Below are 288,358 nucleotides of genomic sequence, written 5' to 3' on the forward strand. Positions count from 1 at the left end.
TGTATTTGTGAGCTGAAGCCTTCTTGTGTAATAAAGAACCTTCAGCTCACAGTGGATTACAAACACAGTTTCATCTCTCACACATGATACATGTTGTCTGTACATTTCTTGCCACTCTGCTCCAAGTGTCTGCTTCGCTCCAGGATCTAAGGTATCTCTGCACCCAGAACTGTTTTCTGGTAGTTGAGGGGAAAATGAAATAGTAGAACCCCAGGGTGGTTCTTGAACCTTTGTCTCTGATGTGAATGGTATCAAAGCTGATCATATTTTGTTAGCCAAAGCAAGTCATACTAAGAAACCTAACCCCAACTGGGTAGAAAAATATACATATCTCACAGAAAAACAAAAAATCTGCCCAAACTCTCTCATTTCTGCCTTACTTGTAGCCCTTAACCAGCTATGATGAAGCAGCCTAGAAAGAAGGGACTCATCTGAAATCGAATACATAGGGACGGAATAGAGGATAGGTTTTAAGGAGACAGTTCAAGAGAGGAAAAAGACAATAAGGAATGAAAAGAGAGTAAAAAAAGAGAGAATAAAACATCACACACAACACTTCTGTCCCAGAATTTGTGAAGGAGATGTTGTAATTCATAGTACATGATTAGAGATGCATTTTTAGTGAAAACCAGGGTTCACACACCTGGTCTGTCAACGACTGTGACAACTTACACAGTCACAGTGTAAACTGTGGGTTTAAACTCTGGGTCTCACTGAACCTTGGTTGTGTGGGTGCATGCTAAATCACTTCAGTTGTGTCCAGCTCTGGACAATATCCTGCTAGGCTCCTCTTTCCATGGGTATTCTCCAGGCAAGAATACTGGAGTGGGTTGCCATGCCCTCCTCCAGGGGATCTTCCGGACCCAGAGATCGAACCCACATCTCTTATATCTCCTGCATTAGGCAAACTGGTTCTTTATCACTGGTGCTACCAGGGAAACCCTGCACCTTGGTTACTTGGCTATAAAATGAGAAGCAGGTAGCCAAGTGCATCTCATAAGTTTTAATGAGATAATTAGATATGGGAGTGTAAATCACAGACCTATCAGGCAGAAATAAATGTTAAAGCAACATTCAGGGTGGGGGGGGGCAGTTTATTTGGTGTTGTTTATTCTAACAACAATCATGATAGAAAGACCCAGTAACAATCATTCTCTCCTCCCACCTACCCAGCCATCAGCCACCAAGCATCCATACACATATCCAACCTATATCTCACTCCACAAATGATTTTAAAAATTGAGACCTCCATAAAGATAACAAAAGCATTTGCTGAAAATAGCTGGCAGGTACCATAGTCCTGTTCATAATTACATAGATTCAATTGTGGACCATATTCAGTATATCCACATTTCTTTCTGCAGAGCAGATGCGGGGAGGGAAACTCAGAAAACTAGCTGCACAAAGCTCAGGGATTTTTGGTTGTAAGCAACGGAAACAGAAGCTAAGCTTAAACTAGAAAACTTAACGCTTTCTTAACTTTGAACCTTCCTTCCATAATCGGGAATTGTAGGTATATATGAACTGGGTCACAGGAGATGAAAAGATGCTGTCACACTTATTATTATCTTCATTACCCTTACCATCCTTTCACAGTATTTTCCTCTCCCTCCTGTTCTTTCTCCCCCTACTCCTTCTTCAACCTCCCTCCCCTCCCAATTCCCTTCCTCCATTACTTTTATCTGTATCTCCATTTCTATGTATCAGTCTGATTCTCTACTGTTTCAGGTATGGTTTCTTTCTGGTGCTGTGAAAGTGTTTCTAGTTAGCAATGAACCCATATCCTTAAGTTTATAATGCACAAGGAAATGTGGGTCTTTTACCCTCTGACTCTGTGCAACCCCACAGATGGCAGCCCACCAGGCTCCCCCGTCCCTGGTATTCTCCAGGCAAGAACACTGGAGTGGGTTGCCTTTTCTTTCTCCAATGCATGAAAGTGAAAAGTGAAAGTGAAGTCATGGAAGAATCTGCTTGAGTCTAATGGTCACCCTTCTATCCAACTCTGTGGACAGGCAAATGATGTAAGACAACGTGCTTGCAGAAAGGAGCGTGCAAGATTATCCCCCGAGAAACAAACGGGGTGGTGCGGCACAGCTCTCACTGGAACAGGACAGACACTGCAACAGAACCCCCCTGAGGGCACCTACTGTTTGTAGCTGTCATTGCTACTGTGCTCCCTATGACCAACAAGAATGTCTATACCTAACAGTCTTTAATGACTTCAGAGCAGCAACTGTCTACCTTGCCTACACTAATCAATTAATATGTTTCCCACCCCAGATCCCCAGGCTTTGAGGAGCCCCAGATTACAGTCTATCCCCACAAAATTAGGAGAAGCCCATGATACACTTGGCACTGCTATTTGACGATCCCTAGAGAGCATTACTGGAGAAGGCAATGGCACCCCACTCCAGTACTCTTGCCTGGAAAATCCCATGGACAGAGGAGCCTGGTAGGCTGCAGTCCATGAGGTCGCTAAGAGTCGGACATGACTGAGCGACTTCATTTTCACTTTTCACTTTCCACCTGCGTGCATTGGAGAAGGAAAGGGCAACCCACTCCAGTATTCTTGCCTGGAAAATCCCAGGGCCGGGGGAGCCTGGTGGGCTGCTGTCTATGGGGTCTCACAAAGTCAGACACGACTGAAGCGACTTAGCAGCAGCAGCAGCATCAGAGCATTACTCCTGAAGACTAATAAAAAATAAACTTTTTTTTTTTTCATTTCTCTTCTGCAATTCACTGGAATTACAGAAACAACTATTACAATTTTCTATCTACATTAAAAAATTAAATGCAAAATGAGTTAGGTTAGAGTGCAAGTGTAATGGTGAGAAAGTTATTTTTAAAATGCATCAGTGGCTCCCACACAGTGGGACCTTAATAAATGTTTAATAATGGCTATATTAGTTTACTTCCTATAATTGTTTCTGCCATTAAAATGCACTTCTACCTTCTAGAGGAAAATGACAAGTGAGAAGGGTTAAGATCTGGAAACAATATGCCATTACAATGATATACAGAACATTTTTTCCCCAGCCAGAACCAATAGCTCAGGGGTTTGCACTTTTTACTTTCTTATTTAGTCACACATAGATTGTGTATGTAGAGACTGCAGGATTCATCTAGTGGCATCCAGCACTATTTTATTCCTTTTTCTCCTAAGTGTTGTGATTTTGGAATAATCTGTGAGCAAACCAGTTCACCAAGCATTTTCAGAATGCCCTCAGCAAACAAATAAAGGTATCAAGTGATGTGGACAATGCAGAGATGAAAGTGCTGAGAGTTCCTGAGAGATGGGAAGGAAAGATTTCTGTTGAATATAAAATATGCTGTAAAATTGTCTGATATGATTATTGTGTGTCTGCTGGTTTTATAAAGCCTGACATTCATACAACATAACAGAAATCATGTTTTTTGAAAAGGCACACTAGCAAGCATCCATTCAAATTAATTAATGCTCCATTCTAAACTTAATCACTTGGTAAGAACAACAAATTCTTACACAGTGTATTAGATAATCCATTAAATTCCTCATTCCAAAGTATCTAATGTGTCATTGTTTTGTACTAACCTGCAGAGACAAGTAGTCAGCTAGCTTGTTCCTATCTTTCATTCCTTTTTTTTTTAATAGCAACATAACTGACATTTTGAAAAACAACAAGTGCTAGGAATTATAAATAACCAAAGAAATAAGAAAAACTGGGTAGATATTTCACATTTTATCAAGCATTATTTACTACCACCCATCCTTTTAGTTGTTATTTCTACTAAACACGGATGTTTCATTTTATATTATTGTAATGCCTAGAGTAACACATTCCCCTGTTTACTGGCAATTAAACTTTCTGAGCTACTATTCACAAGATATTAAGTCAGACTTGATCTTCCAATAGGGAAGATCCTGTGTTTGAAATGTTTGATGTGTTTAAAGAACCATAAATAGTTCTTTGGGCTTCCCTGGTGGCTCAGTGGTAAAGAATATGCCTGCCAGTGCAGGAGGTATAGGTTCAATGTCTCAACTGGGAAGATTCCCTGGAGAAGGAAATGACAACCCACTCCAGTATTCTTGGCTGAAGAATCCCATGGACAGAAGGCTGTAGTCCATGGGGTCACAAAAGAGTCGGATGTGACCTAGTGACTAAACAACAACAACAAATAGTTCTTTATATCTGGTTACATAGATATAGCCTATGGGAAAACCCAAATGAACTTTTTAACCATCCAATATGTGTAGGTATCGAAGACAAGAATGCTGGACAGCAGCTGGTGTCAGGGGTTTCCCTCATCATTTCATAATGTTAGCTATGAGCAAACAGTAGAGGATTCTAAGCATTGATGTGATCCGATATGTTTCTTAGAAATATCACTCTGGTAATTAGCCAATGGACAAGATGGATTAGACAAGATCACTTAGAGCATAGAAAGAATGAATATAGGAATATCAGTAGGGAGAAATTTTGGAAAAGCCCAAACCAGACAGTAGTGAAACAGACGGGATTTGAAATCCATCAAGGAGCAAACACTGTCGGACTTATGGGACAATGGAGCATGGGGCTTAGGGCTTCAAGTATGCTAAAGAAACTATTGGGTAGATAGATAGGATCTGGAATTACTTGCTTTCCCATCTTTTATCAGAAATTCTTAAAAGGTGGTATGATCCCTGAGAAAATATATTCATGTGGAAGTTCAGAGAAGCCCACTGAAATCACACTGTTCATGGGAAACCAGGCCACCAAAATTCTTATTGATGGCAAAAGACAGGACCTGGTTATAAGCTTTAAAAAAAGAGAGAGAGAGAGAAGGAAGGAAGGTTCTGCCTTATTGTTCAAGAAATGTTTGATTATTGGCCCAAATAGAACTACCACTTTAGACTGAGGGATGTGGAAGTTACCTATATATTACACTTACAGTCAAAAAGGCAGAACTTAATTTTGAGCAATAGTTATGAGTCTTATAGCCAAAACTTTATATGATATTACTGTTAAAGTACATTACATGGGTTTACATGTTTAATGCTTGCAACAATTATTTGAGACAGGTACTATTATTAGCTTTACTATGGGGTTGTAAAGAGTTGGACATGACTGAGTGACTTTCACATTCACATTAGGGATAAAACCAATGAATTTCACATAAAAAATCTTACATCAAAAAAATGGTTGTGAAGGGATAATTTATCATTGTAAACTCAGACTTAAGGTATGACTAAACACGAGTGTGCTAACCTTACGGATGTGAGGTCAGAGGGAAAACAAAATGACAAAAGGTGTATGTTAATTTTATTTCTACTTCAAACTTCTAGTTTGAAGGCAGTGATCCAAGAATTTGGCACCTTGGGTTTTTGACATGAGAAATTAAGAAATTATTGCAAAATACTCTTTAAAATCATTTTTATTTTATCATTTTTCTTTCAAATAGTAAATTCTTTTGGAGAAGGAAATGGCAACCCACTCCAGGACTCTTGCCTGGAAAATCCCATGGACTGAGGAGCCTGGTAGGCTACAGTCCATGGGGTCGCTAAGAGTCAGACATGACTGAGCAACTTCATTTTCACTTTTCACTCGCATGCATTGGAGAAGGAAATGTCAACCCACTCCAGTATTCTTGCCTGGAGAACCCCTGGAACAGAGGAGCCTGGTGGGCTGCTGTCTATGGGGTCGCACAGGGTCGGACACGACTGAAGTGACTTAGCACCAGCAGCAGCAGTAAATTATTTATGGAATAGTTTCTTGTTATTAATACTTATAATAATTGATCAATGATTCTTTAGTTTATAAACATCATATAGAGAAGTTGGGAGGACTAAATGCTATATTTAATTTAAGTTTTCATGAAGTTCTTTGAACAAGTTCTCATGAAGTTCTTACAAATCTAGATTTTATATCTATAATATATGTGATCATTGAAAGTTAACAGTTTACAAAACCATACTAAAGAGCATAGCAAAGTCAAGAGACAAAAGGGTGAAGATTCTATATTTTTTTAATTAATTTTAATTGGAGGATGATTGCTTTACAATATTATGTCGCTTCTGCCATACAACAAAGTGAACCAGCCATAAGTATACATGTGCCCTCTCCCTCTGGACCCTCCACCCCACCCTCCACCGCATCCCACTCCTCTAGGTTGTCACAGAGCACCTTGTTGAGCTCCCTGTGTTATACAGCAACTTCCTATTGCTCAGCTGCCAAGTTGCGTCCCACTCTTTGAGACCCTATGGACTGTGGCCCACCAGGCTCTTCCATCCATGGGATTTTCCAGGAAAGAATACTGGAGTGAGTTGCTATTTCCATCTCCAGAACTTCCCATTAGCTATCTGTTTTACATATGATAATGTATATGTTTCAATGCTACTCTCTCAACTAGTCCTACCCTCTCCTTCCCCACTGTGTCTAAAGTCAGTTTTCTATATGTGTCTCTGTTCCAGACCTGCAAATAGGTACCATTTTTATAGATTCCATAAATACATGTTAATATATATTTGTTTTCCTCTTTCTGACTTATTTGTGTAACAGGTTCTAGGTTCATACACCTCACTATAATTAACTCAAATGCATTCCTTTTTATGACTGAGTATGAAACTGCATTTGCTCACATGGCTAGCCATTTGTGAAACTCCCCATGTACTGCCCTGATTATATCTAGCACTCTGTTTCTCTGAACCAAAATTTAGCCTCAGGATCTTTCTCAACATAGGACTTTAATAGCCATTACTAACGAAGAAGACTCTTGACAGTCCCTTGGACTGCAAGGAGATCCAACCAGTCCACCCTAAAGGAGATCAGTCCTAGCTGTTCATTGGAAAGACTGATGCTAAAGCTGAAACTCCAGTACTTTGGCCACCTCATGCGAAGAGTTGACTCATTGGAAAAGACCCTGATGCTGGGAGGGATTGGAGGCAGGAGGAGAAGGGGACGACAGAGGATAAGATGGCTGGATGGCATCACCAACTCGATGGACATGAGTTTGAGTAAACTCCGGGAGTTGGTGATGGACAGGGAGGCCTGGCATGCTGCGATCCATGGGGTTGCAAAGAGTCGGACACGACCAAGCAACAAAACTGAACTGAACTGAACTAGACAGAGTTTTGCCACTTGAGATGAAACTTTGTTTCCATCCAAAGGATAAAACACCTATCCTGTTGAAAATGAAACAAACATGCTTCCATAAAGGTGTCTCACTTAGGTAAATCTGAACCTGTTTCTGCAAACTTTTAAGGAAAACAGCTGCCCCCATGTCCTGAAGAAGTGCTGGAGAAATTGAGTATTTTCTTCAGTCTTCTTTCCAGATGTAACTCTCTTAACAGCCTTTGTCCTGACTCTGTTAAAGACCTGAGAAAACTCTCTGCTGTGAAAATCTCCTTCAGAGACTGAAGATATATTTATAGGCTGGGAGAATTAATAATAATTCTACTACCTAGGCAGTAGGTGTTAGGTTAAAAAAGGAAGCCGGCGTTCACTTGTGTTAAAGGGTCAACAGAAAGACTTTAGGATGTGCTCACCACCTGAGCACATCTGGGCTGCTGCTTCTCACACAAGCCCCATGACGCATTAGAAAGTCAGGAAAAGAAGCACTGCAACTTTATTTGTCTCTGAGTTCAGAAAAGGTGGTGTGGAGCCTGAAAAGTGCCTAGAAATTAAAGCCAGGTAAATAGGATTCATAAATTAGTTGCAATAGTTGTTACTACCTCTTGGGGATTGTGTAGGTAATACCAGCAAATGAATTAAATGGCTGATGTTCTAAGACGGAAATCAAACATACCTCTCTGAAGGGATCATGGTGTCCTGAAGCCCCTTGAACACCTCGACTTGACAGTAACGGTTGATGTGCTCAGTCGCTTCAGTCATGGCCCACAGTGAGACCCCATGGACCGCAGCCCACCAGGCTCCTCTGTCCATGGGGTTTCCCAGGCAAGAATACTGAAGTGGGTTGCCATGCCCTCCTCCAGGGGATCTTCCCAACCCAGAGATGGAACCCGAGTCTCTGGCGAGTTTCCTGCATTGCAGGCGAACTCTTTACCTCTGAGTCACTGGGGGAGCCCCAGTAACAATTGATACGAATAACTTATCCAGAGTCAGAACAAGTCCATCCAGAAGGTGGGAGGAAGTGGTCTGCCATGGACATCTAGTAAAGGAGAGTCACCGAAACACGTGCTGGCAACATGTAAAGGTGTCTGTGTAAAGATGTCTAGCAGGTGAATCCTAATGAAGTGGGGAGGAATCTTAATCAGAGATTGCTTTTTATGAAATAGGGGAGGGGGGTAGAACAGCAATTCTAGAATTAAGTGACCTTCTTCAGATACATTCAGATAACATCTTTCAAGGAAATGACAATGTCCCTAAATCCCTAAATTCTTTTTTCCCCCTTAAGTCCAACCTGTATATTTCAAAGCAGTTACTTTGAAACTAAAATATCTAATTATGAATTAAAGTCTACAGCTCACCTCTTGAAGAACTGCCCTGACTGGATTGTTCTCGCAGCAAGAACAAATTCTTTTCATCAATAATCCTGTCTAAAAGCCAACATTTTATGCTGAGGAAGGCAAGAGCAGTTTGAATCCCAGGAGAAACTTTTTTGACTTTAATTTTTAATTAAATTGTTTCTTGCCTGCAATATAATAGTTTAAGGAAAGGTCATCCACCAAAAAAAAAAAAAAAAAAAATCATGATTTTAAATGGAGCTGAGAGAATGAGAATAGGAAATGTTTAAAATCTTCTCTAATTTCCCACAATACTTTTAGAAAGTGATTCAATGTTTAATTAAAGGCAATCAGCATTTGTTAAATGTGTACGTGTTGAAAATTCTGAGCTGGGGGTTTAATTTGCTACCATCTTAAAATACCCATGAGGTCTGATCCTAGCTTTATATTGATTTTTTTTAATTTTTATTTTTACTTTATTTTGCTTTACAATACTCTATTGGTTTTGCCATACATTGACATGAATCAGCCACAGGTGTACATGAGTTCCCAATCCTGAACCCCCCTCCCACCTCCCACCCCACATCATCTCTCTGGATCATCTCCATGCACCTGCCCCAAGCATCCTGTATCCTGTATTGAACATAGACTGTCAATTCATTTCTTACATGATAGTATACATGTTTCAATGCCATTCTCCCAAATCATCCCACCCTCTCCTTCTCCCCAGAGTCCAAAAGTCCATTCTATACATCTGTGTCTCTTTTGCTGTCTCGCATACTGGGTTATCATTACCATCTTTCTAAATTCCATATATATGTGTTAGTATACTGTATTGGTGTTTTTCTTTCTGGCTTACTTCACTCTGTATAATCGGCTCCAGTTTCATCCACCTCATTAGAACGGATTCAAATGTATTCTTTTTAATGGCTGTGTAATACTCCATTGTGTATATGTACCACAGCTTTCTTATCCATTCATCTGCTGATGGACATCTAGGTTGTTTCCATGTCCTGGCTATTATAAACAGTGCTGCAATGAACATTGGGGTACACGTGTCTCTTTCAATTCTGGTTTCCTCGGTGTGTATGCCCAGCAGTGGGATTGCTGGGTCATAAGGCAGTTCTATTTGCAATTTTTTAAGGAATCTCCACACTGTTCTCCATAGTGGCTGTACTAGTTTACATTCCCACCAACAGTTTCAAGTGAGGAAATTAAATGTGGATGGCACGAAGTAATGTACCCCTGGTGGTAGATCTGAAAATGGGAACATCTAAGACTAAAACCTCAGGTTTAGGAATTCAATACCATCTTTCTCAGCCATAATCTTTCTCAGTGAAGGAAAACACAAAAGGAACTTGAAAAAAACACAACACAAACACTTAATAATATGTGCAGCCAGAATCTTATAGAAATCAAATTTTCTGAACACTTTCCTATGAAATATAACAATCAGTCCTGCCACTTTTCTTAAATTAGAAACTGTAATCCACTGGGTTAACAGTATTCTTCTTTTGCTGATACTTGATACATCTTTTTCTCAGTAAATGTATTGTGTTTGAGCATATATGCATATGTGGGTGTATAATGTTTGCTTCTAAACCAAGAGGACTTCTGTATTATTCTTCTCAGATGCCCATTCAAATTAGCCATAGGGGAAAAATTATAAAGTGATGAAATCACGCATTCATGCATACATTCTTTTATTGTCAACAGTACTGTGATCAGTTAACAAGGTAACACTGGTTTAAAAAAAAATCTTTATTTTGATTTTAAGTAGAATTGCATCTCACTATTCTTCAGAAATACAGAGAAACTTCACATTACTATGGATGGCATTTTTAGATTTTTAAGTACATAGCAGCCAATCATCCATTACCCACCCCCTCTCTGGGGGAGAACTTTGATGCACACTAGAAACTTATAAATGAAATTCCAAAGAAATTAAAATACTTATGGAACATAGAGAAAAGAACCACATAATTATGTGGTTGTAATGGGTTGGAGCACTCGGTAACCTGATAAACACTTAATATATTAACAAGATCGTCATTGTCTCTACTCCAACGTGGTGAGTGTGTGAATTACTCTGTGTGAATTGCTCTTATAAGCCAATCAAAATCACACTTATCCTTAGGAAATAAAAAATAGTAGCAATGCCTGAAATGCCTATAGTGCATTCATATTTTTAAGGTTCACTGTTTCATTAGTCCTCACAAAAGCCCCAGGAACAGCAATAATTTTTTCCTCTTTGAAGAAGATAGAGAACCAGAGACTTATGCCAACCGCCTAATTTGACTAATATAGTCAGTAGAAGAGCTTTGACTTACAATTCGTTCATCTTCTGAGGCTAGAGTCACAACTTCCTACCACAACTGCCCACAAAGAGCTCCAACAGTTTGATCACTTGACCCACTACTGGACCAGAGTGCTGTAGACTGCTTACTCATTTCCTGACCAGACATGGAAGTGCCTGCTCTGTGCCCAGGACAGTGCTGGACACTGGGCATGCTACACTGAGCAAGCACTGTCACAGTGTAAAGGGCCAGGTGAATATTAAACAAGGCAAAGCCTGACTATGGAAAGACGATCAGGTGAGCAAACCAGACAATGTACTTATAGTGTGTACAGATCAGCATGTTCTGGGCCAAAGAGACAGAAGGAGGAAGGCTCTTCGATATGAGTCCTATGAGCTGAGGATGGAGGGGTAGTGTCAGACTATAACAGGTCCGTTAGGCCATCAGGATTTAGTATATCTCTGAACGTCAGTATGAGGTGACTGTGGGCAGAGAAAGGGTGATGTGATTACATGGTAGACTGACAATCTTAATAAGAGTCTACCTAGTTGGGATCTCTGAAGGCAGCAAATGATATCTCCACCTTATTCTCAGCTAAGATAAGCCATACCAGATCAAATAATCAAACCTTTTATTTTTTCTTTTTTAAAGAAGTCTCATGGTGCAAAAAGGCTGGGGTAAAGCCACAATATTTATTATCAGTCCACAAATACATGGGATATTAAAAAAAATTACGTGTTATTTCAGGAGTGGAAATAATCTGAGAAAAGCCCAAGTCATAGCCCTTCCCCTTACTGGCAAGGAAACCAAGGGTCAGGAAGTGAGTTATCAGAATTCACAGAGCAAGTGAGAGTCAGGAAGGGAGTTTTCTTGGCTGCCTTAGCATTTTCCACTTCTAGTGAGATGTGAGCAAATTTCCAGGGGATTAATCTCCCCTCTTCATTCTGCACTGTTTGCAACCAAGATGCTACAGTAACTTTAGATAACAAAGAGTAACAGCTCTCAGTTGACTGGCAAATATCCATTTCAGAAGCAGTGGGGATATTAAATGCAGGAGGCACGTACACATTTATGCATTTTCCATATCAGAAAATGACCTTGTTAACTGTCATCTTCCCATTGAGCCATCTCCCTCAGCACAACATATATTAAATTTATGAATACAAGGTATAAATATAGTCACTAGCCATTCATTCAGCCAGCATGTATTAATCACTCGTGTGCATTGCACCATAATTCAATTAAATTCAATTCACATTTATAAGTATTTGGAAGGCAGCAAAAGGAAAGAATACCAAATAAAATTTTGAATCACACCTTCAGTACTTCCTGGGGGAAATGTTAGGTGGAACATATAACAACCTCTGCAAGTCTCAGTTTCCTCATCAGAAAAAGGAGAATAATAAATAATGACCTCATTGTGGATAGGAGCAATTATATAAAGTCATTGTGTACCTAGTCCTTGCACATAAGTGCTTAATACATGTTTTCTAAATGCACAAATGACTTAAAAACACTTTGGGCTTTTTCACGTTTCTGTTGGTGATTCTGTTTCTGCACAGGTATTTTGGTATTTCTCTACTAGGAGACCACTTAGAACAGAAATTGTCCATTTGTTGGGTGCAGCAAAAATGAACCCATTACCGTTAAATTGCCTCAAGGATTATGAAGTGGAATCAGAAAGCTGGGTTCCATTTTGCCAGGACTTGGAACACTGTCCCATTCAGAGAGGAAACACCACTCATTTCTCAGGCACTGAAAGATTCTTCTAGACCCATTATATTTCCACCATAAAATGAAATTGACTAATGGCCATTTTAAAATTCCTTCCTGCCACACTGTGGTTTGGCCATTGCATGAACTGCTAACTGGCTTCCCAGAGTCCTGGACTATTTCTCTGAACCCAGAACTCAGCTCAGCTGGGGAAGCAGCAATGTCTGATTATATTAGTCTTGAGTGCCAAGGACAGGATGGCAGAATCCATGAACTGCTGGGAGAACCATTTGTGTACTATATTTCTTTGACCATGTGGCTGTTTTCCCCATGTGTCAATTTCTGGTTAGAGTTTAGGATGTGCTTGACAGTGCTCACCTTCAAAATGAGGGAGATAGCTCATATTTGAAAACTGTCCTTACCATTTGATCTAATAGACAATCTCTTATGTATTTAAATGTGAATAATTCTCCTGCTTCATGGTACACATACACAGACACACACACACAAATATAAGTGCACTATGTACTTACACTGTACTTATAAAAATATGCAGATGGATATAATTAAAAAGACATGGTGCTCAGAATCAGTTGAATTTGGAATTGATCCTAAACTCAATCTCTTGCCAACTCCATGACTTTGAGCAAGTTATTTTGCCTCTCAGAGCAGGGCCAGGAGGAAGGTGGTGTCAGAGAGACACCTAGGGTGTACAATTCCAGAAGGCACACATATCCCTGATAGTCTACTTTCCTGGCGTACTCATTTGAACCCCAGGAGTCTTGTTTTCCTCACCATCATGCTGGCACTATCTTGGAGCTTCAGAATCTTATGAAGCAAGACATGTAAAACACTTACCACAGACACCTAGTAAATGGTACCCGTTAACAAGAAACATTCACATATATGGGAGTGACTGAGCCTGGTGCCATCAAAACCACACCCAGCTGTAATGCCTGGCTCCCTTCCATGCTAGGGCAGAGTAGGTCCTATGACCACCAAGGGGTCCACCAGAAAGCAATTACTGAGAACTTGGCAGGAATTTCGAGATACAGATTAAATAGCAAAATGTGAGATTTCTGGGGCAGTCCTGGTAACCCAGTCCAGCCACACTCCTCATGGAGCCATCAGACTAAAGCAAAGGAATACCAGAATAACATTTGGAATAGCTTTCCTGCTCATTTGAGTTAATTTAAGGATCAAGTAAAATACAAAACCAAACTAATATTCAACAGTAGAGTCACTGTTCATTTCTGGGGTAGTTTTTTTTCCTCTATTATTCACACTTGCACATAATTTGGCTTGCATTCCATCTAAAAAGTTCTTTTTTTGCTGTTGTCTCTTACTAAAGATTGCATCAAGACTATTACTCCATGTCATTAAATGTTTTTACACTGCAATTGCTAATGGCTAAAACAAAGGCCATTTCATAGATGTAACATGACTAATGGATTTTATAGTATTAGGTTTTGAATTTAGGTCTGAAACATATTTTGATGACTATCTTGTACTAATTTATCAGACCACATGTTTGTTTATGTATTAATATTTGTCAATGGAATTATGCATCAAATGTCATGAACATGTTTAAGGCTTCCAATGCCTTAATACCAGACCACCTGACCTGTGTCTTGAGAAACCTATATGCAGGTCAGGAAACAACAGTTAGAACTGGACATGGAACAACAGACTGGTTCCAAATAGGAAAAGGAGTATGTCAAGGCTGTATATTGTCACCCTGCTAATTTAACTTATATGCAGAGCACATCATGAGAAACACTGGGCTGGAAGAAGGACAAGCTGGAATCATGATTGCTGGGAGAAATATCAATAACCTCAGATATGCAGATGACACCACCCTTATGGCAGAAAGTGAAGAGGAGCTAAAAAGCCTCTTGATGAAAGTGAAAGAGGAGAGTGAACAAGTTGGCTTAAAGCTCAACATTCAGAAAACGAAGATCATGGCATCTGGTCCCATCACTTCATGGGAAATAGATGGGGAAACAGTGGAAACAGTGTCCGACTTTATTTTTTGGGGCTCCAAAATCCGTGCAGATGGTGACTGCAGCCATGAAATGAAAAGACACTTACTCCTTGGAAGAAAAGTTATGACTAACGTAGAGAGCATATTCAAAAGCAGAGACATTACTTTGCCAACAAAGGTCCATCTAGTCAAGGCTATGGTTTTTCCACTAGTCATATATGGATGTGAGAGTTGGACTGTGAAGAATTTGAGCACCGAAGAATTGATGCTTTTGAACTGTGATGTTGGAGAAGACTCTTGAGAGTCCCTTGGACTGCAAGGAGATCCAGCCAGTCCACCCTAAAGGAGATCAGTCCTGGCTGTTCTTTGGAAGGAATGATGCTAAAGCTGAAACTCCAGTACTTTGGCCACCTCATGCAAAGAGTTGACTCACTGGAAAAGACTCTGATGCTGGGAGGGATTGAGGGCAAGAGGAGAAGGGGACGACAGAGGATGAGATGGCTAGATGGTATCACTGACTCGATGGACGTGAGTTTAAGTGAACTCCAGGAGTTGGTGATGGACAGGGAGGCCTGGAATGCTGCGGTTCATGGGGTCGCAAAGAGTCGGACATGACTGAGCGACTGAACTGAACTGAACTGAACTGATGCGGATTGCTGGATGTCTTTCCAAGAAAGTTGTACCAATTTACATTACACACAGCTGATGCTATAATGTGTCACAAGAGAACATTTGCATGGTTGGCAGTTGAGGGAACAGACTGAGTCTTAAACTATTAAGCCAGGGACAAACCTTCTCCTACTTGTGATGACTCTTCTCCACTCAGCCACCAGCCTTTTTCCTTAGCCACTCTACTTGTGTCCCATCCCCATGGCTATAATGCCCCCTTGGTTCCAACAGGAAATCAGGCATCCATCATAGCATTGCTACCTCATTCTTCTATAAAAGCAAACTACGGTATAAAGGAGTGAGTAGGCTGTGCTGGACACAAAGCAGGAGGAGGCACTGCAGAAAACTGACCTTCTGTGCGAAAGTACAGCTGGATAAAAGGCAAGAAGTTTCTAGGAATTAGTTAAATATGTGAAAAAACATTCTGTATCTCAAAGAATGATGGGAAAAGTGGCTGAAAAGGTTGATCTGAGTCATTTATTTAAATTACTTTTTACTCAGCACAATGTATTTTACTTTTTAAATTCTTATTGAAGTCTTATAACACATGCTATTATTATTCTCAGATTAGGTGAGAAAATAAGTTCAAAGAAGTTCAGAGAAGTTCCATTCCCCTACCCTCTCCCCCACCCCCAGAAAAATCAACTAGTTAACCACTTACCCTAAATTCAAACCAGCCTGACATCCATGGTTATCTTCTTTGTCTCAAAATGTTCTTTGGCACAAGGCAAACTAATTTGGATATTTGGACTTCATAAGTAAATATTTTTAATCCTTCTGATCTCAACATTGTTTTGAAGTGGTTGAGCTTGTCCAACTCTCTGTCTCTGAAAGTAATGACTGGTGGTAACTCAGTATTTCTGCTCTTCCAAGGCATTTTTCCAAGAAAACGTTACTTCTAAGAAGTCGTTTAAACCTCAAACATCCCCTCAAGTCAGTTACCATCATTCTTCTCATCTTACAGTGAGGAGGAGGAGGCCCACAAAGGTTGAGAAATTGGCTTGTGGCTGTGCAGTGATTGAATGGGATAATTGAGCTTCTCTCCAGATCTTCATGATTATGTTCTGCTTCAGAGGTATTCCTGGCAACACCTTACATCCCACTGTTGACCCAGAGGTGGAATCTGCAAGAACCCCCTGGAATGCATTGAAAGCATAAAAGTAATGGGTAAAACCCCATAGGCAAGTGGTTTTAGACCTGGGACTTATCAGAGATTATCAAATAAATATAAATAGTCAGCTGCCTCTATATCATTTGCACCTAAAATGTATTCAAAATGACTGACCTTGGTGGTGCCTTACCATCTTTCCTGTGCTGGGTTTCACGAGTCTGACCTTTAGACACATAATGCTGCCTGCATATCCATGCCCTACACCTGGCCCCTATCAGAGTGAGTACATGCTCAACATTAATTGCCTGAATAACTCCAACCGCAGAATGGCAGATGAATTTAAGCAGCCAACCATCCAACAAAGAAATTTCCATTAATATTCACAGAACTTAGAGTGCAGTAGAGCAAAGATTCAAATTGATGTTGGTTTTAATCTGGTGATGAATACATTCCTATACTTCTTAGCAGGGGTGGAGGAGGTTGGCTGTGTGCAGATGGGGACAGTTTCTTCCTGCAACCAAAATACAGCAATTCCCCATGTTCTAGTGTAGACACAGCCAAGTTCCATCTGCATGATGACCTTCAGATTCAGGTGAGAAGATTTTAACTCCTTTAAAGACCTGGGTAGTTCCACATGCCACTGCAACATTTAAGTGGAGAGTAAAACATATGGTGCTTCTTCCAGATATTTTTTCCTTGTTGAGCATATAAATGTTTCTGTATCTTCAAGTATCTGGCACCAAATAGCAGAAGAAAAATTCAGGTGATAGATTACATTTTTCTTTTTACATCCACACATTTTTGTGGGGCATGTGAAATGGTGTGCTGCAGGGACCTATTTCTGGTTTGAATGAATAAACTAATCCACAAGTGTTTTGCTATTTTCTCCAGCCAACACAGAAAATAGCCACACACCACACAATCTCAGGGCTTGATATTATATCTCGCCCTGCCATGAAAAACTAGGCATAGTATTTAGCAGAAAGAGTACAGGTTATTTGTAGGGTGGGGGAAGGGGAGGGACAGTGTTATTTCTTCATAACATGAAGAGGAACTTTGAAAATATTTGGGAAAAGGAATAGAGAATTTGGAAAGAACAAGGCTGAGGAATCACACGACTCTTCCATTTACCAACTGTGTGATGTTGAGGTAATTGCAAAACCACTCTGATCTGTGACTTGAATTTTAGGTAAAGCAAAATTCTATCAGTTGCTATAAGAACTTAGGAGATGGCTTATATTGAGTCCCAGGTGGCTTATTTTGAACTCTTATTTTGTAACACTCTTCTAAGCTCTTTATATAAACTAATTAACTTTAGATAACAAAATAACTCAATGAGATAGGAACTATCACTTTACAGAAGAGGAAACTGAGCCCCAGAGAGTTTGAGAGTTGGTTTATATAAATGACAGAACTGGGGTTTGATAAAAGGCAACTTGACCTTGAAATCAACATTCTTAAATATTATACAACATTGCTTCCAATATATCAGAAAAGATTTATAAATGTCTGCCATCTCAGGATTATCCGTTGCAAAGTTGACCAAGTTCTCTGAACAAACTTCACAAACAGAATACTCACAGGTGTAATCCCCAAGAGTGGCCCCAGGGTTTCAAACTTGAGTTCCAAGCATTTCATATACATTTCATGTACCTTATGATTTGCCTGTACATGAGGGAAAACACAGCACAGAAGTAAAGAACAGGGGCTTTGGAGTCAGGTTGTTTTGGGGTCTAAAGCCCATTTTGTTACCTAGTAACTGAGTTACCATGCACAGTCTTAGTTTGTTTATCTGCTTGTTATGTGGATTAATCAGTACCATAAAAATAATACCATTAAAGTTCAACAAATATTACTGATTGTGACAATGAAGTCAGGGTAGCGGTACAGAGTAGTATAAATAATTGTAGTTGCAATGGCAATCATAGTAGTAGAAAAATAGGTATATAAGGTTGCAAGGGCCACAGCAACAATGTACCCAGTACTACAGGCTGAGTGGCTCTAACAACAGAAATTAATTTTCACCCACTTTCTCTGGATACCGTAGATGTCTGAGATCAAGGTGTTGTCAGGGTTGATTTATTCTGAGATCTCTCTCCTTCCCTTGTAGATGGGTTTCTTCTCTCTGCATCTTCTGTGTGTGTCTGTGTCCTAAGCGTCTCTTCTTATAAGAACATCAGTCATAGCGGATTAGGACCTACCCATATGACCTCAGTTTATCTTAATTACCTCTTTAACTACCCTTTCTCCAAATATAATCACATTCTGAGGTACCGGAGTTTGCTGCTGCTGCTGCTGCTAAGTTGCTTCAGTCGTGTCCAACTGAGTGCAACCCCATAGACAGCAGCCCACCTGGGTCCCCCGTCCCTGGGATTCTCCAGGCAAGAACACTGGAGTGGGTTGACATTTCCTTCTCCAATGCATGAAAGTGAAAAGTGAAAGTGAAGTTGCTCAGTCATATCCGACTCTTTGCGACCCCATGGACTGCAGCCTACCAGGCTCCTCCGTCCATGGGATTTTCCAGGCAAGAGTACTGGAGTAGGCTGCCCTTGCCTTCTCCGTCTGGAGGTTAGGACTGCAATATAGAAATTCTGGGAGGCAGAATTCAGTCCATAATTTCAGGTCGTACACAAACCAGTTTCCTATAAATCAAAAATCCTTCAGAATACTTAACATTATATAATTCAGGACACTCAACCTCAGAAGTAATGATTTAAGCAATGGTTCAAATAAGACATTGGACAGCTGGCACTCCACCAAGGAAGCACCACAGAATGCGTGTTTTAGTGATGATGGGGATGGGGGATACTGGTATTTGAATGGGAGGGTGGTGTGAGAGAAACAGTCTTGTACAATGAAAAATTATCATGCATTCTGTATGACTTTTGAAAGTCCCCCAGGTAAATTAAGTATATTGAAACCTCTTTATAATCATATGTACCTGGATTCTAGTCCATTTCTTGTATAAACATGTAGAGTTTATCCCATTGCTTTAAAATGCACTGAATCTTTCAGAAATACAACTTCTGTGTAAATTGGGAGGGTAGATTTTTAAGATCTTACCAAGTCAATTATACTTCCATTAAAATAAAAATATTACACAGAGTTATTTACCTTTGGGGAAGTCATATTAGTTACAGAAATACCCCCTACTGATGTCTATACTGCCAGTGTGATATATCTGCTTCAGTCTGCGTTTTTGGCTAGTCCATTCATGGTGATTTTATGTATGGATGTAGGTATCTTACTACTTCATTATCTTCTATAATGTCATGTCACACATTATAACTTAACTTATGGGAAAAAGTTATTAATATTATCACAGTAATACTTATAGAGAATAGTTATTACTTTATTATAATCTATCTATCATCTTTAATTTCTCTTCTGTATCATGATTAGGGCATTGTACCAATTTATAGAATTTATGTAGATAATTTATATTATTTATGAATTGCATTTCAGGATGACAAAGGGAGTATTATAAAACGTGTTATAAAAAGAGGCACTGGATCAATAGGATTTAAAATAACTACACTCATCAGGGCACCCAGGATTAGAAAGTCTACAGTGGCTAATGGGTTGAATATTGGACCCTGGAATTGAATCCAAGCCACCAAAGCCAGAGGGGGAAACTGAGTCTGAGAGAGACCAAGTGATTTGCCAAGGTCACAGAGCAAGAATTAGAATGTCTGTATTGTAGAAATGTTGATGGTTTTAGACCTCTGACTCTGAATGAGGTTTTCCGCACTAGCTTTCCTGGTAACCCATGAGCATGCATAAAGGGCCTTTGGATTTGAAAAGGAAAGCTGAGTTTAACATCCAAAGTTTGAGCACCCTAATATGTCACTTCTATTGGTGGTTTTGTTTTTTCATAGCCCTAAATTAATTTCTCAAGTTTACTCACTCAGCTTGGAACTCTATGAAGGAAGAAGATAAAACACAGTAATTAGCTTTTTGCCCTACAATTATTGAAAACCTATGATGGCAGTCCCCATAGGAATCTCCCTTTGTGTTACACTCTTGGAAGAAAATGTTACTTTATACATAGCTTAGTTTTGCTTATTTTATGGTGAACCACATGATTCTGCCAACAAACTATAAGTTAGAACAGACAGAAGCACCCTCCTTTTAGATTTAGATGAGTGAACTGCACCTCTTATCTTCACTACAATAATCCTGGTTCAGAGAAATATCTCAGTAAATTTGAGCCATTGATTGACAAACCAAATTATGTCAAAATCTGCAGCAATCCTCCCCCACGTAGATGATAAAATTCAGATTCTCTGGAAAGGCGTTTGAGCCTGTCCTTATGGTTTCCTCATTGATTCAGCCTCACCTCCCATCCTGTCTCCTCTAATCCAGGTCCAATCCAGCCACACATACAGTGGGAGACTCATTATCCATCATGGCCTCCCATATAGACTGTTTCCAGTGCTGGGTTTCCTAGTCTACACAATATTAAATTTATCCTCAATATCAAAGACCCAGCTCACATGAGAAGCATTACTGTTCATCATCTTTCTTACCTTTCCCCCCATGTCTTCCCACCCTATCACATGTCGCTTCAGAGCATCATAAATGATGAGCCAATGTCTGTGGATCCCACCCAATCAGATTGTGAGTTTTTCAAAAGAAAATACTTTTCATATTTATCTTATAGCCCCAGAAATGAGGACAGTGTTTGGGACATTGCAGCTTGGTCCTATTCAGTGAATAGAATAACTGATGAGTACCCAGGGCAGAACGTTTGGCCTCCTTATATTATAGAATCATGAGAAAGAACTGATACTCAAGAACTGGAAGCAGTTAATCAGAATTACTGGTAGAAACTTGTAAAAAATGGTTATTTCCTTAAAAGATATAGGCTGGTAAGTCAGCCTTGGTTGGGGTAACTGTTTTTGAGTCTGGGGCAGAAGCATTCAGTAGAGACTTCTGGTGAGGCCATATAAGCTAGAGGGCCCTCCCTCTTCCTGCTGAAGCCACCAAGGCAGCCAGACACACTAAGAGGAGAACCCTCTCATGAACAGCTGGCAAGAGGAGATATTGGTGCAAACTTTCTAGGGAGGAGCGTATACATCTCTGTGTAGAAAATTTTATTAATAAAGATATAAGCATATTCCTTCTACAATTACTGATATGTGACACCAGTGAAGAAATTAAATGTTTAAAAATAGGGGCGAATTCTAGTAAATCATGTGATGTCTACATGATGAAATATTGTGAATCATTAGATGCTTATTCCAAATAATAATGCCAACCACACAGCTAGACAACTTTAAACGTTAGCCAGTTTCATTCCCATTCTCAAGATATTTAAGATATATGGTCGTTATCATCCCCAGTTTACGAAGAACCTAGAGTAAAATCAAACAAAAAACACGTTGTCTTACTTAGCACTACATGATTACGTAAAGCTGTGATTCAAACCAGATGTGCTTAATGAAGAAAATCTGTATTTTTCCCACTTTACTGAATTTCTTGTAATACTTTCAGTGACATGGAAAAATGTTCAGGCTACAGAGTTACATGACAAAGATGATTATAGATACATGCACTGCTTTAAGACCATGAAGGAAAAAAAAAAAAAAAAAAAACAGAAAAAAAGAGAGAGAGAGAGAGAGAAGGAAATAATAAAGTTGTGACTTGGCTATAGACAACTTTTCTTTTCCTTTTATTTTTCCTGTTCTTCCTATTTATTCTATAATGAGCAGGCATTGCTTACATAATGCAAATATGAAAATACTATAGGACAAGGAAATATCCCAGTATTATTGTAGATATCAATTAAGATGGCATTCACTTGCCATTTTCAGGCAGATCCTACTGTACCCACTGAGCAAAACTAGGCAAGAGAGAGACTTTATCCTGGTCCTGGTCCCAGCAGGTCCTGCCGCTTTTATAGCAGCATCACAGAACAGCATGGGTAGGAGAGATGGGGTGGCCAAGGTGACAAGTGATCCAGTCTGGTTGAAGGTAGTAGCAACCAAGAAATGCCACTAGACTTGGTGATTAGAAGGATACTGGCAGCACGTGCCATAGTCAGTGGGGTATCAGGTCCAGAGCCAGACCACAGGGTGCGAAATGAGGAAAATGTCAGCAGGTGTATGCCACTTTCAATCAATGGGAGAGTAATAGCATGTCAATTGAAGTGTGCCCACGTTTATGTGAAGGTTGCCCATGTGATTCAACAGTCATTTTATTTTATTTTATTTTATTTTTTTTTTTCATTTTCTTTTTTTTTTTTTTATTTTTTTTTTATTTTTTTATTTTTTTATTTTTTTTATTAAATTTTAAAATCTTTAATTCTTACATGTGTTCCCAAACATGAAACCCCCAACAGTCATTTTAAATTTCTCAACACCAAATATTCGTACGCATTTGATGGGAGGTAGAAATTACTGTTGGTTTTTTTCTAAAGAAAGGTCTAAGACTGAGCCATTTTGGATTGCCACCTTAATACTCTGCTAATTTCTGGAATAGTGTTTTCAATAGCCTCATCTTGAAAATGGGGTTGTCAATGCAATAGGAGTCTCGGTGTGGATTAACTACTGATCTGAATCCTTGTGAACTAAACATTTTTGCTCTATGTAGCTTTCTAAGAAAAGAATACTACAGGAGAAGCAACTGCCATTAGCTCAGCCTGCCCTGGGAGAATTTAATGAAAAAAGAAACCTGGGGAGAAAATAGCACTTTTTAGATACAACCTGGATACCTCATTTTCACCGGCTTCCCCATCCTAACTTGTCTAAGCAGGATCCCTTTTTCTCCTGAGCCCGGCAAGGTTTGCCAATCCGCCATCCTTTCTTTAAGTGGCCGCCTACAATTTAACATATTTATTGGCATCCTCAAGTGAGCCTTCAACAGAACTGAGCCATTTAAGGGTTTGCCCTCATCTTATTATAAATTAGGTTTGAATATCTCTCAGTATGCACAACATTCCTCAGCTACCCAAGTTAGAACTCCTTATTAGACTGGAAGAATTTGCGTTTTAATTAGTTTTACCTCTGGTGTACAAAGCCCACTGAGATTACTACACTTAGTAAAATTTAATTAACTTGACAAAAGATCCTAATTGTTTTCGTGCCACTGGTCCTTTGCAGGGCTAAAATTAATGCCCTCCAAATTAAGCGGCCACCACAAAGCTTCATTCTGACTGCCCTATATTGAAAAAAAATTCAAATTATAATTCACGGGAAGTGTTTGTTTGTCAGACACCAGGATTTGGGTGCAGAGGCAGAGATTTACAGCCCCCCTAGGAAGAGCTATCTAGGGGCACAGATGGGAAGAGGGCATCAGGAATGAGCCCCCCCACACACACACACACACACACATGCACACACACACATACACACACACACACATGCTCTCTCTCTCTCAACTTCATTCTTGTAGAAAGCTTTGTGGAAATGAGATGAGGAACATATTGATTTGTTCAACTCCTCAAAGACTGAAGCAGATATAATATATCATGTGAATTAATAATGAAGGCTTATAAGTAAAAAATGCTGAATGAATAATTATTCATTCATTCATTTAGGCCTTCAATGTGCATTTCCCAAGTGCCTTTGGGGTCAGGTGCTCACAATGGAATATCTGACTGTCAGAACCTGGGCCTTTGCAGTGTCATTCTCAATGTGTAGCCTTCCTTTTTGTCTGCTCACTCCAGCTAATATCCTATAGCCTTCAAGACCAGCAACATTTTTTGCTTACTCCTTTATGTCACTAAAGTGTTTTTTCTTCCTGTCCTCATAATGCGAACTACATTGGAATGATGTGTCCTGACTGTTGGCTTTGTGTCCTCCTGCTTGGCTTTTGTTTGTTTGTGGCAAAGGAGGTTTTAACCTGATCAATCTTGGACTTGGTACAAGAAAATCTTTGTATTTCAGTCTTCTCTTCAGAGGTGATAACAGCCTCTTGCTGGTGGAAGCTCTGAAGGATTGAATGAGAGCTTAATATAAAAAGAACAAGATTTGGCATAGAGTTGATGTTCAGTATTTTATTTTGAGTGTCACTCCTAAGAACCAAGTCAGTTCCCTCAACTCTGATCCTACTTGGCCTAATTTCCCTCTATCCTTCCTTCAGACCACCATATACTTTGAGAATGCTCAGGCCTTATGATTAAGCCCATTTCATGGTATATTTTTGACCTGAGAATATTGTCATCATCATTATTACAATTTATTTAAAGAACACAAGACTATGCCTGTTTCAAAAGTTGTATCCATTAAGTGTGGCTAAAATTTTAAAAAGAGTTAATAGTTAATACTGAGTATAAGTGGCAGCATTTCAAGAGGTTCTAGTTTTGCTTTGTTGCAGAATCAGGCCACTCTGCCACATTCTGGAATATGGTGGCTATGCCCAGAGCTGTACTTTCTTTGTTCTGTTCTAACTTGCTGCCCTTACCAAATTAGCCAGGACTCTGAAAAAGTTTTTCCATTTCACCAGTTTTTTCACTTCTTTCCTCCATTTCTGAAAAGGCAGACTCCTCATCTTATGTTTAGTAACATCCTCCTCCCACTCCATCCTCCCACTCCAAAACATCCTTTTTGGAGCACATCTTTCTTCTGCTATTGCTCCCAATCACAAGTGTCACTAGTGGTAAAGAATCTGCTTGCCATTGCAAGAGACATAAGAAACTCATGTTTGATCCCTGGGTTGGGAAAGGTATGGCAACAGACTCCAGTATTCTTTCCTGGGGAATCCCAGGGACAGAGGAGCCTGGCAGGCTACAGTCCATAGGGTCACAAAGAGTCAGACACGACAGAAGCAACTTAGCCTGCAGGTATCTCAATCACAGTACTCCATCCTTCTGCATGTACACATGTGAGCCAGGTCTGGACACTCAGGTGCCCCAGCCCAATGGCCGCAATGACTGCATAGTGATGAGTGTGTCACCAGGCAGAACTATGTATAGACAAGTTAAGCTCTCCATCTCCTGCAGGCTCAGAAGAATAAGCCAGTGAAAACCTGGAGTTGGCTATGCCTGGGACTCTCTTGTCCAGCTACACGGAGGATGCCTGACTAGGGAAGGAAAGACGAAGGGCCATCTACCGAGAAAATTAAAGCTAAGACATGTATAAAGAAGGACCAAGAAGGAGAAGAGAACTGGAGGAAAGAGAGGAAGATGACAGTAGTCCTGAAGTCACTGGAGACATTTGGCTCTGAACCTCAGACTTTCTCTTTATGTAAGAAGGTAAATCTTCCCCACCCCTCCCCTCCCACTCTCCTCTTTCCAACCCCCACCCGACCCCTTGCCGTAGGTTAGTTTGAGTTAAATTTCTTTTACTTACTACTGAAAGACTGTGTTTTGGTTTTTTTTTAATATTTATTAACTTATTTGGCTGTGCCAGGTCTTAGTTGCCACATTCAGGGTCTTTGATCTTTAGTTGCAGCATGAGAACGCATTGTTGCAGCGTATGGGGGTCTAGTTCCCTGATCAGGGATAGAACCCAGGCTTTGGGAGCATAAAGTCTTAGCCACTGGACCATCAAGGAAGTCCCCCACTGAAAGACTTTTTCTCCATTCCTTTGTACCTTCCACCTCTTTATCATGCCTTCCTTCCAATTATTTTCTTCAACGAGGACATGAACAGCTCCAAAGATGAAGCTGCCACCAGTGCACACATTTATGGGAACGCAGGTCAAATGCTGAGTGCCCATGAGGGTGCCACCCTTCACCCTGCCTCCAGGCTGTGTACATCTTGAGCACACCAGATGGCGTGTTGTTTCAGGGACTTGCTCTCTGCTCACTGATGAATTCTGATGGGGTCAGCCTTAGAGAATCTCAGCCTCTTTCAGCACCAAGGCCTTTACAAATTTGAAGGACAGCCAGAAATAAATGAAGACTCTTCCAAATCACTGCACTGCAAACCACACATCAGACTTATGGCTCAGAAAGGGGCTTTTTTCCTGCTGAAGCAGATAGACCTTCTTGGCAGTGTCCCCCCTACAAGATACAGTTCAACTTTGCACCACATTTTAAATGAACCGAAGTCATCTTTGTTATTCAAATACCATATATTTCTAAGGTCAACCATTAGCACAATATTTATGAACTTTGACAAGCCCACGTTTTAGCACAGGGGAGACATGTGTATGTGATTGATATCCACAGCCAAATACATAATTATATCTATACCTTTACCCGTTATCCGTAGCCATAGCCATTATCTGTGTCTCTCTCCTTCTTGTTCTAAATTTCCCAGAGACCAGAGTGATAACATTTATATTATTATAAAGAAAATCATCCCTAACCTTGTTTAGTCTATCCACAGCTACTCTCACTCAACAGAACATTAATGAGCACCTACTATGTGCTGCTGAAAGGTGTCAAGAGACAAAGATAAGGGAGACAAGCCCTTGTTCTCAGTTTATACTGAACCCAGTCTGCCCTCCATGTCATAGCCACATTTTGCACTTACGCTCTTTCTTCTTTCTTCAGTACCCACTGCTTCCTGATGTGTTTATCCACATTCCTCCCGAACTTTACAATCTATGAAGTCATCTCTGATCTAGACAATGTGGACATGGTTTCCTTTCTAGATTTTCATAGTTTATTAGATGTCTCTCCCTTTAGAAATAGAATGCATTTGGTCATTTACTAGTTATGTGTGTGCATGTCATCTCTGCAAATCAATGATTCTATTATAGAAATATAGACATCTATGTATACATATGTGTGTATACGCACATAAGACACATAAGTGTGTGTGTGTGTGTGTGTGTATCCTAGGTAGCTCCAACTATAGTTACTGTGCTTAGTACCAAGTCTGACACATCGAAGGTGATTAAAGTAATAAAAGAATGTTCAGTGATCATACAAATGACTGACTCAAATTCCCCATTAATTGTAGAATCTGTCCCACTAAGAAATGCTCTTTAGAGACTCTTTAATGCCTGAGCTTGTTGTATTCCCCAACAAGAATGCTGAGGTGTGTTTGCACTGGACAGAATGAATTGCTTCCCTCTGACTCAAGCATCTGTTTGAGGGATAAAATTACAAGTTCCTGTAATGACCACTGAAAAGGATTATATTGATCTCTGAAACTGGCAGGCACATGTCCTACAGATGGAATATTCATTTAAGAAAATTATAAGGATCAATAGCTTAAAGGTTGTCAAGAGAGATGACAGATTGTAATTTCAGTATATGGCCTGCCACAAGCTAATGAAAAAGGAAAGGCCCCATTTGTCACATCTGGGTGATAAATCTCCCATGTGGCGCTTTATTAAACTTAAACTCACACAAGCTGTTGACAGCTGTGGCCTGGGCATCCTAATCTGAGAAATGGGGTAAGGTTTACTCTATTTAACAAAAGTACCATCCCAAGGGAAAGAAGTGAAGGCAGAAAATGTTAAAGGCCTGAAGCACACGCCATACTTCACAAAACACACTTTCACGAGTGCTATCAAGTCTCATACTCACAAAAGCCTCATGGAGCAAACAATGTCATTCCTGCTTTTCAGATGAAAAAACAAAGTCCTCAACGGTGGCAGGGCTTAGCACAGTCTATGGATGCAAGAGGAAGCTGGGGTCAGAACCAGCATCTAACTGATTCTGGGGTCCAGAATCTTAGCGCTAAGCCTTATAGAGCAAAGACTCCTCAGGAGAGCAGTTGTCACAGGGACTGCATTCCAGAAAGATCATCTCAATCCCCCGCTGGATCCACCAATTTCCTCCTGGCTGACATTTGTTCTCCCAGCCTGTCCCTCCTCTGTGAAGTGGGAATAAGATGTGTGAGAAAGGTATTTAAGTACTGGAGGATTCTTGAAGCTTCTGCATGTCACACTTTGAAATGTCAGAGCATTTTATTTGTGTATTCAGATAAAATATTTTTACTGTAAAGATGAAGGTAATGCCACAATTGGAGAGAAGGCTTTTATTTTCTTAATTTTGTTATTCATCTATCTAATTCATTTATGATCCAATCCATTAATGTTAACACCAGCCCTGGGAATATAACCCTTCCTCCATCTCATGTAGATAGCAGAATTCATTTGGGATTCTTGGTTTCCCCAAAAACCCATGCTTAGGGTCCTTTTCCACTCACTGTGACATATACAGGCAAATCTCAGATCTAATCCCTTAAAAGTTTAGAACAAGAAAGGGAGATGGTATGAATATAGATATAGTGTAGATATGAACATTAATCACACACGCAGATTTCTCCCCCTGTGCTAGAAGGTGTGCTTCTCAAAGTTTCTAAGGGCAAGAATAACATGCCTCCTAAATCAGAACCCTTAAGACTTAGGCAATGGAAACCAGTCTCCCTCCCTGAGGGTGTGCTGATGGCCCTAACACAATGTCTGGAGCAGCAGAACATTAAAAAGATGGCAGACAAGAGACACACTGGGAGATGCTCTGGAGGAGGTTGAGAAGACAGAAGTCCCACACTCAGGGCTCACTCTGCTGCAAGCCCTGTGCCAAGCATGCTGCACACAGGACTTCGTTGATATGTCCCGACATCATGAGGCAGGGCTGTAATTTTTGCAAATGAGGCCACTGAAGCACAGAGAGAGGAGAATTCTCTTCAAGTGCACGGCTGGGAGGACAGGGCCCAGGTGGTTGACATCACTGCCGTGCCTCTTTGGCTGCAGAGCTCTTGGAGACAGGCTGCCCTTGCCCTCCAGGGATTCGTTCCAGCAGACTGCACGGGTTTTTAATCCCTTGGGGATTTAGGAAGTGACCAGAGAAAATAACCAGCCATGGTAGATGAGAGGTGGGCATAGGGCCACTGGGTGTGCATTTCTGGACAGAGAGCCTGCAAGGAGGGGGGCAATGAGAGGCTCTGGCAGCCTGGCCACGGCCTTGGAGGGGAAATGGGCTCTGCGCCAAGCCTTGTACTGCAACCCCCACCTCCTGGGGCCAAGGCCACAGACCTTGCCCTAGGAGCACGGCAGTGCCAAAAAAAGGCTTTCTCTTCCTCTGAGCTCCTCTGTTGTTTCTGGATCCTTCACCACTTTTGAGCTCTCTGGCCGTACTGCAAAGTCCCGCTCCAGTAACAACCTGTGAAAGTTATTGCTCATCTTCCCTTCCCTTCTCTGCCCTCTGTGTTAGCCCTCCTGCATTGTTAAGATACTAAAATATTGTTTGTCACAGCATTTTCTTTAAATAATAAATTTATGGCAGCAAAATTGGAATAGCCTTCGAAGCACATTCTTTGAGATGAACTTGACGTGATGTATTACCACATGTAAAGCGGGAATTTCGCACACAAATGACTCATTGGGACCTGAAATGATTAGATACATATGAAAATTTAAAAAAAGCAGTAATGGGAAAGGCAGGCCCCTCTCTGACCTTTGCTTCCCACAGTCAATACTAATCTTGTTTCTTTTTAATGACACCCACAGCTCTTGCTTAATGAAAAATTTCCCACTATGAACTTCTGTCAGAAGAATGCACCAGAATGATGCACGTGTCCACATCTGGGTACATACAGGAGTATTTGGGCTTCCCTGATGACTTAGCAGGTGCAGAATCCACCTGCCAATGTAGGAGACACAGGGGATGTGCATTCGGTCCTTGGATCAGGAAGATCTCCTAGAGAAGGAAATGGAAACCCACTCCAGTATTCCCACGTGAAAAATCGCATGGACAGAGGAGCTGAGTGGGCTACAGTCTATACGCTCTCAAAGAGTTGGACCCAACTGATCAACTAAGCACACAGCACAGAAATAAGGACAAGCCTTCATAATAGCACACGCTTCTTTTTCCAAAGCTGATGGTAGGTATTCCCAATTTGTGTTTATCTCAAGGGCAGTAAAAAGTTACAGCAAGCTGACATAAAGAATATGATTCTTTGGCCCTGATTTAATAATACAGGGACAACTTGAGAGGCATAGTTCTAAATTACCCTTTTAATTTATTTTAATACATTAATCAGCCATGGAAGGAAGTGAATGTAATTACCACACTTTAGGGGAGACCATACACTGTTTGCCAGTTGACACTTCAAAATAAAGGTGGGCCTCTTGAGCAAAATATGGTTCCTTAATTTTGTGCTATTGCATTTTAAGTCACCTTTGAGATTTCATAATAGCCTATAATTGATTGTTTTAGTGAATTGCATCTTAATTGAAAAGTATAATGTCTAAAAGCTATTTTAATTAGCAGTTATAACTGCATTTAGCTGCTGCAGACCCAAAGAAAAGAAATAAAGAAATGAATAAATAAGTACATAAATGATTTGCCAGCTCTGTCTCATGGCAGTGTTCTATTTCAGAACATAGAGCTGTGAACTGGAGCTCCAAGGGTAGTTACAAAAAGGCTAAAATCAGCACCTCTTATATGACTTAAATTTTTCCAGGAAAAAGTGTCTGATTTTTCACCCTAGCCATCATACCCCATTGAATTTTCTTCAGTCACTTACCCAACTGCTGTTTGAAAAACCAAGTCTTCTGGACAAAGCTAATTTTAGATTTAGAATCATGGATTCTTTACAGAGAATTAAAGGAGTATGCTTCACAAGGGATTTTTTTTTCCTATATCATTTGAGGGTGGGGGGGGGGATGAAGACTTATAAAACTAATGCTTTAAATCTACTTTCTAAATATCTGATTTCCTTCAATATTGCAGTATTGAACAGGTCAGAAGTCACTCAACTCTACATTAAAATCTCTGCATTTACTATATGTAAATAGTGCCTCAATTTAAAATACACAAATATTAGGAATACATAAACCTAATTTACCTAGATTTATGGCCTGCTTGGCTAGTTTAATGTGGCATTCAGTTCTAGTGAGGAAACAAAGCTAAAGGTTGTGTGCCAATTCATGTTTACAAAAATGATTATCATATAGCACCTTCTATATCCAAGGCATGTGTTTTTAAATGAACCAAACAAAAATGTCTCCAATTTTGAGGAAAAAAAGTTGGGAAAACTTGCAAAACCAAGTGACATGGGATTGTACAACTTTAAGCCTCAGGGGAGAAAAACAGAAAGAAAAAAGAGAGAGGGGTGGGAGTATAAACTGAACCTGTTCATAATATATTTAACCAGCCAATTACGCTGTTAGCCCACAATAGCAAATTTCTCTCCAAGTACTGCTTAGCTGTTTCTCCATTCGTGGCATTAATTTTCTTCCAATTTGCTACTGTTTCATAAAGTTTTGTCAATCATAAGCATTTTTTTTAGAAGATTGAAATAGCAAGTTAATGGTATACTCTAAAAGAGACAAACACGGGGAAAAAAACAGCTGCAGCATTTAAACATCGATAGAGAACAGCGAAGTCATGAAGGAGCAAGCACACAATTAAAGGGAAGGAAGTGCTCTCTCAGAATGAAATCCTGAAGTGGGGAGTGCTCTAATTTGTAAATCTATTGAGGATTGTTTAAACATGTTCCCTTTGATCAGTGAAAATCCTGGTGGCCATTTGCATTCCCTGTGAGTGTCCCCAAGCTGGTATCTGCAAGCTTAGCAGAGTTGAACACAAATGAAATCAAGGCAAACCCAAAACACTCATGTGTGTGTCATTTCTGCAAAACTTTGAACTTGAGTAAAAATGGTGTGGATCTTAAAAACAGTGAATTGAAAAAATCAAAGAATGTTACAGGTGTCCTAGAAGAAAAGGAAAAAATATATATATATACACATATATGTCTTAGGAGAATTCAAGTCCAGAATTCCCACGTTGCCGTTCCTTTCTTTCTTTCTTTGAAACCTGTAGAAGGATGGAGTGGGGCATAAAAGCAGAACACCAGTATCTAAATCTCTGCGTTAGGAAGCTGGGCATGTCCGAAATAGATCTGGAGAGGAGGATGTGTCTGCCACACAGAGTTTGCGGCAAAAGGCTTTCCTTGCACTTGACTCTTTTTGCTTATTCTATAAGCTTTAATTTACCAAGTCTGTTACTGACATCAGATAGAAACACTCTTCTGGTATATGCTGCATATTTTCGTTTCAAGTGGTTTCTCTTGGCTTAACCCACACAACATTTTCAAACCTTTCTCATACTTCCCGTCATTTGGTGGCGTGTGTGTGTGTGTTCTTTCATTTGCTCTGTTCTGCTATGGTCTCTTGCTGCACTTCCAGTCTATAAATTCCACTGGGTTCCACTGTCATGAGCTGCCTTGGATGAAAAACCTCCCCCTTCTTTTGCTCCTATCTTTGCACATCTCTCTGAAGGGACTTTTCCTAGCTTGATAGTCTGATAATAAATCTACCCAAGTATAATACTAGTCACAGTAATGTCCATTCACCTCTTTGGAAGTGGCAGATGGAGCAAATGAGTAGATAAGGAAGAGACTTAGCAGACAGCTAGGAAAAGGTTCAGTTGGGCAAGATGGCAATAAACACTGAAACCCAATGATTGGGGGTGTTCAGGGACCCCCCTCATCATAAGTAGGAAGCAAAGGGAGACTGTGGTACCATTTGCCCCCGGAAATCTGGAACCTTCAACTCTGTCCTCTGCGCATAGCAAGAGCAAAGCTTACTCTCTGTGATGAGGGGTAGATGGGAAATCAGGACTATGGGTAATTTCTATTTATTTGTTTTAAGAAGAAATTTTAAAAGTAAAGGATTATCAGATGAGCAAAATTTTCCATTAAAACTACAGATGAGTGAATGAAAAACTCTTACCTGGTGTTTCACAGCTGGGAAAACTGAAGAGAGATGCTCTAAACGACTAGGCTTCTACTACACTTTACATTATATATGCACTCATCTATTATTAACAGACAAACAAAACCTTTTCCTTTTGAAGAAACACCCTATGCCTGTCCCTGTGCCAAGTGCTGGGATACAGTGATAGAAAGGCATGGCCAAGGCCCCATGGAGTGTACAGGTCACCAGAGGAAGCACTCATTAGAAACTAACGTAACGGGGGATTTGGTTTCGTTTTGGCCAGTGTGAGGAAAGCAGTTAATTGTGATGTTCAAATTCAAACAGTTAAATGATGTCTCTGATTGTGGGAAAATGCGTGCTCATTCATAAAAGTGGCATCACTCCATGTGGGGAAATGCGTGCTCATTCATAAAAGTGGCATCACCCCATGTGGGGAAATGCGTGCTCATTCATAAAAGTGGCATCACCCCATGTGTGCTGCTCCCTAAGCTGCTCGCATCACTGAACAACTGAAACATCCAGAGCCTGTTTTCCAACATCGAGATAGGCTGCCTCTATTTTTCGAAGGGCTGCTCGGTAGTTCATTGCACAAGTGAGCCATTTCCCCTAGTTTTCAGTTATTTCTCCCTAAATCATAATACTCCTGTTTGCATCAGACTGTAAATATGGTTCTTTGTGATTTTACTGTGTTTTGGAAGCACATTAGACAAAATGTTTGAGAACATTTTATAAGCAATGAACACAATGCAAACTGTTATTTTTCTGTTTCCTTGCTATTTCAAGAATAGACTAGTAGTTTGCTTCACAGAAACGGTGATCAAATCCTGGTTCTACCAACCAAATGGGGATTTTTGTCTTGTTTTATTTTTCTCTCTCTCTAATATATGCTGCTCCTTTTAAAAATCAGTATACTTACATCTCAGGGTTCTTCCAAGGACTAGGGGGTACCAGTTCAGGCTAAATGTCTGGAATGTAAAACTGCCAATACATGTTACGTGTTTTCATTGCTGTCACTGCACCACTCTGGGCTCTTGTCACCTCTAGTACAATTTACTCCTACCTGGACTCTCTTTATCTAATCAGTCGCTCCACACTGCAGAAAGGCCTAAAATGCTCACTAGTGCCTGTGGGTATGAATTCAATTAGTCTTCCAACAACCCATAGGAGGATACTATACCACCTTAAAGGAAGAGGGCCTCAAAGAAGGTAAGTAAATTGTCTAAAATCATTCTGTCTGTAGGTAGTTCTCTAAGGTGGTATGCAAACTAGGAGAAGGGAAAAGTTAAAGTTGACACTAAACAGATAGGAGAAGCTATATGACAATAAGCCAATTTGTGCATTTCAATATCGAACATGAGTTCAAAGACCTCAGCTCCACTACAACTGCACATAATAAGATCCAAGTGGAAGAAACCATCACTGAGGGGCCAGTATGTTAAGGCAGGAGGAGTATAGAGTGCCTGAGGCTCACGGTCGTGTCACCAAGGTTTGAACTGGCCTGACAACAGTGATAGCATCATTTACTACTTGCAACATACAAGTCACTGTCAGAACTGGAGATAGAGTCAAGGTCAAACACCAGGACTGCGCCCTCACCACCTTTCTGAGTTATCCCTACGTGAACAGAAATGTTGAGTGTGGTCTCACTGATTAGACATTCCAGGAAGAGAAGAGAAGAAAACAAGCTCCTAGTCATTCCTGTTATCCACTTTTTAATTCATAGACATTTTCCAAAATAAATAAATAAATAAAATGGACAAAAATTTTCTCCCAAAAGTATCCTTTGTCACAGAATTCTTTTAAGGAAGACAGATGCTGATAGAATGCAGTCATACGTATCTGAGTAGCTTAATATGGAGTAAAGGGAAGACTATATATTATGACAGACAGCAGCATGTGGAGGAAAATTCCATTGCCACGTGATAACTTCTGCTTAGAAAATACATTAAAACCCTACAAGAAGTCTCTAAGGAGCGTGGTCTGATGGGCTGGGGTAAAGGAAAGCCCAGCATAAATAGCCATTTAGGTATGAGATCATACACCAAAGAGTTGCTTTCACTAAGACTGAAATGGCTAACCAGCTGACAGCAGGATGGAGTGGACCCTCCATAATGCATGTGTGTGAGAAGGGCCGATATCTCAAGGGGACCCCCGTAATAACCATGCTGACGTCGCTTCCGAGAAGGGTGATACCACCCTATCCTGGAGAACGCCTCAGTTACAGAAATTCAGTTTTCCCACTTTACCCACACTCATTACCATCAAGAAATGCCCCCGTATTTGATTGTGTTGAAAACTACTGGTTAGAGCTGGAATCAAATTTTATAAATTATTCTGATTTCTTGCATGATGCATATAAGTTGGCAGAGAAGCATTCCATTAAGTCTGAAATCACTTACTTAAAAGAAGATTCTAAAACGAATAAAAAGGATCATTTTACTCTGGTGTGGAATGGAGTACCATGTAATCCTACGCTCAGTCGTGTCCGACTCTTCATGACCCCATAGACTATAGCACGCCAGGCTTCCCTATCTACCATCTCCCAGAGCTTGCTCAAACTCATGTCCATTGAGTCAGTAATGCCATCCAACCATCTCACCCTCTGTTATCCCCTTCTCCTCCTGCCCTCAATCTTTCCCAGCATCAGGGTCTTTTCTAATGAGTCAGCTCTTCACATCAGGTGGCCAAAGTATTGGAGCTTCAGCTTCAACATTAGTCCTTCTAATGAATATTCAGGATTGATTTCCTTTAGGATGGACTGCTTGGATCTTATTGCAGTCCAAGGGAATCTCAAAAGTTTTCTCGAACACCACAGTTCAAAAGCATCAATTCTTTGGCACTCAGCTTTCTTTATAATCCAACTCTCACATCCATACATGACTACTAGAAAAACCATACCTTTGACTAGACAGAGCTTTGTTGGCAAAGTAATATCTCTGCTTTTTAATAAGCTGTCCAGGTTGGTCATAACTTTTCTTCCAAGGAGCAAGTGTCTTCTAATTTCATGGCTGTAGTCACCATCTGCAGTGATTTTGGAGCCCAAAATCTGTCATTGTTCCCACTGTTTCCCCATTTATTTGCCATGAAGTGATAGGACTAGATGCCATGATGTTAGTTTTCTGAATGTTGAGTTTCAAGCCAACCTTTTCACCCTCCTCTTTCACTTTCATCAAGAGGCTTTTAAGTTTCTCTTCACTTTCTGCCATAAGGGTGGTGTCATCTGCATATCTGAGGCTACTAATATTTCTCCTGGAAATCTTGATTTCAGCTTGTGCTTCATCCAGTCCAGCATTTGTCATGATGTACTCTGCATATAAGTTAAATAAGCAGGGTGACAATATACAGCCTTGACATACTCCTTTTCCTATTTGGAACCAGTCTGTTGTTCCATGTCCAGTTCTAACTGTTGCTTCTTGACCTGCATACAGATTTCTCAGGAGGCAGGTCAGGTGGTCTGGTGTTCCCATCTCTTTCAGAATTTTCCTCAGTCTGCTGTGATCCACACAGTCAAAGGCCCTGGCATAGTCAATAAAGCAGAAGTAGACGCTTTTCTGGAACTCTCTTGCTTTTTTGATGATCCAGTGGATGTTAGAAATTTGATCTCTGCTTCCTCTGCCTTTTTTAAATCCAGCTTGAACATCTGGAAGTTCATGGTTCACGAAAAGGAAAGATTCATGCAATTGACAGTTATAATGCAGTGTGATTAGTTCTATGATGTTTTTGCCTGTCCATATGAAATGATAAGAATGATACAGTTTATCTTAAAGTGCAAAGGATAAAAGGAGACAAGATCACTCACAGGCCATGGAGCCACAGAGACTTTGGCTAGAATGGACCAACTCCTGAAGGTCAAGACAACGATACGCAAAGGAAGTGTTTTTAGGGCAGATATATCACAAAACAGCTGGCAATTTTGAGAACATTCTCTGCTCTAAAATATGTTGCTTCCTGAAAACAGAAAAAAAAAAACTCACAAAAACAGCATCTACCTCTCAAGTTGTTGTAAAAATACAAAAGAACATATACAAGACCCAAGCAGTATGCCTACTGTATACTGTGTGACCACTATCACTTTTTTCACTACTTACTCAGAATCCCCCAAACCACTAGGCCATCTCAGACCATGGTGACACTAACCCTATAAATGTGGATCTTTATTCAGAGAGAGCTAAGCTCTTTAGCATCTTCCAACCCCTCTGACATTCTAAATATGTAAAAGTAAAATTCTATCAACTTGAATCCATTTTAACCTTGCAGTTTAGACCTAATTATGTCACCATGTCAACTTACCATGTCCACCACTAAGAATTACTGAACTCAAAAAACTGGCTTTCCTAAATATGTGACTCCGTTCTACTTCTCTCTTTATGTCAGTTTCATAAGTTCAGTTTCTATGAAATAGCACACCTCTCTATCCAACTCATAAAACCAGCAGACACTTCAGTTGAAAAAAAAGACAAACTATCACTTGTGGCTTTTTATGACAGTTACTATCTTAATAATTAATAGTAAATCAATACTTATAGTCTGTTAATAAGTTTTAATTCCGGTTTGACCTAAGTTTGAATCTGAATTAATGAATACCTCATTAATAAAAAAGAATTAATATTAGCAATAACTATTGCTTCTAGCAGGTCAATACTGATAGATGCCAACAGATCCTACAATAATTTAATGAGATCCTTGAGACAGGATATATTAGCATTTGTCTAACAGACTTCAAAGCCTGTACTCAAGCATTGTGTGGCTCTTAATCGCAAATGCTTCCCCAAGAACTTGCACCTTCTCTGGTTGTCTCCTCCCCATAGCATCCTGGACCTGCGTGAGATACTCATGACAACTGCTCTTGTATCACTTATTCAGGAGGATGACACCATTTACCAGAGAGAGAAAGAGAGACAGACTGACAGAAACAGACAGTGAGAAAAACAAGTGGAGGGTAGGGCACCCACAGATCTGAAGGTGCCCTCACTCTTTACTAGTATGTTGAGAATGCTGGCATTTCACACAGTTAAGAACTCACTGATCATGAAGAGGAGGCAACTTACCTTTCCACTTAGAATAATGCACCCACTTAAGTCTGCAGGATACTTTTCTAAACCACTTGAAAAACAAGAAGAATTAGGTATCCGACCCCACAGACCTACTTTTGGACTTCCTCTGAGAAATGGAAGTGTTCCACTCTATGGGAGAATCATATTCCCTAATGGTGCCCTTGGTCAAGCTTGTATGAAGATAACTACCATCATTGTAACAGATTTGAGACTGAAATATAGAACATTGATTCTAAAATATCATGGGGAGAAAGCTGGGAAATGGCAAAAGGGGAAGAAACCCCTAGCATCTTAGATTTTGAAGGGCCCTTGAAAATCACACAGCTTTACACCATAAACTTGAATCCTCCATTGCTTTTAAGGCAATTACCCAATACTTTCTTAAAACCTCCAGATACAGGAAATTCCATTACCTGCCAAGATAGTGTATGTGGTTTGCTTCTAACATTCCTAGAAGTTCTTGCCCCTATTTAGATGCATTTTGCCTCTCCAGTTCCAACCACACCCAGAATGAGTGCTGTCCCTCTCAATCATGACACACAATAAATAAGACAAGGGGGCATCCCCCTCCCTCCCCTAACCCCCTAAGTACGCTCTGAAGTGAAGAGGCTGGGGCTCAACTATTTCTGGGAGAACAGATTCATTGCAGAGTTAAGGTGGGAGAAGCTGTCAGGAAACAAACCGAAAAGAATAGTACTTTATCACATCTTGAAGGAAGAGAAATACATCCTAAGTCTTTTGTGGTTTTTTGGATGCAAAAGCAGCTCTAGTTCCTAATATGATTTGTCAGCCCAGGACTGATATTACATCAGGGTGATTTTCCTTACAGGCATGTAATAATGAGAGGAAACAGGCATTATTCATAGGAATCACTGTGCTTATATGGAATCCTGTTCCTCCAGCAAGCCGATGCATTTAAACTCTTTTCTTCCTGTGCCTGCCTTTCTGGTCTTCCACACATAAATGTTTAATTCTCCTTCTTGTCATCAATCAGTTCACTGCTTTGGGAAGGGTCTGTGGACAAAAGCCACTGGGTGAGGTCTGCCTGGACCTCCCGATGCACTCAAGGCACAGAGAGCTTCTAAAGAGCTGGTGTCAGGATGGGGCCCTTGATGAATGATTCCCTGGGACATTCTGACAGCCCTGCAGGGATGGGGGAGATAAGAGCCCAGACAAGATTGCCAGAAAGCCCTGTTTCAGAGGAGTGAGGTCAAGGTCAAAGACATCAGAAAGTCCACCACAAATCCAAGGCCGAAGTTTCCTCTGGGATAGCAGTGTTTGCCTGCAAGGCCAGGAAGAGAGCAAAAGATCACATTATGGTACTCAGAGACAAGCAGAAGATAAGACAGATGGAGTTAAAAGGGAGAGCAGAGACAAGAGGAAAACTCCACAAATAAGTGAGGCAGAAGGCACCCAGGGATTTGTACTGGAATGTGTGATTCCATCTATCAGAGGAAGGACTGTTTTGTGTCACCAGCCTTTGGGTCTGCTCACTCAGGGGGAGAGGAGGTCATCTGCTTAGTGCAGGAACATCTCAAAGTATAGGACTTTTTTTAAAATTGAAGCTCTAAGTTTTTAAGTGCTGGAAGCAGTATTCTTCCTGGCATGTGTTCTTAACCAAGGAAGGTGGCTCTGGTCTCTCACTTCAGGAGAACATCTCAGGCCAGGAACAGTTGTTATCATAGACAAACTCAACGCATGATCCACTCCCAGAAGAGGAGGAACAAGAATTTTGTCTCCTTGAGTTTATCCCATGAATATTTAACCCCCACTGGCCACACCCCATCCCACTCCTTCTCATGCTGCTTGAGCCTAGGGCGTGGTCCATCTCAGCTTGGATCATCGCAGGAGGCCTCTGGTTCGCTCCATGGCGTGGGTCCTAGCATCCTCAGGTTACGCTCCAATATCACGATCCACAGCAATTAGGACAGTGTGCATGTGGTGGGAAGTGGGGTGTTTGGGGAGAAGGAGAGAAAGGTAGGCATCCAGTGAGTATTCTTTAAGAGCAAACCAATTTAAAAATATGTATGTGTGAGTATTGTTATTGTTCAGTCACTCAGTAGTGTCCGGCTCTTTGTGACCCCATGGACTGCAGCATGCCAGGCCTCCTTGTCCTTCACCACTTCCAGGAGCTTGCTCAAACTCATGCCCATCAAGTCAGTGATGCCATCCAACCATCTCATCCTCTGATGTCACCTCCTCCTCCTGCCTTCAGTCTTTCCCAGCATCAGGGTCTTTTCCAATGAATCAGTTTCTTCACATCAGATGGCCAAAATATTGGAGCTTCAGCTTCAACATCAGTCCTTCCAATCAATATTCAGGATTGATTTCCTTTAGGATTGACTAGTTTGATCTCCTTGCAGTCCAAGGGACTCTGAAGAGTCTTCTCCAGAACCACAGTTCAAAAGCATCTGTTCTTGGGTGCTCAGCTTTCTTTATGGTCCAACTCTCGCATCCATACGTGACTACCAGAAAAGCCATAGATTTGACTCTATGGACTTTTAGCATTAGAGTAATGTCTCTGTTTTTTAATATGCTGTCTAGCTCTGTCATAGCTTTTCTTCCAAGGAGTAAGTGTCTTTTAATTTCATGGCTGCAGTCACCATTTGCAGTGATTTTGAAGCCCCCCAAAATAAATTCTGTCACTGTTTCCATTGTTTTCCTGTCTATTTGCCATGAAGTGATGGGACTGGATGCCATGATCTTAGTGTTCTGCATGTTGAATTTTAAGCCAGCTTTTTCACTCTCCTCTTTCACCTTCATCTGTCATTCTTCTTCACTTTCTGCCATAAGAGAAAGAGACTCTGTAGTTCTTATTCACTTTCTGCCATAAGGGTGGTGTCATCTGCATATCTGAGGTTATTGATATTTCTCAATCTTGATTCCAGCTTTTGCTTCATCCAGCCCAGCATTTCTCATGATATACTCTGTATATAACTTAAATAAGCAGGGTGGCAATATACAGCCTTGATGAACTCCTTTCCCTATTTTGAACCAATCCATTATTCTATATCTGGTTCTAACTGTTGCTTCTTGACCTGCATACAGGTTTCACGGGAGGTAGGTAAGGTGGTCTGGTATTCCCATGTCTTTAAGAATTTTCATGCATATGAACACATAGCTGTGTATAAACATGTATATATTTATTTCCTTATCAATATGTGTTGATATAGACATATACCAAGGAGATCCAACCAGTCCATCCTAAAGAAATCAGTTCTAAATATTCATTGGAAGAACTGATGCTGAAGCTGAAACTCCAATACTTTGGCCATCTGATGCGAAGAACTGACTTGTTGGAAAAACCCTGATGCTGGAAAAGATTGAAGGCGGAAGGAGAAGGGGACAACAGAGGATGAGATGGTTGGATGGTATCACCTACTCAATAGGCATGAGTTTGAGTAAACTTCAGGAGGTGGTGATGAACAAGGAGGCCTGGTGTGCTACAGTCCATGGGGTCACAAAGAGTTCAACATGACTGAGTGAATGAACTGAACTGAACTGATAGACCTATAGAGAATAGTATCTATCTGGCTGCCCAACTATCACTTGAATGTACCCTGTGACTATGACATAGACCCTTTATGCCATAATTCTTAGACGGCTAGCGGAAAAAATGTCCTGATTATAGGATTTCTTAAAGGTCCATCCTGGCTATAATATTTCTCTGGCATTTGTCTGTTTGAAATTATGTTATTGTCAGAGGGAAAAAATGTTGACCATGAACTTTATTGTCCAAGGACTATAACTTGAAGCAATGTCTATCCATTCATTCATTCATCATTCAGTAATTATTGAGGTACAGACTAGGCACTGTATGATAATCTGGATTTAAAATGATCGGAAGAATTTAGTGTCTGCCCAAGAGGCTCAAAGTTTATTGGAAGAGATAGGCAATTAGAAGGTCAGATTTCAATACACTGATAATTTTGGTAGCAGAGCAGTGCTCCAAATACTTTTTATCCACCTCCTCAAACAGAACATATCTTCTTGTATATGCCAAATAAGATATGGAAATCAGAGACTGACATTAGGATGTGGTTTTGCTCAAACAAAAAAAAATGTGCTTATAAAATTATAGCAACAGATAGTTTAAACCAAATAACTAAATACTTCTTGACCTTGCTTTTGATTTTTTTTTTTTTTTTTTTGCCAAGTGGTTACCATCTCAGCTGAGCATCCCTCAGTGCTAGACAGTCCTGTGAAGGTAGCAAAGTCAGCTGCATTTTGAGTGTGTTGAGCTCCCTGATCAAAGACCAAGAGACAGTAAGAAGACACAAGGGGTAATATAAAAGCTGAAGGGAACAAGTGTATAATGTTTTACTGTCCCATGGAGCCCCACTGCATGGGAATGTGGTGAGGGAACTTCTGATACATCCTATGGGAGAAGCAACACATACCACAGCCACGTCATCCTGAGATCCTGCTGCTTCTGGCTGGAGAAGAACCACTGGGTCCCACCCCCGGGGGGTGAAAGCATGGAAGGAGAGGCAGGTGCTATTTGCACATAAGAGGAAGACACCAATGAATCCCTCATGGAACTCTTAATCTGCTTGGATTGGAAAGAAAAGATGGTCAAGAGCCAAATGAAACCAGAATCATGATAATAAGAAATAGCTGAAACTGAAGGTTTAGTTTCATCATCTATAAATGGTGATAATAATACACACCTCTTGCCAAAGTTGAAATGATGACATTTATAAAGCCCAGTATCCCCTACTTACTGCAAAGAGTTAAAGTCTGGTAACTGGTAGCCCAGCATTCTCTCTGTGAGCATGCTCTTACCCTGTCTGTCTTGAATGATCTTGATGACATTCCCCCGCCTTCATCTTTGCTGAGTCCTGGAGGCCCAGACTCCTTCCTTCTGATGTACATTGTCTGACTGAAGCAGAAGATACCCCAGTTCTTTCCATCCCAGCCGCTCCTTCCCTAAATGTGGAAACCAGCCAAGAATGGAGGAGCCCTGATCCCGGGGGAGTTCTGACGGAAGCTGAGCCAATACCCAGTCAGTTATCAGACAAGAAGCACAGCAGACAAGCTTTCTCTTCCCAGGAGACCAAGGCTCACCAGCAAAAGGGATTCCAAGCAGGAAATGCAAAGCCTCGAATCAGACACTTGGCTGCCTCAGGCATCCTCACTGCCTTGCAGTATACTTGAATATCTGTCACTCCTTCCAATAGTACAACTAAGAGCCTTCTGCTGTTGTCATTATGAATAGAGAGTCTGAAGAATCTGGGGGCAGTACAGCAATGGAAACGAGAAATTAAGATTCTGAAAAGCAACAGGGTATGGTTGGGAGAAGCACAGATACTCTGAACATGAAAGGAAAAAGCACATTGGATAATAAGCCTATAAATTAGTCTTAAGTTTAGGGTAATAAAGTGCATGAAAATTTAAAAGACATAATTTGACTATTAGTTTGGCGAATTGAATGAATGAATGAATAGAGACATAATACCCAGTACTGGAAAGTATTTTGGAAACTAGAACCTTAATGCATTGTATAGGAATAAAACCAGTGCCACCTTACTTATTAATGACAGGCTTGACAAAATTTTAAACGTGCTTTGTGCCCATTGGGCTTCCCAGTTGGCTCAGTGGGTAAAGAATCCATCTGCAATGCAGGAGACATAGTCAGATGCGGGTTTGATTCCTGGATCAGGAAGATCCCCTGGAGGAGGGCATGGCAACCTACTCCAGTATTCTTGCCTGAAGTAATCCCATGAACAGAGGAGCCTGGCGGGCTACAGTCCATAGGATCACGAAAAAGTTGGACACGACTGAAGCTATCAAGCACTCATGTGTGCATGTACCCATCAACCCTAGAAATTTATACTAAATTAATCATTGGATAAATATATACTGAAGAAGAAATAATTATGTTTTTTCTTTACTCGCATTCTACTTCCAGAATGTTTCTGACACTGCTGGTCACCAAATACATAGTGGTGGGCAGGGTAATTCCATACCAAATAATTCTCAGACATCAGCAGGGGCCTTTCCATTTTATGCAAATCGGATGCTATCTACCCGGAGATAGCACCAGAATCCACAGGTCAAGGACTCGGTCCCACAAGACTGCCCCCCACTGCCAGTCACTGGTCTAGGTAGTCAGCTGTGCTTCTGACCAGCTGGCTATTATTCAGAGTTCCCCACAACCCCTTTTTGAGTTTGATAATTGGCTAGTGTAACACACGGCATTCAGTAAAACAGTTTATTTACTAAACTATGGGTTATTATTAAAGGATACAACTCAAGAACAACCAGAGGAAGAAATGCCTAGGGCAAGGTATGTAGGAAGAGATACGGAGCATCCATGCTCTCCCTGGATATGTCATATTCCAAGTATCTTCATGTTTTCTTCAGCTCTAAAGCGCTCTGAACGTGTATATAAGGGACTTATCTGAAGGTTTTACTGTGTACATATAATGTGAGTACCATTGGCTATTGGTGATTGAATCAGTTTCCAGCCTCTTTCCCCTCTCAGAAGGTCTGGACTGGACTAAAACTTCCAACCCTTTAATCACCTGATTCCTTTGGCAACAAGCCCCCATCCTGTAGTTTTCTAGGGGTGTTCCAAAAATCACCTCATTAACATCAATTCAGGTGTCATTGAAAGGGGATTGTTGTGAGTAACAGAAAACACTATTCCACCTTTCTGGATCTGAAGTTATTTCAGGAACCCACAAATAAAACCAAATCACAGAACAAAAGATATCCTTTCACTCTAATCGCTTATTTACCTACTAACTAAATGACAGAGATTATTCTAAGGAATTTACATGCTTCATCTCATTTGAGCCTCGCAACTTCTCCAAGGGCAGATATGATTAAATATTATTATTATAATTCATATGGAACTGTATACAAGTCAGCCAACTTCATTATCCTTTCTCACACAATTAATTTTTTTAATTAAAAAATTTAGTGAGCAAACAATTAGAAACATTTAAAATGATATCTTGGGATTTTCTTTATTAATATAGGAAAAAACAAAAATACAGAATTTGATAGGAAAACATACCATTAAAATTTTATACATAGTATAATCTTAACTGTAAGAAGTTCATGCAAACTCATGCATAAGGAGATTGGTGAAAATGCAGCAAAAAATTTGTAGTTGTTTCTTTGAGCTGTGAATTATGATGATGCTCAGTTTTATGTTCTTCCTTTAAAACTTCAACATGAACCTGAATTAATTTGATAATAACATTTTATAACCATAGGTCATATGCTCAGATAAAATGTTTTTCAATATTGAATTGTATGAATTCTTTATATATTTGGGATATTAACCATTTATCAAGCACATTGTTTGATTAACCATTTATCAAGCAAATGTGGGAGGAAATGGCAACCCACCCCAGTATTCTTGCCTGGAAAATCCCATGAAGAGAGGAGGCTGGTGGGCTATAGTCCATGGGGCCACAAAGAGTTGGACACGGCTGAGTGACTAGCACAGGCAACTCACCTCGTATTAATTCTTTGGTTAGTTCTTTTAACAAGCTTGAATATTTTCATGACTCAGCATATTTTGTATATTAAAGTCCAAGAAGGTTTCTCTCAATGTCCACGCCCTCCCATAGCATGTTGCTAGCACATCACAAGTAAATGCCAAATTACTCCATTTTTAAGTTTTTGATTTTATAGCAAATGAAAACGTTCCATCTGTGTCATTTTTGACCATAGATTGTTCTTCCCTACATGAGAATTTTTCTGTACCAATGTATATTATGATCTGGGATTTATTTTATTATCAATATGTGTACATTCTATAGGTGTTTCAGATACCATCAACTTTACTGATGATTTAAAGCGTTTTTTTTTTTTTCTGAATCTGACTTAATTTTTTTTGTTTATTTTACTTTACAGCAGAGAACATTTTCATTTTATGGGAGATAAAACTGTAGATTTTTCCTTTAGGATAATATCACTTCAAAATATATACATATTTTTCCATATAGTGTCGATTTTCACTTTTTGTGCTCAGATTATCTGTCTTTTATCCATTAAGAATTTATATTAGCATATATAAAAAAGAATTTATATTAGCATATAGATGTAAAGAATTTGTTGAAACTTTTATCCCCTCAAAAATTCACTAATTTTACAAATATCATTTATAAAATGGTCCCAGCTCTCTAATTATATAATGCCATGTTGAAGTCATATGGGTACCTACACATAACAGGTCTTCCCTTCTGTCTCATCAATTCATCTGTCTGATTTTGTACAAGCACCATGCTGTATTATGTTTTTGCTGCTGTATAATATAGTTTTATACCTAAAAGATCTAGTATTTGCCATGTCATTAAGCCATTATTTGACATGTATATGCCCTGATATATTTTATAATAATTTTATTTTGCTGCTGCATTTCCTTTTGATGTTTTATTTAGGATTAATAAAATATATGCATTAACTTATAAACTAAAGACATGTTAATCAAATGGCTTTTTTGACCACTCGGTGATATTTTCTAATACTCACAACCACCATTGGGAATCAAAGAAAGAGATGATTACTTTGTCTGCATGCGTGCATGCTCAGTCACTTCAGTCACGTCCAACTCTTTGCGACGCTATGGACTGTAGCTGGCCAGGCACTTTGTGTCTCTGCTGAGGACTTAATTTTGATACTGCTCCCTTAGAACTGAGTTTCTTACCTCCCAGAGGTCTGAGTGTTATGGAGAAAAATCACAAGATTTTCATTTCTACTTTCTGACAGAGACACTAAACGAACAGGGCAGTAACAAATCTACGACTGGCACTGGATTTAGATTTCCCCTGCAAAGCATGCAGTGCCATGCTGAGCTTGGATGTATACTCTTGCCTCGTAAAAGAAAAGGGTCGAGGCAATTACACAGGGCAGTCACGTTGAGGTGCCAGCCTTTTTCCTTGCTCAATTCAAATATTACTGCTTTTAAATGTCAGCGTATCACCACTGTAAGCATGTGTACTTATTAAAACTTCTTCTTCCTGAGCCATTTCAGGTGAACACCTTGGAACATGGTATGTGTTTAAAATGTTAATCACAACTCCAGAACAGTGACGCTTGGATTGGAGCTGAATAGTCTAGGAGATAATGAAATTTAATTAAGCTCCTGCCATAGGTATGCTGCAGTGTTAGGCATGTTCAGTTCTCATGAGGGTGGGATGTTTTTAAATTCCCGTTTCACAAATGATGAAATTAAGTTTCAGACATTGGGAATTGAAGTGAGTCTCAAAGGACACCCAAGTCACTGCCCCAGCCATTCTTTGCTCATGGGCATTGTCAATATCTCGCTAACATTGCAGAGAAGCCTTGTTGGATATACATGTCTGTACACCTCTGAAGATATTAGCTCATGCCTCTTCCTCCAAAGCGAGCTCAGTCCATTCTGGTCTGACTGTTTAAAAACAAACAGAACAACACTCTTGATACCAAACCACAACTAATTTCCTGACCCTTTCTGACCTGAGACTTTATTTGTGTCTACTATAGTCAGAGAAGAAAATTCTTCTCTCTATTCACATGTGACTCAGAGGCAACTCAGGGGCCAAGTCATTCCCACTGAGTGACAAACTCAGCATTTGTGAGACAAAGAAACTGGCACCTGTTCTGATGTCTGTTAGGAACTCAAAGTGCCCTGTCTCCTTTTCAAAAGACCACCCCCTTCATCCTAGGGATATCAAGGACACCTGTTTCCCTTCCCCAAATGTCAAGACTCACCAAAAACCCCTGGACCTCACCTTGAGCCCAGGGAGGAAAAAAAAATGTGTCCTCATCATCCATTTCTGAGATCTCTGTGTTTTAGGAACATGTAACCTTTCCTCTTCCTAGAAAGTAGAGGGAAATCAGACTTTTACACTGTTGTTCTTTTCTCCTTTGTAACCTCTCAGATGATAGCTTTTCAATGTCTTGTTTGATTCACCCTGGAGTCCCTCAGAGAATGTGTGGGTGACTTGTCCCTTGCCTGGTCTTCCTGAAATCTCATTTCTCTCTGCTCTGCTTAGGAGAGGAGACAGAGACCAGGCCATTTCAGGTTATGCCCTCTAATGAAGGCCTGGAGTAACAGCATCAGGGTACGGGATTTGATGTCAGGAATGATCAACATCCAATCAGTATGAAATTATTTTCTGACTCCAGCTGACCACGCACTTTTCTTTGCTGCTGCAACTTCATTAAATGGAGGAGTGAATTTCCAACAAGAAAAGGTCAACATTTCCATTCGGGCATTCAAACATCTCCAAGATGGGTTTGAGGCTTTAGTGTTCTATTGATTCAGCCATCCCCATGCTGAGCGCAGAACTTTGCCCAGAATAGATGGGCTGTGTCAATCAAGGCTTACCAGTGGGGCTATTTATTTTTCCTTTGATTCACAGGGCTATCAAATATTAAAGTTGAAGGGGACTGAGGTAATTCTGCTTTGGTATAAATGTGCAAATGGGGCTTTACTTTCACAACTGTTACATCACTGCAACTAAAGTCCATGAAGAACACTTTGAAACGGCAAGGTTTTCTCCTGCAAGCATTTGACCTATGTTTAGCAAATATCCACTAAACATAAAAAAAACTCCAAAGCAGGGATCTCCAGAGGAGACAACTGAATCTGTCTAAAAGAAGCTGTCGTAATTAGGGGACATAGAAATAGAAAGCACTTTTGATCAGGGAAGAGGCGGTCGGTGATCTGGAATATAACAGAGACTGGTGGCATTTGTTCATGCAGAGATGAAGGATATTCTCCTGCTGGAAGAAATAGTAGTAGCTTATCTAAATGATAAAAATACTCATAGCAACTTCTTTAATTTTATGCTTTTTTGTGTACTTCTATGGTGTTTAGTTGCATCCTGTAATGCTTTTATTGTAAAAAGCTATTTTTATATTACACTTGTAAGCTTCTTCTCTCAATATTGTAAGCTATATGATAGATGTTGTTTATCAATTATGTCTATGAACCCTGTATTTGGGAGCTTTTTTTCAGGTTTTCTCCTTCTAACCTCCATAAGATGAAATTTGCACTCTGAGTGGTTCATCCCCACTCCCCCCACCCGACACTTAAAAGATTCAGGTTTTTTGGAACCTTGGACATTCTTCATTTTCCAAGTTTGCCTCTGTCTTTCCATTCTCAATTAACTGGTTTTAATTTCAAGCATATTCAATTAGCAGTGAATATATCAAATCAACACTAAAGAAAATGATTCAATCACTGGTAATCATACCCCTCTACCCAAAGGCTACTTATAAATCTTCAGGTAAAATGCCTGCCCTTTACTTTGTAAGCATGCCCACATCTCCAGCATCTTTACATCTCTAGCACTTGGCTAATTGATTTCATAGATTTTATATTTTATTTTTTTTTTTGTAAAGAGAAGGACCAACTTCTCCCTTTTTACTATCTACTCTTTTGAATTTATCTTTAGAGATGTTCAAATTCTGATTTTCCTAAACCAGAATTTAATGCCTATGTTTAATATAAAATATATATGCCATCTCTTTTTAAAAAAGTATGCATAACCATTGACTATACAGGGTAATTGAGATATTACTAAGTCTACATATGTGAGAGTTCTGTAGCAGGAGAAAGGCCCGAGCAGGGTAAGTCATATTATCCCTGTGGTGTTGCTGTGTGACGTGAGTTACAATGGCCACAGCTCCTTCTACCCTTTGTGTTTGGAAACCAGCTGTGCAAAATGCAATCATGAGCTCATCTTGACTGGTCCCCAAGGTGATGCTTCAGGTGTGCCTAGGAGCAGGTCCTCTGGCCTTTTCTGCACCTCCTCATCTAGCTACTTCAACTCACTCTCTAGCAGTGACCCTAAGATGCCCCCATTTGTCTAGGAAAAGCTGTGCACTGACAGTGACTCTGTGCATGCCTCCACTCTGTGTTCCTCTGCCTTCATGTCCTCCGGTCCTAGAGGAAACCCCTTCCCTGAGACTGCCTAAGGTTGCAGACACATGGCCAGCAAGGTGCATGAAGGTTTTGCTAAAGGTCTGCTTACAGCAGAGAGAAGGACAGACTATTCTGCCCCTCCTTGGAACACAGACCACATTGAATGCCTCTACAGAAATCAGACTTTCTCATCCTGATTCCTTTCCTAGTCAAGATGACTTCTTCCAAGGGTGATTGATAGCTAGAGTCCCCATTCCCTTTAAGAAATACTCCCCACCCCATATCCCCAGCACCTGCTACAGGAGACCCCCATGAGACCCCATCTCAGCACACAGACACTTATTTCTTAGGATATGACTTACTCAGTCTCTCATATCCCCATGTGTGAGATGACCTCAATGTATGCCAATTCTCTTCAGTCTCTCCTTCCTAAAGGCTTTAGAAAATCTTGATGCCAATTGTCTCCTCATCATGACCAAAGAAAGCACAGTCCTTGCACAATAAACCAGTTCACTCAATTCATCCTGTCTCTCCACAGTAATATGCAGCTCATGAATCTTCCCTGGTGGCTCAGACAGTAAAGCGTCTGCCTGCAATGTGGGAGACCCAGGTTCGATCCCTGGGTTGGGAAGATCTCCTGGAGAAGGAAACGGCAACCCACTCCAGTACTCTTGCCTGGAAAATCCCATGGGCGGAGGAGCCTCGTAGGCTACAGTCCATGGGGTCGCAAAGAATCAGACACGACTGAGCGATTTCACTTTCATCTTTCTTCTCGATTCCATTCTTTTCATATCATCATGGACTTTGGAGATAGAGATTAAATTTCAGCAAACATTGTGCGAGTACCCGTGATGATCCTGAGCTTGAGTGAGCGCTGTGGTTAGGACTAAATTTTAAGAAGAGAGGTCAGAGGAAAGGTTCTGAATCTCTGCGAGGAGAAGAGTAGCCTGTTTTGACTGGAGTATGTGGGGGGAGGTCACGGAGGTAGTAGCATAAGAGTTGGCTCTAGAATAAAGGTGATTATCCGAGAACAAGCACCCACTTATTGTTCAGGTAGATGCCAGGAATATTCTCTATTTGTATATCACTGATAGGGTGATGTTTCCTTTCACCTGACACTACAAGCCTGATACCCACCAGCTCTTCCCATCAATTCTTACCTAGAGACTCTGGCATACTTTCTCTGTGTCTTAATATTTATCTTTCTAAGAACTCCCATACACTGCATGGAAATGTAAATTGATGCGGAAGTCTCGCAAAGCAATTTGACATTAATGGATTGAAAGTCTTAAAAATGTTCACAGAGGGTTATATGAGCCAACAATTCCACTTCCAGAAATCCATCCAAATGAAATAACCTAAGACATAGGGGAAAATAAACATGCCTAAATATATTTGCAGAAATATATTTATCACACCATAGTTTCCCATCCTGTTGATATAATAACAAACCTAAATAGATAATAAAAGAAGTTATTAAATGATAACCCATCTATATTATGGACTGTTATGCAGCCATTAAATAGTGCTAATGAAAAATTGGTAACATAAAAAATACATGTGATATACTTTAAGAGAAAGAAGGTGCAGAAATGTGCATGGAATATGGTCATGATCATGCAAAACGTGCATCTGAAGCAGGCTAGAAGCAAATCAGTAGAGTGGGGGAAAGGAAAAGCACTAAAATGCCCACAGCTGGATTCTGTATGCATTGTTCTCAACTTCTATTTCTACTTTACTGAATATTCTCAATACTCTTGAATGGACAGGCATCCTTTTTTTTTTAATATATAATATCTGCAGTCGATTTTTAAAAGGCACCTGTTCGTCAAAACGTTTCTCTTGTTCTTGTCAGGCTATGTTTTGTACACAGGCACACAGCCCAGATGTCTCCACTTGCCTCCCTTCATTATCAGGCTTGAGTGCTCATAAATTTCACGTTTGAGGCTTCTCAGCCCACACACGCAACATCAGTCACTGGGGCCAACTCACTCCCTCCCTGGTAGGGGTCATTTCCACCCAGCCCACCCACAGAGCACAGAGAGTCTGGCTACTTTAATATACAATAACATACATATTTCTGTAACTTGTCTAATGCTCCTGACCCCTGCATTGTACTAAAGAGAAAATTCCAACTTGTTTGATACAACCTTTGTCTTGATTAAGCTCTTAGCCCTATCTGTCTCTCTCCATTATCATGAGTTTGGTGTCCGACAAATGTCAATATCAGCTCTTTTTGGAAGGTCTCTGCACCTGACACTACAAGCCTTCATTTGTCTTAGTAAAGGTACATAGGAGTTTATTTCCATAAACACCTGAATTTCATGTTTAGCAAAGCCAGTGCGTTCCTCCCACATCCGATGGACTCTTTCTCACATTTTGTAATGACATGTTCATTGTCCCACATCTTCCGCTGCCCACAGCTCTCATCTACGCCTGATCATCCAGCCTGAGATTTAGTGCAAGTAAGGAAGTGAGACTGCTTAGAAACCTCCTCCACAGTTTGGTCTTCTGCTAAAACATACATTATCTGATGCTGATCACTTTCTTGTCTCTTTCTCTCTACCTTTCTTTTTCTTCTCTCCTTCCAGAAGAACTACAGCATGGGCAATTTTGCTGTGTGCAATTAATCAGTAATCAGACATGCACTGAGTGCCTGCCATATGAAAAGTATAGTGCCAGCTCCATGGGAAAGTCAGAGAAAGAAAAATGGGTATCCCTACCTTCAGAGACTGAGTTGTCTAGTGAGGGAGATAAGATAGGTTTCAGGTCAGTTCCGTTCAGTTCAGTCACTCAGTCATGTCCGACTCTTTGCGACTCCATGAATTGCAGCACGCCAGGCCTCCCTGTCCATCACCAACTCCCGGAGTTCACCAAGATTCGCGTCCATCGAGTCAGTGATGCCATCCAGCCATCTCATCCTCTGTCGTCCCCTTATCCTTCTGCCCCCAGTCCCTCCCAGCATCAAAGTCTTTCCCAATGAGTCAACTCTTCTCATGAGGTGGCCAAAGTACTGGAGTTTCAGCTTTAGCATCATTCCTTCCAAAGAAATCCCAGGGTTGATCTCCTTCAGAATGGACTGGTTGGATCTCCTTGCAGTCCAAGGGACTCTCACGAGTCTTCTCCAACACCACAGTTCAAAAGCAACAATTCTTCGGCGCTCAGCCTTCTTCACAGTCCAACTCTCACATCCATACATGACCACTGGAAAAACCATAGCCTTGAGTAGATGGACCTTAGTCGGCAAAGAGATATCTCTGCTATTGAATATGCTATCTAGGTTGCTCATAACTTTTCTTCCAAGGAGTAAGCGTCTTTTAATTTCATGGCTGCAGTCACCATCTGCAGTGATTTTGGAGCCCCCCAAAATAAAGTCTGACACTAGTTTCCACTGTTTCCCCATCTATTTCCCATGAAGTGATGGGACTGGATGCCATGATCTTCGTTTTCTGAATGTTGAGCTTTAAGTCAACTTTTTCACTCTCCTCTTTCACAATCATCAAGAGGCTGTTTAGTTCCTCTTCACTTTCTGCCATAAGGGTAGTGTCATCTGCATATCTGAGGTTATTGATATTTCTCCCGGCAATCTTGATTCCAGCTCGTGTTTCTTCCGGTCCAACATTTCTCATGATGTACTTTGCATATAAGTTAAATAAGCAGGGTGACAATATACTACAGCCTTGACATACTCCTTTTCCTATTTGGAACCAGTCTGTTGTTCCATGTCCAGTTCTAACTGTTGCTTCCTGGCCTGCATACAGATTTCTCAAGAGGCAGGTCAGGTGGTCTGGTATTCCCATCTCTTTCAGAATTTTCCACAGTTTATTGTGATCCACATAGTCAAAGGCTTTGGCATCTTTGGCATAGTCAATAAAGCAGAAATAGATATTTTCTGGAACTCTCTTGCTTTTTCCATGATCCAGCGGATATTGGCAATTTGATCTCTGGTTCCTCTGCCTTTCCTAAAACCAGCTTGAACATCAGGAAGTTCACGGTTCATGTATTGCTGAAGCCTGGCTTGGAGAATTTTGAGCATTACTTTACTAGAATGTAAGATGAGTGCAATTGCGTGCTGGTTTGAACATTCTTTGGCATTGCCTTTCTTTGGGATTGGAATGAAAACTGACCTTTTCCAGTCCTGTGGTCACTGCTGAATTTTCCAAATTTGCTGGCATATTGAGTGCAGCACTTTCACAGCATCATCTTTCAGGATTTGAAATAGCTCAACTGGAATTCCATCACCTCCACTAGCTTTGTTTGTAGTGATGCTTTCTAAGGCCCACTTGACTTCACATTCCAGGATATCTGGCTCTAGATGAGTGATCACACCATCATGATTATCTGGGTCATGAAGATCTTTTTTGTACAGTTCTTCTGTGTATTCTTGCCACCTCTTCTTAATATCTTCTGCTTCTGTTAGGTCCATACCATTTCCATCCTTTATCGAGCCCATCTTTGCATGAAATATTCCCTTGGTATCTCTGATTTTGTTGAAGAGAACTCTAGTCTTTCCCATTCTGTTCTTTTCCTCTATTTCTTTGCGTTGATCACCGAAGAAAGCTTTCTTATCTCTTTTTGGTATTCTTTGGAACTCTGCATTCAGATGCTTATATCTTTCCTTTTCTCCTTTGCTTTTTGCCTCTCTTCTTTTCACAGCTATTTGTAAGGCCTCCCCAGACAGCCATTTTGCTTTTTTGCCTTTTTTTTCCATGGGGATGGTCTTGATCCCTGTCTCCTGTACAATGTCATGAACTTCATTCCATAGTTCATCAGGCACTGTTTGGTGAGCATGTAAACCTAAGGCATAACAGGTAAGTGATACAGAAGGAAATAAATAAAGAAGGAAGGAAACTAATGTTTATTAAGGCCCTTTCATGTGCTAAGCCGGTAAAAATCCACTACAGAGAAATAAAGCTAAAAATTGGAAAGAACTCCATAAATATTCACAACTGTATTTATCTTCATAGAAAGAGCAGAAAGATTAATGCACACTCAGTGTGTGGGGGGAGGGATGAATTTGTAGCAGAGTTTCAAAAATCCAAGCTTAATAGATAGATGTTTATACAGATAAAGTGATAAAATAAGCAAATAGAGATGGCATGTGGACAAAACATTCACTCATTCCCTCATTTGATATATTGCACACTTGTTACGGGAGAAAAATAATTCTAGGACTTCTAAAATGGTGGAGTAAGGAGGCTGGTGGATAGTTTCCCCAGCAAAAGAGTAATTTAATTCTTGGATATTATAAAAAATAAAAACACATTGTTTAAGGTATCTGGAAATCATCCCAAGGACATATTCAAACGAACAAATATGTATTTAAGAAAATTTACTAAGTTTCAATATGAAAAACAAGAGTCCATAGCATCTGAGCTAGGACCTGCTCCCTTTCCTCCTAGCCCCATGTCACAAAAACTCTACCCTGAGCACTCTACACTGGAGTCAAGAAGACAGAGTTTCCTTCTTCCCCAGCTCATGATGTGGGGCTACTGGTCTACCCAGGATGGGCAGGCTACCTGTGGTTTTTATCCCACAGTGCTATGTCACAGGGACTCTATTCTCTATTTCAATTATCCCTCATTCCTAAGGGGAAAGAATGCTTTTAGCCCCAGCCCTCCATCAATTCCTCCCAGTCACCTCTGCCCCAGCTCATTCATAGAGAGGAGCGTCTATGCTGAAGAGGCAACCGAGAAGACTGTGAACTTCTGCTTCCCCATAGTGCCCAATAATGAAGCATTGATATCACTCATGGAAGAGTGGGTTCCATCACCAGTTCCATCCACACTTCCCCTGTGACCTGGAGAAAAGCAGGTCATAGGACAAAGGCTCTACATGGTGCTTCCTTACCTATGAGTGCTGTGGTCTGAATGTTTGTGTTCCTCCCAAACTCACAGTTATAGTCCTGAACCTCAAAGATGATGGTTTTACTGGGTGGGCCCTTTGGGAGGTACTTAAGTCACAAGGGTATAAAACAGGCTCCAGAGAGACACCGTCCACCATATGAGAACACAATTAGAAGACGCTGGCTATGAACCAGGAAGATGGTCTCTACCCAACCATGCTGGCACCCAGATCTGAGAATTTCAGCCTCCAGAACTGTAAGAAGTAAATGGTGTTGTTGATGAGACATCCATTTGGTTTCATTATAGCTGCCCAAAAGGACTAAGACAATAGATGTTGTGGAGAACAAATGAGATCTTGGTGGAGAGTAGCTCTATTGTAGAAACAAAATGGCAGAGTCATAGAAGTTTAATAGAGAGAACCAATATGCAAAACATTATTTGATATAATTCACAGCAATGTTTTCTGCAGACAGCTTCCCAAAGCAAAAGAAAAGCAAAAAATAAACAAATAAACTTACAAGTTTTTCCACAGCAAAGGAAACCATAAACAAAACAAAAAGACAACCTATAGAATGAAAGAAAATATTTGTGAATGATGTGACCTAAAAGGGATTAATTTCCAAAATATGCAAACAGCTCAAAAAGCTCAATTTAAAAAACAAAAACAAAACACAACAACCCAATCAAAAAAAATGGGCAGAATATCTAAATAGACATTTCTCCAAAGAAGACATACATATGATCAATAGGCACGTGGAAAGACGCTCAACAATCCTGATTACTGGAGAAATGCAAATCAAAATTGTAATGAGGTATCACTTCACACCAGTCAGAAGGTCATCATTAAAAGCTCTAAAAATGATAAATACTGGAGAGAGTATGGAGAAAAGGGAACCCTCCTATACTGTAAGATGGGAATGTAAATTGGTACATTTACCTATGGAAAACAGTATGGAGGTGACTTAAAAAACTAAAAATGGAGTTAGCATTTTTGGGGTTACCAGAAATCCCACTCCTGGGCATATATCCGGAGAAAACCATAATTTGAGAAGATACATGCACCCCAATGTTCATAGCAGCAGTGTTTACAATCCAAGACATGAAAGCCACCTAAGACCTAATCTATTTAGTTGGGATACTCACTTGAATAATTTGTTTCATCACACAACTTTCTAAGTTCAGCTGTATCCTCTCCTCTGAAATTATTCAGTGTTGTTAAGGCTCTAAAAGTTCTGCTCTGGTCACAAAGTGAAGTCCCAACCCTACCAGAAAAAAAAATGTATTTTCTTAAATTTAAGTGAAGTAGCAACTAAGGTGTGAGAGCACAGGCACTGGTTGGAAACCCCTCCTTTCTGCCCACATCAGGAACGAACAAGACTGTTTGGGACAAGTCTGCTAGCCTGGAGTGGAACTGCACACACAGATGATGGAAATACACTTACACAGCTGTATGAATAGACACAGCTGACTTCCTGCACCCCCCACAAATGCCAGATGGGCCTAGGAGTGACTAATAGGGATATACCAGGGAAATAGCCCTTCTCGTATTCGAACTGAAGAAGATCTCTCTAACCACCAGAGGTTTGGCACAAACACCTCCAGCCGTCCAATTCCCCTCTTTGAGCATTTGAGTGAATTCTTCTCCAAGAAGTGTTGGCTATCTGTTGCTTAGACTACTAAGCAGATGGAGTGTAGTTTATAGTTTAATCAGGAATCCAAATTAAAGTCGTTGGCTTGTTCTTAATGGGATTAATGGGAGTTGATGAATTCATCCTGGCAGCTTGAGAAGCTGCCTGGTTTTGGCATTAAGCCCAACTGGTGTTAAGTACACATAGGTATGCCAAGTGGCATGATCCTCACCTTCTGGGATTTCGGATCTGGACCAGGAAGCCTGCTGGCAGGATGGCACAGGATGAAGATGCTCTTGTTTATTAAAGCCCCAACGTTTTGAATCCTAATACAATTTTTTTTCATTGATTTTATTTAGGTGTAAGTTATATGCAGTAAAATTCATACTTTAAAGAGCAGAGTTCTGCTAGTCTTGACAAATATAGACAGTCACATAACTACCACCATAATTTAGATATAGAAGAAAATTCCTCCATTTTTCTTTATAGTTGACTTCTCCCCCACCCCCAACTCTTGGCAAACACTGGTCTACATACTGTTCCTACAGTTTTGTCTTTGAAAAAAGGTCTCAGAAATGGGAGCGTGTAATATGTAATCTTTGAAGCTGGCTTCTTTCACTGAGCATAAATGCTTTTGAAATCCACCCATGTATTTAACCCTATCAATAGTTCATTCTTTTTGTTTGATGTACCACAGTTTATCCATTCCCAGTCATTTTTATTTTATACGGTGAAATACTGAAGAGTAGGTGTGCCTCACTTTATGAAAAATTACTGAAAGGTTTTCTAAATTGATTGTAATATATTGCTCACACCAGCAAGGTGTGAGAATTCCAGTTGGCCCATGTTCTTACCAACACTTGGTATTTTTGTTGTTGTTTTCATTGGTTTTATGTTAACCAGTTCTGAGAGGTGTCTAGTGGTAATTTTCCTTGTGGCTTCAATTTGTATCTCTTCAGTGATGAATATATTAAGCACCTTTTCATGTGTTTATTGGCCATCTACACATTTCCCTTAGTTTAAAAGAAAAGCTAGATTTTCTCAAAATGGGGCTATATAAAAATATACATTGTAATATTCAGAATTATACATGAGACAGGGATCAAGACTATTGCCATGAAAAAGAAATGCAAAAAAGCAAAATGGCTGTCTGAGGAGGCCTTACAAATAGCTGTGAAAGGAAGAGAGAAGAGAAGAAAAAGCAAAGGAGAAAAGGAAAGAATAGCAAGAAGAGATAAGAAAGCCTTCCTCAGCGATCAATGCAAAGAAATAGAGGAAAACAACAGAATGGGGAAGACTAGAGATCTCTTCAAGAAAATTAGAGATATCAAGGGAACATTTCATACAAAGATGGGCTCGATAAAGGATGGAAATGGTATGGACCTAACAGAAGCAGAAGATATTAAGAAGAGGTGGCAAGAATACACAGAAGAACTGTACAAAAAAGAGCTTCACGACAAGATAATCACAATGGTATGATCACTCACCTAGGGCCAGACATCCTGGAATGTGAAGTCAAGTGGGCCTTAGGAAGCATCACTATGAACAAAGCTAGTGGAGGTGATGGAATTCCAGGTGAGCTATTTCAAATCCTGAAAGATGATGCTGTGAAAGTGCTGCACTCAATATGCCAGCAAATTTGGAAAACTCAGCAGTGGCCACAGGACTGGAAAAGGTCAGTTTTCATTCCAATCCCAAAGAAAGGCAAGGCCAAAGAATGCTCAAACTACCGCACAATTGCACTCATCTCACATGCTAGTAAAGTAATGCTCAAAATTCTCCAAGCCAGGGTTCAGCAATATGTGAACTGTGAACTTCCTGATGTTCAAGCTGGTTTTAGAAAAGGCAGAGGAACCAGAGATCAAATTGCCAACATCTGCTGGATCATCAAAAAAGCAAGAGAGTTCAAGAAAAACACGGATTTCTGCTTTATTGACTATGCCAAAGCCTTTGACTGTGTGGATCACAATAAACTGTGGAAAATTCTGAAAGAGATGGGAATACCAGACCACCTGACCTGCCTCTTGAGAAACCTATATGCAGGTCAGGAAGCAACAGTTAGAACTGGACATGGAACAACAGACTGGTTCCAAATAGGAAAAGGAGTATGTCAAGGCTGTATATTGTCACTCTGCTTATTTAACTTCTATGCAGAATACATCATGAGAAACGCTGGGCTGGAAGAAGCACAAGCTGGAATCAAGATTGCCAGGAGAAATATCAATAACCTCAGATATGCAGATGACACCACCCTTATGGCAGAAAGTGAAGAGGAACTAAAAAGTCTCTTGATGAAAGTGAAAGAGGAGAGTGAACAAGTTGGCTTAAAGCTCAACATTCAGAAAACGAAGATCATGGCATCCAGTCCCATCACTTCATGGGAAATAGATGGGGAAACAGTGAAAACAGAGTCAGACTTTATTTTCTGGGGCTCCAAAATCACTGCAGATGGTGATTGCAGCCATGAAATTAAAAGACACTTACTTCTTAGAAGAAAAGTTATGACCAACCTAGATAGCACATTGAAAAGTAGAGACATTACTTTGCCAACAAAGGTCTGTCTAGTCAAGGCTATGGTTTTTCCTGTGGTCATGTATGGATGTGATAGTTGGACTCTGAATAAAGCTGAGCACCAAAGAATTGATTCTTTTGAACTGTGATGTTGGAGAAGACTCTTGAGAGTCCCTTGGACTGCAAGGAGATCCAACCAGTCCATTCTGAAGATCAGCCCTGGGATTTCTTTGGAAGGAATGATGCTAAAGCTGAAACTCCAGTACTTTGGCCACCTCATGTAAACAGTTGACTCATTGGAAAAGACTCTGATGCTGGGAGGGATTGGGGGCAGGAGGAGAAGTGGACGACAGAGGATGAGATGGCTGAATGGCATCACTGACTGGATGGACGTGAGTCTGAGTGAACTCTGGGAGTTTGTGATGGACAGGGAGGCCTGGAGTGCTGTGAATCATGGGGTCGCAAAGAGTCGGACACAACTGAAAGACTGAAATGAACTGAACTGAGGCCTATAATTATCCACAACCAACCCTAATTTTCCTGGATTTGGTAAGAGTATTTAGAAATGAAAAAAAAAAAAAAAAAGGACCTTTAGATTTTAGTCTAAATCCCTGACAATCAATGTATAAGCAATAACCCTAACCTGTAATACTATAGTATCCCTGTAAATACCACCAGTAATGGAAAGCTTATTTTCCAACGACATACATTCCCATGGACTGCAGCATGCCAGGCTTCCCTGTCTATCACCAACTCCCAGAGCTTGCACAAGCTCATGGCCATTGAGTTGGTGATGCCATCCAACCATCTCATCCTCTGATGTCACCTTCTCCTCCTGCCTTCAATCTTTCCCAGCATCAGGGTCTTTTCCAGTGAGTCAGTTATTCTCATCAGATGGCCAAAGTGTCAGAGCTTCAACTTCAGCATCAGTCCTTCCAATGAATATTCAGGACTAATTTCCTTTAGGAATGACTATTTTGATCTCCTTGCAGTCCAAGGGACTCTCAAGAGTCTTCTCCAACTCCATAATTCAAAAGCATCAATTCTTGGGCACTCATTTTTCTTTAAGGTCCAGCTCTCAAATCCATACATGACTACTGGAAAAACCGTAGCTTTGACTATATGGACCTTTGTCAGTAAAGCAATGTCTCTGCTTTTTAATATGCTGTCTAGGTTGTCATAGCTTTTCTTCCAAGGAGCAAGTGTCTTTTACTTTCATGGCTCAGTCACCATCTGCCGTGATTTGGGTACCCAAGAAAATAAAGTCTGTTACTGTTTCCATTGTTTCCCCATCTATTTGCCATGAAGTGATGGGACTGGTTGCCATCATCTTTGTTTTTTGAATGCTGAGTTTAAAACCAGCTTTTTCACTCTCCTTTTTTATTTATATTAAGAGGCTCTTTAGTTCCTCTTTGCTTCCTGCCATAAGGGTGGTGTCATCTGCATATCTGAGGTTATTGATATTTCTCCTGGCAATCTTGATTCCAGCTTGTGATTCATCCATCCTGGCATTTTGCATGATGTACTCTGCATATAAGTTAAATAAGCAAGGTGACAGTATACAGCCTTGACATACTCCTTTCGCAGTTTGGGTTCACGTACAGATTGCCAAATTGATTTTCCAAAGTAGTATACTGATTTACATTTCTGTCATCAAAACACCAGTGTGTTTGTTTCTATGAATTCTTGCCAGGACAAGCACTATAATTTTTGTTGTTTTTATGTTGGTTTCATTGAAATACAGTGGTTTAAATGCTAATTTAGTTTAGCATGTTTGTTTGATTACTTGTCAATGATGCTACCTGTACACATGATTTTTTGGTTTATCGCTAGTCGGTGCAGTTACTTTTTTGTGGTTTGCTCATAATCTTTACTCATTTATCTATTAATACTTTATTGATTATTTGAGTCATCTCTATGTTAAAAATGGGATCCCTTTACTTGCTGTATTTCATGGAAATATTTTCCCTCTCTCTCTTTTCCTTTCTAGCTCAGTTATCTTTGCTCTAGCTGTTCCCACTGCCTGAAATGCTCTTACACTACATGTCTGTGTGATTAGCTATGCCTCCCCTTCACGGCTGTACTCAAATAACAGCTTCTCACTGAGAACTTCTTTGGTCAGACCATTTAAAATGTGAATAGCTTCTCTTTCACTTGACAATTCTTTTCCACTTTCACTGGTTAATATTTTTCTTCCTTACCACTTTTTACTATACAGCTGTATATAACTTTAATTATAGCTATAAGTATATATATAGTATTATGTGTTACTGATTTGTCATGCTTACTGCCTGCCCTCTCCCATTGCCAAAATGAAATAGTAGTATACTTTTGCTAAATATTAATCAAACCTGATTCTCCTTATATTCTCCATCCCACTCTATTAAAAAGAAAAAAAAAGCTGCCAGAATGTTTTGTGCCAAGAATACTGGAGTGGGTAGCCTATCCCTTCTCCAGGAGATCTTCCCAATCCAGGGGTTGAACTGGGGTCTCCTGCATTTCAGGCAGATTCTTTACCAGCTGAGCTACCAGGGAAGCCAGGTTGCCAGAATGTTTTGTACCTCTAGCCTCAAGGATATTTGCCTTGGAGAAAGCAGACATAGCCTGAAGTCAAATAGCTTTTCAAACTGTTTTATGAAAGATTAAACCCAATGAGGAAATAATAACAGTAAGAGGGGAGACAGACATTTAAGCTTCCACCTCTGGTCTCAACTAAGACAAAAAGGTGTGATACTCATCTGATGGGACTGACCCACAAGACCCAGAGGTATCTGCTGAGACTACATTGAAGTGGAGATTACAGACTATACCTCCATTTTTCAGGTTTCCAGATTCAAGTGCAACCCCAAAAAGAAAGTTGAGGGGCAATAAAGGCTGGGGTGGAATTCATCCAGTTTGGCAGATTGGACATGCCCCCATAGATTAAATAGACTTAGAAGAAAAAAAAATGGACAGTGGTATTCTTTTTTAGAACGTATGTATTCCAGGTGGGATGTTTTGCCCACTGACCCCTGACCTGAGAGGGACTTTTTCAACCAACTGTGGCAGGCTTGTAGGGACCTGAAAGAAATATATTAACAGGATACAAAGTAAGACAGGAATTTGATTGTGATTTTCAAGAAACTGGATTTGGGGCTTCCTTTGGGCAGGATTGACGTCATACCCTGGTCAGTAGTAATGGCAAGAGGAGTCTCAGACCTCTTGTTTTTCCAACCTCTGTTTACTTAATGGGGAGTCCTGTGGGCTCTGAAATGACTTGCCTCAGATGGTTTTGTCATTTTCAGTCACATCCTGCAGGCTCCTTTCCAGAACTGCTGAGTCAGTTTCAAAGAGGATCCCAAGCTAGTTCACGAGCACATTCAGCTCATAGATGCGCAGCCTAGACTGGTGACTAGAGAAGGCTTCTCAGTCCTCTCCGCGCAGGCATTAGAGTTCAGGTGTGAGGAATTTCCCCTGAGGCACTGGCCTTGGGTGGAGAATGTAAGAGAGCTCTGAAAATTCAATTCTCAAGATAAACACAATTTAAGGCAAACTTTTTTTTTTTTTGAAAGTCAAAATTAGTCCAAAAAATACAAGATGAAGAAAATATCAACTCTCTAAATAAAGGCAGAACTGGTATTACTAATTTTTCTTTTTCCTTCTGGCTCCAATATTGCTAGATAAGGCATTGCTTAAAAAAATACAGATGTGTGAAGACCACCCTATTCTAAAACAACTGGTCTTGTATGAGGGCAAGATATTAGTAGAGAGGGGAGAAATTTTCCTCTACCCTTCTAGATTCTTCTGGCTGGGCTAAGAGTCAAATTGATGTAAGACGTATTAACAGGAGAAAATCAAACAGAAGTTAATAACATGTATATATGGAAGAGACCCAGGAAAATGGAGAAATGTGTCAAAATGGCTGAAACCCTCATCCTTAAATACTATCTTTAGCTAAAAACAAAAGAGGATATCGAGGTCCTTCAAAGGAGAAGAATGCAATTCACCTGAAGATGAAATAGCAAATGTTTGATTAAAAAAAAAAGGTTTGCTGGGCTCTGTGGAGGCAGTGGGACCCAGAGAAGAATTTTAACAAGCAGACTCTGCCAGGTTCCTCCTGTCTACATACCTTGTTCATAGTAGAGTTATCTATTTATCTTCCTTCCTGAAACTTTCCTTTAGGTGGTCAGGGAGAAGGCCAAAGGTTCTTCCTGAGTGTTTGTGGCCTTAAATGTAATCAGTCTAAGTTGATTCTTATGCCAAAGTGACACATTTTGGGATGGCAGATTTTGCCCCCAACGTTAACAAGAATAGCAACAAGCAACAGCAGTAAAGCCAGATGAACATTTTATTTATTTCTTATTAGGGAAAACATAAAACAAAAGTAGAGAGAAGAGTATAGTGAGCCCACATGTATCTATCAGGTAACTTCAGCAACTTCCCACACATGAACAATCTTACTTCATTCATATACCTTACCGTTCCCCACCACATCCAAGCCCCAGTTTGTATGTGGGAAATTTTAGACATCATAATATATGTATGTATATATATATATATATATCAAAAAGAAAAAAACTTAAAAAATTGAATCACACTAGCAATGACATAATGAATAACATAATGTTAAATTATTATCAAATATTAAATGATATCAAATAGCCAGGGTCCAACTGACTTTGTGTGTGTGTGTGTGTGTGTGTGCATGTTTATTGGGCATTTTGTTTGCTTAAATAAAGATCCAAGTAAGCTTGAATAAGGATCCAACATGTTTTATTTGGTTGCTTTCTACCCCACGTCTTATTTAATTTCTAGGTTCCTCCTCCATCAATTTTTGTTATAATTTAATAGTTGGAGAAATTCAGCCATTTGTCCTAACAGTTTTCCTATCGAGTTATATGCCTGTGTCAATACTTCATCACCACCTGAACATCACCAGTGGAACTTACTCCACACGGAGGCAGGCGCTTGGTCTATTTTGCTGTTGTTGTCTTCCCTGGGCAGTGATGAGTGTCCAGTTTATAATAAGGTATTTAATAAATATCTGCTAATTTAAGAACATATAAGAGAGGATTCATTCTTACAGTATAATATTATTTAAATTTAATATAATTTAAGCAAGTGTTAAAAAGACCTTTAGATGTTGGATACAGCCCATATGTTAAGTGAAACATCAAACTGTATAAACAATATAAACCCAATATTCCTCTTTTTGTTTTTTCCTTCAGTATTTCTATATCCTGGGGAAGAGGGTTAAGGTTACTTTTTAAAAAAATCACTTTTAAAATTTAAGCCTGCAAAGAGGGAAGAAGAGGATATAAAAGAGTATTTCTTCAACATTAATGAGACTGAGTCTCAAGTTTCTTTCTTTTTCTTTTCTTCCTATAGTAGATGAATCACCTTTCCATAGTTGTGAGAGAAGCCTCTGTGGGCCACTGAAAACCTGCTACCCTGTCAACATACTGTGGGATAAAATCACTGGCAGGATAACCAGATTAATTATTATCCATAAAGGGCCGTTTAAAAAATTTGCTCTAGAACCACAAACGAAAACTGAGACTGTCTCAGGGAGAACTACCATGCCATAAGAAGTACCCTGCCCCTACTTGTTTCTGATAAACAAACAGAAAGTATGGCTATGGGATATCTGGATCTTCTGGACTTCAGTTATCTTGCTGGAAAGTTAAAAAAAAAAAAATCCACGTAGTGAGTGGTATCTAGAATATTTCATTCCATTTGAAGTTTTATCCATAATGCTGAACAATGGAAAGGGAAAGTTTCTGAATTTTATATGGGTCTAATTTCTGGAACAAAGCAGGCTGCCCATAAATTGGCCATTTGATTTTTGAGGGTGGGAATTATGTGCATTTTGCATACATTACAGGTAAGAGCAGATGTTTAACATTTAGCAGAATGACTAGCAACTACCTTTGTTCCTTCTCTACCACCCCACCTGGGTTTAATCATGCATCATCGTTTAAACAAAAAATGTATCCCATTAACTAGAAACTCACTTCATGGCTAAGCTCTTCACATCCTCGTGGGTAACTAGGATGGGATTTTGAAGCTTTCTTTCACTGAAACATTGGGTACCCAAGAAAACGTAGTCAGAAGACTCTGTGCACTCACAGAGGGCTGTATTCACTTCCTGTAGAGTCTGTTCTTTAGCACTGGGGATGCCTAGCTTTTGGTGCTCTTTCTAGATGATGGAAAAGCTAGAGAGAAAACCTCTGATAAGGAGTTAACAATTGCTGATCAGTCACTGCTCTGAGCATCTGAGATGCCTGTAGTGAAGGAGTGAATGCAGGTACACTGTATCTTCTCTGACCCTCATTTTATTGACAGCATCATTGCTATTAATAATTGGAACTGAAAGCAATAGTTGAGTGAAGTCTCGCTGGATTAAAACTGTATGTTAAAAACCTAGGGTTGATAATGCTTATTGTTATTGATTAGTTCAACAATTACTTATTGAGCTTTTGTATATGTCACCCACTGCTCTAGATTCTGCATATATAGAGATGAGCATCACAAAACTACTCTTTTCATGGAATTTTCATCACAGTAGGGCAGGGGACACAAATAATAAACAGTACATAGGTATCCTTTATAATGTCAGTTAGTGCTAATTGTAGTGAAAGGGAAAAAAAGTGAGATAACAGGCTTGGAAAGGATGCAGAGAGAAGGGATATTTTATATAAGGTGGTCAACGGAGGCCTTTCTGAGGTTACATTTGAGTAAATCAGTGATGAATATAAGGAGAAATCAGTGTGTCTGGGAGCAAAAAAACACTTGGCAGGAAAAAACTGACTCAATGGTTGGTAAATCTGAAGTTCAGTTTTTCTAGAACTGAAAGAAAGGTCATGAACAGAAGACCCTTATTTTCTTTCCAGATCCTCTTCTTGGTCCTCTGGTTCTTTTTTTTTTTTTCGCCTGCCTGGGTCTACACTGCAGCATAAGGGCTTTCCCTTGTAGTGGCACACGGGCTCTAGACTGCATAGGCTCAGTAGTTGAGTGCATGGGCTTAGTTGCCCCATGACATGTGAGATCTTAGTTCCCTTAGTTTGCAGGGATCAAACCCACATCCCCTGCATTGGAAGGTGGAACCACTGAACCACCAGTCCTCTAACACTTGAATCAAGATAACTTATCTTCTAGGACCTCAGTTCTGCTGCTGTTGCTGCTAAGTTGCTTCAGTCGTGTCCGACTCTGTGCGACGCCATAGGCAGCAGCCCACCAGGCTTCCCCGTCCCTGGGATTCTCCAGGCAAGAACACTGGAGTGGGTTGCCATTTCCTTCTCCAATGCATGAAAGTGAGAAGTGAAAGTGAAGTTGCTCAGTCGTGTCCGACTCCTAGTGACCCCATGGACTGCAGCCTACCAGGCTTCTCTATCCATGGGATTTTCCAGGCAAGCGTACTGTAGTGGGTTGCCATTGCCTTCTCTGAGGACCTCAGTTCTTTCATCCATAAATAGCCAGTGTTGCCCAAACTCTAAGGAGACCACTGAAATATCCCTTCTTTCCCCACCCTCTGCCCAGTCAGTAATATGTACTATTTACATAATATACATTTATCTTTAAATAACTGCTAAGTCGCGTCAGTCATGCCCGACTCTGTGCGACCCCATAGATGGCAGCCCACCAGACTCCCCCGTCCCTGGGATTCTCCAGGCAAGAATACTGGAGTGGGTTGCCATTTCCTTCTCCAATGCATGAAAGTGATGTCGCTCAGTTGTGTCTGACCCTCAGCAACCCGATGGACTACAGCCTTCCAGGCTACTCTGTCCATGGGATTTTCCAGGCAAGAGTACTGGAGTGGGGTGCCATTGCCTCTAAGCAGATGTATTTTTAAAGGTTTATGCACCCAGATCCAGGGGGTAGAGGGTTGGATTTTCCCCACCAGCAAGTAATTACAAACTATATCCTATAGTGTTAGTGTTAGTTGCTCAGTCATATCTGATTCTTTTTTGACCCCACGGACCATAGTCTGCCAGGCTCCCTTGGCTGTGGGATTCTCTAGACAAGAATACTAGAGTAGGTAGCCATTTCCTTCTCCAAGAGACCTTCTCAACCCAGGGACTGAACCCACATCACCCACATTGAAAGCAGATTCTTTACTGTCTGAGCCACCAGGGAAGCCCAGATATCCTATCAGTCAGTTCAGTTTTGACACTACTATGGAGATGGTGTTGTTACCAAACCATGGGACTAAGGGAGGAAAGGAACAGGCTGAGCTGACTTCATCTTGAAAAAGACGGAAACTCCATCTTGCACTTTCAGTGAGCCTTGGACCATGTGCATAGTAGCCCTGGGGATAACATACCTATGACCGAACTGGCCTCCCAGACTGACAAACACCAGATTCCATACCAAAATTTCCCATCGCCAAAAAGAATGTGATAATCCCCTATGTACTCAGTCACCTTTGTAATCTTTATGCACCCATTGGTGTAGGCTACAATGTATAACCACCTGACCCTTCCGATTATGAATCATGGCTGTAACCTGACTGCATCTCCCTTTAACACTTTCCAGGCTAGGTTTAAGGAACCCGGGGATGTGGGCTTGAGCAGTACACTTAAGGTTTATAAGGTTTTCCCAAAAGTTGCTTGGCGTCCTTGACTAAGAGGAGACTCTGCCTTGTGCCCGGCGGTGTAATAAACGGCTCTCTACTGTCTGCATTGTTCTTCTGAGTGAGTTTGTTTCCCAGAACGTGTGGCTGAGCGTTCAGGCCTGCAAGACTATCACCCCTTCCCTGCCCTATTTCAGATGCCAGTCACACGTCCAAATTGTCAGTTGTGCTTACCACTGGTTGACTTTAGATTGGTGGTTCCAACCACCCCTTCCGTGGGTGTGATTAATTTGCTAGAGAAGCTCATGGAACTCAGAGAAACATTTTAATTACTAGATAACTGGTTCATTATAAAGGATATAACTCAGGGACAATCAGAGGGAAGAGCTGCAGAGGCCAATGTAAAGGGAAGGGGCATGGAGCTTCCATGTTCTGCAGCACCACTCTCCCGAAATGTCACATGTTCACCAACCAGGAAGCTCACAGAGCCCTCTGCTTTTGAGTTTACAGAGACTTCATCACATAAATATGGCTGATTAAATCATTGGCAATGACCTCTCTCCCCTTCCTGGATGGTCAGTAATCAGCCCCTGGAACCTTAGGTGTGTTCAAAAAGTCACCTAGTTAACGCTACAAAAGACACGTCTATCTCTCTACACTAAGGGGGTTCTAATGGTTTTAGGCTTCCTTGGTGACTCAGAGATAAAAGACTCCACCTCCATTGCAGGAGACACCAGTTTTATCCTTGGATGGGGAAGATGTCCTGGAAAAGGAAATGGCAACCCACTTCAGTATTCTTGCCTGGTCAATCCCATGGACAGAGGTGCCTGGTGGGCTACAGTCCTTGGGGTCGAAAAAGAGTCAGACATGACTGAGCAATTAACACTGCATTACTACAAAGGGCGAAGTGGATTCCAAGCAGAGGGAGAATTGTGTGTATTTTATCAGTTTACTATTTTAAAAGAAGACGCTATTCTCTCTTTAGTATTGCTAATGACATGTAAATAAACCTTTTCTTCCAACCACCAGAGAAATGTAGAAATGCACATTCAAACTTGGAAAACAATGGACAAGGATGGACTATTCCTCATAGCCTCCACTTGAAAAGGGGTCCGGTTGACACTCCGCATTGGTGGGTTCTGCATCCATAGATTCAACCACACAGATGGTTTTTTTTTTAATTCCAGAAAACTCTAAAATGTGAAATTTAATTTGCTGCAGGTCAGCAACTATTCACATAGTATTTACATTGTATTTACAGCTATTTATATAACATTGGCATTGAATTCGGTGTTATAAATGATACAGAGATGATGTAAAGTAGACAGGAGGATGTGCTTGGGTTATAAGCAAATACTCTGCCATTTTATATAAAGGACTTAAGTATCTGCAGCAAAGTTGAGAGGCGAGTCTGGGAGAACCCGTGGGACCACAGTCCTTACACAGTAAAATGCAGTATCCATTTCTTAGAGTCAGTTTAAAGCCTACCCTAAGGCTACCGGATCAAAGTCTTCAAAAGAGAAACTAAGTCTCTCTTGACTTCACTTTGGATCAGAGGTCACCTCTTGCAGATGCTACAAAGATCAATTTATGGTAGAAAACAGCCCAAATAACATCGGAAACAGCAATAAAATCTCTCATTTGTGCAGCAAGTCATACATTTATTTTCCTATTCGAGGTCAATCATTCCTAGACTTCTTGAGGAATGCCAGACAGAGACTACATATCCCCACTGTATATTAAAAAAAAAAAAAAAAGAGAGAGACCCATAGACGTTAAGTAGAGTTCCAGGGCTAGTAAGTCACATAGATTATCAGATGACATTTCAGTGATCTGTTCAGTGCATCCAGGCCCAATTTGATCTGACTGTGTGCTGGGTAAATATCCAGTCATGTCAAATCTAAATCCAAAGCATTATTAATGGTACTATCAAAATAGTACTATTTTGATGGAGGTGAAGTGGAGGCAAGTTACCCAGAGGAATCCCCACATAAACATTTCCAGTAGTTTAAAATGCTATAATACCTAGGTCATAAAATGAAGAACTTATTTTCCTTTGCCCGTTCATCCTTATATTCCTGCCCCAAACATTTACTCAGAACCTATTCTGAGCTAGGGATCCAAAGAGAAAGAGAGAAAAAAAGGTGGGTCCCCCACTGATCTAGTTTGCTTGGTCACCATCATGAAACTAACCACCTCTTCACTAATTTATCAGAGAAAACATTTTGAAAATTATATTTCCAAGCAAGCACTATTATTTCATTCACATCCTAGCTAGTGTTTGGAGAAAAAAAAGGAAGAAAATTACCATAGCATGAAATAATTTCCAATTTCCTGAGTGCTAAATGAAGTAAAAATTGTGGTTAAATTAAACTCATCAGGATTGCTATTTAAAAAAAAGTATTCTAATAAAATTGTATGTCTTCAAATCTAAATATTTTCAGAGTTATGTCTATTAAAAAAGATTCCCATTGTTTGAACAAATGAGCAAAGATATATCAAATATGAAATTCACTGTATTAAAAATGTCAAAGTTTGTGCAGTTCTTGACAACCTCATCCCAATTTCATGTATCACTTGATACATAGTTTCTACCCAATTAAACACAATTCATAATCATGTAAATTTATTTATTGTTTTCTAATGAAACATTTAAAATCTATTTTACCTGGTGCTTTGCCAGTGTGCTATACATTGTAGTCAAACACCTGAATTCATCGATCAAGTAATTAGCCTTATTTATATGTAATGTATAACATATACATGGACTGTATATATTATAATTAGCCTGGCATGCTGCAGTCCATGGGGTCACAAAGAGTCAGACACGACTAAGCAACTGAACAACAACAACAATGATATACGTATATTTGGTGGTAGTAAACTCTGCCTATCCTAAGCTATGGAATGCCAAGCTATGTTCTACTGTTGGCTCAGGCTAGAATGATGAGAGAGTGAATTGATTTTGAAGAGGAAAAAGGAGGTATAAAGAAAGGAAATTCTTCCCTTAGATTGTTCAGCAACCTGGGACTGGGAAAAGGTTACTCATCCTAATAATAGAATTGCTACCTTATTTAAAGCATTTGCCCTGTTCTAGAATCTGAGTGGCTCTAGAAATATGACCTCATTTATTCATTACCACCACAGGCCATGTTATTTGCATTGCATATTTGTAGAAAAAGGTATCAGAGAGGTCAGTGTACCTGGCCAAAGTCACACAGCTAGTAAGTGTTGGAGCCAGGCTTTACACACAGTGGTGCAATGAATGCCCACCCAACAAGGGTGGGTAGTATACAGCTTTTTCTCTTGAGCTGAAGATTTGAGGTTTGTAAGGTTTGAGCCTTAGACTTGTGTTGCCTCTGTGAGCCTGTGAGAGATGATCATGTGCCAGCCATCAGCTGATTCAAGTGGCAAATAACTGTAAAATCACATGTAAAAATGTATCACGACACCTGGAATGAAGAATGCTCTGTGATCCTAAAAATGATCAGCCGAGTTAGTCTGCAAGATGAAAATTCAATTCTTCCTCCCAGTCTACTGGGGCCTGACAAAGACTCTAGACAGTGACCTTTTCCCGCCAGCACAGTTTTATTGCAACGAAGAGGATGAAATATCAAACTTCTCTGTGAAACATATTACAAACAGCTATGACATGCCTTATCAGTTTCTTTTATATTTGATTTTCAACAGCCATCTTGTAAAAAGACTTCAAACCCCAGCAGAAAGAATTCACAATCCTGTCTCATGAATCCCTTTGGACTTGGAAGGCAGGCTAGGCATTCAGAGCTGTGCCTGGATCCAGTTGTCCAGCTCTGTGGTGAATGGCAGCTCAAAGGACTGTCCATCCCAAGTTCTTATTGCCAAGCCTGAGCTAAGTCACTGATGATGAGGAATAGCTATCACGGTTAGCTCTTTAAAGGATAAGCCCTTGACACCAGGTGGGAGAAACAGGATCCATGCCTATCCAGCTTTGACAATCACTTCCTGTGTATGTGCTGAAGAGATGTTTAGCCTCTCTGGTCTAGTAAGGTGAGGATCATAGCATATCCTTTGTCTTCTCACAGGAATCAGTGTCGTGTATCTAATACACATTCTCCCACACAGTACAGGCTCAAAAAAAAAAAAAAAAAAGCCTCATTAGTTGAAGAAAAAAAGTTAATGCATTAATTAATATCCTCTTCTTATTTTTCAAAGCATTTGACATACATGAATAAGGTTTATGCCTACTAATTATCCTTATTAATAAAACTAAAGCCAGCATTACTCTTCAACACCAGAGGGACTTAACATTACCATCAAAACACTCCTTTATAGTTGGGAGAGAGCAGTGAAACCCAATTAGATATACAGTCACTCCTGAGACTTCACCCCCTTGATAAGGCTTACTCTGCATGCCCAGCCCTACTTCTCTAGTGAGCTAAATGGCAAATCCATATTTCTCATTACCTAGTTCCACTTAGCTGCCACAAAAGCACCTGCAATTTACAAGTCCAACCCAAACTTAATTCAACTTCTTTGCCCCCACACCACTTCTCCTTTTAAATTCACAATCTCAGATACCAAGATCACAATCCACTCAATTTCTCAGGTAAAGAAAGCTTAGTATCACACAGGCATTCTCTCATCAGTCATCAAATCCCAATCAGTCTGCCACACTGGGTACCATCATCCATCCAAGTATTGATTGCTGTGTTTCAGGCACAATGCAAAGCATTGGGCATACAATAGGAAGACAAAACCTCTACCCGCTTGAGGCTTACATTCTGGCAGGGCATTCAGACTCAAAGACAAAAGAAAAGCCAATAAGAAAAATAAGTTTACAGAGTTGTAATCGATACAAAGGAGACCAACAGAGGATGAACCACTTTCGATGGAAAGGGTGGCACGTTTTGTCTGTATGAGGAAGTAATAGACCACCAGGGTGGTTGGATCACAGTGCACTGATAGGAGAATGGAAGAAGGTGAGGTTGGTGAGATTTGCAAGGCACTAGTCATGTAAAGCAATATTTAAGTCTTTGGAAAGCCAGTGAAGAGGTTTAAGGTATGACGTCAGGTGGTCTGAGTTGGGTGTTTGTATCCCTCTGGCTTCTTTGTGGAGAAGCTGGGAATAGGAGATCAATTTAAGAGGCTGTTTCCATCCTTCAGGTCAGAGATGATGATGGGCTAGGCCAAGTTGACAGCAGTGCAGAAGCAGCAAAGCTTTGAGTCTTTTCCATCACCAATTCACCGAATTACTTTAGAATACTTATGTCACATTTTGACATTCATAAAAAGCCTCCTGACATGCCTCTAGGTTTATAGAATCCTAATGTGTCCACACTGCCTGCCAGATAGATTTCAATACTCTTCTCAGAGATCCCAACTCACCCCTTGCTGTCCTCCAGAGGCTCTCAAAGAGATGAAGGACATTGCATAATCACCCAGGAGCAATTTCAAATACTGTTGACCAGGTCCCACCTGATTCACAAGGCCATCCTCTCGGGGGAACCTGAGTGTGTAATTTTTAATAAGGTCTCCAAGAAATGTAGATCATCTGCTCTCTTACTTTCCCCATCATGCCAGGAACACTGGCTCATAAAATGCAACTTAGCAAACACAGGATCTATCCAGAAAGGTCCTCCACTCACAGTCAGCATCTCACCGTCTTCTGTTGGGCCTTTGATTTGTTTCCTTCCCTCGACCCTTAAGGGTAGGAAATAGCCGGATGCATTGTCTGGAGAGGTAGGTGGGTACAGAGGTAAACAGGTGATTAACAGGGTAGGTATTTTGGAACAAGTTTGGAAAGACTAGAAGATATCAAGGAAGCGTCTTCATTCTGTATCCTTGAGAAACTACTACAGGGTCTACAAAATACGTTTTGATGAGTGAATGAATGATGGGTGGAACAGTACCTACCACTGAAGGACAAGAAGAATAAAGCAGCGCCCTTTCTTGAGCTGAATCCATGTCATAATGCAGTGATTGCTTTATATTGAAATAAGGAAGGACCACGTAAACTAAAGCTTGCTTTTAAGGGAATATGTTCCAAATGAAAAAGGACTCCACTAGTCAGGAAAGACACTTTATTTGAGAGCTTCTAAGAGGGTTCTACAAACAATAGAGGCTTAGAGTGAAAAAGAAGATAAAAAGGAAAAAAAAAAAGAAAAACAAGTATTTTAACTATTGAAAAAGTAAACAGCCTTTTAAAAAATTTAAACACAAAAATGTGAAAATGTAGTTGTCAAATCTAATCCAAATACATTCCTAGAAAAAAGGATCATCCGCAGTGACGGGGTTACTTACAGCTGTATGCTTGTTTAAGTGCTATTCATTTTCCTTTTGAATTATTTCTTCACTTCAAATTCAATTGGAGATCTGTGCAAACCTAGCAAAATATTCTTTGGAATACAAAAACTATATAAAAAATGAACAAAACTTGTCATTATGGAAGTATTGAGAGTGTGCAATCCTTCACTGAAATGAAAGATTCCAAAGTGACATCGTCCACAGAATTTATTCCATTGAAGTGTTCAGACAATTTGATTCAAACGCAAAGGAATATGGAAGTGAGCACTTCATCAAAACATTTCTCTTTGTATGCATTTTGACTGAGTCATAAAAATAGTCTGTTGTAGGATATCAAGAAATTGCTTGAAACAAACTCCCACAATAAAGTTTAAAAAAGAGAAGATAATCTAAAAATTATCTGCAATCCAAGAGAAAGCACGTGCCCTGTGTCTAGGGGAAAGAGAAAAAGCGCTTACAGCACAGAATGACCTGTGTGTTCTTCCCCCAAGTATTGCTATGTTTTGACCTTTGGCCCTACAGAGCAGGTGAAGCATCCTTCACAGAAGTCCCAACCCCTAGGCAAGCAAGATGGGACCGTAGGAGACTGCAGGCATACTCACAAATGGCATTGACCTCAGAATCCCACCATGGTCCCTGCCCTCATTCTGAGCTTATGGCCCAAAGCATATTTTAAAACAAAGGTTCAGAAATGAATTGCTCTTTCTTTGACCAAACTTTGAAATGCCACATTGTTTTAAAAGGAGTTACAATTATAAAAGGAAAAAGAAACAGTTTCAACTGTCAGAGTCATTATGATAGCCTGGCAAGATCAAAGTAAGGAAAAATAGAATAACACTGGAGGTCTGATCTGATAACTACATGTGGCAAATGTATATTTTTTACTCTTCACCCCCATCAATCCCCAAATGCTCGGTGTGGGGCAATAACATCCACATCTTGAACTTTAGAGTTTAAGATTCATTCCCCCATGGATTCAGTTCTCACAACCATCAAATTACTGATATACAAGATAAGTGCATATCATATAACAAGTATTGCAAAATCATAGACTGACCTAGATCTTTAGCATCCTTCTTTGAGAGAAGATGTGTATGAAGAAAAGCTAAGAAGCTAACACCAAGAATGTACAAAAAAGCTTTACACAATGTTACAGAATCTTGTCTGAAAAAAAAATTTGTAAAACATATCCAATTTTAAATAAACAATAAAATCAGCAGACTATAACAGATCATAAATAGGGTTATGAAAAGATCACAAATACCTTAAATTAGAATTATAAATGGGTAATTAGAAATACTTAATTGTTTTCAATGTTAAGAATCGAACCCAGAATTAAAAAAGAATCTTTTTTATTTCAAAGGTTGCTTCTTATATTGAAGCTCATATTAAAGCAACAGTACAATGTTCATAAAATATAAGTGTGATGCCGTAACATTTCTTACATGTCAGAATACTGATATTCGTATGTATACTAAAATAAGAGCTTTAAAATTGTACAAATAGATACATTAAAAATGACATAGAAATAGGGCGCCTCTCACTGAAACAAGACAGTTATATCTGGCACATATTAGTTTAAGATGAAAGTAGAAGCAAAAAGATTTACAAGAATCAGCAGTAACAAGATTGATGCTCAAGAGACATAATTGTACATTGTATTGTACATACATTGTATGGGTTTAAGCTGGCTGAATATTATATATTTCAAGTTTAAAAATGCACTACCTATAGAGTGTCCATAGTTTAAGGCGAAATTACAGCTCAGAACTGTTGTCCTTTCTAATTTTGTGGAAGCATCTTTGACAAATTAAAAACAAAACGAAGAAAAAAACAGAGTTCAATGTTCATGACACATAAACAATTTCCCTTCATTGTGAGTTCACTGTTAAGACTTCCCCTTCTCTTAAATATTTTGTATGCCAAGTGGTTTTTCTCTAGCCAAGTTGATAAACAACTTCAATATTTGCCTTTTTGTGAGAAAAGGTACTTCACAGTATTTACCACTTTGATGTCCTTGCAGTTTTATTAAATGTATCCTCTCTGTAAAACTTTGCTTGTTTTAAATGAGCCTTTCCTTGATTTAAAAAAATACCTGTTTACATATCTTCTAGATTCCTCAGAACGCCAGACACAGTTCTTAAGGCCAAATTTGTATCGTTATTGTTAAGAGTCGTCATCAAAAGTGTCTTTGGAACCGTACAAGTCCGCTAGTTTCTTAAACCGAGGGCCCCAGTTCTGTAGGTAGTCATAGTCCAAGTCTGAATCTGTGGTAGCCGACTCTAAGGAACTCAGGGACCCAGCCACAGAGCCCCTGCCTTCGTAACCATAGATTTGGATGGAGTCATAAGGAGGGGCAGTCGGGTCATTATCCGCCTCCTGTATTCTCGTGTTGATGAAGTCATCCACATCCACACTGTTGGGAGCTGGCCGGAGCCCAGGTCTGGGCATGTACTGATACTCAGGTTTGATGTCTTTGCGAGGGATAAATCCGTTGATACCATCAGGGTTCTGGAGGGTGGCGATATCAAAGGCTTCTGTGTCTTCTTCCCCACCGCCCTCGTCATCGTAGGTGATGATATTCTCACGGACGTCTTCTTCCTCGAAGACGATGAGTGGTTCTTTCTTTTGCCTTCTCAGGGTCACAAACAACACTACAATAACTACAGGGAAAGACAAAGAAAGGAAGCAAAGGTTAAGTCCAGTCTTCTGGGGTTCTTTTCTCAGGGGAACTCTGCTTACCTTAAAGGATGCTGTACACATGCTTCAGAACAGGGACCAGTCTATGAAATGAGTGCTTTACCTGGAATCCTCAAAGATGTGCAAAAGCTGGCCTCCACCTGTCTCTTCCTCTGCAAAAACGCTGCCAGGAAAATATGATTATCCAAACAAACTGGCAAGTTGGAACTATTGTGAGCTTTTTACAAATCAATCTGATACGATTTGGAAGTCATTTTCCAAAGAATTAGGAAGATTCTAAATATGTCTGTCTGTCTGCAGCCTCTTAAATGTGGGTTATGCCTGTCTCTTTTTGCAAAGGAAGGCAGCTGCCTCTCCAAAGTTTACAAATGAGGACACGAGAGACTTGAGGTCCTGTTCTAAAAGAGGTTGCAAGAGCTCTGAGGTGAGGCTAGCACTGAACCCACTATACCTTTATAAGAAACTGTATCATAAGCATGGCTAGACTCTCTTCAGACCACCATATAGAAGAGAGGTAGCTTATAAAGACCCCCAACAGACAAATGACAAATCTTCTGTGTCTGTTTGAACAGAAAACAGTGTCAGCTGAAACTCCAGATGAAACCAGTTGTTGCCTCTTCTCTGAGAGAGGGGGTCCCACTAAACTCAGGCCATCTAGGTAAGTGAGCAGAGTTGCTTACAAAGCAAGCCCAGCCACTGCTTCGTTCCTCTGGCAACTCCCCCCCCACCCTGCCCCGCCCCACTTCCCCATAAAAGGCTTCTGCAGTCTTTCACTGGAACACACGGGCTTCCCTGGTGGCTCAGTGGTACAGAATCCACCTGCCAGTACAGGAGACAGGGGTCGGGAGGATCCCTTGGAAAAAGAAATGGCAACCCACTCCAGTGTTCTTGCCTGGAAAACCCCACAGACAGAGGAGCCTGGCATGGGGTCACATGGTATCCATAGGGTCATAAAAGAGTCAGACACCACTTAGCAACCAAACAACAGCAACTGCAGAAAATGTTTGTGACTGAACTCGGCAAGTGACCTGAGAGCCCCTCTGGATCCGCCATCACTGTGAGATGGAGGATGAGGGTGTGCATTTGCCGAGACTCTGAATGGCTTCCAGTGCTCATTAGGCAGTGTTCTTCCCCTGTGCCTAGTTCCTAACAACACCTTCACCAGGATCACTCCTTTTCACTTTCTTTGCTTGGATAACTCTTTCATCACAAAAACCCTTCCTGATATCCCATTCTGATACCAGACAGGACTACTGGTATCCATTCTATGTATCCCCCTGGCCATCACCGTGACACGTGTTACACTGTTCACACATCTGCCTCCCCAACTCAATTATGAACTTCTCAGAACATTTATGTTTTCCGCCTCCTCTGCTTGGGCTATCTGTCCTTCCCAGCCCCTTTCCTCAGATGGAACACTCAGCATCTGATAGGTGTGTCACATCCTCCAGGAAGATGTCTCTGACCTTCCCATTCCATGTCAGGCACTTCCTACTCTTGCGCCCCCACTGCTGTTATGTTCATATCCCAGTCATGGCGCTCACCATGTGCCTCTGCATTTATCTGCTCATGCCTGTTTTCCTCAATAGATGATGAACTTTTTGACCACTGAGATCTTGTATAATTCTTCTCTTTACCCCTCCGGGCTGAACACAGGGCCTGGTATCCTGCAAATGCTCATTAACTATTTGTTGAATTCAACTCCTTGGCTCTTCCCTATGCATCGAGGATCCATTAATTCATTCAGTAGACAACTAGCCATCAGGGAACAAGTATAAATTGATGTCTGACATACTTAGGTTTGAATCCTGACTTTTTTGTCATGCATGAGTTCTGAGACTTTGGGACTACTGATGCAATCTTCCTGAGGCTTTCCTGCTATTACAGAGTAAACTATAGATGGGACGACATGTAGAAGAGGGGCACCAAATTCAGCGGGCAAGTGCAGGAAAAGCTTCTCCCAGGTCCCTCAGAGCTGAGGCATATACCCAGATATTACATATGACAACTGGCGGGGAGGGTGGCGGAGAGCCAGGATCCAGCTCCAGCCAGGCCAGTGTTCATCCAGTTCCTTGAGTCCTCCATGGACCGTCTTTGACATCACAATTACTCTTTCTACCTCTAACTCTTTTCATTCTTCTCGTAAGGCAAATGGTTGTTCATATACTATGTCTCTGCCTAAATTCCTCTCCTGAAAAATATTCTGATGTTCTACCCGGTCCCCTGTCGATGCCCCCAGATGTACTCTGCTAGCAGTCTGGTGATGCCAGCAATTTGCTCAATACAAAGTTCCCCTAACTCTGCTCTAATGCTTGCAAAGTCACCTGCTCCCCCCACCACACCCTGAAATAGATGACCAGGCAGATGCCACTTCTGTTTTTGTCCCAAGTTGCATCCACAGTATATAGCACATATAACTTGGGAAATATACGTGCGTCAAGGATGGGCCTCTGGATGAAAGGCCCTTCCCACGGGTGGCTGGGGAGATCCCTTACCCAGGAGAATGACGATGCAGGCGAGGATGGCGATCAGCGCCCCGGTGCTCAGGCCGGCGTTCAGGATGTAGGCTTCTGCGTTGCAAGACAGCAGCGCCCCGTTCACGTCACACCCACAGACTTTGATGGTGAGAGTGTTGGTGCTGCTCATGGGAGGGATCCCGCCGTCACTGATCACGATGGGCAGGAGGTACAAATCCTGCTTCTGCCGACTGAACCCTCTGCGCCGAGCATACACCCCCGCGGTATTATCTGTGGGAAGAGGGGAGACAAGGCTCGCTTGGAGAGCAAGGCCAGGGAGTCACAGCCGTCACACTGCTCCGTTCAGCTTGGCTGATCTGAGTGTGCTCTTCTCACCACCAAGGCTAACAGCCAGAACCGCCCCCCTTGTTCTTTAATCTAGACATCCACAGAAGCTGCTGCCACTTGGCATGACAAAGATCCCTGAGTTTTGTCCCATCTGGAAACAAAATTCAGAAACTGGCTCTTTTGTATTTCGTCAGTATGAATGTTTCAGTGGCTGGGTAAGGACACCGTTTTCTGTTTGAGTGTTTGTCCTTTTCCTCAAATACAAGGACGTATGGGCTTCAGCCACACCCTGTTAGTGAAGGATACAATCAAATAGATAAGCGACTGTGCACTTTCCCAACTTCATGACAAGCCTTTGGCCAGTTTTTGTTAGTTTTTTGAGAGATTTGTAATCCACTCTCAAATCTTGCCCAAACTACAAACCCACTCATAAGTCCTAAAGGGAAATGTTGTCTTTAAAATAAAAATATTTTATAAACCTAGAAGCAGGTTTATAGTTTCTCCAAAATTCAAGCAACATCAGCCACCCAGATGAAAATGTCATTCCTGCTTAAAACAATGATGTTTTTTCTGCTGCCTGCACAATGCAGCCCACGTGTACACAGTGGATCACCAGACGGTTCCCTGATCTAGATTAACCTTGCCTTCCAGGCTCACGCCTGCTGTCTCCCACACACCCCATTTCAGCCTGCTGTGCAGAACTTAATGACTGTTCCCCAGCACACCATATTCTTTGTACGCCTTGACTTTGACCCTTTGCTTTAAAATGCTCTCCAATCCACCCAAAGTTCCTTTAATCATGACAAGTGAGTTTCTCAAGCCTCAAAACTAAATCCAAAGTCACCTTTCTAGACCTCTCCCCCATCTCCGTTGGGACCCAGCACACTGTACATTCCTATAAAAACCAGTCCCCCACTCTTCTGTCATTATTTGTTGGCATAAAACACTTGGTTCTCTCCTAGACTGTGGACTTCTGGAAAACAGGGGCTTTTATCTGCTTCATCTCAGTCCCTCCAGTGCTGGACACATAGCAGACATTCAACAAATATTTGTTGAACAAATGTTGTAACCATGTTTTGGGAAAGGTTTCACCCAAGTTCCAGATGTTGGTTTTCATGTATTTCTCAATCTTTTGTAACCTATTCCCAAACGCTTCCTCATCATGTTTTCTGCATATCTCTACCCGCCAAAAAGATTTTTTCTAGACCATATGCTCTGCGCTTGGAAAACATTGCTATTATAAAACAGTGGAAGTTTTGAATATGCTCCATCAAATTACACGCACACACACACACACACACACACTCAATATGGCATGCCTCATTTTGTGAGGTAGGAATCAGTAATTTATACCAAGGTTATGACCAAGATGATGGCCCATTGCTTTGAATGAATTGATAGTACCATGAATTAGCTCTAGGAAAAATTATCCTAGAATCTAAAAGCTGAATTCATATTTTTAGGTTAAAGAAAATGTAACATATTCTGTGTGAGATTAAAAAAAAATTATCTATACCAGGTTCAGTCTCATTTAGGACTGAACAGATATTCTGAGTATTGCAGAAGCTAAGGTGTGTGTGCTGGCTGGGTTTGGCAGACTTATTAGTGACGGATCTTCTGCCCTTTGCTGCCAATCTCTCAATCAAAACAGGGCCGAACTGCCCGCCCTCATCTCTATATTTTCTGAAGTTTGTCTGATTAGCATATATTGTTCTTATCACTGGAGAAAAATTATATGTACTATGAAAAATCATGAGTTTTTTTAAAAAGCTGGTCAAATAGAATGTAAACTTAACATTCCATTTGCTGACTGTGCTTTCCTATTGTAGGCTATCCCACTGTTCTATGCTTAACAAACACACAAAAATTGACATATCTACATAAATTACTTCAAATGTTATTTTTTCCTCCTCATAATTTTATTTGAATTCAAGTAAGACTTTCACAAATTAAATGTTAAAATATTTACTGTATTTTAATGATCTGAAATATCACAAATGCCATGCCATCATGAATAAAAATAAATATGAAAAAAATTTATGAAGAAAAGAAATTAATTAAATTGCTTGGTCAAATATACCTCTCTGGTATTAATGACATCCCCAGGAGATGTCATCTATTGAGTCCCACCCTGTTATCCATGGTGCAGTTTGGTGGGAACGTGACCTGAGTGTTTTTTTGTTTTCTTTTTTAAACCTGTGGAGGCCATGGCTTAAAAATCTACTCTTCAGTGTGCAATCCATGCAAAACTGTACCTCCAGATGACAGCAGGCTGGCTGATACACGAAGGTAATTGAAAATCAAACACTAGTGGAAAACATGTATCTGAGCAGGATACCCGCCTGTGAGTTCAAGATGTTTCATATTCTGAACAGCTGAGTCCTCTCAGACACACTGAAACTATGAAATCAAAGCTCATCAAAGTACCCAGCTGACTGAATCATTTATTGTCTCTGAGTGATTCATCAGTAGAATCTCAAGAACTTTTAAAAAATGTTTCACATATGGATTTTAAGATTAGTTTGAGAGGTGGAAAATAAATGGACTGAAGGTCTGTTCCTGGGCATAGTCCAAACACATGCTTTAGAATGAGTCATTTGTCCTGCCAGAGCCTTACTTGTTCATCTTTAAAATGACACAAGTGGATAGCAAGCATGCCTCATGGGGTTGAGATTAGGACCAAATAATAAAAATCTTTGGTTGTCCTCTGGGCTGTGCTTCCAGGAAGCTCAGTAATCCTTCTACTGGAAAACTCAGCACCAGAATCCAGGTCCTCCAGAGCTCGTGAACTGGTGAGGGGTAGGCATAGTTAGAGGAGAAGCATGTCTAACCAGACTAGCTTGGCACTTAGGTGGCTGCTGTTGCTTGAATGCATACAATATCCCCCCTTTAGATCTAGACATCAGCACCAGTGGGAGGATGGTGCTGCAGGGAGGGCCATATCAGAGGAGACAGCACCGTGTCCTGTGATGGTCTTTCTTGCTGTCCACTCTGGCCACTGATCCTTTATTAACAAAAAGAACCACTATAGGCAGGGACTCCATGAAAAACAACTCTAGAAAAACAAATGGAAAATGAAACAAACTGATAACAATAATAAAACCTCTGTAGGAAATCATTTTTGTATCCTAGGTTTGGCTACAAATTCTCTCATTATTTTAATTAGCCAGCTACTCTATATCCATCTTTGAGAGGGTCCCCTCAATTTGGACATACACATTTCTGAGATGTATGGGTGACACAAGAAAAAAAATAAGAGCTTCTGTAAGACATATTTTCAGGGAAATGTCAAATTGATTCCATGGTTAATAAGATGAGGCAGAAAATGACAAATGTTCTATCGATTTTTGAGTTTTCATCAAGAGATTTCTCAAATCCTTCTCCTTTGTTGTTGTTGTCGTTAAGTCACTAAGTCGTGTCCAACCCTTTGCCACCCCATGGACTGCAGGCTCCTCTATCCTGCTCTGTCTCCTGGAGTTTGCTCATTTTCGTGTCCATTGAGTCAGTGATGCTATCTAAACATCCCCTCCTCTGCCACCCTCTTCTTTTGCCTTCAGTCTTTTCTGATGAGTCAGCTCTTCACATCAGGTGGCCAAAGTATTCTCCTTTATAAAGCTTCCAAAGAGCAAATCTCAGTATTTGGGGTCAGACAGATCTGGTTTTGAATCATGACTCTTTTACATATTAATTGCCTGACATTTAGACATATTAGGTAAATGTCTTGAGTTGCTATATTCTCATCCAGGAAATTAATAGTTTTTAGGGTTAAATTTGATTCCATTCGTAAAGGCACTTAGCACAGTGCCAGGCTGTTGCAGATGACCAGTAAATATCACTTCTTTTCTGGAAGTTCTCCTCTTTGTACAGTAGACTAATGAGGAAGAGAAACATACTAGCAAAGAGAGGAAAGTGAATTCTTAGAAATGCCATTGCAGCCTTGAATGCAATTGCCTACAGAGAAGGGCGCATCCTTCAGAGGTAGGAAGATAGTTCATGCTCTTCAGTTCTGGGTAAAGTATTTCCCATGGTAAGAAAATGCTTTTCAATCACCTTGGTGTTTCATCCTGACACCTTATATTCTCCTCCCTGTCCACAAACACGGAAGCCTTTCCTTCCACTCCCCCGCCCCGCCCCACTTACGCAAAAACTTGCAAACGAGGTCATTAATTACCAGTATATGTCTTGTACAAACTGTAGTATTTCTATTAATGGTAAATAAATTCAGGTTTCAAATTTTTATGTCTACAACCTAGACTCCTAACTGGATGCTATTTTTATCTGCATACTTTGAGATTACATTAACAAAATGTAAAAGTTCTTCATAACGATGGTCTCCATGGTACCAGTTTGGAGATGCAAACGTAAGGGCCATGATGATGATATCACCCAAGGGAGGGATATATACAAAGGATATTAAAAGGGAAAATTATGATAGGGAAGCAGCCTTTGTTATATCAACTGCACTGGGTGGCTATCTTATATTAGCCAAAGACACTCTTCCTTACCACTTCTTTTCCTTTGTTGCTCTCCTCTCCAAAGCTAAAGATCCCCCTACTGATCAACTTGATCAGAGATATTAATACTTTAGCCTGTGAAGACAGACACTGTCTGCATCCTACTGGAGCCCATCTCTTGAGACTGTAAAAGATCTAGGCCAAGCCTTGCTCTTATTTAATTCACTTCTGACCTAAATCTACCGAATTTACCCTTTCTGCTCCAATCTTAGCAACAAACTAAATCCATCCACCCCAATAAAAGCTTCCACACATTTGAAGACAGTTATGCAGTCCCTAGTAGAATAATCATTATGTGATTATGTTCCTCTGGGTCTTTTCTACTTTCCTTATATATGTGGTAATAGCTCTATCAGGATAATGAAAAAAATATATATATATATAAAGTGTGTCCCAGAAGTATTTAGTGAAGTTTCAAACTTTTAAAATTTCAGAAAGACACATGTTACAGATTTGTTGTACAAAAGACATCATTGAAAAGTCTAGTTATTTAGATTTTTTTGGTACTCATTTACATTTGTGATTTTTGAAAAAATGATTTTAATTTTTGATGGCAATATTTGTGACACCTTGAATCTGAGGGAGGGACTGAAATAATAGAAATTGCAAATAATGTTTTTAAAGTTTGTAGCATTAACTTTCTAAGATGACTAATGCTTAAAGGCAAACTCAATAGCTTCTGTATATATGTTTTATTGTCTTTCTAAACACCGTATGAGCCACTTATCTACCTGCAGTCATTGCTCATATTGAATATTTCACAGTCTATGGCAACTGCTTGAATGTGTGTCTTCTCCAATGGACAGTAACATCATGGAAGGCAAGAACCTTGCTTATTCATCCTTGTTTGGTCAGCAGTGTTTTGTGAGCTAGAAAAACAAACAGTTGAAGGAGGTGTCTTTCATTACATTCAGCATCCATCTGGCTTTTCCACAGTCAGATTTTACTGGCTTAATAGTTTGCCATCAATTTCCAGACTGCCTATCTTCTCCCACTTTGTACTTTTGAACCCAACTTGATCATCGCTGCCTCTATCTATATTATATATTTTGTTCCTGGAAAATATCATCTCTTTATCTCACTATTTTTTCTTATTATTTTGGGTGAGTCAGATTTAATTAAGTAACATTTATTGAGCTGCTAATATGTGCAAACCTTATTCTTTGTTACTTCCACCTACTTAACGCCAAAGAAATTTTAAACTATGTGCTGAAAGTATAATTACCTTTATTTTATATGAAAAGAAATTCAGAAACAAAGAGGGAAGCAACTGGCCACAGTAACAGGGAAAATACAAACAGAACTAGGATTCAAACTCCTCTAGGTTTCACTGTATTTTTACCAGTACACAGCAGACCCTAGAATTCTGATATTATTGCATGCCACATTTGTTCCTTTTTTTAAAATACCAGATTTCTCCAACATGGTTAGTTAATTATATGGACCCCCATCACAGCCTATAGCTAAATCCTCACAGACTCAAGTTCCAGATGAAAGAGCTGCTCTTAGAACCCTAAGAATTTTATGTCAGAGAGACCTATGAAGGATTTAGGGCACTTATTCAACACGTCTCTTCCCATAGCATTTCCATAAACACACACACCTTCAAAAACAAATCAGTATCCAGACGTAAAAAGAAATCTATTATTTTCTTAATTTTGGAATGATGGAAATGCTACAGTGAGGTAAATTCTATGAGACTAGCCTTAAAATATTAACGCAGAAAATTGTTTGATCCAAGACTCAGATGGCTCTAACGTTTCCCCTGTAAGTGAAGGCCTACATCCTACAGAGGAAGGGGGATTATCATCTTTTAATTATATCTCTGATACTGAGATTCAAAATTCAAAACACAACAAATAACATGGGAACAATTGCCTATGTGCATGTGTATATGCACATAGATCTGATGCTTTTGAACTGTGGTGTTGGAGAAAACTCTTGAGAGTCCCTGGGACAGCAAGGAGATCAAACCAGTCAATCCTAAAGGAAATCAGTCCTTAATATTCATTGGAAGGACAGATGCTGAAGCTGAAGCTCCAATGTTTTGGCCACCTGATGCAAAGAGCTGACTCATTTGAAAAGACCCTGATACAGGGAAAGATTGAAGACAGGAGGAGAAAGGGATGACAGAGGATGAGATGGTTGGATGGCATCACTGACTTGATGGACATGAGTTTGAGCAAGGAGTTGGTGATGGACAGGGAAGCTTGGTGTGCTGCAGTCCATGGAGTCACAAAGAGTTGGATATGACTGAACTGAACTGAACTGATGTGTATAGGAAGCATCTAAGTGTGCACTCTTTGTTGGTATCAACAGACTTTTCAGGTTGTAGTTTTATCACATTCCTTAGAATCAACTCTCCTTCCACTTTTGTTAGAGGATAATTTTCTCTTGGTGATAGGGAGGGAGAAAGGAATGTATTTCCTGGTTTTAGAAAAGGAAAACTACCAAGGAATTCAGTGGGAGATGAACCTAAATAGGGTCTTTTAGTGAGTTGAGAAATCCCAAGGTTTAAGTCAGTGACCAGAGCGAACCTTGAAAGAATAATCTATCTAATTCACCAAAGAGACCTATTTATCCTTCTGTTAGGTTGAGGAGGGGGTGGGTTTCCAGATAAATTGTGTTCTGTGTTGGACAAACCATGGCAGTGAATTTCAGGCAGAAAAGGAACATAATTATTTATACAGTGAAAATGGCAGGGCATTAAAAGCCATCTGCCATTTTGATCTGCCAACAGAGAATCTTCCATATTGAAGCAATTAAGGGGGGAAAAGTCCCACAGAAATCTGTTTGATTATCTTTAAATTATAAAAGTGAAAAGCTAGAAGCATATTTGGATGCTTTTTGGTGCTGCTCATCAGAAAAAGAATTGTCATTAGTTTAGACCAAAAAAAAAAAAAAAAAGAAGAAAGAAAGATGTTTGCCAATTGGTCTAATCAGGATGAATCTGTCTTGGCTATCTTTCCTTACCAAGCCAAACCTGCTTTCCATACAAACATTTTTTGTTCTATTTTAAAAAATATTTTTAATTAATTTATTTTTTATTGAAGGATAATTCCTTTACAGGAATTTGCTCTTTTTTTGTCAAACCAACATGAATCACCCATAGGTATACATATATACCCTCCGTTTTGAAGCTCCCTCCCATCTCCCTCCCCATCCCACCCCTCTAGGTTGATGCAGAGCTCCTGTTTGAGTTTCCTGAGCCATGCAGCAAATTCCCATTGGCTATTTTACATATAGTAATGTAAGTTTCCATGTTACTCTTTCCATATATCTCACCCTCTCCTCCCCTCTCCCCATGTCCATAAGTCTATTCTCTATGTCTGTTTCTCCACTGTTGCCCTGTAAATAAATTCTTCAGTACCATTTTTCTAGATTCCATATATATATGTGTGTTAGAATATGGTATTTATCTTTCTCTTTCTGACTCACTTCACTCTGTATAATAGGTCCTAGGTTCATCCACCTCATTAGAACTGACTCAAATGCATTCCTTTTTATGGCTGAGTAATATTCCATTGTGTATGTATACCACAAATCCTTTATCCATTCATCTGTCGATGGACATCTAGGTTACTTCCATGTTCTAGCTATTATAAATAGTGCTGCAATGAACAGTGGGACACATGTGTCTCTTTCAATTTTCGTTTCCTCGAGTTATATGCCTAGGAGTGGGGTTGCTGGGTCATATGGTGGTTTTATTCCTAGTTGTTCTATTTTTTTTAATTTGATTTTTTTAGCAGTTCAAACTTAACTCTGAATGTATCATGTATCAGAACTCATTTGATCTGCAACTTGGTGCATATTAGATAATATACTTACAAATTTAATACATTTGAAACCATCTCTTCCTGGATCCAGAGCTTAGATGTCCAATATAACTTTGTGCAATAATATATGATGCAAGGATAAATGGATAGAAGGGGTGGGTGATCTGGTACTGACTCCTTCAGAACTTTCCAACATAGAAAGAAGGGTTGTCTTTTTTAGCCTGAAGCTTATCTCATAACATAATCATTTTTCCACAATAATAACTAACCCCCCAAATGACTAAAGCACATTACATGTCTTTCTAACTACTTTTTCCACTTTAACTCATGCATTTGGTCAACCCACTTTTTTTAAGTTTTGAGATACCAGAGCTCGTATTCTAATGGGAGACAGACAGAGGAACATATGCTTAGAATGCAGAGTGATTAAAAAAACACTAGAGGTTAGTGCAGTGTTCCTGGAGCACAGAGGAGGTAGCCTCCAGGGGTGGGCTGGGATGCCCAGCAAAGCTTCACCTAAGAGACTTCATTTACAGTGCAACTTGAAAGAGGCGGTATAATAGGCAGGGATGGGGGTACATTTTCCACAGAACAAAAGCATGGGCATGTGAGAACACAGCATATTTGGGAAAATAAAGATGGTTTGAAGTTTCTGGAGCATGGTTTATGGTAACAAGAGAAAGGAGATGATAGACCCCAAGTTTATGGGAAGTAGGTCATATCATTTCTTGCTCACTAGGCTATAAACTTTCAGTTAAAGCCATAGGAAATGGAGAGCCATAGGAGAATTTAAAAAAGAATTATCAGTGGGGGCAAGTTAAGTGGGGGCAAGGCTAGAGTCAGACAGCCTGTTTGGAGGCTGCCGTGATAGTTTCAGCTCCTCTGCAGGTAGGTCCTGAACAGACACTATCAAAATCACCTGTGCTTTCACAAAATAGCTAACTTTGCTGCATGTGCTTTTAGGAGTTTCCTGATATATGAGACTATGTCTCACTCGCTGCTACAGCCAACATTTAATCTTTAACCCTTGCTCTTTCCTCTACATTTTATCATTATGTGGAATAGAGGTTTGGAAATTAGAAATATGAAGTTCAAAATCAGGATATTTCAATTTAATATATCAATTAGGTCAGTGGTCAAAATCATACTATCTTATTATTAGTATCCAAAAATTGTGTTAAAAACTGAACATCCGTTTTTTAAAATAAAATTAAAATGGAAAGGAAACTTCCTAAAATACACACACACAACATAAATCTTAATTTTAATCTAACAATCAATGTTATGCTTAATGATAAAACTCTAGAAATAATATCCCCATTAAATTAACAAGTAAAGGCATTATTATTGCTATTATTTAACACATAAAGCACAAATCTATGCAGTTTGTCCAAAAAAAGCCCAATTTATTTTTTTTAAAGATAAAGCAAATTATCATTATTTAATTTTTATGTAGTTGTTTCCCTAGAAAACCTAGGAAAATAGCTGAGAAGTTATATCAATAACTTCTCAGTGTCCAATAATAAATGAACTAAGTAAAATAGCCATAGTTTATATTAAAAATTGTCACTTAGAAAATATACATAATTGAAAAAATCTAGGCCAGCATCCAAAATATAAAGTAGCTAGTCATTATCTTAATAAGAAATACGAAGAACAAAAATGAAGAAAACTATAAAATATCCCTTATGGTAATTAAAAAGAGAACAGATTCAGTGGAAACTCAGAACATGCTTCTGGATAGGAAGAAGATTTTAAAATTCTTAGTTTTTAAATTAATCTGTAAATTTAAGGTAAACACAATAAAATTCATGAAGATACTTATCAAGCACCTAAAAAAGTTCTAAATTATATCTGGAGGAACAAAGAAACCAAAATCTAAGAAAGAGTAATAAAAGGAAAACAATGTGGACAAAATACCTGTCAGATTTTAACATGATATGTGTGAAACCATTAATGAAAAATGTGATGCTCTGATGAGAGTAACTAGAATAGGAAACGTTGATAGTCCATAAAATCTAGTAGTATGTAATGCAGGTGAAAATAAGGATGGTGTTACAAAGAAACTAGAAATGACTATTTCTTAAATAATATTTTAAAAATGGCCAACAAAGGGAGCCTGTGTATTTATCTCATATGGTTAAAAGGTTGGAATGGGAAACGTGATATATAAGAAAGAAGCAAAGTGAATATTGATGTCAATTTTTCATGAGGAAAATCTTGCTAAGAATAATATTACACAGAAAAACTGAAAGGTCATGTACACACTGCTATATTTAAAATGGATAGCCAACAAAAACCTATTGTGTAGCACATGGAACTCTGCTCAATGTTATGTGCCAGCCTGAGGTTTGGGGGAGAATGGATACATGTATATGTATGGCTGAATCTCTTCATCGTTAACCTGAAGCTGTCACAATATTGTCAATTGGCTATACCCCAATACAAAATGGTTTTGGTCTTAAAGAAAAAATTAAAATGAAAAAATAAAACCTTTACTTTAAAAAAACATAGCATAAACAGGACTGAAAGGACATTGAAACAGTGGGGAGATTATGCAGTAGTATGATAAGACATGCTATTCAAGGTTATGCTCAAAATTCTCTATGCAGAGGTTCAGTAGACGTGAACCAAGAACTTCCAGATGTACAAGCTGGGTTTAGAAAAGGCAAAGGAACCAGAGATCCAATTGCCAATATTCCTTGGATCATAGAGAAAGCAAGGGAATTCCAGAAAAACATCTACTTCTGTTTCATTGACTATGTGAAAGTCTTTGACTGTGTGGATCACAACAAACTGTGGAAAATTACTAAAGAGATGGGAATATCAGACCACCTTACCTTCCTCCTCTGAAACCTGTATGCAGGTCAGGAAGTGATGGTTAGAACTGGACATGGAACAACAGATTGGTCCAAAATTGGAAAAGGAGTGAGACGAGGTTGTATATTGTCACCCTGCTCACTTAATTTATATGAAGAGTACATCATGTGAAATGCCAGGCTGGGTCAAGCACAAGCTAGAATCAACATTGCTGGGAGAAATATCAACAACCTCAGATGATAACCACTCTAATGCCAGAAAGTGAAGAGGAACTAAAGAGCCTCTTGATGAGGGTGAAAGAAGAGAGTGAAAAAGCTGGCACAGCATCTGATCCCAACACTTCATGGCAAACAGAAGTGGAAAAAGTGGAAACAGTGACAGATTTTCTTTTCTTGAGCTCCAAAATCACTGTGGAGGATGACTGCAGTCATGAAATTAAAAGATGCTTGCTCCTTGGAAGGAAAGCTATGACAAATGACAAACCCTAGAGAGCATATTATAAAGCCAAGACTTCACTTTGACAGAGGGGGAGATGGTTGGATGGCATTTCAATGGACGTGAGTTTGAGCTAACTCCAGGAGATGGTGAAAGACAGGGAGGCCTGGCGTGCTGCAGTCTGTGGGGTCACAGAGTCGGACAGGACTGAACAATTGAACAACAAAAGTGTGTGAAAAGAATGTGCTTACCCAACAATAGTCAACTGATATCATATACCCTTATAATGAGGTCAGGAGGTTATTTAGGAAAAAAATGTTGATGTAAGTATAATGATGCCAAAAAATGCACATCATGTATTATTATGCAGGGAAAAAAGGGAACATCATTTTATGGTTGCTTTTTTTAAAGATCAAAATATATGCCAAGAAAACAGCTAGAAGGCTATAAAAATTAGCAGTGATTATTTTTAGATTGTATATTACCAAGTTATTTTATTATTTCTAAGTTTATTTCTGCTTGTTTGTATTTTCTAATTTTCCTGCAAGGAATATGTATTAATCATGCAGTAGAATAAAATTATAAAATTTGTCCTCCACAAATAAATTTTACTATAATTTCCATGGCTGATTAAAATTACAGTTTGTCCTTTTCTCTTCATACTTTCCCTGGAATCCTAGATTGATGAATCGAATTCTAGATCTTTTTCTCTTCAAAATACTGACAGTTGATTATGGGGTAAACAAAGATTTTTTAAACAATAATTCCAAAATCAGAAATTAGAAGAGACACAAGCTCTATATTCATAATATACAGTGTTACCACACCTGACAGAGCTCAGTAAACACACAAGCATTCTAGGTCAATTTATTTATTGGTAAGGTGACCTTAGGCAAGTCTCTGAATCTTCTGACTTTTCATATTCCTTCCTCATCTAGGAAATGGGGACAAAAATATCCAAAAGGCCTACTTTCTGGGGCTGTTTAGGAATTAAGTGCAACAATGGCGACTAGAAAGCTTTATAGACCAGTGAAGAGCTACATACACGAGAGGTGCTATTCCCAGCATTTTTTTTCTTTGTGCTTTTCATATTCATTACATGTTCCTCGTGATTTTAAAAGGTGCCATAAGTCTAGTATTTTCAAACTAAATGCATCTCAAAGCCTGGGTGGATCAGCTCTTCGTCTCCCCAAACAGCACCACTCTTGATATTAACAGCCAAAGATGGACTCAGATGTCCAAGAGTTAGCAGTGCTCTACTTCCCGGCTCCCTGCTGAGTTGTCTTTGAAGCTCCCGTGCTGTAGAATGGAATAAGATAAAATATGAAATAAAAGGCTTGTGTGTGTTAAGATGGCTTCCCCTCTTATATTTTTAAAGAGGCTGAATGCTTCCACAGAGTTTAGGCAAACACAATCCTGATTATTTACATGGCATAATGGAAGTAAACACTCAAGGAGAGAGAAAGCTGATGCTTTTACTCAGCATGCAATAAACCATTATCTCATGTTTTCTATGGAAAACAGTCTCAGCCGGGAAATTTGGTAACTCAGTAGGCTATTAATAGGATGTGGAATGTGATTACTCTTTTTGGATTACTTCAATATGTAATTACTTTTAGGAGCTGGTAGAAAGAAACTCTATTAAATGATAATTATAGGACTGTATTTGCTTTAAGGTTTTGTAATAGCTCTAAACATGGGAGTTTTCATTAACTGTTTGCCATAGTTAATAAAGGCATTTTTCTTAAAAAGTAGCAATTCCGTGCAAAAGTGGTGGCTCCACATAGAATTAGTTTCTTATAGGAAAGGGCAGGGGAAACAGATCATGCGGTAGGGTGGCTTCTCCATGGTAATATAATCTCCCTGAAAATATAGATGGCATCCCCAAAGTACTGTGACAAAGTGAACTATGTATAACTCCCTGGAGAACAATAGGTCTTAGTATAATGCTTTCAGAGGTTAACAGCAACTAGATATTACAGAAGACATAAAATGAAGACAAGGCAGGTGATGGAGGTGAAGTTGGCACAATAAGAAAAGCCTAGAAACACCAGCTGTTCCAGGAGGTGTCCAGTGATAAATAGGGATGTTGCCAGGCATACATCCAGGAGTGAGACCTCAGATGTAAACTAGGGATTATATGAATACACAGATATAAGGATCATAATGAAATGCTCTGATCAGCCCAAGAAGTAATAATAAAGTATGTTAGACCATATCCCTTCAAATCCAAGGAGCATGGGAAACACTTATCTGCTTTAATAATTTACCCAGGAGGGCACAGGGGTTCAGGCTGTCACCTCTAGCCTTCTGAAAGTCCAGGTTTAAAATCTAGGTCTCGCTCCCATGTGGCTGACTTACTTAATGGCCTGTCCCTCATTTTCCTCATCTTCAAAATGGGAATGATAATAATTCTTACTGTTGAGAAAATTTAATAGAGTGCAGGAAGGATCTTGGCATGGTGTTTAGAACATAGTTTGTTGTGGTGGTTGTTTAGTCACTAAGTCATGTTCGACTGTTTACAACCCCATGGACTATAGCCCACCAGGCCCCTTTGTCCATGGGGTTTCCCAGGCAAGAACACTGCAGTGGGTTGCCATCTCCCCATCCAGAGGATCTTCTCGACCGAGGGAATGAGCCTACATTTCCTGCATTACAGACAGACTCTTTATCACTGAGTCACTGGGGAAGTCCCTAGAACATACTAACTGGTATTTATAATATTGATAACACTGATAACAGTGATGGGGAAAGTAATAATAATTAGTTTAAGAAGCTATAAGTCTGATCTCAGTCACCAAGAAATCAGTATATAACCTCCCACATAGCTAGCATGTATCTAATGAAAACATGTGAAGAAGGACCACCCGTCCTTCTTTGTTTATTCCTATATTGAATCATGGCATTTGTCTTCCTGTTTTTACCGACTTGCATTGTCACAGGCTTATAGGAGCAGGTGCAGACAAAAATAGTCTGGAGAGGAGTCAAGAAACTTATTTTTTGATCTTGGCTCTGCTGCCAGCTTTGTCTAGGGACTGAACTGTTTGGGCCTACACAACAACAATGAAAAACAACTACTGCAAACAATTTGCAAGTCTAGAATCTCCTTGACTAATGAAATAAGAAGTAGAAATCACATCAAATTTTGCCATGTTTACAGCAAAAAGACTAATGCCCTTCAGGCAATAATTCTACAACCACCTTTAGGTATCAAGCTCTGTACTGAACCATACTACAATAAAACTGTGCTGGAAAGGGAAAGACAGCTGAAAGAGTACATTGCCTTACAAAGTTGAAAGAATCTCTTTTAATGCTTTTCTTGATATCAATATTCATAAAGCCATACTGTCCCCAAAGAGTTTATCAACCTCTTAAAAAAAATAAATGAAGTTGTTTGCATATTGACCCTGTAAGCGTCCCCGCTTGGTTTCCCCAGCACTTCATGAATATCAAAGCCAACAACAACAACAACAACAAAAAGTAAAATAAAAATAGACTCACTTATTCCTATGCACCAAATGAGCCCATGTCTCAAAATATAGGTGGCATTATTATTTCTTGTTTGTTCTTCAACAGAAAGGCATTATTAAGATTAGGGGGAAATACTTGTGCTCTGCAATATAAAAGCCATTTGTTTTCCATTTCTACTTCTCTGAACGCACAGGAACCTTGGTACGAACCTCTGTTGTCTCTGACTGTGAAATTTGGATTGTGAATGATTTCAGGGGGTAGACTGAAGATAAATCTTGGTCCATTGGCTGTGTCATCCTTGTCATCTGCACTAATTGTAACAATTGGCTGAAAGAGAAAGGTGGCCCATAAATAAATCATGCTAACATTGACACATCATTTATTCAAAAATTCCTGGCTGGCTAAGAAGCCTGATTTTAATTAGAGAACTTAGCTCCTGAGCTAAACCAGGGCTCTGAAGCCTTCTTGGGCAGTTGGGAAGTTTCTCCAAGGGATGCTCTTGAAAGCAAACTGGTTCTAAATGATTGCTTCTAGCCAGGGCAGGGCAGCATTACCTGGTTGGAATGTGGCTTGGTCTGGTCACTCTCACAGATGAAGCCTTCATAAGGGGCAGCAAACTTGGGAGCATTGTCATTAACGTCAAGGACCCTAATGGCCACAGGGACTTTGGCTTCCTGATGCCGGTTGTCTGAAAGGAGAGAATTCAGATGGTAAACATGTGCAAGGGAAGAATCCATGTTGGTCCAAGGTTACTCCCGGGAAACAGTGAGCTCCAGCTTCACTCAGGCCCTGCAGGCAAATGCACTGTTGGCACAAAAGTCACCTAAAACCCGAAGCATGCCAAGTCCAGTGTGGGGGTCATGTCCTAGAATAAAGGCTAACATTAGACCAGTAAGAAATAAACCACTTTTCCCTTTCTGCTGAGGTTTAATTCCAAGTGCTTATAGTGTAGCCTGGCTCCCCAGAGTGTAGTCCACAATAGCAGCTCTCAAAGGAGGGTTCCAGGACAGCATCAAACGATTTGGGAATTTGTTAGAAATGAAAATTCTCAAACCAAACCCAAGACCTGAGTTAGAGGCTCTGAGGGAGGGGTCGAGAAATGTTTGCTACAACAAGCCCTTCGTGATAATCCACTGCGTGATCAAGTTTGAGAATCTCTGGTCCTCGACTCTTTGCGACCCCATGGATTGTAGCCGCCGGGCTCCTTGTTCATGGAATTCTCAGGAAAGAATACTGGAGTGGGTTGCCATTCCCTTTTCCAGGGAATCTTCCCGACCCAGCAATCGATCCTGGGTCTCCTGCACTGCAGACAGATTCTTTACAATCTAAGCCATCAGGGAAGCCCTCACAGGTAAACAAAAACCCATAAATCTTGGCTCTAAGGATTCTGCTGCTCTGGGTTTAAACAAAACTGAGGATAAAGTGGGGAATCTTTCAGTGGTGGTGAAGAGTCTCAAGCTGCTACAGGCTATCAGCTCATGTGCCAAGCCTGTACCCAATTCTGCCAAAGAAAATGAGAACAACTCTGTTTGCTTATATGTCTTTCTAGGTAGATGACCAAAAATAAATTTTAAAGATTGAAAAATATGTTTAAGACTAAAAAAAAAAAAAAAAAAGCTTGTTCTATCTCAACTATCTGTTATTTTCCAGAATATAGAGAGTCTGAAGGAATAATATTTGGCAAAGTAGAATCAAAACCCTTAGGATAATACTTACGGATTTCTGCTGCAAAAACTGATATGTTGAGCCAGGCAGTTTCTTCTCTATCCAAAGGTTTCGTAGTTTTAATAAAACCATCCTCTGGATTAATAGTGAAAAACCTGTCCAGGTCAGTGTGACGATCGATTGAATACCTAAGCAGAATGCAAATGAGGCAATTAGACTGAGACATTCTAAGCAGCTTAATATTGGAATATTTTCTCCATGCTATATTTAAAGCAACTTTTTCAATGACTTGCTTGAGCTAGATTTTCTTTTTAATCAAATTTACTTTTCAAACTCCGTACATGAATCTTTTATAGAAATCATTTTGCCACATTGGAATTCTTTATTCAGGACAATGAATGAAAGAGCTGTTTAGCATATTTGATTGAGAAACAGAATAACATGCTGCATATTTGATTGAGAAATGGAATAACAGGCTGCAGATTTCTTCATATTTACTACAATCATCCACCATCTGAATATTTATGAACCTGCATTTGGGAAGCGGGCTTACCTTGCTTCCAAACTACTCAAATAGTCACAAGTGTATGGAACTTTAGCTAGATTTTTGCATACAAAATATTAAATACTGTAAAGTTTACCTAAAGTTATCATCAAAGATCATTCACAGTCTAGAAAAAAAAATCAGTTTTATCCATACTTAAAGGAAAATGATAACTACAGTTTGAGTAAATTTACTCAATGTATTTGGTTTTAGCAGTTCTCAGGTAGCTTGGTTCTGAATTCCATTGTGAAGTATGTAAAGCAGTCTTGGCCATTCATTTGTAGAGCATCCTCCCCACACTTTAATGACCCCCTCCTAAGCCTAACACCATAGTTGGAAGGTTTCAGCTACTCCTGTCCACTAGAAAATTTGCTTTTTTTTTTTTTAAAGAGACAGAGTAATTTCTAGAATATTACAGGGAAAGGTGAGGTAGAATATGGGTCAAGCAGAATGGTCTTTACTGAGGTACAGTAAGGTAAAATAACTTTCCCAGGATGATGTATTAGAGACGCGGCTCTAATAAGTGTTGACAATTATCCATTGACTTCCATGAGGGTGTGGATCCAGGATCCCTGAGGATACCAAAACCCATGGATGCTCAAGTCTCTTATATAAAATGGTGTAATATTTGCGTATAACCAACACATATCCTCTTGTACACTTTAAATTATCTCTAGATTACTAAAATAGTTAATATAATGTAAATGCTATGTAAATAGTTGCTGCTGCTGCTGCTGCTAAGTTACTTTAGTCATGTCCGACTCTGTATGACCCCATAGATGGCAGCCCACCAGGCTCCCCCGTCCCTGGGATTCTCCAGGCAAGAACACTGGAGTGGGATGCCATTTCCTTCTCCAATGCATGAAAGTGAAAAGTGAAAGGAAAGTCGCTCAGTCGTGTCCGACTCTTCGCAACCCCATGGACCGCAGCCTACCAGGCTCCTCTGTCCATGGGATTTTCCAGGCAAGAGTACTGGAGTGGGGTGCCATCGCCTTCTCCAGTAAATAGTTGCTGGTGTTCCACAAATTCAAGTTATGCTTTTTGGAACCTTCTGGACTTTTTCCCTCAAAATAGTTTGGATCTGCAGTTGGTTGAATCCATCAATATGGAACCCATCAATACAGAGTCCATGGCTAAAGATGGCCAGCTGTACATATGTCTAAAGGCATTCACTGAGAGCCATACAACCAAATAATATTACCAAAAAGAGATAGCAAAGACCCTGGGTATCACAGAGTTTAATCTCTTCAGTTTATAAATGATGGGGTTTGCAAATGATCTGTCTCCTGGTTTCTGGGGAGCCAATATTAGAACCTGGGTCTTCCAGTTCTAGATCACGTCATTTCCAAGAAGGAGGAAATGAGTATGGAGCAGCACTTCATAAAATACAGAACATGAGCTCATCCATGATACCACTGACTTCACAGCTCCCTATGGGAACAGAATGATGAGCCCCCTTCACCGGTGATAGAATGGAAGATAAACTATCACACACCTCATCAATGTCAGCAGAGGTTCAGGGATTGAGCTGACTGAACCCTAAGCAGAGCTCTATGTGAAAAAAAAGAGAAAAAAATAATATATTTTTCCTGACATCAGAGAGTTTACTATCTACTTGACATGATAAGACAGGCTCATGGGAAGAAAGATAATTAACAAAGTGTTGTTCTATACAAGTGGAGCACATGGATTTTGGTTTTGTAAAGTCCTAGGTACAAGTTCATGTCCCACTGTATATACATCCAGAGATACTGGAGAAGCCACTTAAGTTCTTTAAATCTGAGCTTACTTATCATTTAAACTAGAATATTAATAGTACCCAACTTCAAGGTCTTCTGTAAGAATGACATGAAATAATAGATGCTGAAGATGTATAACCTAGTGCCCCACATATAGTAAACAGGGAAACAAATATAGCTGCTATGATTTTTGCTGTCGTCACCGCTATTACACACTGGATAGATCATGGAAGCTCTCAAATGTCAGTCTACAGAGTATGACTTTCATCCAGTGAAAAAATCATGAAGGGCTTTCGATCAGAGGAAAAACAGACTGAATCAGAGCATCAGGATGATGAATACGATAGGGTGGGCAAGGTGGTCTGAGCCAGTGAGGGTGGGGGAAGGAGCAGTGGAAACTTAAGGAGTTGATGTAGTTTTTAAGGAATATGAGGTGATAAGAGAGTTAGGTGTAGGAGTGACAGAGGGAATGAAAGACCCTGTGATAAAGACAGAACCAGTAGGATTCAGTTGATATTTGGAGATCTGTGGGAAGCTGGGAGAGTCCTAGAGAATTTTTAGCATGGGTGTCACAGAGAGGGAGGCATTGGAAATACAAGAACAAAGTCAACTTAGCAGGAAGGAGAGACTGAAATCCTACTAGGGCTATGCTGCCATGCCAGGAGAGGAGAGATTCAAGTCTACCATAGGTTTCACAAAGTCAGGAGTAGAGCCGATCTTCTTCTTTTTAAAGTACGTCACAAGAAGCATAGGCTCAAAAATATCTTTCTAATGAATGAGCAAGGGAAGGAAAAAGGAAGTGGGTAAAAATGCACAGCAGATAGCAGACAAAGTACAGAATGAGAGTCAGGGAGAAAGATCAGTCTAGAGACAGAAAATCTGGAGCATTAACTCAATTTAAACAGCAGAATGGAATGAAACTATAAATAAGTGGACACAGGGAGAAAGACAATCTGAGGTCAAAGGTTGAGTCTCAGGGAGTCCCCAGTGCCTGGGCTGGGATGGAAAACTAGCAAAGACACCATCTATGTCTGAGGCATGAAGAGGTTACTAGCAATGAAGCTAAGAGGAAAGAATATTTCAGGAAGGCAATGGTAAAGAAAGGATCTCTAATGCTACAGAGTCTGAGAAGAAAGATTTGCAAAAATTTCTAAGCAGCTAAGAGTTTGGGTGACACTATAAGGCCCTACCTGTATGTCCAAGGACACAAATTCCCTTAAAGGTGAAGATAAGCACTCAGGAAAGTAGGCAGTCTGGCTAGAAAGCTTACTGAATAAAAAACTTTAAATGTTTTTCTATGAATTGTTTGGTAGTTCTAACAACTAGGACTTGAGTGGGTGAGGGAAGTTGGTTCAAGGGCAGTTAATGAGCATCTTTGGATAATTACAGAATCGCTTCCATTGAAAATATGACCCAGATAACCAATCACAGATGTGGATCCCTGGAAATAATGAGGTGCCAAGGAAATGAGCTGTTGTTCCATGTGTTTTTACGTCACCACTTTTAAAATGCTGCTAATGTACCTCAATATTTCTGGGGCAAAGCTAATTCGTTTAAAATTAACACCATGAACATTTTTGAGTAGTTTAAAGGTGCTATCAAGTTCCTCAGTCGTTATGTAACGTATCTTCTTGCGTGCAGAGCACAGTACTCAAACGTTCCCGGGAAATCTTTCCATTAGTGCCTGCTCAGCCAGAGTAAACCACCCAAGGCAGATCCGGATTAAAATCCAGTCCCCAATACTGACTGGTCATGTAACTTTGAGTAATTCACGTCAGCACTTTGAGCTCCAGTATTTCCATTTATTGGATCCTAAAGTGATCACTGTCTCAAGGTTGTTTGAGGATTAACTTATATAACTTAGTGCAGGGTTGTCTGGAGCCAAGAAAACTGTCTTCCCTTCTCCCCAGAGGGGCAATGTTCAAAGACTTAAAGGCAACTGAACAACAGTTACATTTGGCATTTCCTTCTGCCCTGTCAGCATTTTTTTTTTTTGGTATAAATAGAAAAACTCCAATGTCTGTGATATTTTTTTTTCATATTCAGATATACTTACTTTTCTTCCCAGCTTTATTGATGTATGATTAATAATAAAAAAATCATCTGTATTTAATGTCTAACAACATGATGTGTCAAAATAAGTACACCTTGTGTAATGATTACCATGATCAAACTAATTAACATATTCATTGCCTCCTCGCATAGTTACCATTCATGTGTGTGTCTGTGTGTGTGTGGGGGGGGACAAGAACACTTAAGATCTACTCTCTTTGTAAACGTCAAGTCCACAATACATTATTATTAACTATAGTTACCATGCTGGTCAATATCCCTCCCCCCCATTTCCCCGATTCTCTAGATCCTGGCAACCACTGTTCTATTCTCTGTTTCTATCAATCAGACTTTTTTAGATTCCACATAGGAGTAACATGCTATGTATTATGGCTTTCTGATTCCAGCTTATTTCATTTAGCAGTTGTTGTTGTTTAGTTGCTAAATTGTGTTCAACTCTTTGCTACCCCATGGACTGCAACATGCCAGGCTTCCCTATCCTTCACCATCTCCTGGAATCTGCTCAAACTAATGTCCATTGAGTTAGTGATGCTATCTAACCATCTCATCCTCTGCCACCTCCTCCTTTTGCCTTCAATCTTTCCCAGCATCAGGGTCTTTTCCAGTGAGTCATTTATTTGCATCAGATGGCCAATGTATTGGAGCTTCAGCTTCAGTATCAGTCCTTCCAATGAATATTCAGGGTTGATCTCCTTTGGGATTGACTGGTTTGTTCTCCTTGCTGTCCAAGGGACTCTCAAGACTTCTCCAGCACCACAATTTGAAAGCATCAGTTCTTCAGCGTTCAGCCTTCTTTATGGTCCTGCTTTCACATCCATACAGGACTACTGGAAAAACCATAGCTTTGACTGTATAGACCTTTGTCATTTAGCATAGTATTCATCATTTAGCATAGTATCCCCCAAATACACATATGTTATCACCATTGGCAGAATTTTCTTTCTTCAGGCTAAATAATATTCTATTATATAGATATGTCATGATTTCTTTGTCCATTCATCTGTCGATGGAAATTTAGATTACTTCTATAGCTTGTCTATCATGAATAACACTGCAGTGAAAATGGGAGTTCAGCTATCTGTTCAAGATACAGCTGTTATGGAAAGCAGTATAGAGGTTCCTCAAAATGCAGATGGTGGCTTGGTCTGTGGGCTGTAACTTATCAACCCATGACCTAGACAGACATATCCCTGGCCCTCTTTGAGTATGCCAATGGCAACACAGTGTAAGCTGTCACTGTGATGCAGCATGGTAAGAGCTGTGAGGTAGAAGCTGCATCCGATCTATCTTAGGGTGCCTGGCAGAACTCCTAGAGGACATGACACCTAAGTGGAGGTGGGAAAAATGAGTACCATGTTGCAAGCTGGAAAGGAGGAGGGAGAGAGCTCCAACCAGGAGGAAGAACATACAAAGGTCAGGAACTAGAAAAGGACAGGAAATGGCCTAGTCTAGCTGCACCTGAGAGTCTGGTGAGAAGGGAGAGGAAGAAAGCAGAGAGACCAGCAGTACTGAGGGGTGGGGCTGGGGAGAGGCTTGAAGAAGAGCTTAAGCCAAGTGAGAGACTTGAGATTATTTTGGACTATGAGACAATGAGAAACAATTTGATCATTGACTTTTTTTGTTGTTGTTGTTTAACTGAAGCACGATATGATATTTGGATCTTGCTACAGGATGACGGAAAGGCAGGTGGTGGTCTGGGGGTAGGGAGACCACGAGGAGGCAGAGGAAGGAATCTAAGCAAGAACAGAATTAGGGGAATGGCCACGGAAGCAGAAACACCTGCTAGAATCCAGGGCAGGTTTCAGACAACTTTCCATTCCTGCCCTATATAGACATGCCTTGACTGTATAACTCAAGCTTCCTTCTGGTCAGCTTCTTTCTCATCTCTGTCTCATCTTCATCACCAGTCTCATTGGTTATTAGCTCAGGTTGGGGAGGCAGGGGAGGCAGGTTCTGTTTTCTATTCTAAGTCACAAAAATGTACTCATCATAAGAAAAGCACTCTAAATTTGAGGGTCACTTTATTTTCTCTTCAAAGTGTTCAGCAGTTAGATAGACAGGGCTTGCTTTCTGAGCCCCTTGATCTCTATCTGGGTTCTTTGGTTAGGTCATTTTGTCCTGCAGAACCCCATTTTTGTCTCAGCTTAAGGGATAAGAATTCCTATAAAATAATGTTGAGAGGATAAATTAGTTTATGTATCTGATTCCCCTTAGTGAAGTAATGGGAGCATAGAAAGGTATTCAATAAATTAGAATTACGGTTATTATTTTACAACCATTATTTATACTTCACCACAATTCTCTGAGACAGACAGGTGAAGATAAGGGTTATCTCACCTAGTATAACCAGGAAATCTACTCCAGAAATTATGGAGCCTGAATGAGTCTATCCAAATAACTGGAGTAGAATTTTCATGTCTCCTAAGTCTTCATCTTGTTTACACTGAATGATATCTTGGACCCTTCTTGAGACTGAAGGATGTGGCTCCTGTAGGGCTTCCTAAAACCTCTTGCCTCTAGAATTCCCCATCCAGACTTTAAAAATAAGTTTGTCTGTACCTGATCGGGCTGTTGGCAGCATCAGGGTCTTTGGCATGCACTCTCCCCACCACAGTGCCAGGGGCTGCGTTTTCTTGGACTTCGTGGATATAACTTGGGGCCAAGAACATAGGGGGCTCGTCAGCATCTTCTACTGCAATCTTGACTGTCACGGTGTCCTTGAAAGGCCCATTGCTGATGAACTTCGGGTCAATGTGCACGTTGGCTGCCTCTACCTTCAAGCTGTATGCTCTTTTGGTTTCAAAATCTACAGGCTGGCAAAAAAGAAGAGAAGATTGACAACCAATTCCTTGAAAGAATAATGGAAGAGAAAGACCTGATTGTTTTCATAGGGCCTCGTGAATAGTTGTTCAAAGAGAGAAAATCGGTGTCTATTCAATATCCAATTACCTGAGCCATTTGGTCAGAAAATCAGACAAATCAATTGTTAAAACTTGGAATGTGTTTAATGGGTGATTCTAGGAGCATGGCAGACTCAGAAGGACCCCATCATCTAAAATGAACCACATTCTCTGAACACACTAAGGCTTCCCAATTCAGTCACTAAAATCACTTAAGGAAAGGAATTAAAACATTACAAAAGTAAATGTTGTAGCCCATTCTGAAAAGTACTAAGAATCTTGGTAATAAAAATACTCAATGAATTTTAGAGAAAAAAGCAATGTCTTGTTAGATGACTCTCCCCTCTACCTATACACACTCTAGCTTAATCATATTAACAGTCTCATTTTTAAACTTTCTGACCACAGAGCATTTCTCAAAGTCTAGAAACCTTATCATCAGTGGTCCATAATCTGACTTAACATGGTTTATGGGTAATTTGAGTGGGTGGGGTTTTTTGAATGACATTATCCTAATTACTGATACTATTATCCCTTTTCCAATTCTTCCATTCCCAAACACATCAAGGACATCTCAGTACTAATTTTTAACATACCTATTATGCTTCCTAATCTCCCTTTTGAAAGACTATGATAGAACTCTCTAGCTAGAATTGAATGACATCACTTTGTTTGGACTGAATTCATTTTTAGGTTACTTCCTATTTATGGCAAGTGATATAGGACAGTGTGAGTACTTCCCAGTTAAAAGAATGTATATTTGTACAGAAGTCCATTGAAAGAAACACAATTATAAATAATACAGATTTTACACAGATGTGAAAAAAAAATGAAGTAACATTTGAATGGCTGTCATTATTAAGAAACTGACAGTAAGCACTCCCACATTCTGAAGGAGGGGTGGTTCTGTGAAATCAGTCAGCAACGGGTGAAAAGTAAAATCACAGAGGAGGAGAAACAAGCCTTCCTGCCTGGAAACAGAACTTTCTAATGAGCACTCTGAATGATGCTGAACTCCCAAATGTTTGCAGAGTTGGGTCTTTTAAGGCTAGCATCTGCCTGCCTCGTTGCTGTCATCTGCCTAGTATTATTTTGAATGGACATATAATCATAGGGCTTAGTCCTAACCTAATTCTACAGAATTCTAACTGAGGATGGTTCCAGTTTCAGGAAAGTTAAAAGCATTCAACACCCTTGACACTTTTCTCGCCAGATTCAGAGAATATTCCCTTTTCTTGAAGCAAAATCTGTCCCCAGCTGTTCCAGGTTCCCCAGCAGTCTCTTTGTCCTTCACTGGGTTACTGAACAGCAGGAAGGAATGATATTTATAGGCTGAAGGTGTGAGACTGCTGCAATCCTTCAAAAATCTCTGTGATTATTAGACAAAATCAAAAACCTGAATATGATAGTTCTGAGACCAGGCAAGAAGAAAATTTCTTCTCTCAGATAATCTGTCGATTCACTTGGTAACAGAATGTTTTGAACTTGGCTTAGGTACACGCCTAAGGACCCAGAGCATTGTTTCCACTGGAAAACCGTGTTAATGTTAAAGTTGGTATAGTATAGTTTGACTGGTACCTGCTGAATCTAGAGCAAAGCTCCCCAGATCTTTGCAAATGCTTGTCTGGAACGCCCTTTCTAGTTTGGTGAAACTTTACTGTCTTCTGGTGGTCATCCCAGGCTTATGAAATCCTCCCCATCTCCCCCAGACAGATTGGTCTGGCCCCTTAATTGTCCATCTGCAGTCCCTTGTCCCCCACCCCTGCTGGGCAAGGAGCATCCCAAAGAACTATACGCAGTTGTGTTGATCTTTGCTGACCTCTGCCTCCCCAGCACCCAGGAATGACTATAGCAAGTGATAGCATGCACCAATCACTGTGGCTGAAAGGAAAGCAGAGCTGATAGATGGACAACATTTAAGCATCTGCCTCTAATTTACTCCTTGCCTCCTTCCAAAAGAGATTTAAAGTAGTTTCCCTATCCATGTCATGAGTAGTTGAAATAAAGCTATATGAAGCAACATACTACATAAGCCATAAAAATCTCAGTACTCCCGACTTTACTAATCCCACCTCTAAAAATCCTGCCTGAGGGATTAATTCAACAGAAAACCAAAACACACAGTATTCACAAACGCATGATGTTGTTTAGACATCATTGAGGGGTTATATCTAATCCTGGGAAACATACACACAAAACACCAAATCCAACTGTGAGATTTTATTAAGGAAATAATGGTCCATCAATAGGATGGGATGTTATGTAGTCATTAAAAATGATTATGTATATTATATAACAGCATGTAAAACGTTCATGATGTGCTATTAACACATCTGATTACTCTATGACTGCAACTGTGTTAAATGTTACACATCCACGTCTATATATATGTGGACAGAGAACATAAAGAAATAATTAGGCATGCAGGCATGCGTGCTAAGTCGCTTCAGTTGTGTCTGACTCTGTGACCCCATGAACTGTAGCCTACCAGATTCCTCTGTCCAGGGGATTCTCCAGGCAAGAGTACTGGAGAGGGTTTCCATTCCTCCTCCAGGGGATCTTCCAAACCTAGGATCGAACCCATGTCTCCTGCGGCTCCTGCATTGTAGGCACTCTGTGCTTTTTTTAATCACTGAGCCACTGGGGAAGCCATAATCAGGCATAAAAGTGGCTTTATTAAAATTGTTATTTTAAAAATGTTTAAAATGCCTTCTAATGCTGTTCTCTCACTGCTTTACAAGGAGTTTATTTGTTTGAAAGTGAATACCTCAGAGACCTCAGAGACCAGGAAGAGATCTCTCAGTGATAACTGGGAATCCCACTCAGTCAAAGCTGTTGCAGCATCGGATTTTCCTAAGTCCACCAAGCCACCTACAGGTCTCATTTTTACTTTGCACTGGTTCTTCTTCAGCTAGTCACACAGAGATCATCTCAATATCCTGAAGGCAACTCCTCCGTCTCTCTCTCTCTCTTACACACTCTTATAAGCCTGACACTTACTCTGTCTGACACAGGGTATTCAAGAAATATTTATTACAAGCTATTCAGTACAAGAAAGTGAAAGTGTTACTCATTCAGTCATGTCCAACTCTTTGTGACCCCATAGGCTGGAGCCCTTCAGGCTTCTCTTCTGTCCATGAAATTCTCCAGGCAAGAATACTGGAGTGGGTAGCCTTTCCCTTCTCTTCCCAACCTAGGCATTGAACCCGGGTCTCATGCATTGCAGGCAGATTCTTTACCGTCTAAGCTACCAGGCAAGCCCATTCAATACATGAATAACTCCTAGGTAACTCTTGAATTCTTTATGTTTATCTTTTCTGCCTTCTTCCAGTCTTTGTTATTTCTCTCTTGAATTCCAGCAAGATTTTTTCAACTGGTCCCACTGTATCATCTCAAAACCCTCAAGACTGAACTCACTGAAGTTTCTTAAAAGTGTCCTGTTTTCTTCAAGACCAGTCCTTCAAGCACTTGTTTTCTCTGACCCTTCTCTCCTTATCCATTTGATAAATTCCTACTCATCTATGAAAACTTAGCTCTAGAACTGCTCCCTGCAAGTGGTCATCCATGACCCATATTCATAGATTCTATCATGTGTTATCATAATTGCTTTTCAGCCAGGAAGTGATTTTGCTGTACCTCACCCCAGGGAATATTAGGCTTTGTCTGGAGCTATATTTTATCATCACAGCTTGTGGGGCTGGGTGTGTGCTTTCTGACATCAAGTAAGGAGAGGTCAGGAATGTTGCTAAACACCATACAATGCACAGAACTGCCCCCTACAACAAAGAAGTCTCTGTCCTGAAATGTTAACAATCTCAAGGGTCAGAAACACCCCCTCTATTTTAATTGTCTTTTTTGCTTAACTGTCCTGTTAAATTCTGATCTCCCTGTGACCAGAACTCTGTTTTTTCAATTTTAGATGTCCAACCTCTCACAAAGGGCCTGCCTGACAAATAATAAAAACTCAATCACTCTTGGTAGAAAAATAAGTTGAATGAATTAAGAAACAAGTGTAAAAAAAAAACTATATTAGAGAATATTTTTGAAAGGTAAAAATAGTTTTGTGGGTCTCTCTACATCTTTTTATATTATTAAATAATATATAATGCTTCCATCAATTTACTCTATTAAATTTACCTCTCAATATTTTTGTTTTCCTCCTGGACAGTTAGAACTTCATGCTATAAGTTTAAGGAAATGTTCTTTTATAAATGAAAGAACATTCTACTCTGTTTTCAACCTAAACATCAGTGCTTTATGGAAGATTATTCCTTTGCCTGAAATAAGCACATTGAATTGGGGGGAAATGTGCAAATTAATCATATGCAGAGAGCTCATTTGCAATGTGTTAGTCCCATGGGGTGATCTAAATGTTTCAGATTTTAAAGACACAGTGTGTGTTTATACCCTGAATACACTGAAAACAGGTAACAACCTTAGCATAACCAACTACCCAATTACTTGAACAGCCAAGGATGCGGGCAGGAATTGTTGATGTCACTGCTCATATGTCAGTATCAGGCAGGAGGGATAGTCATATTAATTAACAAAGCAAGTTGACAGCTCTATGCTAGAGGCCAATTCACACAGCTACTTTTCCAGAGGAGAAACCAGAGGGAGGGGATTATCCCAGCTCCTTGAGGCTGGTGATTAGGCTTCGGTGACTATACCATTCATCACCACTAATATCCAACTTCCGTACTCTTTTATGACAGAGTCATTCCTACTGTCTTTTTCTTTGGGTCCCCTCATATTTCTCCCAAACCCAACAACATTGCTTTCGTATGTTGTGAAAAGTGGGCTTCCGAGAACACATCTCTCCCTGATCCCTTTACTAAAAGATTCCTCCCAGGAATCTCCCTCCCATCCCACCCTTGCCTCCTCTCCAGCAGCTGAACTCTTTATTGATTCTCGAAATTAATTTTTTCATCAGTGTTCCAGTCCAATCTTTCCCATCATACCAAGGAGCTTAATATTCAGGCTACAAAACCAAGTTGAAAATGAATGTTTGATTAAAACCAAGGTAATTCCATCATCCAATTCAGATTTGATACTCCTTATACTTTAATGATGGAGAGGTATTGATTTCTCAAGTGGTAAACCGGGGGGGGGGGCAGTAATCGTTTTATTAGGATATCCACTGAAAGCGAATCAAATCTGGCTCTCTTTATAAAATCTTTTTGGTCCAGCTATTTCCAAAATGCCTTAAGTGGGAAGATGTTCTAGAATACACTAATTTTGAAATCCATGTCTTTAAATTGCTAGCTGTGTGATTACAACAGGATTAAATTATTTAACCTGTCTGAGCCCCAGCCTCCTCCTAATTAAACTAAGGTATCATTGCCCACAGGGATACTACCATCTATTTTATATGATTTTCATCATATACCAAACAAAGGTTAGCGTGAGTCACAGGCTGTCTCTGGCCAATGTTTAGAATTGAGTAAATGTTAGATTAAAAAAAAAAAAAAAACAAGAATAAACAATAAGTTCATCTTTGTAGTGAATTAATCCTAGGAACACATTTTTAACAACAATTTAGCTGACTATGTGGAGAAGGCAATGGCACCCCACTCCAGTACTCTTGCCTGGAAAATCCCATGGATGGAGGAGCCTGGTGGGCTGCAGTCCATGGGGTCGCTGAGAGTTGGACACGACTCAGTGACTTCACTTTCACTTTTCACTTTCATGCATTGGAGAAGGAAATGGCAACCCACTCCAGTGTTCTTGCCTGGAGAATCCCAGGGACGGGGGAGCCTGGCGGGCTGCTGTCTATGGGGTCGCACAGAGTCGGACACGACTGAAGCGACTTAGCAGCAGCAGCAGCAGCAGCAGCAGCAGCTGACTATGAGGGAAGATCCATTATTTTTGTTTCTCAGGCTCAGTTCTGAGAGAAAATTGAGCAGAGGATTTGGTTTACGTTTCATAGAAGGCCCAATACTGTAACAGACCTTGGATGTTTAAGGTGGGAAAAGTTCTGGAGAACCTATATTAATAGACTCAGCTTGGCAGATGCAACCAGGAAACCATGCATGCTGAGGGCTGCTTCTCCAAAATCCAGATTTATCTAAACATCTTTCTTTCCCTGAGGAAACTGCCAAGTCATACAAGAACTAATCAGTAATCTCAGGGCAAGTATATCACCCCCTCTCTTTCTTCCAGTTTTACTGAGATATAATTGACAGATAGCACTGTATAAGCTTAAAATCTGACTTTCATACATCATGAAATCATTACCACAGTAAGTTTAGTGAACATTCATCATCTCATATAGATACAAAAGAAAAAGGAAAAATTTCTTTTTGATGAAAACTCTTAAGGATTTACTCACTGAACAATTTTCATATATAACATACAGCAGTATTAATTATATCCCTAATACTTATTCATCTTATAAATAGGAGTTTTGCCCTTTTGACTGCCTTCATCCAACTTTTTCTTTCCCCATCTTCCACCTCTGATAACCATACATCTGATCTCTTTGTCCATGAGTCTGTTTTTTGGTCTGTTTTTGAGGAATAATCAACCTACAGTACCATGCTAGTTCCTGGCGCACAACATAGTAATTGGATATTTCTATACATTTCAGAATGGTAAGTCTGATTGTCATCTGTCACAACAGCAAGATATTACATTATTATTGACTATAGTCCCTAAGTTGTATACAAACTATCAATCTCAGGTAGGCATCATCATTCGCTTCTGCCAGCTCCCTCTGGAATATAGTTCTGTTATCTCCCCAAAGCTCAAAGCTCAATTGCAAAGTCTGAGGTCTAGCCCTCAGTTGTCCATATTCTGTTTTTAGCCTTCAACTCTTTGCTTCCTGCAGTGTTGTCCTGGCAAAGCAGGCCACACTGCTGCCACATCTGATTCCTCACCCTAACTCACCTTTTTCAGTTTCACCACGCCCTCCTGTGTTTCATAGTCCGTTGTGATTTCAAACAATTCCATCCCATCTCCATCAACAATATTGTACGTGACTAAGCCATTTTCTCCAATGTCTGGATCTTTAGCCTTCACTCTTCCCACTTCCTCCCCTGGGACAGCTGCTTCTGACACAGACATCTGGTATACGCCTAGAAGAAGAAGATATCTATTTTTATTTTCCCTTTTATTTGGCAGCTGTAAGACTTTAGATTTCGTTGAATCCCAATAAATTTCTCAAAGGGTTTGACATTGAGCTTCCTATTGATTGAAAACATGAAAAGAAGTGAATGGATGCGAGGAAGATCCCACACAGCTTGCTTGTCAAAGAAATGTTTTCTGTAAAGAATGATGAAATAATATCAGGGTCCAGGGTGGCAGGGTGGGGGCACCTGCCACACGTGAGAAAGAAAAACAATGCCCAGTTACATTTCCCATCAGGAACTGATGGAGGGCCATGCATATCTTCACCCAGTCAAAAAAAAAAAAATCAAAACCTCTTTTCATGTCTTTGGAATGGCCCAGAGTTAATTCTAAGGCTCACATATGGCACTCCCAGGCGCCCAGAAAGAGAATGTCTTCTCTGTTTAAAAGCCTTCTGTAACTCCATATTTATTTTAAAGTCAAATGCAAATTTTGTCCTTCAAGGTCATGACCCTTCCAGCTATATATCTGACTCTCTTCTTACTTTATCTCCTTCACCATTTGATAAATGGATATCTTATATGGAAAGGTTTCTCACAGTGTGACATTTCCACATAGATTTGTTTAATACGTATTGGGAACCTACTATATCCTGAGCATTGTCCTCGCCTTTGGAAACTCAGTAGTAAATGAAAAAGTCAAGATTCTTCTTTCATTCTACAGAGAAAAAAAAATCAGATGTATACATACTCTGATATCATTGCTAAGAAGGAGAAAAATACAGTAAGGGACAAAGGATAATGAAAGTGTATAAGTGAGACTGTGCATAAGTGTATGTTGTGTGTGAGTGTGTTCATGTGAGTGTGTGTGAATATCTCTTGAAAGGACTGGACCAGATAAATCATGTGACTATCTGGGGATAAAAATACAAACAAAGCAAACAGCAAATTGCAAAAACCCTAAAGTGAAAACAGTGAATATATACAGAACAGTAAGACCACAGGTGTGACTGCAGCCTTCTGGTAGGAAATAAGCGTAAAAGGGCTGGGGCCTAACTGTGCACAAAGGGCATTGCAGGAGATGGAAAAGACATCAGAGTTTCTTTAAAAACGTGTAGGAAGTCACTGAAAGGTTTCATTAAAGAAATAAGACTTGAGATCATCTCAGTTGTATCATCAGAATTAAAAAAATATTCTCTGTGAAACAACATAGAGAAGCAAAGGTTGGAAAACCTGGCCTCTATCACTGCCAAACCTAGTGGTTTGGGACAAGCTACTTAAGCAATGTAAGCTTTAGTTTCCCCTTATGTGTATTTTATCAGTTTTAATACTCTGTGTACATTTATCTATATTGTTTGGCTGTGACTGCTTTCAGTTCAGACCCATATCCAACTTAAACACACCATGTCCTCCATGATAAAGGACAAGTAGGAGACGGGAGTCTCTGTAGATAGTTACCAATTTACATGAAGGTTTAGAAAACCTTGCTCTCAGGTAATTTTCTCTAAATCTCATTGAAGTCCACAGCTATAAAACTGGTTATCTTCACAGTAGTGATGTAACTTCACTCTATGCCTGTAGGTGAGCAAGGACATTGATCACCGCCTGCTAATAGTCCCGCATGGTCCTTTCCATCCAGCATACCAGACAGTTTCAGAGTGTGGATAATGGAGCATGCAGTTTCTTAGAGTGCTCTATGAGGCTTAAGCTTATTGGGGATGCTGAACCTTGTGCCTGACCAAGCAAAGTAATCTTCATCTCTCTGGGGACTTTGTGACAACTGGCTGTCACCCTGTAATCCTCCACCTTAATGTCTCCCTTCCAGAGATTGTTGTCTTTGAATTCCTTTGCGTGACCATGGTCCTTTCTGGGACCATACTTGGTGGCCTTCCAAAAGTGCCATCTTTCTGGCAATAAACTCATAGGCTCTACCAGCTAATCTAATGAAGAAGCTTTCATGGTGAACTCCCCATGATCTATCAGCACCAGCATCATTACGGTTATACTGTACCTCTGTCTATACCTACACTATACACATAACCAGATTTGTGTTCACAATCTGTTATGCTGTAATCCTTTAGGCAACTTACGGCACCTTCCATGGAACCCACAGTTTTACCTGTGAAATAGAAGCTTTCATAGAGATTTGCAATAGTAGTAACTATTCATTGGATGGTTGTAGTTGTTGTAATTATGCTTATTAATAATGATCTTTCAAATCATTTTTTTAATTTCCTGCTGCCATCCTATTAATTTTGTAGGACCATAATCACCTAGATCATAATAATGGCTAACCTTTGTTGACAGCTTATGCCAGATATCATTGTAAGATTCTACAGTGGCTCATTTAGTTCTAACAACATCCTACTAATTTAAATGTTTTTTAAAAAAAATATTTATTTGCCTATTTCGCTGTGTTGGGTCTTGGCTGCAGCACGCAGGATCTCGGCACATGGACTCTGTGCTGTGGTTCGGGCTCAGTAGTTGCAGCACGTGGGCCCAGTTCCCCAGAGCATGCAGGATCCTAATGCCCTGACCGGGGGTTGAACCTGCGTCTCCTGCACTGCAAGAGGAATTCTCAATCACTGGACCACCAGGGGAGTCCCAATATCCTATTAACTGAGTCTTGTGGAAGATTTTAGTTTGCAAAAATAGTCCAAACAGTATCTCCCAGCCCATATTCTTCTCTTTCAAAGAGACTTTAACAGTCCTTCCCTTAAAAGGTGGGGTCTATAAGAACTCCACTTAAATTTGGGCAGTCTTATGACTACAGTGGAAATGATGCTATGTGATTTCTGAAGCTCGGTTACAACAGGCAATACGGTTTCTACTTGGTGTCCTTGGGGCTCTTCTCACTTTCAGAACCCATCCAAGCCACTCCTTGGAGAGGCTGACATGGACGGGAAGTAACAGCTGACATTAACTTGCCAGCCATGTGACTGAACCAGCTTGGAAGTGGATCTTCCAGCCTCAGTCAAACTCTGCCAACTGATGCTGTGAAACAGAAACAAGCTGCCTCTCTCAGGTTTTGCCCAAATTTCAGACTCATGACGAAAATAAACAATTATTATTGCTTTAAAGCACAAGATTTGAAGTAGTTTGTTAGGTAGCAATAGATAACTGATCCAGCTACTATTACATATTCAGGTTAGAAATGAGAACACTGAGACAGAAGGATTAATTAATTACTACAGCACATCCTGAGTGCCTAGCAAAATGGATTTTTCTCTTCCCAGGGTTGTGAAGCATTCTATGCCTCTCTCCCACTTTCTCCCACTACTTCTCCTCCACGTAAGATTTCTGTTGTCATTACTGTTGTCTTCTGTGTTTTTTTTTTTTTTTCAAGAATGTTATAAAGAGCCTCCATTACTCTAGATTCCTTCTGGAAAGTTGAGTATAGCAGGGATAGGTCAGAGAAGAGAGTTGGCTGTGGCACCATTGGAAAGTGAAAACCAAGCCCACTGACTTACTCTGCGGAAACTTTGGTGGGTTGTCATTGACGTCGGTCAGTGTGATCGTCACTTTGGTTGTCCCTGAGAGTCCACCCATGTGTCCACCCATGTCCTTGGCCTGGATCACCACATGGTACTCCTCCTTGGCTTCCCTGTCCATGTTGGGAAGGGCGGTTCTGATGATACCTGGACAGGCGAGCAGGGAACACCACAGATCTTCATTAATCACATTGTAACAAAAAAGATCTAGGCACAGGGAAGCAGAGATGAATGAAACAGCACCTGTCTGCACAGAAGAGTCACTTCAATATATTTATCATCAAAAGTAGCCATACTTGGAGCATCATATAGACATATTTTCCAGCAAATTGCCATCGTTATTAATGTAGCATTAAAATTTTATGTTTTATATGTTGTACTATAAATGCAAGTAATAATCTCATCTTTCTCAGGTATAACAATTAAAGATGCTAAAGACTGATACATTTGAGGACCCACTATATGAGAAGCCATAACATAAACCCATGCTTCTGGATTGTCAGCAGAATCCTTTGACTATAAATGCCTGCATACGATTCTTACAAACATTACTCTGGTCTATTTTAAATTAAAAGTAGATGGGAATACATTAAAATGTTAATATTAGCTTTTTAAGTGTATAACAAATGGGTTAGAAATATACACAAAGCTTATGTCAATTCTAGTTGTTTACTATCACCTATCACTGACAAGGATACATTAATAATTGAATTCTACATGATCTCTGGATATTAGTGCATTACTGGTGTGGAAACCATGTTCACTTAAAATCTTTTGGGAATGCGCGCAAGCTTTTTCTGTCTGTAGATGTAGCAACATTTACACTAGAAATCTAAGAGAGTGCCGTGGAAGCTTTAAGCCTTTATCCTTTTCTGACCCCGATGTTTGTATGTTTCTCAGCAATATTATTCAATTCGCTGAGCCTCGTTTTTCTTGTCTGTTAAATAATTTGGTAGGTTCGAATTGGTCCTTCCTAACATGAGACCCTGAGATAACGAATATTGCAACTAGTGTCCCTCCAGCAATTTTAGTATCTCAAAAACTCAGATGCAATTCCACATTTATCCTTGGCAAAATTAATTGGTAAATGCCTTTGATGAAATCCTAGCAAGTGGCCGCCTAAATTGTGATCCCAAGCATAGTGTCTACAAATAAATGATCACATAGATAAGTGGAAATTATTCAGTTAGCAGGCAAAATATCTGATTGGCAGGCTATGCAATATAATATTATACATACACACACACATATATATACATGTATTTGATAAATTTCAACTGTATTAATGTAAGTGGATTTTTTTGTAAATGTCTTGCAAACATATGGGGGTATATTGTGGAAAACAGAAGGGAGTTTGAGGTACAATACTGTGGACTGACAGTTTCACAGGAGTTTAGTGTTTATTCTAATAAAAGGATCCTAGAATCAAATTTGGTACACAGGGAGTGAAACATTTTGGTGTGGGTTTTGGCTGGTATATTCATTCACTCTTTTTGTTTGCTATTTGTTTTCTGTAAGAATTTGCAGAACCTCCTTTTTGTATATTAATGCCTGTTGGGAACCTCGAAGCTCAGCAGAGGAGGTGGGGAAGTGCCACCTCCCAGACGTACCTGAGCCTCATCAGTTCCCACCCCCACCCCCCCGCCAAGCCTGCACTGTGGTCTTCAAGCTTTGAGAGCTGCCGGTTTTTACCAGTCCTCAAGTCCTATGGTCTCTTCATTTGGATCCACAGTTGAATTTTATGATAAAACATATTTGAAGATATATTTTTAAGTTGAAGTTGAATTTTAAGAACTGATAGCATGAGGAAAGTTGCAGTCTAGGATTATATTTATTGCTGTGACATGGTGCAATACAAATAAAAGCAGTCATAAGCATAGTTCATTGAACGCTAACTATAGGCCAGGCAATGCACAGTGTCTACACTGTACCATAGTCTTGTTAGGTGGCCCATTTTATATTTTAGAAAACTGAGACTCAAAAAGGTTTCAGCCAGCAGGCCTGGACTCCTTATTCACAGTGTGTCACAAATCACAATGCAATTCCATGGTACCTGTCTGCGCTTCTACTGAAAAGTAGGGTTGTCCTTCCAGGATGCTGTACACTAACTTGGCACTGTTTCCATAGGTGGGGTCATCTGCGTCTGAAGCTGTCACCTGGATCACTGACGTTCCTTAAAAGTGAAACATTCATTAGAGACAGTCCCTCCACTTTTCAAATTATATTCTAGTTTGCAAATTTTGTCTTAAGATTAAAAACTAACGAGAGCCCCCATATTATTCAATATGCTTTGATTTTCCAGACTGAGATGCAAAAATAATTTCCCTTCCTCCTCCCTCCCTTTTTAATCCTAATAGCTTAAAAATGAACTTTCTATATTCATAGTGCATCCTGCTATGCTTAGTAGTTAAAATAATAATGTGAACATTATTGCAAAAACATTCTAAGGCCCATGCAACTGGAATGTTCAGTATATCAAATAATTAAATAAAAATCTTCCCAAAGAGTATAATAAAGGATAATTAATGATGAATTGCTTTTCATGAAAGGACAGAGTGCAGTCTTCCATCTGTAGCAGAGCAATAAATACATCATTTTATTGTTGCTTTGCATGTAATAAAATGGCTGCTAATACTACATTTTAATTAATTTATGGTCATAAATATTGTACAGAATGTTGTTCCCTACTGGCATGAAAATTGCATCTTCCCACCTCCAGTGGGTCTGGTAGTCACACAACAGAAATCACCAGTAGACATCTGGTGAGATCTAAGGCCAGCAATTGCGAGCCACAGTGGAAAGAAACCAGGGAATTGAAAGAAGAGGGGATTCTGTTTTTCGTAGGAAAAACCGTTGTTCCTTGATGGTTCAGAATGGGGCAGGGGAGATGGTCAAGGGAGAGAGCTGGTAATTATAGAATTCCTCTGTGCCAAGCACTGTCTGGGGCGTGTTCCAAGTATTCTGCCCCTCTGCTAGGTGCTTTCTACTGGTTCACTGTGCTTGTGAGTTACTGAGTATAACAGGTAGGAAGTTCTGCGGTCTGTTTTGCAAAGTGGGTCACTGTCAGAGTCAGGATTCGAACCTCTACCCAGCAAACAACCAAGCCCAAGTTCTTTCCATGACAGTTTCAACAGAGGAGCCAGGTTCTACATGAGTGGCAAGGCAGCCCACTTATACAGCCCCCTGATCTACAAGTTTGCTGGTGATTTTCACACAGTGTAAGAACAAATTTTACTTTTTTTAAAAATTCTGTAATTCATTTTTTCATACAAACAACTTTGGGGGGAGGATTCCTCCCACAAAACTAGGTACTATTCTAAATCATGGACATTTGTAATGGCATTAGTAAGCTCTATTCTCTACTTTCATGGTAGAGCTTGTCAAGGTATTATTTTTTATGCTTAATTTACTTCAAGAAATCCACTAAGTTCATTACAACTCTTTGTATTTTACATCTATGTTTATTTAACCCTCATCAAAGTTTACATTATCCTCATGTGATAGACGACAAAATGAAAACTGAGAAAGATGTAAGGTGTTGTCTGGGTTGACCTGGTTGGTCAGAGGCACAGCCATGATTCCAACCCAGTACTGTCTGACAGCAGACAACTCTCATAGGTCACGATGCAAAGTCTGATATTAATCCTTAAGCACTAAGCTGCCCCAAGACATGGGGTCAATGAAAATTCCCCTGGAGCATCCTTTTTGATGACTGGCCTTTTCCCCCTGGCTCAGCTGCCATTGCCCTCTATTTAATGATTTCTTTGATGTCTGCTGTTTCTCATTAAAAATCCCCAGGTGACTACTGAGAAACTAAAGAATTGGGCAAGGCAAAGAGAAGATAGAATAGACCCAGGTGAGTTTTTATAAAGTATGAGAAGGGTTTCACGTTAGTTGGAGGAGAAGAAGAGGGCTTTTTTTTTTTTTTTTTTGCACCACAAGCTCTATATGCAAAGTGGAAGGAGTAGAGTTTTTTTAATCTTTATTTATTTGGCTGCCCCCGGTCTTAGGTGCTTCATGAAGGATCAGTCGTTGCAGTGTGCAGACTCTCTGGTTGTGGCTCATAGGTTTAGTTGCTCCAAGGCACATGGGATATGAGTTCCCTGACTAGGGATTGAACCCACATCCTCTGCATTGCAGGGCAGATTCTTAACCACTGGACCACTAGGGAAGTCCTGAGGAGTAGGCATTTAGAGTTACTTCTGTATCTAACTTTCTTGGGCAAATTGATTCTCAGTCTCTGTGCTTGGTTTTCTCATCTTTAAAATGGGCAATTTGGCCCTGATGATCCTTAAGCTCATCAGAACTTTAAATCTCTGATTTCATAACCATATTTACTCCCTGATCAGAACAGCCCTGGTCACTGTCTGAAAAGCAAACCCTTCTTAATATGAGGCATGCTTCTCAAAAGCAAGTACAACAACCTGCATTCTATAAAGTGAAACAAGAATTATTGCCAGGAGAATTGTCCACTAACAATGTTAGGTGTCTGTATGCATGATGAAAGACATAGCTGCTTCTGAATTATTCTAACAGATGGTGACACAGTGTCATGGTGAGGTGTATATACTGGATCCACTTAATAGCTCAGATGACCTTGAATAAATTATAATTAACTTGTTTCTAGCTTTGGTTTCCCATTTGCAAAATATGTCAAATAGGACCTACCTCATTGCAAAGATGAGTCACTGCAAAGATTAAATGCAACAGGGCATGTAAATCATTAATGAGCACTGTGCTGACATGCTACAAACTCTGCCGCTATTACTTATTCAACACCAACATGCACTAGTGACCAGATGTATACTATTTATAATCCTACATGAGTAGAAACTTTTAGTCCCATTTTACAGAGGAGAAGCTCAGGCAAAGAGAACAGATGGAACTGATTCCAAGTCAAAAGGTTAACAAGCACCAGGGCCAGGATGGCCTGGGTTCCATCACATTTTTCCTATTCTTCTATGCCTCCTCATGTTTTGTAAGGTTACAGTTTAAAAACTCAGGGCAATTTAAAATATTTGAAACTACAACTATATACATGAAATGTTTTTTGTTTGTTATTTTGAACACAGAAGCTACAGCATAAATTCTACATCCCGACTTGGGAGAATGGGCACCAGCCCACCCACCTGCAGAGACACCAGGCCTGCAGGTGGAGCAGGTCCGTCCTCCCCCTCCCTTACGTACCCACGTTGGACCTCTCGGGCACGTTGGCATGATAGGTCTCATGTAAGAACTCAGGAGGGTTGTCATTAATGTCCTGGACCTTGACGATGAATTCCGACGGTGGCTCCAGGGGCCGGTTGGTGTCCCTGTCCACCGCCTGAGCCATCAGCGTGTACTGGGCTCTCTCCTCTCGGTCCAATGTCTTGGTGGCATGAATGTTCCCTGATTTGTCATCAATCACAAAAATGGTTCCGGCTCCTTCACCTGAGAGAATGTATTTAATGTTCCCATCACCAGAGTCAATATCGGAATGAAGCTAGGAAAAGAGAAATGGAGACTTGTAATTCCATGACGGATGCTCTGGGGAGGTAGAGACACACTCACATGCTGTTTGCTACAACACACTGTTTACATGCAGACACACACACACTGAGAGGGAGACCCTCTCATCCCATTTACAAATGAAGAAATGTAATCTTAGAGAAGATGTCTTCGCTAAGGGCACATAGCTGGGGAGCAGTGAAGCCAGAGTCCAAAAGGTTTCAATTTTAAGATTCATGCTTTCCGTCCCCCTTTCCTATTACATATGCACGCATGTGAAACACATATAATACACATTAGTAGAGCTATTTTGAATGAAATATATGCATATTGTAGAAAGTGAAAGACACACATTTGAGCAAGAAGTAAATCTTGTAAGTTCTGATTGCCATGCCTTCATCTTCCCTGTAAAAGACAGCTCTTGTTATCAGTGTCTCACGAATTCTCTAAGACATATTCTATGCATAGGCCAGACTATCTATACAAATACATGTGCTCTGGTTTATTTTTACACAATAAAGGGCACAGTGGACACACCACTCTCAACTCTGTTTCCCTACCACAGTAAATTCAGAGGACCCTTCCAAACTGGTGTATATGTATTGATCTCATCCATTGTATAGAGGTTATTATTTCAGTCTTCTTCCAAAGGACACTAGGTTCCAAAGGACACCAGGCTTTTGTTACTGCAAACAATTCACTGATCAGGATTTCTGGATGACCTGCTGTGTGGCACAGAAAGTATGAGGCTCTGGGGATGGACTCTGCTTGGAGGACCTCCCCCATTCTCCTCATAAGCATGGAGTGCGTGGAGAGGGCGGATAGACATGCAGCTTCTTAGACTAAAGGAAGACTAGTTCCTTGAGATTTTCCCCTCCTTTGATAAAGCCCAGCAAATTGATGGAACTCACCTAAATCCACACTTGGCAGGGCCAGGAAGTCATCCAGGTCACCCGACTACCCCCTTGTGCCTTCTGACTTACTCTGCTGTGTTTTGTAACATGGAACTCCCCTAAAGACCACATCTAATTTTCCCATAGCAATAAAGTCTTTATTGTACTTTGTTGTCCAACCTAAATTTCTGCAGCTATCATCTTAATCTGAGTTCTTCTGCCCTCATTTTACCCTTTATGGGAAAAGATAAGCATTACTTTCACTGTTCTCATAGGCTTCAAGAATAGGCAGGTGGATAAAAAGCCCTTGGTTCTACCTACTACCTAAGAAAACCTAGTGTAAACTAAAAAGCTTTATTCTCAGGGAAGTAATAATGATAATAATACTTATTACTTAAAATTATTATCTTAATGTTTATTATAGTGCCATTTTAATATTATTATTAATGTGATTTTAATTATTATTATTATCATGAAACCAAGACCTAGAAAGCTTGCCCAGAATCACAAAGCAGGATAGAATACATTGCTTTTTAAATTTTTTTGTATTGTTTCAATTTTCCCCAAAATATCTAATGGATTTTCAGTGCCTCAGTGAAACACCAGTTATTTCAGCTCAGAAGGATACCTGTAGGTACAAAATACATTTTGATTTTAGTCTATAGTGCTTCTTAGGGAAAAAAAAAAAAAACATACTTCAGAACTTGTTATTCATAACAAGCTATGTGTTGTCATGAAGTTATGGCTACACATTTCTTATGAATAGTGCAGTTTGTAATATACAAAGCTATCTGAATATATGGACGCTCCAAAGGATGACTCAAATTGCCTCAGTCTTCATACAAGTTTCCACAGTGGGGGCAGACAGTCTTCTGGCTGTTCTCCTAACCCCCCTTAATTGTTTATATTTGTTTGTTTTCTCTGCCTCAGACTTGGCGAAAGTCAGGAGTTCAGCCATGACTGTGGAATGTGGAACAAGGAAGTCATGGCAACACTTCCTTTAATGGGAGTCTAGACAAGGAATGTTTCTAGGGACCTTTATATATTACATATGAAGTTGGCAAGACTCTTGGGAATTAAATTTCATGATCAACCAAGTAACTGAAACATTTAAATATAGTGCTCATTTATATTTTTTTATCTTGTTTTCAGAGTTCAAAGTTGGATAGAAATTCCCTTTTGCCCCCTCTCCAACAACGACGAACCACACAGCTAACAATGACTTATTAGTTTCGACACAAAAGGCAGTTTGGAAACCCATTCAGTCCTATCAAGGGATCAGTTGCTGAGGCAGACATGGCCAATTCCTAACTCCCAAAACTGAGGCCATCCCCTCAGCAGAGCATAGCATGATGCAGACTCTGCTCCCTGCAGATCTAAAAGTCCATGGTTTGCCAAATTCCACATTTCAGAGCATCCTAAATCACTCAATCTCGAATGACACCAAATCAAGGTGTTTAGGTCACAAGTTATCTAGTCTAACCCTCCTATTCATGGAGAACTCGAGATCAGCATTATCTCAAAAGGAAGTTTGATAGGGTCTAACCACTTTCTTTCTTTTCCTTTCTTTCCCCATCCAATCTGACATCTGGCTCATTCTCACATGCCTAGATTTTCCCTTCCTCTTGTGTCTGCTGCTGTCTTTTAGTAGACACAACACCTGCTTGCTCCACAGAGATGCCCTCTAGGTCCTGTGTCTTTTGCCCTCCCTACCCTAACACACACCCTGCTCCCTATTGAGAAAGTCCCTGTGGCAGAAGTTTTATTTTCTCAGAACAATTCACACACAGTCTCCACATTGTTCAAGCCACACAGCTCCTGCCGCGGCTCAAGTATCTTCTTCCTCTCTAGGCACAGAGACTATCTCCTTGATGGAAGGAATTCTATGTGCCAATTATTTCCCTGTGCTCCATTTTTCAAGGATACTTCTACTTTGGGTGTGATCTTTCCATTTTGGGTATAAATGATGAAACTTCTCTGGTACGTCTCTTCAGAAAGACCCTTTTCCAACCCTTAACAATATTATCAGGACACTAATATGAACCTCCTCCAAAGATGTCAATTCCATAAATATGGAATGATAGTCTCATGTTAAGCAGCAACTAAGATAACTTCATTGGAATCTATGAGGCTCAGAAATGAGCACCCCACAAATCTGCTCTTGTCCCTCTCCCCCTTCACTAGATAGCTCCTGCTCATCTTTTAGGTCACAAGTTATTACCATTGTCTCCATGAAGCTTCCCTTCATGCCTCTTAAACTTTGCCACATAAATTCACAACCACTTGTAGTGAATTTCTTTATTATTCTATTCCTTTAGTTTTTTTTCTTTAATTGCTTAGGTAAGTGTCTCTTTTTCCACTAGCCCCTGAACTCTTTGAGGCCAGGGACTATTCTACTGCAGTTTACCATTTGCCTCCCTCTGTACCTTCACATAGCAGGCTTTCTGCTTTTATGTGTACGAACATCTATCTCCTTGCCATTAATGTCACTTGCATGTGAAAGATGGCTGTATGTTTTACCACAAGTGATAGCTGGCAGCCAGTTTTTCAAACATATTTTGTTACTTTGTTTGTTTTTATTTTTGGTTTTGAAATTTGGCTGCATGGCTTGCAGGATCTCAGGTCCCCTATTAGAGATTGAACCAAATCCCCCATCAGGGGCTCCTCAGTGAAGGTGCCAAATCCTAACCACTAGATCACCAGGGAACATGCCCTCAAACATATTTTGGACTCTTTCTACCCTTGCACTTTTGGAGAGGATACTCAGAGAATGCAGGATTTCTCAGTAGTACTAGGACTCTCAAGCTTTCTGGGGGTTTGCCATCTCTGAGCCAAACTGGATAGAATCCCACCCATTCCCATGACGCATCCATTCATCTTATCAAATATTCACAGAGGTGTCCATTATACTGGGCTTTGGTGTCAGAACCTGGGGATACAAGACTGAACCTGTTCTTGATGAAAGTAGCTCAGGGTCCAGTGAAGGAGACAGACATGTGTACTACAGGAAAAAAGCTATGATAAAAATAGTACAGAGCATTATAAGAACACAAAGAAAGGCATCCTAGCTGGGGTTTGGATGTAGTGGGGGAAATGCGCCCAGTTGGAGAATGGTTAAATAAATAATCATCATTTCTATTCAAGAGACTACTGGGTAGCCATTAAAAACAGAGTTTTTAGGGTATAATATCCAGTGGAAACAGAAGTGTTCTTAACATGGATGTCTAGGAATTAAAAAAAAAAAAAAAAGCTGGAAGGATGAATGAATAGGATTTGGTGGATTTTAGAGATGATCAGACCATTGCTACCTTCCCTCCTAGATTTTTGTTTGGCCAGGACCCCAGTCCGGGGAGGGTGGGGAGTGAGAAGTGAGCATGCAATTAGAGCAGCCTTACCCTGCCCACGAGCACGGGGTCGGGCCCCGTGTACTCCTCTATCACGAAGAACTGGTTCCAGACCCAACCCCTCTTGGAGCGCTGCAGCACCTGGCCCTCCTTGCCCTTCTCGTGGTGCCCGTGGAACGAGGGTCGCAGGTGGCTCCTCCGGTCCAAGGCGAAGGCCTGGCTGTGGCACAGCATGCCCAGGCACACCAGGACGGCTTGTAAACAATAGTTCTCCTTCATTTTTGGTTACGTGGTAGGCACGGGAGAATGCAGCTGTCACCCTGTCCGCCGACCGTGCGGCTGCCTGGCGGATGGCGGCCTCCCCAGACGAGTCACGCAGACCTCGCTCGGGCTGGAAGCTCTCTCCTCGCCGAGCACATCACGTCAGGGCTGCCCACGTCCCCGTTCGGCCTCTACAGGGAGCAGGAAAGGTCAGATTAGTCACAGGTTCCATCCCCACTTCCATTATATTCTGTAAACACTGACCCACGCTGGACCCCGTGAGGGCTTTGCTCTGGGTACTGAGGAGGCAGAGCCAGTGAGAAATACTCTCCAGGCTCTAGCCAGTTCACCACGCAGAATAAGATAAACATACAGGAAGAAACCCCTCAAAGTCCATATGAGGATAAAACGTGTGTGCTGTGGAGTCCAGCTGCCCAAGTCTGAGAGTCAGTTTTACCATTTACTTAGCTCTCGGTTTAGGGTAAGCCAACACTGAGCTCAGTGTGCTCATTTATGAAATGGGCTGGGGAATCCTACTCAGTGGAAGGTACAGATCTGAGTCATAGCCCTAAGTCTCATAGCCAAGACCTGGTATGTGGTCAGCACTTCTTATTTATCTGTTATTATTATATTAATGATCATGGGACTCCCCTGGTGGCTCAGACAGTAAAGCATCTGCCTACAATGTGGGAGACCTGGGTTCAAACCCTGGGTCAGGAAGATCCCCTGGAGAAGGAAATGACAACCCACTCCAGTATTCTTGCCTGGAAAATCCCCTGGACGGAGGAGCTTGGTGGGCTTACAGTCCATGGGGTCGCAAAGAGTCTCAGACAAGACTGAGCGACTTCACTTCCTTTCATTATGTTAATGATCACAATCCTTCTTGGCTGTGTTTTGTAGTAGGGACACCTAGGGCACTATGGGCATTCCATAGAGGAACACAGTTGATGGGCGTTGAGAATGGAGATGGCAGAGAGTGGGGACTGTTAAGGACGACTTCCACATCGACTCTCAGATGAGTTACATGATAAGAGTGGGATGGATGGGATGTCCAGGTAGAAGGAACAGTGTGCCCCAAAGCACAGAGCTGTTCACAAGCACAGTACTTCCCAAGACTGTTCAGCTTAGTGGATGGTCTTACAGACGGAGGAAGCCAGCAATGACTCCTAAGATATGAGAGGTCAGGGTAGACCCTGAGATGGTCAGTGATGGCCACTAAAACATTTGTCATTGAAATAATGGGTCAAATTTGCATTGTTGGGTCAATACAGTGTCAATTCAATATGCACGATTTGCTTTTGTCTGGTCAAACGTCCACCCAAGAAGATGAAAATTCTGCCTTAACCTGACAGTCTTTCTAAGCATACTCTGTAGGCTCCCTTCAACAGGGAAAAACAAAATAAAACAGCATTCCCACCAGCTGGTCCAAAGGTCATGTTCCTGGCACTCGGCCATGCCTCTGCTGCTCATCAGCAGTAAGGAAGAGCCACGAGCATGTTTCCTTGCCTCTGTGGCTTCTCACCTACAGTCGCTCTAGCCCTCTCTCCAGCGCTCCGGTTCTTCTCTCTGACCTTTAGCTCCTGCCTCAGGTTTCCCGGCTTCTTTATGGGACTGTCCTTCTGGTGCCAGAAACTTACTCTTCCCCGAGGAACTCCCAGTGCTCATTCTCCTGTCTTAGGATCCCACACCTTCTGAACAATCATCATCTCCTCTTGGAACACCTCTCAGACACAAACTGGAGCCCGAGTTCCCAGAACCGGAAGGTCCTCACTACCACCCTTATCTGTAACGTGAGGGGCTCTCAGAAAGTTGCTGGGCATGGGGGCTGAAACTGCATTTCAACCCCCGTGGGTCTAAATGAAATTGGTGGGCTTCTTCTTCTTTTTTAAATTGAGAGGCATAGTTGATTTATAATTGTGTCAGTTTCAGGTCCATAGCAAAGCAATTCAGTTATGTGTAGCTGTGTGTGGATACATATTAATGTTCTTTTTCATATTATTTTCCCTTATAAGCTATTATAAAACTGAATATAGTCCCCTGTGCTATACAGTAGGTCCTTGTTAGTTATCTGTTTTATATATAGTAGTGTGCCTATGTTAATCCCAGACTCCCAATTTATCTCCCTCACTCCATTTCTCCTTTAAGAGAACTCCATTTCCCCTATAAGGGGAAGAAACTATAAATTTGCTTTCTGTGTCTGTGGGTGTATTTCTGTATGGTAAATACGTTCATTTGTATCATTTATCTTAGATTCCACATATGAGCAGTATCATGATGTTTGTATTTCTCTGTCTGGTTTACTTCACTTTGTATGATAGTCTCTAGGCCCAACCATGTTGCAGCAAAGGGCTTTATTTTATTCTTTTTAATGGCCAAGTAGTATTCCATTTATATGCCACATCTTCTTTATTTCTCTGTCTCTGGACATTTATTTAGGTTGCTTCCATGTTTTGGGTATTGTAAATAGTGCTACAATGAACACTGGGGTGCAGGTATCTTTTTGATGATGGTTTTCTTCAGATATATGCCCAGGAATAGGACTGCAGGTGGTCTTATTTTTTGTTTTTAAAGGAACTTCCATACTGTTCTCCATAGTAGCTATACCAGTGAAATTGGTAAGATTCTTGAACGTTGTATGAATAAAAACCTAATTCTTTGCTATCTGATTCGGACAAAGTGGTTGGATGGGGAGAGAGGTGAACAGAAAGGAGATAGTATGCATCTTGGCAGAGTGGAATATATCTAGATTTGGAGGCTGGGTTGACCTGAACTGAAATATTATTGTATATTTCAATCTGGATGGCCTTGGGCACATTGGCCAGGCACTCAGATGCTCCGCGGTCTAATCTGAACAACAGGGATGACAAGAACTGGTACACACATGTGGGGCTAAAGACAGAGAGAGAACTGGGCACACACTGGGTCTCCTCCTCTCTTTCCAGAGCTCCACAGCCTAAGTCTGTGGGCCTCACTCAGCAGAAGGAAGTGCTCTGATCTGCAGGTGGAGATGCCCTGAAGACAGGGGTGAAGTGCTTTCTCTAAGAAAGGAATTGAGGATTAAGAGTTACATGGAGATACCAGAGCCATCTCTCCTTAGAAGTCTCAGAAATAAGGGAACTGGTGGAATTCTACTTTGCTGGTGAACAACCCCTTTTCTTCTGAGGCTCTTTGATTTCACCTACCCAAGCATTTCTAATGCTTTGTAATATGGCAAAATGGTATCTGAGGAGGTCACACATGTACAGTCATTCCAAGTATCCATCACTGCCCTCAATACTATTTTGTGATGTATTATGTAAGTCCCTTTTCAAGGAATAAGGACTTCAGTATTTGTTGTAGACAGACTCCAGGATATGTTAAAGGCTGTGTAGAAAAGAGAGAAAGATTCAGGAGGCGGTGTGGTCACTTAACAGCTTTACCCGAGGCTTGGGCATATCAATACTACATCAAACGCTGCTTCTTGTAAGGCAAACTGACTGCACGGAAGAGACCAGGAGTTAAATCCTACAGTGAGGTAATGCGAAGCCATAGGAAGATGCCTGTATTTAAGTCAGAAAGCCAAAGATATGATTGAGAATCTGCCACTCAGCTCGTGGTGGGGCATGCCTCAGCTCCGAGAGTGGCAGCTGTGCCTCATTCTCTGTAAAGGGAAGCCGCTGGGTGACATTTTCTACAGGTGGTTTCCAGATTCACATTCTCATTTGGGTAAAAGATTTTGGAGGCATTTCTGATTCATAACACCATCTCCTTACTAGACTGGTTGCTTCTTAATGGTTGGAATGATATCTTATTCACAACTGGGTGGCCAGTGCCTGAGCAGGACACCAGTAAAAGCTAAATATACGATTTGAACCTCATATTTCAAGTGCAAACTTGATAATGCCTCCATAGGATCTCAAGAGGAAGAAATAGAAAAGGAAAAACATATGGTACAGCAAGTATTAAGTGTTCATTCACACTGTGGTAAATTATTCTTGCATATACTGTGAAGAGTATTTGAAAGAAAGGGTTTAATTAAAGTTGATATTTCTGCACCTCTTTCTTCTGGCTGCCATTTTGCTGTAAAGCACAATTATTTCTGACACTAAATGTGTTGAAACTAGATGACAACTTTTTTTTCTTTATAAAAAATTTCTAGATTGATACTAACAAATTTAAGTTTTCACGTGACCAATAAACGATAAATTTCACCCTTTGTTAAAAAGGTGATACATTTCACCCTTTGTTAAAAAGGTGAAATTATCTATTTCCTTCTGTTGGAAAGAATAGCAAGATCAACTTGCTTTTAAATGTAGTTCCTTGAAACCACTATTTATAAGTGTTTATATGACTGTGTGTATCATATAAAGTTATTTTAATGGCAAATCTCACGTATGTTAAGATGAATTTTTAAGACATTGTTTTTTAATTCAATTTTGGAATGAAAATTTACTGAGCAAAATCTTTTTCTAGCCATTGCTCTAAAATCTTTATAAATAGTAACTCATCTATTAATTTCTATAACAAACTTATGAATGGGGACTGTGAATATACTTATTTTAAAGGATGGAAACTAAGATCTGGGTAGATTAAGCAATTTATGCAAAGTTAGGCTTCTGATAAATCATAACACTGAGTCTGAGCCCATGACAGTTGGCTCTGGAGTCTGTCTTCAACCAGTGAGCAATACCAACTGTCATCACTTGTTGGCTTCTAAGGTTCATAAGGGAATGATATGGACACTGTGACAGAAATAGTAACCCAGATGCAGTGAACCAATAGGAGAACTAGGTTTATGCTCATAATATGATTATGATGAAAATGGTAATAACAGTTAACATTTGCCCAGTCTTATTGTTTGCCTGGGCTTCCCTGGTGGCACAGATGGTAAAGAATCTGCCTGCAAGGCAGGAGACCTGGATTCGATCCCTGGGTTGGGAATGGCAACCCACTCCAGTGTTCCTGCCTGGAGAATCCCATGGACAGAGGAGCTTGGAAGGCTACGGTCCACGGGGTCACAAGGAGTCGGCCATGACTGAGTGACTAACACTTTCCCTTTCCCCTCTTCCATTGTTTGGCTATCATTCTTCCAAGTGCTTTTAATGAGTTGAGTCATAAATTTTCATAATAACTCTACACCACAGTATTATTGTAATCCCCATTTTACAGATAGGTAGTCTGAGGCATACCAACATGAAGGAAGTTGCTCATAGTTACAGAGACAGCAAGTGGAGGAGCTGAGATATGAATACTGGATGGTTAGTTCTAAGACCTGCATTGTTATCCCCCACAATGCACGTGATATTGCCTCTCTAAGAGAAGACAGGAGGCCACATATAGACACATATCATAAGACAACAGTCTCACGATGAAAATAATTTAAGTTTTGGTGGGAAGGAGTAATATGGTAACTAAAATGTTAAAACCAAACCAGAAAGAGGAAGATAAAACATTTTATAGCAGTGATCAAAGTGAAGATGAATAGGAGGTAATTATATCTGTTATCTGATTCTGTGGTAGCAGTATATACCAATATAACCAGGTTATATAAACAGTTGGCCAGTTAACAGTATAACCAGTTAACTAGTATACAGGTTATAACAAGTCCTTGAAAAGTATAACCAGATCCTTGAACAGCACCACTACACAAAAGTAAATCTTTGACTTCTTATTTTTAAACACAGTTTCAGAATTTTCAAATGTATAGGTTAAAAAGATGTGTTCAGAAAGATTATTATTAGTATTATTTAGAAATGCTTCTAAAATGCTTCTAAAATTTAGAAATGCTTCTAGAGATCTGGTTGATATATGCAGTGGTACAGAGTTTGCAGGAATCATGAATGAAAACAGGAGACAGCCCTCCTAAGAAGACTTTGACATTGGGAACAACTAGGGAAATATATCAATGTTCTAATTAGTTTTAATAAAGACCGCCCCCCCTCCCCCCACCCCCTCACCCCCCACCCCCGGCCAAGGCAGCTCTTGAACAGTCCTTCCATTAAAGCACTTTCTAGCAGTATGCCAGAAATGTCTAAGCATTGAGGTTCTACTAAAACATATAGGAGGACTTTATGATGGAAGCATATTGCTTGGAAGGAAAAATAAATGTTGTTGAAAGTCACAGAAGTAATAACACGACAGGAAAATGGATTTGCAAAACCACCAGCTCTAAGTGGAAGGCTCCCCCCTCTATCTTGAGAGCAGATAGCCCGTCATGAGCATAAAACTCTCTCGCTGTGCTAGCTTTTGTCTCCGTAAAAGAAAATGACATAGACGGGTGTTTAAGTATATATGGACTCCTGCTGGAAATTGTTATCGGGTAGAGAAAGAAAGACGAAAGCGCTTAGCACAAAGCAAGCGGCTTTGGTTTTTTAGCGTTCTCCTCCCCCACAGAGCTGGATGGATCAGACGGCTGACCTGTTCTTTTCATTTCCAGGGAGTTAATTTACAGTTAAAGGCAGGTTATCATTACATTAAGAATATTACTGAGCCCACCAGAGCTCAAAACCTTATTCTGCAAGTGCTCTGTCCTCCTGTCAGGAGCTCAGGGGCTCTGGTCCCCACTGCAACAAACACAGCTTTGTAACCAATCGGATTCCATTATGCAAATTAATTCAAGCATATTTTATTCCCAGTTCAGATCTCATCACTCAGCACTGAGCTGGTCTCTAGTTTCAAATCAAATCACAGGAATTATGCCATGTCTGTGGAAATCACAGAGAATGGGGACAGGAAGTAGTACAGCAACTACTGAATCACGTTTCTCCCCCCATTTCTACACCTGGAGCAAAGCATAAGCTTGTAGTAGTAGTCACTTCTGCTCAGGTGCAAAATACACAGCAGAGATGCAAAACAGGCATCGCGTATGTTACTCTACTCTCCAATACCAAATTCAAATGTTAAAATAGGAAGCAAAGGGGGCCCCTTATCAATGACCATGATGTTCTATAAGGGCAAGTGGAATGTTTAAAACCGCTCCAATGTAAACGTGATTCTCTGCTTCTAGAGATAGGGAACCACTCCCTGCCTGATGTTGGGAAGGCCCAGGTCCAAATCGCTCATCACCTGTGGGCAATATAAAATTAGGTAATGAGAGCTGGAATTATCCTTGATGAGGTACTTGATTTGTCTATACTGCTGGGCAGTATAGTCAGGGCTTGGTATATAGCATCTAATTGTATTTCCACTATAACTATATGTAAATATCACCCATGATATTATCTACAAGGAAACCAAGGCTCTAGGCAATTAAGTAAATTACTCAAGGGTACACCCTGAAACACTGGCAAGGCTGCACTTCAAATTCAAATTTATATGATGGCAAAACCCATACTTTGGCTTTACCTGGCTCCCAAACACTAAGATCTTCAACATATGAAGGGGCAGGATCCATTTCCAAGGATGGTCTAAACTCCATATAGTATTTGACATTGAAAATAATTTTTGTTAGAGGTGAACTTCATTTATTTTAAGTATGTACAATCAACTTTTATATTCTTAGGCCACAGAGTATCACAGAAATCCAGCTTACATCCCCAGACCTCAAACACACAGAATCACTTGCTGATTATTTATCTTTTCAAGTAATTAAATCATCTCCAAATGATAAGATGACTAAACGCAATGTGTGCTGAGAAGAACTTATTATTTTTACCCTACTCACTCCTTAAGATAGTCTTTTTCTTACTGTAATATTTTTAAATGTTAATCATTAAGATGAATGAAATACATCCACCCATACAGGAAATAACATTGTCACCAGTGTCATCTTGGGCTGTGAATAAACACCCCATATGAATGTGTGGAAAGAGATCTTATTTTCCATTTTTCTTTTGCATGAGTGAAAGTACCAGAGGGGAAGATCAGGGCAAAAATGGTAATGATAAACAGATGCTCAACATAATGTAATGTCATCGATGGTATCAAAGGCCTATGTGTAAATCCCTCTTTGTCTCAGAGCTGTGAAAATCTATAAAGTTTTCTTTATTTGCTGGTTCCTTCATTCAGCAGTAACTTTTCTCAGCACCACACCTGAGTTGGTCTCTCGAGAAACATAGCTGCAATGCGTCTCTGATCTGTAGACTCAAATGATGGTGAGACAGTTGTCTGAGAAGATAGATGATGGTATGCCATGACACTGGGTACCAGAACGCAGAGGCATCAGTGGCCACATCTCTGCAGATGAATCTGTAACATATCCCTCTTGCCTTTTGGAACTTGCCTACTCCAGCCTCTTCCAAGCGTTAATAAATATGTATAGTAACAATCTCCCACATCTGGAATTTCCACTTTTACCCTGAGCCACAGCTGATTGAACCACATGTAGTCCAGTGACACAGTTCAGTTTAGTTGCTCAGTCGCATCCAACTCTTTGTGACCCCATGAATCGCAGCACACCAGGCCTCCCTGTCCATCACCAACTCCCGGAGTTCACTCAGACTCGTGTCCATCGAGTCAGTGATGCCATCCAGCCATCTCATCCTCTGTCATCCCCTTCTCCTCCTGCCCATAAACCAACCACAGATTGTTTCAAACTGTGTAACCTGGTCAAAATGATAACCTGGTCAAGTTAGATTCTCTGGGGAACTTGAATGAAAGGAAACAGAACCATTTGCCAGTTAGTAAGGGAGCTGAAATCCCATGGACAGAGGAGCCTGGTGAGCTACAGTCCATGGGATTGTAAAGAGTCAGACACGACCTAGTGTCTAAACAATGAAGGGAGCTGAAACAGAAAGGTCATGAGGCATAGAGGTGATGGAATAGCAACAAAGTGACATCTGATGGCCAATGTTTTGGTAAAATCAAGGTATGAACAAGGTATGAGAAACCAAACAGAAACAAGCATGGCCTCTGTCCCTCAGCCATGTAAATGGCAGAATGCATGGCCCTTCCTGGTCTCTGAAGATTTCGGCCATCAAGGACTGCCCTCCGGCTGCTGTCTCCATGGGACCCAGCCTTAATGATAGTCCGTTTCTGAATCTGTGAGGTTCTTTGCACTGCCTCCTTATGCATGGATAACATTAAGCCCCTTGTACATGAGCCACCTTGGGTGCTTTTTTATCATCAAACAGCAAACCTAGTAAACTATAATAATCGAGAGGAAAAGTTAGGCTGTTCTTCCTCTGGTAGAGGGTGAAGTAATATAGCAATGGAGATCATTTATTCAGATGTACAAAATGCCTTTTTTTTTCTCTCTGAATTCCCAAGGCATATTGAGCAATAGGGAGAAAGTGAAGTCGCTCAGTTGTGTCCGACTCTTTGCGATCCCGTGGACTGTAGCCTACCAGGCTTCTCTGTCCATGGGATTTTCCAGGCAAGAGTACCTGAGTGGGTTGCCATTTCCTTCTCCGGGGATCTTTCCGACCCAGGGATTGAACCCAGGTCTCCCGCACTGCAGACAGATGCTTTAACCTCCGAGCAATAGGGAGAGCTCTAGAATATAAGTCAAGACAGTTTTGTTGTAGGAAAGGTTCTGCCACTGAACAGTTGTGTAACCTTAGAAAAGACACTTCTTCATTTGGGACTAAGTTTCCCCTGCTATAAACTAGAAGACTGGTAATAGCCTGTGAAGGGTCTTCCACATCTACAGGAGCCTGTGAGTCTGTGCTGGGCTGCGACAGAGCAACTTTCCTGGGGTAGAGAGAGGTGAAGATCTCTTTAGAAGGTTTAGAAAGTCTGGATCCCACTGTGCTGGCACACACAACTCCAGGAGGCCCCACGTACATCAGATAGAATGTGAATGGTGCCAGCAATGCAGAGCCCTGATAATGTGACAGGCCTGGAAACCCAGCATCAGGGATCTGGACTTCACCTGATGGACAGTGGGCATCATTAAAAACTCTGGTCAGGAGATTGATGGAGCCCGAGCTGTCAGAGGTATACAGGATAAACCAGGCATTTCTAACAAAATGGTTGAGAGCATGGGCTCAGGAGTCTGATGAGGTTAGAGGATTACAGCTCAAGAGTTTCTACTCACGAGGTGTGTGACTCAGCTTCTGTGAGTTTCCACGCTGCCTTACTGAAAATGTGAAAAACAGGAGGACAGTTCTTAACAGGGGAGATCTAAAATGAAATGAGATGGTTCCCAGAGAGAGCTCTGTGTAGTACTTGCCACTGGCTGGCACACAGAAAGCGATAAAGAGAATAAATCAGGAGTTTTGTCCCTTGAACAAGAATACATAAATATGTACGGTAAGCCCTGGATGCATGAATGTGACACGTAATATACATACAGCAGCATGCCATACGGTACAAGCCTTACAAAGGGCTCCAGGAGGCTGTCCGTTAAAATTAGGATGTGAACACAATGAAACTTACAACAGGACTGCCGAGTGCACTGACGCTACCACATGAGTCCAGGGAGACTCCTGGGAGACTCCTAGTTCAGGTGAGACGCAGTATGGTTCTGAACTAGAAAGTAAGGCTCACATGGAGGCAAAGGGGACTGTCTAGAAACCATGCAGGTGTGAAGGGCTCTGGGACCTGGACAGGTTGAGGATAAAGGATGAGATTGCAGTCTGAGCAGAGAGAGAAGACAATGGTGCTGTTCCTGGCCTCAGCAGAAGAACAGACTGGTTTGGGGATAAAAAGCATGAGTCTGGTTTTAAACATATTAAGCTTGTAAAGCCAGTGGACTGATGCTCAAGTGGCGAGCTAAGTCTAAGTTCGGTTTCCAAGTTCTTCCAAAAGTAGGTACCGTCAATGTCAGCATTTCTGTTTCAAGTTTGGACACCTTGTTGCCTTAATCAATCCTAGCATCTCAGAACTGGGGGAAACCCTAGGTAGACTTTCCACTATTAGTCCTTATTCCACAGACAAATGGGAAAACTGAAATACAGAAATGAGAAGTAACTTGCAGAATAGGAGACAACATGAACAAAACCTAAAAGCCCTCACTGTACAGAGGGGAAATGCAGGGGGAGGAACAAGTATCAACAGTGAAAGGAAATTTTTATAGCATCTACCATGCCCTTTCCTCACAAATCCCGGCTTAAAAGCAGCCCTCCTTTTCAAAAGATTTCTATGGAAACAGCCAGTCCAGGTTCCACAAGGGAACAGACAGTCAGAAATAAGGACCTGGGAGCGCTTTAAAGATGATCTGTGGAGAACTGGAAGAGGAAAAACAATCTACATATTCTCACTAGACTATGACATCCTGCAGAGAGCCACTGTCCACAAGTCTGGTTCTCAAAGCACAAACAATACGAGGAGGAATTACCCCAAGGCGGCCTTAATAACTGACAAGGGCCTGATGTGGTTTTTCTGAAATAATTACTAAGGCGAGGAGAGAGAGTGCCTCCAATCAGCACCTCCGAGAGCCTTTAGAATTCTGAGAAGGCCAGCCTGTGACCCCAATCCACCTCAGTCCGTCCAGCTTAATCAGCCACCAAACCGGAGTGAGGAAAGCACAGACTCAAGCTGCTTCCAATTATCAGAGGCACGATTTTTTTTTTTTAATCCCAGTGTGGGTGGGCTGTTCTGGAGGTCTCTTTGCAATGGACCTCCTCAAACTATGCTATCATGCTAAGAAGTGAAGTCGCTCAGTCGTGTCCACGGACTAAAGCCTCCCAGGCTTCTCAGTCCATGGGATTTTCCAGGAGAGAGTACTAGAGTGGGTTGCCATTTCCTTCTCCAGGGGATCTTCCCGACCCAGGGATGGAACCCAGGTCTCCCACATTGGAGGCGGACACTTTACCCGCTGAGCCACCAGGGAAGCCCATGCTAAGAGAAGACTAAACTCTGCCATGTTTTTAAATGGCTTTTTATTACTATTATTTTTTTGTATCTTTATATACCCCATAAAGGGTCCCCCTCCTTGTTCTCAGAAAGCAGACACCAACAATAGCCTCATAATGATCGCATTGTGGTTTCAACTAATCCAATCTCTGAAGCCCACTTCTTTCTTTTCAAGTGCATTAATGTCATTTATCAAAAGGAAGGGGATTTTTGAAAAAAAGTTAAGCATTAAAGAAAAGTAATGGGATACAGCAAACTAGTCAAGTGCCTTGTACAGACGTGCATGGAGCATTTTCTGAAGCATATACCCAACACTCAGACAGGCAGGACTTTCAAAGGCAACGTTAAGTGTCTTTTGTGGGTCTCAGATAATGTGGTTCACTTAATTAGATTTTCTATAATCCCAGGTTAATCCTATTGTGAATTACAGATGTGAGTTCACTTGCCTGGCAGAAACATCTACTGCTACAAATGCATTTCTGGAAAAAATATATACCATACTTATAATTCATTAGCAGAGTCACTTTTGCAAAGAGACCTACTTCATTTTCTCCCTCCACCAGGTAGAAGAAACCCTTTCCCATTCCTTTGGATCACAATGTCCTTTAAAGCAATTTAATTAAGTCTTCCTTTTCCCTGGGATTAAGTTCCCTAAGAGTTGGGAACACAACAGTTAACTTCTCACTGAGTACCTTCCCCCTGACTACAGTGATGTATATGCTGACATGAGGGCCCAGGAGGCCTTCTGTCCCTCATGGAACTTAAAATTTAGACTAGTGTCTCTAGAATTTGACTGCATATTAGAATTAACCAAGAATGGGGTAAAAGTGAAAGTGAAAGTCGCTCAGTCATGTCTGACTCTTTGTGACCCCATGGACTATAGTCCATGGAATTCTCCAGGCCAGAATACTGGAATGGGTAGCCTTTCCCTTCTCCGGGGGATCTTCCCAACCCAGGGGTTGAACCCAGGTCTCCTGCACTGCAGGTGGATTTGTTACCATCTAAGCCACCAGGGAGGAGAAGGCGATGGCACCCCACTCCAGTACTCTTGCCTAGAAAATCCCATAGGCGGAGGAGCCTGGTAGGCTGCAGTCCATGGGGTTGCAAAGAGTCAGACACGACTGAGTGACTTCCCTTTCACTTTTTACTTTCATGCATTGGAGAAGGAAATGGCAACCCACTCCAGTGTTCTTGCCTGGAGAATCCCAGGGACGAGGGAGCCTGGTGGGCTGCCGTCTATGGGGTCACACAGAGTTGGACATGACTGAAGTGACTTAGCAGCAGTAGCAGCAAGCCACCAGGGAAGCTTGGGATTGGGGAGGGGGGTGTTTTAAAAATCCCTTTACCAAGGCCTTACTCTAAACCAATTAAAAGCAAAGAAACTAGCAATCAATATTTTTTGAAGTTCCCTGGGTGGTTCCAGTGTACATTCAAGATGAGAACCACTGGTCAAGAGTTATTCTATCCAATATGGTAGCAATCTAGACACATATAGCTTTTAAAATTTAACTTCATGTAAATTAAGTGAAGGGTGTCCCCAGGGGCTCAGCAGTAAAGAATCTGCCTGCAATGCAGGACTCCTAGGAGACACAGCCTCGATCCCTGGGTTGGGAAGATCCCCTGGAGGAGGGCATGCAACCCACTCCAGTATTCTCACCTGGAGAATCTCTTGGACAGAGGAATCTGGTGGGCTATAGTCCATGGGGTCACAAAGTCAGACAGGACTGAAGCGCCTTAGCACGCAAATTATATAAACATTAAAATTTACATCCTCCATGCCCTAGTCCCATTTCAAGTGTTCAATGGTGATTTTAGTCATCAAAAAAAAAAGTTCTGTTATTCATCAGTGTTGGTCTTGGACACTAAAACATCCTCATCTGAAGCAGAAATGTCTGTTCCCTGAATGGAGGTGGACAAAGGACACTGCATTTAAAGACCTGCCATGAACTCACTGCCTGATTCCTATCATCTAGACCTCAGTTTTCCTCTCTGTGAAACAAAGGGCTGGGTAAGCTGGTGAATCTCTAGGTGACATTAGCAGAATGCCTGAAAAAAATCAAGGGACAGGGCTACAGTGGGTGGGACCACTGAACCAACTGGCCCCTTGTGAGTGTGCATGCTTTACCATGACCGACTCGTGGACCCCATGGACTGTAGGCACCAGGCTCCTCTGTCCATGGGATTGCCCAGGCAAGAATACTGGAATGGCTTGCCATGCACTCCTCCAGGGGATCTTCCCGACCCTGGGATCAAATCTGCAACTCCTGAGACTCCTACATTGCAGGTAGATTTTATACTGCTGAGCCACCTGAACTGGCCCCATACTCCACAGGAAACAGAACATCCAGCTAAACTGGCCAAAATGTTTCCTTGAAAAGCAGTTCAGCTTCATTACAAAAAAAAAACAAAGGAAAAAAAAAAAGAAAGAAAGAAACCACTTCGAGATCTTGATACTTCACAGAACTTGCTATCTCAATCCAGGGATGGTTAGTAAATTCCTGCTTCAGCGCCCATAATTCTCCCGGTTCAGGAAGGAGGTCTGGGCTCAGGAAACTGTGGGACTACTGACAACCGACAACTCACTTCACCTCTCTGAATCTGTTTTCTGTTATGAAAAGGGGGGTGAACGATGCATGACCTCCCTGGCTCCCAAGTTAATCTGAGGGTCGAATAAGATAATGATTTGGGAAGCTCTTTGTAAAAGCATAATGAGGGCTCACAGGTGAAGACAAGCCTGGTGAAATGCCGACAGCAGTGGCAACATCTATTTATTTGAGTAATTTTTGTAAAGTTTTGGCTTTTAACCTTTAGTGGCGTGGACTGTAGATGAATGTAAATGACCTGTTTTTGTTACCAACAGGAGGATGTGACTTCACTCCTTTTCTCTGATATGGATATAAAATCTTTCAGATGCTGCAATGGACACGGGCATCCTTTCTGTTTGCCCCCAGACCCAATGGGATTCTATAGTGGTGACTTGTGAGAACACTGTCCTCCTTGTCTAGGGGATGGTGTGTGTGTTGGGGAAAGTGGGATGGCTGATTGCAACAGGAAAGGTTGTGACAGTGTATTAGGGCCCCCAGACTCAACAGGGATACAGGCCAGAAGTCCCTCTGCAGAATCTAAGGGTCTTTCAGTTATCCTTGATATGGATGAGTATGGAGTGACCATGGGGAATGTGCACAAAGATGCCAAATGCTCATCACAGGCGAGGGCTGGCTCTTTTGACTGGATGAGTTCTGGGAGGCCACCTTAGCAGATCCCTTATTCACCATTTAGCCTCTGTTTGAAACAGCCCCATCCCTGGAGAAGAGGCAGATGGCATTACTGATACAAAGTTATCATCTTCAAACTGGCTGCTGTGTTTCTGAGAACCCACTACGGGGTAGGTGCTTTGCTAGGTGCTATACGTAGATTCTTTACAGCCTCTCTCTCCCCAGGACCTTTGAGAGTTTTGTATTACTGCCTCCTTTGCCTAGATATGGAAGCAAGGGCTAGGGCACTTCACTTTCAGAGCATTCTGAAACCTGAAGTGGAATTTGAAGCCATATATGGCCCATTTGGAAGCTCTTATCTTTTTGCCTTTGATGATGAACTTCTCTATAATTCTTCTCTGAAGGTCTTAATTTTTCCTTCCAGGGATGTTCAGAGTTCAGTGAGATCTCATTCCACATGGCAACCATTTGATAAATATTTGTAGGATTTCCACAGTAGTTAAATGCATCAGACTTAGGTGAAACATATTCTTTGCTCTCAAGGAACTCAGGTTACTATCTTTTTAGAGTGTGCATTCCCTCTAAGAGTCTTGCAGTTAATTCACCACTTTGAACAGTACCAATCTGTTAACATTTCCTTAGAGCAACTGCCCCAGCCCTTCCCTAGATGTTCTCCAGCCTGCCCCGCTCTTCAGAACAGTCCTTGAAGGAATGAATCATGATTTCCAAACTCCCCTCTCTCTCACACACACAACATTTTCCACTTTAGAACAAAATTTTGCTCTACACCCTTCACTGCCTCAGCCTCAAAGAAGGTGCTAATGAGTAATAAGATGCAAGCAGCACAGGGAACTGTAAGAAGACAGCCAGACAATAAATACCTTCCAACAAAAGGAACCAGCCCAACAACGGGAGACAGCTCCGTGAGCTCTCACGTGCTAATGTAGTTTAAAAGATTAGGTATGTCGCTCCTGGAAGGAGGGATTATGCTTTGATGGAGGCAAGTCCTACACATCAACGGTTCACCCAAAGACATTCAAGGTGAGACCCAGAAGTATACCTTCCTCTCAGGCAGGAAGACCACCACAGTACCCGCACCGCAAAGGAGATTCAATCTAGTTTTTAACAGCAAATGGAAACATGGTGGGATGGAAGGATGACAATAAGTTTTTAAAAAAATAAAATTACATAAACAAATAAAAGTGTAAAACCTTTCATCAATGTATAGAGCATCACGGTGACATTTCCCCAGATATGCATGTCAGCTCCCCAGGGGAAGCATGTGCAGCAGGGGATGGGCCCTGCCCTTGCTCTCAAGATCTTACATCCTTTAAGCAAGTACCTCTTTCCAAAAAGATGTTATTGGAAGGGCAAACTTGCAATCTGTGATAATGTAAAAAGGGCGCTTCAGCATCACCCCGTAAGGGGAAGCGCCTTTGGACCAGAGCTGCCCCAATCTCACAAGGAGTAGATGAAGACAGAACAACAAAGTAGTTATTATAAAAGTCATGAACTTTACCATCAAGGACTTAGTTAAGCCTCCCCGGAAAGACATTCATAACAGAGATGCCCACTCTTGCCACTCAAGGATGGCTGCCCACAGGGTCATAGAAACATGGCTTCATCTCCTCATTCAGTGTGCTCCTAGGAGTGTGAATCAAACCATGACATCAGGTATCCCAGACTGGGGCCCTCTGCATCCCCAGCATCTAAGTTCCCATCCTCCATCTCTTTTATGTATAGATGTTTTAATATCTAAATTCCAGCAACCTAATAAAGCTCACCCAAAACTTACAAGGTGGGTGTGTGTTTGTTGGGGGCAAGGTGGGGAATGAAGATTCGGAATTTGAAAGCTAGTTGACTTGATAAATGCACCTATTCGGAAAACACCAACAACCCCAGATCAAGTCAGCTCATTAAAATGAACAGTAGAGATAAACATTCAGAGAGGTCAAAATACACTCAGGATGGCACAGCCGCTTCACCAAGAAAGGAGATAGGACCTAGATCTGGAAACAAATGGGTAGAATTTTGAAAGGCAGAAATGGAAAGATGGTACTGTAGCCTGTTTCTTATTCCTCTTCCAAAGATATCCTCTCCACATCAGGAGCTGATGGGAAACCCACTGCCTAGTGCTCACCATGACTGTTGCTCTGCTGATATGCCCAGCTGGACTGCCTAGAGCTTTGAGGTTCTACTTAGGCAATGCTAGGTTTTTCTCTCTGGGGTCTGCCCCCTGCCTCTGACTTTTTACTTCTTGGGGTCTCCCTTCTATTTGCGCAGAGGAGACAACAAATGATGCCACCTCCTGCCTGTATCTGCTGTGTATCTCTGCCAATGACTAAGCTTCTTTCCCAGATAGATACCCTTCAGACCAACCCATGGCAAGGACTCTGGGATCCTGGGGTCTTATTACTTTCTATTCCATTAAAGTTGTTCTAGCTAATGGCTCCCACCAAACAGACACACACACCTGTGTCTCACCTTCCCACCCTTCCCCACCCTGATGCTAAGATGACCCACCAGGCCCTGTGACAGAGTCTTTGCACCTTGCTGCTGTTTCATCCTACAGGGAGTGAACTGAACCTTCAGCTGCTACAAAATTTAAATCTTTGTCTGCTGTCAGTATTTCACCAGCTTGCACATCCTCTTCAACAGATGGTCAATCTTCAGTGCTTGGATAATACCTTCCCACTGAAGAGGAAAAGTTTAACTGTTACGCAGGATGCATCCTGGCAACTATGTTTCCACAGAAAGAGGGAATCTGTTTTTCAGATTGTTTCCAGATTGAAAAGTGACTCTTACCATAAAGTGAGCAGAGCAGTATCGGTTTCTTGAGGGTGAGGAGGGGATGGAGGTTTCACTATGAGAAAACCCAGGGTGAAATAGCAGTGATATCTAAACTAAAAGCCAGAAAACAATTTTTCCGGGATCATAAGAAAAAGCAGGCAGACATTTTGTTGAGCATACTTAAAAGAAGCCATTTCCTTCAAATCGTTTCAAGTCACAGACTTGGTGCTGAGTTTGCACTTTGAGCAGATACATTTTTCCCCCTGCAAAGGGTAAGGAAGACCTTAATACAAAGATGTGATTCCCCCCCACCCCGCCCCAGTGAAGTCGTCTTGGAACAAGAAAGCATGACAAAGAGGAGAAATTCAGATTACAGCAGAAGAGTGATAGTTATTTCACTTATGACTGGCTAAAGAATTCTAAATCAGTTCCTTAGTAAGCATGGAGAATTGGAGTTTATTTTGGATGTCTCCAAAATAATGTACGAGACATCATGTACACTGGCTAAATGGATGGCTTCAGAGGAAATTGCCAATATGCTATTGTATGACTGGTTATCCTCAGTACAGTTCCTTTCTCAACATCTTCCATAACAGAAAACAGCATTTTTTTAAAGAGAGAACCTAGCCTCAATGGGCACACACCTGGCATGTGCAGTCAGGCTTGTGTACTGAAATGCCAAAACTATGTTGCAATTACCCTCGAGGAAACTGTTTTAATATGGCTCACTTCTACTGAGTGGGATTGTGTGTTGAAACAACTCTGCTAAAACGGGGCAGATTTCTAGGAATAATCATCACAAACTTGCAAAAAGCAATGTGTGTCAGAGTAGAAAAATTTTCAGTTGCAATCATATGATTTAGGAATGAATACTGGTTTAGGACTCAGAAAACCTGCATGTTTCCAACTTTGTCATGCTGATGTGAGGTCTATCAAATCATAATGGGCAGGTGATTAAATTTAACGAAAAGTAGAGAAGCTCGGGGCCTCCCAGGTGGTGCTGCTGGTTTAAAAAAACAAAAACAAAAAAACACTTGCCAGTGCAGGAGATATAAGGGATTCAGGTTGGATCCCTGGGTCGGAAAGGTCCCCTGGAGGAGGGCATGGTAACCCACTCCAGTATTCTTGCGTAGAGAATCCCGTGCACAGAAAAGCCTGGTGGGCTACCGTCCATGGGTCAGACACAACTGAAGCAACTTAACACACACACATACAGAGGAGCTAGACTTAGCAAATGAAAATACAGAACATCTAAATAAATTTGAGTTTCAAAGGACAACAATTATTTTTAGTACAAGTATGTCTTACACAATGTTGGGGGATATAGTTATACTAAAACATATTTTGTTGTTTATCTGAAATTCAAGTTTAACTGGAAGTCCAGTATTTTGTCTGACAAAGGTGAAACATTTGTATAAATAAAGAACCAGACTAGGTAAGCCAATCTTCAAGCTTCAAATTATTTTTATCCTAAATCCCCAAATTATCTTATCTTCAAATACCTTTTCTATGAACTCATTACGCTCCTGCCCACAGAAGCAACATCACTGACTGGGCAGGAAAGATTGCATTTGGGGAAATGTTGACAGTTTGGGAACTTTTAACAACAGTGTAACTGAGGTCAGAGAAATCCAAAGCAGGAATTTAGATTTCCCCAGAGAAGGTAGAATAGGCCGTCAGATATTGACAGGTGACCTACAATGTAGAAAGCCTAAGGATGAAAGGATTATCTATAGCGCTAATTGATTGAGGAATTAGGAATAATATTCTCTTTCATCCTCTGACTTGACACTGGCTCTGAGGAAACAACCATACCTAAGTCTGAGAGTCCGGATCATTTATAGTAGGAGCATGTACCATGCCAGATTAGCAGGCAACTTCCAAGGCTATTTTCAGAAGGGAGCATTCATGGGTCTCCATTCTTTCACACACACACACACCTTAATAAAAATGAATTAGCCAAAAATGGCCTCAGCATGAACTGGGAACCCAGTGTTGAGTCGAGCGAGGGAACAACCAGAGGACGTTGTCATGGTCCTCAGGTCAGCGAGTGTCTCGTGCTGGGGGTGGCAGACTGGGCAGCAGGCTAGAAAACTGGGAAACAGGATGTGGAAGGAGCTTTGCTGGGGAAACGAGAGGGCGGAGAGAGTTCATAGGAGACTCACGCAATGAGGGCATGAGAATGAGGCTGGGCAGGGCAGACTTACTTGATAAAGCAGAATTAAGTCTTGAAATATGTGAGTGAATCAGATGTTCAGGGTTGGACCAGCAGGGATAAACATCTATGGCATGAAATTAGATGCTGTCTTTGGGTAACAGCAGGAACAGTGAAAGCACAGGGCCTGCTCAAGAGCAGGAAGTGGGTGAGGCAGGAGAGGTGGGCACAAGGCAGACCACAGGCCAAAATAATCAATAATTACTATAATACTAATAGCATTTACTCTTTGGCCAGTGCAGGTGAAGGAAATCCTTGGCTTCATACCTATACTGCAGCAGTGCAAAGAGGGAAAGTCGGCAGTGAGTCAGTTGACTATGCAAAAATAGCCAAATGTCCAACGCTGTGGTTCTTCTCTGTCAACATAAATGGGTGTCTGCTTCAATTATTCATTTTCCATCTGGATGCATTAAGACCTGAGAGCTCAGAAGCAGCAGAGTGCCTAACACTCAGATTTAAGGTGAGTGTGTTATGGCCATGGGGAGAAAAGAAAACCAAAAAAGCAACCAACTCTGCTCCACCCTTCAAGGATTGGTGGGTGGGGGAAGGGAAGGAGAACAAAAGGAAAGGCACATACTATTGTATCCCTTGCCTACGAAGATATTAGACTTCGAGCGAGAAGCATGAATGATGCTTGAATTCCTCACAGTCTCGTCTGCCTGCAACGCGGGAGACTTGGGTTCGATCCCTGGGTCGGGAAGATCCCCTGGAGAAGGAAATGGCAACCCACTCCAGTATTCTTGCCTGGAGACCCCCATGGACGGAGGAGCCTGGTGAGCTACAGTCCACGGGGTCGCAAAGAGTCGGACACGACTGAGCGACTTCACTTTCTTTCTTTCACTTGACAGATGAAACGAAGAATCACAGAACTTCAGTTTCCCAAGTTCTGTTGCCAGATAAAACGACATAGCCTCCATTTCACCCCAACTACAGGAAAAAAGCTCAAATACATGTGTGGAGCATTCTACCAGTCCCCAACAAAATCAGCCAAAGAAAAGTGGCTCATGATATAACAGAGGCGGTGCCTGTGCAAAGAAGGAGATTCATTTCATTCTGATTTTCCCTCATCTGCTCTGTATGTAACAAATCAGAGCCCTCTTTGCAAAATTAAGGGCCTTAGTTATCTTTCCATTCAGTCGGAGTGACATTATACTTGCACGCAGACGTTCCTAGCTAAGCGGAGGAATATCAAGTTTTTACAAAATCATTCATCAAGAGGTGAGACCTAACCCTGATTAGCGTTTCAATACGAAGCCTAAGACTAAATAGAGACTAAGCAGACGATCACAACGGCAATTAGGCATCTTCTAGACAGCCAAGCTTTTCCTCAGACCAAACGACTTGGAGCAAATGAGAAATTTTTTTTTCCTCTCTCTCTTTTTTTTTTTTTTCCCCTCCTGCTGTGAAATGAACTGCCTTAAATAACTGGTGAGGTGACAGCAAATCCGTTAAAGAAAGCGTTTGCCCATTAAGTGAGGCTTAATTAAACAGAGCACAGGCAAATCGTTCTTCCATCTAATAAGTGGTACACTATGGTTAAAATCATCCTGTTTTCAGTGCTTGGTCTGGGAGGCCTGTGATGACACCCCACCAGTAAACTAGGGGAAAAACACACACAGAGACTGTTAAGAAATCACACGCCACGCTGCAAAGCAATGGATGAACTGGAGATGTGCATGTGCAAATGAAGTTAATCAAACATTAATATTTTTCTCTGGTTACTCTCTCTAGATTTTCTGAGAATAATGAAGCTTATCCCCAGGGCGAGGGGGCTTCAGTGAGGGAGGCGTCTTGTTGTTGTTGTCTAGTTAGTAAGTCCTGTCCAACTCTTTGCGACCCCCTGGACTGCAGCCCACCAGGTTCGTTTGTCCATGGGATTTCCCAGGCAAGAATACTGGAGTGGGTTGTCATTTCCTTTTCCAGGGGAATCTTCCCAACCCAGTGATCGAACCTGCATCTCCTGCGTTGCAGGCAGATTCTTTGCCACTAACATTCACTTATCTGCTAAGATGAGCCATTTGGAACTACTGATAAAAGGGCTTAGCTGTAGGACTGTGAGTGTCTAGGACTGAAATTCTCTAAGAGTGCATCATCAATGCTCCATGACAATGCGGGTCACATGTGTTTTGTTCATCATCCTATCTCCAGTCGGTAGCTTGATATTGGGCACAGGGGTAGCAGTCAATGAATACTTGTTGCCTGAGTTTGTGAGAAAAAGACTTAGAGTGGACACATTTGTGTCTTAAGTAGTAACCCTAGTAATAAGGTTGGAGGTGTTATAGCCCGAACTATGTTTCTCTAACAAAGGCTCGACTCCCGACTCCTAGGACCTATGAAGGAAAGGTGATTCTACTTGCAAACAGGGTCTTCGCAGATGATCAAGTTAAGATGATAATAAAGTCATCAGGATAGTCTCTCATAAGGACAATCTTCCTTATTAGAAGAGGACATTCAGATTCTGGGAACCACCACCAATAAGCCAAAAACTGCCCAAGGCCACCAGAAGCTAGGAGAAAGGTGGGCACAGAGTCTCCCTGCCAGGCCTCAAGAAGAAGCGCACTCTGCCAGCACGCTGATTTTGGACTTTGGGGCTCCCAAACTGTGAGGCAATAAATTTCTGTTGTTTAAGCCACCCAGCTTGTGCTGCAAGCCGCTAAGCTACCAGGGAAGTCCTGAGGGACGGTCTAAGTCCTCCACATTACCGCACTAGGTAATGTCCAGAGCCTTACAATCATTATCTTATTTACTCTTCACAGCCACTCATGAGGTGAGAATACTATCCATATCTTACAAACGAGGGAAGTGAGGTTCAGGAGTCCCTTGGTGATTCTGGGCAAAGTCACAAAGCACAGCAGTGGCTGGTGTTCAAACCCAGTGGAATCACAGAACTGCCCCCGCTGACCATCGTGTTCCACTGCTTGCTGGCATCTGAAGTGTCACCCCTGCTAGAACGTTGCTGGCACTGAGCAGTTACTGACAGTTCAGTGGTACTGAAGACTGCAGTGTCAAATCCATCTGCCCATAGTTTATAGCCACACACTTAAAGAGGCATAAATGCTTTCTGAATAGCGGTGGTTCTCCTCCTTAATTTTCTGCATTGTTTATGAGATGCCTGGAGTAGAGCAATAACAATAATAATTCATACTTTGGAGCACTTTGTGACTTACAAAGGGCTTTCACACACATTAGCTCGTGTTACACATCATCCGACAAAAGTAAGGGTTATTATTATCCTCGTTTAATTGATGGAGAGCGAAAGGATAAGTCAGACTCTTTAATGTGCAGAGATACAGTGACGGTGAAGGCTGCTATCTGCGAGTAGGGCTTAGGCTGAAAATCCTGCTCAAAGAAAGGAAAGAATTTCCCTGAGGGTGAACAGAGTTTCCAAAATCAGCTCCCAATTGGCCTTCTTCTCATCCAAGACAGAGCTGATTAACAGCAGCCGGTGATGAGGGGGCTCACAATCCCGGGGTGCTTACTCCGTGCTGAATATCGAGCCCAGCACTCTGCGTGCATGCTTTATTTTGATAATCTGCACACAACCCTGTGGGTTTATACTGCTGTTCTCCCCATTATATAGGGCTCCCCTGGTGGCTCAGACGGTAAAGAATCAGCCTGCAATGCAGTAGACCCGGGTTTGATCCCTGGGTTGGGAATATCCCTTGGAGAAGGGAATGGCTACCCATTCCAGTATTCTTGCCTGGAGTATTCCATGGACAGAGGAACCTAGAGAAGACCCTTGGGAGTCCTTGGACTCCCAGAAGATCAAATCAGTCAATCCTAAAGGAAATTAACCTTGAGTATTCATTGGAAAGACTGATGCTGACGCTGAAGCTCCAATACTTTGCTTACCTGCTGCGAAGAGCCAATTCATTGGAAAAGATTCTGATGCTGGGAAAGATTGAGGACAGGAGGAGAAGGGGGCAGCAGAGGATGAGATTGTTGGATGGCATCACCGACTCAACAGACATGAGTTTGAGCAAACTTTGAGAGATAATGTAGGACAGGGAAGCCTGGGATGCTGCACTCCATGGGGTCACAAAGAGTCAGACACAAGTTAGCAAAACAACCCCATTTTATGGGGGAAAACATGTAAACTCTGAAAGGTAAAATGGCTCACCGAAGGTCACATAACTAATACCACCCTGACCATCTGATCTTAGAGGCCTGGTTTTTAACAATTCAACTTTAAGGATTGCTCAATTAGTATAGCCTTTCTTGTAGAGAGAAAAAAAACAAAACATAGGATCTGTTTTCTTTTTTTCCCGCCCCCAGAGCCTTCTGACTTTCACTGCACTTTGCACCAGGTCAGATTCAAGGCTAGATCTCTGTTTGATTCAAGTGTTGGCTTCATTCTGCTCAGAACCCTTAAAGGCACTGGATCTGATACTGCACCCACTTGGTAGGTGCCTGCTGCTGCGTTCCTCCTCTGTATGGACTGTGGTTTTCAATTAAAGAGTTTAACTGTGTAAACACCTGAATGAAAGTGAAAGTCGCTCAGTCGTGTCCAACTCTGTGTGACCCCATGGACTATACAGTCCATGGAACTCTCCAGGCCAGAATATTGGAGTGGGTAGCCTTTCCCATCTCCAGGGGATCATCCCAACCCAGGTATCAAATGCAGGTCTCCTGCACTGCAGGTGGATTCTTTTCCAGATGAGCCACAAGGGAAGCCCAAGAATACTGGAATGGGCAGCCTTTTCTTTCTCCAGGGGATCTTTCTGACCCAGGAACCAAACTGGGGTCTCCTGCATTGCTGGCAGATTCTTTACCAACTGTGTTATCAGGGAAGCCCAAACACCTGAATGCCTGCATCCAGATATCCTTATGGAGACGGCTTCTGAGTCACAGAAGACACGCAGACCCACCTCATCAAAATCACAAGTCACAGCTCACCACAGCCCCCATTAAGTGGCAGGACCTCCTCACTGCCTGCCCCTCTTATCTCTGGATGACTCTGACAAACTTCCAGTACTCTCCCAAGACAGCTACCAATGTGTGCAGGGATGTGAGCTCTGGAGTCTCAACTTGTTTGCAAACTCCCATCACTCAACTTCTCCTAAAATAACTCGGAAAAAAGGGATCTGAGGTAGCAAGACAGAAGGCTGAAAAGGAGACAACAGGGCCAATGGAGATGTTTTTCTCAGGGAGTTTGGGTAAAAGGAAATGATGGAGTGAAATATACCGCGGCCTTGGCTTTCTGACCACTAGGGAGGGAGAGTGGAGACCACCGGGGCTCACCAAGTCACCTCACAGAGTGTGATGTGCATCCGGGAAAGTGGACCACCCGGGCTGAGGCAGGCGCCCTGCTACAGCTAAGAAGCCCCATTTTTTGGAATCTGAAGTATTCATTCAGCTTCCTTCTCCAGACACTTACCAGCTGTGAGGCCTCAGGCAAATTAGTCAGTCTTTCTCAGGCTGTTTTCTCATTTAAAAAAGGAAGATAAAACGCTCCCCTTACCCAGGGCCAAGTGATGGGCATTCAGTGATACAGAGAGAGCACCCTTAAGTATCTGACACCTTTCTGGCATCTTCCTCTTTCTGCTTTTTTCCTCCTCAACACTGTATCCACGACTGATGTATCTTCTAAATAGAATTCACCACCACCACCCTCACCTTAAGCGTAGAAACCTGAGCTCAGATCCTCACTTGTCTGGAATCCACTCATTACAGAAAGTGCCCAGTGCCAGGCTCCTGTCTACCCTATCACGTGGCCCAACCTGAGCCAGGAGCACCCAGGTAGGAACCCTCCTGAAGGCTCATGAAAGGCAGGAGAAGACGAGAGCTGTTTTTATTGCTGTTGTTTTGCAATGCGCAGTTTTCCCTGAAAAGCCAGAGAACATCCCTTAACATCAACCTGCACCTTTGGGGGTTCACGTGTGACCATTTCTTATAGTCTATAGATTTTCAGCAGAAGAGCCACTGAACCCCAGAGCTCCTGAGCCAAGCCCCTCCTCCTAACCTCAGTTTGCAATAAGAAAGAGGACACTTAGAAAGAGGTGAAACTTGGCCAGGCTAACACTATTGGAGGGAGCATTGTTCAGATAGAACTGTCTCTGAAGACTGGCTTCCTTCCAGGGCTGAGATGAGTGGAAGCCTCCAGTCACTGCCAAAGAAGGCCACTGTCCTTCCAGCATGCAGAGCAGGGCAGTTACAACTGTGGCAGTCCCTAGCTGTCTCTGGGAGGTATGCAAGCAAATGTCATTATCAGCGATTCTGAGCAGGAGAAGACACATTTAGGGAGTTATTCCTATGAGCTAGGAATCGTGCTCAGTGTTTTACATGCATTATCTCATCCGATCCTTGCAGTTGCCCTCTGAGTACAAACAATGCTCGGGTTTCCCAAAAATGTCCACGTGCTAATTCTCAGAACCTATGAATGCATTGAGTTGTACAGAAAAGAGGACTCTGCAGAAGTGGTTAAAGTAAAGGTCTTGAGATGGGCATAGCATCCTGGATTATTCACGTGGACTCAATGTAATCAAGAGTCGTTATAAAAGAGAGGCAGGAAGGACAGAGGCAGAGAGAATGGGTTAGAGGAGCAGAGGATGGGGTGATGAATTCTGAAGACAGAAGAAGAGGCCATGAGCCGAGGGATGCAAGAGGCCTCCCCAGATCCGATAAAGATGAGAAATGAGATTCTTCCCTCAGATCTCCAGAAGGAATGCAGTCCTATGGACAATTTGACAGTTCGATTCTAGCCCGCAGGACCCATGCTGGGCTGCTCATCTCCAAAACTGTAAGACAATAAAGTTGGGTTGTCTTAAGCCACTAGGTTTGTGGCAGTTTGTTACAGCAGCAACAGGAATCTATACACCCTTTTAACAGATGAGAAAGGGGATGCTTTGTGGAGTTAAAGCTCTTGGCAGAAGTCACAGTAGTCAGTTCACAAGGGAGCTGAGATGATGCCTGGGTGGGGGAAGGGGGAGGCCATCACTCCTGCTCCTCTTACTGAGCTGCCTCTTGCTGGGGAAGGAGGAAGAACGTACAGCCTCACAATTTAATCGTGCAAGTCCTTCTTCAGCCCTGGAAGACGGTCTGTTTTGTTTCCATTAAAAACAGAAACAACGAGTCATGAGCACAGGAGAGTCACTGTTCTGTTCAAAGTCACAGTTAGAGGGATACCCGAAATTCCAACCCAGGTCACTTTAGTGACACCACCCCCACCCCCACGCCCCTCCCGCCCCTGACCCAGGCACTGCTGTCCTGTATTTTCTGGGACACTTTAATTAGCACTATCTTTCTGCAAAGAGGAGCACCCCATCCATGGGAACTAATTTTGCTACCTTCACAGGCTAACACTCAGGCCAGTTCGAGAGCGCGCCAGCCCTCCAGGGTAAGCCTGCATGCACGTGCTATACAAACCTGACTATGATCTGGATTCCATCAACCACTGCAGATTTCTGTCTACATGGACCCGATCTGGAAATACCTAGATATTTGGAACTGTATCAACTCAGACACTACCATCACCTCCACCCTGAGTCCTGTTGAGGAAGCCCTCTTCACATGACAGGCATTGTTCTAAGTGCTTTAGAGGTAATACCACCAGCCACTGTCGTAAAATCCCTACAGAGTAGATGCTGATCATCGGGCGATTACAATAATCACCCCACTGTTAACCACATTTGACAAATTAGTAAAGAGGCGCCCAGAGCAGTCACTCTCCAGCATGAAACAAGATTAGAACCCGGGCATTCCCCGCCCTGAGTCAGGCCACCAGTCCAGACCCTTCAATGAGGGGAAAAAAGCAAACCCTCTGAAACAGACAGGGGTATATTTCAGGAAGTATTAATCTTTTATTTTTAAAAAATTCTTTTAACTTCTTTAAAAGCTAAGAAAACTGTAATGAAATTGGGAAAGGGGATTCTGCTGCTTGACAAACACACCCTTTTCCTAAAGCTCAGCTCCTTTTCACTCTGCAAAGATCTTATTTTATTTACGCATCCTGAACGCAGCTGAACAGTGAGGACTGCCGGCATGTGGGCTCTGGCGGGAGATCGCAAACAGAGCTTTCGTTTTGATCTCGCTGCTTAGGTTAACGCGTCGTGGTTCCCCCACCAGCTGTTCCCCAGGATGCTGTTTGTTCCAGTGTCTGCTGGGGGAGAAAATGTCCCCGTGAAAGTAAATGCAGTGCAGCAGTATTTATAAATCCCGAGTCAGGTTTCCATCCTGTCCAACAGGATGAGAATGCGAGCCATTATTTACACTAGTAAGCTGAGAATGACATCAAAAGCTCTCTTATGAACTGCAGGGGAGATAACGATGTAAGTGACTTTAATCTAGACATGTGCTTTACAACAGAAACGTGTATCCGCTCTTTCCAAAGAACAGCACTGACTTCTATGTCACACTCACAGGACACCCAATTCCAGGCCTTGTTTCTAAATATCTGTGGATCCCACATCTCTATGGTTTCACTTGGAAATTCTGCTTGCACTGGAGAAACGGGATGCATATACAGGTCCAGGGAGAGACGGAGCCCAGAGTAGAGGTGGAAGCACCCGGAATGCCTGGAGAAGAGAATCCAGGGTTCTTTATGCTGACTGGAGAGCAGACGTGGTCTCCTTCTCCTTAGACACACCCCACCTCCACAGATGCAGGCACGCCCGCACCAGTCACTCTCACAGGGATGCCGTGAGGACAGAGGAGAGAAGAGAGAGGCGACGGTGCTCTGCAGAGGGAAGTCACTGTTCCTGTGCTATTTGCAGGAGCTGGTTTTTTTCTGGGCACCGGCAGTGTGGTGGGGGAAGCATCTAAACACTGGAGCCAAAAAGGGCTAGAAGTGAAGTCGTGGCCTGACTATTTACTGTGGCTTCATGGGCAAAGGACAAACTGATCTGACTCTTCATTGGCTCATCTGAAAAATGGGTATGTGCTTCCTTCCTATCCATGCTAGTCTGTCTCATCCCTTCTTTCTTTTGGAACTATGGTCAACTCTCTCTGAACGTATACAAGATTTACTGAAATTTAACAATTAAAAAATAATAGCTTTCCTGAGATATAATTCACATAAAGTCTACCCTTGTAAAGAATATATAGTTCAGTGTTTTTAGTAAATCTTCCAAGTTGTACATCAATCCACACATATCTATTTCTAGAACATTTCATCAATTCCCAAAAACAAAATTATAGCCACTAGCAGCTATTATACTTAGAATAAAGTTTCCTATTTAACATCCTGTTCTTCCTCAAGGTGTAAAAAATCTTCACCGACGTCCACAATGAATTACTCCTCAATTTACAGTCAGCCAAAGTGTTAGGCATTTGATGTACACCCCTCTGGCGCTTCCAGGTTGACAGCTGAAATCTGCCCAGCCTACCCAACGTGATGGTATGTTCTTGGAGTGCAAAGGCCGTGTTGCCTGCACTCTCTTTCCCCTAGCACCTCAGCTCAGGGATGAACACACACGTAGGCACTCGGTAAATGCCTGGCTCCCGACCGACTGACCGATCACCGCTTCTTCAGAAGACCAGCACGTTTGTCATCTGTCTGCTTCTCTGAATGCCAGTGCTTCCACAAGCTGTCATGTTCCATGATTATTCTCCCCAAAGCATGTGCTGTTAATTTTTCATCTTAATGAACTGTCCAGTCGAGTTTAGCAATGGGAATAGTGATAGAGGCACAATAAAAATGGCTTATGTCTTTGCTATTGTCAGAAACCTTCCCCCCACAACACCGGACATAATTGAATAAAAATATCTCAACAGCTACAAACATCATTTGTCAAGAATAAAGTGGGGTTTAAGTGCTATTTCAAAAATTCATACTACGGGCTTCATAAACACGGATTATTGGAACGTTCTTCCAATTGATATCCGCTCAAGCATTTAAGTGCATGGCTATTATTCTATGTTTGCTTGAGTGAAACCACTTTGGGTACCAAGCTACATGTCAGCCCCAATTTTCCAGAGTATTACAGATGCACATTCTTTCCTGGCGGGAGAAGGGTCAGGCAAGCCAGCGCAGGCCCGAAAGGCCTGTGTTAATGCACAGATGCACATGCGGGAAAGCCATTATGCAGCTGTTGGCATCCTCAGAGAGGAGTGCTCTGGGAACCGGTGTCACTCAAATCTGAATGATGGCCCAGGAGGAGCCCAGAGGGGGAGAGAGAATATGAGGAGCAGAGGAGAGAGGCTTGAAGATTCTGAACAAGCCAGCGATATGGAGAGGCCCACACTCCAGCCCTCGGCCCCACACGATTTTCTAAGGCCGGCCACCCACCATCATCTTCCTGCCGACCCATAAGAGAACCGTTCAAAAATCAGGTATTGGCTGAAGTCATTCAGTCAGGAACCATTTACTGAGCTACAATTAGCCTGGACCACACTGCTCTCGATGTTGAGGACATAGGAGTGGGCGAGGCAGACCACATCTCTGAACCTCAGGGGGCTTAGACTCTCACGGGGGAATCAGACAATAAACAAGTGAACCACGGAGGGAAATAGACATGATATTCACACATTAGGATGACTCCTGTGAGGGATAAGACAGCAGGATGAAATAACGAATAACAAAGCAGTGGGTGTGGCTTTACAGGTGGTGATGTCAGGAAAGACGCTAAATAGTGAGGAATCAGGCGTGTGAAGAGACTGAGGCTGAGGGAAGAGAAAGGGCCCAGCCCCCAGGGCTCCTCATTAGACAGAGTGCCTGCAGTCCACAATATTTCTAGGGGCTCACAGGAATGTTTCAGTTTCTTTTCAAGTTGGAAGAAAAACTGATCTTTGAGGTTAAAGTTTATATTCATCTTCATACCAAAGCAATCATAAATACAGTATTTAAGTTTTTTTTTTTAATAGAAAAAAAAAGAGCTCATAAAGGCAAAGATGTGCATGAAGACATATCAAGACCCCTAAGGAACCAAGGACTCCGGTCCAGAACCCCAGCTGGAAGATAGGGTCCTTCTCAACCTCTTCAGACAAATGGAGCCTGAGAAGGAGAACCAGCCCAAGAGAATGGAGGGTCAAGCATCACGATAGGCAGGACTCCCAGTAACATGGTACAGATGGAGAGTTAACTGGGAGGAGGGAATGAGGTTTCAGGAGATGGGAGGGGGTGGCGGCTGGATCATGTCAGTCTTAGGAGCCAGGCAGAGGACCCTGCAGTTTATCCTGCTAAGGGCCACAAACTTCTGAAGCTTGGGGCTTTTCACTGAAAGGAACTCCATACAGTTTAGACTTTAGAAAAACCCATTCTTCTGAAGCTCGGCAGAAAAGGACTGGGGAAGAGATCAGGGAGCTGGATGTGCTCCCATGAACCCAGTCACAGTTACCCTGGCCCTCTCCATGTGAGCACAGGCCGCTCCCTGCCACTGCGGGGTCCGGCACAAGCCCTGGACAGGAGTGAGGCCATGCAAGCGTCCAAGGCCCTTTCTTTGCCCAAAGCATGATGTAAATGGTTTAGGGGCAATGAATAACAATTCTCCTGAGTCCATTTCTCAAGTGGAAATTCTGAAGAGAGATTGGGAGTGTCAAGAAGTCCAAAATACCATCAGTTATGAACAGAAACGTGATCCTTAAGGGAACTTGCCAGACATTCCATTAGAGAGGTTCTTTCTCACTAGTCCTTGCAAGTGTGTGGCCAAACTTTTAAACATCCGTTTTCTTTCAACAAAAATGGTTGCTATGGCAACCTAACATCATTTCCAATGGTGCTTAGAGTCTAAAATTCGGAGCCTCCTGAGAAGATGAACTCACGGCCCCTCCACGGTTTTTCTGAAGCTTCCACACAGAGGTGTCTGCCAAGCGTCCAGTTGCAGTCTTCTAGACCCTCAGCAGACACGATTAGCTGGTGGCAGACTTTGTCCTGTTACCCTTCCTTCTCTGCTCTCTCAAACTGCCTTGAGCTCTGAGTCCCCCACAGGGCACAGGGTAATTTGGGTTAGTAGCCTCCAGAGGAAACGATGAGTCTCTGGCTTAGAAAGCACGTGGAGCTGGGAGGGCTGTTGGGGCAGTGGCCTGATTTTTGTCCTGAAACATTCTGGAAGCAGCTGAACCTTCCTAATGGACCCAACTGAAGGAAACAGGTAGATTTAGAATGGGGTCGGGGAGCCCCATCACTGGTACATGATTCCATGAGAACAGGAAGTGCAGTGACTCACAGACGCATGTGTAGATTTAGCACAGGGCTTCCCGGGGGGCTCAGTGGTAAAGAATCCACCTGCCAATGCAGGAGACGCAGGTTCAATCCCTGGGTCAGGAAGATCTCCTGAAGGAGGAAATGGCTACCCACTCCAGTATTCTTGCCTGGAAAATCCCATGGACAGAGGAGTCTGGCGGGCTATAGTCCATGGGGTCACAAAAGAGCCGGACATGATTGAGCAACTGAACAACAACAAACAGTCAGTAAATGTGTCTGATGTATGAATGAATCAGTTACTGAATGGCCAGGAAGTCATTCCCTGGAGATTCCACCCCATCCCTCTCAGGTTCACCTGTTTTCTTCAGGCCAGATTCATCTATCACCCTACAGACAATGAGCGCCTGGCCTGCACACAGCATGCCTAGGTCTTGCAAAGCATGAAAGAATGTCACGGTGTCTTTCAAGAATTATTTGATGAGAGAATGAATGAATCCCTGAAAATAATCCCCCTGGGCCCAGAGCACTTGACTGCAAAGCCATATATCACTCTGTCTTCTTGGATTACTTACCGTCTGTCACAGTATTCAAAGTCCCTCTCACATGGAGTACAAACTATTTCTTGCCATGAAATGCACAGAGGAAATGCACAGATAAACCTGAGCAGCTCAAGCGCTTTGATCTTTGAAAGGAGGGAATCCTACACCAGCCTTTGAGCTGCAGTGTTGACGCCGACAAGCAAAAAAGAAAAGTCACACTATCTAAATGACTGGTTGTCGGAAATGAAGTGATTAGATTTCAATGGGACTGTCTGCTCCCATCCTGGATCCCTGGGTCCTGAAGGCAAGTGTGTAGAGAGTGCGGTCACCTGGCAGAGAATCCAGTGCTCAGTGAGACGGGAACTGATCTTTTCCTAAAGATGAGCATCAGATGGGCAGTCCATGGCCAAAAGAAGGGCCCTTCCTGCTGTCTCCATCCTGAGGGTGCATTTGCTGTTTCTGGAATCTCAGGGAAAAGGACACAGACAGGAATGTGTTCTTGGTTTCAAGTACATCTTGGTCATCTTACTAAATAAGTGCTGAGGGGAGATAGGAAGCTCACCTAGGTGTCTGGGTAACTGATGTCCAAGCTGTATCTCGGTCAGGCATTAAATTCATACAGTTGTTGCATGGAATGTGAGTAATATGATTTTTTTTTTAAATCAATGACTCTAGATGAAAGATTTATAGGAATTAATTGTACTATAATATTTTTGCAGCTTTTCTGTAGGTTTGAAATGTTTTTAAACTTAAAAATAGTTTAAAATCAGAGAACAAGCAACAAAAACAAGAGGGACTATTTAAAGTTCTCTTTTTTTATCAAAATATATAAAGTGCAGAACAGTGTACATACTAGTGCTTACAGCTGGGTGCTGCCAGCGTATACAAATGCACAGGAAACAAGTACATGGGCGGGTGTGGTTGTAGCTTCATGACTACTTGGAAACTCTCTGAACGGTCACATAGAGAACTGAAACTAGGAGTTGCCTCCACAAAAGGAGGGAGGGACTAGAAGATAGGATTGGAGGATACTTAATTTTCTATAGACTTTGTAACTGTCTTGTCTATTTATATTTATATATCTTCATATATATGTATCTTTGAGTGTGTGTGTATATATATATATATATATATATACATAGGCATGTATATATGTACACAGTTGGGCTTCCCTGATAGCTCAGTTGGTAAAGAATCCACCTGCAATGCAGGAGACCCCTGGGTTTGATTCCTGGGTCAGGACATCTGCTGGAGAAGGGTTAGGCTACCCACTCCAGTATTTTGGCCTGGAGAATTCCATGGACTGTATAGCTCATGAGGTTGCAAAGAGTTGGACATGACTGAGCGACTTCCACTTTTACTATATATATAAACAAACCACCTAGTCATGACAATTTTGGCTCAAGAACCTCTGCACTGTTCTGTTTGTTTAAAAAATCCTTCGTGATTGTCTCGTGGTAAATCCTGACTTATGCTTCGTAGCTCAGCCCACAAGTCATCTCTCCCCTGAAGCCTTTGCTGATTTCCTCTATCTGTGCTCCTACAAACCCATGGAGCTACCTCCAAAACGCTCTACACATGGTTATTGTCTGCTGGCTTGTCTCCATCAGAAGAAGGGGTGCTCTTTAAAGACATGGCTTTGATACAACTGTTGTGTAGATACACACGCATCGGGTTCATTTGTTGTAGCTGCACCTAGTCCATGGCCTAAAACAGGAATGCTTTCCAAGAGATGATTTATGAATGAACACATTTGGGATTCTTTTTTCCTCTCCCCATGGGTTGTCTCTCACTCAGTACACACATTCAGCAGCATGCTGCTGTATTAGCCAGAAGCACTTGGCCCACATGGAGATTTAGGACATGACCACCAAAAGAACTGTAATAGAACCCCACCCTCCAATTTGGTTAAGATCAGAAAGCACGATACCAAAGACTCAGAAGAGACACACTGGGGGCACTACGGTACTGCACGGGGGCGTGGAGGCCCCGACTCTCCACAGAGTTCACTGTATGGCCCTCGACAAGTTCATTAAGCTCTCCGAACCTCAGCATCCTCATCATAAAAGAAGCAGGACGACGGCACATACCAAAGCACTGGTGATGTCACACAGACAATGAACGTAAATCACGTAGCCCAGTGTTTGCATACGGGCATCTCACTGATCAGCTCTCACTGTTCTGATCAGGAAGGTCTCTGCATTGTATTCATCAGTCCTAAAATAAAGCAAGATCAGAGAATCACAACCTCAGTTGAAGTTTGTCCTTCCAGTACTGATTCTGGCAAAGGTAGGACATTTCCACTGTCTGGCACACGGGAGCTTCCTAACTCTTGGTTGATCACGTCAATGACAGTCACACGATACACACTGAAGATCTGCAAAGGAGTCAGCAAGTGAACTGACTGTCTGTTTATGATTCTCATGGCACCAGCCACAGACAGAAACTTGGCCTCTTTCTCCACAGTGGCCTACATCCCAAAATAGGAAATGCCTTCACAGACAGACCCAGCAGGCAGAGGGGGTTAGGAGGCAGGCTGCCAACATTTCAAACTGTCAGGGACAGTGCAGAGCCTGGAGGATGCTCCAGCACAGGTGAGTTGCCCCCACTCCAAGCAGCTTTTCAAGATTTTTATGCAAATGAAAGAGAATCAGTGACCTGTGACAGAACAGCCCCTGCTGAGTAATCAGTCAGGAGGGTCTCAATGTGTGTACACTTTTCATGAGTCTAAGAGCAATTATTTTTCACTTTAAGACATTCTATCTGTGCCCCACTGCCCTACTAAAAGCTCAGTGAAATAGCACGGCCGGGAAGCTCTGTCCTGTAGCTGCTTAGGTCACCCCTCCCCTGCTCTGGGAAGATGCCTAAGTCAGTCAGATGTACCAAGAACAGAAGTTCAAGTGGATTTCCCTAGAAGTCAGCTGGAGAGCTGATCCTGTAAGTCCAAACCATTTCACCACCATTTGTAAAACGTGTTTCTCTCTCTCTATGCAATCCCCATATCCCTCTTTTCCTATTAGGATTCTGGGTACTTTATACAGAGCTCCTTGACTATAAGCTCCTTGAAGAAAATGAAAGCTACTTTATCCCTGCCGGTGTCCCCGTACATCATAGGCACCTGTTTAAGTAATGCTGGCATCATGAACAGATTGAGGATCAAGAATCTGAGTCTTGAGCCAAAGTTGTAGGTTAGTTTCATTTTGTTCTTCCAAAACCTTATAGTATGATCATGAATAAACCCTTTCCTCTCTCTAGGCTTAAAAAAAAAAAAAAATCCTCTGTCTAAAACAAGAAGATTGTTCTGAAAGATCAAAGGACTGTTAAGGACTGTTCCATCTGTACCATGCTGTGTTTTTTTAAGGGTGCTGCAAACATCAGAATAGTTTACCTTCCTCTCCTTGGAATAAAAGCGATGCGGAACGCTTAGAAACAAGCTATTCTTAATTTCAAAGTGGAAGAAAAAAACCTAAACAATTTCCTAGAAGATAAATTAAATTGAAGTACTTTCTATTTAACTTCTGACTCTGTTCCACTGATACTTCATTCTAATTGTCAGTATTATCAAGAAAAATAGGAAATGTCAGTTGCATGTCCTATTGAAAAATTCGAAGGGCTGCTGAAATGAAGAGACCTATTTGGCTTGGCAGAAATGAGATGATCGTCATTCACAGGCATTTCCACAGGAGGGATGCGTTTCCTCTGCTGAGCCAGGCTTCAGAGCAAAATATGCTAATGTGAGAGAAGCCAGCCACGTAATTTCCAAATCATATTGGTACATTTGCAGCGAAGTATGGCCCTGCTTCCACTAAGAGTGTTTTCATTCAGTGGTTTACTCCCATGACAAATGTCGACCAGAACGTGAGAGAAGCAGATGGGGGAGGGCTCCCCAAATTGAAATTTTGTCCCCAAACAAACCCACATTAAAACATGAGTGAAAAACATCTGGAAAATCACCAAAGATTTACACGTCCCAGTCACAGGGGCTGACCATCTAAGTAAAAACAGCTTGTGTCGGCTGCAGAAAAAGTCTTCAGCCTGCCATAGAGGACATGTCTTTTGTCCATAATGGACCAGATTCACTCATGGGGAAAACAAAAGAGAGGAGTGCGCAAAGATAAAAGCTCTGGCTAAAGTCAAACTTCCGAAGATTAAAAAAAAAGTATGGCAATATGGCCATAGGCAAGTTACTTATCTTTTCTAAAATTCAGTTTTCTCATTTATAAAATCTTAGATATTAATAGTGCCTATCACAGTAGGTTTTTGCAAAGATTAAGGGAAATGATACCTTTAAAGACCTTATGTTCCTGACATAGCATAAGCACTCAATACCTGTTAGCTGCCAGTGTTGTGACTTTTCTCTGTGTGGTAACATCAGGGCCCCTTTCTTATCTTAAAGTCTCTATTCATATGTTTAGTAAATATTTATTGAGAACCTACTTGGGGCCAGAATAGTGCTTACAACCAGGAACCCGGTGGTCCCAAAATAAAGCCAATCCTCAAGAACCTCCAGGTCTGACAAGGAAGACAGACACCTAAACAGACAATTACAACCCATGTGGGAATCACAGTAAATGGTATAATCTTGATGACTAAAGCCCGGGAGACACCCATACCTCAGTCTTCAGCAATCAGAAAGAAATCCTTAGAGGTAGTGAGGTGCAAGCAAAGGTATAAAATGAGTGAAAGGTAGCTTGTGAGGAAAGGGAGATCACTGGGCTCTGTGAAATAAAGGTCGTGCCTTGGAGTAGACATAGAGTGGATGAGTACAGTGAAGGCCAGGTGTGCAGAGACAACAGCTGAGTGGGGGTCTAAACAGCAGAACACTGGGCCCATTACTAGAGGGTCCTGAAAGCTTGAGAAGGAATTCAGATGCCTCAAAGTGAAAGGATTAGTAGCAAAGTAACATACTATCTGGATTTAGGGACACTGTTCAGGATATGTATGAAAGATGGATCACGCTGGAGTTGGCAGAGGGAAAAGTAACTCTAGAGGCATAAAGATCTGTTAGGTGGCAACTGCAGCAGAATCTTGGAGAAAGGGATTCTGGCTTGCATTTGATGGTGGCAGTGTGGGTAGAGAGAATAAAGTGTTTCAGAGATAATCAGAGAGTAAACCAATTGGAATCAATTACTCTTGGAGATAAGAGGTATATAGGATGCACTCATGTTTCAGATTCAGTGAATTTTGATGCTGGCACTGAAATGTGGCACACAGGACAAGGTAAAGGTTTAGGGGGGAAAGATCATGACTTGCATTTGGCCTCTTCATCTAAGTCACTTGGTGGACACTCACGATGAGATGAGTGTCATCTCACATGGACACATGCAAGGGTGAGTCTAAGACAGTACCGTGTGGCAAGTTATGCTGCTAGAATTAATTCTTCAAGTTTCATCTGAATATTTCAACATCCTATAAAAATAGCTTCAGTTACTAGTGAGCTGATAAAGGAGGTGAATGTACCCATAGAATCTGAAAACTTATGGACCATTAGTTACTCTGGACTCAACCACCTTCGTGGCCCTGAGAAGAGTTTGTTAACCCAGGGGCACAGACAGTGAACGATGGAGCCAGGTTTGGAGCTGAAGTCAGTCTCCCAGCTTAGGATCTAGAGCTCTGTCTTTTGAGAGCTCAAAGATTCAGCCTCCTAGCAATGTCTTTTCCTTGCGGGAGGTAAGCCACCTGGTACACATTTAAAGAATTCTTTCAAAAGAAGAAAAGGGGATAAAGAACAACATGGTAGTCGTGTTAGTCTCTCCAGCCAAGTTTTTGCTAAGGAATTATGTAACCCCTTTAGTTCCTTCTATCTCCTATGAATCTTCTATGGTCCAAAAAGAAAAACACCCCAAACAAAAAACTATCATCATCTTTGAACAGGGACATAATAGGTGCTCCATAAAGATAACCCAATAATAACAGGAATAATCACATTCCTCAAAGCCCAGGATTACTGCCCTGTCAAATTCTACTTGGGATCTGTGAGGGCAGGCACATTTGTGGGATGGGCCTGGAAACCATCATTTCTGTCCCTGCAAATAGAGTAACATTTGATACACTCAGTAATGCTGGTCCATCTTACCTTCTTCACCCATTGGATACTTGCTGCCAGTTTCTGTAACACAAAACTCCACCCATCTGATTGGTCATTCAACAAATGGCAAGTGGAAGGATCGTCAGGAGACCTCTGAGCCGAAAATACAGCGATTTCTGCAAAAAGTGAAAGGATCATTAGTAACCTGGAGGTGACATGAATCAACAGAATGATACTCTCCTAAACACTGGGGGTACACAGTTGCATAGGACACACTTTTCTCTTTGACAATAAGGGTCCCTGTATAAAGTGAGAGATGTAAATAAATGACCACAATGGTGTGCAAAGTGGGAAAAACTTGTCATGAATGTAGAGGTACCACAGGATGGTTTGATGAACGTTATGCATTCAGTTCTTTGATAACAAAGATAAAAGCAGTCATATAGCCAAAGTCTTATACTATGCTACAGGCTTTACACGTATTTGCTCTAGCACTAACAACAAACCTGTGGGGGAGATAGGAAATCGTAGAGTCAGTTGCTGATAGAATCCGCATTTTACTGGCCTCCAAAGCCAGTTTCCTCCCTTCTAAAGAGAGAAGCACCATCCTGGTGCTGTCAAATCCTGGTGGAGTGACAGACTCAAGGGCAAAGGGTGACAGCGGTGGCGGTCGTGATAGGAGATGTCATCCCCGCGCTGGCAGAGCAGAGCGCTGCGCTGACAGAGCTGCAATTCTTTATCAGGACTACATTCCTCTGTGTTCCCCCTCCTGCTCCACATCACATTCTGGAGTTTCTGTGTGTGGGGGCTGTGTTCTGCCTGGATGCTTGTCTGATTCATCTTCATATCTCCCGAAGTGTCTACCACTTTTCCTAGCCCAGAGCAGCTGTTCCATGTATATTTGCTGAATGAATGAAGAGAGGAATATGGAGTGTCTGAACAGCTGCCATCTTCAAAAAACCAAGGCACTGAACCAAGGAAGGTGCCGCTGGCATAACTTCCCGAACACGACAGCAGAAAGGAGTTCTTGAATGTCCTTCCTCTCTAGAACATCTACTTTCGAGGATCAACTCAGGCTGCGCTAAGGGCTTAAACAGCTTCTTACTTTGACGTTATATCCGTCCCACAGTCGTGTCTGACTTTTTTGCAACCCCATAAACTGCAGACAGCCAGGATCCTCTTTCCATGGGGATTCTCCAGGCAAGAATACTGGAGTGGGTTGCCATGCCCTTCTCCAGGGGATCATGCCGACCCAGGGATCAAATCTGGGGTCTCCTGCATTGCAGGTGGTTTCTTTACCATCTGAGCCATCAGGGACGCCCACTTTGACTTTATTGTCCTTCATTTTGCCAGACCCGCTTTTCCTTGTTTCATCTTGGCTCTACCTATCAACTCTTCACATGCAATGCCTTCTCCAAAACAACAGAGGCAACAGCAATATGGGAACCGCATCTGCACAGGGCTGAGGGTGGGCTGTACATCTACTGAAATCTGTTCACGGCACCTTAATTTGGTGACTGTAGCAAGAACAGTAGGACTGTCCTGTGCGTGCGTACTCAGTCCGTCAGACTCTGCAACCCCATGGACTGTAGCCCACCAGGTTCCTCTGTTCATGGGCTTGTCCAGGCAAGAATACTAGAGTGGGTTGCCATGCCCTCCTCCAGGGGATGTTCCCAACCCAGGGATAGAACCCGTATCTCCTTTGGCTCCTGCCATGTGTGCTATTTCCAGGATGTCAGTGATGGAGCAGGGCTGGGGTTATTCCCAGATGTACATGGAGTCATGGAGAAAAAGCCAAGGGGAAGGACCTGTTCATAACCCCAGAGGAAGGACCCAACTCGCAACCATGTCATAGCTACTCTCCAACAGCCCTCCCTGGATGAATCACATGCCCAGAGAGCCATACCCTTCTGTGATCCCCTTCCATGTGACTCTAAATTGCCCTGGGGTAACCAGTGAAATATCAATAACCTCAGATATGCAGATGACACCACACTTATGGCAGAAAGCGAAGAAGAACTAAAGAGTTTCTTGATGAAAGTGAAAGAGGAGAGTGAAAAAGTTGGGTTAAAACTCAACATTCAGAAAACTAAGATCATGGCATCTGGTCCCATCACTAAACAGTGGAAACAGTGACAGACCTTTTTTTTTTTTTTTCTGTCTCCAAAATCACTGCAGATGGTGACTGCAACCATGAAATTAAAAGACACTTACTCCTTGGAAGAAAAGTTATGACCAACCTAGACAGCATATTAAAAAGCAGAGACATTACTTTTTGCCAACAAAGGTCCATCTAGTCAAAGCAATGGTTTTTCCAGTAGTCATGTATGGATGTGAGAGTTGGACTATAAACAAAGCTGAGCACCAAAGAATTGATGCTTTTGAACTGTGGTGTTGGAGAAGATTCTTGAGAGTCCCTTGGACAGCAAGTAGAACCAGCCAGTCCATCCTGAAGGAAGTCAGTCTTGAATATTCATTGGAGGGATGATGCTGAAGCTGAAACTCTAATACTTTGGTCACCTGATGGGAAGAATTGACTCATTTGAAAAGACCCTGATGCTGGGAAAGATTGAAGGCAGGAGGAGAAGGGGTTGGACAGAGGATGAGATGGTTGGATGGCATCACTGACTTAATGGACTTGAGTTTGAGTAAGCTCTGGGGAGTTGGTGATGGACAAAGAGGCCTGGCATGCTGCAGTCCATGGGGTTGCAAAGAGTAGGACACAAGTGAACTGAACTGAGCCAATGAAACATAGCAAAAGAGATACTATTAATATTTGATTTCAGAAGCTGAGTCCTAAACACCTGGTAACCTGTCTTGTGTTCTTAGAAAGGTTGCTCTGGGAGGAGTCAGCTGCCATGTCTGGAGTCTGAATGCTCTAGATCCCCATACTGAGAGGAAGCTCCAGCTAGCCATGTGGAGAAGCTGCACAGATAGCTAGAGAGACGCCCAGCCATCCCCAGCTGCTGTGGGCATCTAAGCTGAAGAGTCTAGCGGTGAGTGAAGATGCCATCTTAGACATCCAACCCACCTGGAACTTCACGTGACTCCAGCCATCCGACTTTACACCATGAGACCCCAAGCAACAACTGCCCAGATGAGTTCACTCAGTTGTAAGAGGTAAGGATAGACAGTTGTTATAAGACACTAAATTTGGGTATGGTATGTTACCCAGAAATGGATAAATAGAACACCATGAACAGGGATGGAACAGGCATTTGATACTGTCCTTACCAATGTAGTCTCTTTAAATGCATATATCCACTCTGGGTAGCATGAACCCATCGAGGTATCTCACCCCAACCCCTAAAAAGATCAAACTTTTGCCCTGGGCATCTAGCCCATAACACCCACAGTGGGATCAGAATCCAGCAGCACTGACTTCAGAGCCTGTGTTTCCTCTGTTTTCCTTCTGCTGTCTCCAATCAGTTCATGACACGTCTATACCTGTAGCCAGTGTGTTTTTAAAACTTTAGTTGTCAAATCTATAAAAATGAATTGAACTCCCACTTTGCCTTGCATTCTCTAGTGTTAGTCGCTCAGTCGTGTTCGACTCTTTGTGACCCCATGGACTGTAGCCCACCAGGCTCCTCTGTCTAAGAGATTCTGCAGGCAAGAATACTGGAGTAGGTTGCCGTTTCCTTCTCCAGGGCTCTTCCGTGTAAAACATCTCTTATAAAACTCCTCTCACCAAAAGCCCACACTAAGAGCTTTGGAAGGAAAGCAAAAATAAATGGGTAAGTTGTCTATGAATTCTGATTACTGCAAACTTTTGAGAAAGAGGGGATTTAGGTTCTATGGACAATGTTGGTATATAATTACACTGTGTTTCTTAGAGAAAAAAATGAACAGAAAAAAACCTAAGTTGTTTTTGTACTTTTTCAGAGTTGATGGGGAATAAAAAAAGAGCTCACTGGGTCTGAGAGAGCTGGGCAGTGTACTACAGATGTTCTCTTTTTGCACTGTTGGTGTTCTGGGTTGGAATGTTCATTCCCCTGCCTGCCCCTCACATCTAATGACTCTCCAAGACCTGGAATCATGTGTTCCCTTTTGTGACAGGGAAATACAACCCAGCGCTGCAGCACCCACTCCTACCTACTCTCAGGGCACGGTCCTTTAGTCTCCCCAAGCCCTGGGTACCATCATGGGCTGTCTTCACCTACTGCCCTGCCCTCTACCAGCCCCTCCCATTGCCGTGCTTGGCCACCCACACTACTGAGCCTCTTAGAATCAGACTCTCCAGGCCATCTACTAGTTCAGACAGACTGAGAAACAGGAAAGAGAAATCCACAAAGCCAAGGGTGTGAAGTGGGATGGAGAACATACTTGGCAAGGGTATCAAAATCAAGGAGGAAACTCAGCGGTGGAGGCAAATTTCCTTTGCTGCACTCTGACTGTATGGAAGGCTTGGTACACACAGGGCCACATCCTCCCCTCTGACCCCTGAGTCAAATTGCCATCCCTCTCGTAAGGTTTCTGCTCCAGATCAAACGCCCGGCTCCTAGCTCTCCACGTGTGGGTCTTCTTCTAGAATGTGGACTCAGCCAGGCCAGGTGTATTCCTGGATCATTGTCAACAGCACCCCACCAACACCAACAGCAACATATAGTGCTGTGGGGGAGGGTAAGCACTGAAAATATACATGAATTAGATTATATCAGTCTCCACTCTACGTACTCCATCAGCGCCTGCTTCAGGATCCTCAAGTCACTTACTGTGTGTATAAGTATGCCACAGCAGTGATGGGTATAAAAGGGAAAGAACTGCCACTCAGTCGGGGAGTGTTGCCCAAGGAGAGAGTGACAGCTCCATTTCATAGGTGAAAAAACTGAGGCTGAGAGGTAAACACCCAAACATATAGTGCCATGAAGCAACAGATCAAATCGCTAAAAAAAATCCATTCCTTTCCCGCCAGCTTTAAGAATCCATGACAAGACCTACTTGCCGGGGTAAATCATGCCTGTTCCTCTGAAAGGTGATCGCTCATTTCTACTTTTTGGTATAACAACACCATAGGGAATCTGAGATATTTTGGTATGGAACTGAGTAATACGAACTATGATTAAATATATTATTATTGAATAAATAAAATATCAGCTTCTTGAAATTTTTATTGGGCAAAGAATTCAAGCAAAGGCCATACCCTTTCCTGTTGGTCTAGGAATGCCAAGCTGTGCTGCTGACACTGCTGTGTGTTCCTGCTCTTCAGGCAGGAGCAGGGGCAGAGGAAGCTGAGACTGGGTGTCTGTAGATGGGGGCTACTTCCTTGTACGGGGGTCACATGTTCCTGACATTGTGGAAGGGATGAATAAACCAAAGCAATACTCAGCACTGAGTGTTTTTCTTTCCTGTTATCACCCAAGTTCCAAAGCCACATGATGAAGCGTATTTTGTAAGACAGACAGGTTTGCAGATTATGATTTAAAAAAAAAAATGAGGGAAGAAGTAAGTTATTAAATGTGAGGGGACAGGACTTAAAATCCAGGCTTTGCCTCTTCCAAGCTAATTTGACTTTGGCAAGAACTCTTTGAGCCTCAGTTTCTTCATTATAAAATGGGAATATCAATAACTTTTGTGGGATTGTTGATTATTGTAACGAATAGTGAGAATAAATACCTCACTTAGAATAGACACTTGATAATTAGTAGCTGCAATTACAAAAACATGTAGGTTACGCTTTTTCAATTGTGTATGATTAAAAAGCTTTACCTTTTATTATATATTTGCTATTTACAGAGCAAATATATGGTAGGTGGATCAGAGAAGGCAATGGCAACGCACTCCAGTACTCTTGCCTGGAAAATCCCATGGACGGAGGAGCCTGGTAGGCTGCAGTCCATGGAGTCGCTAAGAGTCAGACACGACTGAGAGACTTCACTTTCACTTTTCACTTTCATGCATTGGAGAAGGAAATGGCAACCCACTCCAGTGTTCTTGCCTGGAGAATCCCAGGGACGGGGGAGCCTCGTGGGCTGCCGTCTATGAGGTTACACAGAGTCGGACACGACTGAAGCGACGCAGCAGCAGCATGGTAGGTGGATAACCTTCATATATTTGTTGTTGTTGTTCAGTTGCTAAATTATGTCTGCTTCTTTGCAACCCCACGGACTGCAGCACACCAGGCTTCCCTGTCCTTCACTATCTCCTGCAGTATGCCCAAACTTATGTCCATTGAGTCGGTGATGCCATCCAACCATCTCCTTCTCTGTTGCCCCCTTCTCCTCTTTCCCTCAAACTTTGCCAGCATCAGGGTTTTTCCCCACTGTGTCTGTTCTTTGAATCAGGTGGCCAATGTCTTGGAGCTTTGGCTTAAGCATCAGTGCTTCCAATGAATATTCAGGGTTGATTTCCTTTAGAATTGACGGGTTTGATCTCCTTGCTGTCCAAGGGACTCTAAAGAGTCTTCTCCCGCACCATAATTCAAACACATCACTTCTTCAGCTCTCAGCCTTCTTTATGGTCCAACTCTCACATCTGTATGGGACTATATTTGCATATATTAATACATACTCATTGAATATATAATATTCATCCATAAGCATTTTTCACTCCATTACTTTTCAGATGAGGAAACTGAATTCTCAGAGAAGTTCAGGGACCCCTCAGAGTTCAAAGGCTCAGCTTAGACCTCTGCTTCCGTGAGACGTTAAGGGCTGCCAGCTGCCCACAGCTCGGGGCTCCCTGCAAACTCGCCATGGCTGGCTACTTGCTGCTTGTGCAGGATGACGCCCAACGTCTGGCTGTAATTACAAGGAAACATCCATAAAGAGTTCCTGGGCTCCAAATGGATTTGACACAGTGGCCCTTTAAATCAAACTCTTAACACGATTATCTTGATTTCTCTTTGGTAGTTTTTCTAAGTAAGCCATGCCTTTAGAGGCACCTAATACAAAGTGACAACCTTCGCCATTTTCCAAAGCACCGATGGACTGGCGTAGAGAGGGCCCATTGTCACCATGGTAATTACCGCACAATACCTGACGGCCAATGGACAGTCAGGAGGCGCAGGCAGCAGCTGAATCCGGCATTGTCCAGGCCCGATAAAAAGATTAGAAGCCCTGAAAAGCCGGGGAGCAGGATCTCACAGCTCTTTCGCTGGGCCCTGAAAGGCCCATTGTGCTGTCACCATAAATTCTGGGTTCCCCGGGCACTTGACAACTGAAGCCAGGGACAATAGAATTCTTGTGTCCAACAAAACACTCCTTGTCCAGTGTCAGCCTTATCAGCCGCATTTACAAATGTCTTTCGTTGTACCCAAATAATTCCCTATTAGAAGGGCTATTGGGAGCAGAACTAAATAAATATTCACAGCCTTTGTAATATCTTTGGGAAATGAATAAACAAACAGTCTCCTAGCATATGAGCAAACCTCCTGCTACTCTACATTTTATCCCTATTTCTTGCCCAAATGATGGAGTTTCTCTTTCCACCCTTTACCATATTAACAATTGCAATAGAGGATGCTCCAGTGTCACTTGTACCCACTACATGCCCCCAATATATATAGCCTTGGTGCCTCTACATGCATTTTCTTATTAATTAATCTTCCCGACAGCACTGAGCAGGGCTTGTTTTATTCTGCTCCTACCTCCTAAAAGAGAAAGGAATCAAACCTCAGAGAAGTTAAATAACTTGCCCAAGATAACAAAGCTAATTAACAGTAGAATAAGAATTCAAAACCACATTTCCCATGCTCCCAAGGATCTGCCTTCCCACTTCGCCATGACTTCCCTACTGAATAAAAAAGGAATACAATGTCAGAGAAACAGGAAACGCTAAACACATCCACTATAAAAGTCACATCATACATGAGTCTATTGTTATAGAACCTGGGAGCACTTAGAAAGAAAATGAAAAGCCTTTTTCCAAGAGAGTATATACATATATATTTTCCCCTAAAATAGCAGCAATTTTACTTTTTAAGTTTGGGGGGCCGTGGTGAAGAGGAGATGGAAAGCAAATAAAAATAAATATAATCTAGCTTCAGGAGAATCTTGGGGATGTCCACCAGATCAACTGGAAAAGTTGTAGAAAGAATTGCTGGGGTAAACAAAGCAAGCAGGGCACACGTGATCACACCTGTTCCAGAACAATATTTGCTCCTTCTTCTGAAGTTTATTTAGCTTGTCTCCTTGTCGTGAATGAACAAATATCTCAACATTTGACAGTAATGTACGTGACAAAACAGAAACTTCCTTGGACAGCAATCTTAATATTGTATTTTTGGTTGCACTGGGTCTTCATTGCTGCTTGGAGGGCTTCCTCTAGTTGTGGCAAGTGGAGGCTGCTCTCCCGTTGTGGTTCATAGGCTTCTCGTTGTGGTAGCTTCTCTTGTGCAGTGCAGGCTCTAGGGTGGGTGTGCTTCATTAACCGTGGTTCCCAGGCTCTAAGCAGGCCTCAGGAGTTGTGGTGCACGAGTTTACTTGCCTTAAGGCATGGGGATCTTCCCAGACCGGGGATTGAACCCGTGTCCCCTGCACTGGCAGGTGGGTTCATAACCACTGAACCACTAGGGAAGCCTAAACAGCAATCTTTACGTAATGATTTTGAGAATATTTAAACTGTAAATGGTTCCCTACCAGGTGAAGAAACATCCACACTGCTCAACACAGCTGACACAATTCTTCCTGGTCTGTCCCAGCTTCACCTCCTGCCCAGGTAAGGCCTGCTGTTCCCAGCAGGCTATGCACCTCCATTCCTCCCCACACATACTGTTCCCTCAGCTGAATTCCCCTCCCATTCATTGCTGGTATAACTGTGGTGGAACTTTCCCTGCTCCCTGTTGTGGACTTGGGCATCCAGATTCCCTCAGTATACCCTATTATGTCTTGATTTCTCCAATGGGTAGAGTTCTTTGTTATTATGGCTGCCTGCCCCTTCCAACATTGCATCTAAGAAAGCTTTGAGATCCTAGTAGACAGAAATCAAGTCTTAAAGCTCATTTTCTGTCTGTCCTGGGTCAGCCTGCTAACCCTCTAAAGGACTTGGCCTACAGGAGAAATGCAGAAATGGTAGAGGTGAAATAGAGAACCACCATCAAAGTGTTTGTTTTTTAAATTTTAGACCACTGAAAACCTATTGCTTTTTTACCTACTTGATGTCAAATGACAGGTAAAATTCATAATCTTTTAAGGACTATAATAAGACACTCCCTTGGCCCAAATTACTCAGCCTTGATAAAAGCTATGTGGAGCTGTTCAGTTTGTTTTCTAAAATAGTTAAGATCAGTAAAATGGACTATCATTTTGTAAGCAATTGGCTATTAACAAGACTGGGTAACCAATAGGTACTTCCTTAGTGACTGACAGTAAATCCATGTGTTTGTACAAGTACTGAGTTTGAAAAAGTGTGATCAATACTTCCCAAATACTTCTGATGCCAAGTGAAGCATTTAATCATCTCTGAGGACTCGAGGGTGTGGTTACAGTCACATACACAAGATGCTAACTCTTTCAGCTCTCCCGCACCCCCTGGAGCTGGGTGGCACACAGACACACCTTGATCCAAACAGCTAAGAAGATTTCTAACATTTACTGAGAGTTCACAATGTGCCAGGTCCTGGGCTGTCATGTTGAATTTAATCCCATAACCATCCTCTACATCAGGTGCTATTTTATTTCATAACGAGGAATTGAGGCACAGAAAGGTTGAATAAAGTTGCCCCTTATTCAAAAAGTCACGAAACAACAAAGCCATGATTTGGACACAAGCAGTTTGAACCTATGGCAATCCATCCAACCACGACATTCAGCTATTTTCTTCAGACATAAATTAGTGCACCAATTTAGGGAAATAATGCAGTGATTGAAAAAAAAAAGAGCAAGGACTACTCCATCACCTTACTAGGCTACTGAAGTATCCAGAGAGAGAGAGAGAGAACAGACACTGATGACGCACCACCCCCCAAATGAAATGATGAACAGCAAAGACCTCTGACCATGACCCGAGGCCCGAAACAGTAGTGTCATCAAATCTGAGCAGCCTCCATACAGCCAGGAAAGCCACTTATTTGCAAACATCTATATTTACAAAAATGGTCTTTACACACACACACACACACACACACCCACACACACTCTCTGAGTTTTTGCTATGTGCTAGAAACAGTCACAGTCTAAGACCTCTCTTTGGAAGGAGAGCAAACTGCACGGGCCATAGCAATATGGCTGATGTACGATGTAGTAGGAGAGGGTTCTCTCTTGAGGTCATTTGTTTCTTTCTTCAGAAGGAAACAAAACAAGGCTTCTCAAAAGTAAATAGGACTGTCCTTCTGCAATGTAAAATTAAGGAAAAGAAAATGCCATTTTGTTATTTATCTCTTAGACACTTACTCTGAAGATACAAGCTGTACAAATTCAAAGTGTCAACAAGCTCCACAAGGTCAGGAAGCCTGAATGTTTTCTTCTTTATTGTAAGTCAGGTGGACAGAAGCACAAACTAACGCTCCCAAATAACTTCTGAACAAATGATCAAAAATAAATAAAGAAGTGAGTCCCTAACACCAAAGTCCCACCTGTGCACAGGTGCAAAGAAGGCCCACTGTGGGTGGTGACTTGCAGTTTTTCTTCAGGAATAAATATGAATTTGGCCACAGAGAGGCTATGTGAGCCAGCAAGCTAGTCTAGTGGGCACTCTGCATCCTTATCACACCTCACTAAGTATGCTGGATTCATTCAGGGTCGGCAGGGGAAGTGGGCCATTAAAAGGTTTCAGCTATACTTTGCTGCACTTTATTGGTAGAATAATATTCTCCACTGTGTGCATCAATTTTGAGATTCTTAAAGAATGGCATGCCAATATCAAGAATCTAATATCCTCATAAGAAGCATTTTCTAAGCTATTCCCCCTGGACTCCCCTCCCAGGCAGAAGTATACACACACACACACCATCGTCCATTTCTTTCTTTCATCTTTAAAAAGAGATTCTTCAAATAACAAGTGAAGTCCATTTTTTATCAATTTCAATGGTAAGAACTGAAACTGAAGATAAAATGGCATTTATCACAGTTGCGTAGAGTGTGGTCATCTTATTAGACTGAAATTAGATCATTAATGTGGAAGTGACAGGCAAATGGCCTTTCTGTACTCAAATCAGAGGCTCTGTGAGGTCTTCCACTGTGCTGGGTGTGTGCTAAGTCACTTCCGTTGTGTCTGAGTCTTTGTGATCCCATGGAACATAATCTGTCAGGCTCCTCTGTCCATGGGATTCTGCAAGCAAGAATACTGGAGTAGATGGCCACGCCCTCCTCCAGGGGATCTTTCCAACCCAGGGATCAAACCCACACCTCTTGTGTCTCCTGCATTGGCAGGCTAGTTCTTTATCACTATTGCCACCTGGGAAGCCCCTGCCACAGAAAATCAGGCTGAATTTTGAAACAGGGTTTCTTTATGTTTTCTGGGCTTTGATATCTTTAGTTATCTGATACTGTAAGTGTGTAAGTTACACACACACACACACACACACACACACACACTATGAACATGCTGATTTCTTACTTCTTAAAATATTTAAACCACATTCCATATCCAGCAACTTATACAATAAATTTTGACCCAGGGCACTGGACTGGACTTGATGGTCAATAAGGTTCTTTCTTGTTCTGAGTCTACAAAATTCTGCAATTGAAGCAATCAGTTCCCCAGCTAAAAGCAGCTCAGCTCCTTCCAACAGAGTTCTGACCACAGTTGGGAAAATACTGAGCTAGAAGACCTCGAGGCTCTTTCCCTCCCTTATAGTCACTCTGAGTCTGTGATTTCATGGGGCAAACCAGACACCAGGATGAAGCCATCTTTAAAAGGACACTGCATAAGCAGGAGACCATGAGGGCAAACAAAGTCTTCCTTTAGCTCTCGGGGAGACATGTAAACACAGCCAGATTCCACAGCCCCTGACAAGATGGTCTGGTTACCTCAGGGAGAGCCAGGAACCAGACCAAGGGAGCGTGCCACCCAGCAAGCAGCAAGAGGGCAGGGGGGCCATGCTGTGGATTAGACAGACCCTGGCAGGAAGCGCAGCCCCTGCTGGGGTAGGAAATAGCAGTCCTGCCTGTTCCCATTTGGGACTTGACTCCTCACCAGCTCCATGACTCAGGACTGCTTCCTTATCTGACAGGCATCACAACACCCTTCGGAACCTCTGGTGGTAAGGACAAAGGAGTTAACACATGCAAAACACACTTTTATTTTCTGGCACAAATTAATTGTTCACTAAATGTTAGTCCACATCATCATGATAAAAAATCTATCACATGTCTGTTACACCGACTCTATGTAAAGATGAACAATTAGTGCAATGCCTGACACAGTAGGGGCCCAACAAGTTACTGTTATTATTATTCCCTTTAAATGACAATGAATCAGGAAGTGAAGTACCTTTTCAATTATCCTTCAGTCCTGATTTCAGCAAAAGCAGTGTCTCCACTTGTGGTGATCCCTGAACAAATCTCTCTTTTAACTGAGAAGGTAGTCTCAGGTTCAGAGTAGACTTGACTATATTGTTCCCTTCTTATTTTATTTATTTGCGGGCTACCTTCTATTTAGGAGGGCTTCCCAGGTGGTGATCATGGTAAAGAACCTGCCTGCCAATGCAGGAGACAAGCGACATGGGTTCAGTCCATGGGTTGGGAAGATCCTCTGGAGGACGGCATGGCAACCCACTCCGGTATTCTTGCCTGGAGAATCCCCTGGCGGGCTATCGTCCATAGGGTCACAAAGAAATGATCATGAATGAAGTGACCTAGCACTCAGCAGTACTCAGCATTTCTATTTAGGATGGAGGCTTCCCTGGTGGCTCAGATAGTAAAGAGTCTGGAATGCAGGGGACCCAGGTTTAATCACTGGGTCAGAAAGATCCCCTGGAGAAGGGCATAGCAACCAACTGCAGTACTTTTGCCTGCAGAATCCTATGGACGGAGGAGCCTGGTGGGCTATAGTCCATGGGATCCCAAAGGGTGGGACAGGACTGAGCATCTAACACTTTCTATTCATGATGAGGCACTAGTTTGCCATTGCTGATAAATGATATAGTTTTCTTTAAAAATATTGAAGAAAAGCAGAATGAGCCAAAAGAAAATATGAAGTAAAGAACAATGAGGGTGGTACTCAGATACTGTGAAGACCAGCAGGAATGACTGACTGAAACTGGTGGTGGGGGGCCCTGGAAGGAGAGACCGAGGCCGGGAGTTGGGGGTGGTAAGGCGCAGGGCCCACAGAGACCCTGCCCCCGGCATGCCATGGTTTCTCTGCAGGAGCCACAGGGTGACCAGGTGTCAGATCCCGTGCATGAGGGGACTGCAAGGAATGGCCATGGCTCCCTTCCAAGGCAGAGATAGAATGACAAGGAGGAGACAAACCTCAGTCCCCACCTGGGGGTGGAGGCAAGAGCCAGAGTCCAGAACTCTCCAGGGAGGCAGGTCTTCCTGGAGAAGAAACTAGGTTGTAAACTCACTGGACACAGAATCTACCCTGCCTCTCTCTAGAATTCATGTCACACGTCTTATGCACATCCTGTTTTATCCCAAAGGGGATCTAAGGCTGCCTGCAAGGAGGCCTACAGCACGGAAAACATACAGTATTGATCACACGATAAGAGTGAGAAGAGGAGAAATGGCAGCATAGAATAATTTGAACAAAGGTTCACAGGCAGAGCTCTGGCTGAGAAGTCATACACTCGCCCAGGCTGCACCACACATGGGGACGGAAAACACGCTCAGGTGCAGGGCCACGTGCCTACGAAACGAGAGCCGGTCCTCAGATCACAGTCATTCCAGATACTGAGGCCAGGCAGTTATTTATCCCATTGGTTCTCACATGGATGACCCCACCTCAGGCAACGAGCAATTTCCTGAGAGTAAACATGATGGAGCTGGAATTATTGGGCAGCTTCGTGCAGTGTGGGTGTGTGGAGGACACGCAGAGTCTCCAGCAGGTAAGGGAAGGAAGGGGTTGTGGGAGGATGCCGGCAGCATCTCTCTCCCTGGAGGATGTGAAGGCCTGTCCATCCTCCACGGGCTGGTACACGCCTACTCTGCACCGTGAGTCAGCTTCTGCCGCTCCTGGTTTCAAAGAATGGAAGTCCTCCTTGGGTTGTCCTCTTCTGGCTTTCGCAAGCAAGATGGCTTTCTTCTAGGGCCTGTGCTTACATGGCTCGCCACATGAATTAGAAAATGGAGAAATGTACCACAGAGAGGCTGAGTTAATGCACCCCAGCCCCCTAACTTACAGGGCTTCAAACCCTGGCAATCTTTCATTCTCACCCAACCCTGATCCCCGTGGAATGGCCTCCATGGGCGAGCTCAGCCAACTTTCAGCCTCACCCTCACCAGGGGCAGCTCCTTCCAGGAAATGATCATTTTTGGCCCCACCTACCATATGATCTCACTCTTCTCTACCTTTGATCCCGCTTTTGTCTCGCACAGAATGCATTAAACTCTTTTCATCTTTTTCAACTTCTCCTTGTCCTCCAAGGCCCTAACAAAATGATGACCTCCTGATAATTCACCTTCCTTTCCCACCTCTACACACACACACACGCACACGCACACGCACCAGCTCCTTAGGGCATCATCACTACCCAAACCTGTACCCCAGTGCTTCTTGAGCCTCTACTATGTGTCAGATCCTGCTCAGGACACCGGAGTCCAAACATCAGGGCTGCTATCTCTGCAGAGCTTACATCCAGTGGCAGAGTTAGGAAGCAAGCAGAAAAAATAAACAGCAAACAATTAATGATGAGTGACCCAGAAAATTTTAAATGGTTAATGAAACAGAATGGATCACGTCTTTTCCTTGGGACCCCTTTAAATCAACTGTGATGCTCAACCAGTATTTGATGGAATGAGAGGCAATATCAAGGGCTTCTCAGGTGGCGCTGGTGGTAAAGGACCCGCCTGCCAATGCAGAAGACATAAGAGATCCCTGGGTAGGGAAGATTCCCTGCAGGAGGGCATGGCAACCCACTCCAGTACTCTTGCCTGGAGAATCCCATGGACAGAGGAGCCTGGTGGGCTACAGTCCATTAGGTCACAAAGAGTCAGACACAACTGAAATGACTTAGCGCGCAGGCACGAGGCAGTATCTACTGCTCACAATCTTTATCAGCCATTCTGGCCTTACGCCCTAGGGTACCTCATTGTTTTAGGGAACCATTACATTTACCTGCCACCCCCCATCCCTGTGAACTTACAGAAAGCAGAAGCTCTGCATCACTCATAGCTCCTGTAGCACCCACTGTGTAATTATCTGCATTTGTTACAAACTTTAAGCACAGAGACTCAGACTTGAAGGTTGAAGGTCATCACAAATCTCAGGATGTTAAGAGCCAACTGGAAACTCAGTGGTGATCTAATCCAGCGATTCTACTAACTGTGTTTAGCAGAGACTAAGAAATTCCCAGATTCCCCAGAGGCTACTGCAGGGGCTATGGTGGGTGAGGGCAGCGTGTGTGGGTGGGTGGGGTTCTGGGATCCCCACATCTTCCTCTTCTCTGTTTAATCCACAGGAGCTCTGTTTTGTCCATTTTATACATAGCAGTGGTGAGAGTAAGGGTTTTTTTAAATTAATTTATCTATTTTAATTGAAGGCTAATTATTTTACAATATTGTGGTGGTTTTTACCGTACCTTGACATGAATCAGCTATGGGTGTACAAGAGAGTAAGGTTTTATTCACAAAAATCTACAGGAAATTCACAGAATCACAAGAGGGAAAATAGTAAATTATTTCTATTTGTATGCCCATTAGAGCATACAACAGACAGATGACTAGGCAGCCAGAAAGAACATATATGTGAATAGGTTAAATATTACATAGGACGCTGGGGGTACACACAGGAAGAGGAAAGAGGAGGGTATCACAACAGTAATGGGTGTGCATTCAAGGGGGGCAGACCTCTTCCTAGCCCCACAGTTCCCTCACTACAAGGCTTTCTTCTCTACAGCTCTCACCATCATTCTTCCTTTCACTTATTCAATAATAACGTGTCGAGTAGTTCTATGTGCCAGTCTTTTTGCAGAGATAAACACATAGAATTGAGGACCAAGTTAAGGTGGGACAGCAAGGAATGGGGGGGGGGTGGAAGGAAGGAAAGGTGGATGGATATGATAACTTCAAGGTGAGCGGGGGTCCTGACATTTCCTGCCCTCCCTCTCATCCCCAGCACACAGGCACCCACGGTTTATCCAAAGCAAACGCCGAGGTACAGAGGAGCCGGGAGGGCGAGAAGAAGGAAGAGAGCTCCCAAAATAAGACAGGATGGAAAGAAAGGAGAAATGGCAGCTGACTTGCATCTACTAGACTGTCTATTTTTAGTGGCCTAAAGAAGATCCTCTCCACGACCCTGCTGGACTACAATGCAGACAGAATTAGCCAAAGCTCTCCCGACCTTCTCTTCCAGGTCAGCTCATCACCAGGTCACTTCTGCAGCCACATCCCCTCAAACCCCATAACCTCCTACAAGGACGAATTCTAACACGTTTGACCTGAACGTGAGTGGATGGATTTATTTCAGCCATTTTCTGCCTTTCTAATTGTTTCTCCTGAAGAAGTCTGAAGAGCAGGTTGGCTTTCCTAAGCACTCAGCTTTCACTGTTTATTGCTTTGGTTGTTTTGCCTGCCAGTTAAAATGCTACCCATTTTCAGAAATGAGGAAAATGCTTCTGGCAATTAGGAAGGATGCTTGCTTCTAATGGCATCTTAACATTCTAAATTATTAAAAATAGAGAAAAGGACCAAAAAATTCTGATATTGGCCAGTTCACAGCTTCTCTGTGCGTGTTTCCAGTGTTCCTTTTTTCATTAAGGAAACAGAGCACTTGAGCTTTAACAAGCTGGCCGATATGGAATAACTGACTTGAAGTACAGGACCTTCTACGTATGGCAAATCTTTTCTAATCCTATTCCACTTCACCCAGATTCTCAATAATAACTATATCTTTCTGTTCACCTAAAGCCAAAATTGCCTTGTTGTAATAGGATGATTTTAAAGTAAGACACAGTACACACCCTGCATGAAATTGCAGTCCTTCCCCAAACTGAAATTATGCGAATTGTAAAGCAATGTGGAAGAACATGTTGGAATATTTCAACGTGGTTCATTATGAAACAAAATCTTCACTCCAATTACGATGATGTAAAAATATTCTTGAGTACTGGAAAGGAGGAGAAAAATAAGCACAACTTATGAGTCAGAGTGGAGGAACCGTGGGTGGTTTTTCCCCTCTCTTCTTCCTCACTTCTTATATAATGTAAAAAAAAAAAGATATTATCTGTCTTAGACATAAATTTGCAATTGTATAAAGTGTCATTAGGCAACTGGCAGCATCTCTCTTGCATGGAAGATACATGAGGTGGCCACACCCAAAGGGAACCAGGAGTCTGATACTGAGATCCCTCCATCAATTTCCCGTAGATCCAAAAAAAAAAAAAAATTATGCCGAGAGATACGAAAAGAACCAGCCAATTTATTCCAAAATAGAAACAGGAAAATAGTTTAAGATGCTAAATGACTGAATCATCAAAGTGTCCAATTAAATATTGATATCATCAATTTGATTCTAAAGTACCCTTTGGTGTGGGAGGATGCAAGAAGGGAGTTCAGCAAGTACCAAAAATGTAGCACGATTGGATTAGAGGATTATCCCTGGAGGCCCCCCTCCCTTCATTTCATCCAGTTCCTTCATCCAACACACACCTACTGACCACCTAGGTGGACGTGGGGCTGTGTTGGAGACTGGGGACAGAGGGGCGGACAAACTTAGACCCCACCCTTAATGAGCCAATGTCCTCCCCTAATGCTGGCTGCTCTTACCGCCAGCCTGGAGAGAATTACCCAGAAGGTCTCTTGAGACAACAGATGAGCCAGAGACAAGGAAACGTGCTGTGATCAACACATCAGGGGTGCTGAGTACATGTCCAGACTCTGAGGCTGTGTGACCACGGGCAAACCCCTTTGCTACTCTGTTTCCTCATCTAAACAGGAGGTGAGTAAGCTGAATGTCTTAGGAAGCCTGAAGCTCCATTTATTCTATAAGGCAACAGACTCATCTGTACTTAGGGTTTTCAGAGACCTAAACTTAACTACAGAGACTTCAAACAATCATGTATTATATATTTGAAAGTTGCCAAGAGAGTAGAGTCTAAAAGTTCTCATCACAAGAACAAAATATGTAACTATGTGAAGCGATCCATGTTAACTGAGTGTGGTGATCATTTTGCGGTGTATCCATATATAGAATCATTCTATGGTGCACCTTGGGCTATTATATTTCAATTATATCTCATAAAAAGGGGGAGGGAGAACCCTAAACCAGAAACACGAGAACGTGGAGAAAACATAGGGCACTCTTGTGCCCATGAAAGCAAACACCTACCCCGTAGGGAAGAGAAGGAAGGAATTCAGAGAGTTAGTGATTGTAATATCCATGGAAAAGTGTTAGGGCATTGCAATCCTGAGTTCATGGAAAAGTGTTAGAGCATTGCAATCCTGAGTTCAAATCCTCTGCTTTGTAATTAAATGTGACTTGGAGTGAATGACTCAACTCTGTAACTCCGTCAGTTCCCTGATGTGAAAAGTGGAGTGTCTAATGCCTACCTCACTGGACTGCTCTGAGCAGGAAACGGGCTGGTATACCAAGGAACCTGCTGCCACTCTGGACACACAGAGGGAGCTCAATCAACTTTACCCCAAGTTAAAATGATGAATATCAAGAATAGAATATGCTGGAAACTCCCACTAAGACTGATTCGTGTTCCCTTTTCTATTCCCAGCACCTGGCATAGGTCAGCCACAGAGAAGGTGCTGGGTGAATAAATAAATGTTAAGGCTGATTAACTCATACTGATTGGAAACTCTGATTGGCAATTATGTATATACGATTAATTAAAAATGAGAACCGATTGGTTATTACTTTATAACTGCAGTTTGTTGGGAGGGGAAGTATCTTTCAAAATGTGAGATAAAACGGTGCTGAAAAGGTCACAGACCCTGGGATGCACCAACAAAACCGACCTCCCACATGGCTTCTGAGATCAGCAGAGGCAGACGCCAAAGGCATGAGTCACGGCCCAGCAATGAGGCAACCGGGACCCACTGGAAGCGTGTGCTGTCCCAGTAACCGTCCCGAATGAGCTCTTCACTCACTGAACACACAGTTCAAAAGGTCCTTTGAGTAACACCATGGTGCCCTTTGGCAGAAGAGAAGCAAACAGAGCTGACACTAAGAGCAGAAAATGTGAGCACCCTTGCTCACAAGAAAGTGCTCCAAGTAGAAAATGAAAGATGGATGCAGGGAAAACAGTAAGCCTATTTACGATACCCTGATACACAGCACAGGACTGCTGCCCATTAGCAAGTACCAGCATAGCAACGAGGAACGTGCCAGCCTGCATTCAGGTAGCTGCACAATACACACACACACACACACACACACACACACACACACAGACGTACATGAATCCACACGCATGCATCACACATGCATCCACATGCACAAATACACACCCCAGGAAGTAGAAAGGATTCTCAAATGAGTCCACTTTGAATCACAGTGAACCAGCCTTTATGATCCATTTATTATGATGAGTGAGGGCGAATGTAGTGGCTCCCTGTAAGTAGGTCAGGCACCAATTGGTAGTCAACTCCACAGACCCAGGAAGATTTAATGAGCAGGAGACCAGACAAAGACAAAGATGGAAGGAGTGCCCCCAGCGCTGTCCCCAGGCACAACAATCTGGCAGCGGGTCCCAGCTCACGCCAGTTCTCTCACCAATGGGCCAGAACAAACTTTCCTAAACTCCTCAAATAGGATCAACAGTTCAGGCTGAGCCTCGGGCCCTGGCTCTGACAGCAGGAGCGCCCAAGCCGGAATTAAAAGCCAACCTCAAATCAGCTGGAGGTCGGGACTCGTGTAGCAGGTACAGAAAAAGTGCACGGCGTACAGAGCGGTCCGGAGGGGACAGCTGCGAGAGCCCGGGCGTAAATAACACCCGCACTAAGCTTGCGTCCGCCAGAGCCTGTTCCCGTTGCCGGGATCCCTGTGCCATCATTCCCGTCCCTCATCCAGGCTGGCCACTGTGGCCGGCACCTGCATGCGGGCTGCATTGATGGAGAGGCCAGGAGCGTTAAATTCAGTGCCTACTCACTGCACCATCACAGAGGTCACCGCGCAGGCGCTGGCCGCCTAGAGTCTTCCTTGAGAGGCAGGAGCCGGCCGCGACAGTGCCATCTCCAAGGTACCTGCCCTCCTCGATCCCAAGGCACCTCCCACGGGGACTCCAGAGGCTGCAGGGCTGTGAGAGGGTGCTGCCCAGCTCTGTACTGGACAGTGGGGAGCGGCGGCCGGCCGGGGCAGCCAGAGAGGCGGCCACGATCCCTGGCACCGCCGGCAGCCTTGTGAATGAACCACTGTGGCGAGACACACACCCACTGCGAATGAGTCCCACACAGACGCCAGCCAGGGAGGCAGGAGCAGGCAAAGACAGGGGCGGGGCAGGGCCACCGGGGGCCCACCTGGGCTCACAGGTGCTGCCAGCATAGCAGGGACACTGAAACATGTGTCCTGCCCTCCAAGGAAAAGCATCTTTGCCCCGCCCCACTCCTGGCCTAATTGAAAAGAAAATGGCAGCCAAAATTTTAGGGACATTTTTGAAAGGCAACTACTATCGTCTATCGCTCTTGTTTCATTGTTTTAAAGAGCATTTTAACATAAAAAATGTAAAAAGGGACAGATTTTGCAGGCTAAAAAGACACTTGGCAATCTAATACTTGAACACTGAAGGAAAAGAAACCTGCATAAATTTGCTTTAGAACTTTGAATACCATGTAAATTCATCCCCCGCCCCCTGCCACTATTTCCTTTGTAGATTTGGTAAGTAGTAAGGAGAGCAAGCTCTGGAGCAAGTTGCCTGGATCTGAATTCAACCCCTGGTAGTTACTACTAACTGGACAACCTCAGACAAGCTGCCTTAACCTCTGTACCCCTCCATTGCTTCTTCTCTAAAGTGGAAATAAAAATGGAACCTCTCTCATAAGGTTCCTGTATAGATGAAATAAACTCATTCATGAAAAGCATTTAGCATACTGCAAGCCCTCCATGAACCTTACCTACTTACTCTGATCGTTATCAGCGTCATTAGCATGATCTATGTTCAGGAGTCAAACTGAACTTGGACTTTAATGTTTGGGTTATAATAGTCCATTCTGTGTGTATAATCACAGTTATGGAAAATCCAATAATATAGAGGTATGCAGACCAAAATAGAAACAACTCAATGCAATTTCACAAGAAATCAAAGCTCCCAGAACTTCTCTAGCCTTTTCTCCCACCCTCTCTCCTAAGGTTCCAGAAAGGAGAAGACTGAGGATGTACAGGTACCTTTAATTTAAATATATATATATATATGTATTTTAAATGTTGTATTAAATATTGCTCACATTGATCACTGCATTTGGAGCAAACTTTAGACCCTGCTGAGTGACCCACTCACTTCATCCTGGCCCTGGTCTTGGCTGGGAGGTACTGGGCAAGACACATTAATGATCGGAAAGGGAGAAGGCTGAGGCCTCCTGAGGCTGCTGAGCTTGGGACATGGGGAAGAGGAAGTAAACACCTGAGCTTCATTTCGGTGTGTCTCTTTGATGCCACGGTTATTTTCAGACAACTTGGAAATTCTTTCATTATTCATAGGAACCACTGTTGAAAATCTGAAGCTAAGTCCTCAGACCCAGAGGCAGGGAACACTCGTTGTTTTGTTCTAAATCAAACAAACAGAATAAAGCAAATACGCACTGACTCCCGGTGACTCCCTTTGGGGCGTTCATTTAACTTTCTCTTCCCCTCGCTCCTCTGCCTGGATGTGGAAGCAGGGACAGGAATGTCACAGAGGACAGGACAGGGCTGTGCATCAGCACTGCAAAAACACCAAGGCTCCAAAGGGCTTAAGTTGTGATGAGCGTAATAAAACAGCACTTCTTCAACATACCCACATTAACTGTCTTTCAATGCCCTGCAGTAAAACTCCAGGGAGGGACAAGAATACAGCTGCTTTGGACTTAGTAATCTGGGGTTCAGGAAAGCCTGGCATGCTGCAGTCCATGGGGCCGCAAAGAGTCAGACATGACTGAGCTACTGAATGAACAGCAACCTGGGGTTCAGATGACGGTCCCTTCACATGTTAGCTGTGTGACCTCAGGCATGTGACTTAACCTCTCTGAACCTTCTTTTTTATTTGGAATGTGATCCTAACAGTGTCTACCTTAGAGGATTGTTGCGGTGAGATAATTCATATAGATTTATACATGATACATGAAAAATAACATTGCCTTTCCTGAAGTTCAAAAAAAGCACCCAAACACTTAAACATTAGTAAGACGCTCCCATGGACATACCCTTGTAATTTTCACCTCTGTTTCCAAGCCCAAGCCTTCCTCAGAGTGTGTGTGTTCCAAATAATATTCTTCCTAACTATTATACAAAATAATGCAGAACTTATTATGGTGATATTAAAGTGTATTCCATCCTGGGGTGGAAGAAATGGTTAATATTCTTTATTAAAATGCTGATGCCTGGGAATATCCTTTCAAAAGGAAGAAAGCACCCCTAACCACACATGCACACGTTTACCATTCTCCTCCCTCACATCCCACACCCTCGAGCACAGAGCACTGTGTCCTACACATGGTGGATCCTGGCAAACATGAGCAGACCGACTCCACAGAAGGATAAGCTTGCCTGCCTGGTGATCTGCTCCTCTCTCCACTATTTGGGGGTGTGTACTGCCAGACTGGTCTGCCAGCCTGACTTGACTAAAGGGATGGAGGAGAGAGGACTGGAAGAAATGGCTGTCAGCCATGCCTTCAGTTTTCACCGAGGTCTGGAACAGAATATCAGACAAGCTTGCTTATCTCTGAATGAGACGTAGCAACTCAGGACGAGGATTATAAGTATCCACATGTGACAGTGGCCACTCAGACAACACTGTCCAAAAGCCCTCACCAGCTCTCCATGTCGGGGGAGGGGGACTCTTCATCAAATCCTACTTATGGGACCATCTGTGTCCCTGCCCATGTAAACAAGCCCCTCAGCTCTCATTCAAGCGTGGTTGCAAATTTCCCTCTTCTGGACACTATTGCTCCAGGCTGTGGGCCACTGCAAAGAACCTTTCTTCCTTCAGGGATTTCTGTGTCTACACAGGATTTATGATGATCCTTTGGCAAGGATCTTTGAATCACAGGCTTTCACAGTATAGCCAAAAGGGTATTTCAGGAGAATCTACCTCTAACAAGAAATATAGCCCTACAGATTTATCTCTTTTGATAGAACGGGCACAGCCCTGTCCTCCCGTGATACTGTCCCTGGACAAGGTGCTACTGAAAAGCCAGTGAAACCACATGGCATCAAATGAACAGCTCCGTCCCAAATAGCTGTGTGACCCCGAGGCAGCCACTGAACCTCTCTGAACAACAGTCTCGTCTATAAAATGGAAATGGTTAGGTCTTCTTCACAGAGCCGTCACCAAGGTTAAATTGTGGCAGTGAGATAATTCATAAACATATACTTTAATATGACACATGAACAATAACATTATCTTTCCCAAAGTTCAAAAAAAAAGCACCCAAGAAGTTGAACATGAATAAGAAACTCCCTGGATATACACCTATCTGTCATTTTCTCCTGGTGCAGTTGAGCACTTGGTTTACCCCACACCTGGTTCATGGTGGGGGCAGGGAGGGAGCTTTGTATTTGTATATGTGTGTGTGCTCAGTTCTGACTAATGTTGAGACCCTATTAATGGACTGTAGCCCGCAAGGTGCCTCTGTCCATGGGGTTTTCCGGGCAAGAATATTGGAGTGGGTTGCCATTTCCTCCTCCCCAGGATCTTCCCGACCCAGGGATTGAACCCTGCATCTGCTGCATTGGCAGGTGGATTTTGTTTACCACTGAGTCAACAGGAAAGCCTGGTAGGGCTCAACACACAGTACCTAATATTTTCGGTAAAGAAGGTGTGCCAAGAAAGAAGGGGCAGTGACTGACTGCATAGCTTGAGAAAGGCTGTGAGTCTCAGGTCCCCAGCAGGATGAGATTAGTGCTCCTGTGCCTCTGAGCATTTGCCAACAAGATGCCTTCCCCTGGAGGTGCGGTAAATTGTCTTTCAGATAGAGGAGCACAAATCCTGCCTCACCACTCCAGCACTTATTAAGCTCAAATTTCATTTGTACCAATTCTAGACAATTTTCTTTGATTTATCTCCTACAAACCCCTCTTCCAACTCCTGCATCCCAGCTTGAAAGGCATGGCTGTCTTCACTTGTTCTTTTCTCTTTTTACACGGTGATGCAAACAGACGGAAAAAGAAAACTGTCCTTCTCTGGGGCTCACCGAGCTGTTTTTCCACCTGCAGAAGCCATCAATAACCTCCATCAGTGGCTCACAACCTGGAAAAATGAAGGCTGGGTGGAGAAATTAAAAAGGGAGAAGACTAGCTCCCTGGGATCCAGCCTGTCCTGGGAGAGCGTGGCATTTCTAATCCTGCAGACACTTAGGAAGAGAAGTCTGGTCAACCCGATTTTTCTAAGGGGCAACTAAGCATCAGGAGAGTCTAATCAATCTCCAACAGGCATCTAAGGGGTATCAGGAGCATAAATGCAATGCAGACCTGCCTGACTGCACATTCCATACACTTTCCATAATGCCACGTTATTTCTAAGTGGAAAAAATATCCCCAAGGTTCTTATTCCTAAGCAAACAACCTAGGCAAAGGTCACGATGAAGCCAAGACACCGGCAGGCGTAACTTCTGACTCTACCATCCCAGCATGTGAAAACCTGAAAATCACTTAATCTCTTTAAATGTCAGTTTTCTTATCTGGGGGGGGAATGGGTATAAGCACCTTTATTGATGGTTACACAGGGGTAAAATGAGGTGATGGGGCAAAGAGCCTGGCACAATATAGAAGCTCATTACATGTGTGCACTTTCTTCCTTGGCTCCGAAAGAAAATATTTGTTACCATAAGGTGCCTGTGGGAGAAACGAAAATTTAATGTAAAAAGGATAATTAATAACAATGAAACTGAAGCTATCGCATAGGCTAATTATACATATGGTACTCGAATGCAGAAACACAATGCCAACAGAGAAAAGAAAGGAAAAATAAAATTAGCAAATGCTCCATCTCACGCCCAACATATCGTAACAAGTTTCTCACAGTCAAGACAATGAAAAAGTGAATTATGAGGTACCATAAAAGGAACTGTACAGGTTTTTGCAATCAACACAGTATGCTTAAAGGGGGAAATCCTTTTAAATATTAAGTCATTGCACAGCTATAAAACTCAGCAATATCAAGTTTCCAAGCATTTGATGGGATTGATTGATAAAACGGCTTTAACCTTATATCATTCGCTATTCTGTTCAGCTTCCAGACTTTGCAGCATCTTACCTCTTGGTATCCAGGATAAAGCTGACTCTTTTCAAATATTTTCGCTTCAATTCATGTTAGCCAGAAATGCATCTGTACGTTCTCTGTGTACTTAACACGCACATTCACACCATTCACAGACATGGAAACACAGAGACATTTAGCTCAAGTGCTTCTGAAGCAGAAGGTGGCAATTATGTTGATCCTCTGATTCTCGGACTATGATCACTGGCTTGAGAAAACCCCACCCCTCCCCCAGGAAATACATCATCACTGAAGGCAAAATTATGGCATCGTCTGTTCATTCTTCTGGAAATCTCGTCCATATCTATATCTAGATATAAATACAGATATATATTCTGACAAAATATAAAAGTCAAAGAAATGTCCCCAACACAGAGCGAAATTGTGTGATGGTGTTTGTCTACAAGACTTTTCAGTTTCTTGCCCTCACTCTGCTGTTTCCATGTCTAGGAAAACAATTCACAGATCCCTACTAGGGAGTAAATACGCATGTATTTACTGAGCTCAAAACCTCTGCCTTCTGCTTAAGACATGTGATAGATTAGCATTCCTGATGGGAGCCGGAGCATTTACTATAGCAGTGGGAAAGAATGTGAAAGAAAGTGAAAGTGAAGTCGCTCAGTCGCGTCCAACTCTTTGTGACCCCATGGACTGTAGCCTACCAGGCTCCTCTGTCCATGGAATTTTCCAGGCAAGAGTACTGGAGTGGGTTGCCATTTCCTTCTCCAGGGGATCTTCCCAACCCAGGGATCGAACCTGGATCTCCCACATTGCAGGCAGACCATCTGAGCCACCAGGGACAGAATATCTTTAGTATTAGCATCAGCGACAACACGGTCCCTTAGTATCCAAGGGGGATTGATTCCCCTGGCCTAGGGATACCAAAATCCATGGATACTCCAGTTCCTTACATAAAATGGTGCAATCTTGACATATAATCTACATACATCCTTCTATATACTTCAAATCATCTCTAGATTATTTATAATACATAATATAATGTAAATGCTATGTAAATAGTGGCTGGCATGCAGCAAAGTCAAGTTTTGCTTTTTGGAAGTTTCTGGAATTTTCCTCCAAGTATTTTTGATCTGCAGTTGTTTGAATCCATGGATGCAGAACCTGTGGATACAGAGGGCTAATTGTATTTCATATTAAGCTATGACTGTAATAAAGGCATTGAGAGTCCCCAAAGGAAACCATGGACTCTCCGATTAAAATACAGTTGTAAACAATCCCCTGTCATGCTGGAAGAAATGGATATTTTCTTCCAGAACTTCTCAGAAACTTTATAGGATGGTGTTATCAATCTGAAAGTGTACAGAATTCTAGTCTAATAGTCATTTTGATAGGCGTTTATCAGGTGCTGCTTCCTCCAGGACTTTGTACTGGTGATCATGAGGCAGGTAACAGTGGATATTTCCATGATGGGATCCAGAAATCAGTCACTGAGAAGGAGTTCAGAGCCTCTTAGCACAGGGTAGAAACCGAAGGAATAAAGCCAAACTAACATTTGGGAAATCTGTGGCAGCTGACTGCCTGACCTCAAACAATGTGTTATTCAGCCATTTTTTGTCCCCAAGTTGCACAACAGTTTCAAAACGAACACCCACGTGTGTGTTAAAAGTGACATTACTCCAGCCCAACATGCCCACATTATTCCTAAACTAGGAGTGGTCTGAGTCATGCGAAGTTACAAAAGTAGGCCACTGCATGAATTCTGATAGAGCCTTTCACTTGCAGAGGGATGGTGACGTCTTTCAGGTAGACTCTACAACTGAGCATGATTTATTTACTAGATGCTGGGGGTACCGAGGCATATACAATAGGTCTCTTCACTGTCTGCACAGACTCTACAGTCTATTAATAATTAGTGATCATTAATAGATAACCAGGAGGAAAGAACTGCTGCTATAGGAACAGTTGGTCAGGAATAGCCTCCCCAACATATTTATTAAAGACGAGGAAGCCTCGAAGGACGAGAAGAGTTAACCGTGGTGGTGGTGGGGAGAATAGTATTTTTAAGTATGGTACTTTTTTGAACTACCATTTTTTTTTAATCATAGAGAAAACAATGATTTTTTTTTAGTCCTCCCAAAGATATTTTCTGAAAAGTATTTGTACATGCTTTTACTTTGTGTTATGAAATTTATCTTACTCTGTGTGTGCAGGCATGTCTTCCCCGATCAGCATTCAGCTCCAAATCTTCCAGACTTGGCGATTACACTCTGACGCTTAAACTCCTTTGCATGGTCTGAAAGTGGAAAGCCTTTCACAGCCTGGCATCTCTCACCTTTCTTGATTCAACTGAGTCCTGTGCCCTGCAGACTGCGTGCTCTAGTCACACCAGATCAGCTCCATCCCTTCAGCCTGCCAGGTGTGTTTATGCTTCCATCATTTGCACAACAGGCACTCCTGAAGGGCCTGAAACGACCTTTCCCTTTTCTGCAGGGCAAATTATGTTCTCAGTCTTTAAAATCTACCTCTTTTCTCCAGCTTTCTCTGCCCGACTCATCAAGTGGAATTAATTTATCAGTCTCCTGTAAACCTCTCTTTCCTTTGTGTAATTCTCCACTCACATTGCATTATGATTATCAATTCATTTCTTAGGTTTTGTTTATTGATATTTTTGTAATTACCAAATAACGTGTGCCTGTGAAGTCACTTCAGTCATGTCCAACTCTTGGCAATGCTCTGGACTATAGCCCGCCAGGCTCCTCTGTCCATGGAATTCTCCAGGCAAGAATACTGGAGTGGGTTGTCATTGCCTTCTCCAGGGGATCTTCCCAATCCAGGGATCAAACCCACATCTCTTATGCCTCCTGCATTGGCAAGGTTCATTACCACTAGCACCACCTGGGAAACCCACCAGATTATAAATGAGAAAATAAATATTTCCTCCCACTATTCCCCCCTTATTAAACACAAGTGAAAGCTTTCTTCTACTGCACCTAACCTCAGCACTTCCAAAGATTCTTCAGGAACTCTGCTATTAAAGGTCACTGCTATTGCCAGTTAGGATGTACAACAAACCATATAACCATTAAACATCCTACTCATGGACTGTTCAGTAGTTTTAATCTTTTCTTATTATAAGTAACAATGCAGCAAACAATTTTGCATTAGTCTCTGTCTATACACGTGTGCATTCTATCAGAAGAAATGCTTGCAAGTAACATTGCTGGTACAAAAGAGGTGCTACTTTAAAGCTCTATGTACATACTGTGGATTATTCTCCAGAAAAGATGTTTCAATTAACACACCACAAGTAGAGAGGAAATGCCCATTACACTCCCCTGTCCCTTCTTGGTAGCAGCTGCTGCACTTTTTTAAAAGGTGCAAATGCAATGTTGCTTGAGTTTCTCTTTCTTTAAATAGCAAACACAGTTGAATTTTTCATGTGTTTGTGTGTATGTGCGTGTGTACCATCGCATGTACAATTCTGGGAGGTGTATGATTAGGGGTGATGCTATTTTTTTCTTATCCCTTTGCAAGAGTTCCTCATTCAAATATTAAAATACTTCTCTAGCTCATATCAATTTTGAGTATTTCCCAGATTTGCTCTTGGGTCATAATTTTGCTTGTGATATCTCTGATGTACAAAAGTTGGCAGTTCAATCTGTCCATTCTTTACCCTGTGATTTTTTTCCTTTATGATTGTTTCTTCACATGCCTTGCTCCCCGATGTACCATGACCTCCATTAGGACAGGTGTCCTACTTTATTCATTTTTTTGTCTCCAGCATTTTATGGAATGGCAGAGTCCAGGACATAACCATCCCATAAATTGTTGCCAGATAGAATTGTATTTTCTTAGTAAAACTCATCCCTCAAATGATTCGCTATTATATATGAAAGTGCACATGTTTAAAATTTATATATACTGAATATATTTCATATTGGATATACATTTATAATTTATATATACTGAATATATATCATATTGGGTAATACTGCATATATATGTGCCTCTCTATATTCACTATTATTTCTCTTAAATACTTACACTGATCCTAAAATTGGTATGAAAATTTAATGGCATTGCAAGGATGAGCACTCGGTGTGACGGTAGTGCTAGGACGGTTCACACAAGATAGGGAGGGTGAGGATCTGGTATCAACTGCAATATAATAGAGCTGATGTAAATTGTGGATGACTTTGTACATCAGAGTAGGCTGGTGTTTGCCAGATAAAACCCCAGAACGTCCCCAAAGGGAGCCTGGGCATGCATGTATTTTGGATTCTCCAAATCATACAATCTTATCACTCAAAAATCTTCACCCTGAATATATTCGTAAATAAAACCTAAAATCAATTCATGTTGAAAACGTAGATGTGACTTGTAGTGTGAACACAAAATGAGTTCAAAGAAATGTCACAGCAAGTCTGCATGGCATTCCCGAGAGTGAGGGGAGCAAAGGAGAGAGTGGTGCTGGTGACCCGCTCTGGCCCGCGCTCCACTCCCGGGGCTTCCTCAGCGCTGCTGCTCGTTTCAGCCCAAGTTCAGCTCCCAGACTCTGCCCTTCCCACCTGGGCGGCATGCCACTCAGAGGCTGTGGACAGGAGGTCCCCACCCCCTGCAGGAAACCACAGGGTTGCTTGTCCACCCACATCCTTTTCAAGAAGGTTCAGCTTCCTGGGCTGTCCCAGCTTACATTCCTCCCAGGGGCATCCAGACATCTGGCCAGGTTCCCAGCCCCACTGAGCTCCGGGTGACAGCTAGGAAACTCACCCTCTAGTAGGTAATAGCTGCATAGACAGGAAGAGGCAGGGACACAGGCCTCTCGCAAGGTGCTCTGCTGCCAATAGGACGGTGTAGACCAGTGAGCCCCTCATCATAAAAGGGGAAACAGCTAGAAACAAGTGCCAGGCAGTGTCTGAGCAGAGGTGAGGAGCATGCAGACTGCAGCACTGGACAATCGCAGAGCCATACTGGCTTCCCCTTTCCCCCAGCATCCACATCCAAACCCCGCTGTTTTTTCCTGTATGTGTCCATGCTAGTTGCTCAGTCATGTCCGACTCTTTCAGAGCATGAACTGCAACCTGCTAGGCTCCTCTGTCCATGGAATTATCCAGGCTGGAGTGCATAGCCAGTGCATAGCTAGGCTCCTCTGTCCATGGAATTCTCCAGGCTGGAGTGCATAGCCATCCTCCTTTCCAGGGGATCTTCCAGACCCAGGGATCGAGCTAGATCTTCTGTATCGCAGCCAGATTCTTTACTGCCTGAGCCACCAGAGAAGCCCCCTGCTTTTTCTTGCCTCAATCCAAATGTGAAATAAAAAGTCCAGATTCAACTAAATTCCAGGAAAAACAGGCCCTCTGGGAGGAAAGAACCATTTGATAATAAACTTCTAGCATCAACTTCTTATAACCATTCATATAGGCAATCATTTATCCATCCATTCATTCAAAACTTAAGCACCCAATTAAAAGCAGGCTGTACAGGGGATATTAGAATGGATTTTGGCATCAGGAAGGTCTAAGTTTAGTCGAGAGTCAACCCATGTTGGCTTGAAGGTTTGGACAGGCCATTTAACTGCTGTAAACCTCATTTTCTTCCCTGACATCCAGGATAGCAGCACTGCAGGGGGGTCAAATGAGAGGGCACACAAGGGCACATGTAGTAAGCATGGCCCAGAATGCTCCCTAAACAGAAGATAATTAACTTTTTTTTTTCTTTTTACATTTTTTTGGCCGCACCATGAGGCATGTGGGATCTTAGTTCCCCGACCAGGGATCAAATCTGTGCCCCCTGCCTTGGAAGTCTTAACCACTGGAGTGCTAGAGAAGTCCCTAGAAGATCCTCTTTTAACAGGAAAGAACACCATACACGTGTATTGAACGTGTCTCTCATGAGCACTGTACCAAATGACTTGATCCTTAAAAACAGGTCCCTGAGAGCTTACTGTTTCTATTTTGACAAGTAAGACACCAAAGCCTCTGAACTTTGAGGCTCTCACTTGAATCACCCAGCAGCAACTTTTCATAATTGGAGTTTGGGTCCAGGTTTGTCTCACTGCCAAGCCTGTGCTCTTTCCAAGGTACCTGACTTCGTGGCTCAAATCTTGGCAGCGAGATGCAGAAAGAGTGAGAGAGGACATAGGGACCAATTGTGACCAGTGAGCACGCCCAACATGGTATGTTCGAAACTGAGCCCGAGCATCACAGCGGCACCAGCTGATCTTACAGGTGAGGCCAGGGCTCACTCTAGGTCCTGACTCATTTGATAAGTTGGGCCTTAACAGCTGAGTCGTTGGCATCACCAACTCAACAAACATGACTTTGAGCAAGGTCCGGGAGTTGGAGATGGACAGGGAAGCCTGGCGTACTGTAGTCCATGGGGTCACAAAGAGTCGGACATGACTGAGGGACTGAACTGAACGGAACTGAAAAGCCGCAAAGAGTATGTCTAAGTGGTAAGAATGATAAAGGCTGGCTAATGGTGAAAGACATCCCAGGACAACGGAAATCCCACACCTTTCCCATGCAAGCCATAATGGCAACTGAATTGTAGGTGAGGCAGGCTTCTCTTCATACAAAGATTCCCATAAATCAATGGCAAGGCGATGACTGAACTGGAATATCAACACACTTAGCCCCTTATAGAGGATTTAGACACTGGACGCTAGTGGTAACTAGCATCATGAAAAGAAATTACAGACACTGAGTGCCTCCAGGGGACGTTACACACATAGAACGTAGTCTTAGCAATGAACAAAATAAATACAAACATTGAATCTGGGTCTGACTGAGACTCTCATCCAAGATCCAGTTTTCAGAAGATTAAGAGGACAGAGCCAAACTCCAGAGCAATGGTTCTCAGTTGGTGGCAGTTTTAGCCCCAAGGGACACTGAGCAGTATCTAGAGACATTTTTGGTTGTCACAACTGGCAAGGGGCTGCTATGGGCATCTAATGAGTAGAGGCAAGCTGCTAAACATCCTAGAATGCATAGGACAACATCCCCAAGGAAAAAAAATTATCCTTCTCAACATATCAATAATGCTGAGGCTGAGAAACCCTGTATTATAGGATAAATGATTCCATTTCTTCAGTGACAGGGAATGATGGAAGCAGACAGACTGAAATAAATGGAGAAGGACTATCTAAAGATAAAACAGGCAAAACTAAATTGCAGTGTCTGGGGATGAGACGGTGTTCACCACACAAGTCAGCAAAGCGGTCACACTTCTGCAGAGGGATTGCCAGGTAAGTTTCTCCCTCCCCCTGGGAAGTGATGGTTTAGAGGTCCTCTCCTTGGAACAGTACACTCAGCTGCACAACTGTCTTTGTGATTTCTCTGTTATAGCTAACAGGAACAGAGTCTAAAATTATATTAACAACAAAATTAAAAAGCTTTTCTTTTCTCACTTTGGCTAGGAGTTAATTGGCTTATAGCTACAGAATTTTTTTTTTAAAGCATCACTTATTCATCCAAGTGCATAATTTCTTTCTCCATGTTTCCCACAGGTACTGAAAACCTTATTTCTAACCTTGCCCACCCCTGTTGCTTATTTCTAGAGAACACCAAAGTCACACAGAGTGCTGAAGCAGCAAGTAGAATAATTAAGCATAGGGGCCCTGAGGTCAGATAACCCAAACTGTCACTCCATTCCACCAGAGTTTACCCAAGCTCTCTGACTTGGGTTCCTTCTCTGTAAAATGAGGTAAGTAACTCTACCTTCCTCATGGGGTTGTTGGGAGCATCAGAGGAAGGATTTTGTTCATGATAATAAGCATAATTACCATAAACAATATTATCATAAACATTATTATCGTAGACAAAATAAGATAGATGTCTAGATTATCTTAAGAATACAATATATAACTAGATTCTGAAAATATTTAGCTCTTTAAAAACTGAGCCCTTGATTAATCACACACACGTCTATTCAGCGAGTGCTGAACACGTGCTGAAACCCTCTGAGGCTGGAGACACAGACAGGTCCAGTCTCTGCCCTTCACCTTTCATAGGAAGACCTGAGATTCCATTACTGCAAAGATTCACTCAGTTCCATTTTATTACTGAAACTCAACACTTTTAGGTCCTACAATTACTTCCAATTTAAAATGAGGGAAGAAAAGGTCAGAAAACGGCAATGCATATCCATGGTTACAGGTCTTCTAACATTCTTTGGGCACTTGCTGATTACCAGGCCCTCAGAAAAGCGCTTTCCACTTGCTGCCTGAGTTAATGCTCAGAATCACCATGTGAAAGAAAGAAACTCTCATTATATCTTTTTCAGATATGAAAAAAGTAAGGCTGCCAGATAATCTTGAGTGTTCCCAAAAGCTGCACAGCTGGAACATGTCAATACCCAGATTCAGCTGAACCAGCTTCAACTTAGGAGCCCATCGTTCAATTTCAAACCCAGTGGGTCTTGTCAGACTACCTGAAGGCTACTTTGAAAAGACCAAACTATTCCCTTCTTGGTAGGACGATTCTCAGTTTTAAAGGCATCATTTGCCTAGGACATTGATTCTAAAATCTCTTCTGGATCTTTAAGTCTGTGAGCTTCTCTAAAAGAAATTGTGTTCTGAAGGAAAGTCCCATCTCATGCTTTACAAAAATCACAAAGGTGAACACTTTTCATAAATGAAAGCATGCAGCTAGCACAAGGAGCCTGGGAATCCATACTCTAGACCAGTGGTTCTCAAACTTTATGAATCTTCAGAATCAACCCCCACCCCAGAGAGTGCCCAAGTGGACCATCCTAAATGCATTTCTAATAGCACCCCAAGTGGTATGGATGCTGCACATTTACTTTAATTTTTTTTTTTAATTTTTGAGCCGCGCTGTGCAGTATATGGGGTCTTAGTTCCCCAACCAGCGATCGAGCCCATGCCTCCTGCAGCGGAGGAGTAGTCTTCACCACAGGATCACCAAGAAAGTCCCCCAAGGAGCACATTTTGAAAGTCAAGTCTTAGACTCTTTCCTGCTGGTTTGGGAATACTAGAATGCTTATTCTCCCTTCATGAGTGTCCATGTGCCTCTGTCAAGGTGGCCTTTAGAAGTAAAGAATGAGATAGTGGGGGTGGGTGCCTTCTGAAAATGGACAAGCACTAATGCAGGTCTTCTCAAATTTTCTAGAGCTTCACCATCATCTGGAGACTTATTAAAAATAGAGCTTCTCAGAGCCTACACCCCATCCAGCCACACAAGGCCTGGCTTAGGGCCCTAGAAGCTTCTTTTGAAACAAGGTCCCCAGGAATGTAGAAGGAGAGGGTGTGCAAATGCTTGTAAAACAGACAAGTCCCAGGGCTTTTAAGGAAATAGGTCCTAAGACCCTTCACTCTGAAGGCCAGGGTTTGGCCTCGATATTGGGTATCCCACAGAACTATATGCTCTTAGATATTCCACGACGGAGAGAAAGAGAAAGTCCGTTTGTGTGTGTACGTGTGTGTGTACGTGTGTGTGTGTGTGTGTGTGAAAACTTCTAAGTCAAATATTTGACTTTAGGACCTTCAGAGTGAATTTTGAATGAGAAAAAAATGGTGTCATTTGAGATGAAAGGGAGCTCTAGACCAGCACACTCTGGAATCTTTTGATTGAGAGCAGGCTTCGGAGTTAGGTGTGAATTGGAAATGTCCCAGAAGATAGGAGTGGGGTAATCAGAGCTATTACATTTTGCACCTGACACAGGATCACTTCCTCCAACAATGACAGCAGCGCAGTCCAAGCAATTTCAACATCTTAATCACTTTCCCTTTCTTTCAGAATCCAGGGAATTTGTGTAATTCTTCATACCTTCCCTTAGGAATTATGAAGTGTCAGCTACCATAGAGACTCTGCAAGTGGCTTTGTATAAGAAATGTTTGCAACATTTCAGAGGACTGTGTAATTGAGTTAACAAGTTGCAACAAATACGTTTACATCCTGGACTGGAACCGATGGCCTGACCAGCAGAAGGTATCAAGCAGCACGGGCTGGCTTATTAATGCCAGTCATTCACCACACGCTGCTGTAGTGAGCAAATTCTGAATTCCAGGCTCTTAACACTTTTGATTACAATTGATACAAAGGATGGAAATTAAAAACCCCACTGTTGGCTAAAGGTAAAAGGGAGGATTTATGTAAATTGATTGCGTTCAGTGAATTGATTGTGATATAACATGTCCCAAGTGATATCTCAGGGATGATATGCTATTACAATGACTGAGAAAGTGAAATGATAATGGATTTTGTCAATCCAGTTTAATTGGGTCCTCCTCACAGGTAAGGACTATCTTTGGACCACAGCTGAATCTACTCTAAAGTATGCCACACATGTATCCTTTGATAGCACCAAGATGCCTCTGTGTGAGGCCAACTCACTTTGATCTTTTCAAACCATCCTTATACTAATTTTTAACAGCAATGCGTTCTCATGGAAGGACATTTTTAAAATGCAGAGGTTTAAAGCAAATTCAAGTTGACTGAATAAACAAACAAATGACTGAAAAATGAACTACTGATAATTTTATCACCCAGTGATAATCATTATTACTTTCATCCAGTTTATTACTGATACCTCCTAATTATTTCAGCCATGCTCTTTAAAATTTAGTTTTCAAAGTAGAGATTGCAGTTTGCATGCAATTTTTATTACTCATCCTCTGGTAAAACTATATCACATTTCCATAGTATTTTTCCATATTATTAAAAATATCCTCATATATGTAAAAAATGACTTCTCAAATCTAAATTGTATGAACTGTTACTATTTAAAGATTTCCTCCTAGGGCTAGTCATTTAGCATGTTTTCACTTTTGACTCCAATAAAAAAAAATGTAGTGAGCAATTTTTAACAGCTTTATTGAGGTATGATTTACAGACCGTAAGAAATCATCTGAAAGAACCTTTCTGTGTGACTCAATCTTTGTGTTTCAGAGTGTTTCATAAGGCTAGATATCCAGAAGTAAAACAGTTAAGACAACGGGTCAGTATATGTTTAAGCTCAAGAAACACTTTGCCAAATGCCCTCCAGTATTGATTGATACTCCCATCAGCAAATTATTAGAGTGCTCATCTTATTCTACCCTGGTCAGCATGAGCAGTAGTAGTATTATTTAAGGTCCTGTCACTTTTAATGAAAAAGTCAGGATGTCATCATATAGTTCAAAAATGGAAAATGCATTTAGGAATTTTCATTTTCACTTTTGATACACTTTGCTTTTGTGCTAGTCTGTTTAGTTTTTTTTTTAATTAATTTTTGGGGGAAGTATAGTTGCTTTACAATGCTGTGTTAGTTTCTGCTGTACAGTGAAGTGAATCAGTTATATGGATACGTGTGTGTGCTCAGTCACTTCAGTTGAGTCCAGCTCTCTGCAACCCTATGGGCTGTAACCCAACTGTCCGTGGGATTGTCCAAGCAAGAATACTGGAGTGGCTTGCCATGCCGTCCTCCAGGGGATCTTTCCAACCTAGGATTGAACCCGCATCTCCTGTATTTCCTGCACTGTAGGCAGATTCTTTACCCACTGAGCCACCTGGGAAGTATATATCCACCCTTTTATAGGTTTTCTCCCCATTCAGTTCCCCATAGAACACTAAGTAGCGTTTCCTGTCCTATAGAGTAGGCTCTCTTTAGCTATCCTTTAGTTAGTTTTCTGTAACATGGTGTTCACATGGGCTTCCCTTACTGAACTTCTTGGGAATAATTAAGGCTGAGTGACAATAAGAGTAAGTTGCCTGCAACCCAGGTAACAACCTTTCCTAAGCAAAGAGACATCCACTCCATCTCTGGGGTCCCAGTCATGAGCTGCATTACCTTCACTAAGGATTTGACCTCTCAGCATCATTTTCCTAACCACTAGAAAGAGAGTTTAAACAGAAGATGATCAAACCAAGCTGGCAGACACTTAACCAGACAACTAAAACATCCCCAGGTCATTGCCTGAGACAAGGAGTCTCATTTTTAAGAAGCTATGTTACATTTATTTAATATATACCTAGAATCAAATTCTTCATAAAAGTCATAGTTTGCTTTCAAAAAGTATCTGCCTGGACATGCCAAACATTAATAATACTGTGTCTGAAGAATACAAAATGATTTCTAAATGTTCTTCTAGCCCTGCTAAAATTTTGTTCTTAAAACTATCAAAGAATGGCAAAATAACTAATTATTCCTGAGTCACTCTCATGACTTATTCCATTCTCTTGAGGCATGCTGTGATTTAAAAAAATGAAGAATTTGTAACTGTTAGTTATCAGCACTTCATGTAACTTTTGATTCAAGTAACAAATAGCATTTCAGCTCTATGTATTCATTATGCCACCAAATTGCAAAGGAAAGAAGCCAATTCTAATGAATTGTAACCATAGTTTCCTTTGCATATTACATATTAGAAGTGGGTAGCACTTTAAATTATGGTACACAAAACAGCATATAATTAATTCTGAATAAAAGATAATGTATTCCTGCTAAATACGAGTTATTTTAAAATCTCTTAATGAAGAACTAAGCATATGCTGTGCTGCACTGTGAAAATGTTTAGCATATGTCGTTAGAGCCAACATTTTGCACTTATTATTATATTTATTTTCAATAATAATATATTATTTTAAGTGAACACACACAAAAAAACGTAATCACCAACATTCCAAATGTGGAAAATATATGCAAATTACAGGAAACTTTTTGGCTCCCCAGAAGTTGTCACTAAATAACTTTTTGATGGCATGGTGGGATTGCAATTTGCAATAGAATACAAAAAATGGAAGAGACTGTTACTTTTAAATCACAGAACATATGCACAATGAATTTTAAAATTCAGATATGGAGATAAACATTTCTATTCTGAAAACTGACATGTTCTGAGTTTTCATGGAACAGCAATGCTTAAATCTAGACCTTAAGTTCCATCTAATTTAGTAGTGAGTTCCCTTTGTGACATTGTGCTTCTGGTTTTAAAAGGAAGTATCCTGAAGTTACTCTCTTATGTACACTGAGCTTCTAATTGAGCGTGATTATCACTATAAACACCACTACCATCAACACCAAAACAACACTGAATCCTGGGCCATATCCTTTCTGCCGTACTCTCCCCACTTGCACCATGATGATGTCTAATGACCCTATAAACTAGCCACATGACCACAGACAAACCACCCCTCCTAACTAAGCCTTAGCACTCTCAGCTCTAAAATGGCTATGCTGAGGTCTTTTTTATTTCCAATAGATCTGCCCTCTTCCTCAGCTCTTCCTGAGTGCCAACAGAAACACGTAATAAAACCAGTTTTTCTAAACTCATATGCTTTCTACTCTCGCTTTATTTAAATTTGGGGGGGGATGTGGATAGTAGAAATGAACTCTGATATGGCAAAAGCTTAGAATTTAAAACAAAATGTAAAGTTTATTTTTAAATTCAAGGTTCAGCTCTGTTCCAGAGGAATAATGACTAATTCATCATAAATAGACTGAACTTGAAGGAACCACTCTTCCATCCTTCTCCAAACACCCCAGGTTTGGAGTGACTTTCAATGTATTTCTTTCTCAAGTACTAATGTACAGGAATGAAAAACTTAAAATGGTAAAACTTTAAAAGAAAATAAAGTAATTCATCACACCTTCCCTATATAATTGGAGAAGGCAATGGCACCCCACTCCAGTACTCTTGCCTGGAAAATCCCATGGATGGAGGAGCCTGGTGGGCTGCAGTCCATGGGGTCGCACAGAGTCGGACACGATTGAGCGACTTCACTTTCACTTTTCACTTTCATGCATTGGAGAAGGAAATGGCAACCCACTCCAGTGTTCTTGCCTGGAGAATCCCAGGGACGAGGGAGCCTGGTGGGCTGCCGTCCATGGGGTCGCACAGAGTCGGACACGACTGAAGCGACTTAGCAGCAGCAGTCCCTATATAAGTGCCACTGGTATTTCAGGATGATACCTTCCCATGCTCCAGTGTGTGCACGTAGGAAGTTGAAATCACACTGAGCCAATAATTCAATGGCATACTTTGCTCCTCTTAACATTTGATTCTAAGCATATATCCATGTAGTTACATCTTCTTTGTGAACACTTTCAGAGACAATTACAGCCCACCATAAAAATACACCATAATTTTACAGATCGCCTCTTTTGTAGATATTTAAGCATTGTTTTCCCTTTTTTCGCCTTTGTTGCTATGATGAATATTTTGTGCATCTGTTAGCACTTTAAGCTACTTTCGTATTAATTCCCCAAAATGTGAAGTGAATATTGTAAAAATCTCAACAGAAATAATATCATTACTCTAAAATAACTGTAGCAGCTTTTTTTTTCCCACTTAAACACTCCTCCTTAGCATTTTCTGTGATCTGTTTTGATCCTATCTCAGCTAACCAGCACTGTTACCGATGTCCTAAGTGTCCCATATCCCTTCCCTCTACCGATGTTACAGCGGAAGAGAGAATTTTATTTCTATATACCTCCTCCTCCTCTAGACTAAGCTCTTCTGCAGGAAGATTCTAGATGATTAGGCATCCTAGCCCCAGTCCCTTGCTTAAAGTCAGGAACATAGTAGTTGTCCAATAAACATTCACACATTAATGCACCTTGAAAATTACTTATGGAGTCCCATCCTTGTCCCACAGATATCAAAGCATCTCTTGCCCAAGATGCAAAGATCTTTTTCTACTTATTTTTTCCTTTATTTATATCCTGGCACATTCCACAGAGAATTTAGGGCAGGAGACCTCTCTCTAAATCAGTTCTGTCATCTTATGCTACTGCTGAGATGAATTTGCAAAGGACAATGCTATTCTTTCAAATGTCATCGTAACTGTTCAGTTTGCAAGGAAGAAGAGGAACGTCAGAACATGTCACTTCCTCAGAGACGTCTTCCTCACTGTATATGTGTGAGTATGTGTGTGTGTACGTGTACACATCGATATGTAAATACATATGTGCGGTGTAGGCAGTTTTCTGTCTGTGCTTGGGCTTACTGTTGCACTGTTAAAGGCACTGGTCTCTTCATAGGGCTCTTCAAAAGAAATTCTACTGGCATCAGTGCCAAGGAAAATTTTGTCTCACCTGGAAATAAATGCATTTTTCCTTTGTGGTAGTTGTCTAACTCTTGGTGTTTCTCCAGCTGCTTTGGTTACCAGGAAACAATGCCATACTTCATAAATTACAGTGTGTTTCTCAGTGAAGTTCCTTGCTCCACCTTATAACCTTACTTTTGCTTTCCTCTCATCCTAATTTCTTTTAAACTTTATCTTTTTTTTGAAATTTTATTGCAGAGCAGGTATTTATGAAGGCCATTTCAACTTGTCTTAAGAACAGGAACAGCCATAAATAAATGGAAAAAGTAAATAAACCATACTGTCTGAGCTCTTCACCTGACCAACCTCCGGGAATCTGATCACCTTTCTCCTGGCTGCCTGCCCAGAGCTTTAAGCCCTAACACACAGTAATTCCTTATGAAAGCAGAGTTGGTCCTCACGGTCATCCAAGGACCACATAATCAAAGAACAGACTTCTAGCTAATTAATATTGCTTTCAGTTACTCAACATTTAGGAGACCTTTTTTATGGTTTTAAATGTGTTGCATTATAGCATGTATAGAACAGACTGAAATTACCAGTTTAATGACAGCTTCCTCCTCCAGACTACCAGCACTTTAATATGAGACTATGATAGCTTTGCCTTGGTGTGCCTAGTACTGAGCACTGTGGCTATTAACCTTTTTGTGTATAAATGGATGCTTGTTAAAATAGCCTATGTGTGTACGTGTGTTTGTACACATGCATGCACATATTTCTGCATGTATGTATCTGTATTGCCTTCCACTGCACAAGCCTCTCTCAAGCTAATCTCACCAGAACCTACGAGGCAGTGTGTTATTACCTCTTGTGCAGTTAAGTCGCAGAGGCACAAACATGGCTCTTACACAGCACAGTCAGGCTTGGAGTCCAGGCTGGCCTCACTCCTAGCTCTGATAGTCTGCTGCACTGCTTCTCCGTGCGACATCATAGTGAGTTGCAGGACGGAATCACAACTAGCGTGTTGTATACAAAGATGTCTCCAAACATGGAAAACCGATGAGCTGTAGATAGCTGGGCATGGCCAACCGTACTCTCATGCTGTTAGGAAAAATACCGTATTTTACATTCCTTCACACTCATTATGCATCTTTTAACTGGACTGCACCAGCTAAAATACAGGTTTTAGAAAGAAAAATATGTAGTTACTACATGTGATGGTCAGTTTTATGTGTCAGCTTGGCTAGGTTGTAGTCTCCAGCTATGTGTCAAACACTAATCAAGGTTCAGTTGCTCAGTCATGTCCGACTCTTTGTGACACCATGAATCGCAGCACTCCAGGCCTCCCTGTCTATCACCAACTCCCAGAGGTCACTCAGACTCGCGTCCATCGAGTCAGTGATGCCATCCAGCCATCTCATCCTCTGTCGTCCCCTTCTTCTACCCCCAATCCCTCCCAGCATCAGAGTCTTTTCCAATGAGTCAAACCTTTGCATGAGGTGGCCAAAGTACTGGAGTTTCAGCTTTAGCATCATTCCTTCCAAAGAAATCCCAGGGCTGATCTCCTTCAGAATGGACTGGTTGGATCTCCTTGCAGTCCAAGGGACTCTCAAGAGTCTTCTCCAACACCACAGTTCAAAAGCATCAATTCTTCGGCACTCAGCCTTCTTCACAGTCCAACTCTCACATCCATACATGACCACAGGAAAAACCATAGCCTTGACTAGACGGACCTTAGTCGGCAAAGTAATGTCTATGCTTTTGAATATGCTATCTAGGTTGGTCATAACTTTTCTTCCAAGGAGTAACCGTCTTTTAATTTCATGGCTGCAATCACCATCTGCAGTAATTTTGGAGCCCAGAAAAATAAAGTCTGACACTGTTTTCACTGTTTCCCCATCTATTTCCCATGAAGTGATGGGACCAGATGCCATGATCTTCGTTTTCTGAATGTTGAGCTTTAAGCCAACTTGTTCACTCTCCTCTTTCACTTTCATCAAGAGGCTTTTTAGTTCCTCTTCACTCTCTGCCATAAGGGTAGTGTCATCTGCAGAGCTGAGGTTATTGATATTTCTCCTGGCAATCTTGATTCCAGCTTGTGTTTCTTCCAGCCCAGCGTTTCTCATGATGTACTCTGCATAGAAGTTAAATAAGCAGGGTGACAATATACAGCCTTGATGTACTCCTTTTCCTATTTGGAACCAGTCTGTTGTTCCATGTCCAGTTCTAACTGTTGCTTCCTGACCTGCATACAGATTTCTCAAGAGGCAGGTCAGGTGGTCTGGTATTCCCATGTCTTTCAGAATTTTCCACAGTTTATTGTGATCCACACAGTCAAAGGCTTTGGCATAGTCAATAAAGCAGAAATAGATGTTTTTCTGGAGCTCTCTTGCTTTTTCTGTGATCCAGCAGATGTTGGCAATTTGATCTCTGGTTCCTCTGCCTTTTCTAAAACCAGCTTGAACATCAGGAAGTTCACGGTTCACGTACTGCTGAAGCCTGGCTTGTAGAATTTTGAGCATTACTTTACTAGTGTGTGAGATGAGTGCAATTGTGCGGTAGTTTGAGCATTCTTTGGCATTGTCTTTCTTTGGAATTGGAATGAAAACTGATCTTTTCCAGTCCTGTGGCCACTGCTGAGTTTTCCAAATGTGCTGGCATATTGAGTGCAGCACTTTCACAGCATCATCTTTCAGGATTTGAAACAGCTCAACTGGAATTCCATCACCTCCACTAGCTTTGTTCGTAGTGATGCTTTCTAAGGCCCACTTCACTTCACATTCCAGGATATCTGGCTCTAGATGAGTGATCACACCATCATGATTATCTGGGTTGTGAAGATCTTTTTTGTACAGTTCTTCTGTGTATTCTTGCCACCTCTTCTTAATATCCAATATCTTCTGCTTCTGTTAGGTCCAGACCATTTCTGTCCTTTATTGGGGTATCATGACTGAGCGACTTCACTTTCACTTTTCACTTTCATGCATTGGAGAAGGAAATGGCAGCCCACTCCAGTGTTCTTGCCTGGAGAATCCCAGGGACGAGGCAGCCTGGTGGGCTGCCGCCTATGGGGTCGCACAGAGTTGGACACGGCTGAAGTGACTTATTGGGGTATAGCCAATTAATAATCTGGTAATTTCAGGGAAGAGCAAAGGGACTCGCCATACATATACATGTATCCATTTTCCCTCAATCACCCCTCCCATCCAGGCTGGCACATACCATTGAGTAGAGTCCCACATGCCATACAGGAGGTCCCTGTTGGTTATCCATTTTGAATATAGCAGCGTGTACATGACCTTCCCAAACTCCTTAACTATCCCTTCCCTCTGGGAACCATAAGTTCATTTTCTGTGAGTGTCTATTTTGTAAGTTCATTTGCATCTTTTATTTTCATATTTCACATATAATGGATGTTATACGACATTTATCCTTCTCCGTCTGACTTACTTCACTCAGCACGACATTCTCTGGGTCCATCTATGCCACTACGAATGGCATCATTTTATTCTTTCTAATGGCTGAGCAATATTCCTTTGTGTATATATGGACCACGTCTTCTTTATCTTTCCTCTCTGTCCATGGACATTTAGGTTGCTTCCATGGCTGGCTATTGTAAACAGAGCTGTAGCGAACACTGGGGTGCGTGTATACTTTCGGATCACGTTTTTCTCCAGATATAAGCCCAGGAGTGGGATTGCAGGGTCATACGGTAGCTCTATTTTTAGTTTTTTAAGTTCTCTATAGTGGCTATAAGGCATTTAGTGGATGTAATTAAAATCTAGAATTAATTTTCTATAAGTAAGGAAGATTAACCTAGATAATCCGGATGGGCTTGATTCCACCAGTTGAAAGACCTTAAGAGGAGAATGGAAGCTTCCTAATGAAGAGAAGCTCAGTGTCTGCTCACACCCTACAGCACCTGTCTGCCCGTCCTGCCCACCTGCCCTGTGGGTTTCAGACATGCTTCGCCAACCCTCACAATAGCTTAAGTCAATTCCTCTCAATAAATCTCTTAATATACGTATATCCTATTGATTCTGTTCGCCTCATAGAATCCTGGCTGAGGCTTTATGTGTACATCAATATTTACAGATGGGAAACTACAGAAGATTTCAGATTCAAAGAAGTGGAGAGGGTTATGCAATCTCCCAGCAACAGCCAAGGACACATTTTAACTCCCCCGAAAGACAGCTGTTGCCTTACCTGTATCCAAAGGCCAAATTTTAGATTCCTTAAGAAAACTTAAGAGACGATGAATTTAAGGAAGCTGGATCAAAGGAGCAACCAGGGTGTCTCCACCAGAATGGCATTTATTGGTGCTAGCCAAGTGCTGTGTTTAATGCCCTTTGAGTGAACAATCCCCTGTACTTCCACTAAGAGTTAACCCCTCTTATGAAGGCAGAAGTTCAAATTTAATGTAAATGTATTTTGGTGACACGGATATTTAGTTGCTTTTTTTATGTTGTCAGCAGTAAAAATCTAATAACTTTCTCCCTCAAAGCAATCTTGCAAATGTGTGTGGGCTATATTCTTCCAGGCATCATCTCAAAGCTTCTTTCCATTACTCAGAGGAACTATATTCTAATAAATGTATCCATTTCAACCATTTACTTGAGCAAACTTGTTCTACCCATTCATGCACCTCTCAGAACCCGAAAGAGATGTGTACCACTCTCCCAACACATCACTGCTAAGACAGACCATCCTGGGCATGAACGCCAGGGAGAAGACGCAGAGATGAGGGCAGGCAGGCGTGGATTCATGTGCTGTGACAAAGAGGCCCAGAGTGCACTCCGGGCCGAGCCCTGACCTCACCTGTGTTGCTAATCAACCTCCTTTCCCTCTCTGGGGCTGTCCTTCAACATGACGGGGACCCAGCTCTCAGGACAAATGTCAGGATTCCCAGGAATCATTCATGAAAAATTTCAGCCATGACACTGACGTCTTGTCCTCCTCTTCTCCCTCCCCTCCTTTTCACTTTCTTCTTCTTTCTTATGTTTTCCTTCTTCCCTTCTACTCATTGCTTTGCAGGCCTCCAATAATGGTAACTAACCTTGCAATCATCTTCCTCATTTTCATCAGCTGCAGTCCTCAGCCGGGATGAGCAGAGAGTGGCTGTCACTCTCAAACGTCAGTCACTTCTTCACCCATCCCACAGATATGTTTACTGATGGCACTCATCACTACTGAGAATGCTTTGTTTACTTGTTTATACTTTATTGTCTCTTCCCTCAAACTAAAATATAAGGTTCATTAGAGTAGAAACTATGTCTGTTTTGCCCGTCCTTCCTTTTATCTCCAGCCTGACTGATTATCACTGTATCATGAATGCTTGCTAAATGCATGGAATTGATGGGTAACGCATCTTTAATCTAACGTCTTTGGCTTTTACTCACAGGCCGCCCCCAATGCAAGGTCTGAAGCATGCATCGACATTAGCTCGCTTGTACTTCGGGAAGCCAGGATTGCCTCTGGTTGGAGGTAAGAATGGCTCTGTCTTGGCCAGCCCCTTTTCTATGGATACCTCTGTTAGACCCAGCTCTGGGGTGGAAACGTGGGAGAGCTACAGAGGAGGCAGGAATTGTTAAAGAAGGGGTCTCAGGAAGCTGTGGTTCAAAAGGTGCCAAGACAGACACGTGGCCATGAGCCCATCTCCTGGGCCTCTCTTGTCTCCCTCTGCCTGGGTCTTGCACAAGCATGTTCACATGTGTGTGTAACCACGTGGCTCAAGCACCACACTGCATCTCCCTGGAGTTCATACTTTATATGAAACCCTCTCTAACCTCACATGGATGAGATTTCCTGGATAAACTTGGCATTGGAAGCAGCTGGGTTCACTGAGTTATCACATCTTCTGGGTTAGCTTTGGACCTGTCTACCTGCAACCTGCTCAGGACTTATTTAGGATGTAAATACTTATTTTAAAGGACTGTGTATCAAAGGTGAATAAACACAACCTTAAGTGAAAGTTATGAATTCACCAGTACCAGGGGTTAACAGGATCATTATGCTGATATTAACATTTCACCATCATATCATCACCATCACGTGGTTACAGTATTGTAGAAGAGCCCTGGAGAAGGAGACAAAATCTGTGAAGTCTAAATTCAAGTTCTGCATCTTGCCAGCTGTGCAATGATAAGCATATTATGTAATCTCAGCCTTTAGTTTCTTTGCCTGAAAATAAGGGTCAAAGCACAAGGTTGTTTTGAGAATAAAATTAGATAACATAATAACATATCTTACAGAGTACCTCCCTCACCCACAGTTGTTTAAAATTTTTTGTTGTATACATTATCCTTTGGAAAATTAAGACCTGTTCTATCTCCACAGTATCCATTAGCTACAAGTGACTACTGAGCTCTTAAAATGTGTCTAGTTCCAACTGAGATGTGCTTTATATATACACTACTCAGAAGGTTTCAAAGATTCAGTATGAAAAAAAGAATGAGAAATATCACATTCATTTTATATTAATTAAACATCCTAATATTTTGGCTACATTGGCTTAAATAAAATACATTATTAAAATTGCCACATATTTCCTTTACACTGTTTTAATTGGACTTCTAGAACATTTTAAATTTCATCTGTGTCTTCCGTTGGTGGCCTGTATTGCTCGTCTATTGCAGATCATGGGCATGGATAGAACTATCATCCCTGAAATTTCAATGATCAACATACAAAAGCTCAAAAACAAAGGATTTCTGGGAGAAAATTGAGTTCTCAACATCCTCGGGGCTATGCAAATATGATTCATACTGAGAAAGAGAGCATTATGTCAATTTTTTTTTAAGAAAGTACAGCATGAAACCTTCATAGACAATTGAAAACTAGTTCCCATCAAATTCAGATTAGAGTTTGGTGTGGAAGAGAGAAACGGTGACACTTAGCGAAATTTAGTAGAGGGAATGGAAAGGAAAAATGGATTTGAAGAACTCGAACTTGGATACAAACTCCACAGGGTCACTCACTTGCCATATACCCCAAGGCAAGAGTGTGCAAACTCGCAGCGCCTCCGCTGCCTCTCTGCAGAATGGAAATAATAATACACTTCTCATTCATAGGCTTATCAGCTACCAAGGACTAGGTACTCATTTGGATCTTTGTAGATACTCTGGTCAATGCAATGGTGCAGATGAGGAAACCAACAAACACACAAATTCATAAGTTATATACCCATGGCCAGACAGCTAAAAAATAAAAAGTGGTAGCAGCGAAATCTCAGCCTTCTCAGTCTGAACGCCCTTCACATGTGAGCTTTTAACCACTCCTCTACACCCAGATCAGACTTTCACTGTTGTCATGAGAACTGATGCAGACAGTGGACTTACTCTATCAAGACCATCAAGGAAGGGTGCATATTTTTACTGTTGTGTGAAGGCATGAGAGGATGTTGCATTTAAATCACTCTGTGCCCATTAGCTCTAAGATATATATATATATATATATATATATATATATATATATATATACTGGAGCGGGCTGCCATTTCATTCTCCAGGGGCTCTTCCTGATCCAGGGATCAAACCCAAAAGAGAGACCCAAAAAGAGGAGGAACCTACACTGACTGTAGAAACTCAGAAGTATTAGCAGTGTCCTAGATGCTGCAAAAATTATTGAGTGCTTTGTGTCTGCCTCCAATGCGGGAGACCTGGGTTCAGTCCCTGGGTCAGGAAGATCCTCTGGAGAAGGAAATGGCAACCCACTCCAGTATTCTTGCCTGGAGAATCCCATGGACGGAGGAGCCTGGTAGGCTACAGTCCACAGGGTCACAAAGAGTCGGACACAACTGAGCGACTTCACCTTCACCTTCACCTTTGGAGGAATAATATTCAGAAGTTAACCTATGAAATATGAAACCAAAAGATTTGTGGCCCCACAGATAAAAGATTTAAACCCTGTCTCTACATGCTCAATGCAATGAGTGACCGAAGTCTTCCCAGTTCTTTCCCGAACTGCACTGCACCCCCAGGCTCACCTTTGTAAGCACAGCTTCCCATCACAATGTCTTTATTCAAGATGAAGCAACAGGGATTGCGAGAGTTGCACACGACTCAGCAACTGAACTACCACCATGAATGTCACATAGATTGAACTATTTACATCAAGGGTTGCTTTGTTTTGTCTTGTTTTTTGTAAGAGACCCACCAAGGCACTGGGAATAAGGCCGAGGGGGAGCCAAGTATAGTGGGAGATGAGGGAATACTCGTAGCTGGAGTGAGCCACTGCCAGGAATGGTCCTGAGGAGGTCCCCCGAGGGTGTGGCTGGGTCCAGCACACTGGATGACCATCTACACGCCCACGTCACCACTCGGACAGACGTGGAGGAGCGGTCACACCTCAGTAACTAGCCAGCCTGGCACCTCTGCAAGAGGCATGATTATTCCCGACAAACTCATTTCTTGTTCAATTTGATATGAAAACTAAAGTCGTATTAGCACAATTTCTTGCATTTGAGAGCCTGTGAACAGCATTCTCAACGCTCTCCTGCAGCAAGCCCAACGGAGCCCTGAAAGGAGGCACAAGAAAGCAGGTAAAGTTACTGTTTCCAAAACAGCTCTCTTTTCCATCCAAACAGGCCCCTCACAGGGAGGCGTGATCAGTGAACCAAGCCAATATGATCAATGTAACTCTCTCAGAGAAGGAAAACCATCTGCAGAAGAAATAGTCATCGAATCATGTCCCATGCAAATGTAAAAACGGGGGGAAGAATACCAGAGGTAGTATCAATATTTTCAACATTAAGCAAAGACAGGCAATCTTTGAAAAGGGATGCTATTTCCATGAAATTAATTCATATTCTTGCCCATGAAGCTTTTCTTACTTCATTCTTTTAAAGAAGCATTGGTTTAAATGAGGCAGGAGACAGGTTTTGGAGGCCCTTTGCCAGAAAGTGAAAGTGAAAGTGAAGTCGCTCATGTCTGACTCTTTGCAACCCCACGGACGGCAGCCTACCAGGCTCCGCGATCCATGGGATTTTCCAGGCAAGAATACTGGAGTGGGCTGCCATTTAGCTGAGAACTAAATTCTAAGTCCCCAATGACCACCCATTTGGTATTAACTGTCCCAATGAAAATCTTAAGTCCAGGAGCTGGGTTCAGAGGAGAAAAATACAAGTATTCTCTGGGTCAAGTAGAGTGACTGACTTTTTTTTTTTTTTTTTTTTACTTTTTAGACAGATCTCAGCTGGTCTCCCAGATCCCTCCTGTGTGGGAGGCAATTTTCCATTGGAACCTTCTTACTCTACATAAGAGGAAACAAATCCAGACATAGGAAGTGCATTCCCTCTTGTCTAAAGGTGAGTTGATGAACAAATTAGGGGCGAGAAAAAAAGATGGGTCAAGGGGAATACAGATGAGAATGCTCCAAGGATATGAGAGCAGATAAAGAAACACAAAACACAGAGACCCTGTGGACTTCGTCTCTTTGAACAAGATTTTGCCAGGTTGGTGTTTGCGATTGCATTTGTTTTCCTGTCCTAGCTTGGAGTGTCAAATCTGATGCCTCTTCGAGTCCTCTTCAAATCCTGTGTAGATGATTCGTTTATCTCTCAGAAACCTGCTGCTGCTGCTGCTGCTAAGTTGCTTCAGTCGTGTCCGACTCTGTGCGACCCCATAGACGGCAGCCCACCAGGCTCCCCCGTCCCTGGGATTCTCCAGGCAAAAACACTGCTAGGTCCTTATTAATATGCATGATGGCAGCTGTAATTTGACTTTGCTATCTTCTCCCACCTTTGCTATCAGAAAGCAGAGAGGGCCCGTTGATGGGCTTACATGTCTTCTCTCAACACCTCCTAGAAATACACTGTGAACCCTGAGTGTCAAATAAATGTTCTGATGGGACACTCTTAGTGGCATCTTCCCTTCAGCGATGCCAGGGCTGGACAGGAACCAAAATATCAAGAGAACATGGGTCGTGGAATCACAGCTTCTTTCCTGCCTAACACATCTTTTAAAATATCTAAGTCATGAGCACAAGACATTAGACATAACATTCGGTGTCATCTTTAAATCAGCCTGGGCGGAGAGAAAGCCAAGAACCCGGCAATTCAGGATACATTAGAAAAGTCTCAGGAAGGGCTTTCTGGTTCTTTCATGTCCTGAGTGCAAATGCTTTGCAACTGCCTATCAGTGTGAAGTTGGGGCTTCTATTTATGGAGTTTATTGGGAAGATTCAACGAGATAATCTCTAGAAGGCTCAGTCCCAGGCACTCAGTAAGCACTTCACAGATCATCCACCCCCATTCCTCACCGACGGCCAGTAGCAAGTTTCATGAATCTATCCTGGAAGCCTCTTAAGTCGGTCCTGTGATAACAGAGCAGTGAAGAATGCAAAATCTTCCTGTTCGAATCCCCACTTGCCCCCTTACCAGATGTATGTATAACGCTGGGGAAAGCTATTCGACTACCCTGGGTCTTGGTGTCCATGTTTTATAAATGGGGATAATTATAGCTTCCAACTCATTAAGGTTGTAGGGAGGATGGATTGAGATAATTTGTAGGAAAGGCTGAGCACTGTGTGTGCACAGTAAAAGCTCAGTACATATCTGTGATTCTATTAATAAAAACGCTGCCCCCTAGTTCCGGCTTCCTGCCAATTTCCCTGTTTAGAGTCTCTGCCCCTTGCTACTATCAGTTCTTCTCAATGCTGGTCCAGATATTATTTAATACAGTATCAAACACAGCCTCCCCACCACCACCGCTCTAAACTGGCAAAGGCTTAGGATCTGGGGAATGAAGTCCGAAGTCCTAAATGTGATGCGCAACATACTTCACAGAATCCCACTCACCACCCTGCGTGTGCACTCTGCTCACACAAATCATCCTGTGCATTTCCATCCTGGCGTTTTTGTCCACATGGAGGGCACCTTTTCTAGAATGCTGAGATGCAATGGTCAGAAGGCACCACGCCAGGTGATTTGTGGAGAAGGTTTGAGAGCCAGACCATTTTAGAGCTGGAAAGGACCCAACAGGCCACTTTACAGATGAGGAAACTGAGGTTAAGTGGCTTGCCCAAGGCCACACAGCTATTTATCAGAATGCCAGGGTTTCACCAGGCTGGTCTGCCTGGAAGGAGGGAACCACAGGACAGCCTATTAGGGAAAAATCTGCCAGCAATTGGCCACAGGCTTGCTGACAGGAGATCTTTCTCCATTCATGAGAAATGAGACAGAAGTTAAGCGCCCAATAAGGAAAGCACACAAGGTCTGCCTCTCTCTAAGTGAAAACCAGGTCCCTCCCTGGCTTGTGATGCGGGCACGGCAGGAGGGGGTTGCTGGGATGAGGGCAGCTGAGATGATTCGGCAGGCTCCATCCCTCACTTCAAAGACATGTTCTCCCAGGCTGTCTTAGTCTCCTGACTAATGCTCCCAAACGCACCGTGGAGATTTGCTGAAGCTGAAGATTCTCTGAGGTTTGCAAGGAGGATCGGTGATGAATAAAACACAAGAATGGCCAATGCATTACTTCGAAGGCAGGTGTGCCCAGTTCTAACTGCTAAATTGCAATTTCCACTCTAAGGTAATAATACTAATAGTGACACTTCATTTATATAGTGCTTCTTAAGTTCTGGAGAACAATAATGAAAATGAAAACTACGTCTTATACTACAGCTGTGTCTATATATGAAACATATACTGGAGTGAGACAGTTCAAGAGCCAACTCCCTTCCCTATTGGATTATTTCAGGACAAAGTGTTGTGGACTGGAACTGGCTGCATAAGGTACTTTTAATTTTCTATTTGGATTTGGAATTTAAACACAGTTTTGGTGCTATTGTCAAAGAAATATTGTTTTAAAAACCTTTAAATATGTCGTTACACATTTAAAACCTTTAAACATCCATGCTTCCATAAGTTAGACACTGGAAAGATGCTAACTCTTGATATAGCTGCCCAACCAGCCTCACCTGTATTTGGTTAGTCCTTCTTGGTTTGTGGTCTGGATTTATGTCCATGGTGACCAGTCAGGGAGTACCACATAGAAGTTGAAAGGCATGGCTCCAAGAGTTCTGTGTGGCACAGTGACGCCTGGGTCAGGTCTGGGCAAGGGGCACCATCAACACAAAATCAAGCCATTCAGTGGTTTAACTACCTGGCCCAGCAGACAGGCCAGCAAGTCTTAGATGCTTAGAAACCCTGACCTTGCCCTGAAGGCTCCACTCCCTAGAAGTGTGATTCGGATTCCTTTCAACAGGGGTTGGACTGTCCTGGGATGACGGACCAACGGCAGAGGAAGCTTTTCTTTCTTTGCTGCCCCAACTCTCCCTGCTTTAAGCACTGCCAGCTTCCACCTGATCATCCAATCTTGGGGCCAACACAGGGGCCAGAGAGCTGGGAGGGTATGGGAGCCACCCCCCACCCCCAGAAACTGGGATGTGATGAAGTCATTTGTGGTGAGGAGGGGCATCCTTTGTGCTCCCGTCAATGCCTGGAAAGCTTGCATGTATTTGATCCTGGCTTCTCTGAGATGTTTGGCTCTGAATTCAGACTAGTCTTTTCTATCTGGCTGCGTTTAGATTAGGAATACAATTTGGACTCTTGTCCCTGAATCTGGCCTTAGTTTCCTCTGCATAATACTTTCTGGGGGAATTTTGCATTGGCTCCAGAGCCAGCATCCATGGGCCACTCTCCCACACAACCTGCCCTGTTCTTTCCAAGAGACCATTTGCCATCCACATGCCTAACAGTTATGTAGTTTGCCATAGCTGCCTGTGTAAATTCCACTTCATCTACTGAGCTGTATCACTTAGCTTCCACCCAGGTTCTGATGTCCTGCCCAATTCTTGCTCAATCCAAATCGGACCATCCAATGTTTAATAAAGGTTTCCTCTGCTCTCTCCTCACACCTGAATATCTAACCATCTAGCCACGTTCTATCAGCATTTGAGAGGAACTCAAAATCCAGATCGCCCCTCACCATTGCAATGGATAAGTTTTCTTGCAGCAGTCTTGCAAGGATATCCAGGGATATGAAGCCTTTTGGGGTTTATTAATTCAAAGCAACTCTGAGTAGCACACGGCTTGCAGGAAGACTAGTGAAGCGGTCAGGAACGTCAGGAGCCTCGGCAGTCAGAACCGCAGACCAGATCCCGCCACAAACCTGGAGGAGGGCGTGGCAACCCATTCCAGTATTCTTGCCCAGAGAATTCCATGGACAGAGGAGCCTGGCAGGCCCACGGTGGGTCCATGGGGTTGCAAAGAGTCGGATACAACTGAGCGACTAAGCACAGCACACAGCACAGAGGGCGCCGCCACGGCCCCCACTGAATGTGGGTAGTGACAGCTTTCTCTTGCACTCTGGTCACTCCTGGATGTCGGATGACGCAGCAGCCACTCCACAGTGACCAGAGTGGGTTCTTCATGGTCAGCCTCCACGGGCTACTTCATGGCCGGGGCTTGTGGGTGTGCTTGTGTGGGTGTGCACACACACAGGCACATAAGTGTAAGAACCTGATTCTGAGTTTAAAACACACTGGGAAGTAGGTGCTGAGTCATCATTCTACCTTCTGGGAGAGAGAAGACAGAGACTCTGGCCCTTGAAGCCTGTGGAGAGGAGAGAGGGCAGTCTTTCTACAGAGAATCTTATTGTGGGTTATCTCCAGACTTAGGAAGGCGATTCGGGTGCTATGAAGCCACACAAACAAGAAACAAAATGGCAACCATGCATTACGAGGAAGGAGTAACATGAAGAATACTGTATTCCAGGGCACGCGTGCGTGCCTAGTCACTTCACTTGTGTTCGACTCTTCGCAACACTGTGGACTGTAGCCCACCAGGCTCTTCTGTCCTTGGGATTCTCCAGGCAAGAATACTGGAGTGGGTTGCCATGCCCTCCTCCTGGGGACTTCCCAACCCAAGGATCGAACCACATCTCGTATGTCTCCTGCATTGGTGGGCGGGTTCTTTACCCACCAGCACCACCTGGGTAGAATCACTCAAAAGGAGTGTCTTCTGTGGTTAACAAGGTGCTGTCCCTGCTTCTGTCGGTTTTGTTGTTCTTGCTGTTTTTCATAAGAAAGGTAGGTATGTAAGTAAACCAAACTATTGCATGGTTGGAGGGATGACAGATATTCTGCATAAGAGACTAAAGGCTTAAACTTAAAAACATTTTGATATGTAATGTAACAGAGATAATAAAACAGCAACCTCATTCCATGTACTCTTTAAACACTTTCATATATTAATATTTAGTATCAGAAGCACACCTGCAAGGTTGGTATTATTGACCCAGTGTTACAGATGAGGACATGGAGCGACAGATACGGTGGCTTGCACAGCCGGGAAGCAGCAGGGCCAAGCTTTGAAGCCAGGCAGCCTGATGCCCTCACACTGCTGAAGGTGCCGTATTATGTCTTCTGTGTACAGGGACAGGTGGGCAAATGGGGCTTAACAGCAGCACACCAGGAAAAACCAAGAAATAAACTGTGGAGCACAAGTCCTCTGGGTGATGTGGCTGGCAATGAAAGCTAATGTAATGTAGCCTCGGGCTGCAATCAAAGAAGCGCAGAGCGAGCTGACAGTCTAAGCTGACTCTAGATCTCTGTGCTCAGTCTCGCTGTCTGAGGAGGGCAAAAAGGAGACAGGCGTCCGTTCTGGAGACGGCAGACAGAGACGGCATCCTGGAAGACCACTCAGATACTGAACAGCTGCAACAGGGAGGGAGAAATCTATCTATCCCTCGTTGACATCAAAGGCTCACACCCAAGAGTACAACCTCTGGGGACACAGAGTTTGGATCAACCCTAAACGTGTTTCTAAATGTGGAAGTCCCTAATGCCTTGGGGGTCTGTGCCCAGGGGTGAGGAACTCCCTGTGACTAGTGACGCTCTGGCTATCACTGGCACGCGGAGCCAGGCCTGCAGGGACTGGTGGCACGATGTGTTACTCCAGTTGGTCTCTTGGGTCCCTCCCACCCCGTGCAGGAGTGCAATGGTTTTTGTTTTTTTTTTCCCTTCCCCACACCGTCCTTGATCACTGAACTGCATGTGGCTCATCCTTACTGTGGTCCTCCTTGCTTATACTTCCTTTGGGCACTGGCTGTATGCAGCCTTGAGATTTTAGTATGTTCTTCACCAGCGATATTGTCAGCTCTCTGAGGAAAGGCCCTGTGATTTGATCATTTCAGTGTTCCAGCCCAGGCCTTTCATTAAAGTAGGGGACAATGAAATGAGTTTCAGATGGAGTGCAAACCAAGCCCTGCCAGCGGGCCCTGTGAAAGCTTACAGGTGGCAAAGTGGTGATGCCACTCTCACTGTCATTTATGCAAACTCAGAATAGAGATATTAATGGTAGATATCTATAAAGCAGGACAGAGCTGAAGGGTGAAATCAAACGGTATATACTGCAAAATATTATCAAATGACACTGGATTGGCTAACCATGACTTCAAAATATTAAAGATTCATATAAAGTTCCGTATTTAGATGTCACAACTTAACTGCCAAATACTATTATAGGGTGCATGTGAACTAGTGATATGTTTAAATCATAATCAGACCATAGGTATATCAACTCTAAAAAAATAAATAAAAACGCTTTTGCTTTTAGATAGTGGTAAGAGATAGGATTAAAAGCCAAGACCACCCACTTCTTATTCCACCTGCTGCTAGATTACCATGTGATATTAGGCGAGTCATGGTCCTGCTATGGGCCCCTGGACCCTCATCTCTGAAAGATCGTTGATGAGGATAGCCAACAGCTCAGTTAAGTGACTTCAGACACCTGACTCCTGAGAATTCTGCTTTAAAGTGAGATGTCCAATTTCCATTTAGGAAACAGGAAGTCCAATCACTCTACAGTGGTTAGACCATGACAGGGACTCTGATTTAAGATGCCACATGTTTAGGGGGGACAATGACAAAACAGAATGGAAGCAGATGTGAGAGATGAGGATGGTGAGAGGTCTGTAATCTCATCAGGTTAGCTGAAGCCCTGAATGGGAGAGAACCCTGACGCAGGTTAAGTTGGCTGTTGGATGCCTGACTTTTAATCTCAGCTTTGCCAATTAACAGTGATAGAACCCTGGACATTTCCGGGGTTTTTTCCTCTGTAAGATGCTAGCAATTATCTTAACCAGCTCATAGATTGCTGCAGATAATTCTCACATTTTAGAATGTCCTTAGCATAGTGCCTGAGTCTAGCTTAGTACTCAATACATGATGGATTTTAACTGTTATCAGATGCCATTTTCCAGTATTTGTAGGGCTTTCAGAAGGAAAAAGTGCTGGGGAGCAGGGCAAAGAGACTACTGGGAGAAAGTTACAGCAGAAGAGATCTTAGCTCCTTATATGATGGGATATGTTAATGAACAGAGTTAATGAGTCGCCTCTGGTGTCATGGGTTTCCTGAGATGTCGTTAGCGGGCTGTCATCAGGACATTTAGGAAGCTGCAGGATCAATGACAAGCAGAAACCCTGCAGAGAGGAGAGTTTGACCATAAGATCTCAGCGGCTCCTTTAATGGACAACATCTGGGAGCTTGTAGGGGCACAGGGTCAAGCCGTCAACTCAGCTCTCGGTCCCGCTGCTCTTCTCCAGGAAGCCGAGGTGGCCCGCGATTGCAACACACACCACACATGACAGGAAACTGCTGGCCTGTGGGGTCAGCACGGGCTTGGACACCTAGCTCCGGCCTGGTGAGCTAGGACGAGTGTCTCGAATCCTCCTGGGGGTCACTCTCCCGACTTGTAAAGTGGAGATGACAGTACCCTCCTCACAAGGCGACTGCACACAATACAGGAGGTACCTGGAGCACGGTCCTATCTCATCAAGGTGGCCCTCTCCCCTGGCCTTTTCCAGGCAAACACAGGCAGCGAGTGCCTCACTCTCATGGTGCCGCGTCCTCAGGAGGGAATGCAGGAGGGCCTGGGGCAGGGACAGACGACACAGGAAAGCTGCAGGTGGAGCACAGCAGGGCAACCTGGAAGGACTAGGCGCTTTGGAAGCTGCAGCCTGATGGTGACGCTGGGGTGAGAACAGTTGGAATGCCATGGAGGGCTGCATGGGGGCGGGGATTCCTGTTATTTTTAATCCAATGCCAAATCACTGTGCTTCTGCCTGGGCCTGAGGAAGACCACAGACCGGGCAAGCGCTTCTGCAAGTCGCAGTCTTTCCAGGAGTCAGACTGTCACAGCTCATCCTCCTGAAAACCCCAAACTACACTTACCTGAAAAACAAACAGGAATATTCTGGAAAATGGTGACAATTTATCAAGAGACTAATTATCATTTCAGCTAGTCTGGAATAGTAATGAGTCCCTTTTAAAGAGAGGCAGACCTTGCGATGAATATCTCAACATCACAGGCTTAGCCAACTTTCCCAGTAAGATATAACTTCAGGGCAACTTTCCACAGCAGCCCATATGTAAAAATGAGCAGGGGAAAATGCAAAGGTATCGAGGAGGCAGGCACTTTTCAAAAGCCATAATTATCTCTAAAATCTTGATTGCCTTTTGAATATTTTAAATGGAAGAGGGATGGATCACTTAAACTTCTGAAATATATTTTTTTTAAAAAAGGCAGGTTCTAATAAACAATTCATCACTAACTGGGAGGGCCCTCAAACCAAAAGGAAAGTTTAGTGCAGGATTTTGGCCAAATAATCATGGGAAGAACTTCTACCTGCTATGGTTAGTCTATAAAAGTGAAGCCCAGGTCTCTTTCTGAGAGGACAAAAAGTCCCAAGCAGTTACCGAGCGCTCATGAACCAGACACTGTACCCAATTTTTCTGTTATCTTACAGCAATCCCAGGACATGGGTATTATGACTAGGTCCATTTTCACAGATGAGGTAGCTGAGTCGGAGAGAAGTTACGTAGCTCAGTCTTGGGTTCCTACTTTGTAAGCGGTGGAGCTGGAACTGAGAAAAATCAGACTGCTGGGCAGGGCTGGAACCAGGGTGAGTCAGGTGAGGCTCCGTCCGTGGGCACAAAATATAAGGAGATGCCAATAAACTCAGTTGCAGTTACTGCTAAGTCACTTAATCGTGTCCAACTCTTTTCGACCCCATGGACTGTAGCCCACCAGGCTCCTCTGTTCATGGGATTCTCCAAGCAAGGATATTGGAGTGGCTTACCATGCCCTCCTCCAGGGGATCTTCCAGACTCAGGGATCAAACCTGCATCTCTGATGTCTCCTGCTTTAGCAGGCAGGTTCTTTACCGCTAGTGCCGCCTGGGAAACCCCCAAAACTCAGTGACTCAAGATAAATAATATTTTTAGGAAATATTTCAAAAATCAAGAGCACTAGGGGAAAAAACTCCATGATGAGCAAAATAGCAACATTTTAAATGCAGTCGGGATCTAAATCTGCACTTGCCTGTCTTCACCTCACTCTCCTCCCCCTGATCTTGGCCTGACTGCTCGGCAATACTGACTCCGCGTCTGAACAGGTGGTCCAGGCCTCAGGAATGATGGAAATAGGGCCGACTGTTCGGTGCATGACAATCGGCGACACATACGCAGAGATCACGGTGGGGGTGAATGCAGTGTAATCAGATACACTCTGTCCGTCCGGCCTTCATCCGTGCTTGCTCTTCCTGAGAATGAAAGAGCATGCATGGCTAGAACACAGCTCTGAGTTCCCACTGCGCTCACCGGTGGAGCCTCATGACGCTGTGAAGAGACCTCTGTGTGTCTTAAACTAAAGCCAGGGCGGGGCTTCCATTGCTCCAGTTGCCACGTCAGGTGGTCATCGAGTTGGGGAAGATGCTGCATCTGAAGACATTTTCTTCCGGGAAAAGTGACCATGGAGGAGTAATCTTAATTTGTGAAATCATGCCAGCACAGAGGACCGTGTCAGGAGGATTTCTGGCAAATAAAGAAGTTCACGGAGGAAGTGAAGGTTTTTCTTCAACTGGAACAACCAGGGGAAAGGCAGAAAAAGGCAGTGCTTATTCACAGTATCCTTTGACAAGTATTCAGTGCCAGAAGGCAGGAGAATAAGGCTCTGGCCACTGTTTACCGTGGCCTGTGGAGCTGTTTATGCCAGCTTTCTGGATTCAGCACCTCGCATGGTCTAAATGAGTAGAAAAAGGGAGGAAAGAAGAGAGAGACACCAGAGCCTGACCTGCCATGAGAAAGGGCATCCGTAGTCTCTCCCACACTCTTTTCTCCCCCCTCCTCTTTCTTCCTTTCTTCTCTCTTAAAACTCCCATCTCATTTAACATCCTGCGTACTAGCCTCTCTGCCTGAGCAAAAAGCTTGACCATAGAAACTCTGAGAACAATGCTTTGTCTCAATAAGCATCTCAGAACTCTGCAACTGTCAGACGACTAATTAAACCAAATAACAGTGAAATTTTGCCTCCAGTTCTAACAAACGTGCATTATTCACAAGCACTTAGAATTTAAAAGTGCCTTCCTTTTTAAAGTTAAATAAACTGTCCGGGAGGTAAGTGAGCTTTGGTTTACAAAACACTTTGTCTTACTTTCAACTGAGTTACTTAATACTCCCTCCCATAATCTATTTCCATTGATTCCTCCTTCATCAACTGCTCATGCATTCCAACATACTCAGAGCTGCAAAGAACTCCACTGCTGATTCACCAGGGAGGCAACTATATTCAGTTTTAAAGAAAAAAAAAGATACAAATAAGAATCCACTTAAGCCAGTAATTTTTTTTAAATAGAGCTTTCCTCTTAATTATAATATAGCATTAGGGTTTTTTCTGTTTCATTCTTCTTCTAAATTCATAATGATACTATCAAACAGTAACAAATATAAATTTGTGCAGCCTGGAATATGCAATTTAATCATAAGCAGTAATTTCCATATCACAGAGGAGGGAAAAAAAAGTCAGATGATTAAACTCCAGCGCATGAGGACCAATCTTGAATTAAATTTTACTCTGCTAAAGTTAGGTTTTGTACAGCAATATCAAGAATGGTTTAAAGGTAATAGTAAAACACTTACTGTTATATTAAAACTCCGTGCCCCAAAGTGTTTACCAAAGATCAAACTGCCGTTCTTTTTTTGCAAATTAAAAATGCCTTGCAGATATCTTCAAAACCTCTTGAAAGAATAGGCAATGTTATCACAGCAATCTCACTAATATTTCCCTTCTTTACTCCTTCCCTTCCCCCTTGGAGTCTGAAATGATGCTTTTTTTGCAGGAAAAAAAAAAAAAAAGAATCAGAAAACCCTCCATATCACTGCCTCAGTGAGAACTGACCTTGTTTATTATACAGTCCAGCCCCCCTCATCACCTGCTCAGAGGATTTCAAGATTCAGATTTTGCAACTTTCTAGTAAACTCCAAGGTGGGAAGAACAGGCTGAAGGTAACGGGATCCACGGACTAGAAAGATGTTAATCCTGACAAACTGCTGAAGCAGTAGCCTGAACCACAGCTAGATTGAATTCGGTCTCTCCTGAGAGGTCCAGACAAGGCCGGTGGTAACAAAACTGCTTTTCATGGTGCCCTCAAAAGCAGATGGGCCCCAGGCACACAGCTGGAGCAGGGCGCCATTGCCCTCTAGTGGCCAGAAGTGCAATCTTCCGCGAAGGAACCCATTTCCAGAGACGCACAAGGCTCTCAATGTCAGGGCAAAATTATAGCAGAAGATGTTTAATTATCCTCCTCGAGTGTTTTCTTTAGTTCTTCTTTGCCCATAGAGGAGGCTGTGGATGGATATCATAGTAATACTGATAGAAACCTCACTCTTACTCATACTGGTACAACAGAATTTGTCCAACTTTCTCCAGCTTTAAAAAAAAATTTTTTTTACCAGACCTGTTGATATTTTTCCCCTACTCCTTTAAATCACACACACACACACACACACACACACACACACACACACACACACACACAGAGGACCAAAGACGTTTACATATTTCAGGGGCAATAACTTTGAACCAAAAAGACTGACAACTACAGTGGCTGGTAAATCTAGGACAGGGGTTCTTGACATATCAGGTAACTTTGTATGAAACAATGACCAATTGCATAAGGGGGGAAATATCCCAAGCACATTTCAATCTCTTAAATCACTGGCTGGTGAATTTACACAATAGTGAGATTTTCTAGTAAGGAAAAAAAAAATGTACAAGATAGTAGTTATTCTGCAAATTTGACAGTTAAAAAAAAAGGTTGGCTACCGACTTTTAAACTCTTTAGACCACTGTCTTATCATTATTATTTAATGATAAGGTATTCCTATGATCAAAGTGAAAGAAATCAATATTGAAAAAAAACTTAAAATGATCATGTTTCTGGAACTTCTGCTTACATAAATGTGTAGAAAATGAAGGCAGAGTAAAATCAGATTTGCAGATCTCCTTTAGATGGTTCTGAAAATAGCTTTGAATATCACAGATCAAAGTTTACGTTAACTGTCAACTTCATAAGTCACAGACGTTCACAGGCAAGGTTCTGAGACACACTATGCTCAAGGGAGTGTAGCTCTGGCATTGTAAATCAAGCTTTGAGGTCAAAGTCATGGCATTTCCCATATGAGGATCCCCAAACCAGAATCTTTACAAAGCAGCCGTGTAATTCTATTCAAAGTGGAAGAAAAACCATGAATTATGAAGACAAGTGCATTAAAGGAGCATGAAATTGATCCGTATTCCCCCAAATCACGGCATGGTTCTCCAACCCTGCCCCCACCCCTTTTCAAGAACAAACAAACATACGCACATCCACAGCCACCACTGCAAAGGGGAACCTTGAGTTCTGGGTCAAAAAAAAACCCAACAAAACAGTTGTAACTTAAAAAAAAATTCTCAAATTAACAAAAGATTGCATCTTAATTGAAAACAGAATTTGCATTTCTAGTAATTTTACTGTCTAGCGTTCAGATAAGAATGCAGACAATAATGAAAGTTCTCAAGTGCTATCAAGATGGTCCACTGCTTCAATTAGAGCTACTTCCCAAGCCTATTTTTCTGGTAAGCAGTAAACTCAGTTTGAGTAAATCCACATGCCTGGGCCTCAACAGATTATCCTATCTCAGTCCTTCCAATGCAGCTCCCTCCCCCAAGGGTGGGGAGGGTTTTGTTTGTTTGTTTGTTTTTCCTAACAACATAATAAAATGACCAACTTATACAGACTCCAAAACAACATGGAAAAAAAATCATCATAATAATTTTGAATAATAAAATGTGACTTCAAGACATTTTAAATGTATTAATTTGCATTGTTTCAAAAACAGCATGTAGAGCTAATTCTCACTCAAGGAAACTTTCCCGTCCTGCCAGATGCTTTTCCTTGGTCTGTACTTGAAAACTACTCACATTCCATTGTACTGGGCAGGATTTCAGTCTTGCGGAGAGGTTTGAATTCTAGGGCCTACTGGCCAACTCTAAAACTTTGAATCAGAGCTCATGACTAAGGAACTTCAGTGAGCAGGAGCTTCTGGGTCCCACTGGCCTTGGCCCCAACCCTCTGTCTCTTTGTTTTGCAACTTTTATTCCTTTGTTCTACTGGACTGAGACCAGGCTCTCCTGGGCAGTGATTACTTCTGGATTCTGCTGTCTGAGTCTCTGTATTTGTAGGAAAAATAATTCCAGGATTAATGAAATGAAGGTCAGCCTCATCTCTTCTCTCTCATCGTATTAGGCTCTAGCTCTCGGAGCCCCGCGTGGCAAATGTGCTGATGCGATGATGCTGGCGGATCCTCGCTCCTGAGAACACTTCTACGTCCCCTTCCTTGGGAAATCCAGACACCCCGCAAAACCATCGATGCCTACAGCAAGCCCAAGTGAAAAAGACATCGACCCGTGTCCTCTCACCAGATTAATCACTGTGGCTTCCCTGTGATTTAACCGAAAACTTATTCTGCTTCATGTAAAAACGATAGGAATGATCGGAAGAGGAAAACAAGGCGCGATTTCAGAGCCACCCGACAAAGGTTTGTTTAGGGAGAGAAGACTTTACAGGCATGTCTATACCTTCATGCAGCAGGGTTTTAGAAACAACCTTCCACCCCACCCCTAGGAACGACCCGTCGCCATGCAGAGGTGGCGTTATTAAATGATGAGAAGATGCAATTTCTTAATAGCAGTACGATGGCCCGTGAAATCCCTGCTGCATTATCAGCAAAGCAACAGGGCTTTTCTTCTTCAAGCATTTAGAAAACCTTTCACGCGGGAGAAAAAGGCGTGCGGACACCACCGCTCCCTACCCGACCCCGTCCCCACTTCCACCCTCACCCCCAGAAAACGAGGAACAAGGCCTTGGCAAGAAATGGGATGAAGAAGCGCGACCTGGGGGGTGGGGAGGTGACGCTCGCTGACCCCACTTTCTCTGGGGACTCTTTCTTCATAGCACCAGGCGGGCCTCCTATAGCTACACCGGGGTGTAGGGGAAGAGGGTTGCTCTCCTCGCCGCCCCCACATCCTGCGGGTTTCTCCAGGCTCCTCACTCGCCGCTCGGGTTCTGGGCAAAGATGCGGGAGGGAGGCCGTGCGCGCGGAGCTGGAAAGGCTCGGCGCACTCCGGGAGGAGGCGCAGGCTGCGGGGAAGGCTCGCTTCGCAAAGTTAACGTTGACCCGGGCAGGCTGCGCCAAGCCTCAGCCAGAGCGAGCCCGAGCCTGAGCCGCTCACGTATCGCCCCTGGAGCTGGCGGGAGCTGACACACTTCCCCCGGAGCCCCCCGAAGACACTCCGGCTTGAAGGCTGGAGCGCGCACCGCAGTCAGCAAGACACCCCCCCCCCGCCCCCGAGCCGCAGTCAGCGGACCCAAACCCACGCTCTAAAAGTGCGGGGAAATCGCCGACCCGAGCTGGGTTCCTGCCGTTTTCCGGGGCTTCCCCGTCGATCTCGATGGAGGAACTGAGTCCCCGGGAGCGTTCGGTCGGGATAGGGGAGGAAGGGGTAGGTACCCTGCAGAGCACGGTCATGTTGTCGCTTTTGGAAAGAGGCGCAGCGCGGGCGGGAGGGCACGGCGCTGGGGGCGACTTTCCCCGGGAGACCTGACCGGGGGCGGTCGGCGCGTCCGGGGCGCAGCTCTGCAGCCTCCAGCTCCAGCCGGGTGCAAAGCCCCTCTCTCGAGGCCTCGGCGCAGACCCGCTAAAAGACCGGAGCTGCAGGGAGAGACTGGAGCGCACATCTGGAGCCTCTGCCCCCTGAGCTGCCAGCGCCCACAACTGGCTCCCTTCTTCCTTTTCGATTTTTAAACAAATCTTCTCTTACCTCCGCCTTCCCCAGTCCGCTTAGCATTTGTGAAACCTTGTCGAGTCAGTCCTCCCCCCCCACACACACACCCCACTCGCCAGACATTCTCATCCAGAGATCAACCCACCCCCCGCACCCACCCCAAAGAAGCCCCATCCAGGGGAGAGGAAGGCACTGGCGGCGCGCCTCACCTGGGGCCCCGGAGGGTGGGCGCGGGATGTGGGCCGTCGGTCCCTGGCGCAGGGCGAGCGCAGCGGTGTCAGCCCCGGCCCCTGTCCGGGTCCCATTCACAAGTCGGCGGCGGCTGCGAGCGGCCCCCGCGGCATCTGCTCGCGACGCTCCCCTCGGCTGGCGGCGGCCGCGGAATGAGCCGCCGAGCGCGCTAGTGGCAGGAATGAGAAACCGGGGGGAGGTGGCGGGCGGGGGGGTGGGGGCGGAGAAGGAGGGAGGCCGCCGCGGGGAGGGAAGGAAAGGGCGGGGGGGCGGAGAGGAGCCGAGGCCGCAAGACACGGCTAGCCGGGCCTCGCAGAGGCTGCGGGGACCGGCCAGTCCGCGCCCCTCCCCCCAGGGACCCCCGGGATGTCAGCCCGGGGATTCGTGGCCACCCTCCTACCCTGCTCTGGGTCGCCGCACTCCGGATCCCCTGGGTCTCAGATGGAGTCTGGAGCGGCTGAAGTTGGGCTCCAGGGACGCACAGCCAATCAGGGAGGGCGGCAGAGGAAAGCTGGGGAGGGCTCCGGGGCCCCTCTTTCCTCCTTCGCCCAAATCCGCTCCAGCTGGTCAGGCTGGGCCCTGGCCCAGGAGGTTTGGGTGGTGGGTAGGGGGGAAAGTATCGCCCAAGTGGGGGAGGCAATCGGGAACTGTTCCGCCTCACTCCACCACCCCACGTTCCAAAGATCCCTCCACGTCCGCGGCTTCTGCCCTGCCCCCTCCCTCCATCCCTAGCAAACTCTGCTAAGGGTGCGGATGGTGAAACCTGGAGGAGGGAGACTTTGGACTTGGGAAGAGCCAAGTCTCTTTCTATCCCAGGTCTCCCTCCCGCCACCCATCTCCAAAGCCTAGTGTGCGTAAGGGGAACGGGGCCGGGGAGGGGGGCCAGGATCGCTTAACCAGGGTCGGCCCGGCCCCCGCCCCAGGCAGGTAAGTGGCCCCCACCAGCACGAAGGGTCACTTGTTGCCTCAGGCCCCTTCGCTGCGCCCCCCCACCCCAGGCTCCGTGGAGAGTGCGGTTCTGCGGGAGACCCGGCCTAAGGACTCAGTGCCCGCATCCTTCCTGAGTCCTGCCCTGTACCCCTCTAAGTAGACTCCTTGGAAGAAGGGACCCCAGGCCTGCTTCCTGCCCTTGCGGAGTCGCCGGGAGAAAACGCTGGCCGGGCCTGGGCTTCGGAATCACGCCAGGGACTGGGCGGGGCGCTCGTGCCTCGGGGAACAGCTTTGGGACCCGCACACGCTGCCGTCCCTAGGGAGGAAGGGGGACAACTGTGACCGGAGGGGGACCCCTGGCCGGAACAAGTTTCTCGGGTGGGAAGTGGCGAGAAAAGCAGAGGTGGAGGGAAGATGAAGCAGCAAAAGGATAACTGGAATCCTGGGAGGGACCGCGATGAGGACCGAAAAGGAGTGATGGGCTCGCCAAGAAGGGGGAGGGGCGAGAGGGGTGCAGTCGGGCCGAGGGATCAACATTAAGCGGTCGAAAAAGGAATAGAGCGCCTCGGACAGCGCGCGAACGGGGAACTGAACTGGAGAGGTGGCGGGACCCAGGGGGGCGACCAAAGCCCGCCCCCGGGCTCCCGGCCCGGGGCTCCCGAGTCCGCGTAGCACCAGGAGCCCGGGCGTCCGCACGCGGCGCCGGGGATGCGCGCGGGGGCGGGCGGCGGGGCGGGGCCACCGGGTACCACGGCCCCGCCCCCCGGGCGCCCGCGGGCTGCTCGGCGGTTCCGGGATCCCCGAGGCGCCGGAGGCCGCCCCCGCCCGCGTCCGGGGCCGAGCCGCCGAGTCCTTCGCCCTTAAGCTGCTGGTTCCTGGGCTGGGGGTGAGGCCGCCGAGTGTGCCATTTCTCATTTCTTTTGCTCTTAAGTGCACCCCCCCCCTTTACTTCCCGAAGGTCGCAGGGAGACAGGGCTCAGGGCGCCAGGTACCCTCTCTCGCCGCACAGGTGCCCACGCGAGGCCCGCGTGAGGCCGAGGAGGCGGCGCGCTCTCCCGGGAGCGCAGTGAGCGGGCCGCGGTGCCTGTCTCTTCCCCCTCCTCAGGTCGGTCCCTCACCCCGCGGAGCCCCTTCCGCACCCTACCTGCGTCCTGTCTTAGCGTCTCTGGTCCTGTCCGTTCACCTTCCACCTTTGTGTTCTAAGCCCTGAAACCTGGAGTGTCTCCTAGGCCTCGGCCAAGGTCCCCAGCCTCTACCGGGGCAGCGCACGGTGATGGGGGCTCTGAGTCCCACGCCAGGAGGGAAGGGGCCCGCTCTCCCTCAGAGATACTCGCGTTTGGCTCTTTGTCTCCTGCCGGTGGTCTGATTTTCTCATGCTTTCCACCTAAGTGTACGTGGGAACAGGAAGGGAATGTGAAGGACTCTTCGGTCTAATTGCAGGTATACAAAAATGTCGAGGATCATTCATGATGGTTAGGACATGACTTGATCCGTGAGAAAAGTCATTATTCCCATTTTGGAGGTACAACCAAGGAAGGGCCTCGTGTCACATGTGACCTGACGTTATCCGGAATATATCCTTTGCCTTTGTTCCAGAATTCGTCAAGTGACAGCAGTTTGGTGGTGGTGAGATTTTTTTTTTAGACCAGGGGTCCCGTGGTCCATGGCCTGTTAGGAACCAAAAAGCAGAACAGAACCAAGCTTCATCTGCCACTTCACAATTGCTTCCCATCTCAGGCATAACCAGCCGGTCCCTGCTCTCGCTGACCCCCGCCCCCCACCGTGGAAACATGTGTTCCACAAAACGGTCCCTGGTGCCACAGAGGTTTCGGACTCTCCTGAATGGTAACATCATTGGGTTTTAAAAAGTATGTTAAAAATCGTGTGGTAGATTTTTACTGACATTGCACGCCTGAATCAGATGGAACTCCATGTATAAGGGCTGTCAGTATTCTTTTGCACAAACTAGCAGTTTTATGGCTGGATGTCTACTTAAGACAACTAGAAACTAATGTCAGCCCACACACATGTACCTGAATAGCAGAATTAGCCATTATAGCCAGAAGCTGGAAACTGTCCAAGTGGCCATCTACTAGTGAGTGAATAAAATAAAATGTGGTATATCCATATAATGGAATAGTATTTGGCATTAAAAAGAAAATAAATACAGGTGCATGTTACAACATGAATGAACCTAGAAAACATGTTAAGAGCCAGAGGCAGAAGCCCTATATTTTTTGATTCCATTGATATGAAATGTTCCAAAAAGGAAAATTTATAATAGAGACAGAAAACAGATCAGTGGTTGTCCCAAAGTTGTGAATAAAAATTGATGAAAATGGGCGTGAGGGAACTGTGTTGGATGATGAAAATGTTCTAAAATTGGATGATGATGATGATGGTTGCACAAATCTATACATTTACTAAAATTCATTGAGTCACAATCAAAAAGAAAGGCAAAAATTTTATTTTGCTCCTTTATTCCCAGAGTATCTATGACCTGCAGCTGAGCCCCACGGGGAAACTTTTTGCAAGGCAGTTTTATAGAGAAATGTAAAAAAAAAAAAAAAAAAAAGCTAGTTCTTGTGGAAAGATAACCATGCTTCTATTCAGCAAGTTCTATTTTGGCAAATGCTTTGGAGAATCTTATAAGTGTTAAAGCAAGTTAATTCCCCCCTTTCACTCTTAAGTGATTAATTCCTGAGAACCAGAGTTAGGCATTCCAGTTCGTGACATTTTAAACACACCTACACATAGGCACAGCACAAAGTGCACATTTCCGAGGGGATTTTTTTATGACTATGTTAGGTTCTGTCTTAGAAATCCATATCAAGCTCTTGGGTGGAGTATTGTGTGATTACAGTTTGGATTAAAAAAGGAAAAGAGAAAAAAAAAAAAACTCTTTTTTTGACAGTTTAAATTAAAAGGTTCGCTTCATCCAGGCAGCCGAAAGTTTGGGTGTTTATCTTAACTTGCCTCACCTTTCCTTCACCTTGTTCTTCACAGGAGGAAGCCAGGGTTCATAGTTGCTCTGGAGGCAGGATTAAACAGTCCCCTCTGCTTCCTGACTCTTCCAATCCAGACAGAGATGAGGCTCAAATGGGCCTTTTCTTGTCTTTGTCCTTGTCAGCAAGAAGCTGATAATTTCCTGTTGGTTCCTTCATCAAAGGTACCAGGCTGTCATCCCTTTGATGTGTCTGTCCTCAGACTCTGAAGATAGCCAGACCCTGCTGAGTCAGTTCCTTGTTTTCACTTAGAAGCCCTAGGCTACCCCAGGCCTTCTCAAAGCTTCCTGCTCTAGAGACAGCCTTTGGTAAATGGTATAAAAAGAGAGGCAAGATCCAAATAGGGAGATGGCGTTATCACCTTGTGGTAGGCTCCCATTATGCCTTCCCCAGGCAGAGGGAGTATGCTGAGGAAGATTGAACAGGTATGCCTTTTCTGAACCAGATGTTTCAGATGGAGATTCTCACAGCTGAGCCCACAGAGATAGGTAGGGAGACTGCAGGACTTGGCTCTGAGTCTGATTCTTGGTTTTGCTGCTTCCTAGTAAGTTTCTGTGAGATTCAGTTTACAGTTCCATAAAATAGGGTTTGGTATCTGTGCCTGGATTGTTGCAGGGATTAAACGTGCCCAGATACCTACAGCAGTGAGCACTGTGCTTCAAGCAGAGGCTCAATAGGTGAAAGTTATTAATTATTATTATTAATTATGAGGTCTGGTTATTATTACACCTTAAATTACCTGGGCAAGAAAGAAGTCATGTTATAGTTATGAATCATAACAATGTGGAGTTTCATCTTAGCATAAATGATACTAGTAATAAAACTTTTGGTCAAGAATATTTAGCAGTTCAGAATTTACTGACACTGTGAGGCCTGTCATGGGTCATATAGAGTTAGATGTGCCAGCCTTGGGGGCACAGGCCTTAGATTCATGTCTTAGATCTGCAAATTCACTGAACTACCTTGGGTAAATCATTCTCTTTGTCTGGGCCTTAGTTTCCATAGATGTAAAGGAGAACTTATCCAATGTAAGTTCTGAGGAGGATCCTTCCAGAGCTGAAAGTCAGGCTATTGAGAATCCCCATGGACAGAGGAGCCTAGTGGACTTCAGCTCATGGGGTCATAAAGACTTAGACAAGACTAAGAAAAGGGGCTTCCCTGGTGGCGCCGCCAGGGAAGCCGCAGATGGTGAAGAACCTGCCTACAAGACATCTCCTAAATGCAGTTCCCCTTGCTGCCACTAGGAGCAGTCAGACAGTCATCTCGGGCTAAGCCCTGACTCCAGGCATTCCCGGTCTCAAACAGACCCTCTTTAACTCTGTTAGTAATGCCTCTTTTTCTTTCCCTCTCTCCTAGAGGGTAAGTTCCCTCAGGGCAGGTATGATAGTTTTCGGTTTTGTTTATATCCCCAGTATCGAGTGCATTAAAAATCCAATCAATATATTTGATTAATTGATAATGTTAAGCAATGTTGTTTACTAAGGCTGGTCTATCAGTCAAATATTAGGGTATGAATGACCCCAGCATTCAGTGGCTTAAAATAACAATTATATATTTTCATACATCTGTGGGTTGGCTGGGGTTGCCTGGTCTAGACTGGGCTGAGCTGTGGCAGCTCTGCTCAGCTTCATGTGTTTCTCATCCTCCTTCTTGGGGCTATCTTGGGCACACTCTCCCGGTGATGGCAACTGCACAAGACATCGAGCAGAATTATGCATAATGTCTTGAGGTATAGGCTTAAAACTGGAAACTATCTTTTCTGTCTCATGTTGTTGGCCTAAGCACACCATTTGGCCTGACTGAAAGCAAAGGGGTGGAGAAACATAATCTGATTTTTTAATGGAAGAAATTTGAGAAGGTGCATAACAAAGAGTCTCAATTCAGAGAAAGGTAAAGAGTTGGAGTATTGATGCCCATTCCTGTAAGTAAAACCAGGTTTCCATCAGGCCACCATCCTGGGTCATCTTGGGTTGTCAGGGCCCATGGGTTATATTCTATAATAATGAATACAGTAGTCTAGAGGAGACAGAATATCTCCTCTACAGAATACAACATTAGAGGAGACAGAAAATCAGAAGTAAATTGCAGTATCCTACCAAACTGTTGTCACCGTGTCCCCTTTATTCTGAGGTTCAAGTTGGAAAGAAAGCAAGCAAGCAGAAATAATAATGTAATAATATTAATCACCCGCTTATATATAAAACTAGAAATTCTCAAAACATTCCTTCAAAGTATGTATTCTTATCCTTATTTTACAGATGAGAGAGTTGAGGCAAGGAAACTACATATATTGCTCAGTATAAATGCAACTGATAAGTAATGAAGCTGAAACTCCAACCTCTGTATGTTTGACTCACAAGCGTGCTCTTTCAGTGGAGGAGCTCAGGCAGCAGATTCTAATCTTGACATCTTTAGCGGGGTTGGGGGGAAGAGAGAGAAGACCTTGCCTCTACACCGAAGACAGAGGACATCCATTGGATCCCTAGGCACAGTGCCTGGAACACAGTAGGTGCACAGAAATTCTTTTATGAAAGGGTAAAAGATGAAAGAGTGAGAGGAAGTAAGAGAAAGAGGAAGGGAAGGTCAAGAGAAGTAGAGATAAGAGGAAGAAGGAAAATATAAGAGATGATATAAGTATGTTGATCCATTTGGAAAAACCATAGTTTTCCATCATGGGCAGAAATCTGTGGATTCTGAGGGTCAGTTGTCCCCTGCCCCTACTCATGCTGAGAACAGTGGCCCCATCCCTGCCTCTATGCAGCAGCCTAGAGGGTGCAGCCTGAGCCAGCCCTCAACTATTTTGCTGATCTACCAGTCTCTGCCTTGATCAATCAAGACACACTCATTTTCTTGTTCAAAGGCAGTTGTACTTCAGATTCAAGACACTTACATTTCCTCTGCCTGAAGCACCCTGGCCCCTTTTCATGGTTTTCTCCCTCATTTTGCCTGTTTACTCAGGATTTACCTGCCTGTCTTATCAGCAGAAGCACCCATTCTATAGTCTAATCCATTGTAGGCTACCCACTTTTTATCCCTTTAGACTGCTTTATTCTTATTTATAACATATTTATTTACTTCACATCATATTGCATACTTTAATTTACCTGTTTTATTGGCTATCTTGCTCCACCAGGAGACAAACTTCTTCAAGGGGGCAAAGTACTTGTTCACTCCTCTCTCGTTCTCTCTTGTTCAGTCCTGTATCTGGAGCATCTAATACTGTGCCAGACATATGGTAAGCACTCAGTAAATATTTGCAGAATGAACACATGAATAATGTATGGATGAAAAATGCTAACGGAACGGATGAGTCCCCAAACCAAGAGCAAATGAATCATCTGCTTGAATCTAAACGTGGAGCAAGTGTCCCTTATTTACAAAACGAATTTAATGATGCCAGTTATTCACACTGCAAAATGATTCTTCAGTTTACCAAAGGTTTCATTTGAAAGCTAGTTAAGATAGCTTCCCCATTTAGTGATTTTAAAAATATAATCCAATGTACAAAATAGTGGTGTGCAGACACCTTTTCTAGAACATATGAATTTCTTAAAATGAATTGCAGGTATGCATAATGATGGTTCTGGTTTCTAATTCTGGTTTGTTTGTTGTATGGACAAAGAGATCGGTTTATTAAAACTCCTCACAGAGGGTTATTTCAATGTTTGTATAGGCATACATTTACATTACTTTTTAAGCTTGTGAATAGGTGAATTTAAATATGTTTGTGCTCCTGGAGAACCACTGGAAGTGTTCTCAAAATTGGTACTTTGCAAAGCTGGCTTTGCAAATAGTCCAAGGTTGGTTTAGGCTACAAGATTTAAGAGTTCTGGGTTCCAATTTGCATGAACGTTGAAATGTTGGCTATCGGTGCTGCAAAGGGGAAGGCAGAAATGATCCTTAAATGGAGAAGGCTTTAAAAAACTTTCTCGAGTATCCTCGGCTTAAGATAGATGAACGTACGCAGCACAGACTGTGAGTATTTCAGTGCTTTAGCTCCTTGTTGTGTGTGTTTCCCCTTCCCTATTCAGTTGCCCCTCTGGTGGCTAAGAGACAATAGTGATGTTTCTGTAGAGCACAGGTGGGCCACAGTGGAATGCAGTGTTTTACACAGGTAGCTCAAGAGCCACCTTCTTGGAAACACTGTATCAGGGAAGTTTCTCTATTTTGATTGACAGTCACTTTAGTCCTGGGTCTTAAGCCATGATGGATTCCCCATTGCAGAGTATTGTTCTGGGCAGGGGTAGAATTAAAGAATAAACTTTTAATAGCCATTCATTCAATGCCTATTAAGTACTTTAATTTCAGTCTTTACAACTGTTCTTCAGAGTAAGTATTCTTATGCCCATTTTATAGGTAAGAACAGGGAAGCTTGGAAAATTGAACCACTTACTCAAAGTCAAATAGTTTGCAAATAGATGAATAATTAAATGTCATTTAATTGCTCAGAGTCTACAAGAGAATATAACGGAACTAATTTATATGGAAGAGGTGGGAGAGAGAGGTAAGTGGAGGCCTCCTCAATGGTATTCTTTTCAAGCTGAGAATTAAAATATGCAGATGGTCTAGTTAGGATTAGTGTAGGGAGATACTGTTACTGAAAGGCATAGACTACAGAAGGGCATTGAGACAAGATGGAATTTGGAGGTTTTGAGGACCTAAAAAATATCTGTAAAACTGATGTTTAATGAGCCTTGAGGAAATACAGAGATAGATTACCCAGGGTGTCGCAGGACAGGGAAAGAATCCTGAATTGTATCTCAGATGCACTGGGCAGTTGTTGATTTGTTTTTACTTAAGTAGAGGTGATCTGTTGTATTAGTTAATGAAGAGCCTTTTGGCTGCTAGTGAATGAGAGACAGAGGGGATACATGGGTCTTTTCAAATGAATGTTTTCATTTTCTTTGGATATATACCCAGGAGTGGAATTGCTGGATCGTATGGTCATATCATAGTTCCATTGTTAATATTTTGAGCAACCGCCATCCTCTTTTCCATCGTGGCTGCTCCAGCTCACATTCCCACCAACGGTGCACAAGGGTTCCCTTTTCTCCACATGTTAGTTACCACTTTCCGTGTCTTGTCTTTTTATTGAAAGTCATTCTGACAGATATGAGGTGATATCTCATTTGCATTTCCCTGATGATTAGTAATATTGAGGTTCTTTTCATGTGAACCCCAATGTTCATACCATTATATACAGTAGCCAGGGTATGGAAGCAACTTGTGTCCATTGATAAGTTAATGAATAAAGAAGCTGTGAGATGTACACACACACACACACACACACATGAAATATTACTCAGCCATAAAAAATAATGAAATTTTGCCACTTGCCAATGGAGGGGCCAAAGATTATTATGCTTAGTGAAATAAGTTAGGGGAAGACAAGTACTGTATGTTTTCACTTATATGTGGAATCTAAACAAAAGAAAACAAATGAACATAACAAAACAGAAACAGACTTGCAGGTGCAGAGAGCAAACCAGTGGTTATCAGTGGAGAAAGGAGTAGGGGAAGGGGCAAGAGAGAGGAAGGGGATTTAGAAGTACAAACTACTAGGTTTAAATTAAGTAAGATACCAGAATATACTGTGCCACACAGCAAATACAGCCAATGTTTTATAATAACTTTATGTGAAACATAATCTATAAAAATGTTGAATTGTTATGTTGTTACACCTGAAGCTAGTATAATATTGTAAGTCGACTATGTTTCAGTATAGAAAAATAAAGAATGGATGCATCCAGATTGTTGCAGTTTACCTGTCAACAGGGGCTGCTGGCTTGGATTAAGGCCATGGTGCAAGTTCTTGGTGTGTTTTGGATTGGAAGCAGGGCTTTGTGTTGAACTGGCTGTGGCGGGTGAGAGAACTCCCATGAATCATTCTCATGACTAACTCAAGCAGTTGGATAAAGGTGCTTATTATTGACCAGGAAGAGTCTGGAGAATGACCAAGTGTGTGAATTTGGGAACAGGTGTAGGAGGTAAGGGGCCCCAAGCTGCAGCTTTATGAGACCATTTTGGACACTAGGCCGCTCACTTTCCAGTACCCACAAATACCTTCCTGGGCCAGGAAGACAATGTCACCTGATGGTTAATGAGTTAAAAAAAGAGACTCCTTAGCTCTGACCAGACTCTGACTTTAGACAAACGCTTGCCCTGCTCTGAGCCACTTCTTGTCTCAAAGGAGGAGTTTGGCCCAAAGACTTCTACATTTCTGTTTCCCTCTAAAAGCCCGTAATTTCTGCATACGTTCACTCCAGGCACATTTTTTCAAAAGTATGTCCAAAGAATATTTTTATAGTCATTCTGTGTCAGTCAAGAGTCCTGTCTTGAGACACAGGTGAAATAGGACACAGAGCAGTGGTAATGGCTAGGGGACACTCGGGGCATTCAGTCCACTCCAGAGCTCAGGGCAAAGCTCAGCCAGCTCCCCTGATGTTGCCGCTCAGGGCCGTTTGTCAGCAATCCCTTGCTGGTCATGGCCTCCAAAGATTTTTACCTGTTCACTTTCTCACCTGAAATGTCCATGCCATTACTCATCTCCTTCTCTGTTGCTGGCAGGGGAGGAGCAGAATTCCATGACACAAACAATCTACTTAGACGTGGAGCTACCTTAGTCTGAATCCTAGTTGTAACCCTTACACGCCGTTGGCAGATTTTTTTCTCCATGACCCTCATTTTCCACATCTATAAAATGGTAATAGCATCTGTACCTCCTGCGGAGAATTGTTGAGTTAGAAAGGTGATAAATCAGAGTGCCTGGAATACAGTAAATACACAGTGAGTGTTTTTTTCTTCCCCTCTCTTCCCCCCCTCTTCTCACTCCTACTTCTCATTATCTTTCATTTCTCAGAATTGAACTAAGACATCAAACATTTCAGGAAAATATTTCCTGACCTTTCCTTTCCCACAAAGGGTGTTGTCTCTAATTTGGTCTCGCCTCAGTGTATTATATCCCCTATGCTCGTCTGTCCCACTGCAGTCCCTTTGTGCGAGAGGTCTAGAGACCAACAATCACTGATACTTCATCACTGTCTCCCAAGCACACAGGCATACAGTAGGTGTTCAATTAATGTTTGCTAACATTTACTGCCAAAGAGGATGTTTAAGGAAGGCATCCTCAAAGAGAGACGATGACCAAAGAGGAGGGGGAGAAAAAATCACCTATGCCCGCTCCTCTAAAGAGATTTTGGCGTAGAATATGGAGAAGGACGTGGCAACCCACTCCAGTGTTCTTGCCTGGAGAATCCCAGGGACGGGGGAGCCTGGTGGGCTGCCATCTATGGGGTCACACAGAGTTGGACACGACTGAAGCGACTTAGCAGCAGCAGCAGCATGAAGGGAAAAGAGCGTAAAAGCGGAATCCATTAAATGGCCCCAGTTGCATCAGTAGTTCTCTGTTATGTGGCATACTCATTTAGTCTTCAGTACAAGCAGTTCTTGATTGACTAAGAAGTGTTTATCAGAAGAAGCAAAATTTATGGTGTGTATTTGCAGTCTGATTTGCTCTCCTTCTGTAGCTTTGCTTATATCTATGGAAAAAATAGCGAAATGCACCCAGACAGTCTTAATTTCTTTATGTCAGTTGAGTCACAGCAGCAGACATTGGAAGATGTGCTGTAAAACACTCAGTCATCAGATAAAACAGTTTGGGACGTGGCAGATTTTTTCTAGCTAAAAGTTTGCATATTTACAAAAAGATTCTGGTGGAACAAATAGAGATGTAGCCAGACCAGCACTTTTAAGTAGGTATGATTTCAAAGCAGAAAGGCAACTGAAAATAGCAGCCAGTCCTTTCCAGCCCCTTCCTAATAACCCTGTTTCTCACCCTCATGCCCAGCACCTAGTAATTGCTTTTCCACGATAAACATCTTTTCCTTTCCTTTTGTTAACAGCGTGGCTTCTGGAATAGTTTTACATTTCATTTGGCCCATGTTTGTCTTAAATATCAAGTCATAAGTGAGCAGAAGTAGCAGCAGCATCCTAAATAGTTACTAGAAGGGAGGTGCCATCCCTATATTATTACTGAGTATAATTACACTCATTTTACGGATGAGGAAGTCGTATGCCAGGTGGTAAACTGTATGTCCACGTTGGTGCAGCTTAGACATTGTGGAGCTTGGGTGTGTCCCTAGAGCCTTCTCGTTTCAGTACCCCCTGGTATTTCTCAGATGTAAGCTGACAAGCTTTCTGTCTGCTGAGGTGATAACTGCCTGTAAGCTGGACATTGAACATCTTCTAATGTATCTGTATCCTGAAGCCAAATGCACGGAAACCTGTTCGACCCTGCCAGTGTCCGCATGCGCACAGCATCATCTGCTATGCATGTATTCCTTCCGCTGCTTAGAAAACGTGTGCCCTTTCATACTCTTAAGTCCAGTTTATTCTTTGAAAATTTCATGCTCAAGTGTCCTACCCTCCAGAAATATTTTCCTGATACCCCTTACTGCCTCTTTCTCCCCTGCTGCCAGTATAAACTCAGCATTCTTCCTTTGTGTCCTGTGCAACCCCCATGTGCCCAATTCCCAAGATCTTCCTCGACATACAATGAGGTTATGTCCCCTGCAGCCTGTCCTAACTTGAAAGCAGTGTTAAGTCAAAAATGTTTTTAATAAATAACCTTCCCCGGGGTGGCTCAGATGGTAAAGAATTTGCCTTCAATGCAGGGGACCTGGGTTCAATCTCTGGGTCGGGAAGATCCCGTAGAGAAGGGCACGGCAACCCTCTCCAGTATCCTTGCTTGGGAAATCCCATAGACAGAGGAGCCTGGCAGGCTACAGTCCATGGGGGTCGCAAAAGTCAGACACAACTGAGCGACTAACACTTTCACTTGAACCTAACCTAGAGAACATCATAATTGAGCCTAGCCTACCTTACACATTTAGCCTACGGCTGGGTAAAATCAATTTAACACAAAGCTTATTTTATGATAAAGTGTTGAATATCCCTAATTCATTGAATGCTGTGCTGAAACTGAAGCACAGAATGGTGGTTGTGTATTGGTCATTTAGGGTACTTTCAGGTGGCTGACTGCGAGCTGAGACTTGCTGCCCTGCCCAGTGTCACAGGGGACTATCAGACCATATATCACTAACCCTAGAAAATGTCAAAAATCAAGAATTCCAGGTACAGTTTCTACTGAATGTGTATTACTTTTGCACCATTGTAAAGTCAAAAAATTGTAAGTTGGGGACAGTATTCAGTAATTGACCCATCATTAAAAATAATTTCTCCCAGGCTCTTATTTCTTTAAGGGCAGAGGCCATATTTTACATGTAGTTTAAGGATACATATTCCCAGGTACATGCATATCCCTGGAACCTGTCACAGACTTTGGCAAGTAGTCTGTATCTATACATGTGAAGATATAATAAGGATAGGTGTCATTCACCTATAGTCACCTGACCCATGGAAGCAGTTTATGTGGAAACTCATTTAAATGTCATAATATGCATGTGAGACTAAAACTGTTTAGGATTATTCTTAGCAGAAGAGGGAGAGAGAGCAAGAAATATGTACAAAAATATATATGTAAATTATATATAGACATATAAATGCACATACACATATAAACTTACCAGTATAGACACACACATGTCACAGATCTGGATGTCTTACTTAATCACACACAGATTCCACATGCAGAGCTCACCGGTTTGTTTACTGTATTGGTGCACACGGCACAGACCACAGGCGGTTCTCTGCTCTCTATGTTCCGCCGTAGACTGTGTCAGACTGGGCGTCACACCGGTCAGGACACTGAAGAGCCGGGATGCAGACTGCATGGAGAGAAGATCTGAGCACGGATTGTTTGGAGAAGAGAAGGCTCTGGGGGAACACGATCACTTTGTTCAGATGTCTAAAGCGCTGTCAGGAACAAGAGTGATTGGATTCACCTTGGTTGCCCACCGGGGGTACAAAACTGGGACTAATGGACAGAAACCTCAGGGAGGGAGAGTGCTGCTCCGTCTAAGGAAAGATGCGTGGCCCAAAGAGTCTCTGTCGCGGATCTCATGCTCAGAACAGAGAGCTTCAGTCCACGTCAGATGCAGGAACTCAGACTGTAGGTCTCTCTGACAGGTGCTGTCATTATTGCACAGGGGGCTTCTGCTGTGGGTAGGAGAGGATGTTACAGGAACCCCATGATCTCATCTAAATACCAGTTTTAATAGAAATTTTACAGAGTCTCCATATGGAGTCCCATATGCCTCAGACAGAGTTTTATTTTCTGCTACTACGGCTACCACCACTGTTATGATTAGTATTGATTGTCATAGAATAGGTGCTGTTTGCAGGGTAGCTACTGTGTAAAAGGCACATATTGCTTCGCAGGATACTTGCAGCATTGCATGCACCATGCCCTTATACCTGCACAGCAGTCCTGAGTGGTCAAGCGCTCAACTGTTTTGCGGTCGTGAGGAACTGAAGCCCTGGCAGGGTGGAACAGTCCACTCCTGCTTAGCCAGATACCAGTGTTCCAGCCCATGTACTCATCGTGAAATTAGCTACCTCTCTTCTTTACAGAGAGGGTGGGGAGAAGGAAAGGGAGGAAAGAAGAGGTGAGAAGAAGAAACCAATCAATGGAGAGGAACAACATGACAATCCTATACTTCACTCAGATTTATTTTGGGAAAAGGTGATACTCTGTTCCCCAAAGGTTCTAATTTCTTGAGTGTCTGAGTGCATATTGCTGGTTGTGTACATTGCTGTAATCAAAGACAGGTTTGTTTGATTCCTGCTGTGATGAATCTACTTAATTCTGTGGCCGCTGCATCCTTCAAAGGAAGCACTGGCTCATAATTGTATGAGAAAGGTCAATTTACATGTGTGGCATATCCATATCTTCTCCTAAGGAGGAATCAGAAGGGACTTAGGTAGGGCAGGTAGAAGAACTTGAATAGGAATTGGAAAGTCAAAGATGGTGAGAAGATTTGGGGGTAATATCAGTGCTTCAAGAATAGGAAGATTAAACAGATATCTGAAAACATAATTCTAAGCAATTTTAATAGTCTCTTCTCCCAAGGACCTTAGAAGCTCAATTTGGTTGAGCTGGTTCAGACACATACTCCAGCCTTAGTGGAATAATATATGGAATGTGACTCAACGGACATGAGTTTGAGCAAGCTCCAGGAGTTGGTGATGGACAGGGAAGCCTGGCATGCTGCAGTCCATGGGGTGGGAAAGAGGTGGACAGGACTGAGCAACTGAACTGAATAAGTTCTCAAGCCTTTTTTTCATGTATGATGTTCTCTTTACATGTCATATATTCTCCAGACATCTTTCAAAACCTGTCACCCCTACCAAGTCATTTTTGATAATGATTTTATGACGCTGAGTTGTTTTGGGATGTGGGATATTGAAAAGGATTGAGGATCTGAGTTGACATTGGTAGAAAAGCCTGGCAAGTTCCCACTACAGAGAAAGATGACTTTCCATGTAGCTTATGAACTAAAGGTGGAGGAAACATTTGGATTACAGATAACAGTGGAATACTAACGTCAAACTGTTAGGGTTGTTTAGGGGATTAAACAAAAAGCAAATGTAAACTGTATGGAAATAGTAAATACTCAACATGTGTTTACTATCTTCTTATAGTAAAAGTGAAAGTGAAAGTCGCTCAGTCATGTCCGACTCTTTGTTATCTGTTTAGTCCATGGAATTCTCCAGGCCAGGATACTGGAGTAGGTAGCCTTTCCCTTCTCCAGGGGATCTTCCCAACCCAGGGGTTGAACTGGGGTCTCCTGCATTGCAGGAGGATTCTTTACCAACTGAGCTATCAGGGAAACCCACTGTCTTCTTATGGGAAAGCCAATTCATAGCCACTCTTCATAAGAAACTAAACATGTTATTGAAGTTGATAAGAATGAGAAGTCTAAGAAGAGTGTGTGTGTGTGTTTGTGTGTGTGTGTGTGTGTGTGTGTGTGTGTGTGTGTGTTCAGGGAGGGGGGAATTGCATGAAAAGATCTGTTATAGTTGTCACTGGCTTAAAGCTCCACATTCAGAAAACAAAAATCATGGCACCCGGTCCCATCACTTCATGGGAAATGGATGGGGAAACAGTGTCAGACTTTATTTTGGGGGGGCTCCAAAATCACTGCAGATGGTGACTGCAGCTATGAAATTAAAAGACACTTACTCCTTGGAAGAAAAGTTATGACCAACCTAGATAGCATATTCAGAAGCAGAGACATTACTTTGCCGACTAAGGTCCGTCTAGTCAAGGCTATGGTTTTTCCTGTAGTCATGTATGGATGTGAGAGTTGGACTGTGAAGAAGGTTGAGCGCCAAAGAATTGATGCTTTTGAACTGTGGTGTTGGAGAAGACTCTTGAGAGTCCCTTGGACTGCAAGGAGATCCAACCAATCCATTCGGAAGGAGATCAGCCCTGGGATTTCTTTGGAAGGAATGAAGCTAAGGCTAAAACTTCAGTACTTTGGCCACCTCATGAGAAGAGTTGACTCATTGGAAAAGACTCTGATCCAGGGAGGGATTGGGGGCAGGAGGAGAAGGGGACGACCAAGGATGAGATGGCTGGATGGCATCACTGACTCGATGGACATGAGTCTGAGTGAACTCTGGGAGTTGGTGATGGACAGGGAGGCCTGGTGTGCTGTGATTCATGGGGTCACAAAGAGTCAGACACGACTGAGTGACTGAACTGAACTGACTGAGCTGACTCAGTGGTAAAAAATCCGCCTACTAGTACAGGAAACGGGTTCAATCCCTGGGTAGGAAATATCCCCCGGAGGAGGGAATGGCAACCCAAGCCAGTATACTTGCCTGGAAAATTTCAAGGAGCCTGATGAGTTACCATCCATGGGGTTGCAAAGAGTTTGACACAGCTGAGCATGCACACACACACACACACACACACACACACACACACACGCACGCACGCACGCACGCACGCACGCACGGAGAAGGAGAGCACAGAAGATCAAGGCTGTCAGTGTCTCAGACTCACAGCCTGTGCACCTTCCCTGCAATACAGTCAGTCCTGTCCAAGGGCAGGGAGGGTCATGGGGGCAGGTCTGGCCTCTGTTTCACCTTCCAGGCCTTGCTGAGACACATGGTAAATCTGTCTGTCATTTGCTGCTCCCCTCTCTTTTGATAGCCACGCTTGTCTGCAAACACATTAATATAAGCAGTTCTGCTACAGCCAAACCTTTCTGTTGCCTAAGAATCCTTCATCCCTTTGTGATGATCACCTACCATTTATTTTAAGGTTTTTAATCTTGTTGCTTCTGCTTTGAGTTCTGAAGACAGGATAGTGGGAACTTACCAAAATCCCAAAGATGGGTGAATTTCCCAATGTGAAGTTCAAGTTCTTAGGAAAGGAAGCTTGCCTCCCTCATAGTCTTTATCCCTGGAGTTTCTGGTGCAGAACAAGGCACAGAAGAGTCGCTCAGTAAACACTCCAGTATCTCCTGGCGTCTGCTTGAAGGAAGAGTCTGTATTCCATTTCACGCATTTCTTATTACAAAAACTTTTGCCTTATTCTTAAAGTCTGTTATTGTTAGGTGCATTTTCTTATGTTCCAGTAAATTAAAATTGGTAGCAACTTAATCTTTCTCTCTCCAAACACATTTGTAATGCTTGGTAATTTTTATCCTGTTGTTCTCCGGGTGTCATATATCATTATACTACGTAGCATTTCTTAAAGAAAAAGCCTACAGAAAGTGTATTTTTTCATTTGAAAATCCTTTATTAGTGTGGCCTATAGCAATTAAAGCTTGAAATTAGAATTAAGGATCGTGCATTTTGATGCGAGCGACCATATAGATGTATTAACATTGTGGCAGGGTTTTGCTTTGCAGGCACAAAGGTGTCATTAGGAAATATAATACTCATTTTTTGCCTGATTAATTATAGCAGAGCCATAACAAAATATATATTGTGTGTTGGGACATTGTACCATTTGCAGAATTAGAAGTCATGGTTAAGCTGAGGTATGAATCCAAAACATTCTGTGAGAAACTCACAGAGCAAGTATGAAATTTGCTTTTGAAATATTTTTGGTAAAGAGAATTCATGCACTTAAAACGTGAAGAAATACATGTAAGAACACAGTTCACAATTTAAAATAGTCTTGAGTTCTCCTCTCAGCTTCTCGGATCTACCATGGCTTTTGATATGTGTAACTTCAGAGGATATTCTGATAATGATTCATAATAAATAATATGTAACATGTAATATAAACATAATAGTTACTATTTTACTTTTTAAAATTTTTTAAATTTTATATATTTATTTGGCTGCATCAGGGATGGAGACATAGGTTTTGGGAGGAGAGTGAATGTCTTTGCCAGTGGTCAGGTTTTGAGAATCGTTTACCTCTAAGTTTCTTTTTTTGGAAGTTTGTGGCTATGATGTGATACAGATAGATTTAATCTTCTATTTTCCTGGGAAGTCACACCCTTACTGTGACAGCCCTACTGTGGCATAGGGCGCTTGTTCTTGCTCTCTCTTTGACTATTGTACTAGTGGAAAATGTGAAGCTCTTGTATGACTGCTGACAGTCCTGCTGCCAGTCCTGCTGCCAGTTCCCTTCATTACTCTTTAATTCCTTCAAGATAGCATTATTTATGTTGTTCCTAGCCAGGATGGTTTGTATTCCCAGCTAGGGGCCAACTTAATGCCTGCTGATACTTGGAAGACAAAGGTTTTGAGGTTCTAGCCTCTAGAGGTTGTGAGGTGAGTTGAGTCAGACTGCCTCGCTTCTGCTCCAAGCTCCATCCTGTACTATGTCAGGTAAGTGACTTAACCTCTTTGAACCTAATTTCCATCTTCAGTAAAATGAGGGTAAGTATAGTATCTACCTCTTGGGACCATCATATGTATTAAAAATGTAATCTGCGTTCAGTACTTAGCACAGGAGCTGGCATATGGGGAGCAACCAATAAGCTTTGTCTACTGTTTGTAATGGGATGTCTTTAAGACCGCTGATCTGCCTATATCTAATAAAGAGAACTCTTCTGCATTGCCTCACCCAGTGAAATGAATTTTACTATTATTATGCTGAGAGAGAAGCCTTATTCCATACCTTCAGATTAATCAATTTCAGTTCATTTCCCCACCTTCTTGTAAAGCCATCTTTGACCCTGTCTTTCAACTCAAAATGATGATTTTATGAAAGTTAAAATGAAATTAGCAAAATGGTACTTTTCAGTCAATGAAAAGTCTGTCAGCTGAAAAAGCATGAACAATAACTCACATTTCTCCTACTGCACCCTACATGCAGTTGTGTGTTATCTAACAATAGGGGGATGTTAAATCATACAATGTAAACTTCCTTCCCCCAGAGTAGCAAGTGAGCTATTTTCATCTTTCTGTTGTGACACCATTTTTTAGATTGTGTCAGCATGCTTATTATCAATTTACCTTTTCACAATCTCTGTGCATTTTCTTCCAGTTGGTTGAGATCTCTCCCCCAAGATTGTCTAGGCATTTCCCTGGGTGTCCAGGTTGGATTTGTGCTTGAAAATGTGCTTTCTTGCTCAAATACTAATACAATGCGAGCACTACCCACCCAAAAGGCTCATGATATATATTGGCAAAGAAGTATATAGTGTTACATTCAGCATGTATTCCTAGACATTCTCAAGTAATAATCTGTTTAGCTGTGTTTAACTGATCACTTACAAAACTAATTTGGCCATGAAAAATTTATTTTCACAAGAAGGGGTGTTTCAGAGAATGATGTATTTGGCAGGATTATGGGTAAGATTGATAAGTTATGGTAGTTGGCCTGTTCCTCAGGTTTAGAAAGATAATAATAAAGAAGCTATTGCTTGGTTTGATCTGATTTTCCAAAGCCAGTGGGGACCATAAACACATAACTCTAATCTGGTTGACGGGGCTGGAACCAGGGTGAGGAAACGGAGGCCCTTGTCATAGGTAGATATCCCACCATTTAAGGAGGTACCACAAAACTCAGTAATCCAGGTAATATTTCAACGCAGTATTTTTTTTAAAAAATGCAAAACTTCTGTGATGGACTGAGTGGCAAATTTCAAATAAAGGCAGGATCAATATTATTGTTTTTTATTTTGCTTTTGGTGGTAATATGGCTCTGTATGTACCATTACTGTTATTTTCTTCATGTGAAATTTTGGTGTTTTGTCCTTCATGGGTTTTTTTGCATGCATTGAAATACTGTAGGCCTTGATTGCTGAGTTTTTGGAGGCCCTTTTGACTTTATGCCAATGGCGAGTGCCTCATCACCTTGCTCCACTACCAGCTCCACTCTTTGATCCCTGCCCAGTGTACCCGAAGATGGAAGAGCCAAAGCATTTTATCTGGTGCGGAGGCTCTTAAGGTCAGCATTTAAGAAGGGGTGGCACATGCATGTGTGCAGCAGCACTGGTTACAACGGGCAGAAGGTGCAAGGACCCCACGTGTCCATCAGCTCATGAACGGATAAGTGCAGTGTCATATGTACACACAAGGGAACATTGCGTGCGTGCGTGCTACGTTGCTTCAGCCGTGTCTGACTCTTTGCAACTCCATTTACCGTAGCCCACATTACTCAGCCTTAAAAAGGAAGGCAAATCTTTCACATGCTATACCATTGAGGACAGTTGAGCTAAGTAAAATAATTATACTAAGTAAAATGATCAGTCCCAGAGAAGACAAATACTATGTGATTTCGTTTCCATGTGGTGTCAGTTCAGTTCAGTTTAGTCGCTCAGTCGTGTCTGACTCTTTGTGACCCCAGGCCTCCCTGTCCATCACCAACTCCCGGAGTTCACTCAAACTCATGTCCATTGAGTTGGTGATGCCTCCCTGTCCATCACCAACTCCCGAAGTTCACTCAAACTCACGTCCATCGAGTTGGTGATGCCATCCAGCCATCTCATCCTCGGTCGTCCCCTTTTCCTCCTGCTCCCAAACCCTCCCTGCATCAGAGTCTTTTCCAATGAGTCAACTCTTCTCATGAGGTGGCCAAAGTACTGGAGTTTCAGCTTTAGCATCATTCCTTCCAAAGAAATCCCAGGACTGATCTCCTTTAGGATGGACTGGTTGGATCTCCTTGCAGTCCAAGGGACTCTCAAGAGTCTTCTCCAACACCACAGTTCAAAAGCATCAATTCTTCAGTGCTCAGCTTTCTTCACAGTCCAACTCTCACATCCATACATGACCACTGGAAAAACCATAGCCTTGACTAGACGGACCTTTGTTGGCAAAGTAATGTCTCTGCTTTTGAATATGCTGTCTAGGTTGGTCATAACATTCCTTCCAAGGAGTAAGCATCTTTTAATTTCATGGCTGCAGTCACCATCTGCAGTGATTTTGGAGCCCCAAAAATAAAGTCTGACACTGTTTCCACTGTTTCCCCATCTATTTGCCATGAAGTGATGGGACCAGATGCCATGATCTTCGTTTTCTGAATGTTGAGGTTTAAGCCAACTTTTTCACTCTCCTCTTTCACTTTCATCAGGAGAATTTTTAGTGGTGTCAAGAATAGTCAAACTCATGGAAACAGAAGCTAAGCACGGTCATTGCCTGGACTAGAAGAAGAGAAATTGGGAGTTGTTATTTAATGGGTATAGAATTTCAGTTTTGCACAATGAAAAAGTCCTGGAGATGGATTGGATAACAATATTAATATACTTAGCATTACTGACCTTACACCTAAAAATGGTGAAAATGGTAAATTTCATATTATGTGTATTTTGTCACAGTTGAACATTTAAACAAAAGAAGAAATGGCAGAGGTCAGGGGCAAAGAAGCACATCATCAAAAGCTGAACTTGAGAGTGGAGACAAGGAACCATTACGCCCGGAAAGGGAAGAAAGAAAACAGAGGTTGGGCGACTGGCCTGAATGAATAGCAGCCGATGGGCTTCTGTCTGTAACTGGAAACAAGCGCATCAAACATATGCATAAAAAATGGGACCAAAGCACATTCGTTCAACTCCAGGTGTTTCTCCTGGCTCTTCTTCTTTGGCGACTTTCTTGGGGAAAGAAGACTTGAAATATAAGATCCAAATAGATATCCTGTCTGTTAATGTACTTGTTCACAGTGCTGATGGACTGGCCAGGATGTGCAGTACATTTTGGATGCTTTTATAGAAAAGCTAAGACTTATTTTTCTAATAACTCTTTCATCTGCAGCATCTAGTTGTTCCATTAGGAAAACTAAAATAGCTCGTGGAATTGCTTTTTGTCCTTCTACAATAACAGACACCGCAGTGAGCTCGTCGCTTTGGGATATATGTAGAATATGACGTGGATACAATGAGAAAAGAAAAATGTCTCTTCACTCCACACCCTTTTGGCAGAAGGACATTTTTTGACATCTCCTTCATGTTTCCAGGTCAGAGAACATCTTCCCTTGTGTGAACAGAAGAGAGATAATTTATAACAACATATGCTGAAATAATGTACTGTGATCTCTTTGAGGGCAAATATCATCTATAAATAATTTTAACAACTCACAAAAAGTCTTGGCCATACTTAGCATGGCATTTTTTGTTTTGGGGTTTTTTTGTTGTTTTTTTTTTTTGATTGCTTTACTTTTTTTTCACCTGGATACACTAGATGCTGCTGCTTTTGCTGTTGAGGTGGAGAGACACTCTAGATGTTTCTTTTATTGTTGGGATGTGTTGTCAGAGTAGGCTACATTAAACTGTGATAATAAATGTCCCCAGTGCTAGTGACTCAGAAAATGGAGATTCTGCCTTTTCATAAGCTGCATGTCCACTGAGGGTCAGCTATAGCTCTTCTGTCTGTCATCTTTTCTCTGGGATCCAAGCTAAGGAAGCGGTCTTCCTTTGGTTGTTGTGACTTCGAGGACAACAGGGTGTGACTGACCAAGCTTCTGCTCAGAAGTGACACGTTGCTTTGTCCACAGTTCATTGGCCAAAACAATTCACATGGCCCTTAGAGTTTAACAGAGTAGGCCTGTGAAATCTCCCTTTAGGGAGAGTCTCTGCAGCAGCAACACCATACTGCCATAAATGGCAGGAAGGAATAATCTACAGGTGACTGAACAAAGGAAAAGAGAGCTAATATCTCTATAATTTCCCAGGAACTCTATATGCTGTTCTCATTCAATTGTCGTTCAGGCTTGACCACAACCATATGAGTTCCTTCTGTTGTTCCTATAGGTGAAGAAGCTGAGTTCAGGTTGACTCGGCAACCTGCTTCAGGTCACATTAGAGCTAGAATGAGTTAGAGCTGGTGTTTGAATCCATGGCCAACCAACTCAAAGGCCATGCTCTTCCCAAAGACAACATAGTGAAGCCCACACTTGTGTGCAGACAAAGTGAGGTCTGAAACTATTTTGAAAATCATTTTTTAATAAGGCAATCCAATATGAATACTCAAATTAATAGACAGATGAAAGGCATATCCTGTGAAAACTGGTGGAAACGATTAAATTCTGGAAACAGAGTGGTATTAAAAATAGCAGTTACTCCATGTCATGCATTTTCCATATGAAAAAACATCTGGGCCTCACTGACCATCAAAACAAGGGTGATCCAACTCCTTTAAGGAAAGTAATTTTTTAAAAATTTTCTAGATTTTTCTAGAGTATTTGACATAGGACTAAACATGTATTTCTAGAAATGACTGGTAACAGAGAATTAATAAGAATAAATTTATTAATAGTGCAAGAAAAGAGTTTACAAAGACAATACTTTCACATAAATATTAAAGTCAAGGCTGGCTAAGGAGATGCAGTATTGGAGTACAGCTAGGTTTAAGCCCTCTGTAAGACTGTATAAACAGTCTTTCAAATCTCAGAGAACTTACCACCCTCCCACCTATTCTGTTTTCAGCCAGTCCTCATCTCTCGAATTTCCAACTCACAAGCAAACACTGTCAGATTCATCTCTGAAATACTGTAAATCCAAACATTCTCCATGTTCCCACAGCCATCTTTGAGTCCAGGTTACTGGTTTCTTACCTGACTCTGTTTTGCCTACCTGTCCCCAGCTCTTCCCCCATCACAGCAGCCAGAATGACCCTTTAAAGATCTATCATGTCACACCTAAGCTCAGAATCTTCCAAATGTCCATTAGCTCTTACAGTAAAAAAAGCCAGAGTCCTAAAAATTGTCTTCCAGGTTCACAAGACTCCCCTGCCACTAACCCCCAAAGCTCTGACCTCCTCTCCTACCTTTTTCTCCTCCTCACTTATTTCAATTCTCATGTGCTTCCTTTTCTCCTTAAAGACCCCAGGTATACTGAAGGCCTTCGCTTCTAGGGTTCTCTGCCTGAATGCTTGACTCCAGTCATCTACCTGGAGCCCCACTTCCTACATCCCTCTACTCAAACATTATCTTTTCTAACAGGACTTTCATGACCAACACATATAAAATAATTCAACAGCCCTCTGCTCCCTTACCTATTTCTGGTATCCCAGAAGCCAAGTTATGTATTTATTAAAAAAAAAAAAAAAACTTAAAAAATGAAGTATAATTGAAATATAATATTGGATTAATTTTAGGTGTTACATATATATCTGTTATATATGTATGGAATCTGAAAAAGAATATGAAAACATATGTATTCTTTTTCAGATTCTTTATAGGTTATTACAGAATAATGAAGATGGTTCCCTGTGCTATACAGTAGATCTTGTTAGTTATCTATTTTATATAGAATAGTGTATATATGTTCATTCCAAATGCCTAATTTATCCCTCCCCTCCTGGAAAGGTAACCTTGGTAATCCAAAGTTTGTTTTCAGTGTGTATGTCTATTTCTACTGTATATATATATATATTCACTTGTATTATTTTTTTTAGATTCCACGTATAAGCAATATCATAGGATGTTTGCCTGTGTCTGACTTACATCACTTGGTATGATAGTCTCTAGGTCTATCCTTGTTGCTGCAAGTGGCATTGTTCTGTTCTTTTTTATGGCAGAGTGATACTCCATAGGATATATGTAACATATTTTCTTTATCCATTCTTCTGTTGATGACACTTAGGTTACTTCCATGTCTTGGATTAAATAGTGCTGCAGTGAACACTGGGATGCATGTATCTTTTCAAATTAGGGTTTTCTCCAAAACTAAGTTGTATATTTAAAGATGAAGGGAGTTTATCAGTTGCCACTGATGTGATTAAGTGCAGTGAGGACTAATAAATGACCATTGTATTGATAACAGAAGTGATTGATAGTCGTTCCAGGGGAGTGGTCACATTGAAAACTGGAATGGGTGCAAGGAAGAGGACCAGGAAGGAGAGAAATCAAGACAGTGAATGTACATCTAGTTCTAGGAGTTCTCCTGCAATGGGGAACAGAGGTGTTGGGCAGTAGTTTAAGGATGTTCTGGGATAAAAGAAGCGCTTTTGGTGAAATGGGAAATGTTACAGTGATCTAGTCTGACAACGATGAAATAAATAGGGGAAAGCTGATAATGCCAAAAAGAGAGAAGATAACAGCAAAAGAGAGATCCCTAGTTAGGTGAGAGAGGGCCCAGGTCATATTGAAAAAATTGGTCTGCAAAGCTTGTAATTTCACTTGCCATACAGAAGCAAAGACACACCTTTGCTCATAGTGATAGAGACTTCGGAATATTTGGTGATGGGCGCAAGTAGAACTTCTTTTCTGAATATAGCTTCTGTTTTTTTTTCGGTGAATCAAGAGAAATCATTTTTTTTCCCAAGTCAAATAGCAATAAATCATAGAGCTGTCTGGATGCCAGGTTCTAAACTGTGTTCTTTCCATGACACCACAATGGTATTACCTAGCCTTTTTCAGAGTAAGGAACAAAAACTTACCTGTTTTAGACATCCTCATTTAGTGTTAATATTCTGAAGAAAGGTCATCAGTCAATTACCAAAGCTCATATTGGAACCATTTTAATGGGCTAGAGGCATGCACTGAACTTTTCTAACTATGCAATAGTTATCTCTTTTAACTGATTTCCTACAGTTTCCAAAGCTTAATAATAATAATAACCTATTTTCATAGCAAGATCATGGAGATCAGTATTAAGGTCAGCATCAGTAGCACCACTCAGCCAGAGTAAGAAATTTCATCATCATTTTACCTTTTGCTCCTAGCATGGTTCACACAGCTCACTAAATATTTGGTAGATGAAAGGAGATCACTTGTCTTCTGAATTTCATTACTTCGCTGACTTTCAGTTGAGTTGCAGCAAACAGAAAACCTGTCCGAAAGTGGCCTAAATGATACTACTGTTTCAAGTCCAAGACAGTTTAATTCATTGACTCAACATCATCCCAGTGGGTCAGGTTTCCAACAGCTCCACATGTTGCCACCCTTAATTTAGCTTGTCCGAATAAGGCATGTTGGCTCATGCAACTGGAATGCTAGAGCCTAAACTAAGGGAACATTTCTGTCTAGTGTCTCTAAAATCAAATAGAGCTTTTCCAGAAGTTCTCCCAGGGCCTGACTGTAGTTTGACCTTGAGTTTGTACCTATATTCACCAGATCTTTCAGTTAGCAAGATAAATGAGCCTACCATAATATGACCTAAGACCAAGAAAGATTCAGATCATGAGGCTGAGGTAGGCTGTCACTCTGGTGACATGGCCATGTAGGGGATACTGAAGACAAGATCAAAGTGATCAAGGAAGAAGGGAAAGGGGAATGTGCAGGTGGGCAGTCAGTCATCTCTCATGTCCAAGGGGAAGAGCTGGGGTTTGAACCTAGATTTGAAAGATTTACGAGTCCACAATTTTCTGTCCTTGAGAACATTTCTTATCATTTTCCTTTTTTTTTCCTTGTCCTTCTTTTCCCCTTTCACCGCCTCTTTCTTTTTGTCTTTTCCTCCTCTGTCTCCTCCTCCTTTTTCTTTCTCACTCCCCTCCTTCTCCCCCCACCCCATCCACTTTTGCTCTGAGTGGTCCAGGAGCCAATGCCAATTAGGTAGCAACTCCTCACATAGTACCTTAAATTATCCCGTGGATGGCCAGATTTTTGAAGAAAAAAAAAAAAAACAAAACATAGGCCTAAGCACAGTGTAGTTCATCTAGGATTAGTCTAGGGTCATCTCTAGATTTTTTGATCTTGGACTTTATTGATCTTGGTTGCAAATTAATTATTTTATCAAGTCATTAAATAGACCTTATACTGATGGGAATTTACATGTAAAACTTGAAATCACATTTGAAGAGGTCATGGATTCAATTTTTAGCACTGTTATTTGTCTGATGATGATTCTGTGTCTGTGATACCCTGAGTGACCTGAGCAAGGTCAAGGTCAGGTCAAGTTTATCTTTTAATTGAAATTGATTGAAGGGGAATCCTTCTATATATGCAGAGAATTTAAATGGTCTCAGGTTCTATCTGATGGGTGCTTCCCTCACCTTACTAATTCTCTGACCTCACCTTCTACCACCTGTTCTGATTAGCGTTTCTTTTACACAGTTCATGTAGTCATGCTCTGTGGCCTTTGTAGTAACCAATCTTTGGCCTGGAATCAATACCACCTTAGTTTGAAGTTTTCCTTGACTCCCATTTACAAATTCACTCTCCTGCCTCCTAAAGACTTGCACAATCTTTTCCACTTTCTGGATTAGCAACCCCCCAGCCCCTCCCCCCTCCCCAGCCCCTTCCCACCCCCCACCCCCGGCTCTAAAGACTTTACAGCACAGGGCACAGTATTTGTAAAGTTATATTCTTCTTTCTTCCCCCTCCAGAAAGTAAGCTCCAATAGGCTGCTTTTTTTTTTTTCTTCTAATTTATTCCTTGTTATATCCCAGTTACCCAGAACAGTATCTAGTCTGTGGTAGGAAATCAGTGCTTCAGGAATAAATAAGTAAATTGTAATCCTTATTTTCAAGAAGCTTCCTATTTATTGGAAAAGGCATGCAAACCAGCAAAACAGATGGCTAATTGGGTAACTGATGAACACAGCAGCCATCTAACCATCCACCAAATGGGTCTCACCACTTGAGTGTTAAGAACATCCTGCAAAGCTTGGCTCCCTGAGACCCCCTTCCAGCTCACCAGTTCAGCCTGATGTTTTGGGGTGTATTATTAAACTCTTCGATCCTCAGTTTTCCCATATGTGAATGGATTTTTTTTTTTTTTTGAGGAATTAGAAAATCTCTAAAATCCTTAGCACAGTGCTTGACATAGAATAAGTGCTTGACACGTGCAGTTTTATAAATAGAAAAAAGAGCTAGATTCTGTGGGGGCACCCGTGAGCTCCGTGTGGACAGTTCAGGAAAACGAGGATATAAACCTAAAACTCAGGAGCTTTGTAGTCCGCTATGCCCATTTTAAAAAGTGTGAGTATGTAAAGTTTTGAGTCCCTTGAAACTTTTTAGTATAGGGAGACACACCATTATTCCTCTTTATCTCTGATCATCAATCCATGTTAAACTTAAGTGATTGGTATAGGAACAAAATCACTTCCCAGGGGCTGAAGAACTAGCAAGTGGGATACGCTTAAAGAAGCACATTTAGATTTACTTTCTACTATAATTTTTTCAGGGGCTTCCCTGGTATCTCAAACGGTAAAGAAATCTGCCTGCAATGCAGGAGACCCAGGTTTAATCCCTGGGTCAGGAAGATTCCCCTGGAGAAGGAAATGGCTATTCACTCCAATATTCTTGCCTGGAGAATCCCATGGACAGAAGAGCCTGGTGGGCTGCAGTCCATGGGGTCACAGAATCGGACACGACTGAGCGACTAACACTTCACTGTAATTTTCCTCTTGTTTCACATGCTAAGAAGGCAAAAACAGGGGAGTTCAGAATTGTAATTCAACATAATATTATGCAATTAAATGTAACAAAGTTACCTTTGTCATCACGTGGTGTATAGGTGATTTCTATAATATAAAATTTCTACATCATTGTAATTTTTTTTTTTTTGCTTTCAAAGTAGAGGATATGATACTTTGTTCTGCTTAGCTGTACATGCATACCATCAAGACTCTGAGTCTGTGATTTGCAGAGCAGGTACACAGAGAGCATCAGAGTTCAAAACTATGCACCCACGGTGATTTGTTTTTGCCAATAAGACACAACTTGTGTCAAGGGAAGGAAAAAAATGCACACATTATTTCACTTCATAACAATTATCTGGGAAATGTTGAGTTGTTATTCTGTATTAGTTCTACTTGCACTTCGTGGATGAAAGCAGAATTAAAAGGTGACATTTGGGCCATTTCCTAAAAAAATGTGATTTCTCAGTCTTTAAATACATTTCCTGAGCTTGTGTTTTCATCTAGGCAACTTTGCTACTTTAATGTTATTTAAAATTAAATTTGTTCTTTGGTTCGTTACAATGCTTAGCAACTTAATAAGTTTATAAATCATAATTAACTACTACTCTCTGTTCTATTACCCTTTTGAATTGCCTTCTTTTTTACTTTTTTTTTCCTTTTCCCATGTAATTTGCCACATGTGTACTTTATTTCAGAGATGAGTAGACCTCACTTTCAAGGGGTGGTGGGTTGGCTTCACAGGAAATGTGTGACTGTATCATGAGTGATACACATGTAAGGGTGTGAATCCACGTGCTTGCATGTGTGTGTGAACACAGATGTGTACATTAATACTTAATTGACTTTCAAGGAGTACTTTTTTTTTTTTTTTAAGATTTTCCTCTACTTTGCTGGGTGCAATATTTGAAACGTTGATTCCAGAACTCCATCAGGGACTTTTTATTTCTGTACGATAAAAGGAAGTCAAATAAAGTATAATGAGTTTTCAAACACTTCAGCAAAGCTTTAAAATGTTCAAAGAAAGGGTCAAAAGGCCTGAGTCATTAGGAGTCTACTTAGGGAATGTGGGTGAGCGTCATTACAAGGCACACCACAGGGGGCAGAAAGGACCCCTGCCAGTGCCTCCTCATTGTATCACAACACACAGATCTTCCCTAGAGGCTTATCTGTTAATAGAAAGAGTCTGACTTTGGCAAGAGGAGATGCAGGGGCAAGTGGTTATAATGCAAGGTCATAGGCTTAAGGGTACTAACACATCTGCAAGGTCTTCCTCATCCCCTGGCCAACCCCACCCCCACAAGCATTCTTGTTCCCCTGTTGCTGACTTTTTCACACGCTTGTCCACATAGTTCTTTTTAAAATAATTTTAAGGTGTTTATTTGTTTGTGTATGTCTGGCTAAGCTGGGTCTTCATTGCTGCCTGCGGGCTTTCTCTAGCTGCAGAGAGCAGGGCCTCGTCTAGCTGTGGTGCTCAGGCTTCTCGCTGTGGCGGTTTCTCACGTTCCTGAGCACAGGCCCTAGGGGCATGGGCGTCAGGAGTTGTGGCGCGTGAACAGCTCAGTTGCTCTGCTGCGTGTGGAATCCTACAAGACCAGGGATTGAGCCTGTGTCCTCTGCATTGACAGGTGAATTCTTAACCACTGGACTACCAGAGAAGTCCCTCCATGTTGTTCCTAAGCCTGAGACATTTATTTTTTTCCCCCTAAACCTCTACTCTTCTGTCTCCTGGCCATTACAGATTATTCCCCCCTTTTCCATTCTTGTTAAGATCATTTAAGTCTTATACTGATGCCAAAACAATCTGACAGTGATTTATGTTGACAATATACATAGTTGATCTCAAGAACTTTTTACAGTTATCTCCTGTTTTCCATAAGTATTGCTTTTACCTCTGTAAGACATGAGGACGTATACCGCTTATTTCCTTTGGCCTCTTCTCCACTCTCAAAGGTATGGTGGTGAGTTGTTGATAGAGGCTACATTCATTTCTTGGTTTATTGTGCAACCTTCTATGCGGCATGTCCATTGCATGAGACCATCTTCTATACTGACTTGTAATTGATGCCACTAAGAACCCACAGGATCTGACACTTTCTTTGCCCCTGAATTGCTGACAGGCACATCCTCTGCCTCTGGATGGCCAGGCCAAGTCAACCCTCGGAACAGCTCCATCCATGGGCACATTCACAGATTAGGACTTTTTAAAACAGTACACTGTGATGACCTTCTAGACCCTTAGGGAACTCCAACAGATTTTACCTCGTACCCTTGATCTCTGGTCTAGTATATTTGGTTTCTATCATGATAGTCAGTCCCACATGTAGATAATGATCTTCACAGATACCCTTACAGCTAAGAATTTACTTGAATGCCTATAGGTATTAGGCCCTTTTTGTCTATGTGTCATATGGTAGGTCTATGAATTTAAGGCCTGCTGATACCAGTCATGAAAATGATTCCAAATTAAAAGTTTATGCTAAGCAGGAGCAATTCAACCTTCTAGACTGGGAGGAGCTCTAGATAAATGTTGTTATAGATTAAAGGGATATAACAGAAACCCGACACTTCGCAAGAAAATCCTTTCTTTTGAGGTATCAATTATGCTAACAAGGATATAGAGTGTACTGGGTCATGGTACTGCCTCTCTCACAAATCTTGAGACGTATTAAATATGCCTCTTCCTTTCTTTGAGATTTAATTTGCATGTTAAAAAAACATTTTAAAGAAGGAAATGGGGTGTGGCTATTGTTGTTTTAATATTCCCTAGCTCTCATATTACATTCTGGACCTGCTATGTTACATTACTAAGGTGTGACACAGGAAGGAATTTTGTCAACATTTCTATAATCTACCACATTACAACTCAGGTTTGATGTGAGAGAGTTAGAGAAAATAAGGTATAAAAGCCTTAAAACATAGCAGATAGTAAGCTTTAGGTCTTATTATACACAAGTATCTGATTTATCTGTATTAATGTATCAAATTAAAATCTGAATAATACATTTACTATCTATTTTTACTGTATTGGTTTTTGAAAAACAGTAAAACCTTTTCTTCCCTCCAGAGGCAGGATAGAGAAGATAACTTCTATGAAGTCTGTATTGGTCAGGTAGCTTACATGATGTGATGCTGAGGAAGTGCTCTCAAACCTCAGTAGTTTACAACCACGGATTGTTATCATTCATTTTACATGGCCATCATGTGTTCAACGTGGCCTGTACTGTGCTACTTTTATGCCGGAACTCAAGCTGAAAGAAGAGTTTCTGTTGGGAATATTGGCAGTCTTATGCCAGAGGGACTGTGCATCTTGGGACCACATGATGAAGTGTAGATTTCTCCTTAATTTTGAACATGTCATTCCCACTCACATTGCATTCACCATGCAAATCACAGGGCCAGCCAAAAGGCAGTGAAGCCAGAGTATTTAATGCTTACCAAGATAGACATAGGAGATACTTGAGACCCCCATATCAAAGGACGTAAAACAAAGGCAGTCATCCAATAGATGAAAAGCAGTTTGCACAAAATACCAGTACACTGGCCCCTACCCGATCATTAACGTACTCTGTGGTCCTAAGCAGTCCACATACTCTTTCTACGAATGGGGACATTTTAAAACTTAAAGTAGAATATTAGGGGTTTTTTTTTTTTTTTGCTTACTTTCTGAAATTGATAGTAGGAAGAGATAGGGTAATAAAAGTGTCAAAGTGTTGTGCAAATCAGGTGAAACCTAAATAAAATTTCAGTGGGATCTAGGTATCAGATGCCACTGTGTTTATTCACTCCCACAGATCAGAAATTATCTTAGACAGGGAGACCCCCTGTGCTATAACCTGGCAATATCTGTAGCATGGAGTAAGACGTGAAGATTTGCTTCATCTTGGAAGAATTCTAATTTACAGAATTGATTTCAAAGAGATATCCAACACCACTTTAAGTGTAGAGGAATTCTGCTCTGTTATGATCAATCTTCAGACACAAGTACGAACCGGCAGTATTGTTGAAGAGAAATCTTACCTCTAGGTGAAATCAAAGTGTCCCCAGAGCCATGCCCCCTCTGAAGGTGCAGGAGAAAGATCTGCTGCAGGTCTTTCTCCTAGATTCAGGTAGCTCCCTGACTTGTGGCAGCATACCGCCAGTCTTTACATGGAGTTTTTCCTGTTTACATTTCTATCTGTGCCCAAAATTTCTCCTTTGTTTATAAGGACACCAGTCATACTGTAGGGGCTTCCCAAGTGTCTCAGTGGTAAAGAATCTGTCTGCCAGTGCAAGAGCCTCAGGAGACACCGCTTCGATCCCTAGGTCAGGAAGATCCCCTGGGGGAGGAAATGGCAACCCGCTCCAGTATTCTTGCTGGTATAATCCCATGGACAGAGGAGCCTGGTGGGCTACAGTGTATGGGGTCACAAAGAGTCAGACACAACTGAGCGACTGAACACAAATGCAGTCATATTGTATTAGCGCCCACCCTAACGAACTCATCATAACTAATTATATCTACAATGACCGTATTTCCAAGTAAGGTGACATCCTGAGGTACTGAGGGTCAGGACATCAATATATGAATTTCTGGGGACACAGTTCAAGCTATAACAAGACCTGACTTAATTTGCTGTATGATTTTAATTGAAGCATTTCACTCTTCTATCCTTCAACACTGGTTTCTTTAACTTGACATCTCTTTGCAGGAAAATGTCAAGAAGCAGCCTCTATTTCAACTCTCTAAGGTTGTGAGATACCAGACTCTGAATTAATCTCGTGGAGGAGAAAACCAAGCAAGGTGGCCTGAAAGTATTTGCCCTGCTGAGGTAAGAATTCACAAGAGCTGTTGTTTTCTCTCACAAGACTTTGACTTAGAGAGAGAATCATAAAATAACCGAGTCGAAAGACACTTTCACAGTCATCTAGAGGAAGCCACCTTCCTTGTCAAGTGGTTTTCTGGTTTGCACAGACACTTTGAGTAGCCAGAAATGCAGGCTTTACAGATGGTGCTGCTGCTGCTGCTAAGTAGCTTCAGTCGTGTCCGACTCTGTGCGACCCCATAGATGGCAGCCCACCAGGCTCCTCTGTCCCTGGGATTCTCCAGGCAAGAACACTGGAGTGGGTTGCCATTGCTAGTGGTAAAGAATCTGCCTCCCAGTGCAGGAGACCTAAGAGACATGGGTTTGATCCCTGGGTTGGGAGGCCTCCCTGGAGGAGGAAATGGTAACCTGCTCCAGTATTCTAGGAGAACCCCACGGACAGAGGAGCCTGGTGGGCTGCAGTCCATGGGGTCACAGAGAGTCGAACACGACTGAGTGAGCGCAGCACAGCTGGAGACGCACTAGCGCTAAGGCAGTCTTCTTTATGGTGTGATACTTGGGAATGATCAGACCTTCTTTCTAAAGTGGGACCAACTGTGCTCAGGCATAGTTTCAAATTTAATTCTTGGTGATGAGAGTGAGGTAATAATGTCATCCCCTTAAAACCAGTGTCAGCTCCCTTTCCTGCCAACGATCCTTATTTTTGACAGCATCAGGAGAAAATTTGAAGCTACAGTCGCCAGGGAGAGGAGACAGTTTGGATGTTCCTGGCTCTCTTTCCTTCAGTCTACATTCCAAGTTCCTCAGCTCTCCGTCTAAACCACACAAAAGTCAAAAGAGTGACCCAGCCTATTCAGAACTCATTGAACTAAGAGGAAAGCCATGGTTAAGATATTCTATGTGGTATATGTAAGCCATGGCATTTTTACTGTTTTACTCTTTCAGTTAAAGTAATTTAAAGAAAAAAATTACCTTTGTACTACATTTAGGAGGACAAATTAATTATGACATGCTTAGAAACCATTAATATGTGTGGATTCCTATCAAGTAATTATTCAAACCCACACATTCACAAAAAAAGAGAAAGAAATAGATTCTCGCTAGAAATTTACATATACAAATTTGAAAAGTTCATTTCTAAACTGCTATGATTTATTACACCCACATCTTGATCATTTGAATTATGTATTAAACACAGACTTTAAAAATACTTGTCATTATAATATGCTTTACACAACAATGTGTGATATTTCTTGCTGGGAATTCATTATTAATATATATTTATAGGACACATTCAAATGTATCAAGAAATGTAGATACATTTATTGGTAACAAGTGAAATTAATGAAGCATCTGTGAATGAGATTTTAATTTACTGTTACCTGAAACTTAATAAAACTTTAAAACCTGATTTTTAAATTCATCAAACTGCCAAAATATGAGTTGGGTTTTTTTTCCAAAGGATAGAAGAGAAGGAAAATTAGCATGTTTCTACTTTCCTCCTAGCACAGAGCGCAGTTTACTAAAGACTTCAATAAGAATATGACATTGTAGTGACCTGCAAAATAAAAGCAATCAGAATCTAGCCTAGGCAACCTACCAGCAAAATTATATATATATCTATATATACACATATGAAATTTTATATATATATATAGCTACACATGCGCATATGAAATTGAGTATAATAGCTTTAAGTCAGCACACAGAGGTGAGACAAAAGAGAGATTACCAGAGAATAAGAACACAGAGCACAAAGAATGTTAATTACAGTATTATTTAAAATAGCATATTATGAAATCTCAATGAATGCTAATGAATCAGAGGATTTATTTGAGCCTAACAATGGCTAAATACTTCTTTAAATGAAATCAAGAGACATTAGAAAAAGCCAAAAAAAAAAAAAGAAAGGACTTAAAGGGTCCACCTTGAGCTTAAAATGGGAACAAAGAAACATTGCACATAAGGTCAGTGGAGAACTTGAAAATTCATTATGATTTCACCAACATATTTAACTCACTGATTCTTCTTTGCTTCATAGTCAAGTATTTAGACTCCACCCTTGGCAATATTTTCTCAGCCACTAGCTCTGCCTTCTGTTATTATTTCCTTTTCCACCATGTAGAAATGGAGACTTAATAAAAGCATATTTTATTTCTTATCTGCTATTTTGTGGGTCTTGCCCTGATAATCATTACCTGTCTTTATTACAGAAAAACTTTTTTAAAAGGCATGCATGTTGAATGACCGTATGTATGTGCTGGCTGTTCCATAAGTGATAGCAAAGTTCCCTTTAGCTACTCCAGCTCTTCTCAGTGGGCTGGGGACAAGGATGGATTGAATGATTGATAGCCTTTACTGGTAAGTGAGACTCCTGGTTTCAGTCCTTAGGCCAGAGCTAAACAGCCTAAGCAAAGCACAGGATTGATAAATTATTTAAATATTTTTGCCCAAATTACCCTGGAAGCCCCACAACCTTAAACAGATCTGAGAAGAGAGGAAAAATACTGATATGAGTCGGAGGAACTCAGTGCAGGTTCATAGTCTTGCTACCCGCTCTGGCCGAATAGTGTTCTCCTTTACTATCTCCTATAGAAAATATTCATGGTAGTGATCAGGAGACAGGATGAAGCCTGAGCTCCTTTATGAGCCTCCTCTAACCTCTATTTGCACCTTAGTTTCTTCGCCTGTAAAATGTGAACTATTCTTATAATTCTCATATATTCTTATAATCACTGCTAAATACATGATTCAGCAGTTTTCTCCCAGGTCATATACGGAGGGACTGAGTCAGAGTTCCAACACTTTTTTTTTTTGGAGGTTCCTATACATAGGACAGAGCTTCCCTGGTGGCTGAGATGGTAAAGAATCTGCCTGCAGTGCAGGAGACTGGGTTCAATCCCTGGGTTGGGAAGATCCCCCTGGAGAAGGGAATGGCTACCCACTCTAGAATTCTTGCCTGGAGAATTCCATCGACAGAGAAGCCTGGTGGGTTACCATCCATGGGGTTGCAAAGAGGCAAACACAACTGAGTGAATAATGCTATTACATAAGACTGCCTGTTTCTGTGGGGGTTTGGTCTAAGAGATGTTACATCAAAAGATTGGATGTGAAAAGATCTCTGCCTGTTCAGGACTTTATATTCCCTTCTTTGAATGTTTGCTTTTTCATAAGTCATGAAACAATCCCTATTTCACACAGTCTATACACATAGAACGGAGAAGGCAATGGCAGCCCACTCCAGTACTCTTGCCTGGCAAATCCCATGGATGAGGGAGCCTGGTAGGCTGCAGTCCATGGGATCGTGAAGAGTCAGACGTGACTAAGCGACTTCACTTTCACTTTTCACTTTCATACATTGGAGAAGGAAATGGCAACCCACTCCAGTGTTCTTGCCTGGAGAATCCCAGGGACGGGGAGCCTGGTGGGCTGCCATCTCTGGGGTCGCACAGAGTTGGACACGACTGAAGCAACTTAGAAGCAGCAGCAGCAGCAGCAGCATACACATAGAACTTGTTTGCAGTGTGTTTGTCCTGGCTCCCCTTTAGCTGGCCATCCAGTGATATCTTCTCTCTGTCATCACTGCTGTTTCCTTGAACTCTCCTGCCAAGGGATATGATACAGATGGAACAAAAAGGGACAAATTAGGAGCAGAACCATCTCATGGATTACCCACAGGAAAAAGATGGAGGTCACTTCAGGCTGCCCTGAAGTTAGATTTTATTCTTCTGTAATTTTTATTCTTATGTAACTAAACACACAGATATAGGCTTGGAACCTGGCTTGAGAGAAGCTGTGGATTTCTATATTTTTCATCACCTCTAGCCACACCTTCGCCTAATATCCTAACCTTGTGAATCGAGTAGGGGGCTCTCTCCCATTTTTACAAGCAGGCAATGAATCTCGAACAGCCGCCACAAAAATAACCATGAATGGTGTTTCCACTTAGACTCCATTGGCAAGGCTAAAGCATAAAGCATTCCGCATTGCTCAGTGTTATGGTAGCTAGACGGTTACAAGAGCTTGGATCCTTACTTGTAAAACCAAGACTTAACTATGTCAAATACTTTATCATATCTAGTTAAGAATATGTCTCTAATGAATGAAAAACACCTCTAGTTCAGATCTCTGTGAACATTTCTTTTTCAAAATCTATCCAGCCCATCAAACTTTATTTCTCTGTTTGAGTTGCCTAACTCCCTGAGTGACCTCACTCTTCACCTCACAACTTAGTACCCTGAGTTAGAAACCTGAGGGTCACCTTAACCTTTCCTGCATCCCACAGCCATTTTGGATTCCAGCATTACCCTCCCGTTCTTTATCCATGTTGTTTCTCAGAGGGCCAGTTTTAGCCATCTTCAGGCCTCCATGTCAACACCAGAATAATCTTAAAATGTGACTGTCATCATTTTCCTTGTCTATTTGCGAACTTCCAATGGACAGTTCACCTTCCTGACCTCATCCTTGCTGTTCACCCCTGGTACCTTCCACTCCGCAGTCAAGCTCCTGGAAGGGGCCTGGAAGCACAGTGCTGCCTTTGCTCAGGCTAGTTCCGCTATTGGGCACTTCTTCCCTGCCCTTGTCCACCCAGGAAGCCCTTCCTCATCTCCGCAACTTTAGCTCATGTCCTATTGTGTATGAGGTAGTATGCGTTTGTTTATCTAGCACATCAGATAAAACTGCACATTTGACAGTCCTCTCTGAACTCTATCATGATACTTCTATTACCTCATTGAATTTATTTGTGTAAGATTTGGTTTCCTCCATTATATCGTTATCTTCTTGGGGCAGAAATCATGTCTAGTCCTACTTTGGACCTCCCGGGGCCAACGCAGGATTTGGTATTTAGAAAGAAGCAAATAAATATTTGTTGCATAAACAAGCACAATTCATTTTCCCAACTTCCTGTCATCTACCTCAGAACAATCCTTTCAGATACCCTAGAAAATATTTTCATTGTCTCAGATTTTTCAGTAACTCAGACATCCTGTCCATAACACTTATTAATCATAATAACTTTGAAATAATTTCTCTGTGCAAATATTCAGGGTCTCATCCATAACGAAGTGAAATGTAGTCTAAAATAATCAATCTTTATTTTCTAAACCAAAGACCCTGTAATTAAGGAGTCTATCAATGTGCCAACAACTTGTGGGTCTGAAAATTAATTTTTGTTTGTTAAAGGACCTTAAAGATAATGTAATAGGGGGCCTATGGTGAAATGGATTAATAAATTGCTTGTCTCATTTCACTTGTTCTTTTCTATTTAAATTCCATTGGAAAAGTAGGAAAATGGTTCAGTTTTATTATTATTTTTTTAATTTGACATAATGTATACTTTCCTTCAAATCCAGAGGAATCATTACTCCTGCCAGCTTCCTGTTTACTTGTATTTGACTGTAAATTGTGTGAAAGGAAGAAATGAACACCTGAATGCTTATGTCAGGTGAGACAGATAGGTTATTTCATTTAGTTTCCTGTTGCATTCATTCACTCAGCGAATTTGTATTAAGCGCCTTCTGCATGTCACATACATTGCCATTTCTCTTTTGAGGATGGTAAAAGCCAAGACCCACAGAAGGGGCTTGAATAGACTCTGGGATTCACAATTAATGACTGGTAGCACCAGGATCTGAATGCAGGTGTGTCTCTTTCCAGGGTTTAAGTCCATTATGTCATACCTTTGGTCCTTAAACATTTGATTCCAAGCCTCTTGGTTTACTGTTTGATATTTTTTTCTTTGAGGCAGTTGAAAGAAAGCCCAGAGAAGCCGCATTCTTACGAAAAGATCCACTGGACATATTAACTAAGGCATTTCCGTGCTGAAAGAGGACTTGGTGAGAATCTCATCCAGCCATTTAATTTGAAAGATAAATGGACATTGACTATCCCCTACAGCCCATTCACTTATTTATTTACTCATGAAGCACCTGCTATGTGAGGAACAGTGCTAAACACTTTTGTTAAAACATGAGCAGGACAGATGTGCTCCTAAGCTCTATGGAACTCAGAACTTTGCTTAGAGGGTAGGATGAGCAAAAGTTAAGCAGGAGTTCTCTGAGCTGTTGTCAGTGTGGGGTTTGTTTGATGACATTACACTGATGAGTCATTTTTCAGACTAACTGGAGATCACTTGTAGTATTAGGAAACTATCCCTGCCCAAGAAATAACGGAAGAATGTAATGGAGCACCAGTTGGAAAGAATGAAGAACTTTCCATAGAGAAGTGGAACAGAGGTAATAAACAGTTTCCCTGCCCCAAGAAGCCCAGCCTGACTCACCTTCTCGGAATCAGGTGCTTCCTTATACATGCCTTTTAGCACCCTGTGTTTACCTCTGCTGAGGCATGCGTGCCCTCCCTTGTGGATATGAAGTGAAATGTTTGTTGCCTCCACTAGACTTCCAGTTTTCAAGCTCTGGAACTATATCTTGCTCATCACACATCAGGAACATAGTACCATCTCAATGCTCATTTGTTGACAGAACGAATGAGTGAATGAGCAAATGAATGAATGAAAGCATGTGGCACACATTTTGGAGGGAAGCAAGATTCCTTTGCCATGTTAAGTTACATAACGTGAACATCAATGAGAATGTCAACAAGAGCCGGGGATTTTATGCAAGAACTTTGATAAAAGAGAGTGGAATGCGGTAAATGTGAAAAGGACAGAGAGGACTAGATAGAAGCGAATCAACAGAATGTGGGCAGCACTGGGGAAAAGTCCAGAAGAAACTTCACTGATACTCTGGCCCCCGTGGCAGTGATTGGGTAGTTTCCTGATGGACAGAGAATTAAAAGTTCTTATCAGGAATACAGTCAGCAACCCTTGTAGGTTGTTTTTACAATATTACAGTTGAGATAATGACACAGTAAGCTGTATGTAGTTCTTATCCCAATAGATTTTATCCATTCAATCAATAAATATTTTAAATTGTTTACTACCAGTTAAACACTGATGTATAGCAGTTCTTAAGACTAATAGTTTGTTATTTTTGATTTAACATTTTATCACTGTTGCACATGCATGTGATTAAAAGAACTTCTGCAGATACTGGTGGAGATGGTCACAACTGGAGCCCAGATGGGACAAAACTAGTGAAATCACCTCCTTTTGGAATATTACCTTTGGACAAAGCTAATACCTTGTCTGATTGCGCCAGATGTTACCATTTCTCATTTAATCTTCACATCATTTCTCCCTGAGACAGCCAGATTTATCTTCCAAAGCTCATTTGCATTTTAAAATCAAGGTTTTGTTTCTGATTATAAAAGTGAGATATGTTTACTGCAGAAAAATTTGAAAATGCAGAAAAGTTCACGACTAAGAGGAAATCACTCTTCATATGTTGCTTTTATTTCTAGGATTTTCCTATTTTTAAAAAATATACCAAACATCTCAATATAGATCTTACTATCTTTTTATTATTTACTATATGTTTTACATATATATATAGTATATGAACATCATTCTTCAGTCACTTTGTATAATGATGATAATCAGCTGTGTATAACAATGATAATATACATTTTTAGCATTTCCTACTTAGCTGAAAACTAACTCACCAAAAACTTACTATTCCTCTAACCCCCACAGCAAACTGTGAAATAGGTCCTTCATGTTTATTATGAAATAGTCTTCAATTTACAGAGAAGAATTGAGGCAGTGAGAGCATAAGTAAGTTTCCCAAGGCCGCACAGCTTGTCAGGCCATGGAGCCAGAGGAAAACTAGACTACTTAGCTCAGAGCTTACATCTCAACCTCTGGGACCCACTGCCTACCATTGCAGCAGCCTGCGTTATCCCAGGGCTAAGTTAGCTAGCTTTTGTAAAGGTAAATTAGTTTTTTGTAGAGGTGAAATATGAGCATAGTGGTTTTTTTTTTGGTAATAACATTCTTCCATAACATAGGTAACAAAAATCAGCTGTTTCCCCCCCCAAACTTTCCTCAGCCTTATATCTTCTACCCCAAAACAACTGCTCTCAAATCCTTTGGTTGTCATCATCAAGTATTTACATTCATGTTTCTAAGTAATATGCCCAAGGTCATATTTTTTTTTTCATGTTTAGATACCATGTATTACTTCCTAGCATGAAGATGAGATTCAGTTCTTTTATGTCCACTTCCTCTTGTCAAACATTTCATCTTCTTTTTCTTCTCTCTTTTTATTTCAAAAAAACTTTATATAATATCTTTCCCTATCCATCCATCCCTTAGTCTAATTTTTTTTTTTCAATTTTTGTTGAGTTGGTCAGGTTTCCCAGTAATGAATCCTCACATTTCCTAGAATTCCTAAGTCTGCTCACCAGAATTCCAGGAGGCAAAAAAAGGAAAGGAGGCTTCAGGTGGAGTCTCATCTTTCAGTCTATAGACATCTTTCAGTCTTAATCTCTTTTATTTGATTTGTTGTCTCGTTTAAACCTTCATCCATACCTCATGATCTGGAGCTAGAGTTTCTGGTTCTCTCTCTCTAAGTGTTACATTCACAATCTTCTACCGAAGTTGGGAAATGGTGGTGACCTTGATCCCATAGCTGGAGGAGCTGACCTCAGCATCTGAGCAACCTTGTATAGTCATTTAAGAAGCCCTCTTTGAGTTCAGTCTTCCAGCTCATTCTTCCTTTAGAGATAGCTGGAGTGTCTGATTTCAGATCGTTTCTCAAAACAGACACCGAGTGGCCTGCTTTGGTTGGCGGCCTCAGCTATGTCCCTTCGACGAAGTCGGTTTTCACTTGTTCATCTGCTTTCTGTGTTTCATTCGTTTTCTTCTTGTATTCTCTCCTTTGTTCTCCTTGTGCTTTTAGACTTTTACTCTCATTCTAGTGAACTGTTTAGGGATCAGAGACAAACCAATCTGTTCAGTCTGCTCTGCTGAGCAGGATGTCCAGAAAGAGACTCTTGCTGTATTTCACAGATGAGGCAATTAAAGGATGGAGAGTTTGAAGAGCACTGACAGTCATAAAGTAGGTGAGCTAACTTGTGAATTAGGTGCTCATCCCAAGGAACCAGCTAACCTGGGTCCCCATTACTGCAGTGTTTTCTCCAACTTCCTTAGATCTAATCGGCCAACCCCAGCCTTTATTTATTAGTCTACTCTAAACTCAAAAGTCTAAAGAAAGATATATGTGATTTCCAAAGCGTCATTCTCACCCCTCAAATGTGTCCTTAATTTATTTCCTTGAAATCCGAGTAAATAAAATATTGTATGTGAATGATGTAATAGCTTCAGGCCAGAGCTCCTGTGATCCCACTACAAATCTTGTGTTGGCTGTTTCCATAAAATGCCCCTGCCCATACCTCAAAAACATACATATACTATCATTAATCTTGAAACCTATGAGTTGTATTTTCATCTCAGACTGATGGATAAATTTGGGGCTAAGTATACATAAAAGGAGGGGCCCCCTGGGTGACCTTTGGCAGTTTCTTCCTCCCATGGAAATATTTTGCAAAGGTTCCTTCCTACCTATCTTAAAGCATTGTTATGTGAACCATAGTGGCTGCTTAAAAAATAAGTTAATGAAAAAAAAATTAAGATAATGCTGACTATCAGAGTCAAGAGGGATCATGCTGATTACTTTAGTTGCATTTATATATTTCTTGGTTAGTCTTTTCTTTCGTCTTCTATCCTCAGAATTTTATTATAAAATTTTTCAAATATAGAGCAAAGTCAAAAGAATTTTACAGTCAGTATCCACATGTGTGAAAGCCGCTCAGTCATGTCTGACTGTTTGGAACCCCATGGACTATACTATCCATGGAATTCTCCAGGCCAGAATACTGGAGTGGGTAGCTTTTGCCTTCTCCAGGGGATCTTCCCAACCCAGGGATCAAACCCAGGTCTCCTGCATTGCAGGTGGATTCTTTAACAGCTGAGCCACCAGGGAAGCCCCACCGCATAACTACCACCTAAATTCTGCCATGTAGATTTTACTTGCTTTGTAAATCACACGTCTATCCATCTGTCTGTCCCTCTATCCATCACTGATCCATCTATTTTTTTACACATTTCTAAGTAGATGATAGACACCTGTACACTCCTCCTGATTGTTTCAGTATGCACATTACTAACTAGAGTTAATATTTATTTACTATTTTTTCTTTAAATTTAATAGTTTATATACAATGAAATGCAAAAATCTGAAGTATGTGTTCACTGAGATTTTACAAATGTGTTTCCTTTTTGGTCTTTTATTTTCTCTTGTGGTCCTTGCATTTATCTAATTCATTAGATGTTTATCAAACATGCCTTTCTTGTGCCAAACATCAACAATGACACATATTAATATGATGTATGCAAGACAGAGAAGACAGTGGCTAATTCTCACAGTGGAAATCTGGGAGAGAAGAGTTTCAGACAACATTTATCAGTGAAGAAACCCATAACAAAAACACAAGAAATTAAAAAAATATATTTGGAGGGCAGGTGGAAATTAGTTGCTTTTTATAGCTTGAGCCTAGTCAGTATATGCATATGTGGTAGGGGGGTAGATAAGAGGCCTAATTTTTTTGAATCAGAAATTCAAACCTACATGTATTAAACAAATCAGAAAAAAACGGGGTGCTTTGTACTATGCACTGAGCTCAAGAGAAAGCCTGTACTTCCTCACTTGGTCACTCCCAAACCCAAAACGACAACTTGACAACTCAGATTTTAGTCTGTTTTATTTCATTGGTAAACTGCTAAAATTCAGCTTTAATATATGTTTGATGGCTGGCAGACTACAAATTTGCTTCCAAAATGCCTTAATATAAATATGTTTGGGGAAAACAACTGAGTGATTATTCTAAATGTGAAAAGATCACTATGTAAAATGCTTCGTTACTTAAATTGAACTATAAATGAATTTGCTGCAAGCTGGTGAAAAAGGAGAAATGTGACTTTTCAAGAAAAAACTTAAAATAGTAAGAAAAAATAAGCTCTCTTTAGTGAATTTATGAGTTTGGATGTGACAGGGTACCAACCTCATTATCATTTATTCATTGACCCAGCGTGCTTTGTTGATAGATCCCTGAGAGGCTATGTGTATGTCCCTAAGCAAGGCAACATTTTCTTGACTATCCGGTTAATTTTCTGACCTCTGTGCCACTGTCCTCATTCAGGATCTCATCTCAGGCAGCACCCTATATCTTGCCTTCCTGCATCATAACTATCCATCCAACCTGAATGATTTGCCAAAATGCAAACCTATTCATTCATTCATTCCTTTAAAAAAAAATCAGGGAGCATTTATCATACATCTTCTGTTCTTAACACGTCTTAACCTCTTCTGTGGTAATGACTACTGTTGTGCTGCTACAAAATACGTATAAAAGGAAAACAAACTTTTTGAAAGAAGAACTGAGTTTTTTCCATTTTGCTTTAATCTTGAAGTCATAAGACAGTCGCCATACAGAACAGGTGATCAATGAATGTTTCTTACCTTGAGTTCTGTTATTCAGTCTAATTTGATTCACAGAATGAGGTAGCTTGATGAAGACAGAGTTGTCTGGAGGAAGGCTTTTAGATCATGAAGGATGGATGAAACCAGAATTGAGGCCAGGAAGTCACAGATGGAGAGAATTGCACATAGGCAAAGAAACAGACAGACATGAGCCTGGTGCCTTTGAGATCTGTAAGACTGATGTCCTTTGGACACTGCTGTACTTTGTTTTACATTCTTCCTTTCTTTCCAACCAAAGTTCTAGGTTTGGGTTGTTTGTTTTAGCTTTTATTTACTTTTGGTTGCCCTGGGTCTGCCTTGCTGCACGCGCGCTTTCTCTAGTTTTGGTGTGTCGGCTTCTCATCATGGTGGCTTCTCTTGTTGCAGAGCACGGGCTCAGGGTGAGAGCTTCAGCAGTTGCAGCTCATGGGCTCGAGAGCAGAGGCTCAGTAGCTGTGGCACACAGGCTAGCTGCCTCGCAGCATGTGGGGGGATCTTCACAGACCAGGGATCAAACCCATGTCCCCTGCATTGACAGGTGGATTCTTAACTACTGGATCACCAGGGAAGTCCCCAGAGTTCCAGTTTTCACTTCACTCTTTTCTCTTCTGATACTGCAACAAGGAAAAGAGGAAGAAATTTAAGATAAACTGGCCGGTGGGAACCTACTTCCATCAAATATACCCATCCACTCATCCATTAATCTGTTCATTTTCCTCAAATTTCCATCAGATTACTTACCCATCTAGTCAGCCTTATATGAAGCAACCTATTCCAAGCAACCCATCCAAGAGAGCAGTGGAGACCTATCAGAAAGGACTGAAAATGACATCTGGCAAGAAGTGAATTGAGAAAGGGAGAGTAAAATTAGTCAGACAATAAATGTTTGGGAGGAAGAGATCAGGCCAGGCAGTAAATTAATCTACCAGTATCAGTGGCAGTGTGCCTGTTGAGGAATTTGTAGGTAGCTATAACTCATTCCAGATTATCCTCCATACAGTGAGAAAGACAAGAATTCCAGCTCTATTAAACACCTCTGCCAACACATAGTCTTCCTACTTCTTGCCAGGCAATACTGATTTCCAGAGACCATACTTTACCTAGGAACAGAACACATCGTTAAAATGGACCACCCAGACCCATCACAGGAATAATGAGCCTATTGTTCAGCGGGAAGATAGCGCTCAGGCAGTCAATCCCCTTCTAGACGTTTCTTGCCTAAAGAGAACTGCTTTGCTCAACTGAGGCATCCTGTTTCTAAAGTCTAGTTGACACAGAGATGTAAAGGCCCATCTCTCCATCACACCTGGGGACAACTCTAAAAGGCATCCAGGTTTCAGAGTTCCTTATGAAGCCAGCTGAATCCTTTTGGAGACCACACTGCACCTGACTTCTCTGTCTGCTCCCAGTTCTAGTCCCTTCTCTATCCTTCCACAGTTGTTAATCCCAAGAATATTCCATAATAAATTCTTACAACATTAATCTTCATCTCAGGCAACTAAGCCTAGAGTAAAAATGAAGTCAGACGGGCCAGTTATCCAGGGGAAGCTCAGACAGAGGCAGGTGATCTACGGAGACCCCCTAGTCCCATCCTGCCCATGCAGGAAGTGATTCTGGGTTCTCTGAGGCCACCACAGTGGAAGCCATACTAGGAAAGAGCTTCACTTATGGCTGATTTGCAAGGAATGACCAAGGATAGGCTGATCTAGTGTCTTCAGTTTACTGATGAGGAAACTCAGGACCATAGGAAATCCACTGATCAGGGAGGACAGCGTATCCTGCCTTTGGTTTTAAGGTCTTTCAATGTATCTTTTCATTTCTTGTGGAGTAAGTAGGTAGGAGTGACTACTGGGATTACAGGAATATGGGGGAGTCTGAGAATTGAGTGACACTGAGGTCTCCCTGCTTTTGTCAGTAGGGGATTAGCAAAGCCAGTTCTCCCTATTGTTGTCTTAAGCTGAGTGGCGTAGGAAGTTAGCTATTTTTTCCACATATTTAAGTCATAGTCTTAACACACACTGTGATCTGCTACCTGTTCATCCATGTAGCCTTGTATCTGTGTATCCGTCCTTCCACTCATCATTTTGCAAGTCGTCTAGATATGAAGGTGGGCAGTGGCCTGAATTAACATCTATCTTTTCTTTTTATCACATTTCTCATATGCTTTTCTCCTCAAAGTTTGTTAGGTTATTTTATATAAGTTACTGACAAATACTAACAATATAGAGACTGGATCCAGGGCTTCCAATCCAGAGGTTCTGTACCAGTAAATAAATGTATTAAATCAAAGACAGAAATAGAAATAAGTAGTTTAAAAGAGGAGGGTTTGATTTTTTTTTTAAATAGTGCAATTTTTTTTATATACAGATGGAAGTAGAAGGTGGGACATATTATAAGTCACTATTACTTTTGGGATTAAAAATTGTAAACTTCATTCATTATCCAGTGTAAGCCAACAATTATTACTGAAGATTCTGAAAATATAATGGTGCTGTGAAATATTAAATAGAGAAAGGGAAGATTGGAGGTGAGAAGTCAGCTAAGGAGACTGTCAGAATGTTTAGAAAAGAAGCCATGGCCAACTGCAGAGAAAATGGAAAGGCGAGAATGAATATTAAAGGCTGCTGAAATACTGAATTTAAAGGAGGTGGAGTGGTTGAGTGAGAAGACTCTGGATTTTGATGTCTGGCAGATAGGGGGTTTATGACATAGGTGTATTATTTTTGGTATAAACTTAACATCTAAATCACATTTTCCTTAAGGGAAGGGTACATATGACCCAATTCATATGTCGGTTCTGGTAGTCTGCAAGTGCTAATTCTAAATCTATGATTTGGAAGAGGATGTGGTGGAACCACTTCCAGGTTGCTCCCTTAGTTGATTGGGTTTGTGGAGGTGGCTTTTCCTGAAATGAGGAGACTAGGAAGACCAATGTGTTGGCTCAGGCTGCCCTAATAAAATGCCGCAACAGTCTTCAGCAGCAGATTTTGATCCTCACGATAGTGGAGGCAAGGCAGTTCTGGACCGAGGTGCTTGCAGACGCAGTTCTTGGTGAGTTCCCTCTTCCTGGCTTGAACCGCTGCTTGCTTGATGTGTCCTTCCTCCCACCGCAGAGCGAGTGAGAGCGAGTCTCTCTCCCTCTTTGTAAATGACCCTGCTCCCATCGTGGGACTCCACCGCCCTCATGACCTCCTCTAAACCTAATCGCTCCCGGGAGGCCCCCCCTCGAAATACCACCACATCGAGGGTTAGGCCTTCAGCTGATGAATTGTAGGCAGACACAGACAGACATTCAGTTCATAAGAGTCAGGACTGAGAAACTGCACTTCAGCTTCGGATAGGTTGGTTTAGAGTCGCTCTCACAGTACCCAGGTCGAGATTGGGCACGTGGGTGTGGATTAGAGAGGCAACATTTGACTAATGAGACTGATTTAGAAGATGCTCCAAAGAGATAAATGGAACCATGAGAACTGACAAGAGAGGCAGAATAAAAAGATATGTGTCCCAAATACTGATTGTTGTGAGACAATAAATATAGCTTGGGAAACTGGATGGGAAGGTGCAAGAAAGGAATATAATGCGTCTTCAGGGATGCATTAATAGAACTGACAACATGAATCACGAAGAAACACACAGGTCAGAGAAAGAATGTATAGAAAGAATGATGTGTGAGTGTGTGGGGGAGTATAGAGGTGTGGGGCTACATACTGCATTTCCAAGAGCAGTCTCACATGGAACACCAGTCCCATGAATTCAGTCCCTGAAAGAAAGGTTATGTGGAAGGATACTTAGGAGATTGTTTCAAGCTCTGACAGATTCTTAGAGGTTCATAAAGTAAATCACTTCATTAAAGACTCTCAGAAATTGAGCAGTAAAGCAAGTCATTTTGCTCAGCATTTCAGAAATGTATTTGAATAACAGACTCAGTTAGCATTTTCCTACTCAAATATCTTTAATCAAATTAGTGCTCTTCAGGACAGAGTTTGGTGAATATTCACCGCATGATGAAACCTCTCTAAGAGCCTGAGAAGAGACCAAAGCATTGGCAGGGACATCAAGGGAAACAATTAGAATGAATTGGTAGGAGGTTCAATGAGATCGTGAGTGATGGAGTTAATGAAAGAGAAGCATGAGAGGCAAATATAAGCTTTTTTACTGGAGGAAAAAAAGGGGGATAATTTGTAGCATACTGTGCTAAAGTACATTTTTTTGTTTTCACTTTTTACTTTGAAGTAATCATTGACTAACAGGAAGTTTTAAAAGATTGTTTGGGAAGTTCCCATGTATCCTTTGCACAGTTTCCCCCAGTGATGACATCTTCTTCGACTATATAAAATAGTGATACTAGGAAATTGTCATTGGAACAAGTCACAGGGCTTATTCAGGTTGTGCTAATTATATGCACTGATTTGTATTAATATATGTTGTTGTTATTTAGTCTTTTAAGTTGTCCCAACTCTTTGGGACCCCATAGACTATAGAGCACCCAGCTCCTCTGTCCAAGGGATTCTCCAGGAAAGAATACTGGAGTAGGTTGCCATTTCCTTCTCTAGGGGGTTCCCAAGATCAAACCCCTGTCTCCTGCATGGCAGGTGGTTGCTTTACCACTGAGCCACCAGGGAAGCTGGTATGTGTTTATAGTTATATACAATTTTGTCACATGTTAATTTTATTGCCACTGCCACAATTAAATCAAGATGAAGCATTGTTCAATCATCACAAGGCTTCTTTTCATTATTCCATTGTGACCACAACCACCAACTCTCCACCACAGTAAGGTCTAGCAACTACTGTCTGCTCTCTCTCTCTCCAGTTTGATTATTTCAAGAATAATATATAAATGGAATGGTACAGTATTTGATGTCTTGAGATTGTCTTCTTTTCACTCAGCACAATTACCTTGAGATCCGCTCAGTTGGGTGTGTACCAGTAGTTCCTGTCTTTTTCATTGCTGCATAGTATTTAATGGTATAGATGTACCACACGTAGCTTACCAGTTCACCTGTTGAAGAATATTTGAGTTGTTTAGAAGTTTTGCCTGTAGTGAATAAAGCTTCTGTGGACACTTATGTACAGGTCTGTGTGTGAACATCAGTTTTCCTTTCCTTAGGATAAATACCAGAGTGTGATTCCTGGGTTACATGACAGTTGCATACTCAGTTTTATAGGACGCTGCCAAACTCTTTTCCAGAGTGGTGGTACTATTTTGCATTCCCATCAGAAATGTGTGAGTGGTTCAGTTGCTCTTCATTGTTGCCAGTATTTGGTGTCTTCTCTACTTTTTATTTGTTGTTTTGATAGACATGTAATGATATTATGGTTTTAATTTGCATTTCCATAATAGCTAATGATGTTGAGCATCTTTTTATGTATTCATTTGCCATGAATATATCCTCTTTGGTGAAATGTCTTTCCATGTCTTTTGTACATTTTCTAACTGAATACTTTGTTGTTGTTTTTTCTCTCGAGTATCAAGTGTTCTTTTTATATTCTACTAATAGAAATTACTCCTTTGCCAGATATGTGGTTTGCAAATATTTTATCCTGGCCTGGAGCTCCTCTTTTCTTCCATCAGGGTTTTCATTGGGCAAATTTAGAAAATCTGATGAGGTCCAATTTATTGTATTTTCCTTTTGTGGTTCATGCTTTTAATGTCAAGTCTAAAGTTGTTTTGTCTAGCCCTTGATCCTGATGATTTTATCCTGTCTTTATTTTTTTCTACAAATTTTATTGTTTTAAATATTTAAGTTTGCAAGTTATTTTGAGTTAATTTTTGTGTAAGTTTTGAGTTCAGTTTTAGGTCAAGTTTCCTTTTATTTTGCCTATGGATGTCCAGTTGCTCCAGTACCATTTTTTTTGAAAAGGCTCTCCTTTTGTGTCTTTGTCAAAAATCAGTTGGGTGTATTTACATGGGTCTATATCTAGGTTCTCTATTCTGTCCATTGCTTTGTGTCTTTCCCTCTGCCAATACCACACTGTCTCAGTTACTGAATCTGTATAGTAGCCCTTAACATCAGATAGAGTGACTCCTTTGTTCTTCTTTTTCAAAATATTTTACTTGTTCTCATCCTTTGCTTTTTTCATATAAACATTAGAATAAGTTTGTCTATGTCTACAAAGAAATCGTGCTGGGATTTTGATAGGAATTTCATAAGCAGAACTTAGGGATAAATTTGGAGAGGACTGACCTCTTTACTGTGTTTACTCTTCAAGGGACTACTTTTAAATATTGTGTTTTGAATAGGGAATTTTCAGCAATTTCAGGGTAAGGAATTAAAAAGTGGTAATGCATCATGTTGAAGTGGAGTCATTGAGGAAAAAGAGAGTTGAGGATCAGGGCTCAGAAAATAGGGCTTGATTGCATACCACAGATCCCCAAGCCAACATAAACTGGAGGAAAGAGAACCCCAGAGAGTTCTTCAGTGATGAGCAGTGAGAAGGAGGAAGCCACACCTCTAACCTTAAATCTAGTTCTCTAGATCAAAGGGTGACATAAATCCATCTAGGAGACTGCATCCAGTTTTCACCTCCAGCCCAGCAACAAGAGAAGATAAGGATTACTCTGGGGACCCAGGTGAACCAGGCTCTGTAATACAGAGGCAGCATCTCTGAGAGAGAGAATGGTACAGGGGAGGAGAGGAAGCCACAGGGAGGCCTCCTAATGGAGGAATGAAAGCTTTGGGGGTGGCCTCAGGACCGGTTCTGTACCTCTTCTCTTCGGGGATTCTGTCTGAAGCCCTTCCTCTCTGATGCAGGTTGGTGCCATCTATCCAGCTGGGTCTGGATCTCTCCAGCTGCCTGTCTTTCCTGCCCAAGTCGATCTGCAGCCAGTGCTGAGTGACCAAGTGTCTAGCATGACCTCTCCTCAGTCTTGTACATGTTTTTCCTATGTAACAGTTTCCATCTATACTAACCCAATCCTGCCCTACACAAGCTGCTTGGCTTGTTGTATAAATTACTGATAGATGGATAAGAATACATTCGTTCATTAGAGTAACATGCTGAAGAGTTGTGCCCGTGGTGGCTGAAATAGGGAGATACTGACGCAATATACAACAGGCCGGCTATAGCCACAGGTTCTGCATTAGCAGATTCAACAAACTGAAGATCAAAATTTCCAGAAATCTCCAAAAAGTAGAACTTGAATTTTCCATACACAGAAAACTATTAACATAGCATTTACATTGTATTTATGGCTACTTACATGGTGCTTCCATTGTATTCGGTATCATGAGTAACCTAGAGATGATTTAAAGGATACACGAGGATGTATCTAGGTTATTTGATATTTTGTATAAGGGATTTAAGCATCTGCAGATAGGAGCAGGAAATGGCAACCCACTCCAGTATTCTTACTTAGAGAATTCTGTGAACAGAGGAGCCTGGTGGGCTGCTGTCCATGAGGTCGCACAGAGTCGGACACGACTGAAGCGACTTAGCAGTAGCAGCAGATTCAGGGTTCAGGTGGTGGGGGGCGGCCCTGGAAACAACCCCCTGCAGATACCCAAGGACAAGTTTTTGGTGAAAGTACATACTTTTATTGTATTGTTGTTTGTTTTTTCTTTTATATCCTCTACTCTATTTATATATGAGTCAAAACCCCCATGAAATTAAAAGATGCTTGCTCTTTGGGAGGAAAGCTGTGACAAACATAGACAGTATATTAAAAAGCAGAGATACCACTTTGCCAACAAAGGTTCATCTAATCAAAGCTATGGTTTTTCTAGTAGTTATGTATGGATGTGAGAGGTGAACCATAAAAAAGACTGAGCACCAAAGAACTGATGCTTTCAAACTGTGGTGTTAGAGAAGACTCTTGAGAGTCCCTTGGACAACAAGGTGATCAAACCAGTCAATCCTAAAAGAGATCAGTCCTGAATATTCATTGGAAGGACAGATGCTGAAGCTAAAGCTCTATTACTTTGGCCAACTGATGCAAAGCACTGACTCATTGGAAAAGACCCTGATGCTGGGAAAGATTGAGGGCAAGAGGAGAAGGAAGAGACAGAGGATGAGACAGTTGGATAGCATCACGGGATCAATGGACATGAGTCTGAGCCATCTCCGGGAGATAGTGAAAAACAGGGAAGCCTGGCAGTTCGTGGGCTCCATGGGGTTGCAAAGAGTCGGTCGCAACTAAGAGACTGAACAAGAACAAAATGCAACATCACATACTTGGAATGGATCCAGTAGATCACCTTCTGATCTGGTGAAAACTTACAGCTCCTGACAGCAAGCTTGGGGCCTTTTGCTTTAGACCAAATAAAAATTACTTAGAAGCAAGTCCTGAAATCCTCAAAAAGGACCAGTGGGGAAAGAAACAGGAGCAGCGCTGGAGGGATTTTCCACTTCTGCCAGTCATCCCGAAAGCCCAACGCCCTCAGCCACTGAGGGACCATACGCATCCTGGGCTTGGGTCTCCCCTGTCCTCTGCTCCCTCCCAGCCTCACCCCTGTCCCAGCATTCTTCCCTCAGAGCACCTCTCACAGGGCAGGTCATAGTCTGTGGCTTTCAGACCTTAGTCTCCAAAGAGCTTCTGAAGCAGCTGGAAGATCTCATGTGGATGGTGAATGTTCACACTGAAACCCACGGGGGGGAAAAATAAATAAAACGAAAGCATGGGAGAAAAAGGGTCAGTAAAAATAAACATCTTCCCTGGAAGACATCCCACAGCTGTGTGCTGATGCAGCACTGTGCCAAGAGTTGGGAGCTTCCAAAATGTGCAGTTCTGGGTAGGAAGGAGAAAAGTCAGCTTCTACCCATGTGTCCCCACCCCGCACGGCGGCCACGGCCCAGAGGTCAAAGACCACTTCCCTAGGCATTGAGATTTGTCAAAGGAACTGCCTTCAAAGATGGGGCGTCACTAAGGCAAGTCTGTGGTTTGGCCATGGAAGCCAGAATTGGACAACGTGATGGGGTTTTAGGTTAGGAAGGTATGTATCTGAATCATGGTTCTACTACAACTTACTGATGACTATGGTCAAATCACATGACCTCTTAAATCCTCAATATCCCAATCTCTGAAATGGAGTGTCATAAAGTTAACCATGATGTTACCTTGACAAGATAAGAAATTCTGAATATGAAGAACATGATAGTGTCTGTCTCATACCAGAACCAGATGATGACCTTGTTGTCATAGTTCAGTCCCCAACGTTCAGTGGTCTCCTGCCACTTTGTGCCACGTAAATGTTCACAGAAGAGCAGGCTTCTTTCCAATGGATGTTTATAGGCATTATTAACCAAGACAGGGAGGGACACCTGGTATCTGGCAGGAAATCAGATAAAAATACTTGCCATTTAAAGTTTGCAAATAAATCTCTGTGGGATAATAACAATGATAGTAATAATTAAGTTGTTGTCAGTAGCAAGGTGGTACTTCACAATACTTGTCATACTGCCCAGAACTTTCATTTTCAAAGAGAGATTATCAGAATAGATTTTCCAATAGTGATTATAATGTACTTAGAAACAAGCCAGCTTCTGCCTCAGTGACTCCATCGACAGCTCCCTAGAATATATGTAGACAGCTCCCTACTTCACCTCGAAAAGACGGATGGCATCCAAGGATGACAAGCATAACCTATGCTCACCTTCAGCCCTACCCATCCTAATGTGGGGACAGTTTGCAGCTTGGCATTACACTGGAAATAAAGATTCCCCCCCCATAAAAGGGGGAATAAGTTGAGCTCTGACATTCAGGAATCATTAAGAAGAATCTTAAATCTTAGAAGAGAACTGCCAGACTAAGGGTTTCCCAGGTGGCGCTAGGGGTAAAGAACCTGTTTGCCAATGCAGGAGACATAAGAGTTTCAGGTTGGATCCCAGGGACATCCCCTGGAGGAGAGCATGGCAGCCCACTTCTTGCCTGGACAAAATCCCATGGACAGAGGAGCCTGGCAGTCTACAGTCCATGGGGTCGCAAAGAACTGGACATGACTGAGCGACTGAGGTGGGAAGTGGTAGGGAATTACGACTGGCAGCTAGTGATCCCAAGTGAGATTCATAGGGATATGGTTCTAATAAACCAGTCCTGTAAGGGCGAGTCATTTTGGAAGGTCTTTAACCCAGACATTGGGGCTCAGAGAGTAACACCGTGAGCCTGGTATTGGACCCACAGCATAAATCGAAATGTCTCCTCTCACGTCTCTGGTTTCTAACTAGGGTTTAAAAGTGTCAGCCTTTTAGGCAATGAGAACAAACACCATGAGCTCAGGTAGGGATCCAGAGACACCCCTTGTGGATCTGCTACTTCCTTCAAAGGTTAAGTGAAATTGACAATTTAACACATATTCTTCAAGACCTGCAATGAAGTCTAAAACTCAAGAACTATCTAAGGCATTAAAATTCCTGGGGGTATCTTGATTCTACACTACCAGGGTGATGTTGGGCAAACAACCTCATCTTCCTATATCAAGTTCCTCAGCTGTAATATGGGCTAATACTGCAACCCCTAAAGGATTTTGTGAAGAGTCAATGAATGCATTAATCAATCCAGACAAGGACCAAGGAGGCATTCAGTAAGTTATATAGACAAAAGGGCTCTCTTCCCATGTAAGTATGTAGATGACCCCATTTTTAAAACCACTTCAGGGACTTCCCTTGTTGTCCAGTGTCTAAGACTTTGTACTCCCAGTCAGGGGGTTGGGGTTTGATCCCTGGTCTGGGAACTAGACCCACACGCCACAGCTAAAGATTCCTTATGCCACAGTGAAGATCGGAGATCCCGTGTGCGGCAACTAAGACCTGGTGCAGCCAACTAAATAAATATTAAGAAAATAAATTCTCAGGCCTCAAAATTTTAAAAAATAAAATCACTTCAAAACATTATATTTTATGGAGGGAGCATGGGTATTGATCCAGTCTTATAATAATGGATATTACTATAGCTTTCATTTTTGTCTTTCCAAACAGTGCTAAAATAATCACTCATGTACTAATACCTTTATACCTTTAAGAAAATATTTCTGATTAATTCCTCGAAGTGTATAGCACACCTATTATTTATTATCCATTTGTCCTCTAGTGGCTTTTGAGTCTTAGTAGTTGAGTGAAAGTTGTCTAAGTGGAGAAAGATGTGTTTGTAAGAGGAACGACTGCCTTGAAGAAAATTTTCTAGATCCTAGAAGCAGTGCATGTAAAATTTACATGACGAACCGCATGAGTAAAGGAAGGGTTCAGTCCCTGTCTGAACCCTAGAGTGGGGAATATGAGGCAGGCAGGGTTGATGACCAGCAAGGAGATCAAGAGGGAATCTAAACTTCATTCACCCTCAGGTGCTAATGACTTGTAAGCTCTTAAAGAGTCACGTACTACCAAGTGACAAGGCTTCTAAATAGAGCAGCAGCTGTCCACTAGAGAAGGGTTTCCCGAAGCGTGAAATACAAACCACAGATGACTGTTCAGGGTAGTATGAACACAAAACAATAAATATTGTTTTTGTTTAGTCATTAAGTCATGTCTGATTCTTTTGCAACCCCATGGTCTTTAGCCTTCCAGGCTCCTCTGTCCATGGGATTTTGTAGGCAAAAGTACTGGAGTGGGTTGCTGTTTCCTTCTCCAGGGGATCTTCCCAACCCAGGGATCGAACCTGGGTCTCCTGCGTCTCCTGCATTGGCAGACATATTCTTTACCTCTGAGCCATGAGGGAAGCCTGGTAGTAAATATTGCAAAGTGTAAATGTATCTTTTTCAGTAGTCAATCAGTCCATGCAATGACTTTATTAGTAATTTATCTTTGCGTATGTGCTAAGTCTCCTTCAGTTGTATCTGACGCTTTGCAACCCTAAAGGGACTGTAGCCCGCCAGGCTCCTCTGTCCATGGGATTCTCCAGGGAAGAATACTGGAGTGGGTTGCCACACCTTCCTCCAGGGGACCTTCCCAACCCAGGGATCAAACCCGTGTCTCTTATGTCTCCTACATTGGCAGGCAGGTTCTTTACCACTAATGCCACTTGGGAAGCCCAATTTATCTTTAACATCTATTAAAACTTGCTTATCTCCTGTTTAACAACTGCCACCACCAAAGAGTAGGCATTGGGCTGAGAGTCTACAAGGAGAACCATTTCCAGCACTATTTTATTTTCATTGTATTTATGTGTACATAACCTCTACTTATGACAGTTGATATTGTTTTTCCATATATGAGAAAGACATACATGTTCTTTTCAAATAGGTTAAATGTGTAAAACCATTTTAAACATAGAATTTGGAGAAACATCCAGCTAGACTGAGAGGAATGTGGGAAATAGGTTTTGCTTAATTTCTTCTGCATCAGCCAACCCTGATGATTGCTGTTACAGTAGCCAACTCTATGCCTTGGTCTTATTCAGATGATTTCAAAAATTAAATCAACTTTAAACATGTATGATTCTTGAGTTGAAGCATGGAGCTCATCACATGAAAGTGATTTTCCTCTAACCATCTCTCACTGACATTCTCACAACAGTGACCACAGTCTCCAAAGAATGTATCCCGAGTTCTGGCCATTTACTTTAAAAGCCATTGCTGGACTAGGAAAAAAAAAATAACTGGAAATGTTTTAATCATTGGTATCTTATAAATCCAATTTGGGGATTAGTTTACCATGTTCGAAGTGTTTCACTCAGCCTCAATAAAAAGGTTTGAAATTCAAGTTTGTAACTGCCCTTTGGAACATAAACCCAAGAATAGTTTCATTGCAACTACAGCACACTCCCAGAACAAACATGTGGCAGATGCTTGAAATTTGGAGATCAAATCCAAAATTTCAGAAGCACATCTTTTTCTGTATTTCAGGAAGGAGGGAGTAATCCCAGAATTGGCCTGATTTGGCTGGTTAGTTTTTTTTTTTTTTTTTCCTTTCCCTGAATCCCATAAATGGAACTGCATATTTAGGAATTTTATGCCCCACATAATATTTATAGGTTATCTATGATTCCTTGAGATTTTGGATAGTTATAGCTCTGCACTAGGCTTTCCAAGATTTTTTTTTTTTAAGTGCCAAAGAGGCTGACATCTATCCTGGGAAACTGGTGGGGATTAGATATTTTTTAGGTCACAAGTTAAAAAATTCCTAATACTCACAGACATTCTACGTCTAGGAATGTTTGTTAATTTGAGCCCCTTTCTCTCTCCATGTTTATCTTTAATCTCCCAACCAGCTGTCTCCCATAAAAAGATATTTCTGTTTTTAGTTACAAATCTGTTTAGAGATAAAACTCACTCATAAATACACAACCACATGCAAAGATTTTTTTTTCTGCTGACAGTACAGGACTAACTCCAGATGAAAAATATTAAGTTTGTTTAGAAATAGAAAATACATTCTCCTTCCCTTGATGGGGGCCCATGTTTCATGGATGATCAAAATCTCTTCATGTCTCTGTGTGAGTCTCTCTTATAGGCTGGGCTTCTCTGGTGGCTCTGAAACCAATGCAGGAGAGGCAAATCCATGGGTCAGGAAAGCTTCTCTGGAGAGGGAAATGGCAACCGGCTCCAGTATTCTTGCCTGGGAAATCCCATGGACAGAGGAACCTGGCGGGCTACTGTCCCTGGGGCCATAGCAGAGTCAGGATGTGATTTTTGTGACAAAACAACAACAAAGGACTCTTGGTGTCTGTGTGTGAGCCTCTCTTGGAGAGTACAACCTGCTGTTACCTTAGTGATGAGGTCCTTCAGTCAGAATAGTTGGGTGTATTCCTAACTGAGGAATTAACTCCTTGCAAAGGAAAATGTGGGTTGCCTAAGGAAAAGAAAACAAGCTGAGAAATAAGTCTGTGAACTGCTGCCAATATGGCACTGTTACCTGAAAGACTGACTCCATACCCTATTTTATTTGCTTGCGGCTCACTCTCTCTGGGAAGCTGATGAGATCTTGTACTTTCTTTCTTCTTGTGCCGTTACTTTCAAACCCAAGTACTGTGTCTGCCACACAGTATTGGATCAGTGCTCAAGTGTATTGTTTGCTGCTAACTGAATTGTTATCTTGTTATATAATAAATTGTGCAAAAAGAACAACATTTAGACATTGCTTCTTTCTCAGTGACTGACTTAGAGCTTAGGATTCCATCTTTCCCACGTGTGTGTGTTAGTCGCTCAGCTGCGTCCAACTCTTTTTGACCCCATGGACTGTAGCCCGCCAGGGTCCTCTGTCCATGGGATTCCCCAGGCAAGAATACTAGAGTGAGTTGCTGTTTCCTACTCCAGGGGATCTTCCCAAGCCAGGGACTGAAACCAACATCTCCTGTGTCTCCTGCGCTGGCAGACAGATTCTTTACCTCTGAGGCGCCTATGAAGCTCATCTTTCCCACATGCTCATCACCGTTAAACTTAGTTTAAAAGGGAGCATGTTCCAATTCTTTTTCCAGATTGGTTGTAATTGTCTGAGCAGACCTGTCACAACCACACCCTGCTTCTTGTTGAAGCTCATTGAGTAACAGCTGATACAGTTTATTGCTACCACACACTGAACAGTGTTAGATGCAACACATCATTGGCTATATTTCATCAACCATGTAAAGTAGCTACTCCCATCTCCATTTTACAGACAAGAGAGTTGAGACTCAGGGAACTCAAATTACTCATGTTCATAAGACAGACTCTAAGTTTATTTGCTTACAGATCATCAGATACTCCATCGCATGAGGCTGCATCCTCTAAACAGAAGGATGGAATGAATAACTTCAAGTGAGCCCTTCTGAGTATCAAATGGTGTGGTGGTCATTCTGCCCACTTTCTCTCATTCTAGCTCACTAAAGTCTGATGAAATCAGTACTGATTATCCTGTTTAGAATTAAGATAGTGAAGGCTGAGCCTGGAGGAGGGCATGGCAACCCGCTCCAGTATTCTTGCCTGGAGCATCCCAATGGACAGAGGAGCCTGGTGGGCTACAGTCCATGGGGTTGCAAAGAGTCAGACACGACTGAGAAACTGAGCACAGCACAGCACAGTGAAGGCTGAAACAACTTACGTAAATTATCTAAAAATAGAGAGCCTACCCATGGATGCCTGTTGCAGAGAACTCAGCATTTTGAGAAAGGTTGTCTTGGGTTGAATTTTCAATGAACTAGCCCAGGCCCACTTTCATCTGCCTCCGGTTTACAGAAGTATTTCACCAAGTATAAGTTCTCATTCTAGAATTCAAAGGTGCAGTATGACCTGAACCATTAAGCCTGTTGTTAATTATTTGCATGTGGATCTTGATGCTGCAGATTCAGATCACCAGCTTCCTTCCAAAAATAGAGCCGCTGCCTGCTGACCGGAAGGCCACCTTGGACGGGATTGTGGTTCCAACAAAGATTGCTCATTTCCCCTGTGTCTCAATAAGGTTCTGTCTTCCAGTCTGCTAATCTTACAAATGGAAAAACCAGAACCTGGAGGGGAAGGCATTTGTTTAGAGCTTCCCTCATGATAACCTCTTTATCCACTCAGACAGGTTAATTAAGCCAGCAGACTGAAAACATGCTCTTTTCCCCGTTTCTTCCTACATCCGGTTGATTTTTCCTTAGAATCACCTCCTCAATTTAATGATTATTATCTATCTTCACTGTACTTTCTCTACTTAAACTGTGAATGTGTGTGTGTTCATGCATGGTTAGAAGGTGGTTAAATATTCATATAGGGTTTGTGTGTGTGTATATATTAGAAGTATGGATCATTTCAACAACTCTGTAGCTGGTGTTTTGTTTTCTTATATATACATTATCTTCTTTTCATCCTTCACAAAGCCAGCCAGAATGAGAGTGACATTTCATAGTCTGATTGCA

At 42.0% G+C, this 288,358-nt stretch overlaps 1 protein-coding gene across 1 annotated transcript; it reads right to left on the reverse strand.

The window, feature by feature from the left end:
- Positions 1–75,893: 75,893 nt before the first annotated feature.
- CDH11 (cadherin 11) lies at positions 75,894–227,911 on the reverse strand. The gene is made up of 13 exons (XM_068993399.1): positions 227,764–227,911; positions 163,122–163,249; positions 124,283–124,683; positions 119,695–119,989; positions 116,561–116,680; positions 114,487–114,654; positions 110,838–111,025; positions 103,609–103,862; positions 96,745–96,881; positions 95,583–95,716; positions 95,238–95,355; positions 79,704–79,955; positions 75,894–77,171 (listed from the first exon to the last, which is right to left on the reverse strand). Exons 3-13 carry the CDS (start codon positions 124,508–124,510, stop codon positions 76,675–76,677), a joined length of 2,391 nt encoding a protein of 796 aa, XP_068849500.1. The 5' UTR covers positions 124,511–124,683; positions 163,122–163,249; positions 227,764–227,911; the 3' UTR covers positions 75,894–76,674.
- Between the last annotated feature and the right edge of the window lie 60,447 nt (positions 227,912–288,358).

Source organism: Capricornis sumatraensis, chromosome 20 (genome assembly GCF_032405125.1).
Source record: "Capricornis sumatraensis isolate serow.1 chromosome 20, serow.2, whole genome shotgun sequence".
Classification (NCBI taxonomy): domain Eukaryota; kingdom Metazoa; phylum Chordata; class Mammalia; order Artiodactyla; family Bovidae; genus Capricornis; species Capricornis sumatraensis.

Excerpts from the sequence above, each read along its gene's own strand:
- CDH11 (XM_068993399.1), bottom strand. The coding sequence starts at position 124,510 with ATGAAGGAGAACTATTGTTTACAAGCCGTCCTGGTGTGCCTGGGCATG. Across the intron at positions 111,026-114,486 it reads CCCACCAAAGTTTCCGCAGA|GCGTATACCAGATGTCTGTG; the intron begins GTAAGTCAGTGG and ends TTCTTCTTCTAG. Across the intron at positions 77,172-79,703 it reads CTGCATCGTCATTCTCCTGG|TTATTGTAGTGTTGTTTGTG; the intron begins GTAAGGGATCTC and ends CTTTCCCTGTAG.